Source organism: Lutra lutra, chromosome 14 (genome assembly GCF_902655055.1).
Source record: "Lutra lutra chromosome 14, mLutLut1.2, whole genome shotgun sequence".
NCBI classification, from domain to species: Eukaryota; Metazoa; Chordata; class Mammalia; order Carnivora; family Mustelidae; genus Lutra; species Lutra lutra.
Window position 1 is genome coordinate 6,895,902 of NC_062291.1, and position 205,818 is coordinate 7,101,719.

Genomic DNA, 205,818 nt, shown 5'->3' on the forward strand with positions numbered 1-205,818 from the left:
CATTGTGTCTCAGCCTCTCCTAACCATTTTGGTGGTGGTTGTTCCCACCCCCCCACCCCCCAATAAGATATAAGAGTTGCTCAGCTAGTTTTGGGATTTCTTTCACAGGGAAATTTCCTATATGCATGTAGCTGTATATTCACTATAACTGTGGGAGGAGGTGGGTTCAGGATCCTCCTATTCCACCACCCTGAACAGGAACACCCTGTAGTTCTTTCTTTGGTTGAAAATACTAACAAGTCATCCAAAATAATGAGAAGCAGATCACCAGGTATGAGCTCTGAAGGGCTAGGATTTCCTTACTCTTCTCTTACCTGGCCCCATCACCGAGCCTGGGACTTGCGCGTAACTGGCATTCGGTGAATGTAGTTGAAGGAAGAGGTGAGCTGAGATTTGCAGGTAAGGGGGGGATATTTGGGTTGGAGGCTTACACTGCTAGATGCTACTCCTGAGTTCTTTTGGGGACAGACACCTAGAAACAGGGTCTCTACTCTTGAAGACCCTTAAAACCTCTCAGATGCAAGGCAGAGTAAAAGAATAATTCTGGGGTGTTGGGCTAGTGTTTGTTGAGTTCACACACCCCTTTGCAATGCCCGCCAGAGCAACTGAGGAGTGTAGCCAAGGCTCGCTCCTTCACTGGGCCTGGTTCACTGACGGTCCTGCCTTAGGCATTCGTAAATGCGTTGTCTGGAACGCATCTCCCATCCTCACCTGTCAGATTTCTATTCATCCATTTCAACAAAAATTTCACTTTCTCTAGAGGCTCTCCCAGATCCTTTTGATCTGAACTCGAATCTTCCTGTTATATTCGCTCAGAGGACCCTACACTCCTCCTCAACGACACTTACTGTATTGTGTAGCCATGCACACCGCGGGTTCCTGACAGCACACTTCTCTCTCCAGCCAGTAACCTCTGGGAGTGCAGGAAACGACTGTGTGCCCAGCACCCAGGGCAGTGTCTATACCTGGTGTGTTATATATCTGCTCTCGGGGGTGGGAGGGGCACATATTTTTTTCTTTAAAACGTGTGGTTTGACCTGGACACTTCTGTCTAAGCTCTATGTAAGGGTATTAAATAAAGCATTGATGTAAAGGGTATTAAAATAAAGGGCTGAAATAAAATTTCTCATAAAAATACAATTAAGGGCACCTGGCTGGCTCAGTCAGTTAAGTGTCTGCCTTCGGCTCAGGTCATGATCCCAGGGTCCTGGAATAGAGGCCTGTGCCGGGCTGTGCGCTCAGTGGGGAGGGCCTCTGCCCCCTCTCCCAGCTCCTGCTCTCTCTCTCTCTCAAATAAATAAATAAATAAAATCTTTAAAAAATATAATTAAGAAATGAAAGTTATCTTTTCTTTGTGACATCAATGTATAGGGGAGCTAAAGAGAGAACCTATCTGGGTTACAAAGCAAAAAAGTCACCAATCTGAGCTCTGGTCATAAATATTTATATTGTGTAAAGAATAGGTCTTTAAATCTATTTTTATGAAATTTATTCCCAATTTGAAGTGGCAGTGTATACAAAGATAACAGAGCTTGTGATATATTACAGAAATGTTTACAGCAACATGCACATTATGAAGTGTTTCAGACATATACATATTAAGTTTCATGCTGAATAAATAATCCCCCCAAATTAATTTTTATTTTTACATAAAAATATAATATTGCACTCTTAACAAGACCAGTTATTTTGCATATTTTCTCTTTAAATAAATGATGGAATTCGGCCTTAAAAAAACAAAGAAGACTGAGTAGCAACCCTATTCTACTAGGGGACTAGTTCCAAGTTCTTGGTAGAAAAAAACGAAAGCCAGACAGTAGCTGCAATTTTTTTTTTTTTCTTTTAACAAAGCAAATCACTTCAACGTGAATAGGAATAATGTCATCTCTGCACCCAGCTGGACCTCAGAGCTCCGAGCTGGCCTGGGCAAACCATGGTGTCAATGTGGCCCGTGAGCCATTCTGAGGGATGTATGCTGTTCCAGTGACAAGCACACGTGGCCACTCGCTTCCTCTTGCCCACATCTCAGTGGCAGAGATGTTGGAATTGTGTTTTATACAGTTTTTAAGCAGAATGTTTTAGAAAGTCTGGAAGTTATAAAAGTAGTTCTGTAAACACCATATGAAGTGAATTTCCATAACAAACACGCAAGTTATTCTTAGGCAGGAATACATATTTTTACCCCATGGTAACATCTTACTGAGCTTATTTTACAGTGTTCTCAAAGCCAATAAGCAGCACCCCAAAATAGAGCCGTAATGGTAGAGACAGACTATAGTAGAGATTTTTAGGAATTCTGTCTTCATGGTGTGCAAGTTCTCTGTGGCATATACTTAGACCTTTCTGTTGTTCCCAGAATTCTCAGGTCGTATAGATTAGTAGAAACAGAACAGACAGTTTCCTACAAGAATTATTCAGCATCCTGTGGGAAACAGAGTAGGCTGTCTCCTTTCTTTTGTAATTCTGTTTTATGGAAGAAAACATACCCTGCCCATTAGATTTAATGTCTTATCTAGAATGGACTCTTAGTATCTGTGCCATCTTTCTCCATAGTGGAGGCTTTCTATTGCAAACTGTTAAGTGTCCAGTGCTCTGTAGATGGCAGATATTAAAATAATTATCATTGTGTTTAAATCTTAGTGACTCAACTAAGGGTATTCAGTATCTAGTGTTATGAATTTTAAGCAGAATTTTTTATGAAAAAACAATGTATCTGAAATCAGATGTGTGTTTGTGGCTGTCAAAAAGTTCTGGTTCCTCGTTGAGCTAAGCAGGCAACTAGAAAAAAACCTGCCAACACTAAGATTCATGGTAGTTTGTTTTTAGTATTCAGATCTTCCATAAAACGCTTGGTGCAGAGGCACCTACTGAATAATTTACTTCTCAAAGAAAGCACTTCGCAAGTTCTAACTTCTTATCCTCTTCTTTAATTTCGTGTGTGTGTGTCAGGGGGTGGGGGAAGGTGGATTATCTCGGCATAAAATTTTTAAAATATAATTTTTAGAGTATTTTATATAAACAACTAGCTAACCAATTTAAATTCTCCTGGTCTTTTTGGAATAATAGAAAAAAGGAGAGATCCCAATTCTTTCTTTAGAATAACCTTATGGGCAAACACTTTAAAAATACAATTTTAATTTATCGCGTACAACTTACACCTTGTTGGTTAGAACATACTCACACAACCCTCTAGATGATCACAAAATTAGAACAAAACTGTTCTCTCCAGACCTTGGGAGGCCACAGAATGTCCTGCAGATGATCATTATTTGGATGATGTGTTTGGTCATCCATTTCTTTCTTTAGTTCAACCTCTTAAAACTGGTGAGGTCCACGCATCTAGTTTGGAGCTAAAGTGCTTTGGAGAAGTGAAGTTCTCTCTCATTCATCCAGCTGCATAGCTGCTAAGGAAGGAATAGAACATTGGCTGTTTCAGGCGTTGCTGGTCCTTCCGACACCAGGCGATCACAGTCCCGTCACTATTTGCTGTGTACAGATGGTGGCCGTCACAGGAAAACGTAAGGCTGTCAAAAGAAATCCCACATGTAGATCATCTCTTAAAACTGCATTAGCATATTGGTGATCATATAGAAATCGGTGTAAAGAAGCGAAGATATCTTCACCGGAGCAGAGAGACCAGCGAAATGACTGCTTACGACTCACTGGTTCCTGGTGTAATCCTAATATAGTCTAATTGCTCTGCTGATGACTTTGTGAAGGTCATTCTAACTAGGGGACACAGAACAAAACCAGAGCAAAGAGGTCAGTGTATTCTGTTCCTTCTTTGTACATATCCTTTTACCACCTTCTTTATGCTCTTATTACTTAACAAATACTTGAGTTTAGGAAAGTTTAGATCATATAATGGGGCTACATTTTCTCTTTATAGAAATAAATGATGATTACAGGGAGATATTTTATTTCCCAGAAAAAGAAAAAGGCAAAACTGTTAACGTTAATAAATAATTCATTGGAGTTCATTAATATTTAAATTTAGTGCACTGAAAATAAATTTAATAAAGTATAATTTAAATCCGTTACTTCCAATTGATTTTTAAAGTCAAATTTGTTGGTGGAACAAAGGGTAACTGATCGTTTATCAGTCTTATCAAGCGCATTCCTGCAGCTGTCAGTCACCACTATAGTATTTTTAATAAGGAAAGAAAAAAATATAGTTTTTACAATTCAAAAGTTCCCCTGGACACCCTCCCAGGATGCCTTCTATCCAACTATGAGCTCCTGACTCAGATATTAAGCTCCACAAAGACATGGACTGTGTCTCCTTGTAAAAGGTCCTGGTCAACCTAGTGTTTGATAAGTGATCAGCTGTTTAGTAGACTCTCATCACACAGTTCAGTCTGTGTGCTTTCATCTCTAACAAAAGTAGAGTCACAAAATATATGATGAAGAATCTGGGGGTGGTTTACCTTACAATAGGCTTATTTGATTTAGGAAATGTGATTTCCCGCACCGGCTTTAGGTCCCATGTACTCCATAACCTAGAGAGGGAAAAAGTCACCATCTAATTATGCAAACTACAACTGTCTTCGCAAAAAACATCTATATATTTGTTTATTTGTTAAAAATCATCTGGAAGGAAACACAATAAGCCATTAACAGTAGCTACTTGTGGGAGGTTTGCAAGGGGTAGATGTGGGAGTAAGAAAACTTGGTAAATTTTCATATTAATCTTTTATACAATTAATAGACAATATACAATTTCAAAACCACATGCAAGCTAAGTTTATTACTTAAAAATAAAACAGGGATTAGTGAAGAACCTATATCTGAAGGTGATTTTAAATCTCTAAATATTAAATATGAACACGCCTAGATATTTAAGGCTAGTTTTTGCAACTGCTGTGTCCTTATGAACAAGAGCGAACAAAGAGAATCAGAACTCCTCTTACCTTACGATTCCATTTTCTAATCCCCCGGCAATCACATTGATAGACACCCCCTCAGGCTGGTTAGAGAAGGCAACGGAACAGATGATCTCCCTGCAGTGCACATGTCCAACGAGGTCCCCGTTCACTGTCCAGAGTCTGAGATCGCTGCCTCCACCAGCTAAAACACCAGGATCAACCACAGGTCACCAGAGTGTGGGTATGTCAGAGCCCACCACCCTGAGTCCCAGAGGGGCATCCCTGCACACCCAGCTTGATTGTTTCAGTGATAAAAAATTTATAGGCAGCTCAGGACTGACGCTGTGTAAATAAAATTACTATGTAATAAGTCAAAACGCTCTGCAGATTTATCTAGAGACAATGACCAGTGGAAAAATAAAAATAAAAAGATTAATTTTGAAATCTAGAGCAACAAGGTAAATTAATCATATATCTTTGTGTAATCGTATTTTAGCAAAGGAGCTGCCAAGGCTGAATTTGACAGTACCCAGAAAGTTAAACAATCTCCAAAACCAGACGAAAATATTCTGTGAAACCACCTGTAAGAAGTGACTTAGGTAACTTTTGAAGAAAAAAAAAGTTATAATAAAACTTAGTGGAGTTAAAAGTTACTTCTTAAAGAAAAAGAAAAGATATCTAATTCCTCAGCATGTCTAAGATTGAATCTTGTAGGTCAGTGACTTATTAGACTAGTTTTTCCTTTTCAAAGACCACGAGTAACTAAACTTTCTGGAGTTTTCCAGGGGGTGGGAGAGGCAGTACTTTCTTGCCATCTTCTATATTGGGGCCCCATGATGATGCGCCTAGCCTTCTTCGGAGAAACATGCTCAAGCTGATAAGACAGGTTAAGAGGCACAGTAAAGTCTGGGGGCCATGTTACTCCACTTACATTTATCTCTCCACTAGAACTAAAAAAAAAAAGTGCAGACTTTAACTCTTTCCTTTATTAAGGCAATGAAAAGATTACATAGATTTCCTACTTATAGCAAAGAAACAAATTGTGAAAATACTCCTTTATGTCAAGATATGCTGAAGAGGGCGCCTGGATGGCTCAGTGGGTTAAGCCTCTGCCTTTGGCTCAGGTCATGGTCTCAGGGTCCTGGGATCGAGCCCCGCTTCGGGCTCTCTGCTCAGTGGGGAGCCTGCTTTTCCCTCTCTCTGCCTGCCTCTCTGCCTACTCGTGATCTCTGTCTGCCAAATAAATAAATATTTTAAAAAAAGATAAAAAAAAAGATATGCTGAAGACCTTCAAATATTCCAAACCCAAATGCCTTCTGTGTTGCAGCATTATTCACAATAGCCAAGAAGTGGAAACAACCGAATGTCTGTCCGCAGACGGAAGGTAGAGATTTACAAGGGGCTACTACTCAGTCACGGAAAGTAATGAAGTTCTGCTCCGTGCTGCAACACGGATGAGCCTTAACATGAGGCTGAGTGAAATAAACAGAAGTAAAAAAGACATGAAAGGACACGGAGTGTATGATTCCACTTAGATAAAATATCTAGAATAGGCAAATTCATAGAGATCAGAAGTAGAACAGTGGTTACTTGAAGCTTTGCGGCAAGGAGGAATAAGTTATGGTTACAGAGTTTCTGCTTGGGGTGATGAAGAAGTTTTTGAGATCATGGTTACACCACGTTGTGGGTGTGGTGATGCCACTGGATCACATGCCGTAGAATGGTTCGAATCGAGACTGTAACGGTAAACGTATTTCCCACACACGCAGAGAAGAGAAGGTTAACGGATGCCCAGTGTTTTACTTAAGACTTCTCACCAATTCGGAAAGATTACCTAAACAAAACATCAGATGTAGGAGTTCAATATATTAACGAGATGCAGCTGTAGGTGATAACCTCTTTTCCGTGAGTAGACATTTCACTCTTGCTTTTGAATTTAATACTTGATAAAAAATCTGTAAAATTCATAAAGCAACCAGATGTGTGCTATTAAGGTTAGAAGGCTTCCCAAAGATACCGATGCAGGGGTTGATCACTGCCTGGAACTGACAGCTACTGCGGGCTCAGTCCTTCAAAACCAAAAATCAAAATGTGGGTCTTGACTCTCTGCAATGGGGTACAGAACTCAACAGGCAAAGAATCACCCTAGCAGATTACCCAGGGCCACCTCAATACCAAGTAACAACTCATCTGCCTAAGGTTGTAAATGTCAAACTGAGGCCTTCACTCAAGACCAGATAGCTTTCATGTGTAATTTAGCATGTCAACTAAAAGAAAGCTGGGCATTCCTGAAAAAAATTTATTCTTCCTATACATGGTCACTGAAATTAAAATAAATTGGAGAGTCACTGCCCATCCCGAATTTCATAATATTATATTAACTTTATAATGCCATTGGCAACACACAACAGGCTATGAACCCTAGTTAAAAGGCATATATTTTGATCCAGTGGCAGAATGATTTTTAAAAAGACAAAAACCATCTATTATAATATTCACATAGTTTAATAAATTTCACATCTTATCATTATAAAAATCACACCTTACATGGGCTGGCGAATTACGAGCAAGAGGAAAGAGCTCGCTAGTGTAACTTCAGCCCCGACACAGAAATTTTATATCTGTGTGTATAATGTGTATATACGTGCACACACAAATATATAACATATATACATACACATACATATGTTTTATTTAAATTTTGATTTTAAAGTTACCTGGCTGGTACTCACTAAATGGGTCAAGATATTTGGTAGGCTAAATCTGTTAACTTTCTTTCCTTCTTGGACTATAAGACTAGGAGGATGAACTCTAGTTTGGGTCACTAAACATAAATTTAGCCTCTCTTTAGAAAAATCATTATAGGGAGCCTGGGTGGCTCAGTGGGTTAAGCTGCTGCCTTCAGCTCAGGTCATGATCTCAGGGTCCTGGGATCGAGTCCCGCATCGGGCTCTCTGCTCAGCCGGGAGCCTGCTTCCCTCTCTCACTCTCTCTCTCTGCCTGCCTCTCTGTCTACTTGTGATCTCTCTCTGTCAAATAAATAAATAAATAAAAATCTTTAAAAAAAAAATAAAAAAAAAAAAGAAAAATCATTATATTTATTATATTTTCTATATACCCAATTCTTGTTAAGACTTCTCTTATATATGCACCAAGAGGCCTTAAGAAAGTGGAGGAGGCCTTTTTGTTCATATTGAAAAAGAAAGTTCCAGCCATTACTCTATTATACTGTGTTCTCCCCAGGGACACCTGAATACCCTACTAGCGGTTTAGTAATTGCAGCAAAAGTAATTTTGTTTTTTGTTCCCATAAGACTGGCTGATATAACATCACAGATATAAATCACTACTGGCAGCAGGAAAGTAATTAACTTTACAAAATTCAGCTCCCTAAGGATCAGTCCTAACTTCCAAATGTTGCCAAAACAAGAAAGTAGAGAACACTATACAAATAATCATTATATTATTCCCCCAGATTCCCCCTTGGTATGACAATACTAAAAGATGCTAATGTACAAATCATGGGAGAACAATTAGCATTAGTCATCAATCATCGGCCCACACTTGTATTCTCAAAGTCAACGGTTCAAAATCGTTCCCTTTACTTATGACAATTAGGAAATAAAAATGTTTCTATGGCACTATTCAATAACTGGATGGTAAGATTGGCAAATGTTTCACATTTGATACCTTTAAAGGATGACTGAAGACATTAGTTTTCCAGAATACAAGAATGAATGAATTTTTATAAAATCAACAACAAAACCCCAAGAGACAGCTGTAGTACTAAAAAATACACATTTGGTCTTTGTCCCAGGTCCCTGGCCTACAGCTCCTGAGACCCTTGTAATTTACCACCTTCTGTATGCTAACAAGCTGGCTCCAGGGGGTAGGCCCTAGATAGCTTCAGGTTGGAAGCCTGTCACTCCCTCCTAACCACATGGCTTGGTTTGTCGGAGTGCACCTCTGGGGACGGAGAGAGGCTGGAGATTGAGCTCAGGTCCACAGCCACTGATTCCATCAACTGTGCCTACAGAAAGGAACCTCAGAAAACCCCCTAAGAACAGGGTTAGGAGGGCTTGAGCTCGTGAGCACATTCATGTGTCAGGAGGGAGGCGCACTCCGACTCCACCCAGAATGGCCCTCTGGATCTTCCCTGTGTACCTCTGCAGCTGGCTGCTTACGCCTTTTTTTGAGAGAGAGAGCAAGAGTGAGGTAGGGGGAGGGCTCAAGGGAGAAGGCGAGAAAGAATCTCAAGTAGGTAACCTGAGCCCAAAGTGGGCTCAATCTCACAACCCTGAGATCATGACCGAGAAGAAGTCAGGAGTCGACACTCAACCCAGCCACCGAGGTACCTCTGGCTGTTCATTTCTACCCTTTGTAGTAAACGACTGTAGTTAAGTAGAGTGTTTTCCTAAGCTCTGTGAGTGTGGTGGGGGCACTCCCACAAATTTGGCACTCCCAAATTTGCTAGCTTCAAGTAGTTAGTGTCAGGATCAAATGGCACTGTTGAGCACCCAGGTGGTGTCGCGGGATTGGAAAACTATTGGGCATCAGAAAACACCAAACAATATAAAACACATAAGCAAAGGATAGAGGGCCACCCCCTACAGATATGTCAAAGATAATCTATACTGAGTGGGCAGAAAGAGACAATTTTTCAAAGGATTCTTTCGATGCTATTAGGATCCTTAAGAATAGAAATGCAGCAGAAAATTTATAAATTTTCCAACTGTTCTTTCCTGCTGGATGTGTGTGTGTGTGTGTGTGTGTTTAAAAACACAAGTTTTAAAATATGTACTACTTGAAAAAACAAAAACTAAAAGCAAAACCTCTGATGAGGAGACATAACTCTATCATGTAAATTTCAAGGCAAATTATACCTCTATGTATTATAATGCAGTATGGTTCTCACTTAGGAACTGGAAGATACATATAGTCAAAGCTGATCATTGGTTTTGCTTTGCACTTATGTCATGGGGAGGTAGTAAAGTTGGTAGTTAAAAAGCAGAAGCCAAAAGAAAAAAAAAAAAAAGAGAGAAACAAAAGCCAAGAAATTCAGATAATTATGTAACAATAATTTGCTTAACTTAGATGCGCCCAAATGCAATCTTTCATCTATCAGAAAAGGAGTTAAATGATGACAATATTAACTTTTGCATAAGTTGGCCCCTAAATTGATGACCTTGCTCTTGGACCGTAATGTATTTTAACACACAAAATACGCTACTGCCATAGTATTTTAGATGTGATTAGGGACCTGAGAGATGGAATCCAATAGCTTAAACTATGCGGGCACCAGCTAATGACTCTGTGCTTTAGTTCTGGGCTTGCTCACCTGAATCACACACAGTGGCGATGTCCCCAGTAGTTTCACTGGCAGAGACGGCCGTGACGGGGCTTTTGTGTCCCGCCAGGCTTTGTACATAGCACAACCTGAAAGACCGAAGACAAATTTGCATCTGATCATTAAATATCATTAGATTCTCTTGTATAATTCCTTCCCTTAGTGTATGGACCTATTATTCATAAGGCATTCCCCCACTATATTCCTAACTGATCTTTTGATTTCAATAGGATTACAAACTAAAGTTTGTATTTCATGCTGAAAATGATCATAAGGTAAAGATCTTATTTCAGTGCAACTGTTTCACACAGGAAGAACAGAAACATAGAGGCGGTTGTGTCTGAGTTGGAAACCTTCTTCTGTACCTGTTTAAATCCCATATGATGCAGGTTCCATCTCTGCTCACACTTATCATTATACTGTAGGGTTTGCAAACAAATAAGCTGGTTATCTCTTCTGTGTGCCCATACAGATGTATCTGAGACTCCATTTCTATCTCTGAGGGCTGAAATTGAAAAAAGTCGGTGAAATACAAGATAAAAAGCATGACAAAAGTTTTCCTAGTACTCTGTTTCAAAAATAAGAACAACTCAAGGGACTCAAACATTTTTCTCAAGCACATCATGTTTCAATCCGTTGCAGTTCAACTCTTTCCTAAAGGGTAAAACTAATTAAACTTTAAAACATTTTTAATTGTCCATAATTTCAAGAATTAAAATGCCTTTTCATTTTTTGTCTTCCTGTCCAATCTTTGTCCAAATACATACACAAGTATTTTTATAGTTATGATTACTGCCACCCAAATAATTTTATATCTTATATTTAAACATTCTCCCATAAGTATTTTCTATTTTTGACGTTGTCTTCAAAATGAATTTAATGGTGTTACAATATTCTGTGCAGTTGGTATGCCATAATTTACTTGAGCATTTTTACTGATAGACATTTAAAATTGTTTCTAATATTTTTAAAATTATAGATACCATAACTAAATCCTTCATGTGTGAAAGTTTAGTTCTTCTGAATGGTTTCTTCAGAATAAATTTCCAGAACCCTACTAGTAGGTCAGTGAGTACTAACAATTTTATAGTTCTTGACAATGGACTTTCCAAAGACATTGTACCAATTCATGATGCCACCAACAGTGACGTCCTCTCAAACCACCATTACCTGTCCATAGTTACAGACTGGTTTTCTAAATGAAAGGCTGCAAACCGATGTTCCAAGGGCCATGTTGGCTCACAGATGCCAGATGTTTATACTGGGTTTGATTCGTGATTTCATTAGACTAAGCTGTTTATTGTCTTAAAGTATTTCAATATTTCCACCTCAAAGGATACAGCAAAGTAGAAAGAGTAAGTATAATAAAAAGCTGTATATTGACCACTCAGTTAAACTAATCCTCACATTTTCTAAGATTGATTTATTTTTTTAAGCAGAGAAGAAATTAAACATTACCCAGTTTGTGTACTGTTCTATTTCATCTCACATCAGAAGTTACTACCATCCTGAATTTTGCATTTGTTTCCCACATGTATAGAACATGTGTTCTACTGTACGTTGCCATAAACATGAACAACACACTGTATGGTTTCTCATGCTGACGAATCACTTTCTGTAAGTGCTACTACTCTTCAGGTGTCTTTCGCATCTTGCCTTTTTGTTCACCACTGCTTTGGAAACATATCTGTGTTGATACAGTAGCTGCTGCTCACCTACTTTAAGTGCTACATAGTCCAGGGTTTTACTCACAGAAAAATACGTATTTTACACTGAAAGAATCAAATGACCAGGCAATACCAGGCTCACAGTCTTTCTTGGAATGACTGGCTGCAGCGGCGTGGAAGGTGCTTCTGTTTAGCGAGGACAAGTGACACTCAACCACACACAGTCACAGGCAGGAGATGTGTTTTTACAAGGCCCAGAGTCCTGGGTCTGAGCCCCTGCTGTCTCTCTTCGGACTGTGACCCCCTCAACAAGGGGAGGTGTCTGCAGGGCCAAAGGCATGTGCCCAAATCCCTTTCAGACCGTGCTTCCGGGGACCTGGGACCAAGGAATGCCCTGATGGCAAAGGCCCGAGCCCCTTCTTTTCCTGCCTGAACTCTTGAGCACTGGAGTCCGTGACCCACTTCACACTGTAAGTTCTCTGAAAATTGCCCAAACTTCTAAATGTCAGCGAAGGTTGCTCTAAATCGCATTTCTCTTATTATAACCAAGTTTCACTTTTCCACATACTCATTTTCTTGCATGTAAATTGGTGTGCCTGGTTTTGTGCATTTGTTACTACATGTAAAAAAATTATTTGGGGGCGCCCTGGGGGGGATATGTCAGTTAAGCCTCTGACTACCTGCTCAAGGGGAGTCTGCTTCTCTGCCCACCCCCCTCTCTGCCCCTCTCCCTGCTTGCAAGCTCTCGCTCACTAAAATAGTCTTTTTAAAAAATAAGAAAAAACTGGAAAACCCAAAAGACTCCACTCCAAATCTGCTAGAACTTGTACAGGAATTCAGTAAAGTGTCAGGATATAAAATCAATGCACAGAAAACAGTTGCATTTCTATACACCAACAGCAAGACAGAAGAAAGAGAAATTAAGGAGTCAATTCCATCTATAATTGCAACCAAAACCGTAAGATACCTAGGAATAAACCTAACCAAAGAGGCAAAGATCTGTACTCAGAAAACTATAAAGTACTCATGAAAGAAATGGAAAAACGTTCCATGCTCATGGATTGGAAGAACAAATATTGTGAAAATGTCTATGCTACCGAAAGCAATCTACACATTTAATGCAATCCCTATCAAAATACCATCATTTTTTTTTCAAAGAAATGGAACAAATAATCCTAAAATTTGTATGGAAACAGAAAAGACCTCGAATAGCCAGAGGAATATTGAAAAAGAAAGACAAAGTTGGGGGCATCACAATTCCAGACTTCAAGCTCTATTACAAAGCTGTCATCATCAAGACAGCATGGTACTGGCACAAAAATAGACACATAGATCAATGGAACAGAATAGAGAGCCCAGAAATGGACCCTCAACTCTATGGTCAACTCATCTTTGACGAAGCAGGAAAGAATGTCCAATGGAATAAAGACAGACTCTTCAACAAATGGTATTGGGAAAATTGGACAGCCACATGCAGAAAAATGAAACTGGACCATTTCCTTACAGCACACATGAAAATAGACTCAAAATGGATGAAGGACCTCAATGGGAGAAAGGAATCCATCAAAATCTTTGAGGAGAACACAGGCAGCAACCTCTTCGACCTCAGCCGCAGCCACTTCTTCTTAGGAACATCGCCAAAGGCAAGGGAAGCAAGGGCAAAAATGAACTATTGGGGCTTCATCAAGATCAAAAGCTTTTGCACAGCAAAGGAAACAGTCAACAAAACCAAAAGACAACCGACAGAATGGGAGAAGATATTTGCAAATGACATATCAGATAAAGGGCTAGTATCCAAAATCTATAAAGAACTTACCAAACTCAATACCCAAAGAACAAATAATCCAATCAAGAAATGGGCAGAGGACATGAACAGATATTTCTGCAAAGAAGACATCCAGATGGCCAACAGACACATGAAAAAGTGTTCCACATCACTCGGCGTCAGGGAAATACAAATCAAAACCACAGTGAGAATCCACCTCACACCAGTCAGAATGGCTAAAATTAGCAAGTCAGGAAATGACAGATGCTGGCGAGGATGTGGAGAAAGGGGAACCCTCTTACACTGTTGGTGGGAATGCAAGCTGGTGCAGCCACTCTGGAAAACAGCATGGAGGTTCCTCAAAAAGTTGAAAATAGAGCTACCCTATGACCCTGCAATTGCACTATTGGGTATTTACCCTAAAGATACAAATATAGTGATCTGAAGGGGCATATGCACCCAGATGTTTATAGTAGCAATGTCCACAATAGCCAAACTATGGAAAGAACCTAGATGTCCATCAACAGATGAATGGATAAAGAAGATATGGTATATATACACAATGGAATACTATGCAGCCATCAAAAGAAATGAAATCTTGCCATTTGCGACGACGGGGATGGAACTAGAGGGTATTATGCTTAGCGAAATAAGTCAATCAGAGAAAGACAACTATCATATGATCTCCCTGATATGAGGAAGTCGAGAAGCAACATGGGGGGTTTGGGGAGTAGGAAAAGAATAAATAAAACAAGATGGGATCAGGAGGGAGACAAACCATAAAAGACTCTTAATCTCACAAAACAAACTGAGGGTGGCCGGGGGGAGGGTGGTAGGGAGAGGGTGGTTGGGTTATGGACACTGGGGAGGGTATGTGCTATGGTGAGTGCTGTGAAGTGTGTAAACCTGGAGATTCATAGACCTGTACTCCTGGGGCTAATAATATATGTTTATTAAAATAAAATAAAATAAAAGAAGTAAAAACACATACAAAAAAAAAAAAGGAAAAAATTATTTGGAGGGATTCGTCTTTGTTTCTGCCGGATAACCTGGACCACCATATGGGTCTATGCGTACCTTAGCTGAAGTCAAGTCTGGAGATCTGGACCACCCAGGGAACTGTAACCCAGGCTGCAATTCCATACAAGAGGAGCCCCCGGAATGCACCTCACTCTTCCGGTGTAGTCCTTCTGCAGCCGTGCATGAGGACGAGGTGGCCATGCTACTTAATTAGTGAAAAAAATGACTCAAGAGCAGCTATTTTTAAAATCATTTATCACTTTTGGAAGACATTCTTCTCTAATATGTAAATGGCTTATAGATAATTCCTTATAACAAATCAACTTATTCATCCTTACCTAGAATACGTTTTAGAAGACAATCTTGGGAGATTGAACAGAACTTACGATGTTCAGAGTTAAATATGCTTCACTAGGTAAGGAATGTATTTCCTAAGATTCCCTTGAAAAGATTTTCTGACAGTAATTATTTTGGTCACTTCCTACACAGCACTTGGGGAGCCCGTCTTTTGTCTGTGTTAAAGCTACCACAAATAAGGACATAAATACTTCCAGAACACCGGTGCTCCGTGGGTTGGGAGAACAGCAAGCAGAATATGAGTTTTCTCTGGCTAGCCTCACAGGGACAGGGTCACAACGCAGCTTGTGGGATGCCGAGATGGTGAGGTGGTCCCTGAGAAAAAGTCGCAAGAACATCCACGAAAACCCACAGCTCCTCCCCTCAGAGCAAACACTGGTAAAAGCGTGCAGCTAAGATGCACCGTGGGACGTGGTTTAACTAGTAACTTAATCTCATGACTTGATTACCTAATACTATTACACTTAGGAGAAAGAGAAAACCCTCAAAAATAAAGCTGAAAAACCTACTTTCAGGCAAATGTACAGCTGCGGGAAGGTAAGCAACATGAGCTTCGCAGATTTACAACGGCTTCACCCATCAAGGAAGCACACGTCTTGCTGCGCTCGCACTGTGACAGCCGTGCCCCCCATCCAGTGCGTCCGGAGCTCTGCAGGCCCTGGTGACTCCTAGGCCGACAACCTCATCTTCTCCCTAGCCCTACTACACACCGTGTCAGCGTACACTGAGAATTCTGACGGGAAGAACGGCGGTAAGGAAAACTGGGAACAAGGCTATGCAAAGTGCTGGGAAAAGCGAAAGAAGACAAAAGCAAAAGCAGCAGCTCCTGTTTGCAGAGCAGTCGGACGGCACAGTGTGCGACCAGGAGTGTTTGCAGAACAGTCAGACGGTGCAGTGCGTGACCAGGCGTGTTTGCAGAGCAGTCGGACAGTGCGGTGCGTGACCAGGAGTGTTTGCAGAGCAGTCGGACAGTGCGGTGCGTGACCAGGAGTGTTTGCAGAGCAGTCGGACAGTGCAGTGCGCGACCAGGCGTGTTTGCAGAGCAGTCGGACAGTGCGGTGCGTGACCAGGAGTGTTTGCAGAGCAGTCGGACAGTGCGGTGCGTGACCAGGAGTGTTTGCAGAGCAGTCGGACAGTGCGGTGCGTGACCAGGAGTGTTTGCAGAGCAGTCGGACAGTGCGGTGCGTGACCAGGAGTGTTTGCAGAGCAGTCCGATGGCGCGGTGCACAACCAGGAGCGCCCACGCGGACGGCTGCTCTTGCAGCGGGGATGAGAACATATTTGGAGAACACAAGAAACAGAGGGTGTGTTTAGCAGATAAATGTGATGTCTGGAGTCAATATTAGAGGTGTTCTAAGAGTCCAAAGAAGACATTCCAATGGTTAAGACACTTCCCTGCGGAGACCTTGGCATTCTTTTCATGCTGGAATATGAGAACTTGCCTCAGTCTCTCTCTCCTGCCTTGCTTTGACCCCGGCTCCCAGCATCTAATACTCTAAACTACACATAAAAGTATTTGCTAGCCCCCAAGTTACCATGTCTTTGTTTCCGGGTTGTGAGTTTCTTGTGCTGAAATACTCTGTCCTCTTTCCTCCACTTCGTAAAATGATCCTTTAAGATCCAGCTCAGGTGGAACTTTCCAGGCTTTCTGACAACCGGCCCCAGCTCTGTGCTCTCTGTTCTCAGAGCACACACATTAGTGTCCTGTAATAACTGGTATGTGCCTTCCTCCTGCAAAGAGCCCCACACCAAAGCCCACCTGGGCCACTATGGTGGGCACCCTAGCCTCCAGTGTCATACCCCCAAGTGCAGTGGGCTTCCTAAAATGCTTGCTAGATCATATTACAACTGCTTAAGACAGTTTGATGACTCCTTAGGCTAAGAGATGGAAACAATATTACGGTCACATTTATACCCCAAGGATCATGGGAAAGAATCTTAATAAGAGTTTAAAAGGGAACAAACTTGGACAGAAAAGTAAGAGGAACCCAGCATCACCCCATGCTAGGAAGACTGGTTCTACCCAGTAGAACACATTTAATAATTTAATGGAGAAAACTGTAATGGGGGGAAGCAAAAGAAAGTTCTAGACTAAAATAATTATCCCAGTTCTAGAAGGAAAAGATAATTATCACCCTAAATTTGCCATTTATCCTCAGCAGCACCATCAAGAGTGATTCAAGAAAGGAACAACAGTAAATTAAAAGAAGTATTGCATGATATGTCTTTTCTTCACTAGACTGTTTTATAATTTAATTTCAAATCCTGAAAATTCAGCAAATGGCTAAAATAAATTTCTTTCAGTAAGTGGTAGAAATCAAGATGGGCTCCTTGGATTTTGCTATAGTCCAGAGACTATAGGAAGGTTAAATATTAGGTGTTCTAAGCTTCCAAATTTTACAGAATCTTGTAGTGTACTCCTAAGCTAGCAGGCTGACACTGAGAATACAGGAAGCATCACAGTGTCATGAAAAAGTCTAAATACAAAACAGATCATGATGCAAAATACTATGTCTTTGACACCAAAAGACAGGATTGCTATAATTATTTTCAGAAATTTTCATGATCCTAATAAACCTAAAACTAAAGAGTCAGATATGTGACCTTTCACATTTTAAGAGCTTATAGGAAGAAAAGATTAAAGAACAAAAGATTGAAGTACAAACATTTTCAGTTAATCTTATACCAATGAATTACACTTCCGAAGCCTTTTCTTCTTCTCATGAGCATGAAAATCCCAAACTACTGACAAAATGAGCCCAGGACCTACCGTGCTGCTGGTAAACCTGTTAGCATAAGCCGTGATGACCCCGCATTTGCTTCCGGTGAACAGCTGGCAGCTGTCAGGCACCCAGGCACAACTCGTCACCTGTGAGTGAGGACGAACCAAAGATCATGGTGTTGAAAAGCATGAGAAATGTTTCTACTTCTCTAATGGTTATTTAAAAAATATATAACCACAAAATTTAATAAACATTTTACTTGGGCTGATTAAAAATGTGCAAGATATGATAATATTCTATAATGTTAAGCCAGATGCTAAAGGCTAGTTAAAACGTGTTACATCATCGTCTATGATTTTACACTTTTCTCTACACACACACATACACAGAGCCACTTGTTCCTCAGAAATTTAATGATCCAGGATTGATGAGGTCCAAAGTTGAGTGTGTGTGTGTGTGTGTGTGTGTGATGCGTATATATGCATGGTTTGACATCTATATGATATTTACCTTTTTTTTCTTTTTTCTGCTTTTGGTGGGGAATTGGGGTACATACAAAGAAAGAGGTATTACTTCTAAAGTTCTAAAGATTGTTAAGTAGGAGACAAAGGAAAGATAAACATGGAGAAAAAAATCTGATTATTCCTTTGGGACTGTAAACCCTTCAGTCCTAACCATGGAGGTGCTATTCAGGACCACTCAACTCTCTGGCCCAATAAGTCTTCCTCTGGCTCTGGGAGCCCGCTGACCCCCGGCACCGGTCCCCAGCACCTCTGCTCCCATGGGTCACTTCTCCACTCCCACCTGTCCCATAGCCTGCGCTCACACTGCACTGCACTAAGGGGACAGAGGCCATCAGCCACAGATCTCATCCCCTTCCTTCCTTTGTGCCTCAAGTGTCTTGGTGCTTCTCCTGATTTAAAGTAGGAAGCTCCTCTGCTTTTAAGGGCAAACCCACCCCATACCAGAGTTCCTCCAAACCCTTGTCCTCGCTCTCAGACTTTCAAGCTGTCTCTTGCTGGCTTCTTCCCCCGGACCTACAAACGTACTCGAGTGTCTGCTACATTAACAATGACCTTCTTTCATCCTGGCTCTTCTTAACTCTTGAAACATGACCAGAGTCCACTGGACACAATTTCACTGTTTGAATTTCTTTCTTGAATAGTTCTAACTATTGGTAAGGATTAATATTTCATGACTTACATTCTTTTTTAGAGGCCTTCCAAAGAACAAAGAGAAAGTATTTTTTTTTTATATTAGAATAAAACTCAGTGTCTTAGCATTACCATATGGGTCTACTGAACCCTTTCATAAACCTAAGTTACATTACAGGGTTTTTTTTGTTTTTTTTTTTTAAAGATTTTATTTTTTTGACAGATAGAGATCAAAAGTAGGCAGAGAGGCAGGCAGAGAGAGAGGAGGAAGCAGGCTCCCTGCTGAGCAGAAAGCCCCATGTGATGCCGGGCTTGATCCCAGGACCCTGGGATCATGACCTGAGCCGAAGGCAGAGGCTTTAACCCACTGAGCCACCCAGGCGCCCCCATTACAGGGTTTTAATAATTTCATCTTCCCTCTGTCTTGAAACATTATGCTGTTTCATCACTGTAGGAATTATGTCATGACTATTCAACAATTATTCCCAACTCTGCTAGAGCAAAACAAACAGGGAAATGCAGAACAATGGATCTCCAGGAAGGATAATGTAATCTGTGAAATAAACCATCATCTTTTGGTTTTCTGATTGTACTGTCCAAAGAGTGGTGTCATCTTTCAAGAAAATATAAAGGAATACTGGAGACACTGCTTCGTACTCTGCTTTTAGCTTTCACTGAACACAGCTGGGAATTCAGAATTTCTCATGTTCTACTGATAATAGAAAAGAGAATGAAACTGGCAGAGGACTAGGTTTCACAATTATAAGATGAGTCAGAAGGCAAAGAGACGGCAGAACTCTAATCTCTAACCCTGAGACTATGATTGTAGAAGTGAGATCTGAGTGTGGGTCCTCATATGATAACATCCTGGATGAATTTTCTCAAACCAGAGAACCATGTAGAGGACAATATATTTCTAAGGAAATATATTGCCGTTTGGCGCAAGTTCTTTATCACAGAGTATTTTGCTAGAAGAATCTGGACAATGCTGTTTTGCTAAAAGGACTTATGGCAGTTTTCTTTCATCTTTAATGATGGTGATGTGTCAAACTTTACATAATAGAAGTAATTTTGGAATGCTCAAATTCTTACTAAAATTTCTAATAAGGTTGTTTTTCACTGTCCTTATGTTTAGTTTTGTTTGATAATCAGATAACAAAAGGTGATGACCATTTTTTTAGGTATATTGAGGGTTAAGCGAGTAAGTCATTGCCTTCCTTTCCTTGCACTGCTAAAACTCCCCACAACTGGCAGCTTACTCCATTCCTAACATGCTCTGGGAATGGGGAAAGGTTAGGACACATGAATAGGCAGGAGATGTTATGAAGGTAACGGGAATCAGGAAATGGCCAAAGAATTTCCCATTGTTTTTTTTTTTTTTTTAAAGATTTTTATTTATTTATTTGACAGAGAGAGATCACAAGTAGACGGAGAGGCAGGCAGAGAGAGAGAGAGAGAGGGAAGCAGGCTTCTTGCTGAGCAGAGAGCCCGATGTGGGACTCGATCCCAGGACCCCGAGATCATGACCTGAGCCGAAGGCAGCGGCTTAACCCGCTGAGCCACCCAGGCGCCCCTCCCACTGTTTAACATACAATTTAGTACGGGAAAAAGTTGTGGCAGTATTGTGTGTGTGTGTCCGTACATGCACACATATGTATGTATACGTACACACACACAGTATATATACAGTATATATACAATTGGAAATATTTTTACAACAGCTTTAGGAGAGAGTAGTGGGGGGTACTATTACCCCAGTTTCAAAGAGGAAAGAACCTCAAGTTTGGAAAGGTTAAGGCACTTGCCAAAGGCTACAGAGTAAATAATAAAGGCAGGACACTAACACAGATCAGACGGCTTTAATCGGGCCCCATGCTCTTTCTACCCATTGTGATGCCTGAACACCTAGTCTAACAGCCAAAACCAGGTACAGAGGATTGCACTCTGGTTACAGAAAATGACACAGTGACAAAAGGCGAGTGAACCCTGAGAAGAAAGTGGTGCTGATTTTGTTCCAACACTGCCAGTCGCTGATGCTAAGTGCTTATAATACCATCTCAGTGAGATACTGGGGAGAAGACAAATTTTGGGGACACAGAATAGCAATAGTCAGGAAGGTCTGAGCACTGTAAACAAGGCCTAAGTCCAGCATCACCAGCTTCCAGACTGGATTAACGGCAGAATATTAAAGACGAGCTGCTCTCAGTCTGACCCCTTTCTAGAGCATTACACTTAATTATTACGATAAAGTACTCTGTAACAAAGTTTACCTGATATTGTTGTGAACTTTGTATAAAGTTTATTGGAGGCTCGCTTTGTTTACTCTTCAGCCTTAAAATGTTATCAGCATATCCCCAGCTCAGGATGGCCGACCACTGAATGTCAGTACTGTTCATGCTTCTCACACCTCAAAAAGGAGAAAGAAAAGCGTCAGACTGCCACTGCCCAACTGTTATTTGATAGCCCCCAAAACAGCGGGTTAAGAGCTGAAGTTTGCATGGCAGAACACAGTATCTTTCCAGAGCAAATCATCTTTGTATTCATAAGATGGATGGACTTAAGTTGGTTTTATTCCTTTAATGCTAATGGGATTTTAAGAGTGGAAACTGAATTCTTTTTCACTTGTGGTGTTTGGTTAGGGCTTATCTGATTTAGCACCAAAATGTCTGTTCAGAAATTTTTATGGAAGACAATGATAGTCAAGCTTATTCTGTTCATGTTCTATCACACTTCTACTTCTAAAAAGAAATATAAACTAGACACCATTTAAATAACTTTGTAGCTACCATCTGCTGATAAATCAGTATGGACAACTGTCCATACTATAAAGAACACTGCCACCCTAGAAGCAACACCTGTCCTGGGAAGGGACCATTTAATCCTGTCAACTGCCAGGGCTTTGCAGAGCAGACAGATCTGACGAGCTTCTGCTCTTTTCCTCTTCCTCTTTTTTCCAACATAGTTTTATGTCTTTTGGGATAAAGATTTGGAGATTTTGACATCCCTTTTCAGTACTATTCATAATCTATGCCTTGTTGGTATGCTGGATATAGCTAATGCAACAGAAATGCTATAACTGGTATTGCCCTGGAAATTTGCACTGCTTAAGTCCCTTAAGGAGAGAGAATGGGCTTTATTTATTCCAGCACCTAGCAAAATAAGCCCATATATAAAGGAATGAAACAAATACATATTTGTTGAAAGAATCAATACCACAGTGAAAATGTAATTCACAGATTTTTGTCTTCTTTTGTTGAGTATAATACCAAATGCTGACATCAGTTTTGCAATAAAGGAACTGGAACATACCCACTTAATAAAATCCCCTCTAAATCTAAGCTGCTAGGGAAAGGAACCACATTTCATGTGGTTCAAATTCTCAAATTCAACCATAACGCCTGGCATGTAGCGGGCACTTCAATAGCCCGTGTGCTCAATGAATTAAGTACATCTAGTAACTGCCCCCAGTTTCTCATTCTAACACTTACAAGATGCACCACCTCTTTTTCTTTCTCTCTCTCTTTTTTTTTTTTTTTAAGAAAAATAAACTTCTCCTTTACCTACTAGGACAGTGAATCTTAAACAGGTGTTTGCAAGAAAATGGCATTTCTCGCACGCCTGGGCTTGGACTTGAGCCCCAGAGGTTCTGGCTCAAATGAGACCCGGGCAAGTATATTTTGGAAAAAAGGGATCTCAGGCAATTTGGAGGCACAATTTTCGAGTAAGGCTTTAAGGTCATCAAAACCGTCGCAGTTACATTGTTCTATGCATGTATACTCAGCAAAACCATACGGTTACTTGATAAAGCAGCGCTCAGTACCTTGCAGCTGTAGCACGTGACCTGACCCACATCTGTAAGTGGGGCTCTCATCCTAAGGCTTCTATGGGGTGGGTGAGCACTCCCCTCGCTCCTCTGTAATGTGCTGGGTGCAGCAGTGAGAGCTCACACAGTCCCCAGGGAGCCCCAGGGTGCTTATGGCCTGATGGACCTTTACTGAGCACTTAGGAGGAGTCAGGCACTGTGCTAATCATTCCCTACATTATTTCATTAAATCTTTTTTTTTTTTTAAGATTTTATTTATTTATTTGACAGGCAGAGATCACAAGTAGGCAGAGAGGCAGGCAGAGAGAGAGGAAGAAGCAGGCTCCCCGCTGAGCAGAGAGCCCGATGTAGGGCTCGATCCCAGGACCCTGGGATCATGACCTGAGCCGAAGGCAGAGGCTTTAACCCACTGAGCCACCCAGGCGCCCCATATTTCATTAAATCTTTATAGTAAATTACCCCGTGAGGTCAATCCTTTTGTTATTCCCGGTTTATAGATCAAAAGCCAGGATTTAGAAGGTTTACATAATTTTCTCAAGGTCAAACAGCTAATAAGTAGCAGAGCTGGGAGATGTAAACTCAGGGCTCTGCGCCTCCTGAGGCCAGTGCCTTGTATCTGTTGTGTTATACTGTTGTGTATTACAATCTGTTGTATTACACTGTTGTGTATTACAATCTGTTGTATTATACTGCTTCCCCACACAACCTAGGTGCTGGCAAGTCTCAAGTACATTCTACAAGGGAATAAAGCATAATTTGAATGAACACTACTACTAAGGGCTCTGACTATAGTGCCACAAATAAGATAGGCTGACAATGACATTTGACATATTTACGTTCCATCATGGTAAGTGGTAACACCAGCCCTCTCTCTTCTGTTCAACAGAGACAAACTTCAATCCAGTCTAATTTTTTAAAAGCAAATTATTGACACATTTTGGTACTTTAAGTATTATTTGTAGTAAATTGTCACACGTCTCACAACTAACTGCAACACTGATATTACAATAGTTATGATTAAACAGATTTACCCAGTCCTACTAATTCACCAAAATTAAAGAAAATGATAAGCAGCCTCTCTTACTGCTAACAAGTATAAAGGCAATCATTGATTCTATGATATAAACAAGAGAAAGTCTACAAAGAACTGTGGTCCAGCCAGCACACTTAATTTCTCTGAGTGCCCTCTGCTCGACACGGGTACCACATCCCTACAGCGCAGAGCTGTACGTGGTGGGAGGCTACACGGACCCCCAAGGAGCATGGTGCGTCAAAAATCATGTTAAACCCAAACAGTGTGACTGTCAGGAGGCATCTAGTCCACACGCTGGCTTCTAGGCACATCTGCACATGCCTGATACGAACAGTCGAGCGTCATCACTGATTTGAGTGCCCAAGCCCAAGCCTAGGAAGTAGGGAGAATTCTTTCCCATTGAACGAAATGGTTAATTACATTTACCATAAAGTAAGTACAGCACTTTCCCATGTGTTGCTGTTAGCGAGTCAGTGTACTGAGGGTGAGAAAAGGATTGCTTTCCAGGCATACCTATTTTTAAAACCTGTTTTCAAGGATAGCATGACTTCCTTGTTTTGTTTTGTTCTGTTTGTTTTAATCTCCTGACTATACCTTCTGAGGTACGAGCTTTGCTAAATAACTCTGCCTATTCTGCGATTCAAGAGTCTCAAAAGGTACATTTCTCTAAGACTGATACTCTTTTAATCTTGTGAGTCTAACCATTTATTCTTGTCTCTGACTCTTCCTCTCTCATTCCAAACGGCGCTACATTTAATCTTCCCCCTTTTCCCCATGTGGTGTGTTTAATTCCTACTTTGCACTAAATAGCCACAAATTTGAACGATTTTTCACCATGGACTCAACACTTGCAAATAAAATAGTGGCCCGGAGGAGCTGAAAACATCAAATCCCATGAGAAATATACCTAGAGTGATTCTCATTATGTTTTCTTTTACCTTGTTCTTTGCTGTACGTCATCAGAAGACAGAAATTTTGGGACAAACCACAGATGGCTCTGGTGGGCAGAGCCTGGAGGGAACCAAATCTTTCTCCATGGGGCTGGCTGAAGCAGACCACAGGTACGGGAGCACTTGGAGAGCCTACATACTCCCCCCACTTCAAGCCTTTTATCCAGGACAAAGGACTCTAAAACAGAGGAAAATAAAAAGTATGATTTTTTTAAAAAAATGTAGTAAATTTAGAGTGACTTCTAATTTGAATTCTAAACAAAGAGTAAGCAGCCTGATTATAAGCCCTTCGTAAGCAAACGTTATTTTATATATAATTTTTGACTTCCCCCATACTTAGCATATAGAAGTATATGCTCCTTGTTGCTAGACACAGTGATGAAAATACAGACAAAACCCTGGTCCTCACCCAGTTGCCTTCCAGCTGGGAGGAGGGGCAGACCAGAGATAAACAGACACAGGCTCAGCGGGGGCTGAAAGCTCTAGCAAGAGGGAGGGAGAGGACTGAGAGCACAGGACCTGCTATCTTAGATTCGGGGTCAGGGAACAGAGGAGAGGATATCTGAGCAGATACCTGAAGGAAATGAGACAGCAAAATGGGGCTCATCTGGGGACAGGCCATCCTAGGTGGAGGAAACAGTCGACACAAAGGTTCTGAGGTGGAAATGAGGCCAGTCAGTACCAGGGTCCCACTGTGAGCGGACACACGGCTTTGATCTTTACACGTACCAGCTGTGAAGTTAGTTAGCGCTAAGTGTAGTGTAGATTAAATGGCACTTATTACTTTTTAGGGATGTGCTATTAAATTATTTTGGCACGAAAAAAGAATAGAATAAAGTCAACTACGAAACACAACATTGGTGATCTGGTTTGGGCAAAATAACATTATACTGAGATCGATCTATCTATCTATCACATCATACTGGTGTTTGAAATTTGAATTTTACTGGTTCTATCGCTCTGGTTTGTGTTTAACATGCAAATTTGACACATGTGAGCTCTGAACATAAAGGATTTACATGTCTTCTGTGTTCTACATTTACCGTATTTAAGTAACATTATTTTAAGAAACAACTGTCAAGATAAGGTCTGTGAAAGCCATTTTCTCTTAAAATGGGTCACAGTTTCCTGCAGTCGGGAATGTGTTGCTTTATTTCTCCACGAAGGTTCTTCCCAACCTCTCTCCCATGCCTTTCCATTTTCTGCTATTCCTCTTCCACAAAACTTTACATTTTACAATTCATCCTTTGCTGCTTTTATGATGAAGAATTTAGCTGAGGGTTAGAATTCATTTTACTTTAATGGTTTGCCTGCTTTGTTTTTGTATTTAAAGTAAAAACTAAGCCTACTTTCCAGTTTAAGAGGCAATACTTTTCACTGTTACTATGGGGGGGGGGGGCGTCCAAAGACATACGTAAGGTTCTCCCTTCACTGTAGGCCACAACACCCACACTTCTGGTGAGTACTTTTGGTGGAAGGTGGCCAAAGGCCTGCCATGCACGTGTGTACAGCCATACCCACACTCGGACCACTCTCCAGTCCCGGACGCCTTCTCTCCTCCGGTGGGCAGGTTCCTGTTAGGCCACTGCTCCGACAGGCTTTCCCTGCTACTAGCCCCCCCGGAGGCTGGCCATCTGACTTGAGCTCCCCAGAGCCCTCCTCTCAGGGACAGGGACAGCCTTTACCACACACAGGACACTGCCGCTCACAGCGCATCTGCATTCGCTGGCTGCAGTGTACCCTGCTGGCCGGGACCCTTCTGTCCACTAGAGCCTTGGAGGGGGCCTGACAACTGCGGGGTTGAGTCAACTTCTGCTGAATTCTATTGAAATTCAAAACCATGAGAGACTGTGGACTCTGAGAAACACACTGAGGGTTCTGGAGGAGAGGTTGGGTAGGGGTAGGGTGAGTCTGGTGGTGGGTATTACGGAGGGCACGGATTGCATGGAGCACAGGGCGTGGTGCATAAACAATGAATTCTGGAACACTAAAAAGAAATAAAATAAAATGGGGGAAAAGAAAGAAATTCAAATGACATACCGGATAGGTGATTTCTTTCACCTGTTCTCGGGTTTCCCTGAAAGCAAACTGCACTAGTAACCCCACAGCGGCAGGAAGCTCTCCTTCAAGGTTGAGCTTGGATCCAGGCCTGCTGGCGTGCGCCGACTGGAACAACTGGCGAGGGGTCTGGCCGTAGGTTTTTATCATGGTTTCCAGCGCTCGCCTCTGAACGGGATCTTCAACTGCGGAGACATCCATTCCAAAATATGTCTGCAGGGTGAGAGAGTAGAAGAGAACAAGAGGTTTGTCAAAATCAAGGTTGGCAATGACACCAAAGGGGAAACAACAACTTGTCTTATTCTCTAGATAGTAATTTACTCCCCTCTATTTCAAATGGAAATAGTTTTTATTTTTATTTTTATTTTTTTTTTTTTTGTCAGAGAGAGAGGGAGAGAGAGCGAGCACAGGCAGACAGAATGGCAGGCAGAGGCAGAGGGAGAAGCAGGCTCCTGCTGAGCAAGGAGCCCGATGCGGGACTCGATCCCAGGACGCTGGGATCATGACCTGAGCCGAAGGCAGCTGCTTAACCAACTGAGCCACCCAGGCGTCCCTGGAAATAGTTTTTAAATGTTTTGATCAGTTAGCAACAGAAACTAAATAATGTTTCATATGTCAATTATACCTCAATAAAAAAATGAGGTTTTTTCTTTGGTGTTTTCTTTCAATGAAGACAGATGAAAAAAAAAGCAAGATTTTCACTTGAGTTGATCCAAAATAACAAGCAGATTAGCAAGTGGGTGTATTTTTTCCTGTAGTTGCCTGTCCGATATTGGTCAGAAAACCAGAGTGAAGGGGTTTGTCAAAATCATTTCAGGTGGTCAACAAAATTGAACAAGGCAATTTCAGCTTATGGCAACACAGAAGCAGAAGGAAAGTAGATGACCCTGCCCCGCCCTGATTTTCTCAATTTGTACAAATGAGGACTAGAAGTTCAAAGCCATTTGTATCTGGCCTTTAATTATGTGATAGCCAAATACTCTTTTGTTCTTGGACATTAATGTGCTCAAAGAAAGATTTGGATTACTCTTCTCTCAAGACACAACAGCTGATTTCAGAGGATGATTTTCTGTGCTAACTCATGTCAGGGCCAAGGGCAGGCTGCCCAAAGATGGACCACTTTGGCCTATTGATTTTATTTTATTTTAAAGATTATTTATTAGAGAGTGCGTGCACGAGAGAGAGAGAGAGAGAGAGAGAGAGAGAGAGAGAGCGAGCGCACATGCAGGGTTAAGCAGATAGAGGGACAATGAGAATCCTAAGCAGGCTCCATGTAGAGCCTGACATAGGGCTCCATCTCACGACCCTGGGACCATGACCTGATCCAAAATAAAGAGTCAGATGCTTAACCAACTGAGCCACTCAGGCACCCCAAGCATATCAATTGTTTTAAATAAGTTACTTAGGAGACAGCTTGTATATGGAGACCCAGACCCTCCTCCGTTCCCCTGAAAGCAGGAAATAAATTTTCCATGTGAAAGTTTCGGTATCCTCCCCATAGCAGGAGGTAAAGAGCTATCCTTATGACCAGAGATGGGAAATTTAGAGTGGAAAAGACTGTATAAACAACACTTGCAACTTTTCATTAATTTGCTGTCCCAGCCCCAATTCTGTTTAGAGATCCTTACTAACTGAAGCTCTGTCTAAAGTTAAGTTTTCTTTGTACTATCAATTCCTCACAGATTCATCGTCTCTCTGTCTAAAAAGTGTAAAAACTGTCTGCCTTGGTCATTTCTTGAGGTCTTGATTTCATTATTGACCCTCTGCACATAACTGAACTCCAGTTTTTGTTGTTGTTGTTGTTGTTTTCTATTAATCTGTCTTATGTGAATTTAACTCTTAGGCCAGCTGGGAGATCTTGAAGGGTAGAGAAAGAATTTCTCATTCCCTTCACTCACACACACCATGTTGGAGATGTCCATGAATATCAACTATTGAGGCACCTCTATAGACATTAGTAAGGAGCCTAGATTTTTGAGGTCTCTTTCTCTCTTTTTCCTGGGCAGAAGAGTTAGGGGTTTGAACACTAGTATCACTGAGACCCAAGCAGTTTTTCTGATTTCCATTCTGTAAGCTCAAGACCAACGCAGGTCAGCCTTATGCATCCTCAGAGAGGATTATCTGAATCTTGATTTCCTGTCTCTGTTTGCTTTGGAGGTTTTCACATGAGCCGCTAAAACGGACTAGAAGGTTGGAGGGGAAAAGGCTGGGATGTGCTGCAAATCCCTTCAGCCTCCCTCACCCCATCTTGGTGACGCTGCCAGCGGAGGAGGCCGGAGGACAAGACAGCTTCACCTCCCTGGCAGGAGATGGAAGACTGGATAAGAAACAAAGTCAAAGAATTCCATTTTGACCAAGACGCTGTAGGGAGAGTGCTGTCCTTTGTGAACCACCTTCTTAGGACATGAAGCTGAAGAGAAAGGTGTGTGTGGGAGGGTGGTCAGGGCGATAATCAGACTGGAAGAGGAGTAAAGATTCAGGACTTGACATGGTCCTTTTTTGCCTTCCTCAGTGTTAGAATAAAAAAAAAAAAAGACCGTGTAAAACGCTAAGTTATGGAAAAAGTCATCTGCTTAAAGTGATTACAGGAAAAAGGCAAAAATGAAGTTAAGATACGATGTTGGTAGGTAGTTCAAGAGAGTACTATTTAGGTTCTAACAAAAACAGGGGGTGACTCTGAAAAAGTGTGGTGAAAATTGCAAGCTCTTTAAGGTAAAGAGCGCTATTACACTCTCCCTCCTCATGTTATCATCCCCTGGGGTGAGATGGAGAGCAATGTGTGTCTCCTTTCTGACTTCCTCAGAGAGAGTCAGGAGCTGGGTATAGATCTGTCATGTCCTGGGAGTATCCACTTGTACAATGCAGCTTTTAGCATTTCATCAGGCATAGCCAATTTCATTACATAACTAGACATAACCTTTCTGTAAATGCCAAAATAAAATCTCAAAGATTCCTTGGAAGTTAAGTAATCTCCAACACTACTCTCCTTGCCACCCCCACCCCCTCGATTGCCACCACAAGGGATCAAATACTTGTTAGAAATGCTTATGTAAGCATGGTCATTCTCAACGGCTGCTTGACTTGGTACACTAAAAAATTCAAATGAAGATTGGAATAATCCTCCAGCCAGAGCTTTAAAAAGTATATTTGAAAATAGTGTTTCTCTACATTCTATGGTATCAGTTTCTATGTGAACCTTATATATGAATGATGAATTATGATCAAAAGGCATTTCTACGTTCCTTAAAAAGATTAAAGTTTCTTATATGTGGTTCTATGGCGCACATTATCCTGTATGGATTTCCTTCCTTATTTAGGAGGTTAGTATTATTGTTCACTTTTACAGATAGGTACATTTAGGTACAGAGAGGTTAAGCTATTTGCCCGAGGTCACACAGCTAGTGGCAGGGTCACAGGGTGAGGGCTTGAACTCAATTCTGAATTCAGAGACTGTGTAGGTAGTCACTGCACTTTCCTTCCCTCCATGAATTGTTATCAAATTCCTAGAACAATGGCATAAACTCTATGCTTTTTTAAGTTCTAAAGTCCCAAAGAAACAGTGACAAAAATGGTAAAATGACAATTATGTGGTATATTTCAGCATCCAGATAACTTTTAATGTGAATTTTACATAAGAATAATTGAAAAGATATGCTAGGATCATAGGCGCAGAGTATAATGAGGTTAATGTCAAAATTCCTAGTTGGTTTTAAAGTTACATTTTAGATCAAATATGAAGGAAGGCCAAAAATTATACCTGAAGCCTTGCTTTACTTTATACTACTCTTATGCAGAGAATTATGATTCACCCATGAAACTGTATTATTCCCCTTTTCCAAAGCACTTTGCCATAACACTTCTTTTATCAGAGTCATCAGTAAATTTGTCTTACTCTGTCTCCTAGACCTTAAGTCTCTTAAGGAATTGAATTTTCTGCTATTTTAGAGGTATTTAAAATAATTACTAAGCAAAATGGACTAAAGAGATTTTTATTTTAAAACTGCTATTCAGGAATGGGTCTCTGGCATAAATTAGGTACAGAGTACATTCTCTGGGTTCATGTGTGCATTTTTGCAGCATTTGTCACAAACGCTTGATGAACCTACTCAGAGAACTATAGCTAGAGGGGAAGTCCAAGATCCACCCTGCCCTACCTCCTAATTACAAAGCTGGAGGAGCCGAGAGGCTGAACATCGTATGCAGGGAAGTAATAGCTCCTGAGCTGGACTCACAGTCTTGGAGTAGCCACTAGGCAACACCAGGCTATAGCTTTTTATAATTTGCCTTTTTGCCCCTCATTCCTTGAGGAATTTCCTTCTGGAGGCCTCATCTGGATCCCACTACCATATCTAGTAGGCACAACCACCCCAACTTTCCCTTCTCGCCCCGCTGTCCCCAACTGAATCTTACTCACCTTCACAACACGAGAACCTACCAGATGAAGCGTTTCCTCAATAGAGTTCATTCTTTTTTTTTTTTTTTTAAGATTTTATTTATTCATTTGACAGAGAGAGACAACAGCGAGAGAGGGAACACAAGCAGGGGAAGTGGGAGAGGGAGAAGCAGGCTCCTGGGATCATGACCTGAGCCAAAGGCAGATGCTTAAGGACTGAGCCACCCAGGTGCCCCAGATTTCTTTCTTTCTTTCTTTTTTTCTTTCTTTCTTTTTTTTTTTTTTTTAAAGATAGCCTATCTAACAACATCAAGAAGTACATGTGAAAGTGTAACAATTCTAAGAATTTACATTGTGCCAAAAAGAGTTAAGGTGGTGGGCCCGAACTGCTTTCCTTGGAAGGCCCTGCTTGCATGGTTGGCCCTTGGCTGGTATATGGCAATGTGGATTTCAGGAGAGTTCCCACCATTTCCTAACTGGGTAAGAGTGGCTTACTGTGTCTAAACTGTTTGTACAAACAGTGTGGCTTATACTGAAGGCCTTTTCTCCTTCTGGAGGCCTGGGATTTCAGTACATGTAAGAGAGAGAGTGTTTCCACAACCACCCTTAGTAAAAACCCTGGGCTCTGAGTCCCTAATGAGCTGCCTGGCTTGACCACATCATACATGTTGCTGGAGGAAATAAGTGTTCTTTGTGATTTACTGGGAGAAGACTCTTGGAAACTTGTGCCTAGGGTCCTCCAGCTTTGTCCTATACATCTTTTCCTTTTGATGATTTTGCATTGGACCCATCACTGTCATAAACCTTCTGTAAGTACGACTATTTGCCGAGTCTTCAAGTCCTCATTCAGCCTGGGGATATTCTTGAGGAACCCCCAGTGAACAGCATCTTAGTTATTTTCAAAGAGGTGAAATACAAAGCCTGGAAAGTCTTGGACAGCAATTTAAGCTGTTGCTAATTCTCTTTGATAACTTGGGTATTTTAAAGAAATAGCCCCACAGCTAACCTTTTATTCCAGTTTTGCCTTATATAAATGCATATTTTTTAAAAGAGTCACTTACAGCAGGATGAAAAACGTTGATGGCTTGAACAGAAGCCTTCCCTTTTTGCTTATACCCGAATACCAAGTCAATCCACTGACAGATGTTCTGGGACACGTAGTCAGACTCTAGAGCCTGTCGATGAATGAGGATAAAAAGACGAGGATCGTTACGTGCCCAAGGAGGGAGGTTGACGTGATTAACCCGTTCACCGTTCTGACGCACACCAAAATCAAAACCTAAAAGAGAAGATTAATATTAATGCTTATCTCCCCAAAGCACACCTCATTTGGCCCAATGAGCAGGTCTTAAGAGTTCCCCAAAACAGATATTATGTGCTATAACCAGGGAAAGCAGAGGCAAAGAGGAGAGTGACATCATTGTTCATCTACTTACCTACCTACTGACAGAAGTACATGGGTTAATGCTATCCTCATTAAATTTGAGATCTTTCAACTTTATCATTCTACCACTTTATATCATATTGAAAAAACAGCAGAAAATCACTGCTATTTAATTTCAATATTATCAGAACTTCAAATGTAGTAAGTACTTAAATATCTATTCTATTCAATTATAAACTCGATTACAAAATCAAACTAAGGTGTTAACATCACAATAAATTTAAGGCTATATTTAGTAAATATTAGCATTCTGTAGCTTAAATAAATCCAATTAATGCAAAGTATACACATCCTAAATGAACTATTAACTTTATGGTAAGTCAAGAGGTCTGTCCTAACATCATTTCCACTAAGCACTCCAATGGACAACAAACTTATCCCAACACATTGAATGAGAGGGTTCTTTTGTGATCTAAATAAGCTGTTCTCTAATTGTTTCATTTGTCTGCTAGTGTAAACAAAAATCTCAGAAGTGTTTGTTTAAAAAAAAACAAAACTGTCCTAAAAGAAATGTTACAGAGATGTTTTTGTGCTACCTTTTATGGGTAGAAAATGTGAACAGCATAACAGAATAAAAATTAAAAAGGCTTTCTTAAAAGCAGATTACACTCCATACAAAATTAAGTTGCTGTCTGCCTCCTTCTAGATCTTGTGAAAACAGTTAAAGGATATTTGCTAATTCTGGAAGTATTCTGAAATGATATCATGTGAAATATAAAGCAAGGGCTTATGTAAATGAACATGGAGTGAGGGTGGGGGTCATCTCCAGAAGCTCAGCTCATCCTACAGGCAGCTGCAGAGTGATTTAAGACGGACTGGCCCAGAACCCCCAGAGCTCTCTGCAAGCAGCAGGGATCTACTGATGTAACAACAGTGAGTGAGACTTCTAAGCTGAGCTGGGGAGGGGCTGAGCAGCAGGGGGTCTGCATAAACTCAAATCATTCTCAACTGTCAAATGCTCTGTGGGCACATCACGGGTGGGCACTCTTCACACATAGCAGATGACTAGGGGACTAATCAAAGGCTTAATGGAATGCTGATAGCAAATGACACGATGTACATGATAGCAAACAGTGTTTTCCAAAAATAGCTGTAACAACCCTTGCTGTGCTGCATGCTTTTCCGGAATCTCACTACTCCCCCATCAAGTAGCACAGTTTATGCTCCTTCCTTTTGAATGTGGGCAAGGCTCTTGTGACCAGAACGCAGCAAGTGTGCCACTCTGTGACCTCCAAGGCGAGGTTCGTAGAGGCCGTGCAGCTTCTACCCATTTCTCTCTTGGGACACTCGCCTTTGGAAGCCCCAGTTGCCGAGTAGAATGTCCAAGGCCTCCATGCCACGAGGAAACCCAAACTGGTCCACATGGAGAGAGACCACACGGAAAATCACGGACACTACATGAGAGAGATGCCTGCCAGCCCCCAGCTGCTCTGATCCCGACTGGTCCAGCTCCAGCTAATCTGAATGCACACCCTGAGCCCAAACCACTGAAGGCTCGGGGCGGAGCTGCTCCTGAATTTCTGACCTGCGAAACCTGTAATGATAATCAATTTCTTGTTGCTTTGAGGCACTAAGTGTTGGAGGTATTTGTTATGCAGCCAGAGATAACGGAAACATACATAGAAGAAACCATGGACAGAGAAAACAAGCATAGACTGAAATGAGTCCCAAGCCGAAAGCCACCAGGTAGGTACTCCAAAGTGTGGGTGCCGACAGCCCATTAAGGCGGTTCTCATCTGGGCAACACTATGAACCATGCTCCGGGTAATGAGCCACATGGATTTATTAACGGTTCTCCAAACAGCTCCAGAGAGGCCAGTTAGCATAGAATAAAATTCTAAAGGAATTTTCCCAACACTAACTTCTCTAAAGATATAGTTATCAATTGCATATATTCCTAAAGGTCACATAAGAAATAAAATTAAGTAAGGTAGAAAAATGACCCACAAACATCTCTCAAAGGGATACCTGATCTTCTACTAAAAAATAGGTAAGGTTGGGGGTGCCTGGGTGGCTCAGTGGGTTAAAGCCTCTGCCTTCGGCTCAGGTCATGATCCCAAGGTCCTGGGATCTGGCCCCACATCGGGCTCCCAGCTCAGCAGGGACCCTGCTTCCTCCTCTCTCTCTCTTCCTGCCTCTGTGCCTACTTGTGATCCCTGTCTATCAAATAAATAAATAAAATCTTTGGGGTGCCTGGGTGGCTCAGTGGGTTAAGCCGCTGCCTTCGGCTCAGGTCATGATCCCAGGTCCTGGGTTCGAGCCCCACATCGGGCTTTCTGCTCAGCAGGGAGCCTGCTTCCTCCTCTCTCTCTGCCTGCCTCTCTGCCTACTTGTGATTTCTCTCTGTCAAATAAATAAATAAAATCTTAAAAAAAAAAATTAAAAAATAAATAAAATCTTTAAAAAAAAAATAGGTAAGGTTGGCCCAGATTGTTGGTCATTGGCATCACAGAAACTGGATTTTATCCTCTACTATCCCTTTTTGGTATTAGAAGATTCTGGCTAGGGTGTTTTATTTCTAAGTTGGTCACTCTGCATAAAGTCATTGAGATTTTGGTTAACTTACATGGTGCTTCAATAAATTCATGACTTATTTTTTTATTGAGCATATGGTAACCTTTGCAATCAGGAAAAAAAGCATTTCTGTAATAAAACTAAAGTACATTTTACAGATACCTTTAATAGGTAAAAGTTACCAATTTTCCACACATATTTGGTCCTATAAAATAGTTACAATCTTCATGCTCGTTTGGAAATAAAATGATACACTTGATAAATAAAGGTATTTCTCTTATTGGGGGACTCAAATTATAGGACTTAAAAAAGCTATTCTTATTTTTAGAAAAGTATAAAATAAGTACAGAATTATAAATTAGAAATGATGTATTGCTATACCTTCACGGTTGACTAAGAACTCTGGAAGATAAAAAAACTCTGGGATCAGTTCTTTGACATCAGTCATGGATTCAAAAGATGAAAGGCGCCAAGTTGTATTTGTAGAATGAAAAGTTCTGTCTGGAATGTCAAAACTTTGATCTATAAAGAAAGACAAACAATGCAATTAAGACACAAAGACCTTATTCTGTTTAAAGCTTGTTATAGTTTATTTCTGCTACTTTGAAAAGATTAAAATGACGTTCGTTTTGTTTTTCAGTTTTAAAGAGGTTTTTCATGTTCTTGAAAATAAGTATTTCTATACATTATTTGAGACCATATTATAGTATTGTTAATCTGTATTATGTTTTCCTGGTACATAGAAATGGGTGAATTTATATCACTTTTTTGTTTAATTAACTACTATCTGTCTACCTAAGCAGAATTGAAGTCCCATAACAGCAGGGACCTTGGGTATAACCCACAATGAGCACATCCTAGGTACCTGATAATGACTTATTTATTGAATGAATAATAAAGAAGGAAAATTGAAGTTCAAGTGGGTAAAACAGTTTTTTCCTCATCAGAAAGCAAAATTATTCCTTCACCTTTAAAAATTAAGACTACTTTTTCTTTTTTTGGCGGGGGGAGCACTGCTTTTTAGATGTAACTGAACTAAAGAATGAAGTACAATTTCCTATAAATGAAAAAACTAAACACAGTCACTCCTCTGTTAAGTTTTTCTGCTGTAGACTAATAATTAAGAACTGAGTTTTGACCGGTCTCTCTCCTGTCAACAGTTAGCAGAACATGAAATGGTATCCAGAGGCCAGCTCCTGAGAACACCAGCTGTATATATTGTACTATCAAAAACTCCTTTGAAGTTGCTGAAATTTTGTACTTATCTTTTCATTTAGAGACTGTCACAGACTAATCTCAGCACCAAGCAAGGCACAATTTTAAAAAGATAGGCTAAATTTCTTCCCAGGTCTGCGCTTCCCTGTCCAGCAACATTTTCTATTATTTTCATTACTTTCTCATCTGTTTTGCGGAGTCAGGTAGCTCAGAGGAAAAGTCCAATCTAAACGGCATCTAGAAAAAGCAATTCTGTAAGGCTACGGCAGATTCATAGCATCTAGACTAGAGACTAAGGAACTGTGGCATGAAAGCAGCACACTGAGGGTCTGTTCAAACTGTCACGTTCTGCATTGTTTCTTAACTTAAAAAGAACACCTATTCTACAAATTCCTACAATCTAGAATGTGCATGTACTAAACGAGGGGTTCTGAAGCTAGCATTTCTGTCCCCAAGCGACATTTAGCAATGCCTAGAGATATTTTTGGTTCTCACAGTGGAACCGGTGGGGGAATGCCACCAGCATCAACTGGGTAGAAGCCAGGCCTGCTGCAAGAACAGCCTGGAGCGCACAGGACAGTCTTCACAACAAAGAGGATGCGCCTCAGAAGGACGACAGGGCCAAGATGAGAAGCCCAGGACCAGGCCCCGAGTCTAGACATAAATTTAAAAGCCAACGTAGATCACTTCTAGCTAATCAGATGAAGCTGACAGGGACTGCAGTAGCCTCTGGTTGTTTTTTTTTTTTTTTTTAAGTCATGCATAAATACAGCATGAAGAAAACTAGCATAATAGCAATATATATTTAAAAATTAAGAAATTTTAGTTGATTGGGAGTTTTATATTAATAGATTCTTGGGCTACATGAAAAAAGTGGAGGGCAGTAAGAGTCCTGTTACACACTGCAGCAGTCCCAAACCACATGTGAGGTACTCTTTTTTATTCTGAGTGCCACTTTTTAATAAGGGCATTTGCAAACCAGAACATGTCTAGAAGAATGATCAGAACAGTGACAGGTTTGGAAACCAGAACAAACAAGGATGGCTTACGCGCTGGTTTTTAAAACTCTTCAGTAAGTACAGAACGGTCTTATTTATGTTTTGGATTCCTTGCAGCAGCTGGGATACGACCCTGCATATAGGAGTCTCTCAACCTGATGTCAAATTAACTAAGGATAATTAGCTTGGGGATAAACAAGACTGAAAGGGAAAAAGGGGACAGGGCAAGAGTCTTCAAATATTTGAACAGCTGTCATGTGGAACATTCGTTCTGTGTATTTACACAAGGACAAACAGAAGAAAGCCCCTTCTATAGACCAAGCAGAGACAAAGCAAAATTCATTCCTCCAAGAGATGGTATGTGAGTAAAAGTATATAAAGAAGTTCAACAAGGTTGAGTAAATGAATGGATAATGACCCCACAAAGGATTCTGAGTGCCATGAAGAAAAACTACAGAGCTCATACCACAGTCCTCATTAGAAATTGGTAGGAGAGAATGTCCCCATTTGCACACAAGTCAGTAAATTCACCTCCAAGTAATCTTCCAGCCTGCCAGCTGCCACTTAAAACACTGAGGTAGAAGATATTATCATTCTTCTCTTTTTTTTGAGAGACACAGAGAGGCTGAGCAGGGAGGAGAGGCGGAGCGAGAGGGAGAGAGAGAATCTTAAGACGGCTCCACGTTGGGGGCTTGATCTCATGACGCTGAGATCATGACTCGAGCTGAAATCAAGAGCTGGACACTCAACTGAATGAGACACCCAGGTGCCCCAGAGGCAGAAGTTAACTAGACAGTTCCTACGGTGACGGTGGAAGTGTGGCTCTCCTATTAACTACTTACAATAAATGACAGTAACATATTCCCTCTAGAAATTAACTATTAAATTGAACATCTTTAAAAAGTAAATTGCATACATTTGATAAGGATAAAGTTTGTGAATTACACAGGATGTGAATTACATCCTAATTTTTAAAAAGTGAATTGCATTTTTATAAACATACATGTCTAATCTGCAGCAAAAACTCAACATATTAGCAAGATAATCTGGTTCACTACAAATTTTTGGAAAGAATTTTATTGAAGGAATAAGTAGAATCATTTTTCCTGTGGTTTGGTTAGTCTCAATACAGTCTCAGGAAGTATGTCAAGTTTTTTTTTTCCCCCTAATGACCCAGTAAGATATTTTAGGTAGTTATAAAATAATTCTTACCTTGATAGGCTAAAAACATTTTTGTGAATGGAGGCATCCTGACCAGGAAGTGAAGCACGGTGCCGCTGTTGGAATAGTGGGAGCCGTAGTGGTAGGGCTGCACGGGGGGCATGGGGTCATCCTCTCGGGCCCCTTTGCGGTACTCCTCCTCCAAGTACTGAAGGGAATAGGCAATCAGACAGTGTTTGTGAGAGAGTGCTCCAGGTATCACCAGTTTTCTTTCCATCTTCTCTACTAATCCCCCCTTTAAAAAAATCATTATTTTATTTTTTTTTATTTTGAGAGAGAAAGAGCACAAGTGGGGGTGTGGGGTGGGGTGCAGAGAGAAAGAGAAAATCCCAAGCAGGCTCCACACTTAGCACAGAACCCAACACAGGGCTCGATCTCATGATCCTGAGCATCATGACCTGAGCCGAAATCAAGACCTGGATCATAACCATCTGAGCCACCCAGGTGCCCCTGTCCCATCCCTTTGACACCATTTTCTATGGCTTGCCCTGCCACCTGTGTTTGGACCTCAGCCACCTAAAGTGTCTCCTCCTCAGTGCCCCGCTGAGGCCTGGCTCCTCGAAAAGCATGTCACGGTCTGCACCTTTACTCTCTCATTCTGTCACAGGAAACTCACCTGCTCTGCACCCTGTCTCCCAGCACTCTGGCTCCCAACGTAGCCTGTCACGTGTAAGTTGATCAAGCGCTCGATAAAGGAGAGCTGCTACTGTCACTAAACATCTGCATTTTAAAAGTGAGTCTCAAGATACAATGCTATGTTCTTTAGAGAAACTCTCTAGCATGGAAAGGCAATAGCAGTGGAAAAACTGTACCACGTTACTAAGGTTCTTAGGTATTAAGGTAACATTTTATGACTGTTTTGCAATGTAGTTTCACTGAGATAAGAACGAATACAGTGATTTCTCACGACTCCTATCTTCCCATCATGACGTAGGAAGCTCAACCAAATATTTAATATCTGTCACTCATCTCCCATAGCTTCTGTCTGGCTCTGATAACAAAGTCAGGGAATAGTGAATTTCTGGAGTCACTTCTCCTTGATTCCACTTTCAACTGCAGAAGAATCAAGAAGTGACCGTTATAAGACACTTGGGGAGATCTTTCTGGAACTGTGCTACAAAACAATGTGAATGTAAGAAGACTGCTTCAGCTGCTCTTACCTTGATACTGCTGTGAAGAATGCAGCATGTGGCTAATGAGTTTTTAAAAAAATTTCCAACAGAATTCCATTAATGTTAATTTCTCAAAAATAGATAAATTATACTTTTAAACTTCAAAATCTGGTAAATTTCTGCTAATAAACTAATGCATAATTTGCTGAATATGAATAATAAGGAATTACGGTACATTACAGACTGATATTGTTCTATAAATAACACGAGGGGATACAAATAGCAGGATCCTGAAAATCTGTGATCTTTTTTAAAGGAATGTACTTATTTATATATGGATGTAACAATGGACTATTAGCTTCTAATTTATGCCACAACAAGCGTATTTCTTTTTCTGGGCAGTGTTTTCAGAGAACTGAGATAGACAACAATACCTAAAATCATATAATGATTTCCAGTTGTTTGTCACTCAAGCACAAGAAGGTAAAAAACAGAAAAGTCAATATTATAAATTTTAAATTAGGTAAAACACAAGTCTGTAGAACAAAACTTGAGTTCTCATGTATCAAAATATGAGGAAAAACGAAGCCCACCTTGTAGGTGTCCACGTAACGATCTTCTTTTTCTTTATACTGCACGGCTATGGGCTTAGAGAGATTTCTACAAACGAAGAGAGGACGGAAAAAGATGAAGTCTTTCGATACTGTCAAGCTTAAGCTGCCTACATGCCTGCATCCGTAAGTAAGCCTGTGATCAGCAAACGCTTGGCCCTTAGTTTAGTGGTTACACATGTTGCTTTGCAACGTAACAGCCATCATTCAAGATTATGACTGAATCAACTGGTAGATGGTGGGATTTTCCTAAACAGATCCATACCCACTCAGGAGTTCCTGGCTTACGAGTAACCTAGACAAAAAGGGCTGCTGGGGCCCCTGCTCTCTTTGCTTCCTCCATTTCCTCCAGAATCAGAACCGATGCTGTCCAGGGCACCTGATTCCTGCTGAGCCCTGACATGCCTGTCCCCACTTTCCAGACCTACACCCATCCGGCGGTAAAGACGGAAGGACAGTTTGGATGGGAAGCAGGACCATGAAGAGATGTTATAGAATTATCAGGTTACGTACTGAAAATTAATGAAATGACACTTAAAAACAAATTTTTTTTTAAATTTTAAGTGGACCCCAGGTCCAACGTGGGGCTTGAACTCATGACCCTGAGAGTAAGAGTCACACACTCTACGGACTGAGTCAGCCAGGCACCCCAAAATGACACAAATTTAAAAATGACCAAGTGGAGACTAGGCGTGTGTGTAGTGAAATCCATGTTTTATTATCTGACTCACAGACAGGGAGTGACATCCTCGTCTGCACAGTAGAGCTGTGTCTGTGCTGGTGTTCACGCTGTCGGGCGCTAGAGAACACTGGGATGAATCCTCACTTTTCCCAGCCACAGAGGCAAGCAGCCTCCCTGTGTAAGCACTTGGAAGAGCAAGAGGAAAAGATCCGCTGAGGCCGAAGCCTCCCGGGCTGAGGGGCCACCCGGGCTAGCGTCGGGGGGCAGCCATCTGGAGTTCCAACCTCTGGCTGTAACTAGATCAACCTGTAACTAGATCAACATCAAGACTTGCCCAAAGCTCAGTGGATCAAACCAGGTCTGCTGAGGCAGATAGTCATATGCCTGTATCCTAGGGATACTGAAATTGGTGATAGTAAGCACTAATTTGGTTTTTGAGACCTTTCTATAATCTTAAAAAATTCATTAAAAAGTAAAAACAGTTTTACAGAATAGATACAAATTCACATCTCAAAATAGGAGAAATCATGTTTAAGATCCAGGTATGCGTTTTTTTTCTAAACAGTGTAAATAGGTTTTTTTGAACACAAATAATACTGTTGTGGTTAAAAAATCAGAAATTACTGATGAGCAGACAGAATAACCCCCAAGTCAGCTAAAATGCCATTATTCACAGGTAAAACATTTTGGTATATACCTTTCCAGTTGTTTTTCTGGTTATCTGCATATGTATGTTCATGTTTAAAAATAAAAATAACAGCCTTCCCTACCTACACTAAATATTTCTTAAATTCCATTTTTAATGGCTGTGGTGTAAAACAGTTTACTCAAACCTGGTGCTGGGCATTGAGGTTGTTTCTAAATTTTAGCCACTTAAAAAAAAATGATGTAAGGACTATCCATCCATATGGCCAAATTTTTGCACGCAATGCCAGGCACCATTATCAGCAATGAACCAGACAGAGTTCTTGCCCTCATGAAACTTACTTCCAGTGGGAACCTTTCTGGTAAAGTATATATTCTTAAGTATTCCTAAAAAAAAAAGTCCAAGAAGTTAAATTGCTAAAGCAGAGTATACACATTTGAAGAGTTCTTTGGCGATATATTGTCAAATGCCTTCCAGAAAGACTGGATCTATTTATGCCAGTAGTGCAAAAATGTCTAAATGTCCATCAGCAGCGGATAAAAATGTCTGGAAATAACACGCCACTTGCTGTTTTTTAAATTGACAAACATACTAAGCTGCATCTGATTTCTTGAAAACTGTCTTAAGCTAGGACTACTTCTCAGTAGTTAAAATATTCTAAAATATATATATTCTAATATACCAAGTAGAATATTTGGAGTCAATTTTTCTTTAAATAACCTAAGAGAACTTAAAAAAAAATTAAATAACCAGAATATTTCCTCATCAACTAGGGCTATGTGGTTACTCTAAAAGGCAATTCATTCAAGAAAGGCAGGATAAATGCTTAATTCTTTTGCTTTAATTGGCAAATGTCAAAGGTATGAAACTGGTGCCCTAGTTATATCCAGTGGTGGCTAGTAAGTTTGTTTCTGGGGCCTTTAAAAAGCATCATTATTAACCTAAGAGTTTTTTTTAATGTGTTTTAATCAATTGTAGTCATTATTTTTCCTAATGCTCCGACTGTCCTATCTTTGGCGGTGTTAGCAACTTCAAGTTGGCTCTTGAGTCCTTTGTTATTTTTCTTTTTGGTTGTGTTAAAAAAAATACACAATACAAAATTAATAATCATAACACTCCTCAAATAAACAGTTCAATAGTGTTGACCATATTTACATTGTTGCATGAAACGTCTAAAACTTTTTCATCTTGCAAAACTCTACCCCCACTAAACAACTCCCCATTTCCCGCTCCCCTGTGCAACCTCGTCCCCTAGCAACCACCATTCCCCTCTCTGCCTCTGAGTCTAATGACCCCAGATAACTCACATAAGTGGAATGTCACAGTAGCTGTCTGTTTTGCGGCTAGAGTAGTTCATTTAGCACAATGTTCCCAAGGTTCATCCATGTTATAGTGTATGACAGGACTTCCCTCCTTTTTAAGGAGGAATGATGTTCCATTGCATGTATGTACCACAAATTCCCCATCCATCCATCCACAGATAGACATGGGCTGCCTCCCCCAGCTGGCTGTTGTGAGCAATGTTGCAACGAACACAGGTATGTAAATATGGCCTCCACGTCCTTCCGACAAGACTGTTTCCTTGCTTTTTTTTCTTTTTTTTTTCTTTTTTTGTAAAGATTTTATTTACTTGACAGATAGAGATCTCAGGTAGGCCGAGAGGCAGGCAGAGAGAAAGAGAGGAGGAAGCAGGCTTCCTGCTGAGCAGAGAGCCCGATGCAGGACTTGATCCCAGGACCTTGGGACCATGACCTGAGCTGAATCAGAGGCTTTAACCCACTGAGCCACCCAGGCACCCCAGTTTCCTTGCTTTCTGATACAACAAATACCCCAGGCTCATCTTGTATGTTTTCTTCTAAAAAATTTTAGAAGAAATGAGAGAATAGGAAACCACCATTTTGTGACCCCTAGTGAAATAAATAACCGACTTAAGAGATAGTCATCAATGACAGAAACAAATTCAGGGTAAGCCTGATACCATGGATCAATGTGAGCATCATTAGAGTGGACGCCACGTGTCTCCTGAGTTGGTCAATATGTTGGTCAATATGAAGCTCACACCCCCTACAAAGGACACCTGCCCAAAAAGGCTGACCCTCGGTCTAAGCGAGACTGCAGAACTAGTTTCCAGTCTCTAGGAAATACAGAGGCTGAAGGAAGAAGGTAAATACTAACATGGGAATGGGGGATAGCCTACAAAATAACTGACCTGTTCTTCAACAAGTCAACGTTAGGAAAAAAAGAAGAGGAAAATGCACACCAACAAACAAGGGCTTGTTCTAGATGTGTCTTCAGAGACAGAGCGACCAAAGGTGATACTGGGCCTGATATAAGCCAGTCAACTATAAAAAGACATCTTTCATATAATTGGAGGACACTGGAAAATGGGCTGAGTATTAGATAATACCATGAAATTATTGTTAATTTTCTTAGATATGATAGTGTCACTGTAACATAAGAAAATGTTCGATATTTTCTTAAGAGATGTGTGCTGAAGAACACAGGAATAACATAACAAAATGTCTGTGATTTGTCTTAAAAAGAAAAAAAGAGATGACAGACACAAGCTTGGCAGAAATATTCATAACTGTCGAGTTGAGGTTATGGACAGAAGGGGTTCACTGTATATTCCTTCTAGATTGGTGCACGGTTGAAAATCCTGATAGGTCTTTAACGAAATAAAGACAGCATATGGACAAAGCCAACAAGTGACACCGTTTTCAGTTACCTGTATACTGAAGGATCATTGAGGTCAAGGGTCTCACTGACATAGTCAGCGAGTATGAACGGGAACACTGGATACTGCATGAGATCATTGAAGGATCGGCCGGCGTGTTTGTTTAAGTGAGTCAAATACTCAAAGTTAGTGATTTGTCCAGTATACCATAAATTTGTCAGAGCATTGATGTTGCCATATTCCAGGAGATTAGGGAGGTTATTTGTTAGTATACTGTGGTACACGTCATCACGAACCTGCAAAGGAAGGAAAGAAAAAAAAAAAAAAAACAGATTTTCTTTTAGGCTACTGATACTTTTCTCCAAAGTCTCCGTATTTTAGGTACATTAGTAACTTCAAGGCCACCAAGAAAATTCTTGTTGCCCAAATAACATCCACTGTTGGTGAACTGAGATTCAACTCCGGGGCTTCCTCCGAAGCCTGGACTCTTAAACGTTATGTTGTGTTGCCAGAGAAATCAGCTAATAAGAAGGTAAGAAAACGTCTGTATAGAAAAGTCACTTATATATAGATCCTGAAAAAAAATAAAGGATAAAGAAGAATCTTCATCTAAATAAATGCAACATGGTATTTAGAAAGAGCATGGTCGTCTTAATTAGACAGACATAGCCTTGTTTCTACAGTTACCACATCTATAATATGAGAATAATAATATTTATTTCATGAATATGAAATAAAATATCCTATGTAAAATACGATATTTGATTTTCACTACTGACTGAAAAGCAATAAATTTTTGTGTTTGTTTGTTTGGTTTTTTTAGAGAGTCACAAAACTTGTCACAGAAAAAGGTAATCTGATTTTTTCTAAAGTCATTAAATGATGATTGGTAATAAATGGGAAAAAACAGACAAGCCAGGACTTTACTAAAAACAAATTTGAGGGGCGCCTGGGTGGCTCAGTGGGTTAAGCCTCTGCCTTCGGCTCAGGTCATGATCCCAAAGTCCTGGGATCAAGTCCCGCATCGGGCTCTCTGCTCAGCGGGGAGCCTGCTTCCTCCTCTCTCTCTCTCTCACTCTGTCTACTTGTGATCTCTCTCTGTCAAATAAATAAATAAAAATCTTTTAAAAAAAAATTAAAAAAAAAAAAAAACAAATTTGAAATATCTATCCTAAATGTGTATGGACTTAAGGCATAGGAATGAGAGCCACACTCGCGGATAACCAGAGATGGGACTAAAAGTAAATGAGGAAATGGAGCTATGGCTATGGAACAGGCAAGATCACAGGGGGTTTAAAAATCTACACCGCAAACTTGTTCCACAACAATGTGAATATATTTAACACATAAAAATGGCTAAAATGAGGGCACCTGGGTGGCTCAGTTGGGTAAGCATGGGCCTTTAGCTCAGGTCATGATCTCAGAGTCCTGGGATCAAGACCCCCATTGGGTTCCTTGCTTAATGGGGAGCCTGCTTCTCCCTCTGCTTCCCTCCACTCCCTCCACTCGTGCTCACTCACTCTCTCTAATAAATAAATAAAATCTTTTTTAAAATGGCCATCTTCTTTTGTGTATTTTTTTTTAACGACGATTAAAAAAAAAATGAATCGGTTCAAGAAAAAAAAAAACCTAAACCTATAGTTTAAATCTGAAGACTGCCACCTTCTAAAGCTAAGGCTGATAGTTTATGACAGACCGCATACCAAACCACACAAGAAAAAGGAAGCTATTTGACAAATACTGATCAGGCACATTCAAACTGTTGAAGCTATAGCACTTAACAAAACAAACTGTTTACATTTTATTGGAGAGACAATGTTGGATGTTATTAAGTCCTATCGAGGAAAACAGAACAAAGGGAAGGAGACTTGGGGATAGGAGTAAGAGAGGGGTTGCTATTTTATTAAGAGTAGTCAGGAAGGTCTGAGAAGGAGACATTTGATCAAGGAACGTGAAAAAGTGAGCAAGTGAGTCACATGAATTTCAAAAAGGAAAAACATTCCAGGCAGTATTCTGGAGCAGGATCAGTAAGTGCAAAGGCCCTGAGGCATTAGTGTGCCTGGTCAAGGAAAAAAAAGTCACCATGGATGGATAGAGCAGGGGATACAATGATAGAAAAGAAGGTCAGTGAGATAACAAGATGCCAGATCATTCAGTGCTTCATTCAGCTATTATAAGGACCGTGGCATTAACCAAGTGAGACAGGAAGTGACTGGCGGGTTGTGAGTAGAGGATGACATGATCAACATGCTCCCCTGAAAGAAGGGGGAGCAATGGAAGCAGGGAGGACAGTTAGGAGGCTACTGTAATGATGTAGGCAGGAGATGATGCTGGCTTAGACCAGGAGGGTAGTAGTGTACATAGTCAGATTGTGGACCTATCTTGAGGGAGAGTCAGCAGGACTGATGGAGAGCAGGTAAGGCATGAAAGAGTAAGAGGAGTCTAGGGGAATCCCAAAATTTCTAGCCTGGGCAATCAGAGAGATTCGAGTTGCTAATTTTTGAAACGGGGAAAACGGCAACAAGATTTTGAGGAGGTAGATTAGAGATTTGGTTTTGTGCTTGTTCAATATGAGATGCCAATTTGACTTTCAAGTGGAGATGCCCAGGAGGGAGTTAAGTATTTGAGTGTGGCATTCCCAGGAGGGGTTTGGGTAGTGACACAAATTTGTAAGTTGTTACAATACAGGTAGTATTTAAAGTTTGAAGAGTGGATGAGAAGAGAATAGGTCTGCGGAGTGAACCCAGAGGCATTCCAAGCAGCATCTTCGAGGAAGACTGAGAAGGAATGCCCTGACGGCAGGAGGAGAGCCAGTGAAAAGTGATGACCCAGAAACCTAGTGGAGAAGATTAATTTTTTTCTTAAAGATTTTATTTATTTCTTATTTGAGAGAGCGTGGCAGAGGGAGACGGAAAGGAAGAGGCACTAGCAGACTCCCTGATGAGCATGGAGCCCAGTGCCGGGCTTGATCTCATGACGCTGATCATGATCATGACCTGAGCCGAAACCAAGAGTTGGAAGGTCAACTGCTCCATAGACTGCACCACCCAGGTGCCCTGGGAAGGTTATTAATATTATCATCCTTTTTAAAAAAGAGAAAATAATCACTGGTGTCAAATGCTGCTGATAGGCCAAATAAAATGAGGACCGAGAAATGTGACCATAGGGTTTAGACATGGAGGTCACTGAGAACCCCAACCAGAGTTTTAGGTAAAGTGGTGAGAAGAAAACCAGCCAGGAGCGTTTCAAAAGAGAATGGAAGCAGTGAGCACACATCACTTCTCCTTTCTATAAAGGACGGCAAACAAACTGAAGCTGAAGGGATGTGGTGGGGGTTCAGAAAGGGTTTGTAAACAATGGAATCTGCTCTCAAGTTTAAATTGCTCTTTTGAGGTCAATTATGCATTCACTTACTTTTTACAGATACAGTCACTCTGGAGAATCTGAATTTAACACAGTTTTGAAGGACAAAAATCATTCTAATATAGCCAAGGTTCACTTTAATTAGGACTAAGAAGAGCAATTTTTACTTGATGACAGAAACAGTGAATCAAAGTTTAAATAAGTTAAACCCTGATAAAATCAGTTTGAGTACAGTTACACTGGACCCATGGTAACTTCAAAAATATGTATCTATTAATAAAGCCAAATTTACCTTGGTGTTATCAAATGCTAACAGGAGTGTTCTACCATTTGTTAAAAAGATCTCTACAGCGTTGTCTCTCAACTGCCACCAACGCTTGTGGACTTCTTTAATTTCTTCATACGTCCAGGAGAAGGACGCTGGTTCCAATTCTCCCTGAAGGCTCTAAGACAAAAGAAATAAATGAAAGTGTTTGCTTCATAGGAAATATAAATAATCATTTTAATCTTAGATTTTTTAAAACATCAAAATGAAATAAGACATCTTCCTTTTGTGGCAATATGGCAGATAAGATTCCCTGACCTGCCCCACCCCCTTACTACAAAACACTTCAAAATGCTGGATGAAATTTAAGGAATTTAAAAAAAGACTTTATTTGTATTTTTTAAGAGACTTTATTTTTTAGAGCAGTTTTAGGTTTGCAGGAAACCGAGCAGATAGCGTAGAAAGTTCCCATGTATTCCCTGCCCGCACTCACAATTGCCCTATGATTAATGTCTCCCATCAGTGTGAGTAGTGTGGTGCCTTTGTAATAATTGTTGAGCCACCACTGAATACATTATTCTTGACTAAAGGCCATAATTTACACTAGGGTTCACTATTGGCGTGACGCAGTTGTCGGTTTTGACTAATGTCTCCAGGGAAACGTGTCCACCACCACTGCCTCCCACAGAATTCCCTCGTGCTCCACCTCCTCCTTCCCTCCTGCCCCGAGGACCCCTGATCTTTTTACTATCGCCATGGTTTTCCCTTCCCAGAATGTCATATGGTTAGACTCATACAATATGTAGCCGTTCTAGACTGACTGAGTTTAAAGCTGAGCTGGCAAGAAATTAAGGGAAAATGAACCCCAGGAAGCAAAAATAACAAGAAATGTGAAAAGCATGCTGAGGTCACAGACTAAGTGATCAGGTCGACAACCACTGGAAGAAAGAAGATGAGGCACTGGGTTCTCTGGATCAAAGTATCAGATGAAATTACTTCAGAAAGGGACATGTTCCTGTTGTAGATAAACACACGAGCCCATCAATAGAGAAAGAAGCAGTAGCTTTTCTCTCTTGGCCTGGGGTTGGGGTGGAGAGTGGACAACAAGTTCTCCCTGAGAACTCGAAACTGTGGGCCTGCCCTCACATGGATTGGGTTAAAATTGACCTATCTCTGCATGCCTGGGAGCTCGCCAGCTCTGACGCACAGTTCACATGCCTCTGCATCTCCCAGGAAAGGCAAAGCAGCCTCTGCCAATCAGCCCCACCGAATGTAAGCTCACAGATCGTCGCCCACCAGATGGCTATGTTCCTCTCCTATGTGGTCAACAGAAGGAAGGAAGAGATACAATGACCACCAAAAGGCTGGATCTTCCTGACAGCATTAATCCCAGCCTCCCTCAACAAATCCCCACATTCTTTTCTTTCTTTCTTTTTTCTTTTTCTTTTATTTTTTTTTAAGATTTTATTTATTTGTCAGAGAGAGAGAGAGAGAGAGAGAGCACAAGCAAGAGGAGCAGCAGGCAGAGGGAGAAGCAGGCTCCCCGCTGAGCAAGGAGCCTCCCTCCGGCTCCATCGCCGGACCCTGGGATCATGACCTGAGCCACTCAGGCATCCCAAATCCCCACATTCTAGAATGAAGGATTAGGGGCCATAGGTCCTATACTTCTTACCACCACTGGGCCCTTGCCAAAGTACAAGATCAAGAAAACTTTTAAAAACATATCTAAGTCTATAAACTGCAACTGAATACATGAATTACATTACTCAATGCTTTCAATAGAAAAATCATGATAAAAGTTTCTACTAAAGTTTTAAACTAGTTAGAATTTACCTCATCAAGTTAACCTGCATCCTATTTTGGTTTTTCATCAGTCTTCCCTTTTGGAAAACTGCATTTAATTCTCCTTTGTGTTGGAACAGGAGCTCAGTGCAAAACTTAGAACTCAATCACATGACTATCTTACCCCAGGCTCTTCATCCTTCTAAAACCTTATTTGAAATTTTAAAAATTTGACTTGTCCTGTTCCATGTGTATTACAGTATTGTACTAGGTTCCAACTGGCTTTTAGAAGGAGGGGTTGGAAATATATTACAAATAAAATTAAACATTTTAATGAAAATCTAATACTCTCATACATAAAATTGAATTCCTTCTTGTTGAGCTTTAACTTTCATTCATTCCTGCAACTCAGCAGATGTTAATTAAGTATCTAGGAGCAAGGTGCTCTGCTAAGTGTTCTGCATGCAATACATCTGTGTAAGATGGAAAGTGTATAAACATTCAAAATGCAAGACAGCAAATGTCATATGTAAAGTGGGAACAAATGCTAAAGAATGGAGGAGAGAAGGCTCTTTCACTCTTAAAAAAAAAACCACAAGATTATTTTAAGGAGAGTTTTAAAGGGAAAATGGCATCTTTTGGATCCAGAAAAATGTTTGCTTATATATCAACTATTACATTTCTTGGTTGCTAAAAAAGAGACATCTTGAAAAATAATTAACCCATACTTCTACTATCTGGGATAAATACTGTGGCAACTGCTAGATAAATCCCACATGAAAGAATGCCCACTCAATTTGGGGGGCTATATTAAATATTTTCATATGTTTTTTTCATATTGTTTTACAACAAAATTTTATGTTTTAGCTCATTTTTAAAAAATCACCTATGTATTCACTATTAAACCACATGCAATCTTATTTAGTATATCCTTAGCAATTCTTGGTTTTAGAACTTTTCTGAAACAAAAAGCCTTATTTCTCTTATTACCGGGATCTCAAAACAATATTTTAATGGCACACAAGCTAATTCATAAGGACAAAAAGTCTTGCAATACAAAAAAAATGTGAATTAAGAGTCATTTTTGTTATTTTCTAACAGCAGTACTTCCAGCAGAATAAAAATTATGGTACTAAGGCTTGTGAATATCAGAATTACTTAAGTTATTCAATTATACAACACTTTCCTTTCTTTGTGAAGGTAAGTGTACTTGACAGTGAACTGGGACTGGTAAGAAGTAGTTATTTGTTGCTACTGAGGATAGTGATAAAAAGAATAAATATAAATAAATTAACATAACAAGCATTTTTCTTTCATTTTTAAAAAATTTTTTACTTTTCAAGTTTTTATTTTAATTCTAGTTAGTTAACATATGGTGTTGTATAGTTCTAGGGGTACAATATAATGACTCAGCACTTCCCTACATCACCTGGTGCTCACCACAAGTGCTCTCGTCAATCCCCTTCACCTGGTTCACCCATCCCCTACCCACCTGCCCTCTGGTAGCCATCAGTTTGTTCTCTATAATTAAGAGACTGTTTCTTGCTTTCTCTCTCTCTCTCTCTGATTTTTTCCCCCTTTGCTTGTTCGCTTTAACAGCAGCGCTTCAGAATTTGACTCATAATACTAACTGCTATGAGATCAGACTGTAAGCCAGACGAGATGGTATGGTCTTCTTTTTATAAGTATCTTTAAAAGAAAAAGTTTGGAATTAAGACCAATCTATACATAGAGTGACAATACATGAAGTCTTATAGTTCTACCTACTCTCTCGTTATCCCAAAGTTATACATTTTGGGAATTTGTCTAGATTTATGTAAGTGCAAACTTAAGCCTCTACTCACCGAACTTTCAACTGTATCAGAAGCATTATCTTCCACAAAGTACATCCCACATTTACCTATAGAAAGCATTCGGACATGAGTTTAAGAACGTATGTGTACTATTACCGTATGTGATTACAAATATGACCTCTGGAGTCAGTTGGCCTGAATTTAAATCCCAGCACACAGAAACTGTTCCTGTCACCCAATAACATTTTTTAATAGTATCCATGAGATCTTGGGTAAGTTGCTTCTTTTTGTCTTAAAAAAAGGGGTAGAAGGAGGACTTTATTTCACAGGGTTACTGTGGGAATTAAATTAGAATATATGTAAAACACTTATTACTAGTATCTGGCACTCAGTGCTAAAACAAAAGTTGGCCATTTATTATTACCAGTACTCTTTTTATATTACTAGCATATTAATTTGCTTTATTTTCTCACATATTAGCTTAAGTCAACTTGTAAACAAATTTTCTAGCAAAAGAGGAATCCTTCATTATTTTTAAACACTCAACAGAGCAGAGGAGACCTTAAAAGATAGCCCCCAAGTTCTGCTTTATAGGTTGGCTGTGTTAACACATGTCCCTACACCATATATCCAACAGGTAGGAATTTCTCTGGGGCTCGGCACTGTATGCTGGTCACCCCTGAGCACTGAGCACTGCTGGCTCAGAGAAGGGCACTATCTCCATCCTCACGACCATGGGGCTCAGTCCAGACAAGCCAGAAGCTCTGCCTCTGGAGCCCTGGAGGCTGTAGCTTTAGCGTATAGCAGCGACTCTCAAATTTGAGGGTGCATCTGAATTGCTGGAGGGCTCACAGAAATGCACACTTCTGGGCTCTGCCCCACAGAGTTTCAGCCTCAGGAGGTCTATGCTGGAGCCCAAGAATGTATATTTCTATGTAGTTCCCATGTGATGCTGATGTTCTGCATTTGGGGGCCATGCTTCAAGAACTGGCCTACAGCATACACACTGGTTCCTTAAGGGAAGACAGACCAAGTGGTGCAAACTTATTCCTTCATATCTTGAGGAAAAAATGTCTGACCAAATGTAATTATATAGATATCCATGGATGGACAACCTTGGCCTTTCTCTCAGAAGCACAACAGGGAATATAAATTATCAACTGTCTCAAGGTGGATATATTTCTTAGTATTCCAATAATTCTTCACTTTAAAAATAAAAAATGGATATAGGTAAAAGGAATGATTAAATATAAAGATGTATACTTATGAGGAAAGTCAACTTTATGAAAATTAAAATGCTATTCACGTGCTTTTTAGAAAATGAGATTGTCATTTCTTCACATTTGTGGATCATAAGCACTATATATAATGTTAAGGCAAAATCACCTATGTGCTGTTAGAGAAAGTTTATCTGATTTAATGGTATTACAACAAACAATGCTTCATATTGTCTAAGAATAAAGACAGGGTGAGTTTGTGTAAAAGTCTTCAAAGCATGACTTACCTAATAACAATTCACCAGCCGTCTCTCTAGATGGTGCAACGCTGATACATCTTCGATTCACCCTGTCAAAACATATTTAAAATCCCTATGATTAAGTGTTTTGACCAATTTCAGCGAGTGGAGTATAAGCTATCTTTATATAGTAAAAGATTTTAGCATAGCAGACTAGAGTTTCAAAAGTATGAGGAGTCTTGTCTAAACTCACATGAAAATATTATCTCAAACTCCAATGATCTAGTAGAGGAGGAGATAAAAACTTTTAGAGAAGGCTCATAAGTCCTATGCCATGTATATAGAATATAGGGATTCAATTTTTAAAAAGAAACATCAGTATTTTATGTTTTCTAGTAATTAAACAAACATTGGATCATGCCTCTGGTATTTTCAAAGACATTAAAAAATCTTTGTATTCTAGGAAAAACAGGGGATTTAGACTCAGAAAAGACCTACTCTTTTGTCAAGCCACTCACCTCCTTCAAGTCCGAGTTCTTTATCTACTAAATGGGCTCAATAATAACTGCCACCACCATAACAAATACTATCAATAGCGAACATATATGGACCCATTTGACAAGCAACAATACACTGATACTTTAGGTATTATTATCTTTCTCGTGTCACAGATACAGACACTGACACAGAGAGGCTAAGTAGCTTGCCCAAGACCGGATAGTTAGCAAGACAGGGAACTAAAATTTGAACCTTTAGTCACTTGGGGACATGACCAGTGTGCTATCTGTTTCACAGACAACTACAAAGATAGACATGTGCCGATAAGGGACAGAGCATGACGCCTGAACGTCAATGGATCCTCGCTATCAAAAATGTCTTTTCCTTCTGGATTTTGGTCATCCAACTTTGTCTTCTCTTGAGCCATGCACAGGACATTTCCTAAAACCACAGCATTTTCTGGAATAAAATATTACCTAAACACTACAATAAACTATTAAACTCTTTAACTCATTCAACAAAAGAAAGGACATCTCACAGATTCATACTTACCTTATAGACTCACTTGCAGCTTTGTCTTTTACAGTCGAAGAGAAAGAAGAATGAGTTTTATCTTCAAACAGGAAAGAGAGTGGTGGTTTGACCACATCTGTTGAGGAAAAAAATAAGTATTGTCTTTATGTAATGATCATAGTTATGTGCTACATTTGTACGTTGCATCAAGAAGTCATTTTTACCTTCCGATTTTTGTCTGTCCAGAAGGAGATACTTATTTGGAATGGTTAAGTAACACCTCTGTAAACGTCTCCTCTCTCGATTCGGCCCTTCTGTAGGATCCAATTGCCAGGAAGTTGGATAGTAAAGGGGGTCATACCAGGCTGCTCTGCAAGTGAAAATAAAAGAAAGTTTTAAGGAGCAATCTATAGTACTTACAGCTTTAGATAAAATCATTATGGAACTTGAATAAGGAAATCAAAATTGATCTATTCAATTAAAAAAAAAAAACCAACTGCTTATGTAATCAGACTAGGGAATGCATACACATAGTACAACAGAGTAAGATAAAAAATAAGTGTCCGGGGCGCCCGGGTGGCTCAGTGGGTTAAGCCGCTGCCTTCGGCTCAGGTCATGATCCCAGGTCCTGGGTTCGAGCCCCGCATCGGGCTTTCTGCTCAGCAGGGAGCCTGCTTCCTCCTCTCTCTCTGCCTGCCTCTCTGCCTACTTGTGATCTCTGTCTGTCAAATAAATAAATAAAAAAAAATAAATTAATTAAAAAAAAAATAAGTGTCCTTCTGCTCCTAAACCCCAGTCTTCTGGTTCCCTGCCTGGAGGCATGCTCTACCACCAGTTTCTTGTACCTGCTAAATTTTTAAAAAGATATATCACAACTATTCTGAATGCTTTAGCAACATTGTATGCTCTAGCAATACATTGGTTGGACTTAATACAGACTGATAAGGAAAAAAAATTCATTTTCCAAGTTAAGTTTCTATATTTCTCATCTTGCCTACTATTTAATATAATAAATAAAATTAGTTCATTTTTGTAGTACAAGCCACATTTCTTAAAATGTTGAAAAATAAGTTCATATTTTATTTTTAAAAAAGATTTTATTTATTTGAGAGAGAAAGAGAACAAGCAGGGGAAGGGAGAGTAGAAGCAGACTCCCCGCTGAGCAGGGAGCCTGACATGGGGCTCAATCCCAGGACCATGAGATCATGACCTGAGCCAAAGGCAGGCGCTTAACTGACTGAGCCACCTAGGTTCCCCCAAAATAACTTTATATTTAAATGAAAGAAAATGGTAGAACTACATTGAATATATTTTTAGAAATAGATAAAAGAAAAATTACTCTGAATCCTACTATTCTAAACATACCAATTACTGGTAGAGATTATTTTCTTTCCTTTTTTAAAACCATAGTTAGAATTATTATGTATATACATTTCTATATCCTTTGTTCTTTCACTGGACATATTTTAATCTTTATTATCATCACTGAAAAGGGCTGACTAATGCACTGGGTGGGCGTATTATAATGAATTTAACTCTATTACCATTACTATATATTTAAGTTGTTTTTAGTTCATTCACTAGTATAAATAAAACAGAGATGAAAACCTTTACGTTTATTGCCTTTCTATATTTGGAATATTTTCCCTAGGAGAGAATTACTAAAATAGGATAACTGGAGCTAGAAATAAAATGTTTACAGGATTCCTGACATACGCTGTCAGAGTGTACAATGCCACTGAACCTCCAACCATGGAGGTTGGAGTTACATTTCTGTAACTAGGTTACAGAAGGTTACATTTCTTCCTGTCGTGGGTATGTGAAACATAAAAGGTAAAATATGGTATTTAAAAGTTTTAAAAAATTAAATTAGACTCTAGCCATATTAAATATTTTCCTATCTGCTTATTAATTTATTTGTCTTATGTGGAAGAGTGTATTCACATCTTTCACTCAAATTCTTGGGATCTTACATTTTACTTTTTTTTTTTTTTTTTAAAGATTTTATTTATTTATTTGACAGACAGAGATTACAAGTAGACAGAGAGGCAGGCAGAGAGAGAGAGGGAAGCAGGCTCCCTGCTGAGCAGAGAGCCCGATGTGGGACTCGATCCCAGGACCCTGAGATCATGACCTGAGCCGAAGGCAGCGGCTTAACCCACTGAGCCACCCAGGCGCCCACATTTTACTTTTAAGTAAATGTTTAAAACTATAAAACTATAAAAACTATAAAAACATTAACTTTTTGATATAATTGGTGAAAATAAATTTTCATGTTTTGTTGTTATAGTTGTTAAATACACTGGAAAAAATTAAAGCTCAAATCCATTTATTTCTTCTTGGTAGTTTTTTCTACGGTGTTTGAGCTTAGAGAGTTAACCATCTATTGCAGAGTTGATAAACACCCTGTTTTCTTCTACTTTATAAACTTTTTATGAGTTTATTCTTTTTTTCACCTGGGATTTCCTTTAGAGTCTAATGTTTTGTGCATTTTAGCACCCCAAGTCATGCTAATTAGTTAACCAAACTTAGAGATTAATACCTTAATTTTCCCCTTTTCATTATCTGTGATGCATCTTTTAAGTTTTATATTAAAGTCTTATCTAGAAAAAGATCTATTTCTCAACTATCCTGTTTTAGTGATTTCTCTATTCTTCTGCAAAGATTATATTTTAAAATTAAAGCCAATATATAAGATTTTATTATTTGGAAGAGGTAATAACGCCTCTTTTTCTCATAATTACCTCCTTTAGAAGAGTAAATGAAACAAGATGGGATTGGGAGGGAGACAAACCATAAGTGACTCTTAATCTCACTAAACAAACTGAGGGTTGATGGGGGGAGGGGGTTGGGAGAGGGGGTGGGGTTATGGATATCGGGGAGGGTATGTGCTATGGTGAGTGTTGTGAAGTGTGTAAACCTGGCGATTCGCAGACCTGTACCCCTGGGGATAAAAATATATGTTTATAAAGCTGTAAAAAAAAAAGAAAGAAAGAAAGAAAGAAAGGATGAATCCCCAAGTTTTGTAGCAACATGGACGGGACTGGAAGAGATTATGCTGAGTGAAATAAGTCAAGCAGAGAGAGTCAATTATCATATGGTTTCACTTATTTGTGGAGCATAACAAATAGCATGGAGGACAAGGGGAGATGGAGAGGAGAAGGGAGTTGAGGGAAATTGGAAGGGGAGGTGAACCATGAGAGACTATGGACTCTGAAAAATGATCTGAGAATTTTGAAGGGGTGGGGGGTGGGAGGTTGGGGGCACCAGGTGGTGGGTATTGTAGAGGGCACAGATTGCATGGAGCACTGGGTGTGGTGCAAAAATAATGAATACTGTTATGCTGAAAAAATAAAAAAATTAAAAAAAAAAAATTACCTCCTTTACCCCCAAGAGTTTAAACAAAGATTCTCATAGGATTATCAAAGATGAAATAAATCACAAGTGATTAAACAAAAAATATTTAAACTAATGAAATAATGTTATGATCTTTATGCCAAAATGAAAATAGCATTTCACATTAAAATATTCAATAGTAATGACGGACAACCTAAAATGTCCTCCCACTTTGCTTACCTATCATGTGTCAGCTGTTGAATAAGTTCCTGCCAGTGTCTGCTGGCACTCAGATCTACTTTATACATTCCTCTGATATGCTGGATCACCTTTTTCCTCTCAATTCCTTGGGAGAGAGACACTGCCTGGGTGATGTCTGCAGCAATTTTAGATATATCCTTTGATTTTGAGTCCAGACGCTGAAAGAGACTAAGTAAATAAACGAGACGGCCCGTAAGTTAAGCCTAAGTGGACTGTTACACAGATACAAAAGCATGATACTGGAAAACTAAAAGTATGTGTGAAGTCAAATGAATTAAAAAAGGCATGACTTTCAGAATATATAAAAACCTACCTTTGTTGATTATTATTAACCGTTTTCTGCCAGGTGGCTTTATTTGTAGCTTCTTCAGTTTCATACTTCTTTTGTTCCTAAAAGATGTGGATAATAATATGTAGTATAAAATGTATTATTTATAATTTAACATTGGCACCAAGGCAAACAAACTAATTTTAAAACCGAGCTAACAAAGGGGAAAAAAATACTGTCTCCAAGACACCAGAATGTTAAAATACAATAACTACTTAAATAATGATATAATTCCCCTTTGTTTCTACACAATTTGGGGCACAGATGTGAGGGCAGAATAGTGAACAAGTGTGACAAACCTAAGGGGTTTGCACAGTCGCTTGCTTCAAGGCTGACGCTTCAACTTGCTTGTCACATAAAAATCTGTCCTTCACCGAAAGCTACTGATAAAGGATAAGGATGACAGTAACGAAGAAAATGCTCCTTACAATGAACCTATTTATTCTCTCACAGTAAAAAAGCCATATTGGGTTAAAAAAAAAAATCATCATTTCAAATTTATCATCCATGATATTCTATAATAAAAAAAATTCTTTCAATCCTCCTTTAACTACATTTGATGGGTTCTCCTAAGAAAACTATGTCTTATGAGTTCACTGACTCACCTCTTTGATTATTTTAATAAGCTCCGCTTTTGTTGCTGCCCTGGGAGGGGTGCACTTCTGCCCACACAGTTTTAAAGCGTTCATAAGCAGCTCTGCTGTGTCTAGTTCTTCCTCAGTCAATTCATCTTGGTGATTATGTATCAACTCTGACAAATACAAAACTAACTTGGCTCCATGCTTTAAGAGAAAGAAACAATTTTTTTTAGTCATATAAAGTTTTTTATTTCTCACATTTAAGTTATTTAACAGTAATTAAGTTAAATTATATCACTAGATTTATTTGGAAGGATCTGGTTAGAATATAGCAGTAAAAGAGACATTTTGGGAACAATCAAAAAAATTGGGTTTTGCATTAGAAACACGGTGACATTAGGGTGTAAGCTAATCTTGTTAGGTAAAATAATCCTATGTTACGTAAGATAATGTCTTTGGAAAAAGATTTCTACAATTTACTTTAAAATACTTCAAAAAAGGAATGACGTCATTATGATAAAAGTATTAACAACTGTTAAATCTAGGTAATGGCTATATGGTACTCATTATACTATTCCCTGTTTCTCTTATTACATTTGAAAATTTTCATTGTAAGAGGTAAAATAAAAAAGAAAAAGGAAGGAAAGTAAGAGAGAAGGAAAAGAAAAGCAAGCAAGTAAGCTTTTGGGGAAAATTTTTTGGAGAAGATTTGCTAAAGGAATATAGGAAATAGGTGGGGATAAAGGAAAATAATTCTTAGTTCTTCTCATAGGAAAAAATGAACTGGAAGGGAAACTATCCTTTAAATCTTCCAGGTAAGAGAATTATGCTTATTTAGTGCTTCTCCTTTGATTTCTGCTTGGTAGAATGAAGTTCGTGAAACATCCAGAACAAAACCCTTTCTTTGGATTAGCCTGTAAGCAGTCTTTACCCCCTAGGGACAGCTAACAGTGGAAAACTCTAAAACCAGTGAGATGTCAGCACCAGAACCTGTGCACAATGTCCGGAGAAGGGCTGGGTTAGGCCAGTCTTATGAACTGCCCTGTAACCAAAATCAGAATGTTACTTAAGGTAATGACAACTGTCTTTCATAGAAGAAACCTAAACCAAACTTTGATTCATGATTTTTTAAGTGGCCCTTCTATGCTACAGATCTTACACCTAATTGTTATGTTGTACACTATGTATTCTTTAAACATTAAGTATGCCAGCAAGTGAAACATGCAGAGTTTTACTTTTTAAAAATCTGCACTGATACAAATACCACTGCGTTTGGCTTTATGACATTTTAAACTGTGAACAGTATTAAATGTCAACAAATGAATTTGGAAGCTCTTACATTTTGGATGATATTTAAATTAACACATGGAATCACATCATGTCACTTCCCAAAAGCATAAGATGAACATATGCAATGATGAAAATAGCAAAGCTCATTTTAATGCAACATTTTAAATTAGTCAGGAGACAGCTGCTTCCTGACCAAAAGAGAAAAATGAACAGACACTCTGCGAGTAAAAGACCTGAAGAGTTGGCAAATAAAGAGAAACAGTAAATGACTAGACTATGTTCTTATGTGTGTCTTAAAGGTAATGCTCTTGATATAATCTAAAAATAGTTTAGTATTCAGTGACATTCCAAAAATCATCTTGAAAAGCTATCAAAAATATTTTTGTTCATCCCGAATATCCAAAAAACACATGGTTTTCTTAGACACTGAAGTGGTTTCTAGAATCTCATCTCAACATCTGATCAATACTTTATTCACTGTAGTTCCTGGGACTAGAAAAGGTGTGATTAGGGATGAATGCAAAAAAGGGAAACGCCTTGTTTTCAGCCCTCAAAAAACTGATTTAAGGAACCAAATCTATTACATACAAATCCTTAGGAGATGATAAATGCTAACCTGTATGAAAATAACATTTTCAGGGATGTGTCTAAGAAGGAAGAGCTCTGAATGGACTAAGAAAGACAGACAGATTTTGAAGGTGGGGAAAGGGAGCTGGGCATATGGATGAACTGACAGAACGGGTGTACAGACAGACAAGGAGAGGACGGAAGGCACTTCAGCAGAGGGGAAAGCATGAGCAGAGCGGCAGGTCAGTAACAACGCACGGGATGTGAAGAGGTTGCACGAGACGAAGACGAGGTGACATTGAAAAGAGGAGTTCCAGACTGAGGGATTAATCAGACTCAAGTCATGACAGCAGAGGAGAGGTGTTGGGCTTTAAAAATCAAGCAGGTTACAAACAGAATACAGCTTTAAAAAGGCACAAGAACATCTCTAGACCCTGCTGTGGAATGATCTCTAGGATGTACCGTTAGTTGAAGAAAGTAAAGTGCAGAAGAATGTGTACTGCTCTCTTTCTTTGTGTTGAGAAGGGGGGTGGATAATACACACGTGTGTATGTGCACATACATGTATGTGTGTGTGCACAGATTTACTTATATCTCTCAAAGAAAAAGTAATAATAAAAAAGACGGTGACCTACAGGGAAAAAGATGGAATGAAGGGAGGGAAAGAGATTAAGAGCTAGAACCTCTCTGAATGAGCCATATTTCACAGTTTTGATTTTGGAACCATGGTGACATTTCACATAATTAAAAACAAAGTTGGGGCACCTGGGTGGCTCAGTCAGTTCAGCGGCTGCCTTCAGCTCAGGTTATGATCCCAGGGTCCTGGGATCGAGCCCCGCATCAGGCTCCCTGCTGAATGGAGAGTCTGCTTCTCCCTCTCCCTCTGCCTGCTGCTCTGCCTACTTGTACTCTCTCTCTCTCTGTCAAATAAATAAATAAATAAATAAATTTAAAAAAAAATAAAAACAAAGTTGAACAAATAAAAACCCAATGGAGGGTGCCTGGGTGGCTCAGTGGGTTAAGCCTCTGCCTTCGGCTCAGGTTGGGATCCCAGGGTCCCGGGATCAAGCGCCACATTGGGCTCTCTGCTCAGCAGGGAGCCTGCTTCCCCCCCCTCCCGCCCCCCGCCGCCTGCCTCTCTGCCTACTTGTGATCTATCAAATAAATAAATAAAACCTTAAAAAAACAAACAAAACAACCCAAAGGAATCCCTAGAAATAGAAAACAAATGGCAAAAAAAAAAAAAAAAGAACAAGAACATGACTAGTTAGTTGAAGTTGGTGGCACAACTAAATACAGAAAATTATATGAAGTGTTTTTACAGTATTTTCATGGTGTACTCATAACAGTGTCCTAAGAACAAAAGAATTATGAGGAAGCCTTAATCTGTCCACTGGGTTTGTTATTAGTGATAATGTTGGTCTTCCTATTTTGAAAATGTTCTATGTATATACATAGAGAGAGAGCGAGCACACATACAAATAAATATACTAATGACATCAGGAATCAAGGCTATCAACATTAATAAAAGGAAATACAAATATAAAATCCAAGAAAATGTGGAAATATCAACATGAACTCATGATTCATTTTCTTTCTTAAAAGATTCATATTCCTTAGCTTTTCCACCAGAAACACGAGAAGAAATAACAACCAAGTAGAAATGACTGTTTCTAGTCCTTAAATTTATAATTTCTAAATACCATTATCTCATGAAAAGGAAACAGGGTCTTCTTGGGGGAAAAGTCTGGTTCCAGATCCAGGAAGGAATGTGCAGGATAAACCTGGGACATTCTTCCGTTCCAGAAAGCAAAGCAGTTAATCATATTAGCTTGTTAAAAATTGGAAAGGCTGTGTTAAAGGCATGTAACAATCTGAGTCTACAGAGGTGCTAATGCGACTATCAAATGGAATAATAACCACAAAGATTTGAAACTGCTTTTGTTAAAAAATACCTGAATTCATAATGATACCTCAAAAATAAAAACATATACAAAAATTGGAGGCTGCTAGGGCACCAACTCATTATTCTAATAAACAGGGAAAAGAAACAAGAGTTGCCTTTCTTACACAGACTATGCTTCAGGGTCGTCAGATAGTGGATGAGGGAACAGTCTTCCTCCAGAAGACTCCGAGCTAATAGATGCTGGTGGAATGACAAACTCTGAGAAATCACTGTTTTGCAATTCCTATTTGAAAAAAGTGGATCTTGGCAACTATTATCAGTGGTGGCTAAAACTATTAGGTTAAAGACTGAGGGTGAACTTTATAATGAATGGATCAGGCTGATATCATCTCAAAAAGCAGGGCAATGAGACATTCTCTGTCTCCTGCTATGCTGTAATGGAAAATGCAAAGCACTCTTAATAAGACAGTCTTAAAACAAACAAACACAAAACCAAACGGGAAACCAGGAACTGGAATCTAGGAAGCCTTGAAACCTACAGCCTCAAGCATATGATCAGCTCAATCCAGAATATGGGAAATCCTATAGAACAAAAGACCCAGTTTCATCAAGAAACAGCTGACATTGGGGCACCTGGGTGGCTCAGTGGTTAAAGCCTCTGCCTTTGGCTCAGGTCATGATCTCAGGGTCCTGGGATCGAGTCCCGCATCGGGCTCTCTGCTCAGCAGGGAGCCTGCCTCCTCCTCCTCTCTCTCTCTGCCTGCCTCTCTGCCTACTTGTGATCTGTCTGTCAAATAAATAAAAAAAAAATCTTAAAAAAAAAAAACAAAAACAGCTGACATTTAAAAAAATGGCTGGGGAGGGTACTTGCCAGGGATTAAAAAGATTTGGCATACATCAAACCAATGCCACGTGTGGGCCTTGTCTGCATCCAGAATCAAGCAAACTATTAAAAAATTATAAAATTTAGGAAACTTTACACACTGAGTATTAGATGACAATAAAGAACTGCCATCATTATTGAGCGTGACAAATTTTGTAGAAGTCCTTGTCAGGCAGAGATGTGGACAGGTAAAGGATTTACAGGTAAAATGATCTGATACCTGACATTTATTTCAAAACACTGCAAAGAAAAGTTCAAGTTGGGTAATGGTCAGGTGGATCCTTGTCTGACTTCTCCCAACTTTTAGGTATCTTTGAAAGTCTCCATAATAAACTTTAAAAAACCAGGCACAGGGGCACCTGGGTGCTCAGTGGGTTGAACCTCTGCCTCGGCTCAGGCCCTGGTCTCAGGGTCCTGATATGGAGCTCCGCATCGGGCTCTCTGCTTGGCGGGGAGCCTGCTTCCCCCTCTCTCTCTGCCTGCCTCTCTGCCTACTTGTGATCTGTCAGATAAATAAATAAAATCTTAAAAAAATCAAAAACAGAAACCAGGTACAATAATGTGGTTTTGAGGTAAAGAAGAGGTTATTGTAGTGATTTGAGCACGAGGGCGAAAGTCTGAACTACGGTGGGGCGGGTAGAAGACAGTTAAAGACACTAAATAAATGACTGGCTTTGGTGATGACATGATTTATGGGAGAGGCAAAAGTCAGCCATGGATCCCATCTGTACAGACACAACCGACAAAATGGAGTAACGGAGAGGAAAGCTGGTGTGGGGAAAAGAGGACTATCGGCACCAGGCTGGGTTTTAGTAGAGGCAACTCTGCTGAGATTTATAAAGGCAGGAAAGAACATCCCTCCAAATTGTCCACAGGAGACTGCGGGCTGGATGTGCTTCTGCCCTGGGAGAGGGAAGACAATGGCCTGGGGGCATCTGAGAGAATCTTAGTAGTAGAGAGAGCATCACTTCCAAATTATAGCCTTTGGTTCTTAAAATGATATATCTGAGTTGCCCGGGTATTAAAAGGGATGTCTGTCCGTACATATCATCTATTACTGTACTTACAGAGATACAATTTACATACAGGAAAGCATACAGATATTAAGTGTTCATTTCCGAGTTTCGACAACTGCACACATCCATTTTAGCACTACCCAAAATAGGATGTAGGACAGTTTTATTGCTCCAGAAAGTTACTTAATTCCTCCCCTTTCCAATCAATTCACATTCTCACTTCCCCCTTCCTCATGGACACAACTACTGTCTTGAATTCTACCACCATATCTTAATTCTGTCTGTTCTCAGACTTCATATGAATAGAATCACAGAATGTGCGCTCCTTTGTGTTTGGTTGTTCCTTTTGCTAACATAATGTCCTCGAACTTCGTCCATAGTGGTAGTTATATCAATAGTCTGTTTCCTTTTATTGCTGTGTAATAGTCTATTATATAATCATATGTCGCAATCTGGTTATACATTGGCTTGTTGATACATTGTACATTTGGTTTATTTCCAGTTTTTGGCTATTAGCAAAAAGGTTGACATTGATATTCTTGTACAAGTCCTTTTATGGACATATGTTTAATTTCTCTTAGGTAAATACCTAAAAATGGAATTTTAGGGTCAGGTTACGTGTATGCTTAATTTTATAAGAAACTGCTAAACAACTCCTTAAACTGGTTGTACCATTTAAACTCTCCATCCATCACTCTTTAAGTGTGAGAATTTATAGACTCTGAAATTCTTTTAAGTATTTGAATGTTGATCATTCCAAATGATTAACACATTTTTAAAAATTTTAACTTACTATAAGCATTTAAAAAATATATCATATGTACTACTGTTTGACTACTCAGTTTGGATGTCTTATGGATAATATAATGCTTTTAAAAAAGAGGTGAGGGAAATTTGAAGGGGAGGTGAACCCTGAGAGACTATGGACTCTGAAAAACAACCTGAGGGTTTTGAAGGGGCCGGGGGTGGGAGGTTGGGGGAGCCAGGTGGTGGGTATTCAGGAGGGCACGGATTGCATGGAGCACTGGGTGTGGTGCAAAAACAATGAATTCTGTTACGCTGAAAAGAAATAAAAAAAAAAAAAGAAAACACTTGAAGATTTAGTAAAAACAACTACAAAGGATCTTGTAAGAGCTCAGATACAGAATTCTTAATCTCAGCCCTGGAAGAAGGAATGGGAAATAAACAAAGAGGTCAATTTGAATCTGGTATGGAGCTTCTGAAGAAAGACTTCAGTAGATTTTTGGTAAGAAAACTATGTAAAGGATGTTTGGCATGAAAATTATCTTCGGTTCTTGTTTGTTCAGTTTTATACTTCACCACTACTTTTTACTTATGAATTGTTGAGATACTTACTTGCAGGGATGGGCTAAGACAGTCTCGTAGTATTTCCTGATGATTTGGTTCACGAACTATTTCAAAAATTTGCTTTCTCTCTTGAGAAGAGTGCGCTGGTGACAAAATGTGTGCTAGGAGTCTGCCAAGCTGCATTCGGAAGGTTTCCTTACAAGACCATAGGATTTTAGGCCACTGCTGCTTGGAAGCACCGGTTTTACTTGAACCCTTCAATCAGAACAGGAACAGTTAGGATCTGACTCCCCAAGCAATAATACACTAACCTCTCTACACAGCCCTAAAGAAGATCACGGGACATGTTTTACTGTAGCTTGTTTTTTTAGTAGTAGAAATTAGAATGACATATACCTCCCTACGTACAGGTAGTTAAAAACAATAGACATACGCTGACATTTACAGCAGCATTGTTCCAAAGAGCCAAGAGGCTGAAACAATCCAGACGTCCACTGATGGATGAGTAGATAAACAAAATGCAGTATATACATAGAACGGAATATTATTCAGCCTTTAAAAGGAATGAAGTTCTGATACATGCTTTAACATGGATGAACTTGAAAATATCACGGTAAATGAAATAAACCACATAAAAAAGGATAAATATTGTATGAAATATTGTACTGTAAAACTTATATGAGGTATCTAGAAAGTTAAATTCATAGAGACAGAAAGTACAATAGTAGTTCTCAGGGGCTGGGGGAGGGGCAGTATGAGGAATTATTATTTAATGGGTACAGAGCAATCTGGGAAAATGAAGCAGCTCTGGAGATGGAGAGTGGTAATGGTTGTACAACAATATGAATGTACTTAGTACTGCTGAATTATACCTTTAAGATGGTTAAAACAGTGAATTTTATGTTATGTGTATTTTACCACACAAAAAAAGAGAGAGATGGGTTAAGAAGTGAAGGTCACTTGAATTACCTAGAACTTAAAATTTTAAACTAAAAAAAAAAAGAACCATCAAAAAACAACAGTAGACTGATTTTACAATATAAAAGAGAAGGAATCATAATAAAGAATTACTGTTAAAATATGGAGTATAACAGTCACAAAATAAGAACAGCATATAAACTGACCACCAATATTCCGTAATAGGTTACAAAATAAGCTGCTTCAACTGTGGTCCAGCTAAGGCTAACTCAATCTTGATCAGATCTCCTGTATCTCATTTAAAACTGGAATCAGTGCATTTTAGAATTTATTCTGAGTTTTGGAAATGGCTCTCCAAATTACCGCCAGCCCTAAGGGCCCTATGTAAATCATTTAGTTCTAAGTAAAACCTGCAGACACCAAAATCTAGTTTAGATTTAGAGATTGGCAGAATTGTGGTTCATGAGTTCTGCTAGAATGAAATTGATTTTTGTTGTCTATGAAGTGTACTAACTCATTTGCTCCCTAGGGTCAACTATATGTGACCCACAGATACCCAAGTGCACCGGTGATTAATGGAGTCTGATACTTGGTAGTATTTTCTTTAAAATTTTGAAGGTATTAGATATGTTTAAGCCAAGATGAACCTTTATAATAATTCATAATAATAATAATTCAAGAGTAAGTAGACACATAAAACCCTAATCCTTTTGTGTGTATGAACATGTCCCATGCCACTCATTTACTTACAATAGATACTTTGAATCCTTCTATCAGATATGTGAGTATCTCCTTCTGAAATGGATTGAAAATAGAAGGCTGTTCATGATGAACATCTTCAGAAATTTCAGTCTGGGAAACTGAGATCTTGCTTTGAGTTGCATTTTCTGGAGTACTCAAAATGTCAATAATATCTGGATTAAACTCTTTGAATTAAAAGAAGAATAAACAATTAGTCACATCACTGATGCCTAGCCATTACAAATGGTCATGAAGCTAGTAAAAATATTCTATGTAATTACCAATTCAGTTGTCACAAAATATAAATGTGTAACAAGTGTATTAGGTATAGAAGATAACAATATAATAAATTCACCCAAAACAATGTAGAAATGTATGCCATATAATTCTAAACTAAATATTTTATTAATGAAGATGAGTTAAATTGCAACATTATTAAAGTCTGGGGTTCTTGTACAAATCAAACCTAAAGACCACATGATATTTACATCAGGAGGATATGCAGGGGTGTTTTAGTGCATGAGCTATCCCATGATACCTGCATGTGATAAATGACTCAATTTCAGAGATTAGCCTGGGATCTGGTTGACTTAAATACAATCAGAAAAGTTAAAAATATGAGCCTTGGTTGTATTATGCATTTCTAGTGATTAACAATTACTGTCTTCTTTTTCCTATTTTCTTGGGGTTACTTAAACATTCTTGGAGGAATTCCATTTGGACTTACCTATAGTGCTTTTATTTAAAAAAAAAAAAAAGTATTTATTTATTTGACACAGAGAGAGAGAACACAAGCAGGGGGAGCAGCAGACAGAGGGAGAGGGAGAAGCAAGCTTCCTGCTGAGCAAGGATCTGGGGCTTGATCCCAGGACCCTGGGCTCATGACCTGAGCCAAAGGCAGATACTTAATTGACTGAGCCACCAGGTGCCCCTCTATAATGTTTTTGAGTATATTTCTTTGCATACCTTTTTAGTGGTTGCTCTAGGTATTATGTTTCATATATAAACATATAAGTCAGTAGCCCCTATAAAAATGCAAATTGAACCCACAATATGATATCCCTGTATATCAGAATGGCTAAAATTAAAAACAGTGACCATGCCAAGTACTGGTTAGGGATGTGAGGAAAGCTGCACCCCTCGTACGTTGCTGGTGGGAATATAAAATTAGACGGTCATTCTGGAAGTCTGAGTTTCTTAACAAGAACAAAGCACACAACTACCCTTATTCCAGAAGAACGAAGCCTTATTTTCACACAAAGCCTGCACATAAATGTTTCCAGCAGCTACCTTCATTTGTAATAACTGAAAGCTGGAAAACAACTCAGATAGTCTTTCAACAGGTGAAGGACTAAACAAACTATGTTGCCTCCACACTGTGGGAAACCACTCAGCAAAAACAAAATAGCAATAAACTGCTGATACCCACAGAAACCAGGATGACTCTCCAGAGAATGACGCTGAGGGAAAAGAGCCCATCCTAAAAGGCTGCATACTGTATGATTCCGTTTAACAGAGCTCTTGAAACAATGAAAATAAAGAAATGGAGAACAGATTAGAGGTTGCCAGGGATGAAGGAAGGGGCAGAGTGGGGGGAGAGTGGGGGTGGCTATTAAAAGGCGACAGAGGGGCGCCTGGTCTGTGCAGCCAGTTGAGCATCTGATTCTCCTTTTCAGCTCAGGTCCTGATCTCAGGGTCATGAGATCAAGCCCTGCCTGGGGCTCCACACTCAGCAGGGAGCCTGCCTCAGATTTTTCTCTCCCTTTGCTCCTTCCTCCCCACCTTCCACTCTCTCTCTCTTTAATAATAAATCTTAAAAAAAAAAAAAAAAAGGCAACTTAAGGATCTCCTGTGTGATGAAATGCTCGGTTTGTTGACTATATCAATATCTGTACTCTGGTCATGACCCCGGACTCTAATTTTGCACAACCCATTGGGGGAAATGGGGTAAAAGATATATGGGATTTCTCTGCAGTATTTCTTAACAACTGCATGTGTTGTTAAAAAAACTGATCTCAAAAAAAAAAAAGGTTAAAAAAAATGTACTGGGGATGCTGTACTGTTTTAAACTCGACGGTCACTCTAGGCCAGCATATAACAAGTTAAGAATTGGATTTTTATTCAAGACTCCTGGTTCCAAACAAGAAATTCTTTAAATTGTGTGGATGTTAGGAATGAGCAATTAATGTTGCTTAAAATTTTGAAACCTAATTATTTCCTCTTAAATTGTTTTCCTTTTCGTTCCATATCTGAGCAAGCACCGATGCATCCTCTGGTTCCCACCTTGATAAATAATCCTGTTAACAGCTAAAATGGTGAGTCTCTGCAGCCTCTGCGCCAGCTCCGTCTCGCTCGCCTGGACAGGGTTCTCCTGGCTTAGTCTCCGCTGCATCATCACGTGCAGCTCGTCACTGGCCACCGAACGCATTTTCATCAGCAGAGAGTCGGTCTGAGCAAGGGGAAATTTTCGAGGACCTTCAAGTATATGAATTAAAAACATCAAATGCCAGAGTTAACAGGGATCAAGGAAATTATTTTTTCTTGCAAGCTTTTTGATTATTCGACCATGAAGCAAATCTTAATTAATACCGAGGTAATTTACACAAAGGGAAGAGCATGATTCAGAGAAAATGCTGTTTCTCCCTCTTTGATGAAGTGCAACAGTATCTGTGATTTCAAAGTCCAAACAAGGATGCTGAAGCTAGTGACACGGCTTGGGAAGACTGCCATCACTCGGCAAAACTGGAGTCTTCAGAAAAACTCAGAGGAATTAGAAGGGTGTATGTAAGCAGTTCAGAATGTTCGGACACAATGTTTCCAAATACTGTTTCACTTCCTTGTATGCCAAAATAATCAATGGGTTTTGAAGGCACACCACGTTTCAGTAAGAACATGACTACTTCTGGATAATTACCATTGTTAAATTTTATAAAGTAGTTTTGAGAAGTATATATAAGTGAGATTAGTAGAAATCAGTCCAGTGAAAGTGAAGAGATCAGAAAAGTGAGTAGAATTCCAGTGATTTGCTATTGAAATGATTTGGTACTTCTTTAGAATTCAGTCCTCTAAAAGCGTCTCCCGAGAAGTGTCTCCTCAGATTGAACAGTCAGAAGTGGCACCCCTGCACCATCACCACACCTGCTCCATGGGGTTCCACACAGCTGGTGGATCTGGGATGCGGGGAGAATGAGTCTTGACTTATTGGGCTGAAGGAGAAGGGCATCGGAAGTTGACCATAGGAACCAAAATGACGTCTTGGTAGGTGAGGAATAATGGAACCCTTCATTGGAATTGAACCTTTGTTTTAAATTATGAAAACAAACATCAATTTCCATAGATAGCCTCTATACACATTACTCACATGACCAAATTATGGTAGGTTTTAATGACTCATCCTGTAAGATGTTTAAATATTTTAATAGCATTTTAGATTGTAGAGTATTTTAGGCAACCAGTATTTCTTATCTGTTAATACATTTTGGTAGGTGGAGTTGTCTTTAAGACAAAAACAAAGTAAATAAAAAAAATTCATATCCAGGGTATATTCAAGAATAAGATTGTCAGACTATGTTCTTACTTAGTTTAATCAGATTCTTCCTAATGTCTACATCTCTGGCAGCTTTCACACTGTATAAGCAGCAGATAATCCTAATTCAGAGGCAGAGCACTATACCGAATAAGGAAATGTTAAGTCTTCTTCACTACTGTGTACTTGAAAAAATGGAAGGGTGTGCAATATTTCAGCACTCGTGTGTGAAGCTACACCAGCTGGGGTAGCTTCAAGTATATTTTCTAAGCCTCCATCCCCTCATATGTTAAGATGTAGATTAGAAAGTAAGATAGAGCTCGCCTCATAGATATTTGTCACTGTCTGACATGACATTAAACGTATTTGTTTACAGGGTTATTGACCAATTTCTCCAGCAAATATAAGCTCCATGAAAGCAGATAAAACAATACCTGGTATGTGGCTGATGCTCAATAGATATTTGATGGTTGAATTAATGGATAAAGAGGGTTGTTCTATGGATTAAATAATAAACAAAGTAATGGATGTGGCACCTGGGCAGTCAGTCAGTTGAGCATCCAGCTCTTGGGTCATGATCTCAGCCTCGTGAGATCAAGCCCTGCATCAGGCTCTGTGCTAGTGGGGAGTCTGCTTGAGATTCACTCTCCCTTTGCCCCTCCCCTGACTCATGCACTCTCCCCTTCTCTCTCTAATAAAATCTTTTGAAAAATTAAATAAATAATGGATGTAAAACACAATGCCTCTCTATTACAAAGCATCAAAAGTTGTTAATAGTTGATATTATTACTGATGGTTGAAATACAAAGGAAATTCATTTTATGTGAATCATATTAGTAACACAACATACATTTTTATATTTATGATATTTGTATGTTTGTGTATCATTTAAATAATACCCTAATGCTTACATGTATCTTCATACATTAAAGGGATGTTTAAAGTTTTTCATAGAGATAAGCAGACAAGTGAAAAAAAAACCTATAAAAGAAGGTACATTGCTATCCTGTTTATAACAGCAAAAAGAAACAAGTAAAAAAAAGCCTTTGTTTATTGGTAAAGATTAGGAAACAAGATCATGGCAAATCAATATAACAGATTATTATGTAGTTATTAAAGATAAAGAATATTTTTATTGTATGGGAAAATGTCTATAAATATATTGATGAGAAATAGAAATCAGTTTACAAACAGAGGGCAGGGTGTCATATCATTTAGGCAAAGTAACATCTCTCTCTTAGCTGTACCAAAAGAAGACGCAGAGGCCAAGGAATCTGAGCAGTTTCGTTAACTGGGGTCGTAGGAACCATGGAGGCTACGGAGCAGGATAACGGCACACCAGAGTCAGGCTGTCAAGAGATGAACCTGGCAAGAAAGTAGTATCTAACTCTCCAAGAGTGCGAGAACTTAAAATCTGGATACAACAGCGCTGTTGAAGAAACGGGGCCCAAGCCGTGGGTGCTCTGGCATTTAGGTCTGAGACGTGTCAATGAGCAGAGCACGTGGTGTGCGGTGGGAACAGAAGCTGCGGCCGCCAGGCCTCCCCACAAGCTCTGCTGGAGGGGTGGGGGAGCAGTGGGGTTGGATGTGTCACTGTTCTCAGCAGTTTTCAATAAATGCTGAATGATCTATTTAGGAAGAAACCATCTTCCCTAAACATTCATCACTAATAAGAACAGATTGTTTTACATTATGGAAAGAACAGCTCATTATATCTAAATAATGGGAATGATGGAAATATAAATCCTTCTTAGTAACTTCAGCATTATGAGCAAACAGACCTTAATGAGCTTTTATGACACACTGCTCAGAAGCAAAGGCACTCCAGTATTTTTATCTTTTGTATCTACAGTGTACACAGCCAATATACTTTGACTAAGAATGAAGAAACAAAACACTGTCTTTCCCAAAAACTTGTGTAAAACAATGTGGAAAGAATTACAAAGCAATATATATAGTATTTTGTAAACTGGATTCAAAGAGACAGAATTTAAATAAGGGCCGTATTGAAACCAGGAAGAACTGGTGGGAGAGGCCTGTGACAGATGTGTCCTAAAGACATGATAGAGCTGGAATGAACAGATGTGGAGAAGGACACGGAGGGAGGAATATGGGGGACAAGGGAGGAGCGTAGGTGCTCTTGTCCCGGTAGTCTCTAATTCCGGGCCTCTGTGTTTCTGTAAAACATGGGCGCTGGTCTGGTGGTCTGGTAGACTTTGAAGGTCTTTTCTCAAGCTCAAACTCTGTAGGACTCTGTAAGTCTCATGTGGCTTACAGCAATGGCATTTACTTAGACACAGTGAAAAATATAAGCCCAGGGAAAGAGGCCAGAGGAGGCAGAAAAAAAAAGGGAGAATGGTTTAAAGAAAGGACTAAAGGTCTGTCATCCACTTTTAAAGGATTCAAACAAACAAAAAAAAACAATTAATGAACTTGGAGCTATGCAGGGCTCTGAGGCTCAAGGTGATAAAAATGCTGGTATCAAAAGAGAGAGATGACAGACTATTAGGGAAATCACAGACCAAACAGAGGACAGCAAGAGCACCACTGTGTCATCCCAGGAACGAACTGGTTGAAAAACTAAACCAGGGATCTAGGTATAAAAGCGCAGGAGAAATGGACATGAGAACGAGAAATGTCAGCAAGAAAGAACTCCTGTGATCTATAACACTGGCAAAGGCTTATTTTCCTATATCGAGAGAGGGTGAATTTCATCGAAGCAGTCCCTGACTATATAAGGAATTCTGCAACAGAAAAGTGGTGTGAAAGTCATCTTCTAGAATGTGGTTAGCTAAGCATAACTGCTAGACTTGATAAAAGGCAGAATTCTACCTGAGACCAGAGAGTTACTGGGACATCCGGTCAAGAGGAGAGACTGTGTTCGGATATTATATTGAGAAAGGTTGTAGAGGGGCAATAAAGTTATGGGGGTATCTTGGGAGTTTTATTTACGTGCTGATATTTAGCATAACTGAAACATACTGCTGCAAAAAATGTGTATTTAATAACTTTTCTCTACAAGTGAGTTTCTTACATGGTTTTAAAATCTGGCATAGCACTGAACAAAATAAAGTTGTTTAACACAAGAAGAAGATAGATTTGATTTAAAAGCCTTTACGACAGTAAGGGTGATAAACTTTAAACAAATTACCAACTACTCTGTTTGGAGATACATATGTGTGTTCATGTGTGCACATACATGTCCACTCTACATACATACATACTGCACATGTCTTTGCACAGGTGCACGTGTAGATGCTATGTGTGTGTGGGGAGGTGTTTATGCTAACTTTCTAGATTGTGTGCATAAAGGTCACAGCAGATTCTTCAAGAGAAATAAAGAAGTCTAACCATACTGACACCGACTTGGTGACCAGTTCACAGCAAGCCCCGAGGCGGCATGCTCATGCATTCTAGCCACACGCAAGCCACCATCCTCTCCTGCCTTCACTGCTCGGCAGTCTCCTACTTGGACCCCCCGCTATCTTTCCTGCTCTCCTCTACCCACTCTCAACACACACACCAGAGTGGTCCTTAGAAAATGAAAATCTGCTTATGTCATGACTTCCCAGTAGGACAAAAATCTCAACTCCTTCACAGTGCCTACATGGTTACCTGTGTACTGGCCCCTGCCACCCTGGACGGCCTTATTTGCTTGGGTCTCCTCATTCTCTCCAGAGTGTTCCACTCTGGCTGAATGACTTCATAAGCCATTCTTTCTGCCTGTAGCACTGTTTCTCTGACCCCACCTTGCTGGATCCCTTCTCACCCTTTGAATCTACACTGAAATCTCACTTCCTCAGAGACTTCTGGGACTCCTGATGGAAACCAGGTTGCCCTGTTACAGTCTCTGCTCTGACCCTCTGCATTCCTCTACTCTTCTGTCAGCTCCATGAGGGCAGACTCTATGTCTCTTTTCTTCATCACTGCACCTTCGACACCTACACTTTGCTTGGCACATGGTAGTTGCTCAAGAGATAACTGGTGAGAAGAGCCCAGAAAGGAATTGGTAGGATGTCTTTTTCAGGGAGGAAACCTACCTCAAATTATGTAGTTCAACATTTTTTTTTAAAGATTTATTTATTTATTTTAGAGAGAGAAAAAGAGAGAGTGAAAACAGGGGAAGGGGAGGGCAGAGAAGAGGAGAGAACCGCAAGCAGACTCCCTGTTGAGCTTGGAGCCCTACAGAGGCTCAACCTCACGACCTGAGATCATGACCTGAGCCAAAATCAGGAGTTGGATGCTTAACCGTGTGCGCGACCCAGGTGCCCCTCTAGTTTAACTTCTGAAACTAAAAAACATTTTAAAGGTGTGAGTGGCATCAGAATACAGGAGAGTCAAGCCACCCTCGATTTATAATTATTAAAATATTATTTCAATACTCACCAGCAATGCTCTTCCGCTTGGGAAATACTGCTTGATGGGCAACAGAGGGGGACTGGAATGTATCTGCGAGGTTTTCAGAATCATGATTTGCAGTCGTCCTTATAAATTCCATAGCAGCTTGGAGAACTCTAAACTGTAGTGCAAGAGCCATATCTAAAAACAGAAGATACTAGAATGTTTTCAAGCCATGTGGATGTTAATTTTTAAAACTGAATTGCTTTATATTTTCATGTGACTTCTAAACTGTCAGTATATACTTTATTAGAGGTAAATTTTAAAATTTTGATCAACGTGGGTTCTTGATAGTAGTAAACATTTTAAAATGGCCTTTAAAGGAAATTTTAAAGCAAATTTCTAAATGGTCATTATAAAAAATTCAATGGGAAAGCATCAGCTCGCAAAATTATTTCATTTTATATCATTATTTTAAAGAATAGGTTTTTTAACATATAAGGCAAAATTTACCAGAAATTCCCACACTTTCCTGTTTCACTTATATAGTATTTGCCATTAAAGAAAACTAATGGGCATTTTTATTCAACATAAGCCTTTTAATTCTACTTGGTAAGAAAAATCAGAGGCTTCTCTTAATGATGTGTTGCCAGCTACTAATTATACCAAGGCATTGCTTCTTTACATTTGCCACTTAAAAAATCCTTTTAAAGCTGATAGGTATTATCAGAAAATTATGGATGAACTTTTAGTACAACAGTTTCCGCAAGAAAGAGATTAGGTTCAAGTAACATTTTTGGCTACCATATAATTTCCTCCCAAATCCATAAAAACTAAATCTTACTTTGTGTCCTCTTGTTTTTGCTATTTTGAAGATACCCAAGCAGTACAATGAGGTCTTCGATAACTCGAAAATACTGCGAGCCCGAGGAACTGCACGCGTGAATTGTAACCGCTATGAGGAGTTGCTGTATGTCACAGGCAAGCAATCTGTACTCATTCAAAGGGACGCTAAAGAAAAGGAACAAACAATGTAAGCCAAAGAGAACTCCTTTAAATCCCTGTTCTTACAGCATTCACTCATGCATTCACTGTTTACTCAGGCTTACTTTATGGCAGGTCATTTGAACTGTATGCTAGAAACAGAAATAAAAAACATGCTTTGACTCCTGTCAAAAAGTTGACTGTTTTGCAGAAGACCAGATGAGTAAAGAGATAACTATAAACAGTAAATTCTGGTAAGGGTAACAACAGAGATTAACACAAGATTCCATGGGAACATATAGGTTCCTAGATCGCACAGAAGGTGAAGATTTAGCGGCTCTGGACAGGAATGTTCTAGAAGGCTCCTCAGAGAAGGTGAATTTGAATACATTATCTAGCCTCTCTGAATCTCACACCAAGTTACAGTTATTTTAAGGACTAAAAAAGATAATAGACTTGAACACATATTAATCACTTATAAATACCTATTAAATATGAGTTACTTCTATCCCCCCAATTTTGAACCTTGATAATCTACCTCAGTGTATGATATTAAGCCTGAATACTTCTCTCCATTTATTTTTTTTTTCCAAATCAAGCAAGAGTTAGAAATGGTAACTGGTTGGGGCCAATTAGCATGTACGCACATTCAGTAAGTACAATTTATTAAAAACAAAACAAACCAAAACAAAAACCAACAACAAACTACTTTTATTTTATTTTTTTTTAAGATTTTATTTATTTATTTGTCAGAGAGAGAGAGGGAGAGAGAGCAAGCACAGGCAGACAGAATGGCAGGCAGAGGCAGAGGGAGAAGCAGGCTCCCTGATGAGCAAGGAGCCCGATGTGGGACTCGATCCCAGGACGCTGGGATCATGATCTGATCCGAAGGCAGCTGCTTAACCAACTGAGCCACCCAGGCGTCCCAACAAACTACTTTTAGAAGAAGTCTGTAGGCAACGCTCCCAATTAGGTATATTCTATTATAACCAAGATTGTTTTGAGGAAATAAAATACTTGGAATTTCTTTGTCTTTCTCACATGCCTAGTACACAAATCCTGAATTTAACAGGTACCCAGTAACAACTGAACTGCAATCAGTACAAGGAATCTTTCTTGCTCACAGACCCTCCCTGGCCTAGAGAATTGCCAAAACTATGTATTCTGCCTGCTCTTAAAAATACAGATAAAATTTAATGCCTTAATGTGCAGTAAGATGGTGCTACTTGAGATTTATATTTTAACATTATGCTAATAAAATGTTATGCTGTATGTCATAAATGCAGACACCAAAGGCACAAAATTCAAGTAAAAATATAATTTCACACATTTTGTAAAGCTGCTAATGAATTTGGTAGAGAGCCATTTGCCAATATACTTCTGGAAACAGGAAATTCATTTACAGTAGTAGAAAGCAGAAGAGTATTTTAAGTTGAAAGCATAGGTGTGTTTAAAATGAGACGGGTTCAGTTTCAAGCCCTGTGCTATCTACTAACTGGGTGATCTTCAACAAGTCACTTTCTTTCTCCAGTCCTCAATTTCCTATTACTAGTGGGGATAATAATTTTTATAAGGTCACAATGGAAGCTTGGTAAATGTATATGAGGACAGTTGAATTTATTCAACTTGTCTTCAGGTTCTAAATACTTAAAAGTAGGTCATATAAACATCTTCTTTTTAAGTAAGCTTGTTGAAAATGATGGAATATGTTTTCCCCTCCAAATTCAATTCAACTTAATTATTTTAATCCAATCAGTTGGTAGGAAAGATATTCTTTGAAAGTGTTTTGGAAAATCAGATGCTCTAATGTAATCTATTACTAAAGTTTTCTCTTTCTAAAGTATTTATCAGATGGTCCCACTTTAAATAATGATTTAAAACTTACTTTTTTTCTAATCCATTCAGGGCTGCTACTGTATTACATAACACATACAGTAGACCATTATCCAGCAACATATCTGCTACCTTGGAACAAGAATTTAATATTTGGAGAAGGAGTAAGAGAGCACTATGCAAAAGCATGTTGTCATATAAAGATGTCTCTATTAGTCCCAGAATAGGAATGACAGACCACTTCTGAAAAATGTCCATGTTTTTCACATCTTCCAGGTCAAACCTGTAATGAAAAATACACAGTTAAGAGCATGTTAGAAACAACCACCAAATATGAAATGATGATGGCAATATAAATCTAGTTTTGCTAACTAGATTTTGAAGTTACAAAAATTAATCTGGGGGGCAAGGAATCTCAACCTTTAAGATCAGAGACCCCACCCCCAATAAAATAAAAGTATTGTTAGAAGTCTGCCCCAAGGTAAATATGCAAACATCCAAATGAAACATGTATACAATTTCATAATTTTAATTGACTCGCTTTAATTTGCCCACAGGCTCCTTAGGTGTCCAAAGGACTCCTACTTCAGAGGTCTATATAAGAGGTGCACAGGAAGATGTTATGAAGTTATTATTAATAAAATGCATAAATTATAATTAATAGTATAGTCATTAACATATAATAACACACAACACATATAAGTTATATGATTATATGCTGTTACTATTACGTAACATATAACAATAATAGTATTTGAGAGACAGTGACCTAGTCAAAAGAGGTCTAATGAAAGGAATGAATCTTGAGTTCTTGTCCCAATACTCTTTGTCTCTGTGAGAGAAGGAAATTATTTAAGCGTTTTTGTACCTTATTTTCCTTATCTGTCAAGTACGTGTGGAGACGCCTGCCCTACTTTCTTCTCAAGGCTGTTGTTAGAATCAAAGGAGATAGTGTAGAATTGCTTTGAAAGGGCTAACAGCTACATGCAAACGGAAGTGCTATTGTCACTACTGCGCTTAATATGTAAATTCCTCAAAGTCTGAATTGGTTTGCTTAAAAAGTAGAAGATGCTTAATAATGATGATGATGAGAGGGATGCCTGGGGTGCTCAGCTGGTTCAGCATCTGCCTTTGGGTCAGGTCATGATCCCGGGGTCCTGGGATTGAGTCCTGTGGCAGGCTCCCTGCTCAGTGGGGTGCCTGTTTCTTCCTCTCCTCCCTGCTCATGTTCTCTCTCTTGCTTTCTCATATAAATAAGTAAAATCTTAAAAAAAGAATAATGATGACGATATACACATACCTCACTACGCTAACAGAGAGAGTGGTAATAGTTTCACTTTTTGGCCAAACCAGGAATTCCAGGTGAGGAGACATACTCTCCTCCCAGAAAACCTAGAGGCTGAGGGGAGTGGGGAGCTTCTCTAGGGATCGCTCATGTGATCTGCTGCAGAGCAAACAGGAGCCACCTTCTTTTCAGCTACCCTCCTCACGTTAACTCTGTGTGCCGAATCTTAACTGATCACCTTCCTCCCTTTGATGAAGTTTTGTGCCTAGTTTCTCACTAATGAATGAAACACAAAGGAAGAAGTTAGAAACAAAATCATGTGGAAAATAAGAAATTGATTCACCTGAAAAATGACTTTTAGAGGGTTTTTTTTCCAAAAATGGCCAAATAATTTTATTAAGAGTCAGCTTAATAAATTTTCTTTTTAAGACAAAAGATCTCCAATTATGGTGGAGGAAAGAACCCACTTACTCTTCATCAAGGCCAATACGTCGACCAAAGAACATTTCAACGAAGCATTCTAACAATTCCTGTGTTCCCCGGTGAAGATATAACTGGTTGGCGAGCAAGGAAAAGCCACGGTTCTTTAGGAATTTGTCTTTTTGTTCCTTAGATGCTCTATTAAAATATGCTTCTAATAGCTAAGAAAAAAATCAAGACAATTTACATAGTGCATTAACATTTTCTATGATGTATAGAAATCAGGCAAATGCTTGCAAGTTACTATTTAATTTCTTATGCACAGAACATAAAAAGCTCAAAAAAATGCAATCTCCATAGCAAAACAAAATAATCTGTGTTTTGGACTACGGTGGAATGCTAATGATGACTTCATCTTGGAGATCTTAATGCTTTGGTTATGGGGAGACTAACTTTTTTAGTTGAGCATGCACCCCTAGTAGACTGGTGGCTCACTGGCAACTCACCCAAGTGTAAGTATATTTGTGCTTTATTCTGAAGGAAAAAGAAATGAGTCAACACTGTATCATCCCCTCTCTGTAAATGTGTGTGCACGCACATGTGCGTGCGTGTGTCTCCTAGACTTCTATTTCTGGACTTCTTGACAGAATTTATCCTGAGCACAGGCCTAAATTTCTACCCTTACACCTTAAATGCAACATGTGTAAAACCCAATTAATTATTTTCCTTCCAAACTCAATCTTTCATGGCTCCAATCTCAGAGCACACAGTAGTGCCACCTTCCTAGGTTTCACAGTTAATCTCACTTTTGGCTTTTCCAGCCCTGATTGCCCACATGTAATTATGGTCTCTCGCCTTCATTCCAGTGAAACTCTCTCAAATCAACGTGTCCTTCGACTTCCCATATACCAGATCAGGAACTCATGGTTTCTCCCCCAGACTACTGTGCTGGGCAGCTAAACAGGACACTCCCACCGCTCCTCCCCTGCAATCACTCCCTCCCAGTGCTGCGAGATGATTCTTCCCCAAACACACATCCATTGACTGACCTACTTACAAAGCTTTCTAAGTTTACAGCATGATACCAAACGCACCTTTTCCATGACTCTTTCCCTGGTTCCTCTGTCAGAATTAATTGCTTTTCCTATGCTCCCACTTTTCTTTATTAATACTGCCATTAAAGCACCCGTCACAAGAAGTCTTTACATTTCACTTAGTTGGGTAGATGTCTTTCTCCCTCACTACACTATAAACTTTTGGAATGTGGAAATCACTCTACTTCATATCCCACATAGCAACTAGCCCAGTGTTTTGCACAGGGACAGAAACTCAATAAATACTGGGTTGAACAGCAAGTGCTTAAAAAAACAGCCTACTTCAGGGGCACGTGGGTGGTTGAGTGGGTTGGGCCTCTGCCTTCGGCTCAGGTCATGATATCAAGGTCCTGGGATTGAGTCCCACATTGGGCTCTTTGCTCAGCAAGGAGCCTGCTTCCCCCTCTCTCTCTGCCTACTTGTGATCTCTCTCTCTCTGTCAAATAAATAAATAAAATCTTTAAAAAAATAGCCTATTTCAGACAAACGAAAGAAAAGGACAATCTCTAAAAGACCATTTCAATATTGGGTTTTTTAAAAATTATTTTTAATTTTTTTAAATTTCTTTTTAGTGTACCAGAATTCATTGTTTATTAAATACGGGGTTGTTTTCTAACGGAAACCATTCATTCATATCAAACATTTATTCATTCAACACTATGGTCAGTACCTAGTGTACACTAGACACAAGATGCCCACCTCATACAGCTGATACCTCAGTGTGGGAGAGTTAAAGAACAGGCACACAGACAGAACAAAAAGATAATGACAGGACATGGCTGGGTGCCAGAATAAATCAGTCGCACAGCAGAGGGAAGCTATTCTGAAAGGTCATCAGGTCCCTGAAAAGGTGACATGTGAACAAAGCCTGACGTGAATGTCTACAATTTGATACTACACTGCAGGAAAGAATAACTATGAATTCCTCGTACTTGGGTAGACTTAAAAAGCATATGGGTATGAATCGGTATATGGAGAAGAGCTTAAAATTACATGATAACACATATAAAAATATGACCAAGAAGTAACAAACTACAGTTGACCCATGAATGAGCCCCCTCACAGCTGAAAATCTGCATATAACTTCTGACTCCCCCAGTACTTAGCTACTACTACTTAGCATCTTGTTGACTGGGAGCCTTACTGAGAACATAAACAATCGATGAACACGTAACTTGTGTGTTCCACATATCCTATAGTGCATTCTCACAATAAAGTAAGCTTGAGAAAAGAAAGTGTTATTAGGAAAATCATAAGGAGGAGAAAATATACTTATAGTACTCTATTATATTTATATTAAAAAGCCTGCCTATAAGTAGGCCCACACAGTTCAAACCCATATTGTTCAAGGGTCACCCACATATTGGTTCATTATTCGTTTAGAATAAAATAAAGCTTTAGGTCTACTTTAACACATATATTCAAATTTTAAGCTATACATATGTTTATTTTTTCTGAATTAAAACAACACATCTAGAGTTTGTCCTTACTTTAATAACTCCTTGTTGTATAGCGGGCGATGGGTGGTTAACGAGGACTAGAAGCGCATCTGCCTGAATGAGCTTGTCCATCACATCTTGAAGCATAACATCGGGCAGGATGAGAAGAACCCCACTTAAAAGCTCGTATAATCCACAGCATATCGGTACCAAACAGTCTTCCATTACACTAAAACAGAGACCCCAGAAGTCTTACTAACAGGGGATCAGGAAGACAAGTTCATAATGATGATCTTAAGAACGATGAGGAGTAATAATAATTTTAACATGTGAAACAAAAGCTCATAAAATTATAAAATGTTCAACTCTGGCTAACAAATGTGCCATGACTTTTTTTCACTTTATCAGAGATACAGCTTAGGTACACAGTCTATTAAACACCATTCTCTTCCACAGCTACAACGTGCAGTAGGGTGGTGGGCACCGGCCACCTTTCACGTGCTCAACAGGCACATGTGGCCAGTGTCTGCTGTATTCCGTGGCACAGGTAAAACATTCCCACCACCACAGAAGCTCTCGCAGGAGGTTGCTACTTGCTACTATAAATCTTATAGTTTCCCCAAAGAGTTTTTCTCTAATAACTCTAAGAATTAAATAGACCACATGGCATTTTTTTCTTTAGTAACTACTATTTATGGTCTGGCCTTTGGTAAAACACGGAATTCAATATTATCTAGTATTCAAATAAAGAGAAAGGTATCTTTCTGTTTGTTATCAATATGTCTGTTGCACATGAGAAGTGACATAATGAAGACATTTCTAGAGGGGTAGAGGTTCTTTCAAGAATATTAAGAAAAAGAGGGGGGCCTGCGAAACCCTGTGAGTACCTGTGAGTCCTTGCAGTTTGGCTGGAGTTTGGCTCATAACCCAGAGAAAAGGCGAAGTTCTCCCACTCATCGGAGTTCCTATCAACGAGACTTGGCCAGCGTCCAACGGCTGCGGATCCATTCTGGGAAGGAAAAGCTAGACCTAGGCTTGCAATAGTGCTGTGGCTTCGTTGGAATGAGGCCAGTCCCTTTAGGAAATCGGGTCGGCGTGGGCAGGACTCGTCCCCAAGACTGTCATCATCTGATCTGGGCTCTGCTGCCAATTCTTTATGATCCACTTTGACCCCCGGAAATCCCAGTGTTCCTTTTGGGACACCATTGACAGAGGCGCGGGCTGAAAGGGCAGCTTCCGTTTCACACACGGCTTTTGCAGACTCAGAGCTACTGACAAGCGCATCCTCTCTGCCTTTTTTCAGGGTCTCGGAACTCACCAGTGAATTCAGTTTCTCTTCTTGCGAAGCAACGTAATTATCTGCAATATTTTGTAACTTGTCAATACTACGGCCCAAACTTCCATTTAGTTTTAGTGGTTGTGTTCGAGGTGAAATGGTAGGAAATGCTGGCAGGCTTCTAGAGCGTGGCATGTTGGCAGTCATCCGTTGAGGAATAATACTGCATGAATTATTTCCTGGTGAGAACAGACAAAAAAATACTCATCAAAAATCTATCAAGTGGGACCACTTGTTTTCTGCAGTACCAGTAACACCACAGCAGCGACCCATTTATCCAGCTATGTTAGAAGAATCTCTATAGGACAACGTTCCTAGTAACTCGTGCTTCCAATTCTTAAGTGCTCAAACTATTTTTTCTTTTAACTAGTTTTTATTAAAATCTTCCAAAAATGTATGTGTTTTCCTGTCTCCATAACAAAACACAGTGGTGACTGAATGATTCAAGGTCATTAGGATTAATGGCTCTACTGTAGTCAAATTAAGTGAATTAAGTGAAAATTTACTTCAGGCTGGCAATCACTAGGATACAGTTTGAGATAGTGGAAAAGCACGGGCTTTGCAACAAGATATAACTGGACTCAAGTGATAGTTCTTTTTTATTTTAAGGATTTTATTTATTTGAGAGAACACAAGCACGGGATATGTATTTATCTCAAATATATACTAATACATAACAATTATATTAATTATTATTGTTAGTTTCTAAAAATGTAAAAGGATGGTTCAGAATATCTACTTTGCAAGACTGTTCTAAGGATTCAGTGTGATTATATTTGTGATGCTCCCAGCATAGTGTCTGGCCTATAATAGGTGCTCAATAAACAGTAGTAATACTCATACTTGTTACAATTACTAGACTAAATGGCCCTAGACTATTCTGTCTCTTGTCCATTTCTATAGTCACTTCTTGATGCTATTAGTGAGAAGCAATAGTTTTTTGACTTCCCATTATAGCTATCCAGTTTGCTTTTAATACTCTAAGTAAGGAGAAACCAGAGAAATCACTGTCACTCTAAGTGCACGGGATAAAGCGACGGCTGTTCACCGAGTGGTTTGTGAGCCAGCAGCGTGGGGGACCCGCAAACACTACCCGTGCGACTGCAGCACATGCACATTCTCAGGCTCTACCCTGGACCTCCTGAATAAGCATGTATGAGGGAGGGACCCAACGATCTGTGTTTTAACAAGCTCCGCAGGTGATTTCTTTTGCCTGCGAAAACTTGAGAACACTGATATAAAGTAAACAGGCACTGGATGAACTGTTTTAGAGCAGAGGCTTTTTGGCAATAATAGCTCCATAGGTCAGAAGTTTTTCCTAGTTATTTCTGCATTTTGGCTGGAGGGCTAAGGTTGCCAAAAGATTCTGTTCAAAAGACCTGGGGAAAAAAGGGGGCAATGATTGTATTTGAAAATGTTTTAGAGTGATGCACAATGATTTTAAGAATAGAAATTTCTGGGACACCTTGGTGGCTCAGTCAGTTAAGCAGCTACCTTTGGCTTAGGTCATGATCCTGGGGTCCTGGGATCGAGCCCTGCATGGGGCTCCCTGCTCAGTGGGGAGCCTGCTTCTCCCTCTGCCTGCTCTGCCTGCTGTTCCCCTGCTAGTGCTCAATCTCTCTCTGACAAATAAATAAAATGTTAAAAAAAAAAAAAAAAGAATAGCCATTTCCTATGAAATTCCAAATAAAACTAATTAAAACACATCCATGTTCTCTCTCACAGAGAACAGCTGTCAGGAAAGGAAAAGATACACAGCCAGTTCGCAACTAGGAGACGTGTACCTATTTTTTTCTCTATAAAAAGTAGAGATGGGTAGTCTGTTAAGTTAGGAAGACAGAAGAGTACTGTACACTTAAAAGACCTGAATATACTTGCTATGGAAATAGAAGAGGGAATTGATTTTGAACATACTGAAGAACAACAGGGCAGCATTAAAAGGCTAGCTACAGGTGGAGACCCCTCGTAAAGACACGAATTCTCTCCAGCAGCTTTTGGCAGTACAAGAATAGTTAGATGGAGGCAAGGTTGGGGCTTTTAAGGTCAAGAATGCCAAAATGCCAGGAGGAAAACAAAGCTGAAGGCAGTGTCAGGAAAATGACTGGTTAATGGGATCTAGGCTGGATGGGGAAAACAGGCAGTAAGGAACATTGGATGGTGATGAAGTAACTAGAAAGACAGGAGGTTGTTATCAGAGAGTGGGATACTGAAGTTTCAGAGTGGGGAAGTATTCTTGATGATGATGAAACCCACGCATACTGGTAGATAAAGTAGAAGGAAAGGTCCTGACAGTCCAAGAACGAGAGGCTGGAGTACTGGCTGGTCATTGTCTAGAATAATGTTTAGGTTTGAAAGGAGAGAGTAAGCCAAGCAAAACGTTTGAAGAAAATGGGAAAATAAATTAAAACCTTAATGACTGTAGTAAAAGGGGACAGAGAATTCCGGAGCAAGACAACATGCACCTCTTCTGTTTCCTAATTCTGTGGTGTATCTCTTGTTATACTGAGTGTGAGCTCCTGATCCCAGAAAGTAATGAAATGCATTCCTTAAATATATTCTACAATTTTGTTTTAACTTTCCATTTATTTGATTTGAATATCACATATATCATACTGTGAAAAGATGCACAATTTATTTATCTGCTAATATTCAGAACTGTATCAGGAAGGGTTACACTTTCATTATCATTATACTTACCTTCAGGCAGTGAAGCAGTAAAACCGGATGGGCTTATTACCATAAATTCAGGGCTAGGAACAGACTTTCCTCCACTGCTAGAATGTCTCAGGTACATGATGGACTGTACTTTCTCCTGAAAGATCTTGCCATCTATAATCAAAAAAATTTTTGAGACAGTAAAATTTTTTAAAGATAAAATGAAAATATAATTTTAAAGTAAATCATTAAATGTAAATTTTTATAAAAAGATATTCGAAGTGAAAAAATGTGGCATGTTTTATACTAACGCACATTTGTTACGCAAGCACACGCTGTATCATTCCTTATATGTAGATTGTTACTGTGCTTGCCACATTAACTCTTATTTTCTTCGAATTGCAACTATACTTACAGTTATTTTATTTCTATAATTTAGCAGCTAACTGTTCACCCTTGAGGAAAGGACCATTTCCTATATTTTTATATATCCCTTTCAATGTCCAATATGACTCCAAAATGAGTACCTCCAGCTTAATTTTCCTTTCTGAGCTGACTCAGACTTGTTGAATTGATTTCTTAAATGCACCCCACATGCTACAAACCTAAATCTGAATCCTCTTTCTGCCCTAACCCCAGTCCTTCTGTTGTGTTCTCTGGTTCACCTGGCAGAAGCATCCATTTCCTAAGTAGAAGTCGGGATTCACCCTTGATCACTACCTTTCCTTTATCCATGTGAAGTCTGTCTACAGGTTCTACTGATCGGACTCTGCTGCATGAAGGCCTCTCCCCCCAGCACGAGGCCATAACACAGGTCCTTACTAACTCTCACCTGGAGGCCTGTCACACACTTCTAAATGGTATCAGTGATGGACATCTGGTCACCCTCAAATCTTCACAGCTTTCGGAATCCTATCAAATGTCAATCCCTGCTAAGAACCTTCCAGTGGGTCTCCGTTGCCTCCTTACCACTGTGGATAAAGCCCAAGCTTCCTGTCTACAGGAATCTCTGTGATCTGCCTCCGGATCCCTTCCAGCCTTTTTCCTGCCATGACACTTTCACAGCACCCATTTCTCACAGCTCCCAATCAAGCTGCTTGCTTTGTTTGGAAGTCCCTGCCCTTCAACTCCTCCGCAGCCCTTAAGCAGGCATCACCTCCTCCAGGAAATACCTCCTCACCATGTTCTGTGCTTCCAGAAAACAAAGTATTTCTCACTGTGCTTTCCACACAATGTCATTACCTGTTTATGTGTCTTTCCCCTCAACTAGGCTGTAAGCTTTGTATGGAAGTGGAGCACATTTTACTCATCTTTGCAAATAATACTGTTTCTAGAATCTTGACAGTACTTTATTCCCTAAATGTGCAAAGTCATGTTGTCTGCTTTCATTTGGATTTTTACTGCTGATGAATCATTTTATTCATTTATTACATTCCTAAATGCCTGTTTTACAACCAGTTTTCCTCTCTAAATTTACTATCTAGTTTTCTCATAGGTATATTCTTGCTTGCTTTTTTTCCCACATTACATTTTCCTCGTTCTTTTAAAACTCTGATTATTCCATCTTTCTCATATACTAATTACTCTTTCCTTAGTTCTAGACTTTGCTTTCTTCTTCACTCTCTACTTCAATGGTCTCATCTCTTCTCAGAGCTTCAACTCCCTTCTATGTGGGTAGTTTCTCTTTCCTGAATTTTACTGCAGTAATTTAATTCCATCATATTTCTTCGCTCAAAACAAACAAACATAATAAAATGAAACCCTTTAGTGACCCCTAAATAAATATAAGTTCAAATTCTCTAGCCTCACATTCAAGGACCCATTTACTATGACTTTAGGGGAAAAACTAAATAAGTGACAGCCCTTTATGATATATGTTTCTCAAGATCCTTTATAGATCATTATACTTGGGTAAAATTCATCATTCTTTATTTTCTCTATTTTTTCTCCCTTTAAGTCATTCTCTTCACCTGGAATGCTAATTCTCCAATATACTTACCAAATTCCACCTAAATCCTTCAATGCCCATGTCAGATATAGAATCTATTAAATCTTCTTTCTCCGCAGCTATCTGACGAGACCCTCACTCTTCTAAAATCTCATCAGTCCTTCTTTTGAATTTAGTAGGTACTTAACAGACACTGCTTCTATAGTAATTTGTGTATCTGTCTGCTCTCTCCTCTCAGCAGTGACGCTCTCTGCAGGCAGAGACCACGTCTGGGTCACTCTAGAGCCCTCTCCTCTGTCCCGATCCCAGTCTGTAATTAGGGTACTTTCTGGCACATAGAAGCCAGTCAATGAGTCTCAAACAAATGTGGATTGAGTGGGAAGAAAAATAATGAAACCTGGGACAGCCAAAAATCCAACAAAAAATGATTATACCTACCTATGTGCAAAGAAAAGTAGAAGTTTGTGGGGTTGTGACAAACGTAAGTATTAGTAGGTGGGTGAACTGCTAAAAGGAAATTGAAGATAATTGTCAATAATTCCAAATCTGGAGGAGATCCAAGGACTTCTGCTATAATTTTCACAAATGATCTACAAACCTCTCGGGGCATGGAGGTAAGCTGCCCCTCTTTGTGTTCCTGAAAAAATAAAGATCAAACTCTCTTTAGATTTAAAGAGATTTAAAGAGAACTGTCAACTTAACTAACATTTTTCATTTAAGCGATAGCTCCTTTTAAGACAGAATTGTGCTGGTTTATTACTCTAGTCTGACCATATTTACCATTAAACTGAGTTGCTACTTCCCAATTCAACCAATCCTGCCGTGAAAAATTCATTAAAACCAATGGCACCTTACTTCTAGCTAATTTATCTTAATTAACAAGGCAAAGTTATATTATGGCAAACATGAACATGGCTCAGAAGCCAAACCCCTGAGCTCTGCATTCCGACTTCCCTGCTCAATAGATGCGTGATTTGGGGCATACTTAACATGTCCAGGCCTCAGCTTATCTTTAGTCTGGGAATGATCCTGTTACTTCGCTGGGCTGTCATAAAAGATTAAATGACACAAACTCTTGGAAGAGCACCTTAGGAAGCCCTACAGAAATGCTAGCTAAGAACCATACTATTGCGACTACGATCTCTGTATTACTACGATGGGATCACAAGGAGAAATGCCTGATAGACAAAACTGACTACAGTACTACCGTGTGTGCCGGTTGACAAAGTTCTTTCTCGCAACAGCTCTGAGAGGTTTAAGCCTTCACTTCTAGACTGTGAAGTGCAAAGTGATTACACAACCACCTTAAACCACACCGAAAACACATAAGTAGTGCGGCTGTAACTCAGACCTCTGAACCCTTTGTGCGGTATCATCGATTGCCTGGTATAAGGAGACCTGGAGAATGCCAAGCAATCACTAGACATAAAGATAGGAATAACTAAGTTTTTTATACTCTCCAACTCCATCCCCCACAAGGGAGGAGTTGGGCTCTAGATCAAGACTGAGGAAGTTAAACTTCCTCATTTTCTCTCTCCCCGTACATGTGATACATCCGAAAAATGATACATCTCTACACCCACTTTTCTTCATTTGTTCTTGTGTAATTGCTGCATCAATGCTGGTTCTGCCACAGCCATCGGCCTTTTTTCAGAATTGTGCCCCTGGTGTCTTCCCCCTTCCTGGTCTCCACCCCAGCCGCTCATTCCCAAGACCATCCCAGGCCATGTGTCCTCAATCTTGTATTTTCCACTAACCCTTTACAAATAGTCACTGGTATCCCACTTAATAAAAAAAAAAAAAAAAATCCCCTGGGCTACCTGGGTGGCACAGTTAGTTAAGTTTCTCACTCTTGGTTTTGGCTCAGGTCGTGATCTTTGGCTGTAAGATCAAGCCCTGCATTGGGCTCCATGCATAGCATGGATAAATGCATAGCATGGATAAATGCATAGCATGGAGCCTGCTTAAGATTCTCAAAAAAAAAAAAAAAAAAAAAAAGATTCTCTCCTCCTCTCTCCTTTGCCCCTCCCCTCACTCTTTCTAAAAAAAAAAAAAAATCCCTTAACTTGAACTTTGGGAGCCTTTTGTTAACTTTGTTTCTCTTTTTTCTTTCGCTGCTAGACTTTTTAATCATTATTTATTTTCACTGCCTCCAATGAATCCACCACACGTGCCAACTAAAGTCCCCAAAACTTAATTCCTGCCCTCTTCATTCTACTGAAACCGTGTGGGTCATTAAGAATTTCTGTCAGTACAGATGCTGGCGAGGACGTGGAGAAAGGGGAAACCCTCCTACACTGTTGGTGGGAATGCAAGCTGGTGCAACCACTCTGGAAAACAGCTTGGAGGTTCCTCAAAATGTTGAAAATAGAACTACTCTACGACCCAGCAATTGCACTAATGGTATTTACCCTAAAGATACAAACGTAGTGATCCGAAGGGGCACGTGAACCCGAATGTTTATAGCAGCAATGTCCACAATAGCCAAACTATGGAAAGAACCTAGATGTCCATCAACAGATGAATGGATAAAGAAGATGTGGTATATATACACAATGGAATACTATGCAGCCATCAAAAGAAATGAAATCTTGCCATTTGTGATGACGTGGATGGAAATAGAGGGTATCATGCTTAGCGAAATAAGTCAATCAGAGAAAGACAACTATCATATGATCTCCCTGATATGAGGAAGTGGAGATGCAACATGGGGGTAAGGGGGTAGGAGAAGAATGAATGAAACAAGATGGGATTGGGAAGGAGACAAACCATAAGTGACTCTTAATCTCACAAAACAAACTGAGGGTTGCTGGGGGGAGGGGGATTGGGAGAGGGGGGTGGGGTTATAGACATTGGGGAGGGTATGTGCTATGGTGAGTCCTGTGAAGTGTGTAAACCTGGCGATTCACAGACCTGTACCCCTGGGGATAAAAATACATTATATGTTTATAAAAAAATAAAATAAAATAAAATAAATAATAATTAAAAAAAAAAAAAGAATTTCTGTCAGTAGCCCTTTACCTGTCCATATCTTCTTTGAACTTTCCCCATTAGTTGGGTCTGGAGACCACCTTTTCTTCCCCCCTCTGCCCACTCTTGGCTTTCACTTTGTTGTTTCCTGACTCTTCTCTAAGCTCTTTGCTTACTCCTTCTACATCTTTCAATAGTTTCTTTTTCATGTTTCATACCTGAAAATGGACATTTCCAGAGGTGTAAGCCATAGCCCTCTACGATCCTTTCACTACACTGTTTATCTCATGGTGCTTACCTGTCTCTGTGGCTTCAATGCAGACAGCACCTCATCTGTCCCTCTCATCTGTCTCCCTAGTTCCAATCTTGCACAAATAAGTGTCCAGTGGTCACAGCCGCTGAACGCCCCACTGTAATCTCAGAGGCAGAATGGATAAGCTATAAAAACTTGTGTGTTCAATTCCTTCTTTCATGATGCTATCATCCTTCTTGTCTCCCAGGTGGAAATTTTGCATTATATATTTCATTTCTCCTGCAGCTCCTATTAGATAGAACCAAGCCCTATTAATTCTCTTTACAATCTCCTTCCTATTTGCTCTCTACTTTTACACTCCCTTTTCTATCACCTGACTTCAGGTTCTTTACACTGTACCCATGAACTAATGAAGCTGCCCCACACCCAATATACTATCAATTTATCAATCTTTCTTAAATACTCTGAGATGCTGTAAAGACAACAATTAAGTTCATTTCTTTATACACTTCCTACAATACCTAACATAAAACATGAAACAAAAAACTGTTGACTTGATAATGGGCTCTTTGAATAAAGAAGGATGAAGAAATATACTTTTGAGGAAAAGGAATTGGTACCTTGATTTTTCTAGCATTTTTATAAATATATGGAAATGAGAATATATATAGAAATCCAGTTTACAAGTGTTACTTTTCTGACATGGAAAGACTGAATAAAAACTTCACACTGTCTCATGAACTCTTTGAAAATTAGCAGGTTTCAAAATGGATATATAAAGAAATTGATTTAAAGAAAAATTGCTGTATAAATGTTACATAAACTATTCAGCAAGCAAGGGGCCTCAAAGTTCACCGTATTGTATTCTTGAAGAAAGAAGTCTAATTCACCACATGGCCCAAGAAAGGCAATAAAATGTTCTGTTTTTTTTTGTTTTGTTTTTTGTTTTTTGTTTTTTTTTTAGAATTCATTCATTTAACAAATATTTATTGGGTTCCTGTTATGTGGCAGGTACTGGAGTTACAGTGTGATCAAGAAAAAACATCTGCTGGAGGGGAGTGGAGTGGGGAGGAATAAGGTAACTGGGTGATGGACATTAAGGAGGGTATGTGATGTAATGGACACTGGGTAAAAGACTGATGAATCACTGAATTCTACCTCTGAAGCTAATAGAACACTCTATGTTAATTAATTGAATTTAAATTTTTCCTTGCCCTCAGCAGGTTTACAGAGGGAAATAAACTATAATTTCAGAAATAATGACATGACACTAACAAATGCAGATGCGTGGAGCGAGTCAGAGGAAGGGCGAGGGCAGATGGATAGAGAAGGGAGAGGGCTTCTCTCAGGAAGCAAATTTAAAGTGGAGATACGAAGGAGAAGCAGGAGGTGGCCAGATGGAAAGAAAAGGATCAATAACTTCTCAGTCAGAAAAACTATCATGTGCCCTGAGGCAGGAGAAAGACTCACTGGTTTAAGGAAGAGAACAAAAGCCAGGGGCTTTTTCTTGCAGTGGCATGAGATGAGGCTGTTGCAGTGACCAGAGCACACAGGCTCTCTTTAGATACTGTGACAGATTCTGGATTTTGTCCAAGTACAATGGGAAGCACTAGTGTCATCCAAACAAAGGCACTCAAACATAAATATTACTGCTCCCAGGGAACATCTGAACTTATCTGATCTAATAAAGTTCTACTAGGTGCCTCACTGAAAAAATAAACGAGCTTGAAAAATATTCTCGTACACTGACCAGTGATAAAAGGACATCTGTGAAGGCAGAGCAAAAGATTTAACTAGAGGCCAGGTCATAGCACAGACACTACTGGTGAACTGCGTGTGCCACTTTTTCATATAATACTTCGGATATATTTTTGATATGCTCCTTCTAGTACACATAATAGATCTTTGGCAAATACAAACTTATTAAAACAAAACATACTTGCACTTGTTATTTAAGGAATGTGGAATTTAAGTTTCAGTTAGCAATAACCATGCCTAGATTAACCTCACTGGCCACCGTACTGCCACTATGCAAAGCTCGTGAGAAGTTAAAATTTTGCTATTGTTGATATTCAAGAGATGACAAAATTATTATTATATCCCAACATGGAGACATCACAGAAATCAGTAGTTGTTGTTCTTTTGTAATCCATCAGTTAGGAATGATGGAAGTGTGAACGTCAAGTTCTATGCGGCAGGGTTGAGAAGAAAGAACCCAGGTGAATAGGGAAGATGGAGAAGAGAAAAAAAAATCCTTCCATTGAAAGTTCCACAAAAATTTGAGTTCACAGTACTGAGTTACTAAACATATAATTGCATAAAATATCTCCCACAGTAAAGTTACATGAAAAGTACCTGCAAAACCTGACAAGTCAGCAGAAAGTGATGGACCACTCGGGCTTTCAGTAACTGCTTGATATTAAAGACCTGCTGGTGGTGATCTGCTCTGATGAGGACTTCTAGAGCCGCAAGCAGCGTTTCCCAAGCTCCTAGCTGAGAAAGCAAACACACACCAGTCAGCACATGGTTACTGAAAAACATGCTTCCCGCTTTTTAGAAGACATATATCAGTCTATCACTGTGTATATTCAGGGTCAAAGATTAAATTTATCTGAAAAAGAAGACCTTAAAATTTACTCAACACTATTGTTATTAATATTTTTTTAAATCAATAGCTCATTTCTAAATACTTACGTTGAATGCAATACTGGGTTTTTAAAATTTTTTTTTTAAGATTTTATTTATTTATTTGACAGACAGAGATTACAAGTAGACAGAGAGGCAGGCAGAGAGAGAGGAGGAAGCAGGCTCCCTGCTGGGCAGAGAGTCCGATGTGGGGCTCGATCCCAGGACTCTGAGATCATGACCTGAGCCGAAGGCAGAGGCTTTAACCCACTGAGCCACCCAGGTGCCCCTTGAATGCAATATTGTTTTAGGTGCTTCAGTACATTAACCTTTCTGTGACGTTATCTAATATATGGTATTTTCAAGAGATGAATTTTCATGAAGGATTTATTCGATACAGAGAAACATATCATCGATGTAATTGTTTATAAATAATTTATTTTAAAAGAGCATTACTAAAAATGCATAAACTTCTATAATTTGTGTATACAGCATTAAATAACTTTAGAACAAATTGCACTAAATTGAAAAAATTCAGACAATGGGAAAATTCTGCATTTTTTGATTGATTTACTTTTAAGTCCAAATAATAGAATTCTGTGCATGATTACTGTGTATTTTCAAACATCCTTTTAAGGTGACTTAAAAATGATTCTCGCATGTAGAATCAATCTTAAATTGAAAGAGGAACCTTCTATAGATAACTAATATTGAAAGATAATCTCCATCTCATCTTATTGTCCCAAATAACCTTTCAGCAAAGCAGTTAACAGAAGACAAAATAAACTGGTTTGGGCTTCAGGTCTTGCTACTTCTCTTGCCATTATTTGATGGTAATGAACAATGAAAAGGCCAAGGAATTGACAGATTTAAGACTACTGTTACAACCACGGCCTCTCTCTTCATAAGACAAGGGTCAAGATGCCCTAGAAGAACAAGGCATATGAGAACTGGAGCACAAGGCAGCCCAAGTATGAAAACTTGATTCAGGTCTGAAAAATAGTACCAAATAGAATAGTGGCAATGTAAACAACCAAAAACAAAAGACAATCTCAGTTAAAAATTATTCACTAAGAAAGAAAACCTTATTGCAAACTCACAGAAGTATTGGTGTATCACTATTGAATTCAGTAAAAATATGCTTTGTTTTTTAATCAACCACCCCAAATTAGCATCCTCTTTTGAAATATTAAATAAAACAACTGTCGGCCATTTGGTTTGGTTCAGTCTCCCGATCTACAACTGAGCTGTTTGCTGTACACTTTATATTTATGCTGCCTTTGTGCATTTACATGGGCTATCACCATACAGTTGCTTTTTCCTCATGCAATCTCACAGACATTTTTATGCATACACATATATGGTTATTTTTTATTCTAAAAGTGAGAATTTATTTGGGAGGAGAAAAGAAATCATGACAAATTACAAAGTTTTAAAAATTGCTAAGTACATAAAGTCCAGAAAAAAGCAATAGTTCAGTTAGCTGCTTGTACTGCTAATACTTTCCCCCATGTGGGGCTGCATATTCTTTAATGGTTTTTTTCTTTTTTTAAATTTCTTTTTTCTTTAATTGCTTTTTTCCTTTTTGCATATTTTTGCATATTTCCTTTTTCTTTAATTGCTTTTTCTTTCTTTTTTTTTCTTTTGAAGAATAATTTGTTTCAGGTACACAACTTAGTGATTTAATATTTATATACATTATAAAGTTGTTATCACAAGAAATGCAGTTACCATCCATCACTATACAAAGTTGTTATCGTATTATTGGCTGTATTTCCTATGCTGTACCTTACATCTCCATGTCTTATTTATTTTATAACTGGAAGACTGTACTAATTTCTTATAACAATACTTTTGTAATATAATTTTTTTTTAAAGATTTTTTTTATTTATTCATTTGACAGACAGAGATCACAAGTAGGCAGAGAGACAGGCAGAGAGAAAGGAGGAAGCAGGCTCCCCGCTGAGCAGAGAGCCAGACGCGGGGCTCGATCCCAAGACCCCAAGATCATGACCTGAGCCGAAGGCAGAGGCTTAACCCTCTGAGCCACCCAGGTGCCCCTGTAATATAATTTTCTATAGGAAGATTAAAAAAATAATTCTATCTTTCTCTAGCATGACTGGTCAAAATTTATCTCTATTAATAATAGATTATAAAGGTTTCTTCCAGCTTCCCAACCCATTATTGATAATGAGTAAATATGGGGGGAGTATTGACAAATTTAGGAATAACTGATAATCGGGGCACCTGGGTGGCTCAGTGGGTTAAAGCCTCTGCCTTTGGCTCAGGTCATGATCCCAGGGTCCTGGGATCGAGCCCCACATGGGGCTCTCTGCTTAGCGGGGAGCCTGCTTCCTCCTCTCTCTCTCTGCCTGCCTCTCTGCCTACTTGTGATCTCTGTCTGTCAAATAAATAAATAAAATCTTAAAAAAAAAAAAAAGGAATAACTGATAATCTAAAAAATTCTAAAGCTGTATACTTTAGTCTTTAATTAGGTTGGATGGTAATGTTGTTATCTTTAAATAGCTCTAGACAATCTATAGTCTACCCTACAACCAAGGAGCTTATAAGAACCTATACCATGTTTTGAACTAGAGCACCAGGTGCCTGGGTGGCTCAGTTGGTTGAGTGTCTGGCTCTTGATGTTGGGCCAGGTGTTAATCTCAGGGTTGTGAGATCGAGCCTTACACTGGGCTCCACACTAGGCATGGAGACTACTTCAAAAACAAATAAACAAAAAAGGCCCCCCCCCAAAAAAAACCCTTAAAAAATCTAGGGCAGAAAGTAAATATCCCTGTATTCGTTCCCTGGCTGGGTCCTTGTGAAGAAGACCAGTGCATCCATCCAGTTGTTGAGGTGCTGTGGCTAGACCTAAGATCAACCATGTTCCTCAACTTACACCTGTAATGAAGCCAAGACTTCATAGCCTTGCCCTAAACACCCTGAATCAACTCTATGACTCCTGGGCAACTTGGCTGCCCTGCTCAGAAGTGTGTACATTTCTCTCTCTTTGACTCGACTCTCCAGATTCTTCTTAGCAGGATCCCCTCTGAATGTTTATGGTAAATGCAAGTCCCCAGCCCATTTGAATGAGCTCCATGTTCTCCAGCCTGAGTACTGCTCTAGCCATTTCTAGTTAGGCCAAGTTCTGATCCTAACCCCCCAGCTCAGCATTACCCATGGTTGCTCGAAAACTTGCACAGAAAATAATCTCCACATTTCTATTTATAATCAACATTACATTGAAGGAATAAGTTTGTTCTGTTCTTCAGAAGAATGATTAGATGAATATTTAAAAGTACATGTCTCTTTGTGCAGCAAAGGAAACAATCAACCTATGGAGTAGCTGAACCTATGGAATGGGAGAAAGTATCTGCAAACACGTGTCAGGAGAGGGATTAATATCTAGAATACACACAGAACTCCTACAACTAAATAACAACAACAACAAAAAACAAATAATCTATTTTAAAAATGGGTAGAGAACTTGAACAGACATTTCTCCAAAGCAAACACACAAATGCCCAACAAGTATATGAAAAGATACTCATCATCACTAAATATCAGGGAAATGCCAATCAAAAGCACAATAAAATATCATCTCATACCCAATAAAATGGCCACTACCAAAAACCCAAATATAATTGTTGGCAAGGATGTGAAGAAATTAGAACCCTTGAACCTTGGTTGAGGGATGGTAAAATGGTACAGTTCTTATGGAAAAAACTGTACAGGTTCCTTGAAAAATAAAAAATAGAATTACTCTATGATTCTAGCAATCCCACTTCAGGTTATATAGCCAAAAGAACTGAAAACAGGATCTCAAAGAAACATTCACACACCTATGTGCATTACACAGTGTTTATTCACAAAATCCAATATATGGATTCCAATATATGGAAACATTCACACACCTATGTGCATTACACAGGATTATTCACAAAATCCAATATATGGAAGCAATCTAAATGTCTATGGATAGAAGAAAGGATAAAAAAAATGTAGTATATACTTACAATGGGTATTGTTCAGTGTTACAAAAGAAAGAAATCTTATCCTATACTATAACACAAATGAATATTTGGGACATACACTAAGTGAAATAAACCAACCACAGAAAGACAAATACTGAATGATTACACTTCCATGACATACCTAAAGTAATCAAACTCATAGAAACAGAAAATAGTACGGTGGTTGCCAGGGACTGGGATGGGGGGCAGGAGAAATAGAGGTGGTTGTTCAATGGGGATAGTTTCAGTAAAGCAAGATGAAAATATTCTAGATATCTGCTGTACAACAGAGTGTAGATAGTTAATACTGTCCTGCACACTTAAAAATTGTTAAGAGGGTGATTTATGTCAGATGTTTTTACCACTAAAAATAAAAGCACATGGGGGTGCCTGAGTGGCTCAACTGGTTAAGCATCTGACTCTTCATTTTGGCTCAGGTCATGATCTCATGGTCATGAGAGCGAGCCCTGCATCGCATGTAGCTTTGCACTCAGCAGAAGTATAGTTGAGATTCTTTCTAACTCCCTCTCCCTCTGCCCCTCCTCCTACTCACACGTGTGTGCACATGAGCACTCTCTCTAGAATAAATAAATAAATCTTTAAAAAAATAAAATAAATAAAAGCACATGCCTTGGCTTTGTTCCATATCTTCCAGTCAAGCAATAGCTCCTCTAGCAGTTTAACATCTTGGATTATAGCATTAGACTCCACATCCAACTTAAACTCCCCATTCTCATTGACATGAATAATATCTTCACCACAGCAACCTTCAAGAAGGGTCTATGGAAAATTAGCATTAATACAAGATGCATTAATTGCTGATTAATCCAAAAATTCAACAGAAACATTAAGCTTTCAATCTTAGCAGTCATAACATTAAATTCAAAGGAAAACTAGTGAATAATTCAATATTACAGAGAGTATCTAATTTGTTTTGCAAAACAATTCAAATTAGAAAAATATAAACTTTCAAATATTTGTAAATGATAATTCAGTTTCAAACATAGGTAAAATAAACCCTCTATTTTTATTTTTTATTTTTATTTTTTTCTTATTTTTTAAATTCAATGAATCTGTTAGGCTTTAAAAACTTTTACAAAAAGTACTAAGGATTCATGCCATGAATGTATGGATCTTGATATTTTAAGGAGTGAGGGTTGAGGGCATAGGTGGAGAGAGTCTTTTGTCTTACTACTAGAACCCTCAGAGAGAAACAGTTTCACAATGTTACCAAATGCCTTTATCTAGAAAGGTATTTAAATATATGCTGATAGCTAGATCAAAATAAAAATTAATACATCTTTAGAAAACTAACTCTCTATAAGCATTGCCTACTGGAAGTGGATTAATACTAGGTGTCCAGAGAACTGGGTTCTCTTCCAACTGGGAGCTGAGGCAAACGTCTCCGAGGATCTTAATTCCTCAATCTACAGAATGAGGGGCCCTAAGAGACAGCTCCAGTCCATCCAGATAAAAAAATTCTGAGTTTTTTTTCTCTCACTCTTCTAAAATGCTTTAAACAAGACAAAAATGTAATTATGTACATGATGAAGAAAACCAGAAGAGTATCTTAGTTTGATTAAATATACACTGTTGAGTTTCCTTCATTTTCTTCAGGAATAACTGAAACACAAAATTATATTGCTGGAAGACTAATGAAGAGAGAAGTATCATTGCATATGAATAATGCATATGAGTAAGAATAAATTTTATGAGGACATACCTTCAAAACATGAAAGCCAACAATGCATTTTTGTTTAATCAACACCTGATGAATCATGGAAAGTCCATTACAATTTTCTAATTCATGTATTCTCTGTTGGTTATATTTAGTTAATGAAAGTATAACTCTCAGTGCTAATGCTTGAGTTTCTTCACAGCTGCTGAGTTCCACAACCTAAAAAATATACATATTTTAATTTACCGAGAGAAAAATTTAACCTGTATGATTACTATTACAGAACATCAATCCATCAGTTTTATTCGAAAGCTATTTTTTTTGCTCACACTTTTCTTATTATTTAAGCACTGTAATAAACAAAAATGAAAGACATAAATCCCATGGTCTTTAGTTTCTTAAATATACCATAAAAATGAATTAAAATAACATTTATAACTGTTTAAGTCAGCACCATTTTATTATTGATCTGAAATGTCAGCAAAATCCCTTAGGTTTTTGATTAGTCCATCAACAAACAGACTCTGCATTACATGGTGTGGGAGGCAACAAAGAAGTGAAAGGCATGATATTTATCCCCAATGGGGCCTACTGTCTAGTCAAAAGATAAAAGATATAAACCACAGATTTGCCTTGTACTTCAATTAAACCAATGCTTTCTGGCAACTACTCTATATGAAACACACACCTTTTAATCATGACTAAAGGCAAAGAAGAGGGTGCCTGGGTGGCTCAGTTGGTTAAGCAACTGCCTTTGGCTCAGGTTATGTTCCTGGAGTCCCAGGATTGAGTCCCGCATCAGGCTCCCTACTCAGCAGGAAGTCTGCTTCTCCCTTTGACCCTCCCTCCTCTCATGATCTCTCTCTCTCTCTCAAATAAATAATAAAAATAGAATCTCTCAAAAAAAAAAAAAAAAAAAAGCAAAGAAGAATGAGATACGAGTGTTACAAGGGCACAGAAACTATTTTTGACTCTACTCTGCTTGGGTTAGCGAAGCCTAAATGGAGAGAAGATGGCTTGGAAAGATGAGAATCCCGGAAAGAAGGAACAGCGGGTGGCTGGGAGTGAGAGACAGGAGAGGGGTAAAGGTCTAAAGCCAGAGGCTCCTGGTACAGAGAGGAGGCTGCAAGTTGCCCATTTGGCTGGATGGCAGACATCAAGTTTAAAAGGCAGCCTATGCATGCAAGGTTTTTAAGGAGATTAAATTTTATTTTTGTAGGAGAGGAGGAAAAATAGTGAAAAAAAGATCCCAAGTTTTGAGTGTGACAACATACTTTAGGATTCTTATTGGCAAGATCCTAAATTGGTAAAACAAAAGATTAACCATTTTCTCTGGGATCTAGTCACTGTGTAACAGTAATTATAACAAAATTATGTTTAGTATCTTGATGAAAGAAGGAAAGCCAAGGATATACATTTTGAAATTATACAAAGCTATAAAAGTTAGTCATGAAATGCTGATGAGGAGTTAAAAAGCTTTTAATTTTGGAGCACAGGGTGTGGTACCTAAACAATGAATCTCGGGACACTGAAAAATAAAATTAAAAAAAATTCTTAAATACTATAGAAAATCTACTAGATATTGGATGCAAAAAAATTTTTGAAAAAGAAAGAAGAAAAAAACAGTTTAGAGTATGGTGAGTCAATGCTGACAAAATATTTATAAGAACAGTAATGATATGAAATTAAGACAAACTGAGGGTTGCCGGGGGGAGGGTGCTTGGGTTATGGACATTGGGGAGGGTATGTGCTATGGTGAGTGCTGTGAAGTGTGTAAACCTGGCGATTCACAGACCTGTACCCCTGGGGTTAATAATTAATTGTATGTTAATGAAAAATAAAAAATTAATTTAAAAAAAGAACAGTAATGATAATATCAGACACTGATGTGCTCCTTATTGCAAAATCAATCAGAGGTGATAGTCCCATGGAGGAAAGCAAGCCAGTTAAGGAGACTGTAAAAACTGGGGAATGCTGCAGAAGTTACACCTAGGAATAAAATTCTGAGAATGAAAGAAGATCAAGGCAGCTTTAGTTAACAAGGAAGTGGAACTTCAGGAAGGAGAGATGATTAGTACCATTTGTACCCCCTATTTAGGATTTTAGCAATCCCTGTAAACAATCAGTATATACTTACTGACTGTCTATTTTACGTCAGAAAAGATATCGTCCCTGCCCTAAGATGACAAAGTAGAACAGATAATAAACAATTTATTCTAATATAGTACTCATGACATCAAACTTTTTTCTTTTTAAAGATTTTATTTTTTTATTTGACACAGAGAGAGAGATTACAAGTGGGCAGGCAGAGAGAGGGGGGGAAGCAGGGTCCCCGCTGAGCGGAGAGCCCAATGTGGACCTCGATCCAAGGACCCTGAGATCATGACCCGAGCCGAAGGCAGAGGCTTAACCCACTGAGCCACCCAGGTGCCCCAACACCAAACTTTTTATATTTCTCCTTCTCTTTAAAAAAACTTCAAAGAAACTCAAATTATTTTTTGTACTTATTTGCTGACCCTTGTTTTTTTCCATGCATCTGGAAGCTTGGGAAAAACAAGTTTCACAAACCATATTTTAAAGAATACATTCCTGGGGCACCTGGGTGGCAGGTGGTTTAAGTTGTCTGACTCTTGGTGCTGGTCTCAGGGTTGTGAGATCAAGTCCCTCAAAGACAGACTCTGTGCTCAGTAGGGAGTCTGTTTAAGTCTCCCTTTCCTTCTGCCTCTCCCTCTGCCCCTCCCCCATGCTCTCTCTTTCTTTCAAATAAATCTTTAAAAAAAAAAAAAAAAGAATACATTCCTTACCTATGGCCATACTACCTTGAACGTGTCCAATTGTCCAAAGAACATCTTTCTTCTTTTGGTTACTATAGCATGTATTTGTTTTCTCATTGACAATTTTAATCTTATACATTTATTTACTTATTTAAATGTAATCTCTACACCCAATGTGGGGCTTGAACTCATTACCCTGATATTAAGAATCGAACACTGTACCCACTGAGTCAGCCATGCACCCCATTAAATCTTGTACATTCAATATTTAATTGTTCTAATTACATTTCTAGATAATAGAAAACTTCTAAAATCTGTACAATTAACAGAAACTTTGACCATGTGTGGCAGAAAGCTTGATGACATCCTAAACAATATATAATTTTATTTTAAAAGTTTAATGTAATTGATTTATAACTTTTTGTAATTAAAAAAAAACCACTGAAACTTATTAGTATTAAAGAAAAAGTTTCTCTTCAGACAAAATTCTAATCAGTGATTCTTACCCTAGCAAAGAGAAAAACAAATATACCAGTTCCACCAATCTCGTGTAGAACTCCTTGGACAGTTTTACATTCAGTAGGCCGGAGATTCTTTAGATGATGAGGTTCTAACAAAATGCTCTGCACTTCTTTTGAGCTGAAGGGTCTTTGAGAGAGTTGGGTTTTCATCTGACCTTTAAGTCTAATAACTGGCTCATAGATGGTATACTGAGCAGGACAGTTAGTGGAATAAACAACTGAAAGACTTTCCTGAAACACAAATATTTTCCTTTAGTAACTAAACAAAATTTAAAAAGTAAGGTATCAACCAAGAAATAAATATTTCGAAGTGAAAAGGTGCCCAACAAATTGTTTTCTTTGACAGATATCACACTAAATAAAGGTAAACATGAGGAGCCAGGCGGCTCCCCAGACAGGAAGAGATCAGTTTCAATTAGCAGTGACCAATAATAGTCAAGGCTGAGAAAGATTCCGGCTTTAACCACTGTAGAATGAACATGAAATTATACTTCCTATTGCTACTAAGAACAGCTGAGTTTTATATCACACTCATTTCATACCAGGCACTGTTGTTTGCACTTACAAATATTAACCAATCATTACAACCCCAAGAGATGGGGACTCTGGGTCAATGAATTCAAAATTTTTGTCTTGAATGTGTTCACAGGCTGGCTACTTGTTTAACAGTGACTGTAAGCCAGTTCTTTCTATTAGAATAAAATTCCAGACTATCATCATTCCTCACGAAAACTGAAAAGAATTTACAAAATTTCTCCCCCCAGAGGGTCGTTTCGATCAGGTTCTGACTTCAGGTAGGGAGCTCAGGCTCAGGGCGCTTTAAATAGTTTCATCCAGACATCATCTGGCACATCTGCATACCAACTAACAGAACTCCACAGTCTACAGTACATGATTATGCCGGGCAAAAGAGACCCTTCCACCTGCAAGAGTTTTCATCAGGAGGCTGCCAAAATGTTCACCTACCTGAGACGAGCCCCACCTGGCACCAGCACCTTAATGGACCTTCCACGTATGACATCAGAATCCCCCAGTTACTAAACCAGGCTAAAACGGTTTCTAAAAGGAGTTTTCATGTTAAACCCTTTGAATTTTCATTTGTGATAATTTATGTTAAATTTTATGACTTATATGATTCTTTTCAAGCAAAATAAAAGGATTAAGGTAATTTTGTGTGTGAAAACAAATGGAGTACCCCGAAACCAGAGCGGTAAGATTATTATTTGAACAAATGCCAGCTGTGTGAACTCCTTGGTCTGCCTAACAAGGATCCCGGGCTGATCCCGAACCAGCTGCATCAGCATCATCTGGGATTTGTTACAAACTCAAGTTCCTAGGCCACACTTCAGACCTTACTGAATCTGAGACTGGGGCCCAGCAATCTGTTTTAATAAGTCCTCTGAGAGACCCTGATGCACGCTCAGTTTGAGGAACAATTCCCTTGAGCATGTTTTCTCAATGGTGAGGCATTTGGGATGATTCTTCACGGCCTAATACTGCCCTTGCGTGGTGGGACGTCTAGCATCCCTGACCACCACTCAATCAGAGTGGACTGCCACAGTGCCCCTAGCCCCCATTCTTAAACACTCCCCAGGGAGAGAAAGACCGTATGCACAATATCAGATCGTTCGCTAAATTCCATAGGCATCTACCCTCTAGATACTTGACCGCAGACACATATTTAACACCACTTAAGACCTACCTGTGTTTTACAACGTATCTACACTAGAATTTCTCTTTTCCTTTAGTCAAATGTTACAGCTTTAAAATAGGATTTATTCTGATTATGAGATATATATCTCATTAACAAAATACATTCCAAACTAGTAGTCTTCTTCAAATAAAAATGACCTCTGACCCCTAACCGTACCTCTTACAAGAAGCATGAGAAGGCCAGCTCACAGCTAGATCTACCAATTTTTCGTAGATCTCCTAAGACAAAGGCTCAGCTTTCTAGTTGCTATAATGAAAAATATCCCCCCAGTTTCCTAAATTGTATAACTAGAACAAAATATTATAATAATGCATAAAAAACAATCCGAGAGCCTCATATAAGCAGAGTTAGCAATATTTTGAAAGCCAAATTCCTGCGTGTTACTGATATTAAAGAATAAATATTCTAAAATCTGAATATATGTAATTAAAACTAATATTATAAAATAAAAATCAGTATTCATTTATAAATATGGAAATGAAATGTAATGAACAATATTTTTTAGGCTAACATGTATTTTCACTATATCATAAACATTTTTCTTGAATGACTCAAAGGTATAAACTAAACTCATACTTGGTATAGAAATATAGTTCTAAGGGAAAGGGAATAAAAATTTGAAAACTGAAAACAAATTCTGGGTATATCAATTTTTTTTAAGAAAAAGCCATGTTCTTAGGGAGCAAAAATAATGAGAAAGAAAGAAGAGAAACTTTAGAAATTTAATTCATAGCTAATTACACATTTAATAAACATATATTATCAGTTACTATAAAGTTAAAACTTATAAAATGAAAACTTACAATTAAGAGACCAATGTCCACTTCTTTCTTGGTCATAAAAAGTTCTCTGATTTGCTCACATTGCAAAATTTCTTTATTAATATATTTGGAGTAGTCATTCACAGGCTTGCCATATTTGCATGGCATTATAGATGTATGGTTGGGTCCACAAGCATATAGATAAAAGGCCTCTTGTGAATCAATCTTAGCTCCTGAATGGCAAAAAAAAAAAAAAAAAAAAAAAAGTTACTTATTTCTATCACTCCAATGAGAATTATTTTAAGCCTTTCTTTTTATTTATTTGAGAAAAAGGATGTGCAAGGAGGGCCATAGGGGGAAACAGATTCCTTGCTGAGCAGAGAGCCAGAGTGAGGCTTGATCCCAGGACCCTGATCATAACCTGAGCTAAAGGCAGATGCTTAACCCACTGAGCCACCCAGGCACCCCTGACTAGAATTTTTCATAAGAAGCAAGAAATCATGAATTAATTTTTTCTGTCAAATTCTTTCATCTCTATAAAATTGATAAAGTCTCAAGCTCCAAATTGGTGTCATGAGTAAGCAACCTATGCCTGCTACGGATGGAAAGTGAATAAATATATATAAGGTTAACTGTGAAACCTGTGGTAAAATAAAATCATAAAATTCTATTTGTTCCTTAGAGAACAGTTATTTTGGTTTTGTTCTGCTTTTTTTTTTTAAGTAAATGGAAACTATACTTCAGTAAATTCTTTTTTAAAATAAATGTGGATTAATGTCTCTACACTTCAGTAAATCCTTTTCTAAAATAAATGTGGACTGACGTCTCTATTCCTATTCTTTCTACCCGTCTGTTCAATAAACACTGCCTGAATGCTATTACGTGCCAGGCTTAGTGATATAGCTATAAATTTTAGAACACATATTTCTTTTTTTCCTAAAATTTGGTATTTTTGTAGAATATTCTAAAATTATAAGAAAGAGAATCATTCTAAGTTTACTTTTCATAATGTTGCATTTTCCATGATTATAAAACAAAGTTAATTTAACATAAGCTTTCTTTTGGGGGGAGAGGGGTTGGTGTATGATGTACCCCCTACATGAAATGTATATATCAATTGTAAGCAGCATCTCAATTACAAAACAAACAAACAATAACCAAAAAAGAAGCATCTCAATATAAAAATGTTTAAAAAATTTTAAAAGTGCATCTTGGTATCTAGATAATATAGTACTTATTAAGTATCAAAGAAGGAACAGGAATTACTATCGTACCTAGTATAATTTACTAGTTTAATACTTGTTAATTGAAAAAAAATTAGAAATCCTTTGAAGGAGAAAAATATACCATTGAAGAGGAGTAAATTTCCCAGGTCCCATTTTCCAGCCAATTGCAAAAACTCTTCTTGGGATGATAAACAATGGCCAATCATGCAAAATGTCTTATTGCTATCAGATGACAGACTTGTTCTTCTTGGAAGCACAAAATCCAAAGTAACATCAGGCTTCCTACGTTAAAAACAAAGTTAAGTCAATTATTTCAGTGACCTAAGTACTTTGCAAGCATGAATGTTTAATATTGGGAAATTCTTTTAAGAGTTTTCTTGGTTCAGGAGCATAGTGCGGTGATAGGAAGAAAGAGAACGGATTCTGCTGTCTCCTGGTCCACAGTGCTGGCAATACCCAAACCCCAATGAGGGGAGCAGAACAGCAAGGCCTGCTAGTCCTGCAGCAGCCGTGGGAAGTGGGACCGGACATGTGATGCAAGTTTTCTTTGTCACTGAGTTCTGCGACTTCCTGATTTACAGATACAAACTGACCACCTCTCCCTAATTTTTCCAAGAAGTCCCCCACCGTGGTAAGCCATTCCTAAAATTTCTTCTTTGAAGCCTTCAAAGACCACTCAGAAAAGGATGATTACTTCTTCAGGTTCTGTTTTCACTAGCCACTTAAGTGCCAGTGCTTTCTGCATTTTCTATTCTTTCCACGCTTAGTCACAGCTTTCGATTAGTCTCTTGCATTTACAGAAATCCTTATAAAAGAGTAGGAAAAGGAAAACTAACACTTTCTCAAAGAGAGACACACATGAGGAGAGGATGTCATCATCTGGTTGGAGGTGCAGAGTACCAAGCTCTCCCCATATTCAGGGAATGTTTTAGGTTCCATAATAAGATAATGACGGTAACTTACGAAGGGGAAATTCATAAAACAAGATGGCGTGCTTAGCTGTCAACGAGAAATTTCACATTGGTGTATCTATTTAAACACTCTTCCCTAAGGCTTTCTGTTTCATAGTTAACATGTAAATATAACTATTTTAATAGAAACATTTTCTGATAAAGATGATAACTTTTATTTTTTTTAAATTGAGGTGTAACTGACAAACACCATTAGAGTGAGGTATTTTCTATTGCCCGCATCTTTCTTGAACCAAATACGTGGCTGTGACTGAGACACTACTGCCACCTATTGGCAGCATGACTTCATACAGTTTTTAAGGGTAAAGAAAGCTGCTTTACAAGATGAAATCGACAAATATTAAGTATCCACCATGTGCCATATATTCCTACCAGATTTGTGGGCTCATCATTAAATCACAACATAAACTACTAATAACTTGTTTTTCAGTGTCATCATGTATTAAACATTTTCTCTTGAAATATATTATTTACAGAAATTATTCTATTAGTTCAGAAAGTATTAAAGACAGTACCAAATTTAAATCAAGGGAATAATATAATTGCCACGGTCACTTGCTTATCACTCTACTAACAGATGAAATCATTACTTACTTTGTACCAAATGGCAAAAAATTCCTTTAAAGTAATGTAGGAATATGTGAACAAAGAGACTATGTTCACTAACTCTCTACAGTGAACATCTAAACTCTCCTATACCTGTTACATGGTCTGATTCAGAAGAAGGCTGTGGGGGCAGGAAAAGTTCAGGTTCTAAAGCATGGGCTGTATCTAAGTTCAAGGTTCAGCTGTATTCTTCTGGCATGACTTTACTCCACTCTGGGTCTCAACTGTCTCATATGTAAAATAGAGGAAACAATATACCTACTTCCTAGTGTTGTCGGGAGACCAAACGGTAATCTGTGTAAAGTGCTGACTACAGTGCCTGGCACATGTTGAAAGCTCAAGAAATCAGGCGAGGGTCCAGGAGAAAGAGGTTCACTATTCATAGCCCTTATCCCCAACTCCAACCTATATAACTCTAGGTTCTGAAAAAAAAAAATTATTGACTGGCTGAAGACTGATAATTTCTCAGAAAATATTTTATTTGGAATATGGAAACTTCAGTGACATATTTTCATGGATTTTTAAAATGAACACACAAAAACTGAATAAAACTGATTTTATTTCCAAAGCCTGTTCCATCCTGTGGTGGGCCCTGGGGGCTGACTACCCTAGGCCACTCACAGGCCCCCTCTCCCCTGCCCTCCTCTAGCACTGAGGCTGGACAGCTGTAAGCCATCAACTTGATAGCCTCCCTGGCCTTCCCTTTGTTCCCAAGGGCCCTTTCCTCTGCCTGAAAGACCCTTCCCCTTCCACTGCTCACAACATGCTCCATCTCCCCTTGAGGTCTTAGCTTAAATAATCAATCTTTTCCCAAAGAGTCCTTTCCTGATCCACCTGATCCATCTCTCTGGGGATCTGTTATATCTCCATAAAATGTGTCATAATTTGTATATATGCATATAATTGTGTTTGCTTGTTGTCTGCTTCCCCCTCGGGGGAACTTGAGTCTTGAGCCTTGTTTACCATTTCCCTCAGCCTACTACAGCACATGCCGGGCACACAGTCATTCCTCATCACATATTTAATGGGTAAACAAATGAATAAATAAAAATGGGTTCATTTACACTAAGAGCATATATGATTTCTGTGGGTCTAATCTACTTTGAGGGATATTTGAGAAAACTGGGAGACAGTGTTTAGAACACACCTAGTAAAAGGTCTGCAATACAACAGGTATATAATATTTTACAGTCTGTTTAATTACACCTAGATACCTCATTTGAAATTCAAAACCTGCCTGTCAAGTAGCTTTGCCATGCGCATTCATTTCTCTTTCTCATTATTCAACTTAGAATCTTCCTTCCAGCCAGCCTGACCCCATCCCATGCTATACCAGTTTCCAATTCTGTATCTCCTTTTATGTTCTTTCATTCATAAAATATTTCCCATCTCTTATAAATCTAAGATATATTACAGCTTTCTCAGGGTTAAATTTTACATTAATTTATTCCAGAAAATATTTCTTATTAACTTGACCCACAATTCTCCTGGTCAGTAAACATCACATAGTATTATACCTGAATCTATCACCTGGTATGTTTCAAGGACCCTATCTTAATCTATCACCTGACACACTGGCTTATATTTTTCCCTAGTCATTCTAATTTCTTTTGAAACCCGGAGTTAATTTAGGTATTAGCCTTAAAAAAATTAGGTTTTAGCCTGATTAGCCACTTAATTGAAATAATTCCCTGTGGATTCATTTTATAAATGTATATAGGCTTAAGGGCCCAACTGTAGGTTCAGTTCTTAGATCTAACATATACTCTGCATAATGTCTCAATGTCCAGGTTTGTGCATGTTCCCCCAAACTCAAATATTAATTTTCACCAGTTACCAGTATGGGAAATTAATTTTGTATTAGAGTGATAAGTAGGAAAAAAAATCCAACTGTGACACAGATTCCTGCATTAACATATAGCACATTTTATCTATAGTTTCCTATAATCCGTTTCAGAAGCTATGACAAACTAAACTTAAAATAGTAAAAGAAGTTAGTGTTTATTAAAAATGTTTCAAACCTCTGCCCAGAGATCCATATGGAGATTTTCCCATGGTTATTCTTTTTCCCTTGGGGCTGCTGTAAGTAGGTGAGAACTAAATGCTGCCATTTGCTTGGGATGAAAATATTCTCCTGTGATTCAACCTGTGCCAGTAAAACAGCTTTTGTATCATCATTTGAATCCATGCACATTCTACAAAAAAGAGACAAAGTACAGGTTGGAAACATGGAATTTCTGATCTCAGCATTTAATAAATGTATAACAACCACAATTCCAGATATTTAAGTGAGATTAAAAAGCAGTTGTTTTTAAACTAACTAGAAAAGTCAGTAGGTCTTTGTTTTGCACCATAAAAATCTGCTTATTTTCTTATATTGTTGTCTCAATTCATGAGCAAAAATAGAAGATGTTCATTTGCTGGTGTTAATAATTTAGGCATTAATTTTCAAAATTCATTTCGAAAAAAAAACTTTATTGTTACTATTTTTACAGACATTGTCCTTTCAGAAATTACAATAAAATATTTTGTTCATACAAAAATTAATACATGTTGTACATAAATGTCTAAATGCCAGGATGTACTGGAGGTCTATCCTACTTGGAGGAACTACTGAGAGAATTAGGATACAATGTCTAGAAAGTACCAAGTAAGATTTATAACAAAAAGCATATATCCCCTAAATAACATATTTTTATTTAGTTTTAAGTTTATAAAGATAAAGATAGTGTCATACTATTCATACTCACTCAATATAAGTGAAATATTTGTATCTATACTAGTTAACAAAGGAGGTAGAAAAAAAAAGACCAGGTCACAAGAATAACTAAAGTTTATAAGATAATGGCTATTAAATATGTACTCTGCAGGGAAAACAGTTGTCTGATAATAACATTTTAAGGTGACTACAATCTGATAGAATACTGCCATGGATAAGACTTCAGCAAGCATTTGGTCTAAAATCTAATTGAGAATGAACACAATCTACTTTAGAGTTTAATTATAGATTTTTGGATAGAATAATACATTGTTACAGAGGTGGTATTAGTGACTATTAGAATGTATCTTCTATTTAAGTAATCTTTTTCTGATTTGCTATAATGATCTTTATTGGCATATAAATTATTTAAATACATGATCTATTCATGGCGAGGTTAAGGATAATCAATACCGAAAGATAAAAGTGCCATTGTGGGGATCAGCCCACACTTGGATCATCAGAGCTTTGGATCCCAATGAAATCATATGGATACATCCTTCTTCTATGAGCCTTTCACCAGGATTTATGTAGTCTGCACCCTCTGGTCTGTTGTTCTCTACGAAAAAAAGATGTTAGAATAATCAGTAAATAGTTGATAAAAAGCTGAGTGGAAAAGTGAATTTGAAGGAACACAATGTGGTTGTCCATTTGTAGTAAATTATTTACCGGGATGTCTGAGTCTGACCTGTTCCAAACAATATTCCCGAAGTTGAGATGTTAACTCCAAAAAAGCACGAGGACTGAAAACAGTAACTGAGTGCGATACACATTTCAAAATCTATGATAACTAGCAGCTAACTGTGGGAACGAACAAACCACCGACAGCACTACCAAAATCATCCTATAATTATTACAATAGCATGATTTTAGAAAACTGATTTTAGAAAAATTGTGGTGTTTAAATATATTCTGGTGTAGACTCCCTGATGAGTCATCTTTGAATATAATTGCTAAGTGATTGTGAAACTCTAAAATGTTCTCTAAGGCAAGCTAACATAATGCCTTATGCTTTGGACTATTGGGTTATTAGTCCTGACTTTAAGTGGTTTCTTACCATGCTAATTCCAGCGCCATCAAGCATGTATAATGACCTGAATCCTTGAGCCATCCACGCTGTTACTACGCTGCGTGACTTTATATAAAGCTATATTAATAAAGACGTACCAAAATACAAAATGCACATCTAAGGGTTCAGACTTTCAGAGAAGATGACCACCACCAGTTATGAGACTGTATATATTATATATTTGTTGCCATTTTTCAACAGGTATAAATACTACCAATTTTTCAGAATACTGCCCCTCAACGACAGTAGTCTTTAAAAGGAAGAGTTAAATTCATTGATTATTTTGAGGACCACTGCCCAAGATATGAGATGTATATAGAATTCATGGCTGATACAATACTAGTGTTTCCATATAAAATCTGACTTTGCACAAATAAAAGACTAGAACAAAAACCAGTGTGTACGCAGGTACCGTAAAGTAGGAGTATGACAAGTGTTTCTTAATTTAATGTGCACAACAACCTGATGAGGTAAATTTTATTGTCCCCCTTTAGAGGGTGCGAGAACTGAGGTGCTGTGGGGTTCAATAACTTGCTCAGTGTCACAAAGCTGGTTTAGTGGCAAAGGAAGTGTTATTAATGTAATATTTTCTTCTCTGTTCCCTTCAAAATTTTGGTATATACACTATTTTTAGATGTTCTTTTTTTAAATGTTTATGCAGAGTCATCTGAAATATATGTTTTCTAATATATTTTTATAAAAAAATTTTTTAAAAATTCCCAATGCTGACTTTTCTTAGGTCACTGTGTATACTTATTTCATTTTATAAGAGCCTGTTCACATTGTGATTGCCCCCACTTAAAGGAGAAAGCAATGTGCACTGTTTATAGTGTCATGGTGGCATTTAAGCTCTGGAATCGAATATAGGTGGGTTTAAGTCCCTTTCCATCACTTACCAGCTCTATAAATTGGTCATGCTACTTAACTTCATCTGCAAATATGGACAGTATGAGCACTTAATTTATTGAATTGTTGGGAGGATTAAAAACTATGTAGAAAGAGCTGAGCGAAGTGACGCCCACACAGAGAGTGCTCAGCGCTCATGAGACAGCATCAGCACGACAGGATCGCATGTACATTGCTTTGGAGCTATCAGTTCTTAGGTGGCAAAGCTCTGATTCCCAAAAGAAATGCTCTAACTACCTAAGTTTTTTAGAAAGTTTGGCTTCCTAGGCTACCTGGCAAAAGTACACAAATACGCTGTGCTAATAACATGGAAATGTGTCCAGAGACGTGGATGCAGAGCTCCTGCGGGGACATCAGGTGACCTTTCCTAGTCTTCAGTCGTGAGAGTGTCAGTAAGGACTTCCCCTTCTGTCTGGGAGTCAGTGGCAGAGGACCTGCCCTGAAGGCCTGGTGTTGTGAAGCGGGGTGCCGGTGCGGGGTGTAAGCTCTGTGCAATGCAGAGCTCCAGAGGGACGTCCATGAAGAATAAACGCCTAATCATTTCTCTCCTCTAGTCATTTCATTCATCCGTGGCTCCTAACAATCAGCTCTGCGTTGCTTCTCATCACCATAAACTGTTTTTTTAACAAACAGGTTCTTCCTGCCCTAGTCATATGAGGAATGAGACAGTTTTGTGGAAGCATAAAAGGGATTCCATCAGTTATAGAAAGCACTGGAATGGGAATGATTCTGACTCTGGAGAAAAGCTGATGCATCCAGACATTCTGTGACAGGAGCTAGGAGAGGCGCACAGAGGTAGGACGCAGCACAAGGAGGAGTGTTGAACGACAAGAGAGAAAGGACATGAAATGGGGCTCACACTGGCTGGGGCATAGGGAGCAGAAGGTCAGAAAAGTGGCTCTAGGGTTGCATCCTTCCCTTCTCTAATATCAGGAGTCACCCTAATACAGTAATGGGAACAGGAAAGAGGCAGGAAATGGGGCTGGGGACTGCCAGCCAGGGCAGTTGGATAAGCAGTGGTCCCGCTTGGGCAGTAACCCAGTGCCCCAGCCCCAAGGCAAAAATATACAAGAAAAATGACGTTTTCAAGGCTATCTGACAACCCAGGCTTCGTAGTCAGGGCCTGCCGTTAGGAAGGCACTCAGGGTGAAGAGCACACTCGGAGCACATGAGGACATCGCTGTGTTCTTACAGCTCAACCAAACCTGCAGTCAGGAAAGGCTTAGTGTAACAGGTAACAGGTAACGGCAACATCATACCTGTTCTATCCAAACTACTGTCCTGTGATGCTAAGGATTTGTTTCTTTTCTTGATCTTCTTTCCTTTCTCCATGGTTCTCTCGGCTTCGTGGACACACTCCACATTAAACCACAGCGAGACGCTGAAGCCTTCTGATAGGTGGGGCCAGCAGTTCTGCCCCAGCAAGGCCAAGTGGACTGGGGCTATGTGCCAAGAGGAGAGCAGCTGCTGGGGGAAACTTCTGCTCTCGGTCTCTTTCCTGCTCCGGGAACTCCGTGCTCTTCTTAATAATCCCAGGGCCTTACTGTTTAGAATCCCAGGGCACTTTTGTGATGAAACGCCATTGCTTAAATTTGGAGTATGCAGGAGAGGGAAGGTTAGGTACTGGGAAGGGCTCATCGTAATGTCGCTTTCAATAATTTTCAGAATACCCAGAAGAAGTACTTCCTAGAGAAAAAGAATAAATAAATACAAAATGTACACTGAAATTCAGGTTATAAATGAAAATACAAGCATATCTACACACATATCAGCATTCCTAGTTAAATGCCTATTTCCTATCTACCATACCACTAAAATGTTCATAAGATAAAAAGATTTTATTCTTTAAATATGTAATCTCTCATGGTTAATATTAGATTTAGGTGCCTTTTTGGGGCGCCTGGGTGGCTCAGTGGGTTAAAGCCTCTGCCTTTGGCTCAGGTCATGATCTCAGGGTCCTGGGATCGAGCCCCGCTTCGGGCTCTCTGCTCAGTGGGGAGCCTGCTTCCTCCTCTCTCTCTCTGCCTGCCTCTCTGCCTACTTGTGATCTCTCTGTCAAATAAATAAATAGATTTAGGTGCCTTTTTTTTTTTGGGCAGAAGCCTGAAAGTTATGAATTGGTTTTAAGTATTAGATGTCAATTCTAGTAATATATCCAGAATAATTTCTACAAAGAAAGATGTATATTTCCTAGTAGGCTATAATTGCTTCTTTAAATTATTTTTAAGTGAAGGATAGAACCAGAGACCTTACAAATTCTCCAGATTTCTGAATGATATTAATAGCCCGACTGACTTCATAAAATTGAGTGGCTCAATTACTTTCCAACTTATTTTACATGACTTTTCCTAATCAAAAAATTTTTCTTTCATCTGTTTTGGTAAACCAAAATAAGGGTTTTTAGGTTTTACTCACAAATTATAAATTTTGGGTTAAATGTAGAATTATAGAAAATGTAAGAGAGGAGATGATCATTTAATTAAAGAGAAAAGTAATGACTAAGGAGACAAGTGGAGTAGAGAAGAGTATCTTAGTCCAATACACTGCCGAGTGTGTGCCCTATGCCCAAAATAACAGCTAATGTTGATGACGATGATGAGAACCGTACTCAGGGAAAGTAAAAGAAACATTTCATAAATACAGTCAGTTATCAAGTGTCTACATTAGTGTTTGTTAACCTTGTGTTCCACAGAGCCCCTCGGGGTCCACAAGCTGGAATAAGCTGCTGAAATGGGCAGGACTCAGGAACATTCAACCTTGCTTCAAAGAAAGTAGCTCCAAGCTTTTGTTTTATTTGTTTATGCTTCAAGCCAAGATTTCATTATTAAAATGAGTTTCTCAGCAAAGAACAGTTGAAAAGTCACTAAGCTACACCAATGGAAAGAAGTGATAGAAGATACCTGAAGGGTAGATAATACCTTTCTAAAAAGAGGATAATCCTTAAAATGGCAAAAACTAATCACAATTAAGTTCTCTTTAGTAATTAAAATTATTTAGCGTTTCTTAAGAACGACGACTTGGGGTGGGGTAAGGCAATGGGACTATGAGTCCAGTGACCAGGCTGGTTAGCCAAAAGACAAGTGAAACAGTTAAAATAAGTGCAAATAATAAAATGATGAAGAACTTTACACATACTAACATGGAGTCGACTGCATAATCATTACCACATTAAAAGACAGAACTTAGTGATTTCCAAGTCATTTTTTAAAATATTCTATTAAGTATCAGTGAAAAAATTTTAAAATTATGGCATATTTACTGTACAAGGAGATTTCTCCAGAAATATTCTCAAAAGAAGGATTAACTCTTCTGAACATGTTCTTGAGCTCATCAAAGATACCAAAAGGTCCACCAATACTCTCTGGCATGCTAAATTAAAGAAAGATAGAGGGGAAAAAATTAAAGCCAATACATAATTAAAGGTTCCAGATAAACAATTTCACTGAAAGAGATCAAATACTATTGTCACATCTTCAACGGATTATAAACAACTAATAATCCAAAAATGTGCTGCAAAAATAGCAATACGATTAAATACAAACCAACCCACTGACAAAAAAACAAAACCACTTTTCTTAAAGATGGGTCCTTTCCCAGGAGAGGTATTACTTAAAGAAGCGTAAATTAACACAGTATTTGTTAAAGAAGTTGACACTGTCAGTAACCACAAATAGTCTGCTACCTTATCTTGAAACTGTTTAAATTATAACTATTACTTTCTAAATTACATGAGATAAATGGAAGTGTAAATATTAAAGATTATGAAAATACTTAAATATCACAAGCAATTATTTTGAACACTTTCCTCATTTCATTGTGAGGTTTAGAATAAAATATCATGGGTAGTACATAATTTCATAGAACTTTTTAGAATAAAGTAACTAATATCTGTAGCATACATTATAGTGTCCAAAGTATATTCACATGCATTACCTCAGCTAATCCTCACCCAAAAAAGCCCTATAGTGAAATCTTATCTCCCTTTTGGATATGACAGAAATAATCCTGATGAGGAAGCTGAGGAAAGGAGCCCTGTTTCAGCACCATGTTTTGTAGAGGTATGAGCTGAGGCAGTAGTGGAACAGTAGGCATATCTGGAAAGAAACTTGAATCAAGACTATAAAATAGCATGGACTTTATCCTATAAGAAACACAAACCCATGAAAGGTTTTAGAGTAAGAACTATGAAAACTAGAAAATAAAGGAAAATAATTATTTCTCTTGCCTTTCCTTTGTGAATTACTCTAACTGAGCATAATCAAACAGTTGATGAGAGCAAGTTTTCTTTAAGTATTCCAGCTTATCCAAGAAGACGGAATGACAGCATGTTACCATTTTGCAAGTTCCTAGGCTATGACCATCCATGGCTCCTAGTGTCCCCCAAAGAGAGACAATCAGACAACATGTGCCTCTGATGGAGGCACAGATTCCTGCCTGTAAAATATTCCAGTCAAAAAATGGTCAAAACCCAAATCTGATTAGGTTTCTAGATCTTAACTGCCAACTGAAGGAAATGTAAGACAGAGAGGATCATGTTAAACAATTCCCAGGGACATAACTGCCAAAAAATCAGAATGCAGATGCCTCATGATAGATGACCTGGTTTCTTCAACCAAAAAAAAACTGCAAGGGTGGGGGGAGTAGACACCTACAGATGAAAAGATTTGAGATATATCTGCTAACTATAATATATGAACCTAACTAGGATTCTGATTTTTTAAAAAAACACTATAAAATAAAGTGTTAGATAATCATGGGCTGGGAGGGTGGGATAAAGTAGTATGATCAAAGTAAAGTATATGTATGTGCTTAGACTTTTTTTTTTTTTTTTTCAGTTCTAAACTAAAAGGTTCCAGTTCAAAATGAGGGAATGAAGATATATATATTTATATATATTTGCCTTTGTCTACTACTGAAAACCCACCGAACTGAAAGTACAGAATTATAAAAAGAAAGAAATCTGTAACAGCAAAAAGAGTGAGGAAGTCAGTGGGCACTGGGGGCACAGCAGATTTAAAAATATTTCTTGAAGATGGAAGGGCAGAGAGATAAAAGAGAAAGCTGCTGCTTAGAATCTCTTTGAATTACAAAGGGGCTCCAAGAAGAGGAGAGCCCATAGGTCTGTCTACATTTCGGAGAGGAAGTAAGGATAGGGCTACAAATGCAGGGATTCATACAAGGTCTGTCTGGAAACACCTACCTCTCTCCTAAATTCTGAATACAGAGCACAGATAGCTCGGCTTTTACTTTTATGCCCCCAGCCTGATAACTGTTTAAAGAAACTCCCTGGATTGCCAGGCAAGGACTGAGACAGAACGTGGGACAATCAGCATCAGGCTACCAGGTAGACATATACAGTCTGCAGACGGGCCAAGTTGCTCAGCTAAGGGAAAAAATACGAGCTAAAAGAAAACCGGAATGCTATTCACCAAGCCATGCCTCCTGGCATTGAGCTGTGTTGCCCAGATGAAGGGATGGCTTTTTCTTACACAAAGACACTATTCACTAGCCAAGCCCTATATGTGGAGGACATATTTTTCTAATGTATACAAAATGCCATTTGAGGGAACAGTACCCTAATGGCCCTCCCAAGTGAAGCTCTCTTTATACGGTATTTGGGGAGCCTCTATCTTCCACTGGCACATGCACACAGAGCTCTTCAACACACTGCCCGTTCAGGGCAGATGCCAAACAGGAAAGCAAATTTACAACATTAGCTTCAACAGCTTTCTTAAATAGAAATAGCCAAAAGAGGTTCAAAAAGTATCTGAGGATCAGCAACATAAATAAGAAAAACCAAGATATAAAAGACAAACAAATTGATTAACTGACCCGAGAGAGAAAATAAATAATTTAGGGTAGAGAAGATATCTTTCTAAAATGTTAATTACTAAATCCAGATATATTTAAGAAGATATTATATCCTTATATGAAAATGGAGTAACCAGAAAACAAACAAACAAAAAAGAAGCTCCTAAATATTAAGAGATAACTGCCAAAATTAAAAATTGAACAAAAGGTCAAAAGGTTGGAATAGAATGGAAGAAATCTGCCAAAACATGGCACAAAAAGAGAGAAGGAGGTAATGTGAGAGGAAAGCTAGGCATGCAAGACCAATTCAGGAAGGCCCAAGACTATGATCAGAATGTAGAAAAGAAGAGAGCAGAAAACATGGAGAGGAGAAAACTACTCTTTTCTTTGTGACTGTAAGTTCGACCTTCCTAGATATGACACCAAAAGCATTGTGACAAAAGCAAAAACAGATAAATTGGTCTTCATCAAAATAAAAAATGTGTGCTTCAATTATACATCCTCAAGAGAGTGAAAAGATAAGCCAAGGATTGAGAGAAAATATTTCAAGTCATACACCTCTGATAAGGGGCTTTTATCTAGAACATACTTAAAAATTCTTATATTCAATGATTACAACCACAAATTACCGAATTTGAAAATAGGTAAAGTCAATTCAGTCGATTAAGTGTCTGCCTTTGGCTCAGATCATGATCCCAGGGTCCTGGGACTGAGCCACTCGTTGGGTTCCCTGTGCAGCAGGAGCCGCTTCTCCCTCTCTGTGCCATTCCCCCTGCTTGTGCTCTTTCTCTCTCTCTCTCCCTTGGTTGCTCTAGCTGTATCTCAAATAAATAAATAAAATCTAAAAAAAAAAAACTGGTAAAGAATTGAATAGAAATTTCTCTAGAGATATCCAAGGAAGATGCACAGATGGCCAACAAGCACATGAAAGTATGTGTGACAACATTAGCCATCAGGAAAATACAAATCATAACCACAATGAGAGTAACATGGCAGGCCCACTAAGATGGATATAATGAAAAAGACGGGTCATAACAAGTGTTAGCAAGGATGTGTAGAGATTAGAATCTTCATATACTGTATGGAATGTAAAATAATGCAGCCACTTTGGAAAACACTCTGGCTGCTCCCCATCTGAAAGTTACCACTGTACCCAAAAGAAAAGAAAACACATGTCCATGTGGAAACTAGTGCGTGAGTGGTCATGGCGTTATTCCTAAGAGCAAATAAATGGTAATGTTTGCACAACTCTGCAAATATACCAAAAAACACAGAGCTGTATATTTTAAATGGGTGAACTGTGTAGGTAGGAATTCTCTCTCAGTAAAACTGTCATTAAAAGGTAATGTGACAGAGTTTCTCAGAGCTAAGCCAGAAATAAGTCTTCATATCTAAAGGACCCACTAAGTGTCTACCATAATAAATACAAACATACCCATATAATAAATAAGTAAATGGAGAAGGAAAAGGTTTTCTTTATGGTATAATCCCAATTAAATATGAAAAGAATAATGGAAATAGAAAATCACTATTTGGCAAATACCACAGAATTAACAATTTCAGTCAAGAATCATCAATGGGTGCCAAGGATTAGTGGGTTCAAGTATGATGAAAAGAAAATATTTACATAGTCTCAAGTTATGTACCCCACAAGATACTTACTAATTATAAAGAAAAAACAGTAACTTTACAATGGAGAAACCTGGCAAGACACTACCTTAACCAAGTGATCAAAGTCAACATCACAGTAATAAGATATAGACATCATGAACCACAATATGATGCACTGTGAAAGGCACAACGTCACTTATGAGGTCTGTTTGCCAAAATTATATCTCTCAAATTTAATCATGAAGAAACACCTGACAAACCTGAATTAATGTTACATGTATGTTAGACTTCTCCAACTAAAATATAAGTTTCTATTATAATGTCACCACATTACATATTCATTATGAATTCCTCAAATGTCTGTGAAAGTACAGAGTGGAGAGTGGCACTCAGTGTCTGATAAGGCAGGAACACAAGGCCAAGTCTATGTACATGACCCTGAACAACTCACTCAATCACTTGGAATCTAGACATTCCTCTCTATAAAATCAAGATACGATATGGTATGTCTATTGAACAAAAGAGATGATGCATATAAAGCGACTTTTGAAATCACAGGGCACTATGCCAATGGAAGTCATTATTAACTCTTCATTTCACATAACAACAAAATAATTTCAAAGCTATTGTGTAAAACTAACAGTTTCAACGCACCTTGAAAATCAGAATCAGCCTGTGTTAAAATACTCAAGAACCCTCCTAAAAGATTTTTCACAGTTCCCTGAAGATTAAAAAACAAAACATAAGAAATTAAATTTCTTACCTCATGAAAGCATGAAGTAACTGTAATGTCATGATAAGTGATTTGATACTCTACTATCTATACATACATAAATATTTTCAAATAACTGAGAAGAACGCTATGTGTACAATTATACACTTTTCATTTTCTTTTTTTTTAGGTGGTTTATACATTTATGTTTTTCATACTGTTTTTGTTTTCTGGTTTTTCAAAAACAGTGACTATATATTAAATGTAATTTATAAAATATTACCCATTCTCAGAAATAATACAAGGATTAGTTAGCCAACAACATTAATTTTTTATGCTGCTTTAGAGAACTATGGAATTAAAAGATTTTTAGAACACCATTTGTACATAAAAACATACCTAAGGTATTATAAAAGATAAATAATCATCTCAATTTTCAGACAAGTTGAGTTCTAAATAAGGAGATGAGTGACTGGGGCATGCGTATGATAAACATTCACCACATTTACTATACGCATCTTTTACCTGTTGCATGAGTAGAAAAATATTCTTTTCCTTTTGTCTGATGATTTTCAAAAAACTCTCAAATACGTGGGCAAGTACATCAAGTTTGGCTTTACCAGTAGAAAGCAAGTTTAATTCCAGCATACAAATCTCAGGATATATGATTTCCCCTTCAGTGAAAGTTTCAATCAAGTCCTTTGGACTGCTTAACACACTAAAACCTTCTGCTTCAGGTTTCAAGTCTACACCTGAAAGAGGAAAAGAAAAAGATGATTTTTATTTCCTAAACCCTAAATAAATATTTCAAATCTCACTTAACATTTTAGGAGATCTTGTGGCAAAGTGCCCTTTGTAAGAAGATTCTCACACAGCCTTTTCCTACATGGCAACTTTTGATTAGAATAAGTATCTTGGAAAATCAAGTCTAATGGATATTTTGAAGATAAATGAGTGGCTTAAAAGTAATTTTGATCTTCAATAGAATTATAAATATCAACAGTAACTTTTATAGACATAAGATACAGGGGCACCTGGGTGGCTCAGTGGGTTAAAGCCTCTGCTTTCGGCTCAGGTCATGATCCCAGGGTCCTGGGATCGAGCCCCGCATCAAGCTCTCTGCTAAGCAGGGAGCCTGCTTCCACCTCTCTATCTACCTGCCTCTCTGCCTACTTGTGATCTCTGCCTGTCAAATAAATAAATAAAATCTTTATATTAAAAAAAAAGATACAGATTTAACACATTTTCTCTGACACAAGTGGGAAAAACACTATCCCAAACTTTCTGACCCCAAAATACCTAAATCACAGGCTAGTTCATTTGCCCATTCAGATCTCTGTGAAAATGATAGCTTCAGCTATTGGTTGGATAAATTCTATACTTTGTCTTCTTCATAAGTGAGAAATGGACACTGTCACTGAATATTACATTTTGGAAAATTTGACTGATGTGCTCTTAAAACTGACTGTAGCGCTGTTTAAAAAATGTTCATGTAGTTAAGAAATTTATAAATGTCTACATGATTAAGAACTAATCAGCAAGCCTATAAAAAGGAGGAGGTCTGTCATTATAAAATGTCAGCATACTGATAAAACCTACACCATTGAACTAATATTTTTTCCAAAAGTGCTTGCTCAGAAGGTAGGAACGGGAGGAGATGGGAGGAAAGTGGTTAAAAGGTGCAAACTTCTAGTTACAAGATAAATTAGCATGAGGGATGTAATGGACAACATGAGGACTATAGTGAACACTGCTGTGTGATACGTAAGAAAGTGGTCAGCAGAAAAGAACGTACAAGTTCTCATCACAGGGAGAAATTCCTTTCTTCTTTTCGTTTTACTGTATGTGTATAAGATGATGGAAGTTAACTTATACTATCGTGATCATTGTTTCATAATATTTGTAAGTCAAACCATCATGCTGCAGATCTTAAATTTCTACAGTGATGTATGTCAATTATTTCTTAACAACACTGGAAAAAAGAAAAGTTTAATAAACCGAGTGAGTTATATGAATCTGTGTGTGGCTATATACATATACACATACATAGATGCTTTCAATTTGTGGCTGCTTTTGCTCTTTTCACTCTTTATTATACACAAACACGTGCTATGGGTCCAACAAGACCTTTCCCTTAGGACGCCTATAATTATTCCTTCATGCAATGGGAAAGAGAAACTAGACTGAGGAAGACGAGGTGCTGGAAACGGTGAAGACTAGCAGTCCTGGGACGGCCATAAGGCCAACATTCAAGAGATGGAGTCTTCCAGAAAGATCTTGGCTCCAAAAGCCCATCTATTCTGTTCTACCCAAATTTTAAGCCCAGAGACAAAGGATCATGTTCAATCCGAGGGACAAGCTGGGTTGCGGTGAGTTAAGAAATCTGGGCTGCACCATCCTTGGATGTCACAGAAAGATGTCTATACTCCTTATATTAATTCATCTTTCTAACAAACTGCCTGAAATGCTCTTCCTGTCAGTGTCTGTCTGGATAGATTTTTTAAAAAATTTAGGCCTCACTATAAACTGAACATCTTCAGTGAGACCTTCTCTGACCGCCCAACTACTATCACATCAGCCTGTTTTATTTCTTCATATTGTTCACTTCTGACACCTGGTGTTTGTTTTTTTCTACTGGAATATTGATGAAAGCAGGGACTCTCTCTACCCTGTACTCTCAGGCATTCAGTCAATTTGGCAATAACAAAATACATCTGTATGACATTGCCTATACAAATGCCAGAATTTATTGTCAAGATCAAATAAAATGAAGCAATGCACTTTTTAAATGGCAAGGCAATACAAAATTCTAAAGTGGTATCACCAGGGCGCCTGGGTGGCTCAGTGGATTAAGCTGCTGCCTTCAGCTCAGGTCATGATCTCAGGGTCCTGGGATCGAGTCCCGCATCGGGCTCTCTGCTCAGCAGGGAGCCTGCTTCCCTCTCTCTCTCTCTCTCTGCCTGCCTCTCTGTCTACTTGTGATCTCTCTCTGTCAAATAAACAAATAAAGTCTTAAAAAAAAAAATAAAGTGGTATCACTACAGCCACTTTGCTAATTGATAATCTGACTTGCAAATCCAATCACAAGTACTTCAGTGGTATTTTACCATCGTCTCGGGCTTCACTGTCCTCAGGATTGCTCTCGCTGTCTGCTTCATAGCCTTCTTCTTCAACCAAAAGTTTGAGACTGCAACACCGAGAGTCCTCAGCATCTTCTGGAAAATCACCAGGTCGTGATGACAGTTCTTCCTCAGACGGATGGCACTGTAAGATCAGCGCAATCAGAAGGTGAAAGTTGTAATATTTGCTCGTGTTTAGTAACAGAATGTTTATTACTCCAAAATCATTTTAAGGATAGCTTCTGCATTTTCTTTAAGGAAAAAAGTCTCAGGAATCAATAACATGCACTATAAATTATGAAATTCATGCAGCAAAAAATTTCTAGACTCTCTCAACTTTATAAACATTTCAGAAATGAGGGTCTCTAACAGATGAAGCTATAGGTCATTTCAGTTTTACTGAAAAAGAAGTCTATGAAATTTCACTCTTAGTTACATAATAGGAAATGTCTAAAAACCACAATGAGTTGGAATTATATTTCTTACAACTTAATGCTAGCAAATAAATATTATTTTTACAAATTTGTTCAGAGAAAAAGTCATTTCCATAGGATTTTTATAAATAAAATGTTTCATAAACTAGGTAACCAGAGTAGACATAAAAATTATTGAACAGACTCAATCTCAAAAAACAGATTGAGGGTTGCTGGGGGGAAGGGGGACGGGAGAGGGTGGTGGGGATATGGACACTGGGGAGGCTATGTGCTATGATGAGTGCTGTGAAATGTGTAAACCTGGTGATTCACAGACCTGTACCCCTGGGGATAAAAATACGTTATATGTTTATTAAAAAAAAATTATTCAACAGGATTAACTTTAAGATTTCAGAATCCAGTTGTCCATATACAAGCATTTGGGAAATTGAGAGCATTAATTCTGGTGCGATAACCTGCTGCATGAAATCTTCCTTTTCTTATAAAAATGCTACCAATATCTTCACTTGAGAACACATTTCCACTTGAAGCATGTCAGAGTACTTTACCACTGCAACATTAATGAAAGGTAGGAATAAAATAGTATTTTAACACTTTCCAATTCCGATTCCAATTCCAATTCCAACTGATGCAGGAATATGACAAAGGCAATGGTTGCTATTTCAGTAAGTTTTTTAAAGTTTTTTAAAGTTTTTTAAAGTTATAACAAAAGCAACATAAAATATTGTGGCAGAGGATTGTAAAATGTCATGTATCTGGCTAGACTGAGAAATTAAAAGAGAAGTTACATAAAAATAAAGGACAGTATTATTAAGAAGTTACATAAAGATAAAGGACAATTAGTTAAAGGTTAAAGAAACTTGAAAGAAGAAGCTAATTTCTATGCAAGTATAGTCATTTTTGTTTGAGTGATGTAAAATTAAAATGAATAGAGGGTTCTGGAAATACTAACTGTATATTAGGAAAGGATCAGAAGATAGGATCAGAAAAAACAGCTGAGTCATCACCATCCCTGAACTATCATTTAATAAACTATCAGTTATATGTAAGACTTATCAAATCATACATTTCTGTCCCACTGAGAGTAAGTGTCAGTAAATTGCCACATTGCTCTGGTTTTTTATGAGACAGGGCACTGAGTAAATGCTATCCACCTCACAGATGGAGATACAACACCCAGAATTCACCTGACCAAATCCTGGCCCATGTGTTCTAACCACATTCGTGAGGGCCCTACTCCCATCCCACACATGTCTGCCTCTGCCAGTCACATCCAAACAACACACCTGGATCTTATCCATACCTTCTCAGTCATAGCATCATGGTGTTCAAAATCTGCTGAATGATTCCCCAGTGCGACTCGAAGCAGGGCATCAAATAAAGGCTTTGCTAATTCTGTTTCAGTCACCTTTGATTGGGAAAGATGGTCCCTCATTTCAAACAATATGTTTTCCACAGACAAGTTCTAAGGTAAAATAAAGGATACTAAGAATATTAATAACATGCTTTAAAAAAATTAAAGTGACAAAATAAATAATATTTACTTAATAAGTAGAAACCTAGTCCATTTATTTGCAGTAGATATGAAAGTAAAAGGACTATAAATATCTAGCTCTTATATAAATACCCAGTTACAGTTAATAACATTTTTATTTATCAAATGCTTCACTCACCTTGTTTCATTCTGAATTTCAGTGGATCACAAATTAACTGTATCATACACAAAAAAGATTAGTTGAAACTTCAGAGTTTTAATTAACTATCTCTACATTTTACAAATGCCTTATTCTTAGAGATTCTGTAAGACTCTAAGACGGGCTTAGATTCCAATCCCTTCCTCTCTCTCCCTTCTTTATTCCCTCCCTTCTGTCCTTGAAGGAAACTCTTGCTGCTGGCCTGTGTCCCTATTTTAGGTGATGAGGCCACAAAGATAGATATGAAACTGACTTCTCCCTTAATGAATTCCCTCCACCCAGCGTAAGAAACAGATTCTTGTAGACAAGGCATGATGATGACCACACTAGAGCTATAAACAAAGTTCTAGGATAATCAAAAAGAGAGAAGGTGCCTGAGAGACCTGTCAAAAGTGTCCGGGGAAGGGGTCGTATGAGATGGACAAGAACAAGTAGTAGCGGGCAGGCATCGAGGCAGAAGTCTGCTGGTCAGAAGAACACATCCAGAATTCCTAACAAGGAGTGGCATCTTGAGAAGCTGTCAGCTAGCTCAGTGCGGTGGATGGCAGCATGGTGAAGGGAGGCAGGACGAGAATCTAGGCACGGAAGTGAACACAAGACACTGGGGCTCTGTATGCAGGCCTACAGAGTCTGGGGTTTTAACTTTGAGCACTGTGGAGACATCAGGATTTTTTAGATAGGAGTTAACAGGGAGACAGGAACTGCAGCAGGGAAAGCCTGTTGGCTGACAGAACAGTTACGGATGGTTATGAGCAGGAGGTCTGCCATATTTGAAGTTTCTTTAGAAGCAGGTCCTGAAACTGAGGACTCTCTTTCCAGCTGAGGAATGTTCTCAGGAAAAATCTGTAGGGTCGTGAGGGAAGCAGAATATCTTTGGGGGTGGTGGAGGGGGGAATTCAGGCAAGAATGTGGTTTCAGAATAAATGCTGGGCTCCAGCCTAATTCCATGGGAAGCTCTGGAGCCCGGACTGCACCACAAAGACTGTCCCACTCCACAGACCTGTATCTATCCATCACTGGCTATGAGCACCCTTCCCAGGTGTCTACAGAAGGGGCATCTTCCAGGAGCCAAGGGCAATCCTGAGGAGACAACTCACATCCCTGGAGCAATGGCAGATGGGTGCCTCAGCTTGGTAAAGGGGATCTGAGCAGGGCACCAAACAGCGTCACACTGAGATTATAAAGTCTGAACTTTGAAACACAAAGCCCATTACTACTCATCCGACACATAATGCGTATCTAATGCCTTTCAGGGTTGGTAACTTCGACACGCGTGGTTTTGCATTCCAAACTGAACTGTAAGCGTCTTGAGGGCAAGACCTGGGTCATGCACTTCTCTGTCCTCCACAGCACCTGACACTGGGCTAAGCATAAAGAAGCTTCTCAGAACTTATAATCTTTGGAAAAACAAAATGGCAATAGTATTATGTTAGAACTTTCAAACAAGGAAAGTAAAGCACAAAAGCCGAACAAAGGAGAAGTTATTACCTGATTAGGGAACTCTAATTCCATTTTTTGCTGACTAGCTCTGGTGCTGTGAAGACAAATGGCAAGAAGGGCTTCCAAAAGTCGGATGCTCTGCAGGGAAGTCTCACTTTCTCGACTCCTGAGTCCCTCCGCTTCCTCAGGAGCAGCCTCAGTAGCTGAAATACGTCCCCCATTTACGAAAGAGAGACGCTGTGACTCTAATTTACCTACACTGTCAGCAGTCCTGTTTAGACCACCCAGTTCTGACACTGTGGGGTCTCTTTTGACAGTTGAAGATAATAAGTCTTCCTTCATGGTGATCTCAGACGGAGACGTTCCATTTATATCTTGGTTTTCATGTGCGTGGAGGTCTCCTTCCCTTTGTCCTTGCTCCTCTCCCTGACTTCTGAACAGTTTCTGTATGATCATAAATATTAATTTATGGCAAGCCTGGAAACCACCAAGCCTGTAGAACTGTTTCTGGAAAACCGGACTCAACATGTAGATCCAACGACACATGGACCAAATGTCTGCTGCTTGGTGCATATGTTTGGGAGAAGGCAAGACGAGGCTCTCGGGAGATACACATGGCGGCATGCGACGTAAAGGCTCACTGGCTGTACTGTCATAGCCAGAAGTATCTTCTGAGTCATTGGCCGACTCTCTGTCAGATTCTGCTTCCTTACTGACACATAAGAATGCCACACAGAGGAAGAGGTTTATCATGTTGATGTGAACATCCTGATTAACAGACTTCCGTTTCTTCGGATAGGCTTCTTTGAGGCTGGCATAAAACTTGCTAAGACTCTGGGGAGAATCTGAGCAAGCTTGCTGGTTACGAAAAGAAGTACCTACATTTAAAGACAAGTCCTTCTGTTCGACGTCTATCCCATCAACACCTGGAATTGAAGAATCTTTTTGTTGTTCCCCTAGGCTGATTATCAGTGTTTCAAAGGCTTTTAGGGAATGACTTCGAATACCATCTAAGTAATTTAATTCAATTAGTTGATTTACTCCATTACAACTTAAAAACAAATCTCTTATTATCCTGTGAGAGAAAAAAAATACACAAGATTTTACATATAGAAACATCACTTATAAATAGGTACGTATACTATTTAAATACGTCATTGCTGCATGTGGTATATATTAAACACTAATTGATTCATCAATTATCTGGCTGGTGTTCTTCATGACAGCAGGATCTCAAATTATTTTCTAATTACTTTCATATACATCCTTCTTCAAACATCACAAATATGACTCCAGCATTATTTAGGAAGAATAGATTACACACACACACGAGTTAAATGAAGCAACTCAGGGAAGAATACTTTTCCCCAACTGGCAGGTTCTGTGTAAATTCTAAACGACACAACCACCTCCGCACTTGAGATGGACAGACTCTGACAACAGGCAAGTCTGTGTGTGTCCATCTGTTTGTCTGCCTGCTGGCTTACTCAGGAATTTTTGTGTGTTTTACATCTGCACCGCAAAAAGGGAAGGAACCAAGCTGCAGATCTGAGTCTCAGGGTGAGACTCCTGGGTCTGGATCACTGGAATCCTACTAATAACTAAGTAAGTCAGCTCAGTAAAGATCCAAGTTGTCCACAAATACGCCAAAGAGTTACAAAACTTTTCAAATCAAAGTCAGTTTTATTTAAACTACGTGAGGATGTCAGAAATTTTAAAAAATTGTAAAGATAATGATGACAGGTTATATATTATTATGTTTTTGAAATGGTATACACATTAATTTAGAAGACCAGACTATCAGAAGCAAGCTTTATTTATGTAATTATTTTTTAAGTACCAGGCTTAACAATCACAAAATCTGAAAATTTACCGGTAGAATTCTAAGTAATTTGGATTTTCTTTCCTTTTTTTAAATTTTAGTTTATTTATTTGTCAGAAAGAGAGAGAGAGAGAAAGAGAGCACAAGCAGGGGGAGGCAGAGGGGGAAGAAGGCTCCCCACTGAGCAAGGAGCCCAACACGGGACTCGATCCCAGGACCCTGGGATCATGACCCTAGCCAAAGGCAGATGCTTAACCAACTGAGCCACCCAGGTGTGGCTTAATCATCTTCTTTTTGCTTATCTGTATTTTCTGTTTTTCCTATATACACTGTGTATATAATAAATGTAAATGTGGTGTTTAAGAAATCATAATCCCCTTAAGTCTACTGCCTTGACAAATAATTATCATTTTAGGTATTGTGTATTTTACAAAGCTGTAAATAAGTGGGTGATATTTCTAATTTTGTATGTTTTATTGATAAAATATTATTAGCAATTTCTCATGTCACAGCATGGTCTTTGTAAACATTATTTTTAATGGCTAATAACATTCTGTCAAGTAAATATAAATTAATTAATTTAACCTTGCCTCTGCTATTGGATATCTGTGTTGTGTCCATCCTTCCCTCACTGGTATACATTTAAAACTTTTTTCCACTGAGAAATTAAAATCAATGGCTCTGTGCTCTTCCCTATAACTACTCCAGGAAACTGAAATAAATTAATAGATCAATAGACCAACCAATCAATACAAGAAAAGCAAACTCTGACATGGGATAGGAACACTTTTTGTTGTTAAGATAAATTAAATCCTAGGAAAGAATAATGGGTAAAGACATTCAAAAGCACATAATAGGGAAACGCTATCTGCGCAGATGCCCACATACGAACCTGGACTTAAGCAGAGTAGGCAGGGTTTTTAAATAAATCTGCAGCACTTCCTGGGGCAAACACTGGTCATGATGGGGACATGCGTGCGTCTGAGCTGACGTGACGCTACGGTGTTGACAATGGTGTGCTAACTCGACGCCTCGCTGGAGCACAGGGTTAAAGACGGAATGATACAGTTTCCACCGCACAACGACATTGCCTCTCTGCATTAGAGAGCAGATGTGATGTGCGATCTGTACGCTACGTAACCTGTCTTCCTCAAAAACAAACTTCTGATAAGCCTCTAAGGCATCCCATTTCCACAGCAAGTCTTCAGATCCACTGCTGGGCAGGATCCCTTGAAATCTGTAGGCAGGGCTGGCCAGACCTGGGTAAGGAGTGGCCTCACACGAGTTTCCCTGCAGCGTTTCTTCCAATCTGGCGAGTTGATCAGGGTCCATGGTACAAATATTGCAAGCCGCTTGTTTAATTTTTTGCGGGGCCTCGGCTCCTCCCAACTGATCCAAGATAAGCTTGTTGAGGACATTCAGTATATGCTGCTGAACGTGCTTCAGCGCGGGCAGCTGGAACGCATGGAGCAGAGGGACGATCACAGATTTGGGGTCCATGCAGCAGCAGACCCCCACGGTCTGGATGCCGGACAGGATGTGGACGCAGGTGGCGCTCAAGGACGCCTGCCGCAGCAAGTGCAGGCACTGGTGGGCACACACCGCGATGCAGCAGCAGTGCTCAGGGTAATGAATGTCTCCCTCCACGGTCTCCTCGAACGGGTTTTGGGAAACCTGGTTTTTAAAAGCCGAAACCAGGAGGCCCGAGAGGTCTCTGTGATGGTGCATAAAGTGAGAGTACTCACAGCGCCGGTGCCTTCTCCTCGTACACAGGGAATGATGAAGCTGCTCGGATTTCACCTTCTTGACGGTGCCCATGATTTTCATCACACTGCTGACGAGGGCTTTCAGGTGTTCCGAGGCCTCGGTGGGAGCGCCGTCCCGTGCAGCCAGCCACTCCATCTGAAGAACGGCTGTTTCAAATAAACTGAATCCGTGGTGCTGAATGAATTCCTGAACCAAATCCATGGCCTGGCTGAAGAAGAAGGGATTGGAAGCTGCACTTTGAAGACAGCAGATCAGGATCTGCAGAACCCCTTCCAGAAGCTCCGGTAAAAGAAGGGCTCTGTGACGATACTTTGAAAATGCAAAACCTTCTCGAACCTCCTGTAGTGTTCTCTTTTGTCTCGGTGCAAAGGGGTCAGGCTGCTTTTCTAGGCAAGTTCTAATTTTTAAAGCTGCTCTCAACAATTCCGTTAAGTTTTTTCTAAGGTTTTCTGGCATCGTCTCTGCAGTACTAATATCTACTGACATAAGATGCAACACTGTTCGAAAAAGCATCCGTTGAACCAAAGCCACTGGTTCTTCAGTCCAACCCGTAGAAAGCGTCTGACTCTCCAAGTTGTCGCTTAGATTACAGCAGTCCCCAAAGCCTGCTAGAAATTCAGTCAGTGTGGGCACTACAGTGGCTGCCAGAGCAGAATTATGATTCAAGGTCATGTCAAACTTACAAACTTTCTCTAATAAAGATAACAAAACATGACATAAGTCAAAAGGAGAATTATTCATGTGACTGATAATAGACAAGGCAGCTGGCTCACTCAAAATGTCACTGTTTGACTCGTGTCTTGGAATAATCTCCTTGGAATGTTCCAAAGCCATGGTGTCAGGAGGAGTCTGTTCTTTGGTTGGTAAGTGATCAGGTTTAGCCATAAGGTGGTCATCTTTAGGTGACTGGGTTACAAAATGCTGTAGCAGACGGGGCCGTCGATGCTTATTCATTGCCATGCTCTTGTCATCTGAATTGGCTTCTGAGTCTGAGGTGGAGAGCCGTGTCTTTCTTGCATCTCTTATTGAATAGCGGTGGGTAGTTTTACGCTGCCGTCTGCTTTTTCGAAAAACGTTTACTTTCGCAGAAACCTGACCAGATGGGGCACTTCCTTCTAAATATAATTTTTCCTGAGTAGATCTTTGTGAACTTGAGTTCTTTTCTTTGGTCAGGATTATATCAGCTGAGAATGGTAGATTAAAATCTGTTAAGATAAAAAACAGAAGTTTAGACCTTAATATATTTTCAAACTCAGTTTGTACAGATGATTATTCTCTTATTTATCTTCCACTTTCGGAGCTTTTCCTCAGTTCCCCCCCCCCCCCCCCCCGCCCCAGGGCTGACTTCCTTTAGCTATCTGTCGTGTTCTCTGGGTCATTTCCCCCTACACTTATTCTTCTCATGCTATGTACCGGGTAGCATTGGTTCAAAGGATACAAATTGATTTTGAAAACAACAAAGGAGAACAAAATTAAGGGCGTAAATCTGATTTGAAACCATACATTGCATTCTGACATCAACATAAGAGACTCTAGATTATCTGGGATTTAGCACCACTATTCACACCATCTTACAAATCTCCTCTAATAGTGCCATTAATCAAGAAACAGGAGTATATTATATTCTCAAAAATAGCATTGAGCTTATATCCCTGATATAATGTAAGAACTTTAAGATGGTCCAAAATTATTTTAAAATCGTATAATAGGTACCAACTGTTCTCTAAGATTGAGGTTAAAAGAGTTCTTCATTCAAAATATTTACCGAATGTGCCACACACTGAACTAGGTACAGGCATCCCTGTTGCATCCTCAGTGCCTAGAACCTAGGGCCTGGTACATGGACCACATGCAACACCTATTTCTTGAGGAAATGAATAAACCCTTCTTACTAATTAAAAACTAAAATCAGTCTTTCCCTTTGCAATATTACATAGTAAGATCTATGTGAAAAATATAGTTCTAATTCAGAATGAATAAATAACAATCTATAAATAAAAGATCTGGGTCTCAAGAGAGAAGGGGAGAAATTAAAAAGAGTCTGACAAACTCCACCTATACAAAGGATGCAGGCAATGAAGACAACTTTCCTAAAAGAACACTAATCAGATAGCTTAAGTGATAAATAATTTGTGAATTCTACAAATTCACAAGAAAATGAGAGCAGAGTTAGTGAATCAACAAATAAGCAGTAAAACAATATTATAAGACCTTAGATAATCCCCTAAAAAGAGAGCTCTGTATCAGGAATGTATTAAAAGTGCATATATGACACTGAAATACCAGATAGAAGGATTTATGTTTAACCTGATAGATCGTTAAACATCTCACAATTCACATATTACAGAAATGGTAGGGGCGCCTGGGTGGCTCAGTGGGTTAAAGCCGCTGCCTTCGGCTCAGGTCATGATCCCAGGGTCCTGGGATCGAGCCCCGCATCGGGCTCTCTGCTCGGCAGGGAGCCTGCTTCCCTTCCTCTCTCTCTGCCTGCCTCTCTGCCTACTTGTGATCTCTGTCTGTCAAATAAATAAATAAAATCTTTAAAAAAAAAAAAAAAAAGAAATGGTAAAGGCGAAAACTGTTAAACTGTTAATTCCTCCACTGAGACATTCACACTAAGTTTCAGATACTTAATATGATATATATGTGTGTGTGTGTGTGTAATTAAAAATTTTTTTTTCAAAATCAGATACTAAAATAATCAGATACATAAAAATATGTGTTGACCTTAAGTTGTGATAATTCTATCTAGTCTTGAAACAAAATATTACTTCAAATTAATCTCTTCAAAGAACAGTAAAAAAATTAAACTAAACTGCCAAAGTCACCAGTAGAGTACTGATAATAAAAAGCAGTCTTTAAGATAGGTGACAGAGCGGCACCTGGGTGGCTCAGCCAATTGTCTGCCTTCAGCTCAGGTCATGTTCTCAGGGTCCTGGGATCAAGACCCAGATGGTGAGCAGAGAGACTGCTACTCCCTCTCCCTTTGCCTCTCTCTCTCTTTCATTTTTCTTTTTTTAAGATTTTATTTATTTATTTGACAGAGAGAGATCACAAGTAGGCAGAGAGGCAGGCAGAGAGAGAGAGGAAGAAGCAGGCTCCCCACTGAGCAGAGAGCCCCATGCGGGGCCCGATCCCAGGACCCTGAGATCATGACCTGAGCCGAAGGCAGCGGCTTAACCCACTGAGCCACCCAGGTGCCCCTCTCTCTTTCAAATAAAAATAAAAATAAAATAAAATAAGCAAAGGAGCTTTCATTTCTTTCTTCAAACTTTCAACTATCCATTTCTCTGAAGGGGCTGCACACCTAGATTGACCCTTTCTGCTAAGTGTTCTGTTTCCTTGTATATTTTCTGATCATCGTTACATTTGAATAAACCCCTAAGAAGCACATCGTTTTTGTATTATTAGCAGAATAAAAATGCCTAAAGAATTTCTAAATACCTAAAGAATTTCTCCTGTGAAGTATCATGCTCATCTATACTGCTCTGAATTTGAACTGGATCAACTATTAAGGCAGGAGGAGCTTTTCCACGGGTCTTCCTTCTCCAGTGGCATTTTGATAACACAAGGGATGTGATAAAAGAAACATACCTGCTGCCTTTTCTTCCTGAACAGGTATCTTCCATACCAATGGAAGGAGCGACAGAAGTAGAGTAAGGAGCTCTTCTCTACATGTCAACGCCTGTATTAGAAACAAAGCAATCCTTCATGTCCTGAGGTCACGAGACACATAACTCCTAGTATCTTGTCTTAAACTGAGTCAAAAAATCCTTTTTCTTGAAAGGCTGCATTTGAGAAGCTACGGGTCAAATTAATCTCAAATCCAGTGAAAGCTGTGGTGCTTTTCAACTTATAAACCCTTCCAAGGACAGAAGAATGTAAGGGTATTTAACAGTATTTAGCACATTCTTGCTGACGTTTCCGCAAACAGCTGTCATTAGCACCATGCACATGACAAGAATCTCTTACCTCTGAAGAAACAAATTTGCTAGGTGACAATGAAAAGTTAAGCCCTATTAATTAGCAAACCAATAAATGAAGTTACTAGAAAAACAAAGTCTTCATGCAGTTAAATGTAAAACTCAGAGAACACAATTTTAAAAAGAGAAATTGACATTATTAATAAAGGATATATATATACAGAGAGAGAAAGACTTATTAGTGAAGGTAATCTAATAAATATGTATTGACTGCACACTACGTCCACAGCACTTACTGTCTTACCCTTTCTGGAGGATATGGTCCTGGAGAAGGTCCCCTTATTTGGTCCATCAAATACACACAGACAGTTAAAGAACAACAGAAGGCATGTAGTATAAGTAAGTAGCTGGGTGTGGCACCGATACTCAGTTTAGGAGTTCAGAAAAAGGAGCAATCAGTTCCAGTTAGAAGTATGGAAATGGGACTGGAGCTGGAGAGCGAGACTGGGATGCTGTGGGGGTGGGGGGACATGGGTGGTCAGGGAATTAATGACAAATCAAGTTTAAGTTCCTCACTCCGGTCAGTGGGGAAGGAGCCACAGTAATATGTTCAGATTTGCTTGTTAGAAAGACCATTCTAGCCACTGTATGGAGACAGAATTGGGGTGGAAAGGGAAAGGAACTGACCAGCGTTAGAGGAAGGGAAACAATAACCCAGATGAGAGACGATGGTAAACAGAAGTGCTCTACAGTAAAACTGAGAAACGGCAAAGAAGAACAGAAATGACTTGCAGTTATCTATGGAGTGTAAGGGGGGAAAGAAAGATCCAGAAGAACTCGAAGAATTCTGGTTTAGGCAATAAGGTGACTGATGAAGTCCTCACTGAGACAGGAAATTCAGCAGCGGTACTAGGCTGGGCTAGAGATGATGGATCCATTGTTTAGACATAATAAGTTTGAGGCATCTGTGGGATATTCTAACAGAGAGAGCTTTTTAGTCAACAGTTATATATATAGATCTGGAGCTTAAGAAAAAGACGCAAAGTACATAAAAAGGGACTGTGGAAGCCCCTGGGGCAGAAGTCAAGGGCACAGGAGATCTCCTAAGGAGAGAATGCAGAATGGCAAGAGAGGATGGACGGGAACGGAACTCTGCAGAGCAACACTTCAAGAATGGAGAATGGTGGTGCTGGACAGAGGCCTGCCAAGGAGGCCGAAAAGCAGCTTCCCCCAAAGAGACATAGAGCAAGAAAAATCAAGGGAAGAGAGCAGCTCCGGAAAGAAGAAAGTCAACCAGGTCAAGAGCTGTTGTTCTTCAGTTGTGTAAGATGATGGCAGCAAAGCATTTGTCCAGTAGAGCATCACTGGCAACATTAGCAAGCTTAGTATTAAGGTAATGGTAAGGGTACGAGTCAGGGGGCGGTAGGCCGCAGGGCTGGAAAGGAATGAGAAAGCAAGAACACAGCATCCAGACTCTTCCTCCTAGTGCCCTGGTTAGGAAAAGGCTGAAAATACTTCAAAAGTAAAATCTGAACTACTTTTCTGGTTCCTGCCACCACCCTTGACCCATCCCCTCGTGTCCAGTCTGAAGGGCTTCCCGAACGTGGCTCGGGCTGTACCCCCGGCATGTCTTCCTCACGTGCACTGCCCTTGTCGTTCTCCACCATCCTCCCATCTGCCGAATGTCGACTCACTCTTTTTTTTTTTTTTTTTAAAGATTTTATTTATTTACTTGACAGAGAGAGAGATCACAAGTAGACGGAGAGGCAGGCAGAGAGAGAGAGAGAGAGGGAAGCAGGCTCCCTGCTGAGCAGAGAGCCCGATGCGGGCCTCGATCCCAGGACCCTGAGATCATGACCTGAGCCGAAGGCAGCGGCTTAACCCACTGAGCCACCCAGGCGCCCTGTCGACTCACTCTTTAGGCAAGTCTTAGTCCCTCTGCGGAGAGACTTCTCTAATTCCCCCTCGGGCAAGTTGGGTCTCATGTTCCTAACTGACTTCTGGTACAGCAAACAACTTACTGAACTTTCCTGCCTGAATGCCAGCTTTCCTCCATGACTCAGCAAATATCTAATTAGTGAGCCCCTGCCACGTGTCACTTGGCAGGGAGTGGCGAACAAGGAAGACACTATTTGCCTTCTCACAAAGCTGACATTTCTAGCAGGGGAGATGGAAAATAATGGGTACAAATAAGAAAACGTCATACAGGATGCTGTGCTATGAAGAAAACTAAACAGGACAGGGATTATAGAGTGACTAAAAGGAGGACATTTAGATAGGCTGTTCAGAATGGGCCACTTGAGCAGATGCTCAAAGAGAAGAAGGAGTCCTTGCAGAGATTTGAAGGAAAAGGGCTCCTAGGAAGTATACAAAGGGTCGGGAGTGGGCCTAGTTATTTCACAAGATGGCAAGTAGGCCGGTGTGGCTGGAAGAGCAGTGGGGAGTGCCAGGAGAGGAGAGGAGGACAGAGACTGGCAAGGTGGAGGGTGCCAGATCTAATGCAGCCTGCGGGCCATGTGAAGGAGTTTGGATTTATCTCTAAATGGGATGGGAAACTTTTCCTAAAGTTCTTCCCAGTCCCTGCTCAGAGCATGGACTCCCAGGCCCAGGCCCCAGTCCTTAGCAATCACCCCTCTTTCCTGGCATGCCTAGTACAGAGTTGGATGTTAAATATTATCTCCTTGAATGACTTTAAATTCTGGATGAACAGTCAAAATTATTCCCAAAGGCCCTAGTTCCAGGTGCTTGACCTCAAAATTAAAAAGACGAACGATGTCTGGGTAACATTTCCATGTACAGCTCATACTCGGTATGTACCTCGGTATTTTTAAAGATGCCAGCAGAATGCCCAAGGTCTTTCAAAAAATGTAAACCAATTTTGGGCATGCCGTTCCTGTAGAGTCCTCCCGATATGAGTCTTTATCTTTGGCAGATGAACGAATACATTCTAGCAGAGCTTGTAGAAACCTTACAAGTATGTGAAGCACCCCAGCCCTTGCCCTGTAACAGTATACTGGCAAATTGTCATTGCCACACTAATAGGCGTTCCTGCCTCCCAGCCTCTGCATGACACGGTCTGCAACCTCTCTCACTCCTGCCCCCTTAGTTAAGGGGGCCCTCACTACCTTTAACACCCAGCTCCAGTAAAACCTCTTTTGAGAAGCTTTTTCTCCCACACCAACCCACGTTTGCCATTCCCCCGTTCCACAGCCCCCGCCTCCCACCCCAGCTCAGGACCTCATGCTTGTTTCCCATTTCACCACGTGGATTAGTTCTGGGAAACCATGGCCCTTTCCAAAGAATGAGACTGCGCAAGTGGAGGATTTTGGTTTTTGCCACCTCTGCTGGAACTGCAGTCCTGAGGAGGACACCGCTTGCCTCCCCATGGCCCGATATGGCAGTGAGTGCCCAACTCCTGGCCCCGTTCAATCACGGTACTTGTTAACACATCCGTCATTGGGGAAGCTCTTGCTATTCCTCTGGATCTATTACTTTTTTAGGTATTGCATGTTTCCAGATTTACTTATGCTTTCAAGTTCCAAAGAAACCACATGGATCATTCTATCCCTTTGCAAGTCAGAGAATCCTTGCTCTTATTTGTGGGTATCCTGGTAAACTAGAACTTGCAGTGCTCTATTTCAACCCCCGCTCTGGTTCTTCTCTCCCAAGGTTCTAATGATAATTGTCACAGTGTCCAGAGGGATGGGGTGCTACCTCACGCCAACAAGGAGAAAGTTCTCAATATGCCATATTTGGCAACGTACGCCGGTGTAGGCTATTCCTACGCCGTCCGTTCTATAGAAATCATACCACTCTTCATTTAATACTTACATTTTTCTGTTTCCCCTTCTGCAGGAAAAAGGACAGCAACATGCCTTTTTAAATTCCCCATAGCAGTAATAAATAGCAAAATCACTCTCATTTAGGTGGTAATTTTTTAGCTCAACTCAAGAAACATATTTTAGGCACCTATCAGGTGTCAGGCACTGCTCCTTTCACAGTTCAAGTAATGGTGGCAGGGTGGCGGGGGAGGGCAAGTGAGTCTGGGGAAGGGCTGAGAGGAGAGGCAGATGGATGGCCAGGATGCTGCAAAGGCAGGTGAAAACCAAACCAGTGGGGTTCAAGGACCTCAGGATGACAGGCTAAGCTTAGGGCCTGGACTGGATTCAGAATGTGATGGAAGATGACCAAAGTTACTTTAATTGGTATTAATGGTATTACTTTAAATCTGGATTTTGACATGCTAATTAAATTTAATGTTCCAGCCATAGGCAGAAATATATGTAAGTCCTTTATTTCTTCTATCAGAATTTTATAATTGTTTCTAATGTATGTGTGTATACACACACACACACATAAGAACATTTCTTCATTAGTACTGTAAAAAGAATCTTTAACTTTGTTTTCTAGCTATATAGCTGTGGCTAAAAGAAATGACGATCTTCTGGATTTTTCTGTATATGCCACTTTAAGAATGGTATTTTTATTTCTGCATCTTTCTCACATTTTAGCTGTCATTACTTTCATGATCCACTTTACTACTGTGTTTTTAAAACGATAACGAACAGAAATAGTCATAAGGAGTTATTATGTTGATTCTATTATAGAACTTATTCCTAAAAAATATTATTGGTTTTTCTCCTCTTGGTATATGGCATCCTCTATTCTTAATCTGTTTGAGTTAATGAATGCATTCATTTCATCAAACATTTTTGATGTCCCAGTAGAGCTAAATGTACTGCTTTTTCCCATTGATGTCAAACATTATGCTCAGAGTTCTTGAATTACAACAGGGGTGGCAATCTTTGTTAGTAAACATCTCTGCCTTTTTGAATCATATATGGCCTCTGCTGTACATTCTTCTGTTTCTTTTAACAACCCTTGAAAAATGAAAAACTATTCTTAGCTTGTGGGCTGTCCAGAAAGGCAGATGACTGGCCACAGGATTTGGGTCTGCAGGCCCCAGTTCGCCCAACCAGTCCCTGTGGCCTTTTCTCCTTCCCTCCCAGCAAAGCAGGGTTATAAACTGGTTGTATTACTCTTTGTTAGGACTCCAGAAGGACTTTAGGTGCTACCTAGTAAATCCTATCAGCTAGACAAAAGTACTACCAAGAATCCTGCGGGCATTACGCCACATAAACTTTATATGCCTGAAGTAGAGAGATCTGTCTCAAAAGCAATTATAGACGTGGCTTTTGGGGGATGTGGTAATTCCATTAAAAGTCAGAGGAAACCCATAACACTTTTAAAGAAAGCTGTATTATTAAAAAATGCCGACAGCTTTCTTTAAAAGTGTTATGGGACTAAAAAATAAAAAGTGTTATGGGACTAAAAGGAAGAGACAATTCAAAATGAATAGACACCACTGGGCCCCCCCTTTCCTACAGGTGTGAAGCAGGGTGAGAATGCTGTGTCGTATGGAAACGAGAAGACGCCCTGGAGGACGGATCCCAGAGCCCTGGAGAACCATGGATTAGGGAAGCACTCCCACAGAAGAAAACATTCCTTGTCCCAAGAACAGGGGCACCGACACGCCCACTAGGACATCAGTGGGTCAGTGACTACTCCGTGCCTCCGGTCACTCTCCATTTTGAATACAAGTATGCAGTGTGGTTAACTTGTCCCTGTTCATCACTGTATACTATGAGTGTGGCTTTTGTGTTCACAAGTCTTTCAGTCAAGAAGAGCTGTAACCAAAGCACTGTACCTGGAAGCCTCGTCTGCATCCAGAACTGATAGACATCATGAGATCAGGAACTTCAAGCCTGATGCCATGATAGGACAATACTTTGAGAGTCCTGTGGGAGAGGAAGTGTGGGAGGAATGCTAGTAACTGTGGCCAGAGAGATGATGGTAGACAAAATATGGTCACAAATTTTCTTCTCCTGAAACGATGGAGTCTATGTTCCTATCCCTTCATTCTGTGCTGGCCCGTGACTTGCTTTGACAACAGAATGTGGCAGAAGTGAGGTTATGCTACAGCTTGTAGCTATTCTGCTCCCCTCCTGGAATGATGCTTCCACAACCACTAAAGAAGCTGAGCCTCGCCGAATGACATCGGAGAAGTCACATGGATGAGAACTGAGGCAGCCGGGCCGACATCCAACAGCCCCCAGTCTTCTGCCAACAGACTACATAGTCAGAGGCCCCAGCTGGCCCCACAATTAGCGGAGGCCGTGATCCTGGCTGGGTCTGCCGGAGCTGCCAACTCACAGACACATGAGCAAAAGAACCCTTTTTGTTTCAGGCCCCTAAGTTCTTAGACTGTGCTCTGTTATGCAGCAATCGCCTGATGTACTCTGCTCGGATCATCAGCCTGGGTGTAAAGGGAGATAACGCACCAGATTACCTGCTCTCTGTGGGTAGTACCACCATCTAGTGCCCAAGAGGATACTCTCACTACTTCAAGAAGTAGGAATACTAGCATCTCCCCTACACCTTCATTCCTGCCAAGCTAATCACGCACAGATAGATCTTGGCATGTGTGTAAACAGAATCCGTAGAACCAGAGTAAAATAAAGTTCACTTATTATAATTATCTCTACTAATTTTAAAAGTTTGCATTATTTTCCTACTGAAATCATTCTTGCTAATATTTTCAATGACTTGTCAGATCTGAAGAATAATTTTCATTGCCTATTTTCTTGCTTCAAAACCTCCTCCATGTAAAAAACAAAACAAAACAAAACAAACAAAAACCTCCCCAGGGTTTTCAGAAAAAACTTACGCCTCCTTAATATGGTACACGGGGTTTGCCTTCCAGTCCTCTCAGTACCCCAAAACTGCACATATGGCCTTTGCTCTAACCCCAATAAACTACTGCTAGGTCACTGAATGTTCTTCCTTCTCTGGCTTCCAAGGTCCGCATTTGCAGTTCCCCTGGTTTAATTAACGTTTCCCCCCTTTCTACATTACTACTCCCTACTTAGAGATGCCAAGTTCTCTAAGAAGCATTTCCTCATCGCCCTCTCCTTTACACGCCCCCCAAAATGTTTTGTCATCATTGCATTTTTTCAATCTGTCTGCCTCTTCGACAGCTAAGAGCTCCCAGTAAGGACAGTCTCTGTTCTTTTACCTCTGCATCTAGCAGAGCTGCTGATATTACAGGCTCTTTGTGGCCTGCTGAATAAACCAGTGAATGAATTGTGCAGCCCTACTACAAAAGGTCTGGTATTTTTCTATAATACGTATTTTATATATGACATTGATTGGCCATTTATGTAGTACTATATATAAAAGTGATAATACTACAAAAATGTAGGAAGAAATAAGTACTCTCTTACACAGAAAATAGCTGAAAAAGATACCTATTATAATTTTAAATAATGTTTTGTTCATAAATACATAACCTCCTCCAGTAAAACTTCACATTTTACTCAGCAAAATAAGTAACAACTTTTTAGAAGATTCATAAAGCGTGAACAGGTATGGAAATTTATATGCCAAAGTTTTAAAAAGTAGTATTTATTACACTTGAGTTGGTAATAAATTATTGTGATTTCTATCCACTACATCAGAATTAAGCTGTATATATTTATAACCAGAGTATAGAAAAAATTAGAAATTGTTATCAAATGTTATATGAAAACAAATACTTTTTATATTGGAAGACATCTTTTAAGTCATCCAACTAAATGTATTTAAATTGTTCCTTCTTGGAACACTGAAAAAAAATAAAATAAAATTACAATAAAAATACACATAATGTTAAAAAAAAAAAAATTGTTCCTGATGAGGACATGGAGATCTGAAGCAGCTGGTCATGAACTGAAGTTACCCATCTCACTGATGCTGGTGCCAAGATTAAAATTTAAGATAACTCTTCCTTTTGGGGCTGGACAAATTTTCTTTCAAAAAATCTGTAAAAGTCTGCATATAAACTTCAGCCACGGTATCTTTAACCATTGAAAAGAACATATTTTTTCTATTTAAGACTATTTTTTTCTGAAGAATAAACAGATTAATGTGTCTCTATATAAGAGATCATGACCAAATGGGGTTTATCCCAGGAATGCAAATGACGGTTTCAACATTTAGAAACCATCAATGTTATTCACCCATCTTAATAGAATAAAAAAAAAATACGGTAGCCTCAGTGTGAAGATTCACCAAAGGCATTTGACAAAATCCAATATCCATTCAGGATAAACTTTCTAGCAGGTTGGCAATAGATGAGAACTCCATTTGGAAACACTGAATGCTTTCTCTCTAAAGCCAGGCACGAGGCAGGATGTTCACTCTCATCACTTCCACCCACCTCTGCACTAAAAGCCAACGCAAAAGGCAAGAAAATGAAATAATAGGTACAAAAATTGGAAAAATGAAATTATTATTCACAGATGATTTGATCGTGTGCACAGAAAACCCTAGGAATCTGCAGAAAAATTTCAAAATAAATACAAATAAATGAATTTAGCAAAGGCACAGGATGCAAGGTCAATGTACCAAATCAATTATATTTCTATATAATTGACAGAAACATATGACAGCAACAAATGACAGAAAATAAAAATTTTAAATGCCATTTACGATAGCATTAAAAATAATAAAATATTCAGAATAAGTTTAACCAAAAATATGCAAGACTAAAAATCACTAAAAAAAGACACTAAAAATAAAAAAAAATGGCAGAAAAATTAGATAAGACTCAAACAGATATTTACACCATGCTGATAGACTGAGAAACTCAACACTGTTGTCAATTTTCTCCAAATTGATTTTTGGATTCAAGGTTATCACCACTAAAATCCTAGCAAGCATTTCTATAGAAATAATAAGCTCCTTCTAAAATTTATATGGAAATGCAAAGAACTTAGAATAGTCCAAGATTCTTGAAATGAATGAACTGAATGAAAACTGAACACTTTGAAGAACTTATACCACCTAATTTCTAGACACACTATAAAGGCCACGGTAACCCAAACAGATGATAGACAGTGGAACAGAGAGTCTAGAAATAAAGCCCAAGTATATGGCGAATAGGTTTTCCACAAAGGAGCCATCGATTTCTCCATGGGGAAGGGGCAGACTCTCAAGAAGAAATGTGGCTGGAACGACCGGGTAACTGCACAGGGAGGAGGAGGGAGGAAGAAACCACAGCTGCGGCCTCACACTGTACACAAATATTAATTCCACATGGAACACAAACCTAAAAATAAAAATACTAATTAAAAAGCTTCTAGAAAAAAAAACAGGAGAGTATTTTTGCAACTTTGGGATGCAAGATAAGGATTTCTTAGGATATAAAACACACTACATAAAAAATCTGCTGTTCTAAAGGCATTGTTAAGAAATGAAAAGGCAAGCCACAAAGAACATATTTGCAATTCAACAAAGACATGTATCCAGGATACATCAAAAAAAAAAAAAAAAAAAAAAAACTACAACTGGATACTAAGCAAATAACCTGACTTTTAAAATGGGCACAAAACTTAAATAGACATTCACTAAAGAAAATGTACGAGCGGCCAATGACCACATAAAAAAGTGCTCAGATCATTAGTTTTTAGAGAAATGCAAATTAAAATCACAATGAGATACTACTTCATATTCACTTAAGATGGCTAATATTAAAAGGGCTGGCAATGTCAAATATCAGAAAGGATACAGAACAACTAGAATTCTCATACATTGCTGGTGAGAATGAAAAGTGACACAACTGCTCTGAGTAAAGAGTCTGGCACTTTCTTATGAACACCTACCCTTTGATGCAGCAATTGCATACCTAGATAGTTACCCAGAAAAAATGAAAATATATTCAGACAAAGACTTTTTTAAGGAGTTCAGAGCAGCTTTATTTATGATAGCCAAATGGAAACAAAAGCCAAATGGTTAAACAACACGTGAATGGTCAAACAAATTGTGGTATATCCATACAAAAAAATACCAGAATCAAAACTTGGTGAGTTATTACTTCATGCATAACAGATAGAGCTCTGGGACACCAGAGTACATATTGCATGATTCCATTTATATGAAGTTCTAGGACAAGCAACACTACACTTAGATGCTGGAAATTAGAATTGTGGTTGTGTGGCAGTGGGGGAAGGGGAGGGGCTGCCTGCAAAGGGGCATGAAAACCTTTTTCTAGAGTGGTGGCAATGTTCAAACTTTGATCTCGGCTATGGTTACACAGGTGTTTGTCTTTGTCAAACTCATTCAACTATACACTTTACATTTGTGCATTCACTACATGTAAATTATATAGCAATAAAAAGTCTGTTTAATTATTTATACCAAATATCTATTAATAAAATCCTTGCACAAAAGTGGAAGAGTAGCTATGGACTTCATTTGCCTCTTGCTTGGAGTAACCAAGAAGTGCTCCCATTCATGAGAGGCACAGATAACAAAGGTGAAGTTCCTCTTGAAATGACAGCTTTGGATCTACTGTTTTGAATCCACCCTAAGTGATTAAACTTGCTTATAGTTAAATTCACCTTAAGGATCCAAATTATCATTCTCCATTTCCTGGTTTAAATAATTAAATCTTGATAAGTCCTATTTTTAAAATAATAAATAATTAAAATAATAAAATAAATAATAAATAATTAAATCTTGATAAGTCCTATTTTTTAAATAGGACTTATTTTGCGCTCTACTTCTACTGTTCCTACTGGTTCCTACTATCACTGCTACAGATATTCCAAAGGTGAATGACTGGGGAAGAGGGAACATAAGGTATTACCTTAGGAAAAAATATTGTTGCAATTATGACTTGGATGATTTCATTCATTTAATAATATATTAAAAGATATTTCATGACTTAAAAGAGAAAGCATACAATCTAGAGAATCAGAAAGTAGATTAGTGTTTGCTTAGGTCTGAGGGTGATGGGAGGGATAGGGGAGTGACAGCTAAAAGGTGCCAGGTCGGCCATGATCCCAGGGTCCTGGGATCGAGTCCCACGTCGGGCTCCTTGCCCTGCAGGGAGCCTGCTTCTCTCTCTGCCTCTGCCTACCACTCTGCCTATGTGTGCTCTCTCTCTCTCTCTAACAAATAAATTAAAAATCTTTGAAAAAAAAAAAAAGTAAAAGCTGCCAGGTCCCTGTTTGAGGTAATGAAAATGTTCTAAAATTGACTAAGTGGCTATGTGACAGTAGCACATATCTGTGATTATGCTAAAAACCACTGATGACTTATTTCACTTGGCATAATCTCCTCCAGTCCCATCCATGTTGATGAAAAAGTTGGATATTCATCCTTTCTGATGGTTTCATTTATTTGTGGAACATAAGGAATAGCATGGAGGATACTGAGAGAAGGGAAAAATGAACGGGGAGAAATCAGAGTGGGAGACAAACCATGAGAGACTATGGACTCTGGGAAACAAATTGAGTGTTTGTTTTTTTTTTTAAAGATTTTATTTATTTATTTGACAGAGAGAAATCACAAGTAGGCAGAGAGGCAGGCAGAGAGAGAGGAGGAAGCAGGCTCCCTGCTGAGCAGAAATCCCGATGTGGGGCTTGAACCCAGGACCTGGGATCATGACCTGAGCCAAAGGCAGCGGCTTAACCCACTGAGCCACCCAGGCGCCCACAAATTGAGTGTTTTAGAAGGGAGGGGAGTAGAGGGATGGGTGAGCCCGGTGATGGGTATTAAGGAGGGCACGTATTGCATGGAGCACTGGGTGTTATACACAAACAATGAATCATGGAACACTACATAAAAAGTAATGATGTACTGTATGGTGACTAACATAACACAATTTTAAAAAGGGGGAAAAATAAAGTAATATGTCTTATAAAAAATAGATCTAGAAAGAAGAAAATAAAGATGTAGAAAATACAAAAAAAACCCCTCCATTGAGTTGTACATATGAAATGGGTAAATTCTGTGATACATGGGTTATATATTAACATCTACAGCTTTCATTAAAAAACCTACTGAAATTCTGATTAGGATTGCACTGGAATTTATACATTAATTTAGAAAAAACAAGTATCCTTACAATACTGATTTTTCCAATACATGAAAATTATGTAGTACTACATTTATTTGGGTTGTCTTTAGTTTCTCTCAAAAATGTTTTATAGAATTATATACAGAAATTTGTACATGTTAGATTTATTCCTGCACATTTGATATTTCTGATGCTACTTATAGGATATCTTAAAAAGAGAAAAAACACTGAAATGTTCTAATGTGGGGTAAGAAAATGAACAGAGCATGATATGTTTATTAAATCATAAAATTTTGAAATAAAAATTACTACACATGATCTAACAAATAATTTTTCTAATTTTAAAATTTATTTATGGAAAAGTCAGAAAAAATATAAAAATTAAATTACATGTAGCCAGGCATTTAATAAATAACATTCATGAAAGGAGTAAAAATACATAGTATTTTGGAAAATAGTCTGGAAAATTTCATGACAGGTGGATACCACAGTGAGCAGATACTCTCTGATATTTGTTAGGTTCCTTAGTGTATAGTGAAAACAGAGTCATTGTTTAATTTTAGTCTCTGTATTTACCCAATATATGTATTTATTAGCAAAATGCTTTGATAGCAAAAAATTTCAACAGTAGTTAAGTTTCTACTAAAGCGAGTAACAGTCATTAAGTGTTGAAAAATGTCCGTCATATTGGTGCTACAGAGACCTTATTATCTTTTCAAGTTAATGAAATTATTATCTAACTACATTAATTAGTCCCCTGAAAGCAAACAGTAAATTTTTTCTTTTGTAAAATACATATTTGTTTTTTATTAAAATGAAGTAAAGACATAAATCATGTTTGGGCTGCGAGTTAAGCCTGTCTGAGTTACTTAATGTTCTGCATCTCAGTTTTTCATCCACAAAAGAAGGTTGGATGACATCTCTATTTCCCAACTAGCTTTAGAGTTCTGTTAATTCCATAATAAGGAAACAGCAAAATACTATATGTTCAGACCATACTTGAGCAAACACAATGAGGTATAAAAAAACTGGATGTATTAAGCTAAAGAACTCAGTAATTATTGGTTTAAGGATTCTCTATTTTCACCCCAGAATTAGTAAATTCTCTATTACACTAAACCTTTCAAAAACATATCTCACATTTATTGAAAGTGCAAATGTTTTTCTGAATCAAAATCTTAGGTCTCTACTAATAATCATAGTTATCTCACACTGATATTACGATAAAAAGCTAATATATAGGAGGTCATGTTAGAAGAAAGGCCATTTATAATCCTAAGACATTTCATACATTTTGAAAAGTCTTCAAATAAAGTGTGTTCATAAACTGGGCTACTTTTCTTTGTTGGAGTGATGTTAGAAATAGGACTTTATCTCAAAGAGACTCTCAGAAACTAAACAACCCAGAAATTATGTATCTGTAATCAACTATAATAAACTGGTAAAAAAAAATATTTGATATGAAAATGTTACCTGATCAATGATAGAATTTAGCTTGGTAAGTAACAGAAATCCTCGGCCGTGGACAAGGTATTGGCCCAGTGTAGCCATGTGTGTCTCCTCCTCTTCTTCCTCCCTGGCCTCCACCCTCTGGACCACCGCATTGCAAAGCCGGTTGACATCCGTCAGAAATTCACGTGCCAGTGAGTTACTGTCGATGCTCATGACCGAGCTATCAAATAAATATTACCAAAAAAGAAGATTAGAGAAATAAAAATTTATGTTTAAAACTAAGTGTTTTTAAGATTGGTTGTTTTTAACCAAAGACTGACTTTACCGGGCATTGGTATTTAACCCAATAATATTTTCAGGCATAGTCCTGATCTAGTTAAGTGTTCCTTAAATATTCTCACATGGCAGAAATAGTCGTGGGTGTGACAGTCCCTGAGCATTACCAAGAACAGGAAGTGAAAGCACAGTGAGAAAATACACAACGAGTGGTGGCAGTTAAGGTGAATTCTGACCTTCTTTAACAGCCTCAGCATAGGATGTATAGTGCACTGTTCTTGCTCTACATGGCTTCCAAAAGAATGAATGGATCTTTTTAAAAATATAAACTGTTTTTCACATGATGGAACTGACAATCATACACCCTCCCCTCAACAACCAGGGTTCAGTTAATGGAGAGAAAAGGATTTATAATCAGGTAAATAAAAATTGAAGAATTCTCGCAGCTGAAGCTATGCCACTTCACTTCTTCCTATACATTTAAATCAAAGGGCAATGCGACATTTTGAGATAAAGGAAGATAATAAGGTAAAGCAGACAGAAGAGAGGGAAAACACCAATATAAAGAAAAAAGATGGGCAACTATTTAGAAAGGAAAAATCATGAACAATAAAATTCCCAAAGAATTTCAGAACAGTTTCATCTTAGGGCAAAAAGTAATTTTGAGACATCCAGTAACCTTTAAAAATGTTTTAACCTGGAGAGATTAAATAAGAAGTATATTGTGGAGTCTTTCTTCACCCAAGGGCGGGGCATGGGGTGCGGCGGGAGGGTGGGATGGTGGATGCCTCCTAGCCCCTTCGGAGAAGGCAGTGGAGCCCATTCCCAAGGGGCAGGGCCAGCCTCTGAGCCCTAACCAAACGAAGCACGCCTGATTCAGGAGCAGCCGGCACGCATCCAGCCGGCAATATCCGACCTATACGATGCTGCTTGCAAAGAGGCAACCAGCCAATCAGGCTCTTTCTGTCTCAGGAATTTGAATAAAGGGACACAGCTGATGAGTTGCAAAGCCACATAAAGATGGGCTTGTGGTAGTCCTTGTGAGGTAGCTGAGGCGCAGAAGAAAACAACGGGGTGAAAATGAACTACTAGGATACAAAGGGAAGCAGATAGACATGAAAGGGAGAGACTAAAGAAATTCCTAATACTACTTTGGTTCCTGTTCATTTTGGGGTCTGATGATTTATGTCCTGGATTCCCATCAGAATACTAGGTGTTATTATAGTAACAATCTCCTCTGTAGCATAACAAAGTTCATTAGTTTTAACATTGTTGATTACTAGGAAAAAGGATAAAAAATAAAATGTACATTATTCATCTCAAAATATCCTCCCTTATAGAAATATTGGCTTTTTACAAAGCTTTCATAAGGTAAAATTATTCAATAAATCAAATAATTTATAATAATATAAACTATATATTATAATATGTACGTAATATATAAACTTATCTATATTCAGTCCATAGTTACTGATTTTATTAACTTATTTCACCTAATTTGTCACAGATTTTAAGGTACATAATTTAGTGCGCCACTAAAACAAGTAACACTGCCAATTAAAGTATAACACAATGACTTCTGATCTCACCTTCTAGGCCGTCAAGACTACCCACCATTCTTAAGAGTGCTACACTACTGTTCTTGGGATTTTCTTCCAAAGATGCTGACATCATTCTGAAAGTTTCGATGCTGGCACCTAATCTTACCACATAGGATCAGAAGAAAGTTTCCAAAAATATTTAAAACTCATCAGATGTAGTACAGCAAGCGTGTAACTGAGCTAAAGTGCTGATATGAACCACTAAGGACCGAGTTCCCCCAGGAGCAGGCAAGAGCGACCCCTTCACCAAGCACAGCCAGCTCCCAGTGCTTACTAGACACCACTGAGTACAAGGCACACTGCAACTTTAGCAAAATTAAAAATGTGAAAAACTTTAACATTACGGTAATAATTAGGGTCTATTTTCTGGAAATGAAGATAATGAAAATTAGCATGAATATTTAGGTATGACTATTACTGAGGAAATAATTTCAATGCTACTTCCTATAAGCACAAGATACCACGTTGGCAAAAAACATTACAATATATGCAGAAATATATGTTATTCCTGATTTTTAAATGTACATAAAATAGACACGGTTACATAAATAGATAAATAAATAATATAATAGATAGATAAATAATAGATAGATAAATAAATAAATTATTTATAAGTGATCTGACCTGTTTTGATTCACAAAGATATTCTGGAAATCTTTTCACATGCTCTCTCTCTTACTCTTTCTGCTAGCTTCTGGCATGCTGCTGCCTGCATATGTAACATGTTCATCATATAGAGTACTGTTAACTATGCAGCCATTCTCTTATTGAGTATTTAGGCTATTTCTAGTTTTGATTATCATAAACAGAGCTGCAATGAACATCCTTCTACTACTTGCACATTTATCCTTTATGTGCTTGTGGCAGAAACTGCTGTTACTTCCTCCTACAATAGGTTTTACACATTTCTTGTTAGGTCTCTTCCAGGGTGTTCTGTAGCTTTTGCTGTTGTTCTGAATGGGATTTTGTTTCCATTATATAATCTAATTAGGAAAGAGAACTGGTATGTAGGAGGCAAATGGAAGGATATTTATGTTGATGCAATAATCATATATCCAAACTTCTTACTGAACTTTCATTAATTTTTTTTTGAGATTTCCAGACATAAAACCCTATCATCTACAAATAACAAAAATTCTGAATTCTCCTACCCAGTATTCAAACACTTTCTACTCTTCAAAGTGCATTAGTTAGCACTAACAGAACATCATCAGTAGGGGTGATGGGAGATACTTCTGCCTTGAACATTAATAAATCTTCATTTCTTCCTGCACATCTAACAGGGATGTTGAACTTCAATGAATGCCTTTCAGCCATTCTGAATGCCAACTGAAAAGATGATTGCATGGTATATTTAATTTAATTAATTAATTTTTAAAAGATTTTATTTATTTATTTGACAGACAGAGATCACAAGTAGGCAGAGAGGTAGGCAGAGAGGTAGGCAGAGAGAGAGGAAGAAGCAGGCTCCCTACTGAGCAGAGAGCCCGATGCGGGGCTCAATCCCAGCACCGTGAGATCATGACCTGAGCCAAAGGCAGAGGCTTTAACCCACTGAGCCACCCAGGTGCCCCTGCATGGTACATTTTAAAGATTCTTTAAAATATTTCAAATATCCAGAAAAGTACAAAGAACATATAAGAGGCGGATATAGCAAAAGCTCAGATTTAGCAAAATTAACAGTGTGCAGTGTTCAGATCAGTGTGTGTGTATGTATGTGTGGTGTGGGTATGTGTGTGCAAAGAAATCAAACCTTATAGTACAGGAAAGTCACACCCCACCTCACTTCTTCCTCTCTTTAGTTGGTGTTTATCATTTCTATACATGTTTTTATAAGTTTTTACATGTTTACAGCCACAAAAATCACATAACTACGTAGTTTCAAAGGCTTAGACAGAAACAAGTATTTTGGCTGCTTATATCTATTACATTAATACTTACCAATCTCTCAACACTTCTGTAACATTTAGAGTCTTTATAATTTGAGCTCATGAACCAGATGAAACAAATACTCCTAGAATAAAGCTTCACCTATTTAAAGAAAAGACAAACATATTAATGGTAATAGTAAAACAAGTAATTTTAATAAAGTTCTGACACAAAAACCATCATATTTGATGTGAAAGAAGCCAAAGAAGTTTTTGAACCTCAAGAACACACTACGAAATTTCTAGAGCTCCAAGAATGGAATCTTGAGACAGGAAGTGTTAGAACATACTTAATCTGAACAAGGCAACTTGATCACAGATCCCTAATCCTCCCTTCCTTCCAACTCCTCACAATCTCCAGGTAAATCAGCAGTTAACATAAGGGGAATCAGCGCAGTATCAGTCTTCTTAACACTGAGTCTAGAGACAGTGGAATACCATCGACATACATACTATGGGTAGCCAAGTTATTACTCTTCTGTGAGAGTGAAAGGCACCTGAGGATATATGAAAACTCAAAAAAATACTAAAACCAAACAATGAATAAACTCCCACCAAATTTCATATCCTTGTTCAAGTTTTAAAAACGAATTAACCTTTTGTGTACAATACAATGAAGGCTATTTCTGAACACTAAAGGATGAATTCCTACTTCTAGGGTAGCAACAAATGCTTCTGTTTAGTTACCTGTTTTCCCCTTCTCTATAGTTGTGCCCAGGTGAGGCATAAAAAATATTTTCTTATTACAGGTACAAGGCAACCATGAACGTTTATTTTGAGACAAGTGTTTAAATCAGAGTGATCTTTAATTCCTTCAAAATGCACAAATCTAGAGAACTTTCTTGAATTCCCCTCAGCTTGGCAAACTACTTATACCACATTATTCTGGGCACTTGAGGATAAAGGAGGCAGGAAATGGACTGGGGGCTGTTAAGACTACACAGGGCTTCGCGTGATGCAGGAAAGACACCTCTTCCCAGACCGGTCAGCCCCATGTCAGGCACACAGCTACCCAAGCACAGGCTAAGCTTCAGTCCTGCTGCCGCACTCGGAGCACCAGGGGCCAGTGTGTCACTGCCCAACCAAAGGAGAAAGCCCTGGAATGTGGTCTCAGTTCACCCTCCACACCTGCTCCTGCCGCATCCTCAGCTCATAAGCCACCCACCTATTTTCAACTCTAAAATTATAGAAAGGCAAACTATCAATCAAATTATGAGTCTAAAGATGGTATTTTATTAACTGCCGTGACTCCGACTACCTTCCGGTTTGGACTACTACAAGGTGGAGCCGTCCATCGGGGGATGCCATGGTGACTCCAGGTAACTCGGCACGGCCATGAGAAGTGGAAGCTGACACACAACTGGATCCATCTGTTTTTTTTTTTTGTTATCGGGGGACATTTCTAGGCCATGCTGAGTGATTTCTCTAAATCTCTTAAACTGGGATGGCTTCTTTATCTGTATTTTGCACGGCCCAGCTTGGATGTCCATGGAGTTTCACTCTATTCGAGATCGTAATTTTACCAGCCAGCACAGTTGGCATGACCTCTTTTACTCTGCCACCACCCTCGATAAACACAGCTGCATTCGAACTTTTGTCATCCTGCATTACACTGGGTGTCCATGAAGTCTGCAAATAGGAGTTTTAAAAAATAGACTGAAGATGTCCTTAGGGCATTATATGTATTTGCCTCTGTTTCTAAACTACATAAACACCCTGTAGGTACTTATGACTACCTTACCCCCAAGGTCATGAATTCCTTAAGGATGGGGACCCGGTCTTATCACTTATTCCACTTTATAGCCAAAATGCTAAATTTAAAAATCATCCTTATTACTATCATATTCAACTTCCAATGCAACTATTATTATAATGTCATAATAAATAAAACTTCCTCACAATGTTACCAGAATTTTTATATTAAAATAAATGAAAAGCATAATAACAAAGTACCTATAATCTTATAAATGAACTCAGGAAAATAAGTTTTTCTAATACAGTAACTGGTAAAATATAAAACACGAATGGCCAAAACAAAGAGCAAAAACCTGACAATGTATTAGCTATGCCTCTTAGTTCCATTTCATCAGAAATTTCATTAATATGGCATTTAATTCAACATATATTTATAGGACACTTATTATCTGCTGGCTACTATTTTTGGCACGGGGAATAGGGCAAAAACAAAATCCCCACCCTCATGGATTCCATGAGGTAGAGACAGATGAAAACAAACATACTGTAACATCAGTAAGTGCTATAAAAAATAAAACAGTAAAGATACAGAGTGACTGGGACGCTACTTCAGAGAGGGTGACAAGGACTGTCTAAGAGGAAGTATCTGAGCAAAAGCCTGAATGAAGTCAGAAAATGGGTCATCTAGGAAAAGTATTCCAGGGCCTTGAGGTTAGTTTATGTTTGATGCATTGGATACTGAGTGCAAGATAAGTTAAAAACTATTACAACAAGTGAGAGAAGTCACTCATTTCCACTTGCCAGGGATTGAAGTAAAGTGTGGAAAGATGAAACAAAAATGCTGCCCCGGAACCGTTTCTCCCCAACAAGGGGAGTCTCCTTCCTGCCTGCCTCCCACCACAGAGAGTCTGCAAGGCATTTTAAGCCTGTGTGAAGAAAAGCACAGTTTAGTGACAGACAAGACTGGGAGGAGAGCAGGGGAAAGGGAAAATAAAGTTCAGTGTGAGCTATGTTGGGTTTGACAGGCGGTGTGGGAACCAAGTGAAGGACCCCGCGGATCTGCCAACCTGGCGCGCAGGTGGGGAGGCTGGACCTGGCAGGTCAGTTCGGGAGTTACCAGCCTACAGATGTGTTTAAACAGGACTAGAACCCAGAGCGTGCTGTCCAACAGAACTTTCTGCAATGACAGGACTGTAGCCAGTGGCTATTGTAGTGATCTGTGGGGACCTAGGAAATGCATATAAATGAAGCAGAGAAGATTCTAGGACTGAGCCCTGAGGTTAGCACCCCCACATCAGGGAGAGGAGTAAGATCCAACACAGGAGACTGAGAAGGAGCAGCAAGTAGGGCAGGAGAAAAATCAGGGGAGTGGTGCCTCCAAAAGACCAGGTAAAGAAAGCCTCAAACGGGAAAAGCTGACCAGACATGTCAAATATTGTTGGAAGGCTCAGTAAGATGAGGACTGGGAGCGGACCACTAGATTTAGCAACATGGAAGTTACTAACAACCTTGTCAGATGGTCTCAGTGGAGTGGCAAAGACAGTGAAGAAGACGGGCAAGGAGTTTAAGATGGCTCTTGAGAAGTTCTGCCATAAAGGGCGGCAAGGAGATAGGGGCAGCTGAACAGAACATGGGATGGGGGAGGTGGTGCTTTTTTTTTCTTAACAAGTGACATTATAGCATATTTGTAAGCTGAGATACTATTATAGCATGTTTATATAGCGTATTTCTCCAAAGAAAAAAGGAAAATAGAAGAAAAACTAGAATGAGAGGAGGTCGCTGCAGTGGGCAGTATGAAGGGGATGTGGTGTACACGTGCTAGGCACACCGGCAGTTCATGGAATGGAACCAAAAGGATGACAGACCATGTAAGCACATGCAGAAAAATTGGTATATCTGGCAGTGAATGGCCCAATATTTTGGTGCTTCTCTTTTCTTGGTGGAATAAACTGCAAGGTTGCGGGCTGAGAGTGAGAAGTAGGAGGAGGTGTTACCTGCTGAGTGGAATGGGGTTGAAAGCAGCTGCCCATAAGAGACTTCTTACGAAGCTGCCATTAGTAATTAAGATTGAGTTCAGCTCTTCAATTCCTGGACCCATACCTCAGCCAGTCCAATTCCCCAACATGTTTGCAAGCACAGAATGACAGAATGGAGGATGTCAAATCCCTTATGGGAGTCTAGATAGATGACAGGCACAGCATTCTCCCATCTGTGCCTGCGGTGTCCCTGCCAAAGGTAGCAACTGGGTTATCCGGAAAGAATTATTCTTAGAAAACCCCTGTAACCCTTACTGCTCATCTTTTCCTTCTGTAAATATTTGAGAATCTTTTAAGTTGATCTCTAGAATTGTTTGTGGAGGTAACATCAAGCTCACTAAAGTCTACAGAATCTATGTTCTTGTTTTATAATTTTGGAACTTTGGTCCTCCACTGTTTTCTAATAGTGTTCAAATTCCCCAGAATTGCTCAAGGATTACCCGCTCATCAATGACATTGACACATTTTCTCAGAATCTGAACCTGAGATGTGAGCATTTAGGGAAGTCAGAGATTCTGGTACCATTTCCTCTCTAATCATGGGCTTAAAGTTTCTATTATTCTTACATCCATCTTTATTAATCTTTATTAATCTGTGTGGAGGGCATTCTTCACACCAGAGAAGTCAGTAATAAAACAGAAACTGAGTTTCATTTACTCTCTGTATGCAATTATAGGGTCAGGTTGTTTTTTTTCCATCTTTAAATGTGAGTGGAGTTGACACACAATGTTATATTAGTTTCAGATGTACAATGTAGTGAGGCAACTTTTCCTCATGAAATCTATTATTTGCTTGCTGTTCATCGTCTATATATAAAATGTAAAAGGTCAGCCTGAACCTTTTTCAAAACCTCAGCGCATTATCTCTTAGGGCTATATTCCTCTTTTACATGAGATTCCTGCATCCACATCTATATATTTTTGTTTCATATCCTCCTTTCCTTCTTCCGCACATGTTATTTTAAAATATGAGTTCATTTGGCCACTTGACCTTGCTCTTTTCTTCACATACTATTTCCAGTTGTTCAAAAAAACTCTGCCTATGGCCAGCTTAAACACACTTCCCCTTCTGGAGACTACATCCATGGCATCATATCTATCTTTACTTGGAAATTTAGGAACTCTGTATTTCTTTTTTTTTTTTAATAACTCTGTATTTCTAATTCTCTATATTCCAGCTTTCCTCCATATTCCTCTTACTGTTTCTTACTTATTCATTTACCATGCACTAAAATACCCACTCTGTGCTAGGTACTAAGAACACAAAATGTGAAAGTAATTTCAGTTTCTGCCTCTAAGAAGGTCCCATTACAGTGGCAAAGGCAAACCAACACACAGGGTGTTGTGTACAGATAAGGGGACACTAAATCCAATTTGGGTAGTCAGGGAAGCTTCATGAGGGTGTAATCTTTCACTAAACGTTGAACATGTAAAGGAAGAGAGAAAGGGGCGGGGGAGTTGGGGCACCTGGGTGGCTCAGTGGGTTAAAAGCTTCTGCCTTTGGCTCAGGTCATGATCCCAGGTGCTGGGATAGAGCCCTGCATCGGGCTCTCTGCTCGGTGGTGAGCCTGCTTCCCGGCCCTCTCTCTCTGCCTGCCTCTCTGCCTGCTTATGATCTCTGTCTGTCAAATAAATAAATAAAATCTTAAAAAAAAAAAGAAAAGAAAAGAAAAGGGGGGAATAAAGGCATACAGACAGAGAGAGTAGCTCAAGTCAAGTCCCTGACAGAATTATGGTAAGTTTGGTATCAAAATGTAAAGCAAGAAGCAGGCAGATAAGGATGGAGAGAGTAGTGACCAAGGGTAAGTAAAAAGAACTTCTGGTGGACTGAGAACTCGGCAGAGGTCAAAACCCATGAATTTTGGGTAGAATCACTTTTCTCGGATGGTTGAGACTCTCTAGCAGGGCTCAGCTGCCTGGATCTAGCAGCAAATAGCGCAGACTGTATCACCGACGTAGAAATGAGAGTTTGGGTGGGTGGAGGAAGGGAAAGAGAACTAAAGTACAAGTGGGAGAACAATCCATATGGTCAAAACAGAGATACAGACTGGCGAGGAAAGAGAAAGAGGCCAGGCAGATGTTGATACACAAGCTACAATCAATCAATCTCTCTCTGAAATCAAAGAATAAAAAATGAGGGAATATTAAAAGGAAAAAAAAACCACGAGGGAATAAAGGATACTGGAATTTTTAGATTTCTGAAACAAGTAGTTCAGATGATAACACCTAGAGTGTAACCATGCAAGCAGGTGCCTGAAATGCAGGTTAAGGTCACTGCAGTTGAGTAAACCATGACGCTAGTTTTTTGGACAACAGATCATAGTTAGCTCTTAAAACAAAAGCTCCTTGATGACAGGGATTTTGACTGTTGCATTTACTGCAAAATCTACAGCATCTAGACCACCATGTGGCACAACTATTTGCTGAATTTGTCAAATGAATGACATGGGTTTCTCTCAGGGTTCCCATTATGTCCACCTGTCTAATGAAGCCCTCACAGTGAGTCGAAATTAGGCTGAGTTATCAGCTCTTCTCGTTATCTCCTTAACCTTCTGGAAATGAAATGGTCAATAAAATTAGTCAGCAGCAGCTCTGCTTTTATTGAGTGAGACTCCCCACAGACATTTGGATAGTTGACTATGATATCTTAGCTCTGTTCTGGTTCTGTGATTAATTGCCACAACGCATTATCCAAAAGATCACAGAATTAAGCTATCACCCTCAGTCCTGTGGATGCTGACACAGTCATTTCCTTGACATGCAGTATAAAACTACTACACCTCCCCCTACACCAAGTCATCACTGCCTATGTTCTTCAGTCTTAGGCATTTTTAAATACCTTGTCATTTCTGTGTTTCAACCAGTGCTACCAAAAATATTACAGTGACCACTAAAAATAAAATCTCAAGCTCAACAGCAGAATAAGGGCTCCTACATCACCAAGTTTCCTCTCCAAGAACTATCAAATCTATCATTCATTCACTCATTCCTAAATTCAAGCAAAATTTATTATTCAATAAATATTTTAATAAATATGTACTGATCTCCTTACTCATTCTATTTTCCTAGGTGTTGAATCTGTTGTGAATAGTCAGCATTGTGATGGTGGTGAAAACAAAGGCAGAAGAGTGTGAATCTAGCAACTACTGGCCGCCACATAGCGTGAAGTCTGGCTTCCTTTTCCATGAAATGTCCATCCCACAGAGTTACTATGTAGATCTATGAAGATTATATAACATCAGTAAACATTCTTGGCAAATAGAGTTCCCTCTAGGTGCCCAGCACTAGGTGGTGGTAGAGAGCGCCATCTGGAGGAGGAAAGAGATCATCACAATCCTTCCTCGGAGCAGTGTGTATGGAAATGTCAATATTAGACTTTATGACCATACAGTTTTCAAGGAAGCACTGAAAATAAAAGTAGGGAGTACCAGTATATTTTGTTTTTTCCATGTCTTGTGACTTCTACAGAAAAGGAGTAGAGGAAAAATACAATAAGAAAGCTCATAATAATGAAATTTACTCTTAGAAATCATACCTTTTCCTCAAGAAATGGTAATATCTGAAGGTCTCAACTCCTAATTTTCATCAAATGCCCAAAGTCCTGGCAAATTCATTTTTAAAATAATATTATATGCTTGCCTAAATTTCTTAATTAATATAATACTAGAGAAATTACCACTGGAAAGAATTTTTTTTAGAAATGTATTATGTACCAAAAAGGAGGAGACTGCTATCAACTGCAGGATTATTGAGAGCACTAAACACAACACGACACGTAGTAATAAGTGTTCAATGAATTCTGCTGAACCAGAACCTGCGGTGATTTGAAGCAGCCTTCTTGAAAATAAGGGCTGGTCATTATGGACTATTAATTATGCTAAATCCCATCTCTCCAGAGTTCAATATATGTGGAATATAGACTGATTAATGACTTTCCCAAAGATCTCATATATTCTTTGCAACACAACACTAAAAATTAAAAACGCTTTGGGAAAACAATAATAACACTATTTATGCCATTTCATAAGTGATATAAATAAAGGTATGAATGTGAATAAGTTAGAATCACACATTTTCACAATGGCAGAAACTTTAGGCATCATATTCTCCACCCCACATTCTACAGATGACAAAAACCGAAGCCCACAGGTCCGCTCTCCCACGGTTAAGTCCCATGACGGTTGCCTTAGGAGTTACATGATATTTTTAGAGCTAATTAATGAGAACTAAAATAGCCAAGTTTAGAAGACACAGACTTTCTTCTTCGGTCAGGTCAATTAAAAATTAGACAATGGGCAAAGAAGTTTCCTTAACACTAAATACTATCTCTAAATGTTATCCAGAACCTTTACTCAAACCCGCTAGATTGCAATCTGTACACCTGGAAACAAGCTTCAAAAACCTCTCTCTACAAACTTTTGGGTTGTTGCACTAAGTGCAACTGTAACTGGGCAGTAATCCAGTCACTCTGTCCTACGCAGTTTCACTCCTCCAGGCTAATATCCTGCCACCCCAAACTTCTCAAGGTGTTCTATAGCTTCATGCTATCTTTCCCCATGGGTTTCCACATTTCCCATTTACATCAAGAAGTAAATGAACTGGGGGGGGGGGGGGGGCGGGGACAAGAAGCAAAACACTCTGCTCCTCCTAGAAAGAAGTATTTACATTTTAACAAGAAGCAACAACTTCAGTCTAACTGAAATTACAACATAAGAGGGGTAGAAGTTGGCTCTGATATAGATGTTCCATATTAAAAATATAGGACTACAGGGGCACCTGGGTGGCTCAGTTAAGCATCTGCTTTGGGCTTAGATCATGATCCTGGGGTCCTGGGATCAAGCCCCGCATCAGGCTCCCTGCTTGGTGGGGAGCCTGTGTCTCCCTCTCCTGCTCCCCCTGCTTGTGCGTGTGTGCACTCTCTCTCTCTGTCTCTCTCAAATAAATAAACAATAAATAAAATCTTTAAAAGAAAAATGTAGGACTACAATAATCCTTAACCAGTAAATGTGGGGCGGGAAACAAAGTACAGTTCCTACTTGTATTCTGCATTATGCCTTTAGGCTAAGTTAAAGTACAAAAATGTGCTGAAATATTTTCAATTTATGTAGAATTGCATAGGCTGATAAAGAAAACTCAATAAAATGAAAAGGGCAGTGGTTCAGAGCAAAGGGTAGAAATCTAAGAAAGCAATAGCCCCAGGAAAGTGAACATACTATTTTTTTTCATATTTCAGGGAGTCCACAAACAACACTGCCTGCACCCCTCTCCCTAAGCCCATGATGTTTTGCTTAATACTCTCAATTCTCTCTATCGTGCTTGCCTGGACACCTGTGATTGGCCCAGAAAGAAGTCATCGTGGCTCCTCATTTGACAAAACTGGTCCAGGCACGGTGTAGCAAGTCAGAATTTTAAAATAAATTCAGAGGAAGTGACACCAAAATGTATCAAAGTTAAGCCCTTCAACAAGCAGTTCAGTTTCCCTAAAACAGATTGGGCAACTAGATATCTCTGAAGAGCCTGCATTTGATCCTGAGCACCAAAAGAATGGAAATTGAGACACCTGTGATTATAGTGAGGCAGCAATAAACAGAACCATGAAGGCTCATCCAGGTAGATCATCCGTCCTCTCCCCTGCTTTACCTCTCTGCTGGAAGAATGTGCTAAAAATTTTATACTGCATAGCTGATACGTCCTCAAAACAGATCTCTGGGTTTCTACAGAATAATGATAACAACGACGATGACGTAGCTGCCATCTACAAGCGACTACTACCCATCAGGCACTCCTAAAAGCACTCCCCTACAGCTGTTGGTTTAATCCTTACAACAACCTCATAAGTATAATTAGATCCCTACTTGTCACATGTTAAAAGCTGAAGCACAGTAAGGTTAAGCAAGTGCTTCAGGTCACAGAGCTACTGAGTGTCAGAGGCAAGATTCAGATGCAGGCAATCTGTCTGTATTCTGCATAAGACTTTCTCTTCTCCTCCAACAAACCAGCTCCTCCTTCCTCATGCTGTTTCCATGGATGGCCTCTACCCAGTCACTCAGGGAGCAACCGGAACAGCACTTCATCTGGGCCCAGTCAGTTCTTTGGCTTGACAGCAGCCACTTGCTAACTCTATGAACTTGGCTTCTCGGCTTCCTCTCTCTAAGCCTCAGTCTTATCTAGAAACACGTCACGTCGTTGTTGTGGATATTTAAATTACACGAGATAACGCACATAAAATGCATTGCACAGTGCCGGGCACACTGCAGGAAGATCAATACTTACTCGCGATTATGATCACGACCTTGAATCTGTTTCTCCCCCTCCAACCTGAGGCCTGAGCGTCCTCGGCTCCTCCACCCCTCTGCCACCCTCTTAACTGTCACACTGCCTGGTCGACTTTCCATCCAATCCAAATTCTATAACTGCTAAAACTGTCATTCACGTTTCTTAAAATAGTAAGCGACACTCCAGTTCTTAGGGAGGAAGTTTCCAACTCATTATTACTATTATCATTATGGTGCTCTGTACTTCCCTCACTGTCCAACCTTCCTCAGCTCTTGGTACACCTCAGGACACCCTCTACCGTTCCATAATTCCTCCTAAGGGTACTCACTTTCTCAACATGATTTCACTAATGCTTTTTGTCATGTTGCTGCTGCTATAGAAATTCCTATTAATTCCCAGTTAATTACTTTCTACGTGCCTCTTAGGACTCACCGCATTGTGTTACAGTACTGTATTGTTTCTTTCCAAACTAGATTATACTTCCCTAAAGAAGAGGAGACGGGTCTCATTTGTTAAAACAAACAAACAGAAAATCAAATCAAACAAAAAGAAATCTTGCCTAACACAGTGCCACGAATAGTAAGCGCTCAACAAATAAACACCAATTCACTTAATACTATGATAGAAAACATTTTAATATTCAAATTACTTTAGGAAATCTTCCTGCAGCTAACACTTTCAGAAAGAGCCACATTTACAAAAGCCTTTTTCCATTCCTTAGCAAGCATTTAAGATACTAAGGAAAGCGTTACAGAAACATGTAGAAATTTCAACAAAATCTTCTTAGATTAAAAACAAAAAACTTCAGCAATAAAATCTTGGATGTTTATTCTTCCTATGTTAAAGATTATAATGCAGTGTATATAGTTTAAGAGCTCTTTAAAACCAATTCTAGAAATAATGGTTTTCCATACCTCTTAAGGAGACACTATAAACAGAGCTTGGCTTCTTATCCTAAATGTGAAATGAAAACAATAAAAATAATTTCTACAGCAACATCATAATGATCAGTAGTTTCTAATATATATTTGGTATAAGGTAAAAGATTTTATAAAATAAGTTTCTGAAATACTGAACACAGATATGTACAAGCTTTGAAGATACCACATAAGTGTACATAGCAATAGTTTCCTCTTATTCCTTCATAATTCTTTTTTTTTTAAGATTATTTATTTATTTGACACACACAGAGAGAGAGAGAGAGATCACAAGTAGGCAGAGAAGCAGGCAGAGAGAGAGGGGGAAGCCCCGCTGAGCAGAGAGCCCGATGCGGGGCTTGATCTCAGGACCCTGAGATCATGACCTGAGCCGAAGGCAGAGGCTTAACCCACTGAGCCACCCAGGTACCCCTCCTTCATAATTCTTATACACACAGTGAAAATTAGCTTTATTCTAAAAACCATTTAGTTGGGACAGTCAAGTACAGACAAATGCATTCACTGCTATAAAACTTTTCACATCAAGAAAGATTAACAGTGAGATCAAATTCAGATCCAGCTACTTAATCTACTGCTCTCTAACCATCCATGAAGATGGACAGATAGTAGGAGAGAAGGGCATAGGGAGTGAGAGTGATAGAGAACAGAAATAAAAAAGGAATATATATATATACATATATACAAAGCAAATGCATTTCAGATTCAACCTACACTTAATATTTTTTTTTCTGCCTCATTGAGTATCATCACAGTTTAGTTTCTACCACTATGGCAAAAATGTAGACACATGCAAAGACAAAGGGTTAAAATTATAAATGAGTTACATACAAAAAACCAAACACTATCACTTTGAGTAGTGTATAAGGCATTTTTTGGCTACGAGATTATTTTCTTAAAATCCATTAAAATCATTCAAGAGGTCGATGGCACAAAGAATACCACACTAAAAGTCAAGGGACTTTTGGTTTTCTATTTTGCCTCAACACTCTAGTATCTCAGGTAAAATGCTTAACCTTTCTGATCCCGATTCTTCTTATACATATTAAAACAAAAATAAAACTAGATGACCTCTATCTTTAAGGCTGTGAACTTTCATGATAGTACAGCGTTCAGAAAATAGTAATGCAGTAACAGTAAACATCAAATTTCATTTAAGATTAAAATCACACATTCTAGGGACACCTCGGTGGCTTAGTCGGTTAGGCGTCCAACTCTTGGTTCTGGCTCAGGTCATGGCCTCATCTCAGACAGACAGACAGACAGACAGAGCCTGACCGGACCCCAAGCAGAGTCTGCTTGAGATTCTCCCCCTCTCCCTCTGCCCCTCTCCCAACTTTCTCTCTCAAGTAAATAAGTAAACTCTTTTTAAAAAATTATACATTCTAAATGTTCCCTTAAATTGTGCATAATCAAGTTCTGTCAAAACTACCTTACTGGGATTCTATTTTTCAGAAATAATGTGTAGAGAAAATAAATATCTTTCAGCTGTATGGAATATACGATTTCAAAAACAATCTCCAAAATATTCAAATACAGGAAAAAAGAACAGTTACCAGCATTACCATCTTTGGAAGCATTATTAAAGAGGAAATCCAGAGAACAGTAAAGGATTTTAATCTTTAATGAACTCTAAGTTATAATGCAATAAAGATCTAATAAAGTCTAGATAAGCAAATATTAATAAGCAGCATAAAAGAAGCTGATAGGTATAAGCAGCTGTTCTACAAGTTACACCAGTAAAACCTCCTTTTGGCATTGGCCAGGATACACTGAACTGTGCACTTCAATGAATCCATACCCAGAAGCAGTAACAATGAATGCATTTTATGAACTGATAAATGTTTTGTTGCCCTTTCAGATAAGCCACATTAATATACTAAAAGAGGAAATTATTCTTAGCATTGTTTAATTTCACACTCATCCAAACTCAAATAATTACACTGCTAAAATAATACGTATGCAATTATGATTATTCTTCTTCAACCTAAGGAACTCAGACAAGTGAACTACAGAACTAATAAGAATTCTATTGTAGCAAATCACATTTTGATCAGAGCAATCTTAAAGATGGAAGAGAAAGGAAAAATTAATATACTATTACTGCTCTTTAAAAAATCATAATACTCAAGTGAGCATGTAGAATTGTTTCACTTATGCTAAATAAATTACTGAAAACACATTTGGCCAAAAATCAAATGCTACAACAAAAAAATTTAAACGTAATTAACCAAAATATATTTGTAATAAGCAAAGATAGTTACCTTTGAAACAGTTAAGCACAAGAACAAGTTCCTAAAAAAATAGCGAATCCATCCCAACAACAATCTTGGGGGTGGGACATGGTTAAACCATGCCAAAAAACAGGCTTGAAAGTAGAGAAAAAATAGCCAACAACATTATTCACAAAATTAGAACAAATAATACTAAAATTTCTATGGAACTACAAAAGAACCCAAATAGCCAACCTGATCTTCTGTTTTTTTTTTTTTTAAATCTTCTTCTTTTTTTTTTTTTTTTCATATTTTTTATTTATTTATTTGACAGAGAGATCACAAGCAGGCAGAGAGGCAGGCAGAGAGAGAGGAGGAAGCAGGCTCTCCGCCGAGCAGAGAGCCCGATGCGGGGCTCGATCCCAGGACCCTGAGATCATGACCTGAGCCGAAGGCAGCGGCTTAACCCGCTGAGCCACCCAGGCGCCCCATCCTGATCTTCTGTTTTAATGCTTTTATTTATTTATACACACATACATCACATCACATCTTCTTTATCCATTCATCTATTTACGGATACTTCGGCCGCTTCCATAATTTGACTAGTGAAAATAATCCTGATATACACACAGGGTACATGAATCCCTTTAAATAAGTGTTAGGCAAACCAGTCTTAAGAAGAACAAAGCTAGAGGTATCACAATCTCAGATTTCAATATATACTACAAAGCTGTACTAATCAAAACAATAGGGTACTGGAACAGAAACAGAAACATATATCAACAGAACAGAATAGAGAGCCCAGAAATAAACCCATGCTTCTATGGTCATATAATTTACAACAAAGGAGGCAAGAATATACAGTGGGAAAAAGACAGTCTCTACCAGACCACTTTCTTATACTATACACAGAAATTAACTCAAAAAGGACTGAAGACTAAATGTGAGACCTGAAACCACAAAAAATCACAGAAGAGAGCTCAGACAGTAATGCCTTTGATACCAGCCATAGAAACATTTTTCTAGATATATCTCACAAGGCAAGAAAAAACAAAAGCAAAACTAAACTATTGTGATTACACCAAAATAAAAAGCTTCTACACAGTAAAGGAAACCATCAACAAAACAAAAAGGCAATGTGTTGAATGGCAGATGTCTGCAAATGATATATCTAATAAGGGGTTAATATCCAAAATAGATAAAGAATTTATATAAACCAATACCAAAACCCAAATAATCTGATTAATAAATCGCTGGGCGACCTGAATAGACATTTTTCCAAAGAAGACATACAAATGGATAACAGACACATGAAGAAATGCTCAATATTGTTAATCACCAGAAAAATGCAAATCAGAATCACAATAAGATATCACCTTAAACATGACAGAACAGCTAGAATCAGAAAGGCAAGAAATGACAAATGGAGGATGTGGAGAGGAAGGATGCACTGTTGGTAGGAATGTACACTGGTGCAGCTACTGTGTAAAGCAGTGTGAAGCTTCCTCAGGATGCTAAAAACAGAACTACCCTATGGTCCAGTTATTCCACTACTGGGTATTTAACCAAATACGGTGAAAACACTAATCAAAAACATAGATGCCCCTTATGTTTATCGCAGCATTATTTACAGTAGCTAAGATGTGGAAACAACCCAAGTGTCCATCAATAGATGAATGGATAAAGAAGATGTGGTATATAAACGCAATGGAATATTATTCAGCCATAAAAAAAGAACGCAATCTTGCCATTTGCAATGACAAGGGGGGAGCTCGAAAATATAATGCTAAGCGAAATAAGTCAGAGAAAGATAAATGTTAGGATTTCACTCATATGTGGAGTTTAAGAAACAAAATAAATGAGCAAAGAAAAAAAGAGAAACAAACAACCCCAGACTCTTAAATACAGAGAACAAACTGGTGGTTGCCAGAGGGGCGGGAGGTGGGGGAGATGGGCAAAATAGATCAAGGGGCTTAAGAGTACCCCTAGCATGATGAGCACTGAGTAATATTCAGAATTGCTGAATCATTATAGCACCTAAAACTAATATAACACTGTTAGTTATATTTCAATAATAAAGAATAGCATGTCAAAGAAACAAAAATCCAAAAAGAAGAGGAAAGAAAATTAATATATATCAATATTTATCAAATGTGTAACTAGGCTTCAAGCATCGTCCCAAATATATATGACATGCAATATATAACGTATATAAATTACATAATTATATCAGATATAATTATATATAACTTAATATTCAAAAGTACCACAGAACAGAAATATGAAACTGTTATGATTTTAGACAGCTGAAATATCCAGAAATAGTCAAGAATGCTAGCCAGTAAATTTGATAAGGTGCTTCTAGAAACCACATTTCTCTGGTCTAGAAGCCTATATTCTTTTCAAAGGCTTCTTAAGAGAGAAGAGACTTATTTTAATTTTAATTTTTAATTTTTGAAAACTGTTTTAAAGATTTATTTCCCCATCTGAGAGAGAGAGCGCGCACAAACCTGCGCGGAGCCCCACGGGGGTGGGGGTAGATCCCCCAACCCTGAGATTAGGACCTGAGCAGAAACCAAGAGTCACATGCTCAACCTCCTGAGCCACCCCCGCACGCGAGAGAAGAGACTTCTTAAAAGAGACTTTGCAGGGGCGCCTGGGCAGCTCAGTCATTAAGTGTCGACCTTCAGCTCAGGTCATGATCCCTGAGTCCTAGGACTGAGCCCCGAACTGGGCTCCCTGCTGAGCCCCTCCCCTTGCTTGTGTTTACATTAATAAAAAAATAACTTTGTAACATCTTACAGTTTTCAGGTAAGATCTCAAGAGCGTTTTGTTCATCTACCAGAAGAAGTCCATATGTTAAGACCTTTATTTTACTTACTTGCAAAAAGTTGGTCTTCTACAATCTGTCAGAGTCAAAGAATGAAAGGAGAAGATGCCTTAGCAAGAAAGTAGCAGGAATAAAAATTTAGCGGGTTGTAGGAGATACAATTCTGGAACACGAGTCAGAAGGAGGCTCTGCTTCAATCCCTGCTCCAGCATCCCTAGATCTTTGATTCCCCATTCAGAGAATGAGAAGATGGAAATTATCTCTTGTTACTTTTTAAGCTCTAAAACGTGCTGGCAGTGTTCCTGAAATGTGTTAATGTTGCAATATAGAGAAAGAAACTTTGGTCAAAGCTATTTGATAAAAACTAATCAACACAAATTACTAAAAAAATCAGTGTTATGGGATCAGGAATCCTGAACTAATAAGCCTTATGCTTATGTGTACACACCATCCTCCCCCTAAAAAATGAAGAGGAAAAAAAAAAATGGAACCCTAGAGTTAGTCCACAACCTAAATGTCATCTTACAGTATTTCACCAAATTAGGAATTCTCTCTTCAATAAACACTTTCTACCTATTTTAGCTTCTAATAGGTTGTAGTTATTACAAAGTTTGTCATACTTGATTTAAAATGTATATTCCTTTTACTTTCACTATTTCCATTACAACAAAATTACTAACTAGACCTTAACCAGGAGGCATTGGTTGGAAATCCAGCTCCCTCCTAGTTTTTAACCCCTCATCTCCATTGCCTTACTGCCTAAAGTAAATAGACATGTATATCCTGTTAATACCTCCCTCTTTCAAGATTACTCAAGCGTGGTCCCGCCTCACCTCACCTCTCTGGGCACCTCAGTCTGACTTTTGCCCACACTCCTCTCCCAAAACTAGTCGGGCCAAGATCAACAACTTTCTAATTGCCAACAGACACATTCCAGTCCTTATCATATTTGACCTCTCTGAAGAACATAAGGCATATGAAACGACGAATCGTTCATTCCTTGAATCTCTTTCTGGATTTATGAGATAACAAATCTCTTTTGGCTTTCCTTCTACCCTGCCTAACCACTCCTGTTCAGTTTCCTTAGTTGGAATCTTCTTTACCAGCTCCTTCATGTTGGTTAGTTTCTGGATCCTATCCACTGCCTCACTTCTCTTTCCTTGTGTTTTCTTTTGATGATCTCATCTAAGGTTTCTAGTATGACCTATGCGTTAATGGATTCCAAATTTTCATATAGAGATGGATAGATTTTCATATAGAGATGAATCCAGAACTTCTTTCAAATCTCCACACTCATAGAACAAAGCATACCCAGAACATTTTAGGGCAGTATTATAGAGCTAAAGAGAATAATCTTAGCCTAGTAAGCTCCAATCATGTCCCTCTAATTTAGGGGTCCATTCATTCTCAACATCCACAGCCCCTTTCCAAGGTGATAGCTCCTCTAGTTACCTGTCACTAATAAGACTAAACATCTTGATTTGCCTATGACAGTTCTGGTTTGCACCTGCTGTCCCAGAGTAACTATTAACGACATTCTTTTCATTTTCAAAATAATACTTGTTTCGTCAATAAATTATATGATCACCCTACTTGCCCATCCATCCTTCCTGATTTTTTTACACACAAGTAGATGAGTCTTTCTTCCTCTCTGGATTCTTTACTCCCTAGCTTTAGGAACCCTAGTTCCATTGCTAAGAAACATCGTTATATCCCTCACCTTTACATAAGGCAATCATTTCATCTCCTCCTCTTAATACATCACTGTATACACCCAGATCCCAGGCCAAGAAAACAAGTTAGCATTATTCTGGTTATCACCTGGTTTCCAAGAGGACTTGTGCATCATTATTATGTCATTTTATCCATTTCTAAGGCTACATTATAGCTATATTTATAGTTGTCAACTGCTGACTTTGAGTCTTTCATCTCCATTTACGGAGAACTTCGTCATACAACTCCTGCTTCCTCTCCATACAAGATCTATTATTCTGAGGGCTGCATTATCTATAAGAACAAATAATCTCTATATACTAGCATTCAGAGCTCTTTTATTTCCTCTTCTTCAATGACCTCTACTTTATAGAGGGTAAGCATGGTTTAGTAGGTGGTTGTGAAAAATAAGTATTAAAACCTATGGAAGGCATGTAGTATGGTGACTAGTATACAGTACTCAATAAATGGTAGCTTTTATTAATATTACAATTGCTGTAATTAGCACTATTAGTCTTGACTACCTACTATCACTGGTCGTACATTGGCCCATATCATCACCTGCAACTGTTTCCACTCCAGAGTCTTAGAGTTAGGACCTCCCATCATATGCAGACTCTTCCATCCCTAGTAGTCCTTCCCACCCACGAATCCTACAGCTCCTCATTGAGATTCTTCACCCTCTTTGTTCTGCACATTCCTCAGACCCGTCCTGGCTTGGCTGTCTTCCTTAATCAAGCAGGATGCCTCTGGCTCAGCCTTTCCATTAGCAACCTCATCATCACCCAGTCCCTTGACTTTATACCATCCCCCAACCCAAGTTCTACTTCATACCCTCCCTTCCAATGCTCATCCAGACTCAGTCTAACTTCCAATCCTCATCCAGATTCAGTGCTTTCTGCACCGTTACATAGAGCTACTGGAGAAAACTCCTTAACCATTCTGATTGGCTGCTTTCCTCATTTGTGATTTCAAGGGTGTTTATCACTATACAGCAATTAGGTCAGTGGTCCCCGGTCAAGCCCCTTTCCCAATCACAACGGTAACTCTTCCCATGAACATACCCCAACCCATGCTCTTCTGACTCAATTTCAGCAGATAAACGGCTCCATGGAGACAAGAGATGCCATCCTGGACTTGTATGTATATTGTATCGGTACCTACTCTATTTAATTTTCTTTTTTTTAAAACAGGAAGATGCATCACTGCCCTTCTTTGGGGTAACCCTTTCACCTGCACTCTTGTTCCCAACCCTTCCATTTCCTCTGAGGTTGTCTGATTATCTACTTTCTCTTGAGACTTCAATTTTGTGACTTTAATTTTCTTTCCTCTTCAATGGACCCTTCTCATCAGTCCACTAAAGTTCCTTGACTCTTCCATCTTTAAGAAAAAACAAACCTTCCCCAATCACATCTCCCCACTCAAGCTTCTACCCACTGTCCTCTCTTCCTTACCAAAAGTATTTGAGAGGATGTGTCTGCTGAATGAATGAAGACTTCTTTATTTGGTTAAGACTTTTCTGAGTTCCAGAGTGACCTACATATTTTGAAAATTTTAATTATATGTTACTTGGTTCTGATTTAAAAATAACTATTTTCACCAAACTGATGTGAACTGATAAATTTCACATCTCCAAATCTGTTCCTCCACCTATATTTTCAAATTTAAGATCAATTACCAGCATCACCATTCACCCAGACAATCTAGAATCCTTAAAGCCCACTTTGATTCCTCCTTTTCTTTTTTTTTTAATTTTTTTTAAAAGATTTTATTTATTTATTTGACAGAGAGAGATCACAAGTATACAGAGAGGCAGAGAGAGAGAGGGAAGCAGGCTTCTTGCCGAGCAGAGAGCCCGATGTGGGACTCGATCCCAGGACCTGAGATCATGACCTCAGCCGAAGGCAGCGGCCTAACCCACTGAGCCACCCAGGCGCCCCGATTCCTCCTTTTCTTTTATCCTGTATCTAAGTAAGTCCTTTCTAAAATCTACCACATCTGTCCCCTTCATTTCTTCCCTGGGCACATACCATTGAGGCCTCCTCCTCTGAAGCTACTTCACAGGGATGTTGTGAGAGTTAAATACAATAATAAATGGGAATGCACTCTGTAAGATGAGAGGTACTTAAGATTATTTAATATTATCACACCTTTGGCAAAGTGAGCAAGAGATTAGTATGACTTGTTCTTAAGAAAACAACTCTGTGTCTTAATAATCAGTGCCTTGTTTTCTAATCACAAATTACAAAGCATCTGCTTGGCAATCTGATCTATAATTTTTCTAGGAATCACTTAGTGTCAAGAGGTTCAGTGTATAGTTTCTAGGCTTCACTACCCACCCCCGACTCCATTCTTAAATTTAAAATATGTGATTCTTCAGGTTTCTGGCAAAAATCCTCTATCCTCTTTACTTTGTAAAGATGAGTGGTTGCAGTTGTATAAACATTTCTAAGTATGTGCAGTATTCTCCCTTATCGTTCATCTATTTCTTCCACTCATTAAAAGTGGCTAGAAGTTCTCTTATTTCCTCATGCATTTGGAGTTTCAATTTCAAGGAATCACATTTAGATGCAACGATGACTAGCCTTTTGGAAAACTATTTAATTCTTTTCTTGATGAATTAAAAGGATCACACTTTAAGCATTACATTTTCATATTATTAAATAAGATCCCCCCCCTTATTAGACTTGAAAAGCATTCAAAGTTTCCAAATGTATCAGGTCTCTCTCAATTACTATAAATCAAGGCCAAGAGAATTAAGAGAAACAAGGACAAATACTGGTGACAAGAAATAGCAAAAGAAAGTAGGATCCAAGAGAATATGGTGTTCCCACTGACTCCAAGTTCATCTTATAACTAGTTATTAATCTGACAGTTTTAAAAATATACGTTCAGAATATATTTAGGTTGAATCCATTTAAAAAAATTAGTTTATAACCTGGGTTCTCAATGTGAGGGTTAGACCTTAAACTCTAGGAGCCTGATATAGTTTTGATACATATTTTAGGCCAAATTCTATTGTTCCAAATACTGCATAATTTGATGAAAAGATCTCCATTTAACATGTGATGGCCCATTTATTTCAAGCCATCTTTAATGAAACTAAAGAATTAGGATAATCCCTCTATATTACTGACTCATTAATAAAGTATTAAAAATACAGGTCATTTCCATTGTAATTTCACAAATGGCCAAGTGAAGCCACGTTTGATAACAAGATTTCTGAGGCTTAAAAAAAAATTCTTGAACTTAAGCCAGTCATCTAAACATAATTTGGGAAAAGATTAATCATTTGAGGTGTTCACGTTACAAAGGTATTCTGAAATTCTGGATTATATGGCCTTCTCTACAACTGAAACTAACAAACAGATGCTCTGAGGGCAAGCATATAAGAACAAAACTGGCCTTGGTGAAATGAAATGACTAAGTTGGTCCAAAAGAACTAAAAAGAAAACGAGTATGGAAAAATATTTGGCAGTTTATGGGTGAAAATATTAAGCCCCTGGTAAAGTCAAGGTAATGTAACATCTTCAGTACAAAGTCACTGCAATCCCACAGCTAATAATCTCTACTTAGACATCTCATTTTACTGTTTTCTAACCAACCCCTCATAAACCTCATCTCAGTACATGTGTACTTCATCTTTACACTCGCTTAGGAAAAACACTGTGAAGACTGTAAGTCTCCTCTTGAGTCTACCCTCAGTTCATCCGAAATCAACCACTCCATCAGTTCCACTCTGTCCAAATTATAATCACCTCTGGCCTGAATTATGGCAAGGGTCCCTGAGCTAACATCCCTGCTTCCACTGCTGCCCAATCCCTTTTTTTGGCCCAAATTGCCTATTCTCCACTCCAGCCACCGGGGTGACCCTTTAAAAAGCCTGTTGTATCTCTTTTCTATTCAGAGGGATGACTCCCCTTCTCACTCAGAATGTTAGACCAAGTCCGTCCAAAGGCCTACAAGGCCTCACCCAACATGATTTCCCATTCCTACTTAACTGACTTCAATTCTACTACTTTTTACTCACTCCACCATAGCCAAATCAGCCTTTGAGCTGTCCTCTAACATGCCCTGTACACTCCTGCCTCAAAGCTTTTGCAAGTGCCTTTCCTGCTGCTTCAACACTCTTCCCCTAGAGAGGGGTATGGAGTACTTTCCCGCTTCTTCTGATCTGGGGCTCAAATGCCACGTTCTCCAGGAAGTCTCCCCTGGCTACCTCTCGTTAAAATTGCAACCCTCTCCCCTTATCCTCCCTCTTTCCTGCTTTTTCGTCTATAGCCCTTAACACAAAATGACATAGCACATATTTTATTATCTGAGATCCCCAACTAGGATGTAAGCTCCATGAAGGAGGGGATATTTATCTGTTCAGAAAACGGGCACACAGTCCATGCTCCATAAATATTTACTAAATTTATACATCATTTTATAGCTTTCAAACTGCTTCCATGTGAGTTAAATTATATAATAACTCATTTTCTCCTAATTCCTCCGATCTTTAGGCAGTAACAATATGGAGGACAGCAAAGAGCTATCAGGAAAAAAAGTTGCTGACTAGTTGCAAAGCTCTTTAAAACAGATACCCCGGATTAATAACTGCATCTATAAAATGAAAGCTCAGAGTCAACATCTTTATTAGCTTAAGGTTTCTGGGTGTGGAAGTTTAAAGCAGCAGCAGGCCAGCCAGGAGCCATCAGGAAGAAAAGCCCAATTCAGTCTGTCCTATCGATGTGTTCGACAAACCTCAGGGAAAATAAGAGCTGAGCTCGGTGTTCAAAGAAATGCTGGTCCGCATTCAGCACGAGACTCAACATTTTCTATCGGCTCGAAACAAGCCTCACCCACCACCAAGTGCGGTCGCGGGGTGCGGAGTCTGCCGAGCACACGGGGCTGGTTTGTTTTGTTCAGACCGATAAGAGGGAAGGCCAGAGAGCCGCTCCTAACGCCTCGGACCCCGGCCCCTGCACAGCCGTCGACCCGCACACGGTGGGGTCGGCAGGGGCGGGGGGTCTCCTGGGTAGCTTCTCTAACCGCTGAATCCTACCGGAGGCGAAGGGGCCCCTCGGCCGGGCTCCAGGGAGGCCCGCACAGACGGCAGACGTCGCGGGGACTCTCCGGAGCGTCTCGCTCCCTGGCCAGGGGGTCACAGGCGCGAGGAAGGCAGCAGAGCGAGGCTCCGGGGGAGATGACAGCTGGGACCGCGCGGCGGGACCGGAGCGCAGGAGCGACCGCAGGGTGGCGGCGCGGAAACCGTCCGCTCCCGCCGTCGACCTGCGGTCCGGGCCGGGCCGGGCGGGGGGACCCCGTGCTACCGCAGCGCACCTCACACACGACCCCGCCAGCAGCGGGTCACCGCCGGCCAACCCGCTCCCACCCCCCGCGCCGGGAAATAAAGTTGGTGGCGCGCGGCCGCGGCGAGGGTCCGGGGGCAGCTCCCGCTCCCGCCCGCCGCTCCCGCCCGCCGCTCAGCGGCTGCCCAGGGCTTCCCGGACGCCGAGGGGGACGTCTCGGAGAGCCGGAGCCGGGAGGACGCCCGAGGACGGGCTTGGGGCCGAGTCCCCTGCGCCCTCAGCCGGGTGGCCGCCACCGCCCCCAAACCCCCGTCCCTCTAGGCCGCTGACGGTGTCCCGGACCCCCCGGCCGGCGTCATCGGCGCCCACGGCCGCCTTTACCTGCTATGGGGCCGCCGCCGCGCGCTTCCACTCACCGGGAGAATCCCCCGTCGCCGTCGCTGTTGCCGCCGCCGCCGCCGCCGCGAACTCCGCACCCCCGCCCCCTCAGGTAACCCAGGAAACCGGGAACACCGCCCCCTCCCCTCCCCCGTCTGGACCCGACCCGGCCGCCTGCGCGTGCGCGCCTGCCCCGCCTCGCGCGCCCCGAGCCCCGCCCCTCGCCGGTAGGGCGCGTCGGCGTCGCAGGCGTGACGCGTGGGGCGGCCGAGCCAATGGGGCGGGGAGGGGGGCGGGCTGAGCCTCAGGGTGGGGGCTTCGGGGGTTTCTCCCAGCGCTGGGGCGGCTTGCTTGGGGCCCTCGCCCTGTCTGCGCCGGACGCGGGAGTTAGCGATCGCCGTCGGACAAGCATCGAGCCCTTGCGCGGCGCCCGCTTCCTCCAGTCAGCGTAGACCCGCCCTGTCCCCCTTGTGCGGGGCCGGAGGCCGGGGTTCCGGACGCGTGGGGCGGGCGTGGGAGCGGGAGGGTTGCGCGGGGGCCGAGCCCGCCTTCGGGCGGGAGAAGGCCGTTCGCGGGCCGCGAAGCCGCCGTGGAAACGACCCGGCGCGGACGCGCGTCTTTCGGTTCCGCGCTCGTGGACGCGCGCGGCCGCGGCCGGTGGCTCCCGGCGGCGGAGCCTCTGGCCGGGTGCCGCGGGTCAGCACGGCGAGGCTGGGCTGTACCGCCGAGGGCCTGGCCCTGCCCGTGCCCGACGGGCCGCCGCCCCCGCCGACCAGAGTCGGGGAGGACCCCGCTCCCCGCCCGGTCTCGGCGACTCCGCCCTTGTGGCCTGTCGGACGCGCCGGGGAAGGCCCGGAGCGGGGCTCGGGCCCTGCCTCGTCCTGCACCCCGTGAGCAGGCGGCCCGCGAGCGGACGGCATTTGCGTTAGGATCTGCAGTTCGAGAAACAGAAAACTCAGGACGTGGTGTCGTAATTACGGCGGTGGACCAGATGCCCCTCTCGCGCGGCCCGTGGCGAGCGAAGGAGATAGTTGGTCAGGGCTGGGGCCGGTGCTGTGGCTGGCGATGCTCCCGGGGAGAATCCCGCACTTTAACACACTCCCCACTGACACTCGAAGCTCATCCCCTAGCTCGTAACTTCGGGCAGAGGCTGCCCGCGCTCTCTAGGACCAAGCACTCCAGCGGTGCACGACCCCAAGTCGCTGACGGGTCCGTGTAAGAGACGTCGGTGGGAATTCACGACTCATTACACGGATAATAACGAGCACCTGCTAGGGGCCAGGTACCTCGCTAGGGGCTGGAGATCCTCTGATGAATCTCCCTGAACCAATTGAGGAAGAGGAGCCCAAACTTGACCCGTTTCACAGTTTTATCTAGCAGTGAACCTACTCTGTGTTCGCATCAACGTTTACCCACTATCTTAAAAACATGTTGTTTTTTTTTTAATGGACAAATTAGTCATAGAAATAAGTAACAATCCAGTTTCTGTTTCTCTTGAATGCAAGGTAGTCAATGACCATGATTTTGTTAAAGCCAAACAGAATGAAATAGACTTTGTGTTACAACGGTACACGATTAGCCCTCAAAGTATTCTTTATTTGTAAAGGGCACAAACTAATGTCATTTCTGACGGTTCTCTTCTCTCTATATCTGCATAACCAAGCTACCACAGAATGAACTCTGTTCAAAAGTATCTTAGGGGACGCCTGGGTGGCTCAGTTGGTTAAGCGGCTGCCTTCGGCTCAGGTCATGATCCCAGCGTCCTGGAATCGAGTCCCACATCGGGCTCCTTGCTTGGCGGGGAGCCTGCTTCTCCCTCTGCCTCTGCCTGCCATTCTGTCTGCCTGTGCTCGCTCGCTCTCCTCTCTCTCTGACCAAAAAAAAAAAAAAAAAAAGTATCTTAGAACATGGATATTAAGTATACGTAATTAGATAAAACTTAGTTCAACTAAGATTTCAAATGAACACAGGAAACGTGTAACTGTACATTCAATAGAAGAAAGAAAAAAAAAGTTACAGATATGTAGAAGGAAGGATTACTTATGTATGTATCACACTTTGGAAAACTTTGTAAGTGGGAAGTTCTCCAGATAATTTGACTTTAAATTTAGGCTCAAATCAAGGTTATAAAAGATGCAGTTAACCTACAGCTGACTTTTTTTTTCTTCTTCTTTTTTTTACAGTTGACTCTTGAACAACACAGGGTTAGGTAGGGGTGATGACCCCTGCACGAGGAACTTCTCACTTCCCTGAAACTCAACTATTGATGGCCTTCTGTTGACCGAAAGCCTTACCTATAACATAGTTAATTAGCATGTATTTTGTATACTGTATTCTTAAAGTAAGCCAGAGAAAAGAAAATGTTAAGGAGAAAATTATAAGGAAATTACATTTATACTAGTGTGTTGTACTTACTGAAAAAAATCTCTAAGTAGACCTATGCAGTTCAAACCCATCTTGTTCAAGGGTCAAATGTAAATGTGCGTTCCTCATTAATTATTCACCAAAATGCCTTAAAATAATTTCATGACTACATGGATATATAAATCAGACCATGTCACACCTCCACTCAAAACCCTGCAGTGGGGTGCCTGGGTGGCTCAGTGGGTTAAAGCCTCTGCCTTCAGCTCAGGTCATGATCCTAGGATCCTGGGATAGAGCCCCATATCGGGTTCTCTGCTCATCGGGAAGCTTGGTCCCCCACCCTCTGCCTACTTGTGATCTCTGTCTGTCAAATAAATAAATAAAATATTTTTTTTAAAAACCTGCAATGGGGGCGGCTGGGTGGCTCAGTGGGTTAAATGTCTATAGTATTTGGTTAAGGCAACCCTAGTAGACTAATATACCCCCAAATAATTTTAATAAGAATGTGCTACACAACTTACACATCTATTATGTTCATTTTTATTCTTTCCCACATAGAGCTTTCATGAAGGCAGCCCCCTCTGTTCTCTTTATGATGTATCCCAAGTGCCAGGACAGTACCTGGCACATAGCAAACATTCAGCAAAGATTTATGGAATGAACAGTTTAATTGAGACAAGTTGGTTTCAAGTCAAATAAATATCCAAATAGTTAATCGTAATTTTAGATGAAGTTTGAAACTTCAATGCCCACTGAACTGCACTGGAACAGAAATGGATTTTTGAAGAAGTGATACAGGAGGCAGGACTTTCATTTTTGTAACAGTAACATGGTCAAAATTACACAGATTTCCACATTTGACTACTGACGGAGTAATTGCTATATTAAAGAAATTATAGGGGCACCTGGGTGGCTCAGTCAGTTAAGCATCTGCCTTTGGCTCAAGTCATGATGCCAGGGTCCTGGGATGGAGTCCTACATCAGGCTCTGCTCAGGGGGTAGTCTGCTTCTTCCTCTTGCTCTCCCTCTGTGCTCCCCCTCTCTCAAGTGGATAAAGTCTTTTAAAAAATTATAGGGGTGCCTGGGTGGCTCAGCTTTTTGAGCATCCAACTCTCAGTTTTGGCTTGGGTCGTGATCTCAGGGTAATTGGATGGAGCCCACTTGGGGCTCTGCACTCAACAGGGTGTCTGCTTCTCTCCCTCCCCCTCTTAGGTGCTCACTAACTCAAATAAATACACTTGATCTTAGCCAAAAGGCCGAGAAGTGATCGCTACCTCAAATAAAGAAAATCTTTTTTAAAATTATAGATACACAAATTTAGTTTTGGAAGCCTTTATGTTATTAGGCTGTATATGACTCTTTTTAAAATGTGCTTTTTAGTAGGCACCTTAAAACTTATTGAAGAAGTCAGTTCTTAATGTCTCCATTAAGTGGCTTAACAACATTTGCTCCTTCTCTTTGCAAAACTGACCAGATTAGGTTTTAATAAGATTTTTAAATTAAATTTTCTCTACTAAATCACTGCTAACTTTTAAAATTTCCCAAAGTATGTATATTTTACTTTAAAAACTCTTATGTCATTATATTGCAAGATTTGTAAACATCAAGAATACTTTATGAGGTGCTTTTTACAGCCAGTTAAAAGTGTTAAGACAACCCAAATCCCTCTTCTATGTTGTGGAAACTTCCTGCTGAATGTGTTTTAGTGTCCCACTTTCGTGTGTAGGAAAGACTGTACTTGTGGACAGCTATGAAACTCTCATAAAAGTTTTTTTTCTTTTTAAATTCTGAATTGTCTTTTTGCTTAGAATGGAAAATACTTGCTATAGTAATAAATGCAAATGTTAAGACAATCTAGAAAATGTAAGTCTTCTGTGATCTCATCCCAGAAATAGTCACTAGTAAGTGATGTACATGTCCACAGATACACACACACGCTCACACACTCACATACACACAGCTATAAAGTTGTCACCATCATTGAAGAAGGAATTTTGTCCATTACTGAGCATAATTCTTACCCAAGTGACTTACTTGCCATTTCTTATTTTAACAGTTGATATTTTGTCTGTCTTAATCACCAATATATTCCTGTGCTCAATAAGTTTATGATGAACTTTGAGTTGTAACCTGTATGAGCTGTTTATTTTGAAAGAGCAAACTAAGTCCATCCTATACGACAGGCTAACAAGTGGGAAGAAATTAAGAAATGTCCTAAAAAAGGCATGTTTGCTATCCATTGTCAAGAGCTCAGGGGATGATAGCAGATTCAAAAATCACAAGAACCCTCTAAAGCTTGTGGTGTCTCATTTAGAAGACCAGAAAAAAATGTATCTGCAAGTTCACAGAGCAGAATATCACTTGGCCATCTCGAAGCAAGTGTTGGAAAGGGCTGGTCAGATTCAAGGGGAAGAAGAGGTGAAGATCTTTATGTTTCACTGCCCACTCAAAAAACATGCTACATGAAAAGATTCTCAATGTATACACTTTGTCTCTAATTTCATATACACCATGATTTTGGACCATTTCAAAAAAAATATCTCTAACTCTACCTAATACCAGACATCAAATTCACCAGTAATATTGTTAGATTGACCCATTATTTCAGGCATTGATTCAACTACAGGTTATTTCCCATGTACTTGCAGTACATGGGATACAAAGGTAGAGCAAAGACCTGGGACTGCTGGGGACCCCAGACAGGAAGATAAGCAGTGACAATGGAGAGTGATGAGGGTGAGGACGGTGTCATGCATGGGGATTCCTAGGGTGTGGTGGAGGGACATCCAACCTCACATCTGGGATGAGAAAAGCCTTCTTGGACAAGCTGACCCTAGACCTGAGACTAAGAGACACAGCAGCTTCAGGCAGACCAATTTTTCTTGCATACGCCTTTAGTGCTCCCAGCCTAGATGGACCAAATTTTAAAAATTAAAGGAGTGTTGTGAGCTCTTCACAGTTAAGTTTACTCAACTCAAAAAGTTAAGTTTACTCAATTCAAAAAGTCCCCTTCTAAAGCTATGGCCTTTGTATTTCTTTGGAATTGAAATAACCTTCCTGTAGGCTATGGCAGTCATTCCCACGCATATGTTCAGTGTCTTATCTTGACAAAGCGATTGGCAATGAAGAGTTGGCAAACTGATTTATCCCTGAGAGGGTTTGTTGCTCAGTTCTTTCGTTGATGCAGTGGCTGTTACTATTACTGTTGTGGCCGTCTATAAAACCATGTGTCCGGAAGCCACTAACAGTGAGGCCAGCACTGGGGCCATGACTCTCCTCGGAGTGCCAGCACCACCTGGGAACTTGTAAGAAATCCAGAATCTCTATCCACAACCCCAGACTTCCTGAGTCATACTTGGCATTTCAACAAGATCCTCAGATGATTTATATGCACGTGAAAGTTAAAAAGCTCCGCTCCAGGAGAGGGAACGGCATGTGTGCAAACCGATGAGGGAGATCAAGATGGCAGGAACATCCTTCCCAAGGTTGAAAGAGTAAAGGCCCCATTTCAAAGAGGGTGGGGGTGATGTTGGCAGAGCAGGCAGGAGAGTGGGTGATGACTGATATTTTCCCTCTGCATCAACTCTACCCAGATAGATAACTGCTCCATATTTCATCCTGGTCCTCTTATCTTTTATTCTAATTTTTTGGGGAGGCAGGGGAGGAGCAAAGGGAGAGGGAGACAAAGAATCTTAAGCAGACTCCATTGCCAGTGCAGAGCCCCACACGGGGCTCCATCTCACAACCCCAAGATCATGGTCTGAGCCAAAATCAAGAGTCTAATGCTTAACCGACTGAGCCACCCAGGCACCCCCATCCTGGTTATTTTAAACTAAGCCCCGTTCCACATTGTTTACCTTGCTCAATCACTTGTTGCAGGACATCAAAACATAGGTTAAACTCTTGTGGGGCAAATAAATATCTTGGGTCTATTGGGTGGCTGTTAGTGGGATGCATTATAACTATAACAACAGGTCATGCTGACTCCCCAGAGTGGCTGGCGGAGAGTCTGTTTTAAGGTGGACCAGACGCCAAAGGATAAAGGTTTACCCTAAGCCAGGATGGACAGAAAGAGTCGGTCCCACCTAACAGCTTTGCTATCTCAGACTTCGTCCTATGCTGGCCTGAGGCTGCATCGAATGTGCAAGAGGCATTTGCTAACTACAGGTTAAGGTATAAATTAAAGTATGCATTTCTCTCTCTCTCTCTCTCTCTCTAATTATTTATTTATTTGAGTGAGAGAGAGAGAGAGAGCATGAGAGGGGAGAGGTCAGTGGGAGAAGCAGACTCTCTGCCGAATAGGGAGCCCAATGTGGGACTCGATCCCAGGACTCCAGGATCATGACCTGAGCCGAAGGCAGTTGCTTTACCAACTGCACCACCCAGGCGCCCAACATTTTCTCTCTTTTATCTACCAAAAGAGAAAGTACATCCCAAGTAATTGTGGCAGACAAGTGAGAACACAACCTCTGATAGTCTTCTTTGTTTCCCTACCTCCCAATAACTACTCCTATTCTTGTTATCTGTTAGTCTCAAATACACTTTGAGTTTATTATGTCGTGAGGACTCAAGTTTATCTAGTTTATCTAGAGTCCTCACGACATAATAAACTCAAAGAGACTCTAGTTTATCTAGGACTCATTTTGAGCAGATAGAGGCTGCTCAATAGGTTTTTTGAGTAAACAAGGAAGATAACGACACAGAGGAACACACGTAACTGGGAGAATTTTCTATGACCGATAGTCAGTCATGGTCAACCGTTGTTAGAGGTGTAGTCAGTCATGGTCAACCGTTGTTAGGTGACGTGTCTTTTATACTTAAGGAAATTTTATTTAAAACCTTATATTCGTGCCTGCAATATCCAAATGGTTTATATCTGTGAGCATTCTTATGGGACATCCTATTTGTCAGTAAAGCACTGTTTTATGCAAAAGGAAATCAAACTTATAAAAATTACATAATCATTTCCCCAATTCACCATGTAAACTAATCTGAGAGGTAAAGAGCTGTAACATATTTGGAGCCAGAACTGGGTATTAATGCTAAAACATAGCCGAAGCTATGTTTACCTATGGAATTCAGATAGTGGGAGTTGTAGGGGTCCCAGTGGGACCCTCCAGGAATAGATCGGCACGAATCAGGGAGGAGTATTCTGGAGAAGTGGGAACACAAGCTCCTCTAGTAATAAAACTTGGGTTGCAGAGGGAAGGGATGCTTGTACATACAGCACAGGGTCTGGTAATCAAATTTGTTCCCACCAGCACCCTAGTTCTAACTCTGTCTTGAGATTCAAAGATATTTGAAAGGTGGGGCTCAGTGGGTTAAACCTTCTGCCTTTGGCTCAGGTCATGATCCCAGAGTCCTGGGATCGAGCCCCGCATTGCAGGGAGCCTGCTTCCTCCTCTCTCTCTGCCTGCCTCTCTGCCTACTTGTGTCTGTCAAATAAATAAATAAAATCTTTAAAAAAATATATTTGAAAGGCATCTGAGATTAAAAATGGAAAAGACTGTTTATGTAGAATCCCTGGTCCCAGGCAGCTGTGCATTAGAATCCATACAAACAAGTAGTAATATCAGAGAACAAAGTCATATATAGAGCAAAAATGACCCCATGGGAGTGGGGGAGAGGCTGCAGTGTGTCAGTCGCAGCAGAGGGAGGTCCCTCTTCAGATGTCTGCCTGGAGTCTTGAATCATAGCAAAGCCCTTCTCCCTGACCAGGTGCGCTGACATCCAAGCCATGCAGAAAACACAGGGCTCCAAGGAACCTAGAATTCATTTTGGAAACCCTTGACTCAGGGGCAGCTTTTGTGTTTCTGATGCAGCTATTCTGTGAGCAAAGGTCTGAGAAATCGGTATCCTTTAGCAGAACAGATGCAGCCTGGGTGAGCCATCTCATTGAAAATAAAATGAAGACTCTGTTTGGAAGTAGACGGTCTGACACAGAAAAGGGGCCCGGAACACACAATAATATTGGGGAAAAATCACAGACCTTATATTGGATAATCAATCACTGAAATAGGAAGTGAAGACTGGGTGTTTCTAGATTCTAGGACTTGAACTGAGAAAATGGTTTATCAGAGACAACATATTAAAGCATCATTGTGAACTACAAAGGACCTTAGATAAGCAAGTATCTAAAAATATCTGGGCCATTTAATAACATAATCTCCTGGATTTTTATCCATAAATTTAAAAAAAATAGATATCATCCTGTCACTTCTCACGCGTTAGTGTAGCAGAATAGTTGAATCAGCAAAACCCCAAGGCAGCATCCCAGGAGCAGGTAAGCTCTGCCTTCAGTGGGATGAGGACTCCTTGCCGCGAGATGGTCTCACCAAATGCATTGCCTCCCTGGGCAAGGGGGAAGTGACTCTGTGACAAGAACCTTGCCCCTACGGGTGGACTTTGTGGTCGGTGTGCAAGCTGCCACTTGACTCCGATTCTCCCAAATTCCGTGATTTCTGAAAGATACTCCCCTTTCCATCTTATCCCCCAGACCCCCTAACATCAGACACACTCTCGCAAAGAATCAGACACAGCAACTGGAAATAAAAAGAGTGACTATAGCTCTGCTTCTACGATGGCTGTTCATACAGTGCAAGTGTCTTCTCAGACACTAAAAGCACACGCCAAGAATGTGAGGTCACCAAATCAGAATAATACATGACCAGGAAATGTCGTGTAAAGCACCCCTCTCAAGGTCACACACCCCTCAGGATAACCTCCGGACTTGTTTCCTGCCCAGCCTATAATACCGTTTCTGGAACTCTGCTGCCTACTGATAAATCAGGTCTACTACAGAGTGAGGGTTTCCTGATGGGACACAGGCAACATGAATTTACTGTGAGGTGTACCTCCCCTCATGGTTGGAAGCCCAGCTCGGAATGCCCCAGTGGCGATCCTTCATGACCAACTTAGGCACTCTAGTGGCCTGGGTCCTTTACATGTTGAAGCAGCTACAAGGTGAGCAGCTATCCTACCCACCGTGGCTGATTCACAACAATGAGAAATGGAATTAGAACATTCATCCCTTGGGTGTGGGGAAGGTGGTTGCTGAAATTTGATAGATTCCAGTTAGATATATAAGGGAGGTCTTTGAAAATAAGCTGACTCGGTGGCCACTGGGGACTGGGCTAGCCAAGGTGGTGGGAAAGAGTTGAGTGCCAACAATATTCACCTCAAGTGCCCCCGAACGGCACCCTCCATGGCTGCCTAACCAGATGCCTGAGAATCAGTGTGACAGACATCACTTACAGGGAAGGAGAGCAGGGAAAGGACATCTGCCTCCTAATGGATCGTCTCTTGTCTTAACACCAGGCACTGCCCTCATCTTTTCCCCACTACTTCGAAACGCGACCCTATTTCACACTAAATTCCTTTCTATTTTCCAGGCTGTTTCTGAACTCTCTAAAATAGAGATACACAGATCCGTAAACCAAGAGCCCCCAAAAGGGGTATTAGTTGTCAGAAGAAGTGCTGTCTCATTTTCCCCCCTTTTATGTGTGCAGCCCTGGGCTTTCTCTCTTGCACACACAAGTGATTGATTGTATTGCCCGAATCCCGGAATCATTCCAAACAGGTGTTCTTTTCCCTGACCGCTTCTTCAGTTGCAGGGAGTGAAGAGGGAGGAATGGAGGAAGGGAGAAAACATCCCACTTAATGTTAGTTTATCAGTCTATGTGGAAAAAAAGAAAATCAGTAGTCTTGCCTTGTACTCCCTTCCCTTCTGGAGAAGACCTAAAAACGTGGAGGAGAGGGATGTCATTTGGAAGATCTGAAAGTAACTTTCTTACAAGAATTGGGGGAAATTGGAGGGGGAGGCAAGCCACGAGAGACTGCGGACTCTGAGAAACAAACTGAGGGTTTTGGAGGGAAGGGGGTGGGGAGATGGGTGAGCCTGGTCATGGGTAATAATGGGGGCACGTATTGCACAGAGCACTGGGTGTGGTGTGTAAACAGTGAATCTTGGAACACTGAAAAATAAGATTTTTTTTAAAATCAAAAGATCAAAAGAGAGGGAGACAAACCAAAATACAGCCTTTTATCTTTAGAGAACAAAAGCTGGTTACCAGAGGGCGTGGGGATGGGAGGGATGGGTGGAAGAGGTGATGGGGATTAAGGAGTGCACCTGTCGTGACAGCACGGGGTGAAGTATGGAGTTGTTTAATCACTATATTGTACACCTGAAACAAATATAGCTTTGTATGTTAATTATATTAGAATTAAAATAAGGTTTAAGAATTAAAAAAAAAGAAAAAAGAAACTAACTTTGTCGGTCAGTTCTTTGAAGGCAAGGAGTTGTGCTGGTTTATGACACAGTAAAAGTGTCGTAATTTGGCACCAACATCCTAACAGTGACTATGAAGACATCTTTGGCACACTGGTACTATCGCCCAGAAATAACCATGTGGAGTAGGCTAGAATATTCTACCTGCAGGTTTTCAGAAAAACTCATGCCAATACTGCCCAGATGGGATGTGCACATAAAGCATAGGACTTACCATCTATTTTTACCAAGAGTATTTTTTCAGATTTTTTTTTAATCAGCTTGGCTCAGGGCTTTCTTTCTCTGTGCCTATTCCTTATTTACAAAAACCAATCTCCTCAACTGTCACATTTTAAAATCCTGCCAGCTCCTTTCCTATCAGATACGCCCCCAATGTCCCTGGAATTGTGCTTTCTACTCGGAGATTTTTTTTTTAAGATTTTTTTTTTTTTTTTTTTTTTTGTCAGAGAGAGAGGGAGAGAGAGCAAGCACAGGCAGACAGAATGGCAGGCAGAGGCAGAAGGAGAAGCAGGCTCCCCGCCAAGCAAGGAGCCTGATGTGGGACTCGATCCCAGGACGCTGGGATCATGACCTGATCCGAAGGCAGCTGCTTAACCAACTGAGCCACCCAGGCGTCCCGGAGATTTTTTTTTTTAATCGGAATAGGAATGATCAAGTATTGGTGTCCTCCACCCTTTAAAGAATTCCATTTAGCTTGCTTTGAGAGATGAATACGGATCCTGCTGACGGCTAAAGATGCTCCGGTGTCGCCTGGGGTGCCAGGTGCTATGATATTCGGATGATCTCTATGTGTGTGTGTGTGTGTGTGTTCTGAGCATTTGGATCGGTCTTTTCTGATGAGTGTACAGGAACATTTGTTATTTTACTGATGGCAGAATCAGAGCCTAGAGAACTAGTAGAGAAAGATAAACTGTATAGGGGAGGGCAGGGCTGGAACAGGGGACTCTTTTCTCTACACTCCCAAGCGTGTCCTAACCAAGTAGTCACTGACAAATGCGCTAACTGGATTTCTTGAAAGGATTTTCTTAGAAGCATCTTGCTTGCCAGAGTCTAATTTTAGAGTCCAAGTGTTATTAGCACTTACACGTTTCAAGGGGTTTGCAACTTCTCTATGTGGGAAACATATTTCACTGCAGGGCACAGTCAAATGTACTTCGCGGGGTGTTTGTTGTGCCTTAATTTTCCCAGCGTCACTGCGAGGGAATGTATATACGGCTGCATTTCTGTGTTGAAGGTGACACTTACCAGGCACAGTGAGCTCAGAGGGAGAAAGACACAAGTCAGAATGATCATATGACCCAGTAATTCTGCCCTTAGGTGCATTCTCCAGGGACCGAGAGCAGGACCTTGAGTGGATGTTTGTAACGCCGCTGTTCACAGCACCAGCATCACAGTAATTATCGGGTGGAACAACCCAAGGATCCGTAGGTGAATGAACGCCCAAAGAAAACACAGTAGGTCCGGACAATGGCACATCACTCAGTCTCAAAGAGGAAGTTCTTCCTGACACAGGCTGCCACAGGAACAGACCTCGAGGACATCACGCAAAGTGAAACAAGCCAGTCATGAAGGGAATTAGGGCGTACGATTCCACTAATAGAAGGCACCTAGTTTAGTGAAATTCATGGAGATAGAAAGCAGAATTCTGCTTGCCAGGAGCTGGGGGAGGGGGTGGAGAGTTCGTGTTAAATGAGGACAGTTTTAGTCGGGGAGGACAAGAAAGTTCAGAGACCGCTACTGGTGATGGTCGATGAACGATGTGAATGTACTTAATGCCACAGAACTGTCCACTTCAAATGGTAAAACTGGAAAAGATTTGTGTGATACATAGTTTATATCTCTCTCTCTCTCTCTCTCACACACACACACACACACACATACACACACTCACACCAGGAGACAGAGCAATTAACCTTGATCTGGAAGGAGAGGGATGGAGAAGTCTTCTCAGAGGACATGGCTTTGTCTTGAGAGATGAGGAGAGCTGTGGTAGATGAGACAGAAGAAAAAGGTATTCGGGGCTAAGGGGATAACGTCAGGAAGTCAAAAGGCGATTGCAAGGTCATATTCCAGGAAGAGCAACTCGTCCAGGTGCCTGGATACTTGCAGGTAAGTTACAGCAGATGAAGCCACAATAGCAGGGTGCGGGGACAGGTCTTGAATGCCCGGCCTGCCCTGCAAGATATTTGAGCTTTATTCTGCAGGCAGTGGGAAGCCACTGGAATCTTTTAAGCTTGGAGACGTGACCAAGGTTGCATTTTGGAAAGATGATGTTTGGCAGTTGTGTGAGGAACGGATTGGAGGGGGAAGACATGAGAAGCAGGGACTCTGGTGGTAAGACCATTGCAATGAGCCAAGGGAGAGATCACGAGGGCCCAGCTGAGAGGATGTGGGAGGGAAGGGGCCATTCAAAGGTTTTTGGGAAACACTTAGAAGTGGGGAAGAGGAGGCTCGTGCGGTGGGGGTGGCTCCCAGGCTTCGGGGTTGGCTTCATCCATCCCCCAGCCAGCCTGACCCATCCCCAGGCTCTCCACGTCCCGGCTCAGAACAGTTGCTCAAGACCCACACAACCATGATCCTAGCCGGGGCTCGTTCTCGACTCCCGCTCTCTAGAATCCTGTCTTCCGCAGATCCTCAGTTGCCTCCCAGCTGGGTGGGCATTCTGGCTCCTCTGAGCACTCCTTCGAATCTCCTCCAGACTCCCCACCTCCCCTTCCCTCCCCCACAACTGCAGCTGTGGGACTTGTCCCCTTCATAATTCCCCACTCCTGTCCATAGCTCTATGCCCACTCCCTCTTCCTCACACACCAGCGTCTGGCCTCCAAGATAGAGGAGCAGGGAGAGACTTGAAATCTCCTTAGCACAGACTAGGGATATAACAGAGGCTGGAGGTCAGACGGGGACTAGCAGCAAGGGGTGAGAGAGAGAAAGAGTGAGTGCCCTTGGGGTCTGCTGGGTTTCAGGCACCCGGGAGTCCACCTGCACCCGTTTATTAAATGAGTCCTTGGAGTTAACGACATGCCCCAGACCAACCATGTCAGTTTCCTGGCATCCAAGAACCAGAGCTGCAGTCTTTCTAGCGAGGGTCTTTGGCTCAGCCCACTCCACAGGCGTATCTTCATTCTCCTCCTCTTTCTGCACAGTACCCGACCACTCTCTGAGCAAGCAGCCTGTCGGGACCAGCTCCCAGGAGCCCCAGCGCTGCCAGGACCCCATCTGCTGATCCCCTGACTCAGCGGTTCTCGAGTTCTCAGCCTGTCCCCAGCCGGCCCACCAGAGCAGCACACACGCTCAGCTGGCGACCAGGAAGTCTCAGAAACATGGTCACCTACCTGCACGGTGATTCCCTCCTCCAGGTGAACGAGGAACTCTTTCCTTTGGGAGCCCCACGGCAGGCTGATTAGCAACCAGCCTCTGGGTCAGCTGCAGAGAAACAGGTTCTCCACGCTGCGAAGCAATCTTCGGCACTTGTTTGTAGTTAACTTCTGGCTTCCGTTCAGCTTAGGGGAGGATCATTCTGGCAACGTAAGAACACGCACAGTTGAGTCAAACAGCCTAAGAGATGTCAAAGGCAAAGCCTGCGGCACGGTCTGATGTCACCAGAGGAAGATACGGGAGCAGATGGGGAAGGCGGTAGCTCCATGGACCGCAAGAACCTCAGAACACAGCCTCCCCGTGGAAGAACGGGTGAACTGCCGAAAGAGGCGATGCACCAAACACGGGCACTGAAACTACCCTCATCCAAGCCAAACTGTCATTGGAAATGGCTGCGAGTCTGCCCAAGGCTGCTTTTGCATTTGGTGATGGAGCTAGGCAATGTCTGTGTTGCCAGGAAAGCGAGTGGCCCTCTCTGCCCCTGGCTCCTTGGCAGGTGGCCACATTCAGATCACATGGGGCATCTGGCAAATCAAGCCCAATTCCTTTGCAGTGGGGCTGCAGCAAGGATTTCCAGTTAGTGATTTCGTGGTGGCTCCTATGAGTCACGGCACCCTGATTCTCCTGCAGAGGGGGAGGGCCTACGTTTGTCCCGGAAAGGATCGTCATTACTCTGAATTTGAGAATTCTGCAGCCTCTGGAGGACAGAGAACGAAGCTAACCATGAGAAAGAGAATCCTGAGCCTCGCCACTGCCACCAACCACCCGGTCGCAAACTTTCACCTAGCTCGTAGTGCAGATTTTTACCCTTCCTTTGTGCTGACATCTGGCTCTCTCCTTTTTAAAGCTGCTAGTATTTCTAGTTTAAAATTTGGATTAAAAAGAAATACATCATGAAATGACTTTTTGATTAAAAACTGCTGTCATCTTTTAAATCCCACGCCTCTTATGGATTTCTGAATTTATAGTTTTACTTTCAAATCCATATGCAGGTACATATAAAAACAATCAGTCGCTCCCCTTTATTGAATATTTAAGTCAGGGCCTGGGCTAGTGCTTTACAGGCGTTGTTGTTTTTAATCTTCACAACGGTTCTGCCCTGGAGGTATTTTTGTTCCCATTTTACAGATAAGGAACCTGAGACTTGCCCAATGTCGCACTGCTTTTAAATGGTGGTACCAGCACTTGAGCCCAGTCCTGTTTCACTTCCAGTATCATGCTCTTAACTACAGACTAGACTGCTTTCTGTGTGTGTGTGTGTGTGTGTGTGTGTGTGATATGTATCTACAGACATCATAGTAGATGGGCAGTAAATATTTGTTGAGTCACTATTATATATTATCTGTATTTGCTCAGAACTCTTAGGATTGTTGCTGTACCTGGAAATTGATACCAAGAATACTATTTTCCAGATGAGAGCTAAAGTAATTCATATTATAACATCACGGTGGAGCCTAGAACAACAGCTTTTAAAGTAGATGCTTATAATAGACGTCACCACATCATTTACGGTTTTCAATTTCCACGCCTGCCCGAGCACTGAAACACCTGGCACAGTCTTCATCATTAGTTTCTAAACAAGTAACTGTCAATGTATTCTGAGATGTTATGTGCCCTGTGTGTTAGGTCCTTGATAATGAATGGTGATTGCGACTCTGCCCTGTGATGGCTATTACCGTCATCGGCTCACGTGACTCCTCCGGCCACACTCAGAGACAAGTGCAGATGTCTGTACTTGCTTTCCTTGTGTCAGGTCTAGTATAACTCAGGGACACAAACCCAACAGAGATGTCAGGGTCAAAGGGACCAAAAGAAACTTCTTTATCTTTCCAACATGAAAACCACCTGAAAGCTGTGGAAATAAAGTCTCTAGGAAAATTCTTCTTTCCCTTGAGATGTTTGTTGGCTTGTTTCACTTTGTGACACCTAAAAGAAGCCCCGAAGTATTTTGATACATTAAAGACATCCCTCGGGGCGCCTGGGGGGGCTCAGTGGGTTAAGCATCTGACTTCAACTCAGATCATGATCCCAGGGTCCTGGGATCTGAGCCCCGCTCGGGGTTCCCTGCTCGGGGTTCCCTGCTTGGCGAGGAGTCTGCTTGTCCCTCTGCCTCTGCCCCTCCCCCTGTTCATTCTCTCTTTCTTTTTTTCAAATAAATAAAATTTAAAAGAAAATAAAGACATCCCTCTCCAATTGTGCCTTGCATGGCTCATGCCTCATTTAATCCTACCACAACTTGATGAACCGAATTAATGTTTTCCCCCTGAAAGCTTTGTGGAGGAAAATATATCTTGGCCCTGTTAGGAACTTAGGAGACCTTGTTAATGACTAGGATGCAAATGCTTCATTTGGAAGACAGAGGACCTTTACAGGTTGCTACCATCAAGTTAAACTTTCTTCTGACGCACCGACGGACATCAGTGCTTGCGAGAGCGGCTGCAGCATCCACAATGCCTGATTTACATTTTCGGTAGCAGCGATCCTTTCTGAGAGTCCTGATTTTGCCAGATAAACAGGTCAGTAAAGTCAAAAACAGGAAGTTAGATTTACCCTAAGATGCTTCGAACTCAAAAAGTGGCTCAGTCAGTTGAACATTTGACTCCTGGTTTTGGCTCAGGTCATGATCTCGGAGCGGAGGGATCCAGCCCCGGACTGGGCTCTGTGCTCAGCGTGGAGTCTGCTGGGGATTCTCTCTCACTCTGGCCTCCAACCCTGCAGGTGCACACACACACACACCCTCTCTCTCTCTCTCTCTCTCTCTCTTAAAAAAAAAGGTGGGGGGACTTGGCACTTTCTCAAAAACTTAAACCATACCATCCAGCAATTCCATTTCTGGGTATATACTCTGAAGAATTAAAAGCAGGGACTCAAAAAGGTATTTATAAGCCATTTTCATAGTAACATTGTTTACAATAGTCAAAAGGTGGAAATAGCCCAAGTGTCCACAGATGGATAAATGAAATAGAATGTGGTTTATCTACACGCTGGAGTATTATTCAGCTTTAAAAAGAAAAAAATTCTGTCGGATCTCGAAGACATTATGATAAATGAAATAAGCCATACACCAAGTATGAGTCCACTTTCTGTGAGGCCCTGGAACAGACACGTTCGGATAGATGGAAAGTAGAAAGACAGTTTTTACGAGCTAGGGTTGGGGAGGAGGGGGGAGATATTGTTTAATGGGTACAGAGTTCCATTTGGGAAGAGGAGAAAGTTCTGGAGACAGATGGCGGTGATGGTCGCACAGCATTGGGAATGTACTTAGTGCTACCGAACTGTGCACTTCAAACGATTAAACTAAAAAAGAAAGAGGGGAAGCCTCGGTACCCGAGGATGATAACCACAGACGCTGCCCGAGTTGTGCTCCAGCTCTCTATTCACTCAAGCTGTGCACCTAGACCCCCACCCCGCTGAGACGGGGGCTAATCCAGATCTCTGAGGGACCCTTTATTTGCTCCTGAGGCTGAGTATTTCCCTTATGTCATAGAAGTGACAGTTCCAGGACCTCATTCATCTGTTTCTTGAGAGATGTCCCCACTCTCCACATCTACTTATAAAACGGTAACTGTGAAAGTGGAGATTCACAGATGCTCTCAAAGAGGAGGCAGAGAAAACCCTCCAGGGAGGAGAGCGGGGACCACCTGGGTCCTGGCAAGGTTCTGGAAGGCTGACTTGGGAAACATTAAAAGAGGGTAAATGCCACCAAAGTCTTTGGGAAACTAAACAGGCTTATCAACTGTTCTCTGACCTGCAGATATTGTGTCTTTTGTCAGGAAAAATAGTCCCTCTAGTTTGGGGATTACTGAAAGGTAACCAGAGGAATGCAGAGTGCACTTCCTGGGGAAACAGTGTCCTAAATTCTTCCACAGGCACCGTATCTGACGCTAGACTCAGAGGCAGAAATACTACAGATGTGAATTGTTTACTTTTTAAAAAAATAAAATTGATACAAAAGACATAATGTCCAGGGGAGAAGTAGGGATGGGAAGGAGAGGAGTTCAGCTTTTCACAGCTGACAGCTCTGATCTATAAGACAAGGACACCTGTGTTCGTGCTTAAGTAAATATTTGAGGTGATACGTTCTTGTTTTCCCTGCTAATTCACCTGATTTCTTTTGAAATCTCTACGAAGTGTACTGGATTGTGAAATGTGTTACAGACACCTAGAATCACAGTATTTAAAGGAGGATCATTCTAGATCTTAGAGTGAGATAAGATTTTGTGATACATAAAGCTAATTCATGTGTTTCTACTTTTCTTGGGGGGGAAAAAAACCACTCACAGTTTTATTAACAACTGGGACCATGACTGTTTGTTTCCCGGTAGAAAAAAGAAGTTTCTCACCTAATGCAGGGCTGTGTGGTCGAGCTGGCTGTGAGCTGTAAGCCAGAGACCCGAGTCCTGCCCCAGTCCTGTGAAACCAGCTATCTGACAGTGGGACCCAGCTTTCCCATCTGTGAATGAGAACTAAAACTCTCACATGTGATTACTAAGAGGCTGAAATCAATATTACTCCCAAAGCTGGAAAGTGGACATATGCAAATATGAAATCCACATGACAAGGAGGCATAGATGTATACCAACTATAAACTGTAATAATGAAGGTACCACAGATAGTAGGGTTAAATGAGAAATGTCACCAGAGATTTTTAGTGAAGGAAATTCTTGCGAGAGATTATTAATATTGAAACTGGTTGAGTGTTGATAAGACATTCATCTTCTGAACTAGAAGCGTCTGTGTACTCTATTCTAGATGGTTTTCAGAAAGAGAGCTGAAACCACCTTCCCTGGTAATTGCCTCAATGTTTAAAGAGCCTAGTGGTGGGGTGCCTAGGTGGCTCGGTGGGTTAAAGCCTCTGCCTTTGGCTCAGGTCATGCTCCCAGGGTCCTGGGACGGAGCCCCGCATCGGGCTCTCTGGTCAGTGGGGAGCCTGCTTCCCCCCTCTCTCTGCCTGCCTCTCTGCCTACTTGTGATCTCTGTCTGTCAAATAAATAAAAAAAAATCTTAAAAAAAATAAAAAAATTAAAGAGTCTAGTGGTGGACAAGTTATTCCTGACATTTAATCCACTGCTACCTTTGCTCTCAATCCCATAAAGTAGGGCAGAAAGGGCATGGCTGTAGCATGAAGCTGTCCTGGTTGTGCCACCTACTAGCTCTGTGTGTGAGCTGGGGCAGGGTGACTTACCCCCTGTACCCCTGGTCCTTTGTTGATTAAGTGAGGATGATAATAATGCTTAGAGCTAGAGTCTACGGGAAGTGCTTTATAAGGTGACGTGGTGATTATCATTTTGAGGTATCATATTTACCACAGACACGGTGTTAACATTCTAAGATTTTCAACGATTAATACCTTTAACTTGTTATAACTCAGTGCCGTCTCTTGGAAGAACTGCACGAAGTCACATTGAGTGAAAGAAGCTTAGCACAATACGGTGGGTTTAACACGATATTGCAAAGTGGGCTTCTAGGACGCTGGGAATGTTCTATTTCTTGATCTATGCGTTTTTTACATGAGTGTGTTCCGTTAGTGATCACTCATCACATTGTGAATATAGGATGTGCGCCCTTTTCCATATATATGCTCTGCTTTAATAAAGAATAAAAATTTTTGATTTAGTAAAATTATATACCACCTGGAAAAAAACAGCAGCAGCCAACATCCAAAACCTTCAGGTTTTCCATCTTCCAGAGCTAGGGAAGGGGGTTCAGATCAACATCTTCAAAATGCGCCGCTTTGGCATGTCGATTATTTTGGGTAGAAGGTCATCGAGGCCCAGTGGATTAAAGAAAAGTGAAAGCTTTTCTTAAAAACTGAACTACCCTAAAGAATTTAGATAGGTGGTCTGACCAAGAAAGATGGCTTTTATCAGAGAAAACTTTTTATCTGAAAGACCATATACCGGGGTGAACATCCAATTACCAAAGATCTGTCTTTAAAGTCCTATGAGTTACCCTCCCCACCTTTGAGGCCCAGGCCCCTCTCCCATTCCTTAGCTTTGGAGGCTATAGAAACCTCAACTGCCTGACTTGTCCATGATTTGCTTTGTCTTTGTAGGGCTTTCGTACATATATAATTAAACGTGCTTTTCTCCAGTTATCTGCCTTCTATAATTTTTGCTGTGAGACCACAGAACCTAAAAGAGTGGAAGGAAAAAATTTTCCTCCCTGACAATAGCCACTCTTAATGTCCGGATGTAGATCCTTCCAGAATTTTTTCTCTGTATACAAACATACATTGCAAAACAGAATCATGCCGCATCATTTGGTGACCTAATTTTCTCACTAGACAATATGGTGTAGTCTTTCTGCACCAATAAATTATCAGTCATTAACTGTGTAGTACTGGAGTCTATTTTATTAATGCCCTATTTTGCTGTCACAGATACTGAGACACAACACTTGTTCAGACAACTTTGTTCAATAGTTGGTTTGTTTTCATAAGGATACCTAAAACTGGGAAGGGGGGGGCCTCTCAGAGGACACACGTCTTAAAGGCACAGGCTTTCTTCTAGAAAAACTGCACCAGTTTGCCTTCTCATCTGCAGCGGATGCAAGCTCCCCCTCTCCCCTGCCACCTCGCTGAACGTGGGTAGTATCATTCTTTTTCATCTTTGCCCATCTGGAAGTTAGTTAACCAAGCGCAAGGGCCCACAGTAGGGGGCTAAGCTCCTACTCTGGGACAGAACAGACCTGGGTCCACTTTCCAGCTCCCAGCCTCAGTTTCCCTGTGCTGTAAAACAGGGTAAATGACACATTACCGAAAGCCCCAAAGGGGAGCGTTCAGTAGAGTCCCAGCCACTTCCTTGTGCTCTCCCTTCTTCCCGACCTCCCTTGGGGTCCCATCTCCACCCAGCAGCCTGGACGTCCTCCTGTGAACGGAAACCACATCCCATCACTACATCACGCCCTCTCTTCAACCTCTTCCTCAACCACCATCCATGGAACTGAATCAAAACGCCTTAATCTGAATCCCCTATGCTGCGTTTGCCAACCTCCCCAGCAAATGGTGTCAGGCCTTGCTTTCCCTTGCCCACCTTTTTGAAGCCACGCCAGGCTGTTCCAGTGCCTTGCCCAGGCCAGTCCCCAGGGGCCTGTGGGCTCCTGCTCCTTCCTGCCTTTGCCGACTTCAGCTTGAAAACCACATCCTTAGAGAGAGCCCTTCCCTGCCCTGCTATTTTCTCTCACAGCATCCTGTTTCTTCTCTCCTCGCTTCTCATTACTCTGTGTAATTACACTTTTCTTTGATTGTGTTGGTATTTTCTATCTCCCCGCCCCCGGCTCGGCTGGGTGGGAAGAGACAAGGCCTTTTTAGTTCATTGTTCAGTGCTTGCCACATTAGTAGTTGTTCAATAACCATTGGCTGAATGAGTGAATAACCTTTTTACTTTTCCTCTGGTTGGGTGGCCTGGAAGCCTCTAGCACAGCAATATGGCGAGGCAGCTGCCAAACCTTGGTGACTTGTCCATCCTGGCGGCTCTCTTTCTGTTCTGAGCCTCTGCCAGGCCCCTTCTGATCCCTCCCATGCCCTACTCCTGAGACTGGTTTCTGAATTGCCTTCTGCTGCTCTGGAATGAATATCTGTGATTTTAGGCTGTTTGTGCAGTGTTTGAACGGTTTCCCCCACATTAGGGCATGACCTCTAATACTAACCTAGTTTCTCCCAATGGCGTTCTGTTGTGAGTGGGGCCGGAGGAAGGCTCAGTAAACAGTCACTTGGTCCCTATTTATTCGTGAGGTGCCAGGCACTATGTTAAGCACTCAGGATACAAAGACGTTTAACATACAGCACTGCCTATCTTCCAGGAGCTCACAGTCTAGGGATGGAAGCATGATTGTCCTGTGTAGCAAATACAAGACAAAGAGCATATCCCAGGGAAAGGGGGTCTAAACTAGTGTGAGAGAAAGGAAGATCCAGGATGCTTCCTGGAGGACATGGGATTTGATCTGAGCCAGATGAAGAAGAGGAGAGCATTACGGGCAGAGGAACAGCCTGAGCCTAGATATGGGCTTGAAAAAGCAACCGTCTGTGGGCAGGGAAACAGCAGTTTAGAAAATGAAGTGCACATCAGAAAACGCAGGAAAAGAATTCAGATGGGTAGGGGCTGACCAAGGAGGGCCCTGGAAGCCTGGTTGTGAGCTCGGATTTTGAAGGGATCACTTGGTTTTAATGGAGGTGAGCAGTGGCGGGACAATGAGATAAACACGAGGATCTGACCTGGGGCAGAGGTAACAGTGAGAGAGAGAGAGAGAGAGAGAGTCAGTTTTGAGAACCTTGAAGAGCTGGAACCAGCAGGACCTGGTTACTGATTAAATGTGGAGCAGATTGGCCGGGAGGCTGCTGAGGAAAGGGGAGAGTCCATAGCTTGGCAGATGCAGTTATGATGGAATTCCATCCACCAGGAGAACACCAGGGAAGCAGGTTCGGCGAGCTTGAGGGAGTGAGGTGACACGTAATGCTGGAGATATGCTGGGTCTGAGGTGCTTGTCTTGCAAACCTCTTGGTTCCTGCCCAGGAGAAATGGGTCCAGAGACCAGGGCGGCAATTCTAGGTTTTGGAGTCATCACCCCCTGTCCCCAAGAGCATGTAGGATGCACAGAGCAGCAGCCCCAAAGTGGATTCTGGAGAAACCCCTACATTTGTTCTCAGCTGGAGTGAGAGAAAGTTAGATGTAGTTAGCACCCCCTTTAGTTATCATTCCTTCATGGTTGTCAACTTTGTACCCATTGCCTTCAGACCTCCCCTAGGCTTGGTTGGCCGATCTCTAACAGCTAACAAGAGCTATGATTTATTGAGCACCTACTATGTGCTTTGTATATTCAAAGTGCTTTCCTTGTACTGATTTCTTGACTCCTCACAAGGGTACCAGGAGGTCGTTTTCATTTTTTGATATGACAGAGCTGACACACGGATAAGTGACTTGCCCAAGGTCAAACTATCGATAATGGGGGAACCACCTTAAATGGGGAGAAATCCTTCTGTTTGAGGAAGTCTGCCACATTGTCCTTCATAAAACACTTTCTTTACCTTTCCCTGACTTTCTCCTAGAGACAAAAATGCATTCACAATATATTGTCTGTTAACATTGCCAAGACCTAAAGCATTACTAAAGAAAGAAATAACTTTTTAATGGGGTCAAGATTCCAGTTAGCCCTATAAAGAAAATTTGGTTTTTCTGTTAAATGCTAGTGTTTGGAACTGAGTTCCAAGCTGAGTATGGCAGGGTGGCACTATTTTGATGTGTACACAATTCCTATAAATATCTCTTGTTTTAGAATGAGCATATTAGGGAGGAGATTGCAAATTGTGTAAGTATCAATGGAACTCTCACATGTTATAAATGCTCCATGGTTGAATGGGGCACCTGTGGGACAAGGAAAACTGTAAGGGTCTTCCCCACACTCCCTTTGTAATTCTGAAGATTGAAAGTATATTGTAAAACACTTTTCCGGGGCACTTGTGTGGCTCAGTTGGTTAAGCACCTGACTCTTGATTTCAGCTCAGGTCATGATCTCAGAGTTGTGAGATCAAGCCCCTTGCCAAGCTCCACACTGGGCATGGAGCCTGCTTAAGATTCTCTCTCTCCCTCTCCATCTGCCCCTTGGTCCCTACTCATGCGCTCTCTCTCTCTCAACAAAACAAAACATCTCCCCCCCAAAAAACCCACAACAAAAACACTTTTCCTGTAAAAGAATGTTACTATATAGCTTTATTTTGTAGCTTCCTTATGTAACTTTGGAGAACAGAGCCAAGACTTGCTTTATCAGTTAGTCATCTTAGAGAAAGATTTTTGTGTATATTTTGTGTTATGTTATATTTTTTGAAGTTATATCCAAAGCTGGATAATGATGACCTGAATAGGACAATCAAAGAAAAAATATACAATCCTAGGAATATGAACATCTTATTGACCCAGAAATATTCTAGAACCATTTTATATGCTTGCTGGTATAGGAGTGTAATTAAGAATTCTGCTTTTATATTAGAAGTTAAAGCTTTATGTACATAAAACAGGTGGCTGCCCAGAGGCCATAGTTGGCCAGTTTGATCTTTTGGAAATATTCCATTAAAATATTACTTATCTAAAAGCTTTCACTCTAAGATCAGGAATAGGACAAGGATGCTCACTCTTGACACTTTTATTCAACATAGTATTAGAAGTCTTAGCCAGAGCAATTAAGTAAGAAAAAGAAAAAAGGCATTAAAAGCAGAAAGGAAGAATTGAAACTATCTCTATTTGCAGTTGGCAACATATTATATGTAAAACAAAACAAAACAAAAAAGCCCCTAAAGATTCCACCAAAAAAAAACCCCATAAAAACCCATAACTGAAAAAAAAAACAAAACCCACAACTGTTAGAACTAATAAATTCAGTAAAGTTTCAGGATACAAAATCAATATATAGAAATTAGTTGTGTTCCTTACACTAATAATGGAGTATCAGAAAGAGAAATAAAGAAAACAATCCCATTTATAATTGCACCAAAAAGAATAAAACACGTAAGAATAAAAATAGCCAAGAAAGTGAAAAACCTATACACTAAAAACTATGACACTGATGAAAAAAATTAAGAAGACACAAATAAATGAAAAACTATTTCATACTCATGGATTCGAAGAATTAGTGTTATTAAAATGTCCATACTACTGAAAGTAATCCCTATCAAAATTCCAACAGCATTTTTCACAGAAAGAACAAAAAATCCTAAAACTCAAAAAAAAATCCTAAAACTTCTATGAAACCACAAAAGACCCCAAACAGCCAAAGCAATCTTGAGAAAGAAGAACCAACCTGGAGGAATCACATTTCCTGATTTCAAACTATATCACAAAGCTGTAGTAATCAAAACAGTATAACATTGGCATAAAAACAGACACATAGATTAATGGAACAGAATAGAGAGCCAAAAAATAAACCCATACCTATATGATTAATTAATTTACAACACAGGAGGCAAGATTATATAATGGGGAAGGAACAGACTCTTGAGTAAATGGTGTTGGGAAAACTGGACAACCACATGCAGAAGAATGAAACTGCCCTCTTACACCATACACAAAAATAAACTCAAAATGGATTGAAGACATGAATGAAAGACTGGAAACCATAAAACTCGTAGAAAAAAAAACATAGACAGTTAACTCCTTGACATCAGTTTTGAAGATGATTTGTTCTGGATATGACTTTGAAAGCAAAAGCAACCAAAGTAAAAGTAAACAAGTGGGACAACATCAAACTAAAAAGCTTCAGCATGGCAAAGGAAATCATCAACAAAATGAAAAAAATAACCTACAGAATGGGAGAAAATATTTGCAAATCATATATCTGATAAGGGATTGATATCTCACATATATAGAGAACTCATACAATTTAATTAAAAATCTGATTAAAAATGCACAGAGGACCTGAATAGACATTTTTCCAAAGAAGACATACAGATGGCCAATAGGTTTATGAAAAGGTGCTGAACATCACTAGCCATCAGGGAAATGCAGATCAAAACCACAATGAGATATCACCTTGCACCTGTTAGAATGTCTCTTACCAAGAAGACAATAACAAACAAGGGCTGGCAAGGACTTGGAGAAAGAGAACCCTTGTGCACTGTTGGTGGGAGTATAAATTGGTGTAGCCACTATGGCAAACAATATGGAGGCTCCTCAAAATATTAAAAATAGAATTACCATATGATCCAGCAATCCCACTTCTGAATATTTATCTGAATAAAATGAAACCACCAACTCAAAACAGTACCTACACCTTTATGTTTATTGCAGCCTTATTTTTTCTTTTTTTATTGCAGCCTTATTTACAATAGCTAAGACATGTAAACACAACCTAAGTGTCCACCAATGGATGAATGGATAAAGAAAATGTGATATATAATATCTATCTGGATATATATTATCTATCTATAATATCTATATAGATATATAACATGCATATATATATATATATAAATATATACCATAATGGAATGTGTCTATTATTGTATATGTTACACACAATGGAATATTATTCAGCCATAATGAAGAAGGGAATCCTGCCTTTTGTTGTATGTATGGACCTTGAGGGCATTATGTGAAATGAAACAGGTCAGATGGAGAAAGACAAATTCAATATGATCATGCTTATATGTGGAATCTTAAAAAAAAAACAACAACAACAACAAAACAAAAAACAATTCATAGACATAGAGAACAGGAGGGAGGTTGCTGGCCAGGTTAGGGAACAGATGAAATGGGTGCAGAAAGTCTAAAGGTACCAACTTCCAGTTATGAAATAATAAGCCATGGGAATATAATGTACAGCATAGTGACAATAGTTAATAATATCATATGTTACATTTAAAAATTGCTAATAGAGTAGATCTTAGAGGTTCTCATCATAAGAAAAAAAAGAATTTGTAACTGTGTGATAATAGATGTTAGCTAGACTTATTGTGGTGATCATTAAATTAAAATGAAAACCATCTTGAAGAACTATTGTATGCCATAGGATTTGAGGCACAAAGAAATTTTTTTCCAGTCTCACATTCAAGTCCACAAAATTTCTTCTACCAGTGTTCTAATTTATGACTTAGTCATTATTGTCCTTTCTCACAGGACACATATAAACACTCATACAAACACACACACATTCTCCCTTTATAGTCCTTTATTAAAATGTAACCATTTCCACTACTATGAGAATAGGTAAAATCTGCTAATGAAAGTTGACTTTGTGGAACGCCGACTTTATGCATTATGTCACAAGGTCTATGCGACACTCCTGTGGGGAGGTGTTTGTGGTCCCACTTTGCCCCTAGGAAACTGAGGCCCAGAGAAGTTAAGAAGGACGTGCAGCCTCTGGAGACTGATCCGAACATCTCTCTGTCAGATTTCATGTGACTCTACCTCCTGGAGCCTTGGGTTGCTTTCAGGGAAAATGTCAATGATGATTGTCTTACTTCATAGGTCTCTATAAGGATTAAATAAGATAATAAGCCCAAAGCACTTACCTCGGCACACAGCAAGCATTCAAGGAATGTGTTGTTTTTATTATGATGTGATTGGCCGAGGTCAAGAGCTTCTGGGAGGCATGGCTTGCTGCACCTTGACCCCAGGGAGGTGGGAGCATAATGGGAAAGGATATCTATTCACCTCTCTGTGACAGATTTTGAACTACCACAGATACTATTTTCAAGATGTATGATGACCTTGGCCTTTCCCATCAGCTGAGCTTGCCCAGAGAAGTGGCAGCCAGGCCAGCTCTCTGGGTGATCTAGAAGCGTAGCCCATGGGGAGCCCCAGGCTCTGCAGGCTAGCTAACATCACCTGCTCCCTCTTTGTCTCACAGAAGGAAGTTACTTACAAAATGTTTGCTAGATGATAAAAATGAGAGAGTAAATGAGTGACTCATGTTACCAAATTGCATCAGTTTCATGTAGAATGCAAATTGTTGTCACTTGTACCAAGTCCCTTTGCCTTTTTGTTTGCTCTACTTGCTTCCATGAATGGCAAAGACTATGTCTTCTAGTTCCCTTTGATCCCTGCAACAGACAATAGAACTAGTGTTTGATTCACGAGTTGATTTTGAATATTTAATCAATCAGTCAACATTTATTCAAGCATAAACTACTTCAAGATGGGGGTTTAAAGAGAAATAAAACCCAGCAAGTGGTCTCCAGGAAGTCCATGGTGGCCCGACAGTTCTGCAGGAGAGCATCGTGTTGAATGCAAAACTGAGGTCGGTTTCATGTTTGTTTCTTTGTTATACTCTTCACAGAAGAACATTCACAAATCATCGAAAAGTTTCTTCTCCAGACCACATGACCCCACCTAGTCATCAAAATGGTGGGTATTCCAATCACGCCATGGCTATTCCTGCAATCAGTGTATGCTACCGGTTGGCCAGAGAGGCAAGGCTTCAGGTTCAAGTCCTACCCTGTGTACCTGTAGGGGAATCACGGTCCCTATGGCAAGACATGTTTGAATCTGATTCCAAGTCACAGAGGTAGGCAGGCTCCCTCTTAACAGCGTCTACCTGTAGAGTTGGCACTGAGTCCCCTGCTCCATGCTTTGAAACGAAATCAAAGCTTGCTTTGGTCTTGACTTCAGCTTTGGTCTAATAATAGTCTGATAGGTAGGTCTTTGGCAGCCTTTTTAATTTTAACTCTTCCCATTTAATGACAGGAACACAAAGTCTTTGAATTTCTGGGCATCTGTGAGGTGAGTCATGCATTTTATAGATAGAGAAACTGACAGAGGCATGACTTGCATAAGGCAGGACAGTAACTCCAAGAATCCAGTGAATCCAGGGCCATGAGGTTGCCTGGAATGACAAGGTGCACTGCCCATTTTCTCATCCCTCCACTGTACCAGGTGCAAACATACAGAGAAAAGCAAACTGTGGCCCACTGAGAGGGGAAGAGACAGAAGCCAAGAGTTCACAGCATTTGAAAGGGTAGAGACAGACCCAGGTTGCATTTCTGTTCTCCCTGTTTGGGGTGGAGAACTGGAGGTAGCGTGTTTCTTCCTTCTTTACAGGCTTGTGTCCCACTTGGCCCTTGGAAGTCTGCCAGCACTCTTTCCTCTTTCTTCAGCAAATGTATGCTGGCTTCTGGGCAAAACAATGTTAATAATGAAAACAGAAAAGGTGAACCAAGACATTTCTTCTAATTGCCCCACAGGGTCTTTTTCTCTGAGCCAGAAGATAAGCAATCTTGCATTTTCCTGTTAGGGATGGAGACATTTTACTTGTCAGCCAAAGAAAGTCTCCCACTTTCTTGGGAATATGGGTGTTAGCAAAAGCATCCATGATATACTGAACACCAATTTGAGCCAGATACCACTGGGTATTTTGTGGGGTCTCATTTAATCCTCATGACAGCAAATCTTTATTAAGCAACTCCCATGTGCCCGACACTGTTGGAGACAGGAGATATGAAAAAATAAATTGTGCATAGTGCCAGCCCTCCAAAACTGTAGTCTAGTGTGGAAGATATGATCAAGATCAATTTTATAATGCAGTATTACAAGGGCAGAGAGGTGAGCCTAGATTGCTGTGGGAGCACATAGGAGGAGACCCCAAGCCAGGGTGGGGTGCCACGGACCTCTTCTTGGAGGAAGTGATATCTAAGCACTATTTGATTGAAATTACTATCTCCAGAGTTCATCTTTCAGCCTAATAGAGTTTGGGGAAGCAGAATACTGGCCCCCAAAGATGCCCACATCCTAATCCACAGAACCTTGTATGGCAGGAGAAACTTTGCTGATGTGATTAAGTGAAAAATCTGGAGATGGGGAGATTATCTTGAGTTATCTGGGTGGGCCCAGTGTAATCACATGTAATCCCCTATAAGAGGGAGGCAAGGTCAAAGTCAGCAGTGGGATATAGAAGCAAGAGATTAGAGTAGTGGCAGGAAGGGGCCATGGAATGTGGGCAGCCTCTAGAAGCTGGAAAAAAAAAACAAGAAAATGGATTCTCCTTCCAAGCTCCTGAAGGAAACCCTCTGCCAACACTTGTTTTGTTTTGTTTTGTTTTGTTTTGTTTTGTTTTGTTTTGTTTTTTAAAGATTTTATTTATTTACTCGACAGAGAGAGAGAGAGATCACAAGTAGGCAGAGAGACAGGCAGAGAGAGGGGAGGGAGGCAAGATCCCTGCTGAGCAGAGAACCCGATGTGGGGCTCGATCCCAGAACCCCGAGATCATGACCTGAGCTGAAGGCAGAGGCTTAACCCACTGAGCCACCCAGGTGCCCCCAACACTTGGTTTTATCTGCGAGACACATTTTGGACTTGTTCTAGAACTGTCATAGAATAAGTCTGTGTCATTTTAAGCCACTAGGCTTATGGCAATTTATTACAGCGGCAAATAGAAAACTTGTCCAATGTCACGAACCAGAGGGGATGAAGCCAGGATTAAAACCAAGAGTGATATCAATTATATCTCCATAAAACTGTGGGGAAACCCCCCAAAACCCAAGAGTGAATATTCCAAAGCCTGGACAGTTTTCCCCAAAGCTTCTGTTATTTGTTGAGACTCCTTGGGTATTTGCTCGACATGTTTTGAAGAGCGGGTCTAACAGTCTCCTTCTCTGCTCGCTCGCCCACGGCAGAGTGTACACTTGGGGGGACGGCAGGATGTATCAGATGATTCTAGCATGCTAG

The 205,818-nt window shown here is 39.9% G+C and overlaps 1 protein-coding gene across 6 annotated transcripts; it reads right to left on the reverse strand.

Moving 5' to 3' along the window:
* Positions 1-1,472: 1,472 nt before the first annotated feature.
* On the reverse strand, positions 1,473-190,089 carry LYST (lysosomal trafficking regulator). Of its 6 annotated transcripts, XM_047703368.1 has the most exons (55): positions 189,625-190,089; positions 187,377-187,550; positions 152,286-152,375; positions 148,489-148,687; positions 134,785-134,875; positions 130,316-132,395; positions 127,650-128,676; positions 125,771-125,932; positions 124,022-124,178; positions 121,440-121,666; positions 120,857-120,923; positions 116,040-116,149; positions 114,040-114,466; positions 111,220-111,364; positions 110,069-110,242; positions 106,592-106,752; positions 105,287-105,477; positions 102,755-103,000; positions 99,520-99,693; positions 98,427-98,576; positions 93,513-93,650; positions 88,373-88,571; positions 86,029-86,160; positions 82,883-83,510; positions 82,047-82,224; positions 79,514-79,683; positions 77,810-78,040; positions 75,785-75,951; positions 74,989-75,141; positions 70,215-70,373; positions 69,360-69,551; positions 67,086-67,261; positions 65,466-65,672; positions 58,475-58,651; positions 57,855-57,931; positions 57,521-57,709; positions 54,169-54,314; positions 53,984-54,080; positions 52,982-53,043; positions 51,529-51,584; positions 47,930-48,082; positions 44,326-44,570; positions 40,252-40,318; positions 38,538-38,694; positions 35,494-35,634; positions 32,216-32,433; positions 26,744-26,974; positions 24,692-24,881; positions 21,168-21,304; positions 17,791-17,889; positions 10,577-10,716; positions 10,203-10,300; positions 4,911-5,067; positions 4,428-4,499; positions 1,473-3,524 (listed from the first exon to the last, which is right to left on the reverse strand). In XM_047703368.1, the coding sequence occupies exons 4-55, from the start codon at positions 148,678-148,680 to the stop codon at positions 3,386-3,388; spliced, it is 11,559 nt and encodes a 3,852-aa protein (XP_047559324.1). In that variant the 5' UTR covers positions 148,681-148,687; positions 152,286-152,375; positions 187,377-187,550; positions 189,625-190,089; the 3' UTR covers positions 1,473-3,385. The 6 variants fall into 6 exon arrangements, with proteins under 6 accessions (XP_047559324.1, XP_047559327.1, XP_047559328.1 ...); XM_047703371.1 differs by lacking the exon at positions 187,377-187,550; XM_047703372.1 differs by lacking the exon at positions 70,215-70,373 and having other exon boundaries at positions 189,625-190,088.
* Positions 190,090-205,818: the final 15,729 nt, after the last annotated feature.

Excerpts from the sequence above, each read along its gene's own strand:
- LYST (XM_047703371.1), bottom strand. The coding sequence starts at position 148,680 with ATGAGCATCGACAGTAACTCACTGGCACGTGAATTTCTGACGGATGTC. Across the intron at positions 114,467-116,039 it reads TGGAGAAATCTCCTTGTACA|GAAGTACTTCTTCTGGGTAT; the intron begins GTAAATATGCCA and ends CTTTTTCTCTAG. Across the intron at positions 32,434-35,493 it reads GTTCTTAGTCAACCGTGAAG|GTTTTGATTTTGGTGTGCGT; the intron begins GTATAGCAATAC and ends CTTCTCTTTTAG.